Consider the following 273374-nt stretch of genomic DNA (forward strand, 5'->3'; position numbering starts at 1 on the left):
CAGGCTGGGGGAGAGGGCAGCCGAGGCGAGGCGTTGCACCTGCCAGCTCGGTGGGCACAACGAAGGCACTCTGCTCATGTTCAAGGTGCCTCAGTCACTCCAGCACCAGACCAGAGATACAACAACTTCGGTAGGGGGACAAACAGAGGCACATCCCCTTCCTCCCATATCATTGCCGGGGAAAAGCTTTGGGGCTCACCCGCCTTTCAGGCGGACGACCCCGATCCTCCCTCGCTATCCAGGCTAGGGCAAGGCGGGACGGCGCCCGGGCGCTCCAGGCCGTCTTCTCCCTTCTCTGCCAGCCCCGGAGCAACCTCGGCGGTGCCCGCAGCCCAGGCTCCCCATGGAGGCGGAGGGCGAGCGGCCCCACCCGGGCCGGAGAGGGCGTCGGAGCAGCCGCCCCGCTCGCGCGTCTCCCTCCTCGGGCGCCCCGTCCTTGGCTGCGGCGCGGCAGAACCAGCGAGACCCGCCGCACAGGGGAGGCACGCGGGCCGGGGAGGGGGAAGCAGCCTCCGCCCCCGCTCGCCCCCCCCCGCCTAAATGGGGGTCCTCTGCCATCCTCCTGCACCGTCACCATGGCAACGCGAGAGACCGGTCGCCGCAGCAGCGGCGGCCCCCTCCGCGCCCCCGCGCCTGCTCCATCCTCGCCTAAACCGGCGGGCGATCGGGCGGGGGCGCGGGGTCGGCTGCTGCAGCTGCGGAGGGAGCGAGGGGGAAGCGCGGTGGGCTGCCCTCGCCCCCCCCGGCCACGCCGCGCGCCCTCCCGCCGTCCTCGTCCTTCGCCTCCCCCGTCGCCCCTCCCCGATTGCTCACCCGCTGAGGCGCTGCTGCTGCTGCTGCTGCTCCCCCCTTTGCGGCGAAGGCGGCGAAGGCGGCGGCGGCGGTCCCGCGGCAGCCATGCCGGGCCGGCGCGGGAGGAGCCGGGGCGGCGGAGGCGGCGGCGGGAGGGGGCGCGGAAGGTCTCCTGCAACGGCCGCCGTCAGCGCCGCCGAAGTCCCCGCCCCGCGCGCGCGCCCGCGTGCAGCGGGGGCGGGCGGGCGCGCGCGAGCGGGAGGCGAGGAGGGGCCGCGGCGCGGGAGGGATCCTCCTTAGACCCGAGGCGGCCATTCGCTGTGCTTGGCGGCGCGGGGGCTGTAGGGCGCGGGGGCGGGGAAGGACGTCCTTGCGACCCCCGACTCAGCCCCCGCGCCCGGAAGCCCCCCGCAGCAGGTGGCGAGCGGGAGACGGGCGCCTGGGCCCCGCGAAACTGCCTCCTTCGGGCCGGTCCCGGGAGGGAGGGTCTGCCGGCGCCGGCGTCTCGTTTCGTCCGGATTCCCAGCAGAAGCCCGGGAGCAGCTGCCCCCTCTCCCCGTTCCACAGAAGAGGCTTCCGAGGAGAGGGCGACGCGGCAGGGACTGCGCGGGCTGCCGTCTGATGGGCCCAGAAACAAAGGGCGCACTGCTTGCTTGCCCTCCTTCCAGACCCCCCCCTTCTGCTCTCCCCAGACCTCAGCAGCCTCCCCTCCCCCCCGTTTCCACTGGTCTCGCCCCCCCCAAGAGCTCCCGCACATGCCTGCCAGCCCCCCCCCCCCGTCTGCCTGGTCTTTCCACATTCTTTGGGTCCCAGCCCCCCCAAATGAGCAACTGCAGTTGTGGTTTCCGGGGTGCTCTTTTCCACGACCCACAGGCGCCCAACTCTCCTTCAGCAGCTGTCTCGGAATCTGCTCTGGATGGAAAGGTTGGTCTCTAAATGGAGAAACCCTGCTCTAAGAAATAGGGACAAATCAGGGCACGTGTGCACCTAACGAAAGAACACCAACCTGGCCTTTTATTTCAGACCCACTTTGAAATCTGGAGCTTGGCGGACCTTTGCTTGCAGACCGGCCAAACTCCGGCCACCGGGAGGAAGGGGCCCTGGGAGGCGGCGCCGAGTCTTCCACCTGCCTGGGGTGCTGTCCAAGGTGCTGTGCGTTCACTCCCCCTCCCTCTCCTTCACTCAGGTTTTTTGCTGCCTTCCGACCAGCCTCTGATCATCCAAGGAGCAGGTTTCCCCCAGAAAAATTCTTTTCTCATCCAAGAGATTTGCTTTTCATGTATTTTTCTCTTTTAAAAAAATGAAATGGTGGCACCATTTTGGGTTTGATGCTAAGGAGTGATGCTCCTTTGGTTAAATTTAGCCCTGCTAATTGCTCCCTCCATAGACAGTGGCTTTTCAGCAGCAGGTGCTCCCACCCGGTTCACTGAGGCCACGTTTGCCAGATCTGCCTCCCGGATGGCAACCGTCTCAGAGGAAATTGACCAATTCCACTCTTATCCCAAGGGGCTGACGCTCCCTGACCACTAGACATGACTCCCCAGAGGGGATATGAGGCCCTGGTTTTCCGTGTCCTCCATGCTATGAAAGAGTCACAAACCATGAGACAAAATGGGCAGGAGGTCAGGCAGGAGCTGGGTTAGTGGACCAGCTCAGCTCCACCTCGGGAGGGGAAAGCTGCCGAGCTGCTGAGTCTCCTTCCAGATCTTCAAAGTCGGTCAGAGAAACAGGGCAGATGCCCGTTTCCGCCTGTTGCTTCCATCAGCTCCACCTGAGGGAAACCATCCGTATTTCACGGAACTGGGCCAGGTGTTTAAAAAGATCAGAGACGGTAACAAAAGGGCCGGCTTCACGTCCTCCCTAATGGGCAGCTTCTACTGTGCTTTTCATTCTCCTGAAGCCTGAAGGAATGAGGTAAACGGCGGGTCTCTGTGAATCACACACAGTCCTCCTGGATTCTGGGGCCCAATTAAGAGGACAGAATTTAAGGTTCTGAAATTTCACTCTGGACAAAATCCACCAGCACTGGGCAAGATACCAGGGCTGTAAATTGCCGCCAGACACAAGAGGAACAAAATCCCTGCTTGAGTTTACTTATGTAGCCAGTTTAATAGTCCTGGCTATCAAACATTAGCTTCAAGGGTCATAAAAGCATCACGTTTCAAAGCAATAATGTAAAACCTCATGACAAATAATAAAAGTAGACTTAAATCTTGATTAAAGCAGTATATAAATTCTTAAATAACATAAAACGCTACCACTCAGCTCAAAAGTGGCTCTTTGAGCTCTCTGACCCAGGCTGAGAATTTTAACTGGGGTTTTATTTTCAGGGATAATTTAATCTTTTAATTCTCTTTTAACTTTGTATTTTATATTGATGTGATTTTAAAATGCCCTGTAAACCGCCCTGAGTCCTTCGGGAAAGGGCGGTATATAAATCTAATAAAATCTAAATCTAAATCTAAAAGCTCAGTCAGGCATAAATGCTTTACAATGTACTGTATAGAAAAAGTCCAGAAGCTGGTGATAATTTCCCTTAGCAGAGAGTTCCAGGGGCTGCAAAGGAAGCGTCTGGCAAAAGCAACCATGAATGGACCTTTTTCAAGTTCACACACAAGCATGAATCCATTCTTCAACTTGCCATTTGAAGCCCACCCAGATTTTTTTTTCTCCAACTATTGAGGAGATATTAGCTTTACTGCTGTCTTTACACCTTTTTAAATGGTGTCTTAATAGCTTGGTGTGTTTTGCACTTGCCCAAGTAAAGGGCTGGTTGGGTTTCACTTGCTTGAATGAGAGATCCCTCGAGGTTGAGGTTTTCGGAGATCTGGCTGCACTTAAGAACATAAAAGTAGGACATTAGAGGAAATGAATAGACATTTGCAAGAATTTTGCTACCCCATCTCGGGACTTCTTTTGGGTATGGAGAGACTTTGATGGCTACCGTCCTGCATTCAGAGCACTACATACAGCCATTTGAGGGAATAATTGTTCCATCATTTGCTGGGCTTCAAACTGGTGCCCAGCCTCTGGGCTCACTTTCTGATGCCAAGGCCGAGGCTCAGGGGAAGATCTGGACTCCAGAGAAAATAAAGCTTGCTTTCCCGTACCCAAATGCTTTGAAGCAAATTGGCTTCTCTCACAGACTTTTGATGCATCCGACTTTCTGCAGTTGAACTTTGTTGATGGGGGTTATGTGCCCTTGAAACATTCAGGCATCAAAAACTTTTGTGGGATTAACTGCAGTTTGCTCAGTGACACCAGCGCCGGAGGTCACACAAGACTTAAGGAGAAACCAGGCAAACCACATTCTGGGTTGCTTCAATGAGCGAACGCAGGGCTGGCGTTTAAAGAAACAAATAAGCGTTTCTGAAGGAGAGCCTGTTTCTCAGATTCATGAATCGTTATTCTTGACTTTATTGAAATGGGCTGCAGAAGCTAAGCTGTAATAAACGCCTGCCCCAAAATCTTTCATTGCAACAGGGTAACACGGTAGCTTTTGGGAAAAGATTGCGCACTAATTTCAAGAAGAGAATATTTTGTGCAGATCCAGAGGCCATTTCTTCAAGGCCTATTTTGCATTTGCCGCCACTGTGGCTCAGAATGGGGCTCCCGTGCACTGAGAGCCTGCAGCTTTCCAGATCCCAAGCAGCCTTTGGGTGCTAGGCAATCTGTGGCCAGTCACAACCAGACGGCTGGCAGAGGAGCCAGAAGCCACGGGAGGGCATCTCTGACCGCAGAAGAGGGTCGGATCCCACGGTAACGGCAGGGCAAGGAATCGGCACCTGGCAGGGCTCCTTGGCTCCATGCATTTCTTGAACATCTCTGCCACGAAGCAACAACTCAGGGCTTCCCCAGGTCAGAAGACCTGCAATGGTTCAATCCTGAAAGGTCTGCCCACTCACGTCAGCAACCTGAATCGGAAGTGGCAACTATAGATGGTTCAGGGAGCTCTGTGTGCATCTGGTAAAAGCCAGAATGACCTCATGTTCGGTGACCTCGTTGGGCAGCAGGTCACGTGCCTCCAGGATGCTGCTTTTCTACGCTGGGAGAGCCACACGCCAGGAGGTTTTGTCCTCCAGGGCCCGAGCAGCCAAGACGGAGTTGGCCTGGACTAGCAAACATGGGAGTTAGCCTTGAAGGGGGCAGAGTTAAAATGCTGATTATGCACTGGACTAGGGGAATCCAGATTAGCCTGGATGAGCTCCGATGAAGTGGTGCATAAACATTCTTTTACAAGAAAGAGGAACTGCTCAGAGGAAGAGGCAACGCTCAGAGGGACCGCGTGATGCGAGGCAGCCTGTGTGTGTGGAAGAAAATGGCTGCAACTGGCTGTCTTGGAGAATGAGCCTGGGTAACCTGGACACTTGCCAGCCTTCATCTAAGAAGAGGCGAAGGACAAGGGTTTTCACGTGCTTTGTTCAGAGAAAGACGAAGACAGGGCTGTAGGGGAACCCCCGGAAAGAGGGCATAAGGTATAAAAACACTACAAGTAACAGACGTGGGAAGATGGAAGGCCAGGCCGGACCTCCGGAAAGACACCAGCTCCCCTCCCTGGCCAGGGAGGCTCACTTCAGAGAAAGGTGCCCCAGTCTGCACTGGGACTGGATCCTGCAGGTCCTAGAAGAGACGGGAAGCCTCCTGGAAGAGACCCGGGGGGGGGGGGTTCATGTCCTTTCCAGGCCTCCACCAACCACACTGAAAAGGATGCAAACCTTGAACTATCCCACAAACGGCTCTGGGGAAAAGCCGAGGTGACAGACTTCGACAGAGGGCTGCCCCTCACCCCTCTTCTGCAAAGACCTCCCCCCAATGTCTTTAGTGGGGAAATCAGCTTCTGTGCTGGAAGCCCTCCCTGTGCAAAAACCAGCTGCACAGGACCGTTCAGCATTGCACCAGACTTGGACAATTCACACACACACACACGAATCCTGCGGTGCAATTAAGCCAAGGCCAACCAGTCAAAGCCAGCAGATCAAAATGGGGAGACTAAACCAGCAGAGCACCATCTCTCGCACCCCCAAACACAAGAGACTTGGGGGGTGAGCAGGTGTGCGGCTCAAGGGCCACCAATCTTTCTAAGACAGATGACATCGGAAGGGAAGAGAAACTGCAGATGCCAATGTTGCTCAACAGCTCAACGGTTCCTCGAACCAAAGCGGGTGCCTGAACAGCGATGCCCGTGGGCAGGAGGACTGCCCAGCCATCTCCGCATTTGGCTTTGCGAGGGCATGGCTGGCCGTCCTCTCCGTGCCACCCACAGAAGGGTCATGTTCTCCCTTGTTAACAGCCCAGGCAAGTGGAACCGGAGGAGACGGGGGGGGGGGCATCCACACCCCTTTTTAGCACCAATTAGGAGAACGGATCTCAAAATACGGAAAGAGGAAGCTCTGCACCTCGCCTCCGTCCCCTCCCGCTCCGGAAAACCAAGATGCGTTCTGGAAAGTATGCTCTGTGTATTTCTTTTCAGGACATCTGTGATACAGGGTTCATCTGGTATAAATAAAGTATAAAATCTTACAAGTTGTTTTTTTTGTCATTATTTTAACAAAAATACTAAAAACTTATTAAAAGCTGAAATCAAAGTGGGGTGGGAGACTCTAGCAATCACACAGGATTCAGAAACACTGGTAGAAAGTGGAGATTAAAAACACTCGTTTGGCATGATAAAACACTCCTGGCCGTGGATGGGTGGGGGGTGCCGCTGCACGGCCAGAGTCCACGGGTGGGGTGGGGGGCTGGTTCCCCCCCCCGGCCCTGAAGAATGGCCCTTCCAAGTCCACCGTGAAGCTGCTTCTTCTCTCGCGGGGCTCAATACCGTCCGAATGGGTTGCTGCTCTGTTGGGGCTGCGTATCTGTGCGGGCCAAACAAGGAGTCAGATGCTGGGAAGGGAGGGGAGCAAACAGCTCAGTATTTGGGGCAGAAGCTGGCTGGATATGGAAGAGGAGGGCACGGCAGGAGGTGCCCATCACACGACCCGGCTCTGTGGCAGGACACAGCTCCCCTGCGCCCGACAAACTTCTCAAGCACACGTCTGTGATGTTGCCACGGCTCCCTGCATCCCACTCCAGCCAAACTCGGCTGGGCCCGTGGTGGGGGGCTCTTGGGGGGGAAAGGATGAGGACAAACCACTGTAGGAGTGACCCATTTCTCCCCAGGCTCACAGTCGCCGCAGCCTTGGCCTCCTCAGCCTGCCGAGGGAAGCTGCTGGCCCATCTCCAAGGCTGCAAGAGGGACCAAAGCCGTCCGAGGGGCAGCCCCAATTCTATCCCTCCCCCTACAAGCCAGACTTTTTTGCTGAGGCAGCAGGAGGAGCCCAACTCCGGGGCTGCCCCACAGGCCAGACGCCCAAGAGAGCCCCTCGGTGGGTCCTCTGAAGCGTCGGCAGAGTCCCCTCCCCCGGTGCCAGGGCGGGCAGCTCCTCTGCCTTCCCCCAGTTCAGACGCCGCCACTGTGAACGGCTCTGATCTGCCAGGTGGGAAGAAGAAGGCCTGGCAAGGGGGCGGGGAGAGAAGCTGCCTCCAGCAATGCCGGCAGCCAAAAGCAGCCTGCTTCTCCAGACCCGCAACGGCCCCCTGGATCCCCCCTCCCACGAAGCTCCCTCCCTTGCCTTCAGCTCTCACTGAGGACCGCCTGTTCCGGTGTGCTTTGTGAGGGAGAGCACCCCCCCCCGAGAACCCCACTTCCTTCCCCTAAGAGGAGCCTGGAAGGCTGCAGCCCTGCCCGGCCGTCTGAGCTACAGGGCCCGGGGCCCAGGCCTTACTGGAGAGCTGCTGCTGGAGCTGCCGGACCAAGGCGGCCGTCTGCTGCTGCTGCTGCGTCTGCTGGAGGCCTTGTCGCTGGAACTGCGCAGAGGGGGAGACGTCACTGAGGCTGTGGGCGGCTGGGAATCCCTGGCTACCCCAGGAAGAGGGACTTCCGGACTTACCAGGGGCTGTTGAGGAGCCAGGCCTTGCATCCCCAGTCCCGGTGGCTGGCCCTGAGCTTGCGGCTGAGGGACGGGGGGCACTGGGGGAGGCTGCTGGGGGGGTGGCTGTGGCTGTTGGGGCTGTGGCTGTGGGGGGGGCTGCTGCTGCTGCTGCAAAAAAAAAGGGCGAAGGGAATCCGTGAGAAGCGCAGCCAGGAGCCCCTGGGAAGACGGAGGGTCACCTCAGACCAGGCGGCTTTCTGCCAACTGCGCCCGTGGCAGCCATTGAAGCAGCCTGCACAAGGACCTCCCCTCTTTTAGACCCCTCCCCTTTTGCCACAGACTTCCAGTCCCGTTATCAGAGCTTGCTTAAGCCCCAGGCAGGTCCACAGTCCCCCCAGGGAGGGAAGGGGCCTGCCAGAGGGTCGCTGCTCACCCGTAGCATCTGCTGCTGCTGCTGCTGCTGCTGCTGCTGCTGCTGCTGCCTCAGGTATTGCTGCTGCTGCTGCTGCTGCTGCTGCTGCTGGTCAGGCAGAAGCTGGCTGGGCCGGACCCCTGCGGGGACCCCCTGCGTGCTCAGGTGGTTGATGCTGCCCATCATGGCTGGCTGCTGCATCGGCTGATGGGGAAACCTGAAGTGGAGGCCGGGGAGAACCGGCGCATCAGAGGGCAGGCCGAGACAGCCCCCCCCGGCTGGCCAGAGCAGCCTTTCGGGCAGAGCCTTGGCTGGATCGGTGGGGGCGGACGCAGCCCTGCAGCTCCCCCAGGTACCTCTGGGCGGCATTCAGGGCGTGCCCATACGCCGGGGCCTGCTGGTGCACGTATCCACTGGGCCTCTGCATGGATCGGACGGCGTCGACGAAGGCAGGGTTGGCGCTGGGGTGGGTGTTCTGGTAGGTCTGGCTGGAATAGGTCGAAGGGACCATGGTGCTGGCCTGGGAGGGATGCTGCTGAAGGCCCAGGTGAGGCACCCCGTAGGGGGTGTAACCCTGCAGGGGGAAGAGGGGAGCAGGGCCCGGGTCAGCAATGGGCCAAGCAGGCTAGTTACTGCTCAGAGGCGTCAGAGAAAAAGGCGGCCAGCCTCTGGTGCTCCTGCCGAACAGAGACCGTGCTCGGCCCCACCAGCTTCCTTTCCCAGTTGTCTGGGCAGGAGAACGTTTCCTGGAAGAAGCCGCCGGAGGGCTGGGGACTCACCTGTGAGGACTGCCCGGTTCCATAGGCCGGAGTGGGAGGCATCTGGCGCACTGGTGGCTGCCCCAGGAGCCCCTGGCCTTGCTGGGAAGGCAAGAGAGAGTCACGGCACAGGCAGCTGGGGCACAGTCGGTGCCCTTGCTGGCCCCGAGATCTTTCCTTCTGGGCACAAATGCTCTCCCAAATTACTTTGGGCCGTGCGGAAGGATAAAGACCAGGGTGCTTTTCGTCCCACTTCTGGAAGAGCTGGAGGCTGCCTCAAAGAGGTCTCCGGAACTCGGCTGCCCACAGGAGACCCTCTCTCGGGCGACCCACTCTGCAAACCCCCTCCCTGGGAGCTTACCAGTTTGGCCTGCAGCTGCTGGCGCAGGAGCTGCCCCCCAGGCACAGGGGGTGGCGGCTGCTGCTGCTGCCTGTAGACGGCTGATTTATAGGAAGGGTCCATTCCCAGCATGCCCATGCCGGCTGGCAAGACCCCTGCGTAGGGGAGCCGGTTAGGCACTAGCTTGCCTATGGGCATGCGAACCGGCCGGTACGATGTGTCCAACCGAGGGCCGCCTGCAAGGAGAAGCAGCACATCTCTTCTGGGCACCTCCAGGCGGAAGAGGCCAGGGGCGCCTAGCTCAGCCCCGGCCAGTGCCAGAGGCCTGGGGGAGCTTGGAGGGAGCCCAAGAAGAAGCCCCTCTGTTCCGCTGGGTTCCCTGTCCCGGCTCAGGTTGGTGGTCCTGCTGGGGAAGCTGCCAAAATCCAGGCTGGGGGGGGAGGTCTCCTCCCCAGGAGACGCCGGCCTTTGACTGACCTGCTGGGAGGGGCTGGTTCTGGGCATAGAGGCCCACCGGAGGCTGCCCGTAGGCCAGGCGAGACATGGCGTTCCCCGGCTGGTGATGCAGGAGGTCGGTGGGAATGCCGGCACCATAGGAGACTCCTCGGCCCGCGTTCATCAGGTATTCCTGGGGGGGGAGGGGGGCAAAGGCCATGAGAAGGCAGGAGGAGGGGCTGGGAGGGCTGGCCCAGCCTTGGGGAGAAGGCTCACCTCGCTCTTGCTGGCCGACTGGGCGCGCTTCTTGTTCTTGCTCTTACTCTTGTTCTTGGGTTCCGCCGCGGAGCTGCCGGTGCTGGCACTGGCCTTCTCCGCCTTGGCCGGCTCGACCACCTTCTTCTCCGGCTCCAGGGGCAGCGGAGTGGGGGGCTCTTCCTCCTCGGGAGGCAGTGGCAGTGGCTCCAGGTAGTAGCTGCGAGGCTTGGGCTTCAGGTGGGTGTGGTAGAGGAGCAGCCGCTGCTGCTCTTCCAGGCGGGAGACCTTGCGGTCCACCCGCACAGTCCCAAACCAGCCCCAGGACAGCGGAGCAGAGTGCTTCAGGCCCTCGAAGAGGTCCCAGGGCGAGATCTTCTGCTTGGTGGAGACCTGCAGGCCCTGGGGGGGGGGAGGACAGCCATGGGGATTCGTTCCTCATTGTGGAAACTGCCAGTCCCGCAGCCCAACCCCCGTCCTCTCCCACCAAGAGCCAAGCCCCCCCCTCCCCCCCGGCCCAGGGAGCCACTTGCCTCCTTCTTGAAAATGGAGTCAAAGCCGGCAATCTTGTTCCCTTTGGTGTCGATGAGGGAGCCCTGGGGCTCGCAGGTGATCACGTCCCGGGTCTGCTTGGGCAGGGGCAGCAGCTGCCGCACCTTCTCCAGGCTCTCAGACTGTCGGTCGCCCAGCTCTTTCTGCGGAGGAGGAAGCCGGCCACGCTTGCCACTGCGGCTGCCCTAGGGGAGCTGCACCGTGGCCCCAGCCATCCCGCCCTCGCTCCTGCGGCTCCGGACAGGGACCCCCGGTTGGCCCCCTCCTGCCCGCTGCCCTCAGGCACAAGAGCGTTACACAGGAAAAAAGCAGAGGTCGACCCAGGAACACACCGCTAGTGCACCCCTTCCCTCTGGGGGGGGCGCTCTGGTTTACCCGCAGCTTCTTGACCAGGTTCATGTAGGCCCGCTTGTTCTCCTCCATGCTGCCTTGCGAGATGCTGGACATGTCAGCGGCCAGAGTGCCGTTGATCAGCACACTCAGCATGTCCAGGACGGTGGTGAAGAGCTCACTGGCCGGAGAGGAAGGGCGGTCAGCAAGGAGTGGCAGCAGCGGCAGCCCCCTTGGCCCAGGCCAGGCTTTGCCCTTGTGCCGGAAGGGCTGCCAATTCACACAGCCCTTGTGGCCAGGAAAGCTGGGCCCCTGTCCTGCTGTGGATGGGGCTCTCGGGGGGGGCACTTCTTAAGGATGTGGTCCCCTGCAGGAGGCCCAGCAGACAGGGCAAAAATACCCCCCTCATCACAATCAGAGGGCCCCCTGTGAGGGGCTGGGGGGGAGGTCATGGCGAAGGAACGGCTCACTTGTTAGACTGCATGTCCACCGTGCCACTGCTGATGATGTCCAGGAGAAGCACCGCCCACTCCGTGGTCTGCTGGGTGCTGCGCTGCACCGTGTCGAACATGCCCCCCACCTGGCGGGAAGGACCACATGAGCTCCCGCCCCGCAAGAAGGCTGGGGGCAGAGAAAGAGGGGGGCTTCCCCCGTCCAAGGAAAGGGAGCTCCCTAAAAAGGGAGAGGCGAGGGGAGCAAAAGGAGGCCAACAGCTCCAGCTCTGCCCGACGCTTAGGGGAGCAGCCTCGGGAGGCAGAAGGGGGCCCCTTCTGCACCCCCCCAGCTCACCAGATTCAGACGCAGCTTCAGCGCCTCGTGCATCAGCTGCTTGGCCTTGCAATCGTCCTGGTACTGGTCTTCCCGCCAGTTGGTCACAATCTAAGAGGATGGTGATGGGAACAGCTCTTCCTCAGCAGGCAGAAGCGCTGGGGGGCCAAAGGCCAGGAAAGGGAAGCCCCCCCCCCGGAGTACGTGCGGCCAAAAAGCCGCCCTGGGGACCTTCCACTTACCTGCTGAACCTGGCTGTACAAGGAGGTGAGGAGGCCCTCGCGCTGCTCGTCCTGGCCCTTCAGGCAGGTGAGCACCAGGGACAGGAAGGGCTGCTGGCTCAGCAGAGTCATGCTGCAGGCAAGGGCAGAGGTTGGGCTGGGCTCACAGGGCTTCCCTCCCCCCCTCCCGGTCCCTCACCTCTTCTGCTTCTGCCTGTCTCTCTCCTTGCGGGAGGAAGACCCCAAATGCTGCCCCTTCTCCAGCTCGTCCCCCGCGGCCTTCAGCACGTAGCCCTGCACAGAGGTCGGGAGCTTGGCGATGAGAGGCGCCACCAGCCACACTCCGGACCGTTCCAGGGAGCTGGGTGGGCGAGAAAGCAGCGTCAGGCCAGCAGAGCCCATGTATCCTGCCCCCCCTCCCCACCTCTGCCGACTTCTGCTGACCTCAGGACAGGCTTGGCTTTGGGGTTGGCTGGCATGAGGTTGGAGCAGCTGCCCAGGCTGACGATGCCGTTGCTGGCCGAGTTGGTCTCTGCCGATTGCTGGAACACCTCAATGGTGGCCTTGGCGATGTTCTCCAGGAGGGAATTCATCTCCTGCTGCAGGAGGCGGAGGGGGGGGCAGTCAAACATTGGAGCCCTGGCAAGAGGACAGCGGTGCAACTCGGCTGGGATGAACTCCCAGGCTTTGCCCTCCTCCAGCGGCCTCTTGAGCTGCCCTGGCCTCTCCCAGGGAGGTAAGCCCGAAAGCCGGCCCCAGTCCTTACGTTGCTGGCCGTCTGCTTGATCATGAGCTGCAGCTCCAGCAGCGACTGCCGCATCGTCCACTGGTCCAGGTTCTGCAAGGAAGGGAGACGGGCGCCTCTGTCAGGAGGACAGCCCTGCTGTGGGGCCAACCGCCCGCTGGCTTCGTGCTCTCCTGAAGAGAGCCAGAATTTCAGCACACGCCTCGTCCGTGGAAAGAGCCAATCCCTCCCTCCCACCGGGCTCCTGCAGAGGCCAAGGAGCACCGTCCGCCTGGCCAAAGCGCCCCCCCTCCAGGAACCTGCAAAATGCGCTTGATCCTCTGCCGCTGGGGGTTCTCGCCCTCCTCGCTGTCGAGCAGCCGGTGAGGGTAGCAGATCAGCTGCATCAGCCTCTGGGCCTGAGTGCTGCTCAGGACGGGGTCCTGCAGGTCGTTGCTGTCCTCGCACAAGGACTTCAAGCATCGCTCACCAACCCATTCCTGTGGACAAAGGGGGAGGGGCGTGCCACTGACCCTGGGGGCCTCTGGCTCTGCCAGGCACACCGAGCCATCTGCCCCCTGCGGCCCCGGGAGCAGGGCTGGTGGGGCCCTCCTCACAGGCGCGTCTGTGCCTCAAGGGGGCTTGGCACCCGCCCCCTCCCAGCAGCTGGACCAGTCCCAGAGCGAGCTCAGGGCAAGGCCCATTTTTGAGCAAACATTCCCCGCAAGGACCGACAGTCTTACCTGCTGGCAGATGCTCCGGAGGACGTACTTGGCGTAAACATCCAGGCTGGCTGTCTCGATGGAGACCATCCGCCCGGCCGACTTCTTGTCGTCATCCAGGAGGTCGTCCACCCCTCCCGGGTGGGAAAACCCAGACCCCTTCAGTTCAGCGTCCCCTGCAACCAGGAGGGGGGACTAATCCAGTGATCTGACTCCGCCCCTCCCCACCAAAAAAGACTGTGTCCAAGTACGCACCCAGGACAAAGACGGCCTTCAGGACTGCAAAGACGGCCCCGTCCACGATGCGATTCTGGGAAGCGGCCAGCAGGTGCCTGTCACAGGACGAGCGGATGCCCACCGAGGGCTTACCTGTGGGGAGCCCACACTTTTAGCCCTGGACTGACCGCTGCTGCACCCGACACACCTAAGGTGCCCCCGTCCTGGGAGAGCCGAGGCCCAATGTCTTACTGCTATCCTGCTGGCAGGGATTCAGCTGAGGGGTCTTAAAGAGGTGCAGCAAAATTCGACAGGTCAGGCGGGCCCCGGGCTCCGAGTCCTGTTCACTGCAGGCTGCAAAAGAAGGGCAGGTTGGTCAGGGGACAGGCTGCCCTTCAGGCTGGGCCTCTCTCCGGGACTGCTTCGGACGGTGCCCCAGCCGGACCCTCACCAGCATTGAGAAGAGAGGGAATGGCCGCGCAGCGGATCAGGTCCTCCAGAAGCAGACATTGGCGAGCGATGAGGATGGCCACAAAGGTCGCCAGGGAATCGTGGAAAGACAGGTCGCTCACCTGCAGGTAAGGAGGAAGGCAGCTTGGCTGAGCCCCTGCCTGTATTACCATCTACATTCAGAACTGACCCCCCCCCGCCCAGTGCTGGGCAAATATTCCCAAATCAGATCTTAAACCACATCCCTGAAATGCTGGGATTGAGGAAAGCACCGGATCAGGCTGTGGGGTCAGGTTTTGTGTTTTGGAACGAGAGAAGGACGACGTCCTGAGCAAACGGGGGCATTGCTGGGAGCTAAGCCAGAAGTCAAGGCAGGAAAAGATCAGTTAAAGGCAACCAGCTCCTGGGAATGCACCAGGGGCCCTGCAGCCAAGCCCAGGCCTTCTCCCCGAGAGAGCGGCCTTCAAGCACACGCAGCCCTCTTCCACATCTGCTTCACCAATGGGTCCTCCTCAGACGTTATGCCTGCTCTGTAAAACCTCCCTCCTGCCCCTCCCTGTCCCGCCCTTACGTCCACATTGCAGAGGAGGTCGTTGAAGCCGCACGTTCCATTGTTGGAGGAGCAGCACAGGGCCTTCAGCACCCCCAGCCACTCGGCACTCAGCAGCTTGCAGTAGCCGGTGAGCTCTGCACACAGGATGGCAATGTCGTTGACCCTGGGCAGAAGAGCAGGGGCCGGTGAGGGCGTGGCTATTAGCCGAGAGTCACAGAGAGGTCGGCATCGGCCAGCCAGCCTGGAGGTGTGCACGGGGCCTCGTCTTTGAAACCCTCTTTGAAATGGGTCTGCCGGATTCTCAAGAGGCAGAAAAAGCCACAAAGCTGAGTGACAACTAAGTGTGGCTAATTCAATAAAACGGAAAGTAACGTGTGAATCCAATCTCCACCCCCAGGAGCTAGGAAGTGGGGGGAAGAAAGAGGGAAGGCCAGACCTCCTGCTTCCCCTTCCTGTGCCTCCTCCCCAGGGAAAGAGGCATCAGCAGCCCCCCTGTGGCCCCTCGGCTGGCCGGGCCCTCACCGGTCCGGGTCGTGATGCCCCACGCAGACGTGCATCAGGGCGTTGCAGACGAAGCTGTAGCGGTTGGCCGGGTTGTCTGCCAGGCTCTTGCCTAGGTTGGTGTAGGTGAAGTTGTGAGCCGAGGGGTTCTCGATGGTGTCGATCATAAACAAGGGTTCCCACAGCATGTTCGAGTCGGAGGGCTCCACGTTGCAGTAGATGGTGTTCTTCACCTTGGAGCAGAAGTCGCTGCGGGGAAAGCAGGCGGTGGGACCTGGGTAGCCCTGGCTGGGCCTCCGGGAGCCCCCTCGGGTGGGGAGGCGCAGAAGGAGCTGGGCTCGGGATGGAAAAGGCTGGCAGGAGGGCCACAGGCAGGGCAGTGCACTGACCTGAAGAGCTCCCCAAATTTACTCTTGAGGTGGCTGCAGGACGTGTAGAGATCGTAGAGGTAGGCCAGGATGCAGCGCTCGGCCGAAGAGCCATCCGAGCGGTTCATGCCGTGCTTCACCACCCCACACAGCCTGGGAGGGAGGAGAGAGGCACATGGGAGAAAGCCAGGACAGGCTTGGCGGCCCCAGCCCACAATCCCCCCCCCGAAGGAGCCGATCCAGGAGGGCTGGCAGCCTCCCCTAAAGCTTGCAGGGCCAGGCGTGTGCCCAGGGCTCACCCTTCGAAGACTTGGGCCATCTGGTCCTGGTTGAGGATAAGGCAGGAGTGATAATGCCGCAGGACGGCCACGATGCACAGGCACAGGCTGGTGGTGTAGCTGCCCACCAGGTCAGAGGACTTGAGCAGCAACTCGGCCTCCACCACGCTCAGCTCGTTCAGCAGCTAAGCAGCCATCCAGGATCCGGGGGGGGCGGTGGGAGGAGGGGGGGTAGGGAAGATGCAGATCAACTCATAGCCTCCAGCACCACTAGGGGTGGGAAGGCTTAAGGGGCGGGTTTGGGGGAACACTGTGCTTGGGGGGAGCCAAGAGGAGGCGAGCAGGTCCTGCTGCAGCCCTCGGCATCCAAGTCACCAAGTGCGGCTGCGGCATCTCACTTGACGGCAAAAGAACTGGAGAGTGCAAGTTACGTTGTGTGCCTATTCCTCGCACGCGCTGCCTACTGTTTGTGCCCTTGCGTGCTTGGGGATTCAAGGGGCCTTTGGGTGGGGATTTTGGCACTGGGCTTTCAACCCGTCTCAGCCATGGGCAAGCTCTCTCCTGAGCAAGCCCGGGGGGGCCTTGCCCTTGGGGGGGGGAAAGCTCCACACAGCCAGGCCCCGGTTTGAGCGGCTCACCTGGATGGCAAAGTCGATGAGCCCGCTGATGTTGAGCGAATACTCCATCAGGTCGAAGATGAACTGGATGTGCTGCACCAGAGGCAGGTGGTAGGACATCCCTAAGGCAAAGCTGGTGATCTGCTCCAGGACATTGCGAGATACCTGAGGGAGGGAGGGAGGGGGGAGCCCAGCAGTCACCCCCAGGGGTCTCCAGAGCCTAAAGCACAGCTCCCCAACCCCCCACTGCTTCCTCTCAGCCTCCGGCCAGCCCTCGGCCGCAGGAACCCACCTGAGAGGTGACGAGGTGCTGGTCGAAATGGGAAAGATGCTGGAATTTCGCAAAGATGTCCTCTGCGGTCGGGAAGGCCTCTGGCTTGTTTCTCTTCCTTTTCTGCCCCTCCTCGCCGCCTGCCCAAGGGAGATACGTTGTGATGACCTTCGCAGGTCCCAATGGCTTCCACACAGCCCTTTGGCCTGAGCAGCTCCACCAACCTGTCTCTGCTGTACTTTTCCTGTTGAGCACCTTCAAGATATCTTTGCCGATTCTTTTGATGGCGTGGCGTGCCTCGTCGCGCTGCCTCCCAACACCGAAAAGGACCACCAGCCGCTGGTTGCACTCGTGGCTGCTCGACTCCTCCTGAGAAAGCAGAAAGGTGGGAAAGAGCCGGTCCCGACTGCGGTCATTGGGAGATTCTCCAGCCACCCCACAGGGAGGCCTTGCCTTTCTGAGGGAGGCGCCTCCCAAAGGCTCTCAGGTGAAGCCACCTGGGACCTCCTCACCAGGCCCCGGCTTATTCCCTCGCACGCCCAGCAAACAGCAGCCCTTCCCCAGTGCCCGGCTCAGGGCATCTCACCTGGGGAATGGGGAAATGTGTGCAGTACTGGATATGTCGAGGCTGGTCATAAAGTGTTGCCAACGTCCCATCTGCCACCCTGTCCTTCTCAGGGTCCAGCTTCTCTGGGGAAGGACTGGCTTTGGATTCACAGTGCATGGAAGGAGAGAACATCTGGCGGGGGTGGGGGCAGGGAAAAGGCAGAAAGGTGAGTGGATTCTGCATCTTGGCAGGGAAGACTCTGTCCCCGACAGCCGGGCAGGCAGGAGTGCCCTCCACCAAGGGCTTCTGCCTCTCTCTGAACAGCATCCCATGGCTTCCGCTCCCCTTGAGGCCCCCACAGGCCCCAGACAGAATAGGCTAGACCTCCTTTTCCCCCAGGAAGGGCACTGGAGGGCAGTGGCTCTCTTGGGAAGAGGCAGCCCAAGTTTGCCAGTGAGGGAAGGAGGGACCTACGGGCTTCCCAAAGACCGGCCAGGGCCTACCGAGAAATCAGCCTTCTCCATGTCATCAAAGATGGCGCTGGAACTGTGGTCGATGTCCATGTGGCACTCCGACAGGCCGGCATCCTGGCAGGGAGAAGGGACGAGGCGCCTCCTTCAGTGCCCTGAAGCCGAAGCAGCCCAGCCCCCCCCACCCCCGATCAGAACAAGGAGGGCTTTCAGCTCAAACCTCCAGCTTGAGGCTGTGGCCGCCCTCCCGCTCCTTCCGGTCGTGCTCGTCCGCCGCATCGTCAAAAGGGGAGGCGGGGCGGGGCCCGTGGTCGATGGCCAGGTCGCCCCGCGAGATCAGGGTGCACATGTACATGTTGGGCGAGAAGACGTCGTGTCGGATCAGCTCGCAGAAGAGCAGGACCAGGTTGAAGAACTCAACCCGCTCGTTCTCGCTGCTGGGGTCAGCTGCCAGGGAGAGAGGGAGGGAGGGAGGCGTGAGGAGCCCGGCCTGACCCCCCCCCCTCCTCTCAAGCGGGAGCCGGGTGTGGGCGTGGTCCATACTCAGCACGGGGGCCTGGCTGTCCAGGAACTGCATGAGGACCTCTTGGAAGACCGGGGCGCTCACTGCCGAGAGGGAACCCGACGAGATGGAGCCTTTTTCGTCCACCACTTCTGAGTCGCCACAGCGCTGAGCACAAGCACAAGAGCAGACGGCGGTGAGCCCCACGCCTGCCCCCAGGCCCTCCCCAGAAGGCCACCAGAGCCCAGATTTGGCCCCCTGCAGTAGTTTCTGCTGGAACAAACACCCCACGTGTGGGACTATTTCCGTGGCCTCATCTCCTGCAGGGACTGCCTGCTCCCAAACAAGGGAATCTGCACTCCCACAACACCACCCCATTTTCTAGGGCAATTCTTTTCACGCTGCATTTGGACTTTGGAAGTTTTCACACCCCCATCTCTGCCATTTTGAGCACCATGACTGCTGAATATTTCACAGGCTTTATTATTTTTTCTTCTTTTTCAAATATTTAACGTTTTAAGGTAGATTTAAGGTCTTGCCAAAGAATTTACCTGCACTCTGGATGTTGTGTTCATTTGTGTTTGCAGAATATTCAAATGAACTTTGTGGGCTGCGCACAAAGTTGTTGGGGATGAAAACAGAGATTTGTAAAGCACCTTGAGGCCAAAATGTCTTGGCTACAAATGTCCAGTATCAACTTCAAAAGTGTTCCGACCTGGCCAGAAATGTCCAACCTTGTCCGTGGCCAAGATGGGCCACTGGGGTGACCGAACAATCCCGGCCGAGTCAGAATGGGGCATTCTAGGATATTAACCCCAACGGACATTTCCTTTTTGAAGGGAACATCTCCCCACCCTCCTGGCCTTCTCACACCACCTCTACCAGTCCCTGTGGAAGCACCCTCTGCTCACCTCGGCCTCTATTTCAGATTGCCGCTTCTCCAGCAGCTTTGCCACCACCATTGCCCTGTGCCGCCCTGACCGCTTGTGGCTCACGGCCCACTCGCAGAGCAGAGCCACCACGGCGTCGTCGTCGGGAGAGATCTGCCAGGAAAGCAAGGGGGTTAATCTGCTGGAAGGGCCGGCCTAACCTTCTCCCCAGCCTTTCGTCAAGCCCCAAGACAGCTCCCCACGGTGCAGCAGCCAGGGCCGTTGCTTCCTTTCATGCGCTGCATGGGGGAGACCGTCCATCAGCTGAAAAGCCGTAGCCACTTCCTCCAGCCTCCTCATCTGCAGGAGAACAAGTAGCCAGCACCGAGCTGCTTTCCCTGCTTCAGATTTTGCTCTGAGCAGCTGAACACAGAGGCTCCCTCCTCTGCGGTAGATCTCTCTGGTCCATCTTAAAAGGATTTCAGCTGGGAGCCCTGACCACCTCCCGGCAGCAGCAGTCCCAACCCGGCTGTCCTGAATCAAATGCCTTGGAAGCGCACTGTGTGCCAACACAATGTGAGCAGAGAACACCCTGCACTGGCCCCTGTCCAAAGCCCCGATCACGCCCTCTCCCCGTTGGATCCCATTTCCCCACGGCTGAACCAAGGCAGAGGAGCCCCTTTGCCCCACCTCGTGACTGTCCTTGCTCGGCCCTCCCCCGAATATCCTGTTGTACAGAGAATCCAGGGAATTGCTAAAGTCCGAACGCTCAAAACTGTGACTGTCAAGGACTTCTAAAGTGTGGAGCACCCGGCTGATGGTGAACCCTGGGAGAGAGAGGGAGAGGTCAAAGGCAGGGAGCCCACCGCCTGCGCAGCAGAGAACTGCAACCCAGCTGCTCAGACACAGGGGCAGCGAGGGAGGGGGCGGGGGGGAGTCGGGGCAGGGGCTACCTGCAGTGGCTTCCTGGCATTTGTCGAAGGACCAGCGCACTTCCACGGCCTGGCCACGCTCCTTGATCTGCTGCTCTGTCTCCCGGAGCCTGGCTCGGACCTGGCAAGGAAGGGGCATCAGAGGAAGACCCTGGCGCTTGCGAGGATCCTGAGCCAGTCGGAGAGACAAGGAGGGAGCAAGCCTGGCACAGCCCCTCCCCCACCCGAGTCAGCCCCGAGGGTTGGAGATGACCCAAGCCAAGAAGTGGGCTGCTGCTCACCTGTTGTATGAAGCTGGTGTTGACCCCTGGCATGGGCAGGTTTGAGGGGGCAATGGGCAGATGGTCGAGGGGAGAGCCCGTCTTGATTCTGCTGTCCGTGAGGGAGTAATGCCAGACAAGGGCGCTGGGGCAACACAGGACAATACTCTAAAGCCAGAGGAGATGAGGGGGAGGTTGAGTTCTCTCGGGGGTGGGAAAGAGGCCGTCGTTCTCAAGGGCAGTTCAGTGCCCAGCACTCAGATGGTCAGCCATTTCCACAGGACTCTCTGATCCCCAAAGCCAAATGATTCTGGGTATTCGCACCACTATTCCTCTGGGCTCCCCTGTGTCTCCGCTGGTGAACCACACCTGCTAGGATTCTAAGGGAAAGTCCCGTCCTCAGCAGCGGGCAGTTCCCAATGCTTCCTCTCTGCCCTCCTGCTACAACACGGGTGTCAAACTCGCCGCGTCACATAATGTGTCGTAATGTATTGTGACTTTTTTTCACATTGCCGGAGCTGGGGTGGGTGCGGCCTCCGTACGATGCAACGGACCCTCGGCCGGCAGTGCTACAAGGAGCAGCCAGGAAAAGGCTGAGATTGTCCCTATGCTCTCTCTGAAGGCCTTTCCTCTTAGACAACTCGCAAATGCGCCTCCCGAGCCCTGCAAGGCCAAGCGCTTGCCTGGAGGATGCAGCTGAGCCCAAACACTACTGGGCGATGCTGGGGACACAGCAGCAGGTCGCTGAAAGGGGTGGTGGAGGAGTTTCCCGCAGCCGGCTGGGGAGTCGGGGTGGAGGGGAGTGCCGGGGCTGTCTGAGATGGAAGATGGTGAGCCGGGTGCCCACCGCTGGCATCCAGCAGAATAGCAAGCCGGCGGGTGCAGAAGTAAGCCAGGCGCCTGGACAGGTAGGCAGACTGCACAAACTCACTGGAATACTGTTGGGGAGAAAAGCGACCAGGGCTGCAGCATTAGCTTAGCCGAGAAGCCCACCGCGCTCTGGGCCCCCCCCGACCCACCGGGCACTCCCTCAAGACCCAGCGCATGAGCTTCCACCCACCATCTTCTAGGCCGCTGAACGGATGGAAAGCGCCCACCCAGCGAAAGCCCTCCCTTCCTTACAGTTTTACTCCCGTTTTCCCGTTTCAACCCAGCTGGCCCTTCTGAGTTTGCCTGGGGAGCGGCGGCTGACCTGCAGGAGCAGCGGTAGGAGCAGCTTCAGGAGCTCGTCTTCGCCCGGGCGAATCTTCTCAAAGCACTCAAGCACCCAGGTCAGGAACTCATGCCGGTCCAGCATCCCATCCTGGAAGGAGCAGGCAGAGGCGTAGTGAGAGGGCCGGGGGCCTCAGCCCGCCTGTCTTCAACACAGCTCCCACCAAAGGGGACCCGCCAGCCAGCCAGAGGCCACCTCCCTTCCCCACTCTCACCTGGAACATAAACATGGCCAGCTTCTCATTGTAGTCCCACTGCTTCACGGAGTGCTCCACCTCCTGGGGCATGATGCTGGAGGGCGAGCCGCAGGCTTGTGCCAGCAGCTGCCGATGGAAGTCGGCAATCTTCTGCAGCTGCTCCCACAGAAATTTGGTGATAATCTGCGTCCACTCTAGAAAGGGAGAGAGGCGGTCAGCGGCAGAGACAGGTCTGGACCGGCTCTGGGATTCCTCAGGCAGAGAAGGCTTTGGATGCAACGGAGACAAGGGATGGTGAAGGGGGAAAGCCAGATCATCCTGGCGATTTGGGTGCAAGAGAAACGGATGCCCTGGGTGGAGGCTGAGAGAGGCCCAGCTCAACCCAAGCCCGGGGCGCTACATTGATCCTGGAAGCGTTCGAGGCCTGAGCAGCAGCCCTTACCGCTGAAGGGGTCAATGACATGCCGCTTCTTCACCTTCGTTTCCGTAATGGCAGCGTAATAGGCACAGGTCATCTTGATCAGCCAGGCAGCTCTCATCACGGGCACTGCGTACTTGGCCAGGTAACTAAATATCTCCTCCTTCTTGCTGAAGATGGGCACCTGCCAGAGCACAGCAGGAGGAGGGCGATTCAAACATGGCTGCGGGCAGTTTTGTCAGAGACCAAGCAAGGAGGAGGGCTAGGAAACCAGGCATCGTGTGAACTGCAGCCCCTGCTCTCCTCACAACATATTTCGCTCACTCCGTCTCGTTCTTTCGTCTCCCTGCACAACACCTAACCTGTAGCTCCGCATCAGGGCTGGGTCTCTGAGGACTCCTGCGCATCCCTCGCATTCTTGCCCTGCCTGAGCAGAAGGCTAAGGGGTCCCCTTCCCCAGACAGAGCTCCCGTCTCTTTCTCCAAGTCCTCGCCAAAGCCGTCCAACAGTGAACCCTGAGGGCTTACAGATGCTCTGGGTCTCCTGACCTCAGCCGCCCCTTCAGGGATCTGGGGAGCCTTGGCAGTGCGGTACCTTTTTAGCCAGGTGGGTGAGGGGTTTGGTTCCAGCCAGATCGTTGAACCAATTGTTAATCGCGCTCTGGGAGCGAGCCGTCACCGGCCAGAAGTTATCCTTCTGGTTCACCTGCGGCTTCCGACGGCCTGTGTCGGGCAAGGTGTTGCAGCGCAGCTTTTCAGCAATGATGCTGCTGAAGTTGGAGCTGATCTGGAGAAGAGGAAAAGGAGCTTCCAGGCTTCTTTCCCCCAAGGCACCCCGCGGAAGCACCTGCCTCACTTTCCCTCAAGAGCAACGACTCGGCACCCTCAGCCCACACCGAGAAGAGGCTCCTCTGCCGCTGCAGAGCCCCCGCCTGAGGCCAGGGCCCACTTTCTCTCTTTCAGACGTCGGGCTTAGTGACGTGGTGCCAGGCAGCCCCAAGTTCCCAACGTCACTTCGTCAGCTCATTGCTGCTGCCCAGAGCTTCACCCCTGATCCCAAGACCCCACGCAGGGCGAGGCACTGGGCAGGCAGCATTCGCGTTCCCCTGCTTCTCCCGGGCCCCATCTCTCCCCAGCAGCTGCCGCTTTCGGCTGTGGGTCGGCAGCCCGGAGAGCCGGGACCCACCCTCACCGGGACTCGGAGGCTGGGCTGCCACGGGCCGTCCTGTGCTCCGGGGCCGGGGGGGGGGGTCCGAGGGGGAGGGGCTCACCTTGGCCGGGTTGAAGTTGACGTTCTTGGCGCTGCCGTGTTCATCTCCAGAAACGGCCGGCTGGTTGTTGAAGCCCTGCTTCACGTTGAGGGCCGTCAGCTCGTCCTGGGGGATCAAGGCGAGGGTCACCGGCGCTCCCCCGTCCCCGGCAGCCCCTGGACCCCCGCCGCGGGGCCGCCCCCGGGAGACCCCCGAGGCCCAGAGCAGCGGAGCCTCCGTGGGGAGCCCGGCGCTTCTCCAGCGTTCGGGTCCGGGCACGGGCGGGCTGCCGGCGGGTCTGTCTCCGGTCGGGGGGGAGGGGAGCCTCCGTGGCCGAGAGCGGCCGGAGCCCGGCGGGGCCCCCAGCGCCACGGCCGCCCCCCCGGGCCCTTCTCCCTCCGGACGCGGGGGGGCGCTGCGGCCCGCTCACCTCCTTCTGCTTGGGGTCCTGCGGGTAGACGTCGGGCGGGCCCAGGCGCGGCCGCTTGAGAGGCCGGTGCTCGTAGCTCAGCACCCCGAAGGCTGCCATGGCCCGCCGAGAGGCGCTGCCGGCCCGCCCGCCGACCAGACCAGGCCCGGACCCCGGCGGCGGCGGCGGAACCAGCCGAGCCGGGCCGACGGCTGCCGGAAAAGGCCGAGCGAGGGGCGGGGCGGGCGGGCCGCGCCGAAGCCTTCCGAGGGGCGCTCGGCGGCGTAGGACCCGGGCGGCGCCGGAATGGATCGCGCGCGGCTGCGGGGGGCGCGGAGGACAAAAAGCGGAGCACCGCCGCGGAGGTCGGAAGCGATGACGCGCCCGGCCGGGGCCCTCCCTCCTCGCCGCCGCCGCCGACGTCGCCGCGCACGGAAATTGCCGAGGGCGGACGGAGACGGCCGAGAAGAGCCCTGCCTCTCCCCCTGCAGGCCGAGCTCGGTCACTGCAGGTCCCCGCAGTCCAACAGGTGGGGCCGGCGGCGGCGCCGCGAGGCAGCCGAGAGTCCCGGCCTTGGCGTCAACTTGGCCGGTTGCGACGGGGCATTTGGGAAGGGGGCGCAGCGCGGTGTGCAGACCTGCCCAGGCAAGGTCGCCCCGCCCCGCCCCGCCTTTGGTCCGGGCTGCGATGCGGGAGGGGGAGAAGGGCTGCCCCTCCAGCGCCAGGGCGGGCTAAGCCCCGCAACAGTTCCCGATCTTTTTGCTAAAGCGACTAAAAGTTCCCAAGTCCGGTGACTTTGCTGCCAGGGAAGAGGCTGAGCCACACACACGGACACCAGCTTTGTCTCCCGTGCCCTCTTCTGCCTCGCAGCCCTTCCAAGGGAAGATCCCGGAGGGTTTCCGGCTCTGGATGGAGCTCCAATGGAGACTCTGCCTCCTGGGTTGGGGGCAGGGTCCCCCAAAGGTTTCAGCCACCTCTGGAAATCCCCCCCCGGGCCAATACCCCCAGGGATTTCACGCCAGAAACTTTCCACAGGAAACGGGTGGCGGCGGAAGTGATGCGTTCCAGCCACAGATAAAAGTTTTATCACACACACACAGACACACACAGACACACACCCCCCCACACCGCTTCGAGGTGCAGTCAGAACAGGCGCTTCTGGAGCAGCAGCTCTTTCCTCGTGCTGGAGAATGAGGGTCTTGGACCATCCGGGGAGCCTGCTTGGACTCCTCCTGCTGCTGGTGGCCCCTGGGGGGGAAGCGGCAGGCAGCCCGCAGGCAAAAGGTACTGGCCCCCTTGCCTGCTTCTCTGTGTAGAGGGTGTGGGAGGGGGCAGGGGTGCTAGAACTTGTATCCCCCTTCCCAAATTCTCCTTGAACTTTCCTTGAGGGAAGAAGGAAAATCCATCAGATCAAAGAGACATTGTAATTAAACTGTAGAATGTCTTGGCTTTGCATGTTGGGCAGTTGTCATCTGTAAACCATGATTTGTGGCTAAGCATTCAGGTGGCACTTTGTGGCAGTTCAGCCAGCAAGCAAGCCATGGTTTAGCTCACTTGGGACTGCTCGTCTCTAAATCAGTCCCGCTGACACCCTGGAAATGATAGTAGCCTTGGGACTGTTAAGAAACGGGGATTGGGGCAGGGGAAGGGCCGGCTTTGGAGACAGGCTTTTAGCGCCCCAGGCCGATGGTTACTTTCTTGACCTTCTCTCTCAAACGGGGAATCTGGACCTTCTGAAGGAAGGCCCAGCGGGCACTGCTGAGCCTACTGGTCTTCTCTGAAAATGGATAATGAAAATCAAAGAAGGGGGGAAGAGGCTGTCCGAGCAGGAGCAGAAGGGAGCTGGCTGAGATCTCTGGAGCCGTGCAAGGCTCCCTTACAGGAGGATCCGTTCTCAGCCCGCTTGGGTGGGAGGGGGCCTCGGCTGAGCATGGAGCAGGTGGCGGATGCTCGCTCTTCCTTCCCACAGTGGACTGCATTTGCCACAACGAAGATTATGTGATCTGCGAATGGGGCAGACAGCAGAAACCGGTTCACAACTACTCCTTCTACTACTGGTAGGTGCCCTCCGCCTTTTTCACCCCTGGGTGGCACCCCTCTTTCTCGGCTTCAGTCCCTCCTTCACCTCTTTGCCACAAGGTAGAGCTGTCCAGGAGCTCCCTCCCGTACCAGGGTCGGGGCATTCATGCCCCTGTTGAGCCAGGCCAGCCTCCCACGGAATTGCTTCTCCTGCTAAGGGAGGGTCGGCCCCAGCCAAAGGCCGTGGGCACCTTCTAATCCTCAAGCAGGTCACAGCGCCTGCCTGAAATCAAGCAGGCCAGGGCTGGTGGCGCCCTTATGAAGTCGCAGGGCTGGGGGTCAACCGGAGGACCTCCCGGCATCTCTGGCCTCGGCTGCCCTGCGCTTCCAACCTGAAGCTGCCGATCAAAAAGGATGCAGCTGTCCCTTCTCTGCACAGGTTTGAGAATTTCAGCCAGCCAGGAGAGTGCGAGAAGTACAGACAGATAGATGGACTCAACGTGGCGTGCCAGTTGAGCGAATATGAGCCCTTCAACTACTTGAAAATGTACCTCAACAACAGTCAGGATCAGGATGTTGTTCGCGAAGCCGTCCTACTGAACAACCGAGGTATGGAGGAGCTCCTGCATGGGGAATCCCAAGGAGCAGAGAGGCCCAGCTTCCCCAGTGGGGCTCAGGGCTAACCCGGCCTGTTGCTCTTGCTGCCTTAAGGACCAGACATTTCCTCACCTGGCTCGCCATCCGGTCTCCGCCTTTCTGTCTCACCAGGTGGCCGAGGGCTCCAGCAGTCCCCGATGCTGATGGTCACAATAACCCTCAATTTTTCTGCTTTCTTTTCAGGGATTGATTTTGTGGTGGGCCATTTCCCCCCTCCCCATAACATGCAGTTGTTTAGAAAAGTTCTCAGTTCTTAAGGAGCTGATGGGCTCTGTTGGCCTCTGGATCTGCTCTGCCCGGCTGGTCTGGGCTGGAGCTGTGCTGTGGCTGAGAGGGAAGCGCTTTGGCCGGTGGGGAAAGAGGCCGGTGGGCCAAGCTCCCGTGCCCTCAGGGCTCCCTCTGAATTCTCTCTTAGTGAGACCTGGCAGGCCCTTTAACCTCACCTTGCACAACCTGAGCAACCACCAGCTGCTCCTGACCTGGGACACCCCGTACAAAAAAGCCCGGTGTTTGCAGAACGCTGTCAGATACAAGAGCAACAAGGACACACAGTGGATGGTAGGCAAGTTTTGCTGCTGGACGGCCCAGTGGCTGGGCTCACATCTGGCCACCGAGAAACCAACCACATTAGGGCTGGGTAGGGGGGATGAACCAATTAGTGCCAAAGGAAGCCTTGTGGCGCTGAACGGCCGTGTCCTTGTCTACTTCGGAGCCCAGCCCCCCTCTTGCTTGAGGAAGAGCGTGTGTTAAAATTGAAAAGTTCCTTCTTCCAGCGGGGAAGCTGCCTAGTCTGTGGCAGCCGAAGCTCCCTGGCCTCCTGGCATCTTAGGACAAGCTTCGGCACTAGAGCTAGGCTCCCTTCTGTTAGAGGAAGGAATTGAACATTTGTCTTGCTTTCCAGGAATACCAGGTAAAGAGCATGGAGTTCCAAATTCCCAGTGTGGATCCTAAGAAGCACTACACCTTCTATGTCAAGAGTAAAGTGCACGACAACTGTGCAACCACAGATCTCTGGAGTGAGGAATCCAACCCTATCTTTTGGGGAAAAGGTGAGCAGGCAGGACAGGATGGGTTTTCTGTCTCCCAAAGCCAAGAAGGGAACAGGAACAATGTCCAGCCCATGGGCACCTCTCCTGCCTTTGGCGACAGCCGCTGGGAAGCCGCCCTCTGCTCTAAAGGCACATCTCAGCCTCCAGCTGGTGTGCAGAGCAGGCCAGGGGCTACCCAATTCTCAACAACTCTCGCCAGCTCAGAACAGTCAAAGAAATTATAATAAACGAGATAAAAGATGGCCAGTATGATAAAGCGAGGGGTCTCACTGCACCCCAGCAGGGCTCAGGGTTGTAGGGAATAACAAAGTGGTTTTTGCATCTGTCCATGTTTAATACAGTTTAACAGTGAATACTTGGAAAATGAATGCCGCCTAGATTACAATAACAAGAAAAAGCAAAGGTTAGAAGAACAGGAACTGTCTGCGCTGACAGCCTAACCACAAGAGCTTGCATATAATAATGAAGCTAATTGCTTATGCCTCTGCAGACCTGGGTGCCCGGCAAAACTCCCCGCACACACTGTGAACAGAGAAACTAATTTCGGAAGGGCAAAGCAAATAGGGAGAGATTTAAACACGGGTAGGACACAAGTAGAGGATTCTCGTGTGTGTGGGGGGGAGGGAAACTAGGCCTTCCGGGTAGGGTGTAAACCTTGTGGTCACATAGGATTCCAAGCCCCTCTTGATGTTCCATGAATGGGGAAATGGGAATTATGCCTGATTTCCAGATAAATTGTCAGACACGGGTAAATTTGGCAAAATGGGATATTTAGTCTGTCCTAGGGGTGGACATTAAATTGGGTCAAAGAAAAATAAGGGTTGCGCTATGTCCGCTAAGAAAAGGAGAAATAAACTAACCCAAAAGTCTAAGTTGGAACTGGAAATAGGGGAGGATTGAAAATAGCTTCAATTGAAATTGCTTTAAGGAATGTTGGGGAAGTAGTAAGGGTGAAAGAACATTCTCTTGGAAGAGAAAAAGGGATTGAAATCAGTCGTTAATCAGTTCATGGAGAGTTTGTGGGAATCTTGTACGTCCCCATATGATATTCCAATTTTACCTATCAAGAAACTTGATGGTTCTTATGGACTAGTGCACTAGATCTCAGAGCAGTGAATGTGATAGTCCACAAGAAGCTAGGAAATTGATTTTGGAGGGGAGTAATAACTGGGTCAGTAAATTACCAGGTATGCAAAATCCTGGCACAAAAAGCTGGCTAATGCTTGACAGATTCTAAAAATTTTAAATGTAAAACTATATTAATGGAAATGATTTAATTTTGACAAAAGCTAGTAGACTAAAATTGGCCACTTTCCTAAAGGGATATGTCTCACAAGAGGAGGATGGAATTTGGACTCTGTCAAATTCTTGGAAGCTGAGTGTGTTTCTTACAGGATGAAGAGACAGTGCTGGGTCGAGTGTGGATGGAACTGCCAAGCACAAAGGGCTGTAGAGAGCCTTTAAAACCTCAGTCCCTTCCGCCCGTGTCTAGTCCAGCTGTTGGCTGTTACTGAATGCATAGAGGCCGGTGGCGATAGGCTGTCTGATGGGCCGCTGGAGGGGAGCATCACTCCCGGGGGAACTGAACTCAAATAGGGAATGCACAAATCCTGGCTGGGTTTTCTTTTCCATGGGCGCAGTGCTGCTGAGACCCAGCTGCCCCACCTCTTGGAAGTTCTGCACTGTCTTGGAGAGTCAAAAGTTGGTCAAGCCTCAGATGATGTGGGGGAACTTCTGATCTGCCACTCTGGCAGAGGAACTCCAGGAGCAGATAATTTGCTTGCTTTGGCACGAGGTGTGAAGACGAGGACGTTCCTGGTCTGAGACCTTTACTTGGCTTCCTCCTTTGCAGAAGACGTGTCCCCCGCTTCACTGCCCTTTTCACTAAAAGATGTTGCGATTCCTTTGGGCTCCATCGTTCTGCTGCTGCTGCTGTTGGGCCTGCTGCGGATGGAGAGGTGAGCAGGGCTGTAGGGGAGGCTGGGGCTGATTCTGCCTGGGGCGAGGGGCTGCTGGGTTGGACCCGTGGGGGAGAAATTGAGGCATCTTGCCCAGAGCACGGCCCACTAACAGAGAGATGTCCGTGTCCTCCACCTCTAATTACTTCTCTTAGTCTAGTGGGCTAATTGAGGCGGGGCTGGAGGTAAAACAGCTCTGGATCCCATCCAGTCTCCTCACCAACAGAGTGTGGGTGGTCCTGATGCCCAGAATCCCAAAACCCAGCAGGATGTTTGAGGATCTCTTCACTGCATATCAAGGCAATTTCTCAGTAAGTCTGGCAAAGCCTACGAGACGTGAGTCAGCTTCAGAGTCCCAGAAAAAACCAGGTGATTTCTACTTTGTGGCAGGGAGAAGGCGCCCTACCAGGGCCTCTTTGCAGCCCAGGCTTGGCTCTGCTTGTCTGTCCTCAGTCTTAGCTTGCGGGGGGCGGGGAACGCGTGTCTTTCCAACCTGTCCTTTCTTTGCCAGGACTGGTCTGGAGTCTCCAAAGACATGCTGGAGAGCTTCAGGCCCAGCCATTATGAAAACATCTGCTCCATCACTGAGCTGCTGCCCAGCGGCGACTGCCTGCCTGCAAGCAACAAGGCCACAATCAAGACCGGAGAGTTGCCTGACCCTTTGCCAGACCCTCCTCCCAAAGCCAACCTGGGCCCTGCAGCATTCGCCACCTGAGTTTGCACATGGAGCCCCCGTGGAGGGAGGGAGCCCTGCCTCCAGGGCCACCCCAACCCCCCACCTGTGTGTAAAGGGATGGAATGACACAAGCTGCCCCCGCTGAAAGAATGCGCTGCAGGTGCCTAGGCTGATCCCTGGCCGAGCTTCCCCCTTCTGCCTCTACTTCCCGAATTTCCCCATGACTTACGGGGCCAGTAATCTTCTGCAGGGAGGTGGGGTCTGGTGCTGGATTTTTCTTCAGCCACGATACCCCACCCAGGCGGCTTTGACTTCCCATTGACCCCTCCTGCTTTCCTACTGCTGACTGAGTGGGTGCATTTCCTATATTCGAATAAAAAGGCCCCCGCTCATTCCGCTCATTCCGTCTCTTGCCTCCTTCATCTAAGCCTTGCAGGGCTCCTGTTGTATCCCGCCCCTGGCAATACTGGTCCTAGTTTGATGGTTGAGCTGTTGCATCCAGAGCCCCTGGTCACTTAGCTGCTTCTGCTCACCAAATTCTCAATTACAGGATTCCCATTGATAAAATTCACGGGGCACTCAAAGCTAAAGCTTGTCCTGAAATGCGTTCTCATTAAACATGCTGCAGACTTTCTCAGACAGCATTTCATTGACCTGATTTGTGGAGAGTATTAAACTTCTGGTTTAGTTATTATTTATTGAATCAAATACAGTTGGTTACATTTGCCCAACACACCTGGCCATCAACCCAGGTTTATAAACTACAGTGGGTTGGTTGGGCTCCCCACCAAACAGCCAAACCATATTATGGCTTAGTGCAACGCAGAAACTGAGCTATTATGGCTGATTCCACAAGCTATGTTTGAGGAAACCTCGGTCAGGGTGCCAGGCCTGTCTGCTTGCCTCACAAAGCCATTCATTATGACGTGTCACAAAAGCCCCAAGGCTGCTCAACCCTGGAGAACTTGCCAGCCGTGCCAAAGACAGCTGGGGCATGTTCATTATCATCAAGCATGGAGGTAAGGAAAGGTGGACCGAGAGGGTTCATGGAGCGGACATGAGGCAGGCAGGAGAGCTCGCCCTATGGGCTGCTTTATCTAACTAGAGGGGAAGCTGAGGCAGGGCCTCTTGGGACTCCTTAGAGCCAGGAGCAGACCCTCCAAACATTTGGCCCTCCTCCCAGAAACTGGATGCTCTCAGGGACGTGCATTGTCACGGCAGGTGCAACCCCCACTTCTTGCTCCTTTTAAAAATGTGTTTTATGAGGCACACAATCCTCGTTAATCCAGAATTAATGTGTTTGTTATTCCAAAGACTGGAGGCAGAATGCGGATTGTACGGGCAAATAAACTTCGGGGCCCGAGTCAGATCAAGCAACCCTGAACTATGGCTCTTCCACCTTGGATGCATCCAGCCAAGGGAACCCCTCCCTGGGCCCTGATGCCAATGCCAGACGGGCGAGACCACGAGGAGGCCCGGGCCAGGCACGCACGAGATCCAGGCACCAAGTGTGGAGGACTCCAGGCTGTGCCTTCGACGGGCAACCTCAGAATGGCAATGCCGTTCCTTCCCCCTCTCCAGTCGTGTGTCCGTCCTCTCCAACCTTGCTCTTCCTTGTGATGGCGCTCAGGTGGCCAGTCAGGCCCAGAGCTGCTGATGTTCCCCAGGACAGGGCAGGAGAAGCCACCGTTCTGCAGCGGGAAAACGTTGCATTGCTCAGCGGTGACCGCAGCTCCTCTCCTTTCAGACAACCGGCAGTTCCTGGCCAACATCAATTGCTCCATTATGCTTCTAACCCATTACCTGCGTGATAAGGTGGGATTGCACAGGACAGGTGAGAAGGACCTGGGCTGTTCAGGGCCAAGGGAGGGGAATGCCTCATCATTGGGACACTGGCAAGGACAAGGAAGCGAGTCAGGAGGGAGCGTGGCTGGTGGTCAGGCTTGGTGTCTGCTGGACTGGAACGTGGCTCCACCATACGCAGTTCAGGTAAGCCTTGATGGAATCTCATGGGTGGTGATTGTCTCAGGGCATTTACTCCTTGCCTGGTAGGACAATGGTCACCGCTACCAATTGGGAAGAAACGGATTCTGGAAGGAAGGCCCGTAGCTTTTTGGATAAGAGTTCAGGGCTTTGAGGTGGGCCTGGAAGAAGATGACTTCAGAAACGGAGAGGAAGTGATATTTCAGGCCTGCTAGAACAATAGTGTTGAGATGTGGATTCTGGTCAGATGAAAGCTGTGCACCCAAAAGCCAGATGGGGCCTCCATGCACACAACCTCATTCATTTGTTCATTTGCTCACTCAATTTGTCTTGGCAGTTTGATGTTAAAAACAACTGAAAAATACATCAGTGATGAGAATAGATCCATAGAAACACACCCAACATCCATAGCACAATAGTTCGCAGGTGACAATTCACCAAACTTCCCGGCCTGGTACCCAAGGGTCAGGTCTTCAGGCTCATCAATCCAATGCTTGGATAAACCCACAAAGGGAGGGGCTGCACGGCCTCCTCCTGCTGGGCAAAACCATCAGGTGAACCTGGAGGTAAGGATGAGGTGCTCTGCTCTTCCCCTGCGAAGCCGAAGCCCTGAACGATCTAAGGAAGGATGAGTGAGGGACAAAGTCATTCATTCTTTGGGGGGGGGGGGAAATCCTGCTTGCCAACTTCTGCAGTTTCTTCTCAGACTCCATCGACCTGTGTGAAGAGAATGGGACCCTGAAGCTGATTTTCTTGGTCAAGTTCCCAGAAGACAATGCCAGCAAGTTCCTCACTGCACGGGGAACCTACTACGTTTGCAAAGTGGAGCGTGGCACCACAGGTGGGTGCGTGCAGGGAGCAGCCCACCCCAGAGTCCTAGTCCTGCTTTGGCTCCAAACGTTTTGGAAAGTCAGTCGGAGGTGGATGCCCTCTTTCTGGGGGGTGGGGGCAGATATCTTTCCAAGGTCTTCCCCACTGCTGCCTCGAGTTGAGCAACTACCTGAGTGGAACCTTCCAACCACCCCCTGTCTCAGGGTGGCTTCCACCAGAGTCCACAGAAGAGGCCTCTCCTTCCTTCCCCCGTTAGCAGACCATCATTTGGGCCCGAGTGGCTGTCTGCATGCTAGCCAGATGCTTTATGCCGCAGTTTGGGGGGTGATGTTTGGACCGTGCCCGATTGCAACTTTCACCATCTAAGTGTTGGGCATTTATACCCAGCCATTGTGCCCTGGCATCTTTGCAGGCCAAAGCATTCACAGCTCATCTCCCAAAGCTTTGCTAGGATCGCAGCACCTAATGTGGGCTTTTCTTCTCCTTCACTGCAGGGACCAAAAATGAACACAGCTATCGAGCCTTCCACCCTCTCGTCAAGTCTCCTCCGCAGGATTTGCTGGGTAGGGAACCTTGGCACAGGGTGGGTCTCCGGAAGCTTTTTCCTCCCGAGAGACACCTGTGGGAATGGTTGGGAGGGTGGGCAGAACTGGGGAGAGCTGCCAGGTGTGAGAGAAGGGGGTGGTCTGATCAATATGAATCTGACAGATCTCTCCCCCCAAATAAAGGGGAGGCACTGTTGCTCCCCCTGACATTGGCACCTTGGCTGGCATGGGGGTTGCTAGAAGGGGGAGAGAGGTGTCAGGACGTTGGCTAACAGCTCTGGATCCAAGGGACCTTGGAGTGGGTAAGTGAAGGTGGTAAGGGGGAGCGATGCCATCCCCCTTGGCCTCCTTCCTCTCCTCCCAGCCCTCCTGAATCATGGAGGGTCCGAATGACCTGCCTGGTCACCTCTGCCTCCCCTGGCAACGCCAGCAGAGCCACAGAGCCTCTCCTCCCCCTTAGATTCTCTTCGCAACCAGTGTGAGTTTCTTGAAAAAAGCCGCCTGAAGATGCTCAAGAACCAGGATGGGAAGAAGCCCCCAACCATGGAAGCGCTCCTCTCCTACATGGCCAATCAGGTGGTGGTAAGCCTCCCCTCTTGTTCTCAGCCAGACCCCCGGGACCCCCTTTCGTGATGGCTCCAGGACTCAGCCTCCCTCTGCTTTCCTTCCTTCCTCTGCGCTGCCGAACAGCAGCCAGGGAGGAGGGAGCTCTGGGCACCACGCTGCCCCCATTGCTGCTGCTGGCCGGTGGGCTCTCCGCCCCGCGCCTTACGAGAAGCCCCGGTGATCTGTGCTGCCTCCCCCTTCAGGGAAAAAGCTCTGGGAAGCCCGGAGGGAGCATGGCCAGCGGTCTAGACGAGGAGGGCTTGCCACGCAAAACGGCCGCCGCCACCAAGGCGAGACTGGAGGCCATCCGGAAGGAGAAGGAGAAGCACCGCTGACCCTGGAAAGAGGTCCCGGGGGAGCTCCGGCCTCCAGCAGGCCCTCCGCTGCACCCATGGGAGTGACATTGCGCCCCAATAAAAGTGCCTCTGGCCCTGACTCCCCAGCCCCATTCCCATCTTTCCTCCGGAGCCGATGCCCTGCCGAGGAGCCGGGAGGGCTTCCAGCTGCATTGTCTGCCGGTCTGTTTCACATTCGGGATGGGTGATGATGACGGCGGTGAGGTCCTTTCGAGGCTGATGTCACCAGGGAGGCTCCTGATTGGAGGTTCTGAAGAGAAGCTGCAGCAGAAACGGGATTTGCCGGCCCCTGGCTCCAGGAGCAGTGCGGGGGCGGGGGGGGGGGCAAGGTGGACATTGGCGGGCGGGCGGCTTCTTGCCTTGAGGGATGCCCACGGACCAGCCCGGCTGCTTTGGCAGCGCTGCAGAGGGCCAAGGGGAATGCCTCCACAGCTAGGAGTGATGAGCTCTGGGTAGCCCCTTGAAACTTGGCAAAGCCAGAGGTACACCGGGGGGGGGTGTGTGTTCGTCTCTCGCCTACCTGATCCCAGGTCTGGAAGTCAAAAGCCAGGAAAAGTAGAGGTGGAAGAGGGCACCCCAGAGGGCAGGAAAAACCCCTGGAGGTACATTTTTAAAAAGTCTAAATGGAAAGTAGCAATCCCTTTGAACATATCAAACACCGGAGCTCCCTTTTGGGGGCCTCCCCTGCGCGTGAGCTCACGACAGCGCTAGAGTGCTTGGAGTTGTCCTGGGGAGGCTCGTCCGGCGTTCGTTCCAAGGGTACCCAGGGGCAGGGAAACGCTTAGGGGTCTCCTGCTCCAGAAGCCACGGCGCAGGCGGACTACTGCTTGGCTCCTTTTGGCAAAGCCGGGCTGGGCACGGGCAGATGCCGGGTCGGCTTGTCAGGACGGCGCTTACGCTGATAACTGGGTGATTCCCGATAAACGAATAAGGCGCTTCAGATAAATACTGAATGGATATTTAGAGTCGCTTCCCAGGCTGAAGTCCGGAAACGGGGGGCTTAGGAGTCTTTTTACCAACCGGCTGTGCATTATTAACTTTGCGATCTACGCTGTAACCCATAAGCAAGTGGATGTTTCACGCCTGACCTCGGAAGGAAACCTCTGGCGAAAGAATCCGAATGGTTTTCTGCAAAATTATAGGGGGCTTCGTCCGAGCCTTTTTTCAGCCGGACCGACCTCCGCGGGCTCCGCGCGAAAACAGGACGCGGCTCCTTTAAGAGCTGTCAAGGGACACCACGTTGGATCCGTGGCCACGCCCCCTTGCTCTCAGGGGGCGGGGCCCGGGCGCTTGACGGGCAGGGAATTTTCCACTGGGCCCCACGAGGCCTCGCCCCCCGACAGCCGCAGGGCCCGCCCGCCGCTCGCGATTGGCCAGCAGGCCGGCCGGCCCCGCCCCCGCTGCGGTGTATGAACGGCGCCGGGCGGTGGGCACGCCCCCTCGCGCCCCGACTCCGGCTGGGCTGTCCGCGCCTCCGGCCTCCCGTCGGTGGCGGCTGCGAGTCCGGCGGCGGCGAAAATGATCCTCCGCCCCCCGAGCGCGGAGCCCCCCCGCGGAAAGCCGCGCCAGAGGCTGCAGGTAAGGGAGCCGGCCTCGAGCGGGGCGAGCGGGCTCCCCTGCAGCGGAGCCCCGGCGAGGGGCGCCGGTTTCCCCCCAGCGCGGGCCCGTCCGCGGCGGCCCGGCAGCGCCCAGGGGGCTCCGGCCGGGGGGCGGGCAGAGGCGACGGGTGCCCGCGGCGGCAGGGGCGACCTTGCCCGCCTCTCCCTCCCGGCGGCGCCGCTCGCCCTCGCCCCGACCCAGGTCGTCCTGCCCGGGCGGCGGAGGCGGGGATGCGAGCGCTCCCAGCCCGAACCGCCGCTGGACCGACCTGCCCCCCCCGCCCGCGCTGCCAATCAAACTTGTTTTTCTCGTTCTCTTCTTGCCGTTCGGCGGTCGCGCCGGCAGGGGGCGCGGCAGCTCTGGCGGCCGCAACTGGGACCGGCCGGGAGAGACAATGGACCGGGACCGCGGAGGGAAGGGTGACCGAACCGATCCAGCTGTTGCCGCCGCCGCCGCCGCTGCTGCTGCTGCTCCGTGGGCAGGGGGGCGTGTTCCTCCAGTTCTCTCCGGTTAGACTGGCGGAGGGACGCTCCTTCCCGTTTGGGGGAGGGGGCCAAGCCTTCGCTTTCACTGGGAGCTGGGCTGCTTCAGCAAAAGCTGCCCCCCCCGCGTGCCTTGTCCCAATTTGTTGCTGCCTCGAGGGCCCGGGCCCCTTCCTTTGTTTTGCTCATCCTGCCTTTGTCTCCTTCCCCCTGCAGCCTCTGGGGGGCTGTTGGGGGATGCGGCTCTCTGGTTCAGCCCCCCCCAACAGTGTCAGTTGCAGAGGTGGGTAGAAAAGCGGGGTCAGTCCTCCCAAATCTGTCTTTTGGGCCTCTTCCAAAATATTGGTGAGTGCCCGTCCTGAAAGGAGGAGAGGGGCTCTGGAGGAGCTCCTGAAGATTTCCTTAAGGGGGGGAGGATGCTTGTAAGTGGTGGAGCCCCCCCTTGTCTCTTGGTCTTCAAACTGGCACTACAATGGTGCCTCTGCTTTTGCTTGGGGAGTAGGCCTGCGAATGGGATTTCCCCCACTGCCTCCCCTGTCGTCCTTTGTTTTTGCAGAGGCCGGACACTGGCCAGGTCCCTTGGGAGGTCAGGTGGGGATCCTCAGTTCTGGGGATGCTTCTTGGGGTTCCACCTCCCCTTTGCTGAGGCTGCTTTAATTTCAGCTCTGGGGTCTTTCTGGAAAGGCAGCTATGCTGGCCTGTGGCAGGGGAGGAATTTCCCACTCCATCTCCCCCTCCCCCCAGCCACTTGGCCCCTGGGATGGTCCCTGCATCTTTGCCAGATCCTGGAGGCTCTTGATGAAGCCACCCTGGTGGTTACACTGGGCCTGGAGGAGGCTTGCTGTTCTGCACTGGTGAACAGGCTTATCTTGGGCTGGGGACTCTCTGCCGGGCCCCTGCCTGGAAGGGCCCTTTGCTGGAAAGATGGGGGATGTGGAGCCTAGAGACCCCTTGCTTCCTCTGAGCTGCTCCCTCCTCCCAGGAGACCCCTTGCTTTCCTCGTGGGGAAGAGGCTGGTCACCAGGGGAGAGGATTTCCGTCAGGCAGGTCCTGCCCTGACTGTGGCCCACCTGGGGAAGGGGATTCAGCTGCAGATTTCAGAAAGGAGACTTTAAGGGCCAGCAACATTTGCTCTGGATATATCTTGAGCGTGGGCTCTAAAAAAATCCCTGGGGGTGTGTGAAGACATGACAGGGAGAAGCTTCCATCATGCAAAGCGTGCAGAGACTGTGATTGGGGAAATTTACCTCTGGTGACAGAGGCTTACCCGGGATTTTAAAATTCAGGTGGAGGGCTGCATGTCTCTCACCAAAGCAGGCGTGAGAACTTACCGCAATGCCTGACGTGTACCAGTTGCATGCCCTGCTTTCCCTTGGTTCCAGATGTGACTCCTCCCCAGGATTTTCTGGCCAAAAATACGCCTTGAGCACAAAGGCGCAGCCCCCACCCTGCTCTGCCCAGCCAGGTGTTTCTTCCGTGCCCTTGGCAGCCTCTGGTGCTTTTGGTACTCAAGGACGGGGACTTTGCCAATTGCAGAGAATTGCCCGGGCTCTTCTTCTAGCCCTCCCCTGCTGCAGCCCCCGCCCCCATTGCACAATGTCTGGCGGGCCTTTGCCCCATGGTCTCTGCTCTTTCTGCCCTTCCCTGTCCAGCTGAGCAAGATGAGCACCAGCGACAAGGAGAGGCCCCCCCAGCTGCTCTTTGTGAAGGCCTTGGCCAGCAGGGGGCGGATCGAGGCCATCGCCCAGCAGATGGGCTACCACCCACACTACTTGGACAGCTTCCTCCGCCTCCAGCATTACCTGCTGCACATGGACGGGCCGCTGCCCTTCGACTGCCGCCACTTCATCGCCATCATGGTGAGAGCCTGGCCAGAGAGCCCTGCGCCTCGGCGTCTTGGGGCCCATCCCGGCGAGCATCAAGAGCCTCACCAGAACCTGCTGGGCTTGGGCTGAGGTTGCCTGCTTGCCATTTCATTTGCTTGCTTCTCTGCTGAGCTCCCCACCCCCTTTCTTGACCCCCTTGCCACTCAAAACTGAACAAGGGTTGTTTGGGAGCTGCAGCTGGTTTGTGAAACGATGTCGACTCTGATCAATCCATCTCAAGGGGAGAGGCTGGCCCTTGTCCACTGTGGGACCCTTGAAGATAACCTACAGAGTTTTATCCCCCCCCACGCAAAAGCAGAAGGGGTGGGCGCTGATGGAGACTATGCCAGGCAAGGGATCAGGAGGAGGTGGACTTAGTTGGGGGGCGCTGGGTGGGCTTCTGACTCCCAGGGGCAGGATGGGACCACACTGAGCAAGGTCTCTGGCCTGGGGGGCGCCTTCCCTACTGATCTTAGTGCCTTGCGTGTCTCTTGAAGGCCGCTGCTCGGCATCGATGTCGCTACTTGGTGAATCTCCATGTGCTGCAGTTCCTACGGGTGGGCGGCGACCCCCTGTGGCTGAGAGGGCTGGACTGCATCCCCCCCAAACTCCGCCGGCTCAGTGAGATCAACAAGGTCTTGGCCCACCGGCCCTGGCTGGTTTGCAAGGAACACATTGAGGTAGCAGACCGGACCGGGGAGGGGCACACCTGGGGCCCTGGGAAGGGAGAGCGCAGCGTTCCCTGTGACAGTTTGGATGCTGGGCTCACCGTGCCTGCCCCCCTCCCCTGAGGTGTAGCTGATGAGTGGGAGGAGCATAAGTAGCTCCCCTCTCTCTCCCACCCCATCTGTGACCTGCAAAGGACCCTCTCCCAGACCCCAGCTCCTTCCATCCCAAATGGCTTCCTTGGGATCAGCAGATGGTCCTTCCTGCCCTCCCCCCACCAAAATAAGCCTGCAGAATAAGTCCTTCAGGAGGGGGGTATATGAAGGTGCTGCAGTTGCAGAGTTTCTACCCACTTGGTACCTTCCACCCCTGGGCAGTGGTCCACTGGCAGGAGCTCAGAGGTTCCTGGTGTCCTTCTGCATCTTGGCCCATGGCCCCTCTGGAGGTGCCACTGAGGCTCTTCCTTGGGTCAGGGGCGGTGGGGAGAGCAGGCCTGGGCTGAAGCTTAATCCCAGCAAGATGCACCGCCGTGGTTTCGGAAGCCAGCATTCCTTCCTGGCTTCTGATTGGTTGGCTGCCCCCAGGAAGAGCTGCCCCTCGTCTGGAGCTCCTCGGCAATTGGGGCTCCTGCCTGGGGCCACTTGCACCATGAAGCAAGTATAAAGGCTGATGGAGAGAGAGGGGCGCTATGGGGGGGGAGTCATAACTTGCTTCTTTTCGGTCCACCCCTTGCAGAAGCTGCTGAAGATCAGTGAGCAGAGCTGGTCCCTGGCCGAGCTGGTCCACGCAGTTGTGCTTCTTGCCCACTACCACGCCCTGGCCAGCTTTGCTTTTGGCTGTGGTTGTGAGCAGGACCTCGGCCCGGAGGGACGGGCCTCCCTGAAGCTGGGCCTACCGGGGAGCATCTGCTTCTGTGACGTGGGCAACGGCTGCAGCCAGGAGCTGCTGCACCTGAACCGCAAACGGGTGCGTGCCTCGGCTTCTTGGTGGTCCTGGAAGGGGGGGCATGGTGGGCGCGGGTATAGGGTACCAGGCCCCAGTGGCAGGGCATGGGGTGCCCTTTCTAGACCCAGAGGAAGGGCCTCTCAGTCGCATTCCTCCCCCTCTGCAGTCCTTGGATTCCTGCGTGGAGCTGGAGTCTCTTCGGGAGCGTGTCCACCGGCTGCAGGTGGGCAGTGAGGCTCGGGAGGAGCTGCGGCTGCCTGCCCAGCGGGAAGAAGGTAAGAGAGACGGTGGAGGGCCTTGCCCGGAGCGTCCTGGGGCCTCCTGGTAGGGTTGGAAAGCTCAGTGAGTCCCAGCACTGAGGGTCAGGTGGAGGCCCTTGAGAGCAGCTGGGATGCCATCTCCCCTCCTGCTTGCCTGTTGGCCTCCCTTTCCGCCTCCTCCCTTTGCTGAACGGGCCTGTCTTCTAGGGTTCGATGGGGAATTCTCGGGGGCCGCAGACCTGTCCTGCTATGTCCTGGATCCCAGCTTTGGCTACCAGGAGTTTGCACAGTGCAACGAGGACCAGCCCCAGATCTTCCGTGTGCAGGTGGAACAAACCTGGCAGTCCCCAGGATCCTGGCTGGCTTTCTGCCTTCCCTTTGCCTGGGGCGGGGTGGGGGGCTGCTGACCTCACCCCCTTTAGTGTTCCCTCACCAGCCACCCTCTTTCTGATCCGGGCAGGACTATTCCTGGGAAGACCATGGCTTCTCGCTGGTGAATCGGTTGTATTCCGACATTGGGCATCTGCTGGATGAAAAGTTCCGTACGGTCGACAGTCTTCACAGCTGCTCGATGGCCAAGCGGCAGGGCTGTGAGCACGCCACCTTCAAGCGGGGCCTCTGGAATTACATCCACTGCATGTTTGGCATCAGGTGCTCCTCCTCCCCCACTTCTGGGACCCCCTTGCAGGGCCAAACTGGCGCAGCGGAATCTTTCTGCAATTTGCTTACTCAAGGCAGGGAGGCAGGTTTAGAGGATAAAACGTTGGGCGGCTTAATGGAGACGAGGGACTTGGATAGAATTTTCTCTCTGTTCTTTGTAAACTTTTTGCTATTACCTTTTAAAAATTGGCCTGAGAATTCCTGGTCTGTCAGGACCTTCTACCAACTAGCCTTGTTCAAGATGAATTGGGGGTCTCCTTTGGTGCTAAATCCGGATTGCTTCCTGTTTCCCTCTCCCCTTCCAGATATGATGATTATGACTATGCAGAGGTCAACCATCTCCTGGAACGGATCCTCAAGCTGTACATCAAAACTGTGACTTGTTCTCCAGAGAAGATGGATCCCCAGATGTTTGAGCGCTTCTGGAAACAGTTCAAGCACAGTGAAAAGGTGGGTGTTGTATATGGAGCAGAAGAGAGAGACAGAATTATCCAGTCAGTTTTGATGCGGGGACATTCAGCAGAGGCAAGAGAGAATAATCTTGTGGCTGTCCTTGGCAGCACGGATGGCTTGAACAAGGTCCAGACCGGTGGTGGAATATTCGCCGGGGCTGCCTCGGGCTTTGTGCTGATGCTGCTGGGCTGTCCTTCCAGCAGCAGCAGCATCTTAAAAGACTTTGACCGTACCATTTTTTAAAACAGTTCAGCCATACATTTTGCTCCACCCCCGGCTGTCTGCTGATGCTGCCTGTGTCAGAGGACTGCCCCGCCCGTCCCCCCCCCCCTCAGCCAAGTCATGTTGGGATTCTGGAGCTTCTCAGTCCTGACGCCTGGGTGGTGGAGGGTCTCCGGTGTCTGAGGCTGATCTCCTCTTTGCTCCCGCAGGTCCATGTGAATCTGCTGATCCTGGAGGCCCGGCTGCAGGCAGAGCTGCTCTACGCCCTCCGTGCCATCACGCACTACATGGTCTCCTAGACCACAGGGGCCACCTGGACTTGGCTGGCTGCGCTCTGGCAGTGGCCCCTCCCCTTGTTTACTTGATACCCTCTCCTTTCCCTTCAAGATGTGAAAAGCCGGGCCTGGCAACAGGCCTGCAGCAGAAGCCCCAGACTGGAGGGCAGCTGGGGGTGCTCCTGCTCATCCCCAGGCCGTGAGTCTCGTGGACAGAAGGGAGCCACAGGGACGTGGCTTCCATGTTCCTGAGGTGGGGGAAGTCCATCAATCCTTTTTCTCTCCCAGTCAACTCTAGCGATGATGTTTAGTCTCCGTTACAGTATTGGGGAGGGGGCTCCCTCGTCTCGTGCCATTCTTCTGCTCATAGAGTACACCCAGCTGTCCTTGGAGGGCTGGGAAGGGGGCTGCCATCTTGGACTGGGGTTTCTGGAGAGAGAAGAGGGCCACTTTCTGCTAGCCTCATCTTGCACTAGGGGTGGGGGGCAACAAAAAGGAAGGCTCCCTAGCACTTCTTCTAGTGACAGCCCACCCCCTACTTTTCATCCAAATGATCCTCGGAAGCCAAATTTGATCCCCCCTGCCAGACAGGGCTCTTATCTTGCTTCCATCCTCATATCCAAAGTCCCCCCCCCCACTTGCAAATGTGCTGCCCTCCCTCGCAGCCGTCTTCCACACTGTGGCCCTTGACTGACAACCCCCCCCCCCTTCAGATTGTGCTTCCCCTCCACACAGTGCAGATACCCAGCCGGCCTTGGCTTTTCTCCTGGCATTCCCCCCTCCTGTGGCTATTCGGGAGGGGGGGGTGTTTCACGTCTCTTGATCCAAGGACTGAGTTTGGATACTGGGCTCTCGTTGATGGGGCCATCCTGCAGGGATGACTCTGCCTGGCAGATGGCGGAATAACTCTGCCACAGGAGGGGGGCTGCGGTCGATGGCTGAGAAGTGGGCAACTGGCAAAGGAGACTGGGAAGGGGGGGGGACCCGGTGTGGGACTATGGCAGCAGCTGACTTGTTTACTGTGTAAATGTTTTGGGGGGGTGGGGAAGAGAGAAAAGCCTATTTTTGCTATAAATATAAATGTTTGACAAAGAGCCTGGCCTGATTTCTTTTATCTCAGGTAGCCCCTCGTTGGGGAGGGCAGCTAAGTGAGTCCCTCTGTGTCTTGGGGGGACTCGTGGCCCTTCGGGCGCTGCAGCAGAACCCCTGAAGCCCCTGACTCACAGCAAACTGTCCTGCCACAAATTCCAAATGTTTGGTCTGTTGACGCTCAGTAACGCAGGACTCTGGCGTAGTTTAATTTGGGGGGAGGGGGACTCTGAAGGAATGAACAGGCCTCTTCTGCCCCCCCCCATGCAATTCCTTCCTGCTCCTGCAAGGAGTTTATTCCTAGAGGAGAGAGCTGGGCTGCTGTGCCCAGTGACGGCCCTTCCTGGCAGCCCCAGAGGCTGAGCGGGGGGCTGCACGTCAAGAGCCCCTTTGGGGGGAAAGGCAGCCCGAGACTTTGGCAGCCTCCCACAATGAACAGTGGACTTCTGATGGAGCTGGTGTCCCGGGCCACTTTCTCTTCTGGACAGAAAATTCTGATCGTGGAGAGGATGAGGCTGGACTGGGTTTCTGGTCAATTTCTGTTGGGAAAGCCCCAGACTGCTTCACCCAAATCACCAGACTAGTGCCTTAAGTCACAGTTTGATTCATCAAAGGCTGAACTGAATCTAAAGCTTGTTTCATTGTAACCCTATTTAGATAGCATCGGGTGTATGATAGACAAACCCTGTGGTTAGCTAATTTGTTTTCTAGAAGCCCAGAAAACTGGCTTAATTGACGTAACCATCATAACCCTTCCAAACACGACTCCTTCCTACGTCTAACTGGCTGCATGATTGGCTGCTGCCCCTTCTCCCGGGCCAGGCTGCTGGGCCAATCTCCCTCCAGAAGTCCTGCTGGTTCAGCACAGCACGGGGGGGGGGGGGACGGGGGGTGCACCTGCTGCTGCTCATCAGGTGCACCAGGCTCTCCAAACCTGGCAACTTGGGAGACTTGTGGACTATGCTGGCTGGGGAATTCTGGAAGTCCACGAGTCCATCTTTTCACCAGCTGGCAATTAGGGGTTCCTCTGAATGTGAGAGCATAAATTCCCACAGCAGCTACCGCACCTCCGCCCTTGGCAGACACCGGTTCTTCTCACCCGCAAACAGCCAGAAAGTTGAGTCCAAGCTCAGCCGAGGAGTTAGAGGAAGCGGAGAAAAATCTGCCGCCATTCCAAACTTTCTAAGTGGCGAACCCCGGGCGCTCTCCTACAACATCCAGTTTTGGAAACGGTGCACCCGGGAGCCAGACAGCTGCCCTTCGGTTACGCAGCTTCACTCTAAAAGCCGTTCTCATGGAGAGCCAAAACCCGTGTCTCCGCCCGCGCTAAGACACGTGAGGAATGCTGGCAAGCCAGCTGTTGGTTCCGGGGGCGGGGGCTCGAGCCGCCGCCGGGAGACCTGAAGGAAGCCGAACTCGCCAAAGGGAAAAGTTTGGGCGACCCTCCCAAGAGATGCTCGCACGAGGGGGCGCAGTTTAGACCAGCCGCCTCGTCTCCCGGCTGTCGCCTCCTCCGGGGCTTCGGGCGGCTTTAGGGGTCTAATCCCTCCCGGGACTGTTGTCGCCCGCGGCCGGAGTGCGGCGTTTCTAGTCCTCAGGATCGAGAGGGGGAGCGGCTGCCGAGCGTCTGGAAACCGCTTCCTGCGGCCGCTTCCCGGTCGGCCAGAGGCGAGTCTGCCCGCCCAGAAAGTTGGAGGCGGCCCCTTCGGCGCCGCACTTCCCGCCCTTCCTCCGGCCAGGGCGGCCCGGCCCGGCCCGGCCCTCGTCCGCCTTCCTCCCGGGGACGCGCAGCCCGGCCCGATGAGCGCCCGGACGGGTAAGGGGCGCCGGCCGAGAGGAGGGAGCGGGGGGCCATCCGCGGGACCAGCGCGATCCGGGGCTGCTCGGAAGGAGCTTCTCGGCCGCTGAGCTCCCCCCGCCTTAGAGGGGCCCAGGAGCAGCGGCCTTTCCGGACGCGGGACTCGGACCGGCTGTGCAGGAACTTTCTCCTCTTTTCCGGATGGGGGGGGAACAGGGGAGGAGGACTTCGAAGCAGGAGTTCCGGAGGCATTAAAGTTTTCCGGGCAACAACTGGAGCTTTGGGAGGGGGGCTGGGAGCGGAGTCGGAGCCCCCTTGCCTCCCCTGAGGGGCTCCTGGGGACCGCATCTCCAGGGAGAGGCCACAGGCGTGGACCTCCATCTGCGGGGGGGGGCTCTTTGCTCCTTTTCCATCCCCTCCCCTGAGATCACCCCAGCCAGAGGAGGGTCTGCAGCCGGGCCTTTGTCCTCCCAGCTGAGATGGCCCTGGGGAGGAAGACCCCACTTACAACCTTCTTGGCTGTAGAAAAGTTGTGCTTCTAAGGAATGGCACTTTTCTCTTGAAAACCTGCTTACCTTTTCCTTCCGCCCTGGGATGCCTTCCAACCTTGAGTCTCAAGGCGGTCCTGAGCCAAGAGTGTCTCCAAGGGATGGACTTGAAACAGAACACCTGGCTACATATTCTACTGAATTGTTTGGGGGCCCATTTACAGGCCCCTGGGATTGCTGGGAGTCTCGTAGGTCTGGGGGTGCAGGCAGAGTACACAGGGGTAATCCTTGGGTGAGGGGGTGACAGAACAGGACTGGAAGCTTGGAAGTACCTTCCATCTCTGTGAGAACTTCGGGTCACTCCAAAGGAGATTTCTTACATGTGGAGAACCGGTCCAATTTAGATAAACCTCCTGTCTAGACCGGCCCCGTCTAGCTAGGACCTCTGGAACCGCCAGAGCTGCTCGTTGGTGCTAGCAGGCCTGGTCTCTCCATGGGACAAAAAAAGTCCTGGTTCTGGACTCCTCCTTGCCTTGATTGTGTGAATATGGATCCTGGATTCTGATCCATGCTAGAAAACGGAGAGATAAGGAAGTGCCCCCTGCCAGCTGCAGGAACCTGCCTGTGTGGAGAGGAGCCCTGTGTCCTGGGGAGGGGGAGCTCGGTGGATACAGGCCCCGGGCCTCCCTCAAGCTTTGCTCTTGCCTTGCAGACACCCAGCGAGCTGTGGCAATCCTGGCCCGCTATCAGGCGATTCTGCAGTCCCCGGCGGAACAGCCTCTGCGAGCCTCAATCGAGAAAGTGGTCCGTGTATTTCAGAGTGAGCTTTTCCAGGCCCTGCTGGGTAAGGGTGGCTGGCAACAGCCGAGTGCGCAGGCTATGCCCCTCCTGGGGGTGCATCTAGGTTTAAAAAGTAAAAGTAAAGGTAAAGGTTCCCCCGCACATGCGTGCTAGTCGTTTCCGACTCTAGGGGCCGGTGCTCATCTCCGTTTCAAAGCCGAAGAGCCAGCGCTTGTCCGAGGACGTCTCCGTGGTCATGTGGCTGGCATGACTAGACGCCAAAGGCGCACGGAACGCTGTTACCTTCCCACCGTAGTGGTCCCTATTTTTCTACTAGCATTTTTACGTGCTTTCGAACTGCTAGGTGGGCAGAAGCTGGGACGAGTAACAGGCGCTCACTCTTTTACGCGGCACTCGGGATTCGACCCGCCAAACTGCCGACCTTCTGATCGACAAGCTCAGCATCCTAACCCACTGAGCCACCGCGTCCCTGTTGCGGTGGCAGAGCAGCTGCTTGGGGGGGGGCCCCGATGTTCAGGCCTCCCCAGAACTGTATCCCACAAAGACCGGAGTCTCTTCAGAGGACATTGTGCAGCCTCTGGGCATCTTCTCCCTCTGAGGCCAGAGATTCTTCTGGCTTTAAGACTTGTAGCCTAATAGGAAGGAGGCAAGATAAAAAGAAGGGGGGGGGCACTGGAGAGCCTTCTCACTCTCAGGCCACATTTGCTCCCCCTGCTGGCTACGCTGGGAGTTCTCTGCGGAGCAGGGCTGCTTTTTGGCTCAGCAGGTGAGACCACCTGGCTCCTCTTGCCTGACTCCCTTAGCCACAGCCCCACAGGGTTGGCTGGTAGCCAGTTCTCCCTTCGACCAGCCCGTTAGAGAAGCAGATGCCCAGATTCTGCTGAGGGGCTGCAGGGAGGTGTGGCAACCTCTGGGAATGGCATTTGGGAGGGCCTGCTCTTCCCAGCCTGGGGAGGGAGAAGATGCACTTGGGGGCATCAGCTTACAGGCTTGCTTGTTGCTGGTCTGCAGAAGTTCTGGGGAAACCTGGCTGCGTTTCCCTCAATGCGGCCTGCCTGAATGGCATCCCGGCATATTCAGAGGTTCTTCAGGGGGGGGGGTTCTCTGCCAGGGGGCAGAGCAGGAGGGGTCTTCTGAGCTGGCCTCTCAAGGTGTCTTTCGGTCTGTCTCCCAGACATCCAGGAGTGCTATGAGCTGAGCGTGCTCCCCACCTGCCAGCAAGACGGGTCTGCCCATCTGGGGCCTGGGAGCCCCTCCAAGATCCACGATGCTGCTGACCCAGGGGGCCGAGAGGGCCAGCCACTGCAGGTGAGGCCGATGGACCCCCTTAAGGAGGGGCTCCCCTTTGCTTCCCTTGAGCACCTCTTACAGCTCTCTGGATGCCTGATTAGCTGTGCCGGCGATGAGGAACTGCATTTGGCCCCACACTAGGGCCAAGCCCTTTCGTCCCAAGCCCCGAACCTGCCTTTGGCTCTGCGGCAGAATGCCCTGCTCTGCCCTCCCCTTTTGGCTGCTGAGCAAGAAAGAAACACGTGGGAAGCACTTTGTCCACTGGTGTCTGGTGAGGAAGCTGCAGGAGCCCCCTTGCTTGAACGCCTTTCTCCAGCCAGTGGCGGATCGCCTGCTCACCCTGGGGGGATCCGAGGTCCTGCGGCCCTTTCATCCCCCTGCCCTGATTTGAGGCTCCCCTGGGCCCCTGGTGGGTCCTTGGTTTGGGCAGTAGAGTAGCTCCTCCCCACAGCCCCCCCTTTCCTCCTCCCCCTCCTACCTCCATCATCTCCTGGCTTTCTCGGTTTCTTCTAAAAGTCTGAGGCTGGGAAGAGACCCTGCTGGTCACTTGCAGGGCTGTGTGCTGCTTCCCTTTCAGGCTGACCTTGAGGCCTACTTAACAAGCTGTGTTTTAATTGGCCAAGCCTAGAAAATTAATGTCTGTGATTTTCAGTGCTTATTTTTTGAAAGAGGAAAGAGCACGTCTCCCATCCTCATGGCAACAGCAGACGGAATTGGCAGGTGGATGCTTATAGCTTGGTCAACAGCTTAGGCACCCAGAGGGGCAGATTTGAGAAAAGTGGCTCCAGAAGGAAGGATTAGCAAGTGTGTCGTAGTTCTCTGACACTGCTAATCAGCATAAATCTTAGGCAAGTGTACATACAATCTCCCAAGCTTTTAAAACCATCTTAGTCGCCACCATTGTAGTAGTGGAGTTGCAGGGGGTATTAGCAAAAAGGGGCTTCTCCCCCCTTCCTTGTTCCTCCTCAGGATGGGTGTGAGCCTGGGGGGGAATTCTGCTGATGCAGCCAGGGCTAACCTTGGGATGCATAGTCCTGGGGGTGCATAGTCCCCAGCAGTTGAGTCCTTTGCAGCTTGGTAGGCCTGACATTTTCCCCCCTTGCTCCTGAGGAGTTCCACAATCCAAGGTGCAGCCAGAGCGGGAAAGGTCTGTTGGTTTTCAAAACAGAAGCCCCTTTTTCTCTGTTCTCCAGAGTTCATTGCTTTTTCAATATTCCAGGGAAGAGCAACGGGGGCGTCAGATGCAGAACTGGTGCCACAGTTGGTGAGAGTGACCCAGAGCAGGACTGAGCTGCCTGCACACGTCTGCAGTCTGGTGGTGGGTGTCAGCAGCAGCTTGCCCAAGGTGAGGGTCTCAATGCTGCAGATAAGCAGCTGGGGGCAAACCCAGGAAGGGGAGCAGGGCATGGCCTCCTGTAGAATCATGGGGTCTCTCAGGGATGAGAACGAGGCTGCAAAAAGGCTGAGTTGGATTCAAAGAGGAGGGGGCAAGAGAATTGCTGCAGGGGGGAATCTAATTTCTTTTTGGGGTCCAGTTGTGCTTAAGACCTCTTGGGGCAGCCTGATTTTCTCTTCCCCTTAAACCAGCAGGGTCCCCTCTAAAGAAAAAAATGAGGCTCTAAACTTAGGAAACAAAGCAAGCTCAACTAAAAGGCCCCCCGCTGTTTGTCTTGCATGAAGGTTTCCACGCATCAACCCCACTCCTGGAGTCTTTTGACAGGCTGGTTCTGGAAGTCAGCAGTGTTAAACTTTGGGAGCGGAGGAGATGGTGGAGGATGAGGGCCTGTCTGCATCCTGCTTCTGCCCCTGAATTGCTGGCTCCCCTTATTTGATTGCAGGCACAGCTTGCAGTTCAGCACTGCTGGAAGGTCAGCTGTTATCTGGGAGTGTCCGGCAGCCTCCTGAGTGTCAAAGGGGGGGGGGGGTGATGGGCGGTGCAACAGCCTCCTTGCAGTGGAGGGGGGAGCCCAGGTTTGGGCCACGAGCGCAGCCAATTTCACGTGGGCTCTTTTCCTCTACTGACATCTTCCTGCTGCTGCCTAGCAACCCAGCTGCCGTCTGCGTGGAGCTAGGCTGGTTGCAGGAATGGCAGAGGAGACTTTTGGGGGAATTGGGGGCCTCCAGTCCCACGTGGGTTCGGCTAGGAGCTCCATCCTGTCCTCGTGGGTCCAGCGCCTACTGGCTCTAGCTGGCTCTTTGAGGCAGCAGCAGGGGAGGCTGGCTCTGTCCCAGGAAGATGGAGGGGGACTTTTTGGGGCAGGCATGGGGCCGAGCGGGGCCTCCTGGCTTCCTCCCTGCTTCACCTCCAGCCTCAAGGGTTGGGCCACCCTTCTCCCCTTTTGTCCCGGCCTGCTCACCTTCAGGCCTCGGGATGTGGCTGCTCTCCTGAAATGGAGGGAACACCCTCTGTCTCTGGAGCGCAGCCACGTGCAGCCCTGCCACCATGTCCACTCCTGGCAATTCCTGGTAAAGCGCAGTGGCTGTGCGGAGCAGGGAGATGGGATGGGACGGGGCAGATCCTAACGGGGGTCTTTGAGCCCTGATTCAATTCCTAGATGAGGAAACCTGCAGTTTGGATTTAGTTCTCCAGCTTCCCTCTGCGCCAAAGGGCAATACAGGTTGCCCACAGCAGTAACTGTTTCTGCATCACACCCTCTCTTCTGAGGGGGGGGGGCAGCGTGCTGGTCTACTCTAGCTGGGTGGCTACAGGAGATCGATTTTAAAAGCCATCATCTGTCCAGATGAGGATTTCCTAGGTCAGCAGTCTCCCTCCTGGGGGGGCCTCCATGCACTCAATTCCAAAGGCCTGTCCCACACATCTACTAGAGAGTTCGAAGTGACTGGGAAGCTTCTGTCCTAGTGGTGTCCCAGGCAGATTGTCCAGGGGCAGAAATGCCTGTGCGCGCGCTCTCCTCCAGGTGCTGTTGCTGAGGTTGGCTTCCCAGGTTGGCCTCTCGGCTTTGCATGCCATCCGGGCATTTGTGTGGGAAGAAGGGCTGCAGAATTGGGGAAAGAGGCACACGGGTCATTTTGGAAAGCAACCGAAAAGCCTGGAAATGGAATTTGGTGAGCTTTCAATGGTGCCTTTAAGAACTCTCTGCTGCTGGGATTCCAGTTTGCTGGCTGATTGGCTAAGAAGTGAGTGGGTGGGAGGGGGAGGGAACAGCCATTCAGAAATCTGTTGTATTACCTTCCTTCTTTAAAGGGGACCCAGCGTAGGGAGGGTTGAGGGAACAGCCTGCAGGGAATCCCAGCAGCAGAGCACCAGGATTTTTCTAGACCTTGGCATCCTCAGGCCTGGGAGGAAAGTCGGGGCAGGGTTCGCTCCTCTGGGCTGTTCCTGTCTCTGGGAGCCCCCTTCCCCAGCATAGGTGGAGGCTTCACTGAAAGGAAATCTGACTTGTGACGTCTGTTTAGATGTGGGGCTAGATTGTGTCCCCTGCAGTTCACCACTTTCCCCTGAGCTCAGAAGGGGTTTCCTGGGGCCTCTGGGAATTGCTGACCGTTGGCTCCCAGAGGTGGCGCACTTCCCCATTTGCATTGCCTCTGTGGCTGGTGGACTGGGTCTCCCATCCTGCTCTTTCGGCCCCTCTGAAGGCCCTACTGTTGCTTTGCCAGTCCTTTGGAAGACTGAGAGCCAGACCCTCCAACCAGCTGGGTCCCCTCCTCTCCCTCCGGGGCTTTTCTCTGCAGATGATGTTACTTCCAACTTTTATTGCCTCAGTTTCCCTGGTCCTCTCTTGGTAACATATTCTCTGACAGGGAGGTAGAACGGGCACGTGCCAGGGCTGGGCACGGTGGGCCTTGCTTTGAATAACTGAGAAAGGAGCTCCTGCATTACTCGGAATTACGCTCTTCGACTTGTCTGCAGGCGTTGAACACCACGTCCTACTAAGCCGGTTGGCTCGGTTTCGTTTCTGGAACGGAAAGTGGCCTACTGCAGTTCACAAAACAGGCCAAATTGTCAACCTAGTTTACAACAACATGGGGGGGGGGGAAGCTTGTGTCACTCTCTAAGCGAAGCGAAATGAGCTGCAACAAGGCTTAATGTGGTGTAGGGGTCCACCCAGTTTGTATTGTATTGGTTGTCCTGGGACATTTAGAGCAGGACCCTGCAGAACCCATTTAGAAATCAGTTGAAGGGATCCTGGAGGGTCACTTCCCCCCCGCTACCCAAAAGCAGAATGTCCATTGCTGAGGCTCCTGGTGCAGTTTGGGCCGTGCTCTAGGGTGGCGTTGGATTGACAGTGACAGTTCTTGTGATGCAGTGTTATGATTAAAGAAGGGGCATATGCAACCTCTTGAGTGGCATTCCAGTGGGCACGTTCAGCAACCAGGCAAAAATGGTGATATGAAGTGGGTTCGGGATACATTAGTGAAGATTTACTATATTTCCTTTCTGTCACAGTAGCCAGTATGTTTGGTACGAGGATGTGGGCTGCCATAAGGTTTTGGAGAAGTGTAGCTCCAGGGAGCCCTGGGCTCAAATCCCCACCCTCTGGATGTGGCCGGCCGCTCGCTCAGCCTTACACCTTCTGCGGCCGGCCGCTGTGAATACGACATAGAAGGGAGGAGTCTGGCTGCTTCTCAACTTCTGCTGGCAAAAGCCTTTTGCCCAGCGTGGAGAAGAATATCCGTGTCTTATGGGAGGCTCCCACTGGCGGTGGGGCTCAGGTACAGGTCCTGGCGCCTCCCCGCGCTGCTCAAAGGTCTGGCTAAGGGGAGGACTCTCAACCTCCTGCAGCCACAGACTGGAGCATTGTCAGGTCTGCAGAGGAAGAAGAGAAAGTGTCCAAGTTGCTAAATGTTGTGGTTTGGGGCTGGGCTAGGAACCCCACAATTCCTGATTAAGAAGCGCAGCTACCATGGCTCATAATGGCCCCAAAGACAAACTTGCCTTGGTTGGAGGCTTTTTAGATGTTTTTATTTCTATTATTTATTTGTATCCTGCCTTTATTACTTTGACAAATAGCTCAAGACGGTGCACACACGTAACCCAACTTCCTCCTCCTATTCAGCCACTTGATTCGGTTTCCACCTGACGCTGGAGGTTTCATTGGCAGCACCCTAAGGGAGGATCTTGAGGTTAGCGGCTTTGGAGGCTGCACTTCAGAGTATCCAGGAGGGCTGCTGGCACCCTGCCAGGATGATATCTAAGAGTTTGCTCTTTTAGAAATGAAAATTTCTAGGAACTTTCTTTGAGGGAGAGGGCCTTTGTAGGCTGCCCTGGCCTGGGCTTCCCCAGGGTGGGGTCTAGTTAGCCCCAGGGTGCCTCACAGCTGTGTGGAAGAGGGAAGAAGGGGGCCCAGAAGTAGCAGATGCCTCACGGCTGCCAGCAAAGCAGCCCTTGGGGGAAGCCCTGCTCTGGCCCAGGCGAGCGGCAGCCGCTCTCTGACCTTGACTGATCTTGGGAAGGTGGGCAGGCTCGGTCAGCAGGGAGGAAGGAGAGTTAAGGGTTCTGCTTCCAGTTGCCATTGCAGTTGCATCTCGGATGGGTGGGATGATGGGTGGGATGGAGCCCATTAAGAGAAGGGGGCTCGCTCCTCTGGAATCCGAGGAATACAGACCGGGGGCTCCTGTTCCCTTTCCGAGGACCCCTGCAGTGGGTCTTTCCCTGCCTAGCCTACCTGGCAGGGGGAGAGTCAAGACGGACGGGGACGGGGGGAGAGGAGAGGCCCGGGCCGCATCCCCCGTCGCCCCCCTCCGGTGCGGCGTGCGGGAGGGCTGCCGCTGCGCCTTTAAGGGCCCCTGCTTAACATGCGCGGCGCTGCCGCCGCTGCCCTGCGCGCCGATTGGCTGCGGCGCGGCGAACGGGAGCTGCGGGGCGAGCGCGATGCTCTGCCTGCCCCCTTTCCCGTCCAGGGAGCACAGGCGGCGGCGGCGGCCCCTCCGCTCTCCCCAGCCGCGGCAGCAGCAGCAGCAGCAGCCGCCCCTTCCTCGCCGGGCTCCGCCAGCCGGAGAAGCCCCCGCGCCCCGCCGCCTCAGCCGCGCAGCCCTCGGGCCGGGGCAGGGGATCGCTCGCCCGGCCGCCCCTCGCAGCCGCCGCCGCCGCCGCCGCCGCCGCCGCCGGGGGAAGGCGGCGCCCCCTCCGCGGAGCTGGGCGATGCGGCGCGGTTGCCGCCGCCGCCGCGGTGACGATGCGCTAGCGACGACGGCGGCGGCGTGGTCGGCGCGCCCGCGGAGGTGACGGGCTGGGCGGCTGGCGGAGGGAGCGGCGGGGCCGGCGGGGTCATTGTCTCGGCGCGGGCAAGATGCACAAGCACCACCACTGCTGCCGCTGCCCGGAGTGCTACGAGGTGACGCGCATGGCGGCCCTGCGGCGCATGGAGCCCCCCAGCTACGGCGAGTGGCAGCAGCACGAGCAGTTCGGCGGCGGGGGCGGCGGCGGCGGGGGCGGCTACGGGGGCTACGGCTCGCAGACGCTGCCCTCGCAGCCCGGGGGCGCCACCCCCACGGCCCGGGCCAAGGGCAAGCTGGTCCCCACGGCCCGCGACAGCGCCCCCCCCGCGCCGCCCAAGCAGGGTCCGGCCAAGGGGGGCGGCGGGGCGGGCACCCCCAAGATCAACGGCAGCAGCCCTGCCTGGTGGCCCGAATGCACCTGCTCGAACCGCGACTGGTATGAACAGGTGGGTGCCGCTGCTCGGGCGCGAAGGGGGAGCGGGCGAGGCCTCACCGGGCAGGAGCGCTCCTGGCCCTTCCGCCGTCCGCGCGTGGATGCGCCCTTCCCTCAACCCAGGGCCAAGCGGCCGTTGGGAAGGCCACCAGCACCGTTTCCCCGCGGGGCTGCTTCTGATAAAATGTGGCTGTGGGACCTCGGACCCTTCGGTCCGGCCCAGAAAGGGATCGGGAAACCTCCGCGCCGCCAGCCTCCTCGGCGACGCCAGCGGAGAAAATGGATGGAGCCTCACGCGAGGCAGTAAAATGGAGGCTGCTGTCTCGGTGGGTCCCCGTCTTGCGCGAGTGGGCCAAGCCTCTCTTGCTGGAGGCTGCCTCGCCCCAGCCCAGCCCTGGAGGGGCAGGATCCCGGGTGCCGCCCAGGCGGAGGGGGAACAACCGCGTCCAGTTTTGCCTTCCCTGCCTGTGTGTCACGGCCCCTCACCTTGGCACTGGGCACTGAGGTTGTGAAGACCACCGGCCCTGCTGTTCACTAATGCCCCCTGCCAAATGCCACCTGGCCAGCTCCTGGTGGGGGGAGGGGTTATGGTGGACAATCTGTGCGGTGTGTGTGAAGCTGCTGGGCACCCTTCCCCCAGAGCTGTCAGATGGAAATTGGTACATACACATCTCTCTCCTAAGATGGCAGTGGCAAGATGTGTGTGTGCATGTGTGTGTGTGTGTGCATGTATGTGCGTGCGCGCATGCTGGAGTGAAGAACGGCTCTGCTCTGGGTCTGGCTGTTTAACATGGTGCTGGTCAAAAGGCGCAATGGTGGTATGATGAGAAAAGGTTTGGGAGAACTAAGGGGTGGTGGTGTTTGGGGGGGCTGGCACAGAAGCTGAGCTAGATAGGTCCTGGCAGGCTGTGGAGGATGGGGCTCGGCTCAGAGAGTGGGCCCAGGCAGGCCAAATTGCTCACAGAGATGTTGGGAGGGTTTGCGCTGAGCTTGGCTGCCTCTGCTGGTGAGGGGGGCTTGCCCTCTGCCAACCTGGCCAACCGGCGTGGTCCCTCATGGCCTCTACTGGGGGGGCCTGTCTTTAGTAGGGCCAGAAAGGGAGGTGGGGCACTGTCCCAGGTTGCCCCCTACCTATGGCCCTGCTATGTGTGCATGTGCTTGTGTGGGGTTGCCTGGCCCCTCTTATCACGAGCTCTCTGGTATTTGGGGAAGGCCAGGCCTGAAGGGAGGGGGGCAATCAGGCCACTTGTTCTTGGCCCCACTTTGTCTCTGGTGTCAGACTGGAGGGAAATTGGCAGAGCCTGGGGGAGGCCGGACTGCTCTGGTTGATTTTGTAGGCCAAGGACCCCCACCCCGGCAGGGTCTTTTCAATGATCCTCTGCCTCCTCCCACCCCCATCATTTCTCATTGCTAGTGAAGTGACTCCTTAGCCAGGGCATAAAGGAACATGCACCCCATTGCCCCTGTGGAGTGACCCAGAACAGGGCACACGTGCCAGGGCAAAGCGGTTGGCAGGAGGGTGGGGTGGGGTGGGGAGGCAGCCTTATTTGGAGAGGGGGGGCCTTCCTGCCCCATGGCTGGTCTGTGCGGAGAGGGTTGTGCCGGGGGGGGCACCGGGAAGGAGCCAGGGCAGGGTTCCCCAGTCCATTACCACACCATTTTGGGGTTTCTGGGGTGGCGGCTCAGAAAAGCGAGAGGCAGCCTTGGCTTCTGTCACTCTGGACGCTTGATGGTACCCAGGATTGGGAGAAGCGGAGCTGGAGGGAGCCGGGCAGCGCTGGGGCTCGGAGGTTGCCTGAGGCAAAAAGAGTGGGTGACGGATCAAATGGGACAAGGGGGGCTGGGTGGGTGGGGTGTGCCGAGCGGTGCCCTGCTGAGGGTGGACGGGTGGGGCAGGAGGCCTCTGGGGGTCCCGGAGGTGGGTGGGTTTCCTGAGGCAATGGGGGCAGAGAGTGAGGGAGAGGATGGGGCCGAGAAGCTGGAGGTGGGAGGTTGGCAGGGTGAGGTTGCCATGGCTACTCATGTTCTATTCAGGGAGGGAGGGAGGGAGCTTCATCCTGGCACTAGAAGGTGGGGGCGGAGGAGGGCGCGCGGGGGGGGGGGAGTGGAGTGGAAAGCAGCACAGCTGGGGGAAGGCAGGGGAAGTGGGCAAGGCGGCCTATGGGCTGGCGTGGGACTGTCAGGCCCCTGGAGTGGCGGGTGGGGGCCGTGGGGAGCCACCTGCCGCTTTCCCTGGCTCCCCTTGGGATGCTCTGCCTGTTCTGCGCGAGGCAGGATGTCTGCCAGTTGCTCTGGCGTTCGCTATGACTCAGAGGGACGGAAACCTGCGCCCCCCCCCTCAGCTGCCTGGCATTTAGTATAAGTGGGGCCCTGAGAACAGAGGGCTTCTCCCGGGTCCCCTCCATCCTAGGGACTCCGGGCACCTGCCCCCCCCCCCGGCCCCAGGAGGAAGGAAGGAAGCTTCCTTGGGAAAACTGTTGTGAGCTGGGCTTTCCTGATGCTTCTAACCTGCCCTGTTATGGGGTAGGGGTCCTTCCTGGGATTTTTGCCTCTCAGTCCCTTGCACAAATCTGGACGGCAGCTTTTAGGGTCTTCCCAGCCAAGAGAGGCAGGTTGGGGAAGCTGTAGCTGTTTCCAGCATCGCCTGTGCTTTTCTCTGGGGTCTGCAATAGGATGCCCATCACTGCCCCTGTGCATCCCCTTTTTCCACAGGTGTGCTATGGTAGTCCTTTCCTACCAGGGCACCTTCTTCTCCCATCCAGGTATCCGCATAGAAGGCCTCCAGCAATAGCAATCAACCGTTTTCACAGAACCTGAAGTTCTGTGGGTCCTTCTAGTGGGAACTCTTTGTGCATCTGAGACAGTCAGTGTGGGGTCTTTAGGCTGGGGCTATAATATGCTGGAACCAAACCTTGTTGATCCACATTGACCCCACCAGGAGATCTTTCTGTTTCTCATTTATTGACAGGTTTAGCGTCAAAGGTTTGCCTTCCTAGAACATCCCGCTGGCCCTGGGCAGGGTGATCTTTAGGGGAGACTGATAATGGAGTCACACCACCTTTTAAAGGCAGAGTTTGGGCAGTAGACCTGTGAGACGGGGGGGGGGGGGGTGTCTTCAGATCCCAGAGCAACCTCCAGGGGCAGATCCTAGATCTACAAGGGATGCAGCCAATTTCCCACAGATTGTTCCAGGAATTATCACATGTCTGATTCTCTATAAATAACATTAGGATGCACTAATAATAAAATATGGGGTCCTTCCCATATCAGACTCTGCTGCCATCAGAATAGTTTGTGAAGAAGTGGGAGAGGAGGGGGCTGACGGGGGCTCGGGGGAGAAGGAGCTTCAATTCCCAGCAAGGTTGCCTTTCCTCTCTCCGTCCTCCATGCCTGCAGTTTTCCTGCTTAGCTGGGGTCATTTTCTCAGAAATAGGCCTTTCGGTGATACCTGCTGCCATGAGGATGCCCAGCCTGGGCTGATCTTGGAAATGCTGTAAAGTCAGGCTCAGCTTTCGGGTTGGGAATCCCAAGAGGAACCTGGAGGTCAGAAAAGCCAAAGCCAGCCGCTTCGGTCTTGTCGCCAAGAAAACCACTTCAATGTGCCCACCGAGCCCCTCGGAGTGGCACTGAAGGGTTTGTGGCGAGGGCCTGCTCCTGAGCCTTGCCCGTCTCATGCCATTGTCTGGCCATGCTACAAAGGACTCAAGAAGAAGGTTGCCGTAAAGGTTGTGGAGCAAATTTTATAGCATTTGTTAAATGTCACTGACATTTCTCAAGTTTTGAGGTGGGGGAGGCACTAACTGGGCTTTGCTTCTCTTTCTCTCTAGCAGGTAACAAACTTGGCATAGAACCCAGCCTAAAATGGTTCATTTGATTGCACAGGCTTTGAAAGCCGTGCTTCTGCTTGTGAACCTCCAAATCTTTCTCAGCAGAAGCTGAGAATCAGCTGAGGGCCTCCCCTTCTTTTCAGGCTCTCTGACAGCTGCCCGGGATCCCAGAAGCTCTGGAGATGGGCAGGGAGGTTCTCACTGGGTCTGGGAGCCTTGCAAGGGGTGGCTGGGGCTGCCCGCTGACCTGTAGCCCCTGCTCTAAAATAATCCTAATTTATATTTCACTCTTACGGAGTTTTGCCCCTCTAGTGTCTCTATAGGATGCCTGTCCTTTAGACTGGCCTCTGTGCAGCACTCCCGCTCGAATAAGGAAGAGGGCTCGGCTTCTCCCTTGCTCTTTGGGACTGTTTTCCTGCCTACAAAACCCACCCAACCGACCCCTGAAATTGGCTGAAAAATTAGCGCCTTCTGAACCTCTGCAAAATTTGAGGCAAGGCTGCCTCGAGGCGGAGTGGAGCTGTGCTGTGGAAAGGGGGGCTATTTGCAGGCCAGGCTCAGGCAGGTTGAGGAATGATGGTCTGGCGTTTTCTGGCCAGGCTACCTGCTCCTGGAAGTTTGCCAGCAGAGCAGGAAGCTGGCTTGGCTTTGGAAGGCAGCGGCTTTGGGTTGACAAGCCCTTGTGAGTTTTCTTTCTGGAAGCTTTGGAGGCCTTCCTTCTCCCCACTGCCTAAAGGTAGCCGGAGGTTGACTGGAAAAGCCTCCTTGGTTGGGGAGATCCCTGCCTGATGTTGACGTGTGTGTGTGTGTGGGGTCTTCTCATCACCTGACCAGTGGCTATGCAGTTTCTCATAAATGGCCAGCCTAGAGTGGCTCATCCTTTCCTTAGGAAATGGATTTCAGTGTACAACTACTCACTGCTACTACCGCTTCCACTATTAATACTGATAGGTTTTTCCTTCTGTTCCAATGAAAGCTGCTTTGCTATCACTTTTTCCAGGAAATAAAGAATACAATAGGTAATATTCTGCATAGTAATTTCTCTGGGATGGTGGAGAATAGGCCTGTCCTATCGCACGGACCGGCCCTTGGAGACCCAGCTCATGGTCCTTATGTTGGTGCTGATCATACTCAGTTCACTCAATCTCTGTGGGAGGGCTTAATTTCTCCTCCCATTACCAACCTGACTGTTCCCTGACACCCAGCTTGTCCGGGTGTCTGAATCTGTCTTTAAAGTGTGGTATCTTTGGGAAATTCTATTGATTTGGTTTGGAATTTCATTTCTCGTGCGGTTTTCTATTTACTGGTGTTCAGCCTGTGCTTGACTCTGCTTCGTTCCATCTGCTTTTTTTCAGGACCAGGGGGTGTGGGGGGGGGAGGGATCGAAGCATAACATAACTGAGTGGATGTTGCTAAGGGAGACCATCCATCGACAGCTGGCTTGGGGATCTTGGCCAGGCTAGACCTGGGATTCCAAGGATTGGGTGGACTGCCTTTCCTCCTCGAGTGCTTCAGCTCTGCTTCCTCGCTCCTCTTGGCCCCACAGAGAGCCTTTCAGCTCAGAGTCCCCACTGGGAACAAGGGGTTCATTTGGCTGGAAAGCCATTTGGGCTGGTGAGCGAGCCTTGTGGGATCCTGAGTGCACCCCAGGCATTGTAGAGAGGGGAGCGAGGAGAATGGGAGGCAAAGGAAGGGGGCCGATGGGGCTGCCAGGCTGGCTGCTCCCTCGACGGAAATGTCTTCCAGTGAAGGGCAAAACCCCAGTCAATGATATCCGGCGGCGCTCCCTCCCTCCTCGCCTCTTTTCTGTGGATATGGAGGCAGCTCTGTTTCCTGGCACGTTGGCCTTTGGCTGAATCCGCCCCGGGCGGTCAAGCCCAGATGCCCGCTCTGACTGGCAGTGGCTCTGGCCGAGGCTGGGAAGAGGGCTGATCCCTTGGGGCCGGGAGGGGTGGGGCTGCCTCCGTCCTCCCGCAGCTGCCTGCCTCGGAAGAAGAGCTGGAGCCCACTTTTTGCCCACTTCAGCAGGCGCCGGTGCTGGACAGCTCCCGACGCCTGGGGAAACGGGGCGGGGGAGGGGCGAGGAGGCACCTGGGGAGGCCCGAGTTGGGGAGAGCGCCGGACCGAGGAGGCCCAGAGCCCCCGTGGCAATATGAGGAAGCAAGCAGGTGGATTTAAACTGCACAGAAGGCCGTAAAATTAACCAGTTATGAGGGGTTCTTGATCCTCTGAGCTTGCTTGTTTTCTTGCAGGCGTTTCGTTACCTGAACTAGGTAGCATTATCAGTGCTAGTCATCAATGCTAGATGTAAGCTAGTTTGAGTAATGAAACGTCTGCAAGGAAGCAAGTTCAGAGAGCACCAAGGATCCTCATGTTAACCCCTGAGCTACAAATATTCTCTTTTATTATTAACCAATTAAAATAAAAATCTGAGTCATTTTATTAGTTTGTGCTCCAAAGGCAACAATGTAACCTGCAGGATGGGTGGATGGATGGACCGACAGGTAGGTAGGTAGGTGTGTGTGTGTGTGTGTGTGTGTGTGTGTGTGTGTGTGTGTGTGAGAGAGAGAGAGAGAGAGAGAGAGAGAGAGAGAGAGAGAGAGAGAGAGAGAGAGAGAGAGAGAGAGAGAGAAACTCAGCCACTGGGCTTCTCAAGGTCTTCAAAGGAATCTTGTGTGAAAGGGACGTCACTTGGTGTCAGGTGTGTATTTCTCCCCCCCAGCCCTCCCCCCTTTTTCTTTTAATCATTTAATCATCTTTTTCTTTATGGGTTCTGTTTTCCCAATTTGCATTTTCTTGAGCATGTTTGTCTTTATACAGATTTTGGCTTTCAGCACAACTGTTCTAGGTTTTTTTGTAATGGATTCATAACTGTTGACTGCCATTGGTTTGGGTTTTGGCAACAGCTTCCTGTTTTGAGTATTTCTTTTACAAGTTCAAACTTGGCACCAAGTAACAACAGGAAGCCCCCAAAACTATATAAAAAAAACAAAACCTGAAATTGCCATTTTGGGGTTGGAGGGCCGTGGGGTGGGGGGAACTGAAGGCTGACTGTGAGACTAGGTTGCTCTTCTCGATGCAGGATGGAAAGAAACCCCTTTTTATTTGGCCAGACCTTTGATCTATTGTCAAAAATAAGGGTTTTTTAAACAATTATTATAAAAACGGTTCCCCGCCTAATTTATTAATTGGGCTTCATTATTCAATACTGCACTTTTAAAATTATCATTGAAATCTAGTTGTTGTGGTCATTGTTAGCTCCTGAGGGATAGTTGGTGGAAAACAAAAAAAAATATATGAAAATATTGCTAAAGAATCTTTTCTTTCTCATCCCTTCTCCTGGGTAATGACAGAACCTGAGAGATCCCCGGATTCTGGATCTGTCCAGGATCTGCCAAAGATTAGGGAGTTGGATAAAGTAGGCACTCCAGAGCAGAGGAATCAGTGACTCAGAGGAAAGATCATGTTAGAGGTGGCAAGTTTTGGGTTGGTTGGCAAACAGAGGGATAATTGGGGGCTGGGACAGAAGGGGCACTGGTCCTGGAAATGACACATGGAAAGGACACCCCTTTGTAGGAGCCTTACAAAGGATTCCCCCTCCTTCCCCCTCCCCCCCCCCGGGCAAGTGGAGAAACCACAGAGAACCTGCCGAGGGCAGCGCAATTCACACGGGTGTGTTTTGCTCTTTCAGGCCAGCCCTTCACCCATTCTTGTGAACACCGACACTCTGGAGCCTGGCCTCTCCGTAAGTTTGCCTCCTCTGCTAGAGTCCCTGCCTTCTCCAGAGGGTCTTGCTCACTTCCAGGAAGCGGCCCTTCTTGGCTGCCCGTTGGGTGGAGTCCGTTGTCTGGAGCCTAAGGTAGGGGGTGGGATTGATTGATGGGAGAGGTCCCTCCTCAAGTGGGCCTGCCAGTTCTTGGAGAGGGTGACCCAAACAGGCTCCCTCGGGAATATGCTGGGGGTGGGGCTGGGGCTGGGTCCCTTGCTCAATTCCTGCCTGCCTAAACAATAAGCATTTCAGTGCTCATGGACTCTGCAGGCTTCTTATCTCTGTGCAGCCTGTCAGCCTCCCTGGGCATTTTGGACACTCGCAGGGCCACCAGTTAGGGATTTTGGGTGGTGAGAGGTGTTTATTTGACAATCCTGGAGCTCCTGAAATAAGCAGCACCGGCGTGGCAGTGTGTTGTCCTGGCTTATTTCATCAGCATCTGCATTTGTGCAGAATGTGGTTTTAACTGTCCGATAATTCACTGTGATCCTCAAAGAGGATCTTCTGAGGCCCAGCAGCCTTTTTTCTCCAGCCCTCTCCTGCTTCATGGCCACGGGCTGCCTGATCCTGGGCAGTCTGGCACACCTGCTTTGATCCACGTGGATCAGGAGAGACTTTTGCTGGCATCGAGGCGGGTCTTTGGCCACTGGGCTCCGGGTGCCAGGCATGCAGGGGTGATTTGCTGCCCGGGTCCCTTATTTCTGGGCTCCTGGAACTTCCTTCTCTCCCCCAGGTGAATGGCAGCGACGGAATGTTCAAGTACGAGGAGATTGTCCTGGAACGGGTGAGTTGCCCAGTCCGGCCTTTCTCTCCAGCCCTCCGAGCCCTCCGTCCCTGCACAAAATTGGCACATGCAGGGGGTCTCTTTTCTGCCGTGGTCTTCAGAGATGGAGCTTGCTGAGGTCTCCAGTCCTGTCCCACTCCTGGACAGAGCCGAGGCTGGGAGATCTGGCTGGGTCTGCCACAAGCGTTGTCTTCCCAGGGGACTCTCCCTCCTTGCCCCCCAGGCTCTCTGCTTCCTCTTTGGTTTTCTGCTCCTTGTTTGGGGGGAGGATCAGCTCATATCCAGTCTCTTTGCAGGGAAACTCTGGCCTCGGCTTCAGCATTGCTGGTGGCACCGATAACCCCCATATCCCCGATGACCCCGGCATTTTCATCACCAAGATCATCCCGGGTGGAGCGGCTGCCATGGACGGCCGCCTGGGGTGAGTGCCAGGTGGCAGAGGTCCCCAGCCCCAACCCTGCAGGGCCAGATGGGGAAGGTGTGATCAGGAGGAGCAGGGCTGGGAGATTTGCCCAGATGGGCAGGGGCGCTGGGGCCGGCCCTTCCTCCCTCACCCCCTGCTCCGTGGCGCAGGGTCAACGACTGCGTGCTGAGGGTCAACGAAGTGGACGTCTCGGAGGTGGTGCACAGCAAGGCCGTGGAGGCGCTGAAGGAGGCAGGGCCAGTGGTGAGGCTGCTGGTCAGGCGAAGGCAGCCCCCGCCAGAGACCATCATGGAGGTCAACCTGATGAAAGGACCCAAAGGTGAGAGGTGGGGGCTGGGGACCTGGGGGGCCAGTTGCCATTTAAGCTTACACTCACAGAGACTCAGTTGGGGTGTTACCAAGCAGGGCCAGGCTTGGCTGTTGGGGGCCACTGGAGCTGCTGCTGGCTGGGAAGGTGCCTCGGCCAGAGCAGGCACTGTGGAGATTCCTGGTCAAGCTGCTCACGAGCCCCCTGCTCAGCAGAACCTTTTGCCTGGAAGGGCACGGCTGGTTCCAGCTGTGGGAGGAGAATATCTCACAGCCCTGCAGAGAGGGGGCAGGGGGGGCACCTCAGGCTCACCCCCCCCCCCCCGTTCTTGCAGTGAGGCTGGCCACACTCCTGTAAAGAAGCCCCCCACCCCTAAGGGAGAAGTTCCCTTGTTGTTCTGGCCATTTGCAGTGGAAAGGTCCCCCCGGGTCCTTGCTGAGCCCCCCCCCCCTTGCGGAGCATTTGGCACCACCATCCTTAGCCCTCCGTTCTCGGCCAATGGCTGAGAAGCACTCAGGAACGTTAAGGCGGGCCTGATGAAAGGGGGATGTCCCCCGCCAATGCAGCGCAGGCAATGCTCCCTCTTCCAGGGCTGGGCTTCAGCATCGCGGGGGGCATCGGGAACCAGCACATCCCGGGCGACAACAGCATTTACATCACCAAGATCATCGAAGGGGGTGCAGCCCAGAAAGACGGGCGGCTGCAGATCGGGGACCGGCTGCTCGCAGTGAGTAGCCAGCGCTGCTTCCCTTACAGGCTGCGATGGGCCATGCCACGGAGGTCAGAGGCCACGCAGAGAGAGGTTCCTGGCTACAAAGCATGTTTTCCTGTTATATCTGGTTCTGGTACCACCCAGAATGGAGGCCCAACCCAGCTGCAGGTTGATTTGCTGGTTGCCATTGCCAGGCGTGGATCCTCCGTATTCTAAAGCAGTCTGTCTTTGAGCATCGTTGGTTGGGATGTAACCTGCGGAGGCTCTTGACTTTCGGAATATGCCACCATGGAAAACCGAGCCACGCAGGTGGGCTTTGAAGCCCCCCGGGGTCTTGATTTGCTCGGGCAGTCAGAGCATGCCGGAGCTCTCTTTCCTCTCCCCTTCCCCTCCCAGGTGAACAACACCAACCTGCAAGAGGTGCGGCATGAGGAGGCAGTGGCTGCTCTGAAGAACACCTCCGATATGGTGTACCTGAAGGTGGCCAAGCCGGGCAGCTCTCACATCAACGACCTGTACGCGCCCCCAGACTACGCCAGCAGCAGTACGTCCCTGCCCCGCCTCCCTCCAGCTCGGGGAGGAGGGGAGGGGTCTGGGTGGCCGCCGAGGGGGAAGCCGTCCAAGAGCAGCGGAGGCTAAGCCTGGTCTCTCTCCCCGCTTTGTCTCCCCAGCTTTTTCTGCCTTGACCGACAACCACCTAAGCCATAATCCTGGCCTGGGCTACCTTGGAGGCATGGAGAGCAAGCCTGCTTACCCTGCTCCTCCCCAGGTCACGCCTGCCCGCTACTCACCTGTGCCCCGCCACCTGATTGGAGAGGAGGACTTCACCAGGTGAGCAGGCTGTCCTGCTGGGTTCAACAACAAATAAGGCTGGGGGGGGGCTTTCTCCCTCCACGGGGCTTCTTTTTTTGCCTTTGCCCCTTCTGCCTCTGGCCCACAGAGGTGCTGGGATTTCACACCAGGAGGCCGGATTCTCTGAGGGTGGGTGGGACGTCGAAGCTGGAAGCCCAACTTATGGAGGATCTGTGATTGTTGAGCTTTGACGCCAGACCTTCTGTGCTGTCCTGCCTTTTCTGACTGCTGCCAGGAGTCATTCTGGCCTGGCTCTTGCAGCCCTCAGCAGGCAGGGAGAATGTTGGCACAGCTGGAGAGTCGGGGGGGTGCAGAGGGGCAGATCTGGGGAGGGTGAGTTAGCCTTTGCACAGCCATTTGAACATGCGGCCCGGCACTTTTCTGCGCTGGTGATGGGCAAGACGAGGGCTCTGTGGGCAGAGGGCAGAGACTGGCATTGGAGGGGCGCAAAGGGCCAAGGCAAGCAGGCTTCCGGCTGCACTACCTGGGGCACCCAACCACTGGCAGTGTTGGTTTGTGACCACACGAGGGCGCTAATCAGAATGAGGCAGAGGAAGGCTGGCAGTCCATGCCCTGATCTGGGGGTAGAAATAGAGTCCATCAAGGGGCAATTCTAGGGGCTGCCCCCTTGTCCACTGGTTACCCTACCCCAATGTCAAGCAAGCTGTGATTTATAGGTGAGGGGCAAATGGACACATGAAGCCTCCGGGCCAGGACCCTGGCAGTCTTGAGTGCCCCAATCCTGCTACCAAGGGCCTCTGGGCCCACCCCACAGCCGGAGGGCTCTTCCCTGCTCTCAGCTCTTCTGCAGAGCTGGCTGTGCAGGCCGAGCCCTCCTCCTCCTGCCTGGCGGGTGCCCAGAGGGAGGGAAGAGTTAAGGCCAGTGGCACTTCCTGGGCAGCGTCTGCATCTGGATCATCTCAAGGGTCTGACAGCCCCGGTTGCCGGGGAGGGAGGGGAGGGGAGGGCGGGGCAGTGCAGATAAAAGGCAGGCTGCCCGCCCTCCCCCCCAGAGACACAGCCACCATGATCACAGTCAACGTCTCCTCCTCCATGTCCTGTGGGAGGCAGCCCCCCCCACCGCAGTCTGCCGGCCTGCGTCGAAGAGGGACTCGGTATTGTGCTCCCCCCATTTGTGCTTTCAGGTGGGGGGGGGCTCTGCAAGGCTTGTCGTGGACGTCTGGGTCTGAGTGGGTCAGCAATGCTGTCCTTGGCTTGATTCCATCCTGGCTGGGGGGACGTGCAGCTCTTGAAGAGCAGACCCCTCTAGAGCTAATTGACATGCGAAGAGGGGGGTAGAGAAAGATCTTGGAGGGGAGGGCATGGAATGGCTGCTGCTGGTTATGAGCCAGGGGAAGCTTGGGGGAGGGGCTCCAAGGACAGGAGCTGACCCTCCCCAGTTCTCCCCCCTCCCTTGTGCTCCTTCCGGGCATCAGAAGACCAGCCAAAAGCTCCCTTTACCCAAAATGTGGGGGTCCAGTTCAACCCTGGAGTGAATGGGGGTGCTGCTGACCCTTTGGGGGACTGATTGACACCCACCATCCTGGGATCAAGCCCCAGCTGCTCCTGTCCCCCCTAACCCTGCCCCTCTCCTCTCCTCCTACCAGGGAGCCCCGAAAGGTCTCGCTGCACAAGGGCGCCAGCGGCCTGGGCTTCAACATTGTGGGAGGTGAGGATGGGGAGGGCATCTTCGTCTCCTTCATCCTGGCCGGGGGACCAGCAGACCTGAGCGGGGAGCTGCGGCGTGGCGATCGCATCCTGTCAGTGAGTGCAGTGGGGGCCTTCTGAGGGGGGGCAGATGGTGCTTTTGCCAGTTGCACGCCACCCGAGGTCTCCTTGCTCCCCAGGCCCATCTGCCCAGCCACTAAGGGGTTAACCCGCTGGCCCACGCAGGGCAGGGCAAGGCAGGGCAGGGCAGAGCACCTCACCCAACCGGTCTGGCCTGGGTTAGCCCAGCCCCATCGCGAGGAGGAAGCTGGTTTCCGCTTGGCCAGGGGAAAACAGTGCCCAGGCTCCCGGCCGCATAAATGGATTCTCGAGCCTGCGGGAGGCGGGTGAATGCCGGCCCTGGCCAAGCAGGCCGCCCCCTCGCGTTCCAGGGACAGGGGGCTCTTTTCCATCAGGTCAGGCGCAGGCTCCCCGCCCCAGCTCAGCGCCCGGCCTGAGGCTGGAGGCTTTGGGGGGGGAGGCCCGGGTGCCAGTCTCCGGCTCTGCCTTCCCACCGGGCTGACGGGCAGGTCTCTTCGCCAGGTGAACGGCGTCAACCTCCGGAATGCGACGCACGAACAAGCGGCCGCGGCCCTGAAGAGGGCCGGACACACCGTCACCATCGTGGCCCAGTACAGGCCCGAAGGTAAGAGGTCTGCGGCTTTGGGCGGGCGGCAGGCCGGCAGCAGGGCCGAGGCGGGCTGGCCGGTCCCTGCGCGAGAGCGGGCGGGGCGGGGGGAGCGGGCGGTCCCGGGCTGCGGTCCCGGGGGGCTCCTTCCTGCCGGCAGGGCACCGGGAGCCGCGCCCCTCCGAGCCCGGCGGAGAGGCCGGGGGCCACCGGGGACGGCCGCAGCGCCGGCAGCGGCAGCTTTCCGCTGCTCCTTTCCCGCTGCGCCCTGCCCCTTCCCGCGTATCGTGTGCACGCGTTAACGCGCGTCGGGGCCGGGCAGCGAGGGCGGCGCTCGGTATGCAAATAAGGCGCCCGCCTGGGGTTACCCGGGGATGAGCGGCGCGGCCGCCGATTGGCCGAGGAGGACGTTGTCGTAGAAAAGCTCGGGGCGTGGCCTGCCGCGGGGCGCGGCGGCGATTGGGCCAACCTCGGAGCGTGGGGCCGCACCAATTGCGAGAGAGTTCGGGCGGCGATTGGACGGGGTGGAGGGGCGGGTCGGCAGCGCGAAATCCGGTTGGGCGCAGCGGGCGGAGCGGAGCGGCGATTGGGCAGAGCCCAGCGCGAGGCCGCCCCTCCTCCTTCCCGCCCGGGCGACCGACCGACCCACCGGCCGGCCGGGCTTTGTGTGCGGACGGGGAGGCGCGGCGGCTGCCGGGAGGGCGCGCGGCGGCGGCGGCGGCGGCGGCGGCGGCGGGCAGGTGAGCGGGCTCCGCGGGCGCCTCCCGCTCCAGCCGGGCCCCCACCCCCCGCGGCCGCCCAGAGCCGCGGCCGTTCCGTGCGGGGGCGGGCGGGGGCGGCCGTGCGGGGGGGCTTTGCCGCCGGGGCCGAGAGGCGACGGGCGTCCGCAGCCCAGCCCCGGGGGGGGGAGGAAGCGGGAAGGCGCCGGAGCGGGCGGGGGGGGGCGAGCAGCTGCCCTCGCGGGGCCCGCCCGGCCACCTGCCCGGCGCCTGAAGCCCGGCGGGCCCCTCTCTTGGCTGGCCGCCGTGTGGGAAGCGGGGCCCTGTGGTAAGGGATCTTTGGGCAACGGCCCGCCCATCGGCCCCTCCGTAGTCTCCGCGGTGCAAGGCCGGCTCGCGTTGTGTCTGTCCCACCGTAGAACGGGAGACCCGGGCCTGCCCGAAGTGTAATGTGAAGAAAAAACCCACGACCGAGTGCCAATCGCGAGAAAACAATCTCAGACCGACTTTTGGGCAGCAGTTTTATTAAGGCAGCTGAAGGCTAATCGTCTTCTCTTGTCTTGTGCTGGAGATAGAAGAGTTGTGTTGCGTACAACAGGGCGACACAACAAAAAAGGTAGCAGAATTGATGGCTTTCCGAACACGGTTGAACAGTCCCATCTAATGTGGCTGCAGTTCAGTGACAGCTGAATTATACAGGTTCTCCGTCGTGGTCAAAGAAAAAGCCCAGATATCCTGCAAGCGTGACCAATTTTCAAATTCCGTGGGAAGTTTTTGAACTATCAATTTTTTAGTCTGGGCTGAATGAATGTGAGTCTACCCACAGCAGACAGTTACACTTGATACCTCTGCATGTAGACTCGGGGACATTTATTGCCAGTTTGTAATAATCACGGTCACAAAATCTTGCTGACTTTTGAGCTTTGTGGCTGAAATAGTGCTCGCTTGGTCTGGCTGAATCTTGCACCTGTTTCAGAGAGGACCGGCGTGAAGCTGGCAGACGACCTGTTCTGCTCCTGGAGTGAATCGTCCTGCCTCTGACAACTGGCACGACTCTCCATTCTCTGTACCTGAGAAAGGAGGTCTTGTGTGTAGGAAATTCTTGCTTGGTTTGGCTTACTTTCTCTCTGACTTGTTGCTGTGTGGAACTTGCAGTTGAAATGCTGATAGCTGTAATGAGGAAGAGGGGATTAATCTTCCTAACCAGAATGAGCTGAGTTAACCAATGTGGTTAATGTGGCACGCTCAATTCCTGCTTGTCATGAGACTTTGTGTGCTCTGACACTTGTATAACGTGCACTCTTTAAGGAGAGGGCTTTGCAGCGTGGATGCGAACCTGGTTTTACATAGAAACGTTGATAGAGTGGGATTTTGGCTCACAAAAAATACTGTAAACGTGTGGAAAACGATCAGTGTTATTGTACAATTGTGGGAGGTGAAATGAAATAATAGTCTTAGGGATTTAAAGTCCTGAGGGATAAAGCTGAGGCCCTGAAAATCTACAAAGTATCCTGGTGGTGATATAAGTAAAGACACCACCATCTTTTTTGAACTTGTTTTGAATTAGTTTGTAGAACCTCTGGATGCAGAATAGATTCATCTCTGACCCAAAATAAGCTGCAATGTTAGTCCTCTGCTTCTTTTCTCAGACCTTGCCTTGAAAGTGTTCAATAACTAGGATTTATTTATTTTGAAAACATTAAACCATTTACCAACGAAGTTCATGAAACTGCTTACCTGACTGTACATTTAAAATGTAATAAAGGTGAGAAGCCTTACGAGGGAGAAGCAGAAGCACCAACACAGTCCCTAAGAATCTTTAAGGAATTCTAACCCCCCCCCCCACGTGTTGAATCATGGGATCACAGGAAAGTTGCCTGAGAATGCCAAGGGCCCAGACATAAGTGCAGGCGCAGCCGGCTGCTAGTTGCTATCGACAAGCCAGGTTATCTTCCTTTGTCTCTCCTTAGCTGTTTCTTGGCCAATGCGGAGCTGATGGGGAGGGGGGAGGGGAGAGAGAGAGATCCTTGTGTCTGCTCTGTCCACGAGGGGGTAGCTTTTGGGATCATATTGTTAGCAGCTTCCCAGAATTTGGGGGAATATTTATTAGTTCAAGACAATCCTCCATGGTCTGACCTGGCGGACAGCTTCCTGCACTTAATTCAAGCGAGATGTGGGCTGGTTCACCACGTGATCTGCTTTGCCCCCCCAAAAGAAAAGAAAAGAAGAAAAAAGCCTTTCAGTGCAGCTGAAAGCGCCTTCTGCTAGCAGAGCTGGCCTGCTTTCCTTGCCCACCTCGGTGATGCTTTCCCCCCCCCTCCCCACCGCTCCGCATTATTGTTTTCACGAGAGGCTGATCGGAGCAGGCCGCCCTCTGCCCCGGGCGCTGGAAACCGAGCCTTTGCCGCCTCGCCAAGCAGCAGGGCAGAAACAGCCTTTCCGTTTGTCCCTCTGAGCCGAGGGGCTCCGTGGGGGAGGTTGTAAGTAGTGGAAGGATGTCACAGGGCTGCTCTCGGCTCCCAGGCTGTCCGTGCTCCCCTTTCAGGCTGTTGCCCTGAAATCTGCCCAGCCTCGAGTGGCGTTTGCAGGTGAGGACGGGTGCTAGGTCTGCTCTTGGCAGGAACCCGTTGGGTTCGAGACTGCTTGTGCTGCCGGCGAGAGGCATGTGCTGATTAATGTGAAATCGGACACACACACGCACGCACACCCATGGCAAAAAAGGGAAAATTTTGCCATGTAAAATGTTTGTTATCAGTAGGCTGACGGGAGCTCCAGGAGTGGTGCAGAGCTAGAGAGCGCCTTGCTTCAGGCCGTCAGAGTCTCTGCCCTTCATCATCTGAGGTTAAAGAAGGGCCTCTTATTTTAATCTGTTTACATTTCAACACTGTGATTGTGGCTTAGCTGTTTCAAACCGGCCCAAGGAGGGTGGTTGGGACAGTACCTGCCGCTTTGCCCCCTTCAGTCCTCAGCCTTGAAGGCAACGACTGGAAGTCTTACTCTCCAAGAAGACCCTGTGAGGGAGGCCCAGAACCCTGCTCGGTCCAGGGGAGAAGGCTTAGGATACGGGAAAACACACTTTGGAGCATAAATGGGGTCAGGGCATTTCCATGCACCGATCGTTGCCTTTCCATAGAATCTCCTGCAGCATCGGTCAAGCCACATATGTGCCCGCAGCATGGTGCGTGTTCATATTCAATGATTTTTCTTACATTTATGTAAATCCATTGTTCCTGAAGCTGACTTAGCCCACGCCTGTTATTTCTACATTCTCTGTTGATACTTTGGAAAACTGGATCAATATTGGTCACGGCTCGGCTGCTGTTAGGGGTTGATCCATATTGATGCTTGGGGTGGGTGGCTGAGTCCTTGCCAGCTCACTGAACAAAATAAAAGCATAACTTTCTAAGCCTGTAGGACTGAGGGGTCCACAGTGAGAGTGGGGAGAAAGGCAACATATAAGAAAGCGATCAAGAAGATCGAATTGGAGCATGTGAACAAAGAACCCCAGCAAATGATAAAAATGACTTATCTGCATAAAATACACCTTAAAATGAACACCTGGGATTGAAGGAATTAAATCAGTCATCCTGTAATAAAATCAAATAAATTGGCATTTGGAAAAATTAATAATACTACATACTTGGGGCTTTGCTTTTGACTTCCATGTTTTTAGGTGTTCCGGTGTTTCAGAGTTTATAGGCAATGCATGTAGAGGCCAAAATGGAAGGATTGGATAAAAGTTCCTAGCAAAACAGACAACAGTTTTCCTGCTTTTGTTTTTAACTGTTTAGTTTAGAGAACATGCTGTTCAGTGTACCTGGTTTAAACTTCCAGCAGAGATGATTTGTTTCATTTTACTAACAAAGTTTAATGCTGAATTTGGGTTCCTTTGTTGTATTATTTATTAATATTCTGAATTTTGGAAAGTGATGAAGGTGTTTCTCTGCTATTGGAGCAGAATTACTGCTGATGGAAGTAATTAGAAATTAACTGGTGGCAGCGTGAAAAGTCTACTGTTCTTGGGGACTTGATTTTATAAGGTCCTCTGCACATTGATCTTATTAAATTGTAAATTCTCAAAATAACCCACCTCTACCTTATGCAGGCTTCTGTGTAATAATGTTGCTTAACCTTAAGCCAGTATACATGATGCGTGAAGATGTGCTATGGAAAAGGCATAACCTTGAAGTAAATGGTAAACCCAAGACTGTCTTTATATAACCCTTTGCTTGCATAATCTGGATGCTTGCAAATGCAGCGCGTGGAAGGTTAATAGAGCCCCATCGGTGCATGTTTTCCAATGTCTTTAGGAATGTTTTCAAACAGTTCAAGCACTTTTGGCATTAAACCACAGCTCTGTTAATTTTACCGTGATCTTATCCCCAACAAGACCCAAGAGCCAGATGCCGTTAATGGACTTTTGAACTGCTGTTTATTGTTAATAGTGCCAACTCTCCTAAAACACAACAGCATCTTTAGCCATTGAAATATTTGTGGTAATTGATGCTAAATGTTTACTGTCAGTCTCAGGAAATACTACTTGAATATCCTCTGCCTCTGATCAGCCAGTTTTGTTGGTTCAGGCGGGTTCTGGGATTGTGAAAGGAACAAAAAACCCTGCGCCTCCTCTCCATCCTTCCCCCGATGTGAGGTGCTCCTCCTGTGTTGGTAGCTCTTCAACTGCCTTCTTGATGTAAACCCAGCCTGCTCAGTCTCACCTTAGTGAGGAAGATGTTTAATAAGCTGCCTCTTTCTACATCCTTCCCTAGTAGCATTTCTGAGAGGGAGTGATCTCAACCATAATGCTACTCTAAATGCAGCATTCTGAATACCATCTGATCGGTCCCGGTTACTGTCGTTGCCTCCTTAGCCTATTTGTCACACCTCAGTGAGCCATGGCTTTCTCAAAGGCTGACACCTGTCTCCAGGTGTGCAGCGTGTTTGGCCCGGGGCCTGGCAAGTCAAGAGTGCACGGAGCGGGAGTTCCACAGGTGAGGGCTCTGGCCGGCTGCTTGCTTGTCCCTTGTGTGTGAAAAGCGGAGCCTGGAGGGACCCCAACCCAACCTGCCCTCCTTTGTGTTTACAGAGTACAGCCGCTTTGAGTCCAAGATCCATGACCTCCGAGAGCAGATGATGAACAGCAGCATGAGTTCGGGGTCTGGTTCACTTCGGACGAGTGAGAAGCGGTCCCTCTATGTCCGGTATGCATAATGACCCTTTTGGTGGGTGTTGAAGGGCACGTTGGCCTCTTCAGACTAAATTTTTTTGTTACTGTGCTGTATTCAATGTGATCTCTAATTCTCTTCCCCCAGAAAAAGGGGCCTTGTGGTGCCACTTGCTGAGAATGCTGATGGGTTAAAGCCTAGTTAGCGGGACCCTTTGATTTTAATTGGTTACAACAAAGTTTAGCCATTTTTCAGTCGTCATAATTCTAATTGCATGACCTCTGCCTGTGGCTCAGCAATTTCCCGTCTTCCTGAAACGTTGCTTCCATTTTGGGCAGCACCCCAAAGGCAGCATAGCCTTCCTGCACCAGAGCAAGGCATCGCACGAGGCCTCCAGAGTGTGGGATGTAGTGGCCTTGTCCAGCGGAGCGCTCTTGGATAGCTTGTGATTCTCAGGTCCTCAGAGTTCACGGGGCCCATTTGATCAAAAACTTTCCAAGCACAGTTTAGCCACGCGCGTTGAGCTAATCCAGCCATATGATCTGCTTGTGCGCTACGAATCCTGAAATCGAATTGGGTAAACCTTGGCTTACTTAACCATGGTTGAGCATGTTCGGCATGCACTGACCATGTGGGTGAGCCTCTTCTGCAAAGTACCGTTGAATCTTCTCAACGTAGAAAGGAGACAAACTCTCCATAAGATCTCAGCCTTTGGCTCGCTTTTCACCCTGAAGCGGCTTCTGGCCATTGCTGGCTGCTGCTCTTCTGGGCTATGTTGACGGATTCTGTGCCTGCTAGAGGACAGAGGTACAAGCCAATAAGTCTGTTGCCCCGGAGCAGGACTCTAGCAAGCGGTCGGCTGCATCGGCCGCTGGGCTCCTCTGCGCTCCCCCACCCCATCCCACCCCGGTGTGAGCTGCTCATAATACGTGCCGGCCTTTTTGGTCCAGCTGCCGAGATGCCTGGGCTCGTTGCTTGGGTGGGGGTCTTCTGGAATAGTCCGCCCTCGCAAATGCCTCCCAGCTCAGCTTCTCTTTTCAGTGGCAAAGTAGTCAGGATTTCCGAGCCCATCTTGCACAGCATGTTCTTGGCTGCTCCTGAGGAGATTGAGGCAGTGCTCTGCAAATCCTTTTGCACTGGGAGAGGATAGTCAGCCCTTTGGGTGGAGTAGTTTCGGGCACAATTTAACTGAAGCTGATGAAATGGACAAGCTGCTGGTTGTGGTAATTACAAGGCTTGTTTTGCCAGATGGGAAAGCCTGATCTCGCCTCAGCCAAAACATTTTCCTGGGTTCTTTGTGCCGAACAGGAAGTGAACCCTTAACTTGGGCAGAGGCAGACAAAAGTGCGTCCCCTGGTGGCAGTAAGAGGAACTTGCAAAAGACCAACCCTCCTGGTTCTGTGCATGGCAAGCCTATGCCAGGGCTGTGGTGATAATGTGGTTGGAGTAAAAGGTGGGCCTTTTTGGTAGCCAGGAGTCAGAGTCACCGGGATGGACCTGGAGAGAGAGGCCCACTTTCCCAAAGGAAGGGGAGCTTGAGAAAGGAGAGGGGGACAGCCGCGTCGCGTCCAGCAGAGATGGGGCGGGGGGAGGCTTCGGGGTGTGGAGACAACTGAGGGCCCTCTGGCCATCCTGCTAACCTGCCTTATCCCTGGACAGAGCCCTCTTTGACTATGACCGAACTCGGGACAGCTGCTTGCCCAGCCAGGGACTCAGTTTTTCTTATGGGGACATTTTGCACGTCATCAACGCCTCGGATGACGAGTGGTGGCAGGCGAGGCTGGTGACCCCTCACGGCGAGAGCGAGCAGATCGGAGTCATTCCCAGCAAGAAGAGGTGAGGACTTGTTTGGCCGCGGAGGCCCTTGTGGCGGTGGGTTTTCACTGGACGGTTCTCTCTTTGGCCAATTGCGTCACTTTTCTTGAGGTGGGTTGTCAGGAAGAGCTGAAACGGACTTCAGGGCCAGGGCGACGTGGGCCTGTGTTTTGCTGTCAGGCACAGTGAATTTACAGGTGGCAAAGAAAATTCTGCTCGTGATGGAGCTTATGTGGATTTTTGAGCTTCTGTTTTACCTTACCCTGAAGGCCTGAGGAATCAGCTCTGCCAATAATTTCTGTGAGATTCTTGAAGAAAGATCTGGGTGAGGCAGGAAGAGGGGTCAGAGTGGGATCAAAGTCACTGTTAAAGCTCTTTCTTTTTCTTGGTGCTGTCAGAGTGGAAAAAAAGGAACGGGCACGCTTGAAAACGGTGAAGTTCCATGCTCGGACAGGGATGATCGAATCCAACCGGGTAAGTGCTGCTTGTTTGCGTGTGAGTGTGAGTGTGAGGAGTAGGGAAGGGTCTTGAATGAAGTCCGATTGGGATGGCAAGCACAGTTCCTGCAAGGTGTGCTCTGGCCGGTGCTGCTCAGGTGACGGTTGAACCGAGGGGTCTCGGTCTCTAGAAGCCCCCCTCCCCTGCCCCAGATAGGACGTCCTCAGACTTCGTCCAGCGAAGTTCTCCACTTCTGCGGTCCAGGACAGTTTCCGGTGGCCGGACCTGAATTCCCTGAGGTCGGCTCAAGGAGTTTGCGGAAGGCCGGGACAGTGAATTCCTCCACGGACTGTTGGAGAGCCGGGCCGTGGGGACCCCTCCTTGTTATTGTGGCAATGAAAACTGTCAGTCGTCCTCCACCATCCCTCAAGATCATTTCCTCCCCCCTTAATTTTCCTCTTCCGTTTCCCATTTCCATTTAATTTCCATGATTTCATTTGAGGGGCAGCTTCCCTGACACCGATCACCGTTGTCTGTTCATTTTAATTTTTCTTGCATGCTTTAAACGCCATTGTTTTTTGTCCTTTTTGTTTTTGTTGTTTTGTTTCCTTCTGCACCCCTTGCATCTTCCCCTTCTTCACAGTTGATCAAAACGAAACGTAAAAAGAGTTTCCGTCTCTCTCGAAAATTCCCCTTTTACAAGAGCAAAGAGAACTTGGCTCAGGAAAGCAGCGGACAGGAACGTAAGTAGCAGCTGCCCTGCTCGGATTCTCTCTGGGAGCCCCAGCTGCTGCTGCTGCTGCTGCTGCTGCTGCTGCGAGGGAGAAGCGGCATGCAGCTTCCTTGGGGGGCGGGGGGGGGGGCATCCTGGCCTCAGACCTAGGAGGCTTGGTGGATCCTGCGTTGCCTCGAGGCTGGGCTGTCTAGGGGAGCATCAGCCTGTCTGAATGACGATGATGCTCACGGAAGGCTCTGCTCAGGATCCTGAAAAGGTTGTCCCCATTCACGGCTGCGAGCAGATGGGTGGCCAAACGGTTCAGAGGCAGCGTTACAGGAAGGAACGGCTGAGCCTTTGGCTCCGGAAGAGGCTGCTGGCTCCTCCTGGGTTCCTTGCTCAGCCTCGCTTGCCGAAGTGGGTCTCCGCCTTTGCTTGCAACGATTGTTCCAGCCTGGAGCAGTTCACTCTTCCCGACGCCCCTTATTTGCTCAGCCGTCTCCCTGTAGCCAAGAGCTGAAGCCTCACAGCTGACACCCCCCCCCGAATGCCTTTGGGGTGGAGCTTGGCCCCCCCGACAGCAGCAGCTCCTTTCCCTGCCCAATAAGCTAGGATAAAGGAGCAGGTTTGCGCACATTCCACAATTTATACAAAATGACTAGAGATGCCCTTACAAAAGCAGCAGGTTTTGTGTGCTCTCTCTCTCCCGGAAGGGCAGCTTTATGCTCTCATGCCACCTTCGCAGAGCTACCGGCCTCTGCCTCCAGCTACATTACGCGACCGTTTAGCCTCCTCTTTTTTCTCGACTCCCAGCGCCTTTCCAGCACTTTTTGTTGCCTGCCCTCCGATTCCTTTGACTGAAGTCGCGGGGATTGAATTCCAGAACTTCTCCTTCCAAAGCAGAGGCCGGGTCGCAGAGCTGTGCTCCTCTCGTGCCGTTGGCCAGAAAAGCAGTCAAGGATTAGGATGCAAGAGAGAGCAACTCCTGTGCAAGAGGCCGGATTGCTGGGCTCTGCCTAGACCCGGGCAGGTGCAGAGGCTCTGTGTGGAGAGGACTAGCATCAGAGCTGAGAATAACTCAGCCTGTGCTCTCTGCAGCCAGGCTGATCTTTGGTGCGTGATCCTGCTCTGGCTTACGGTGATTGCAGGCTAGTCACTCCACTGTGAGGTCTCCAGTGAGTGCTTACCAGTTCTGGTGATAAATGAAGAATCGACTCCTGTGGCAGTGGGAGGGGGACCAGTGTCCGGGGATTGGCGGAGAGGAGCAGCAGATACCATTTGCGGGGTGTGTGTGTATGATTCTTGGGCTACACTGCTCTGTATAAGTGATATCCCCCCAGTAGCCCCGGGGTAGCTCATCTCGGAACAAGGGGCTCTGCTTGGTGCTGCCGAACCTGCTGATCCTGGTACAGAGAGGCAGCTGGGGACTTCTGCCTTGGTGTCTGCTCTCTGGGCTTCTTTTGGAGCAAGTTTGGCCCGTCTTACCTTCTAGAGAACATGCTCAAATGAGTTTTGGGGACACAGGATCTTAGGAAAAGTTGGTCATGAGCTTTAACTTCACTTGCTGTTGCAGCTCTCAGCCATTCTGCACTCCTGTCACTAATGCTGTCCTGGCCCTGTCTCTCTCCCCCACTTTCTCTTTCCTTCTCTCCGTCTTTACTCTCCCCTTCCTCTCCCCTGTGGCTGGCTGTGAATCAGGACTTCCCGGGGTTAAGTGACGATTATTATGGCGCAAAGAACCTGAGTAAGTGGAACTTCACTGCACACGATCACTTTCCATTGCTAGCATGTCTGTGACCGGAAGGGAGCTCGTGGGACGCTTGGCCTAGATTCAGCTCCCATGAGCCCAGCCTCCTCATAGCCGCTACTCCACACAGACTGGCGGCCTCCTTCCAAAGAAGAGACCTCTCTTAGCACTTGCTGATCGGTCTTAGGAGCCTCTTCCTGGAAAGGGCTACCAGCAGTGCAGTGAGTTGGCCAGGAGAAAGGCTGGGATCGTCCTTACAGCCAGGTGCCAGCCAAGGAAAGAAATTGGGCCGGGCACGTATCAGGAAACTCCTTCCCCCCCACCATTAGATCCTTGAACTTTGCTGTGTTTACCCTGTGTGTGTGACCACCTTTTCTCCCCTACTGTCAGAATGGGAACACCTCAGTTGGGCAGCCCTGTAGTTTCTTTACTGTCGTTTGTCTGCTCTCAGTGCCTCCCCTCCTCTCTTCCCTTCTCTGCAACTCTCAGTGGCGGGTTGCGCTCTCGGGGGACAAAGGGGAAGCTGGCCAGGAACAGGGCGGTTTGCGCTTCAACCCTGCTTGTGCCTGAGCTGCTCTCGTATGCCTGCTGGAGAGGGTGATGGAGGAAGAGAGCTAATAGTCCCTGCTGGAGTCTTGTTTGGGCAAGCGATCCACAACTACATGTAGTTACTTCCTGAGTGGAGTGGATCAGCTAGGCGCCCGTCCAAGAATGCACCGAAGCAGAGGGCCTTGTGCTCCTCTCCCCCCACTCCCCGTCCCCAGTACTTGTGGCCATCAACAGCTGGTCCCCTGCTGTCAATCTGTGTGTATTAAATCCAGGTCTCTTTCTTGGTTGCAGAGGGTGTGACATCAAACACCAGTGACAGTGAGAGCAGTTCCAGTAAGTATCCCTTGTTTGTTCGTACTCAGGGTGGCGGTCGGGTTTAGTCAGAGCTGCCGGGGTCTCAGTCTGTTCTTTGGATCGATAGCTCCTTTTAGCTGCTTCCCAGCGCTTGGGATTGGAGCGTTGCATAAGTCAGTCGAACGGGTAGAATGGATTGATTTCCAGTAGCAGAAGCTAAAGCCTGAATAGTATCTTATTTACATATTGAGCTTTGCCCCCATTGACTCATATAGTTGACTAACGTGCAAAAGAGTAGGTAAGGGACTTTGGATCAGATGTGAGATTTATGCCCCGTTTCCATTGGCACGGAAGCCCTCTTGAACCCCCCAACCTCTTCCTCTCATGGGATCCAATCTACTAAGTAAGGAAGAGGAGGGAAGGCCAATTACGTTGCTGAACTATCAGTCCCTCGTCGGAGTCCCCTCAAAGACGGTTCCCCAAAGATTGAGCCGAGTGGAAAATGTGTCTATAATGGAGGGAAACCTTTGCCTCCCCCAGACGGCTAAGGAAAAGTGAAAATGTCAGAAATTAATAGCAGTTGCCATTTGGCGGTGAGGTGGGGGGGGAGTTGTTGCTGCAAGGCCAGCTGATTCTTTCCAATTCTTTCAGAAGGACAAGAGGACACAATTCTGTCATACGAACCTGTGACAAGGCAAGAAAGTAAGTTGCAAAAAAGGCTGGTCCATCCTCATCTTTTCGGAGGACAACTTAGATCTGCATGTTATTTTTCCCGAATAGCTTTGAACTTCAGAGCTGAGCAGCGACTGGTCTCCAAAACTCCTCATTGTCTTTTTGACTGTCTTTGTAGTTCACTATGCCAGGCCAGTGATTGTTTTGGGGCCCATGAAAGACAGAGTCAACGATGACCTCATCTCAGAATTTCCACACAAGTTTGGATCCTGTGTGCCTCGTAAGCAACGGCGCTCTTGTATTTGGGGGGGAGGAAGATTTAAGGGACACGTATGTCTTCCAGAGTGATGCTTTAGGCCTCGTGCTCTGGGTGTTCGTGTGAGAAGAGAGTGAGTGTTCATATCCATGGGTTGGTGCTTTTTTCGCAGCAGAAGTTAAAAGGCCAAGCTGTACGGTCAAGGTCAGCCATGCCTGTAGAAGTGTAAGAAGAGGCTGCGCTCTGAACCACAGAAAAAGCAAATATATTTTCTTTCAGACACTACCAGGCCACGGCGTGAAAATGAAGTTGACGGACAAGATTATCACTTTGTGGCATCACGGGAGCAGATGGAGAAGGACATTCAGGACAGCAAATTTATTGAAGCTGGGCAGTTCAACGACAATCTCTATGGAACCAGCGTCCAGTCTGTGCGGGCGGTGGCTGAGCGGGTGAGTCCAGCACCGGGGGCTGCATCATTCTTGGTCAAAATACCGCATGGCCAAGTGGCTGCTCAGGACTTGTGGCATCGTTCAGTTCACGAATTACCCGTATTCTGTCCACTGTCAAACCAGGCAGCAGACTTTGGTCCCGGCTAGTTTATGTCGGGTTTCGGATCAGCTTGTTTTGAAGCTCCTGCTGCTATTTCATGCAGGAGCTGATGCATACATGGTGATGACCTTAAGCCACAATCTCATTTAAATTCTAAAACACTGTAAATAAACCAGCCACCTAGCAGGTGTTGTCTGCCGGCATCTCGGCTCCTTTGGGTTGTGGTCCTCCTGTTGAGTTTGGGGTGGGGACAGTGGCAAAGCGTCTTGAAAGTGCAAAAGTGCAAAGGCTGCGTCATAACGGATGCCCTGTCCTCCTCCAGGGGAAGCATTGTATCCTCGACGTGTCGGGCAACGCGATCAAAAGATTGCAGCAAGCACAACTCTACCCAATTGCGATTTTCATCAAACCCAAATCCATTGAAGCGCTCATGTGAGTAACAGGGAGATTAGCAATTTAGTTATTTTTATTTATTCACCCAATTTATACCCCTCCCATCTCACTGTCTGACGCTGGGTGGTGTATAAATAAAAGCATTAATTCGCTTACCTGAAGGCGACCTGTGAGGGGCTTGGCCCAGGGGTGGAGCAGCACCTGTGGGAAGGGGGGGGGCCCTGACACCCTGCCTGCTGCAGGAGAGGCTTGGTGGGGGGCAGGTCTTGTCAGACGTCTCTGAAGGGAAGGTTTAGTGATGGACACGGGGACGTGGGTGTTGGGCAGCTCTTGCCAAATGGACCGTGGTCAGGTCAGTAATGGGTTTTTCGCCCACTTAGTGCATCCAGCTCCCCTTTTTGATTAATGGAAGTTATTTGGCTGCAGGTGGATTTAAAATCTACTTTGGGATACCTTTCCCTGCATTCGACTCTCAGAATTGCCAGTCTTGGTTTCTCTCTGGCCTCCATGGTCCGTAAGCTCTCTCCATGACCACAGCCCTCCCGCTTTCCCTCCACCTGTCTCTTCAGGCAGAGTTGAGACGCGGAGGTGCCTTGTGCCATTTCCCTGCCAATCCAGGAGTCTCTCGGAGAGCTGAGGAAAAGTCAGATTTCAGACAGCGGCAGAAGCAGAGACGCTCCTGCCGGAGTAGAGGCTTTTGTCCTGACACTGTTTTTTTTCCTGGGCCCGCAGGGAGATGAACCGGAGGCAGACGTACGAGCAGGCCAACAAGGTCTTTGACAAAGCCATGAAACTGGAGCAGGAGTTTGGAGAATACTTTACGGGTGAGAGTTCTGTTGGGCTGTTCTGGTGAGCTTGCGATGGGAACCCCCCTGTGTAGATGCCTTCTTTGTAGGAATTGGAAGGAGTGCGCAAAGTAGATTTTCACGTAGAATAAAACGGGTCAATAATGCAAGATCCGTTTAGGTGCTTGGAGCTTCAGAGGAGGCAGTAAGTTGCCCCTTGGCGGTGGGGGAAGGACCCTTCTCCTCTAGTAAACTCAGTTCTGTTTTGTTTCCACAGCCATTGTACAAGGAGACTCTCTGGAAGAGATTTACAGTAAAATAAAACAGATAATAGAGGACCAATCTGGGCATTATATCTGGATCCCATCCTCTGAGAAACTGTGATGTCCCCCTCCCTCCAATCAACCTATTAGAAGATCCGTGACCCTTCCCCACCCTCTGCCCCAGAGGGGGAGCGAGAAGACCACCCCGTCCCTTTTCTAGATGGTTGACAATTGCGTTTTCTAGCCCTGTTTTTCTTTTTCTTGGGATGGACCAGTCTCCTTCATCAAGTGACTGTCCCCCACCATTCCTGCATGGACTATCCTGCTGCTCCCCTAGAAATGGAGACAAACCCCATTTGAGAGTTTTCTGTGTTTTTAATTAAGAAAATACATCAACTGTTGAAGTCAAAAAGCAAGGTAGGAGGTGGCAGTTGACAACTAGCCTCAAGAGCCACGGATGCAACAGACGTGGCCAGTTTTTGCCCCTCTAGATGTAATGGAGACAGGCAGCCTCTCAGCTTTACCAAGAAGAAAAGGCAACAGAGTGCTTTTATTTATCTAGATAAGTAATTTTATATATATAATATATGCTCTAAATATATACATATACATGACTAGAGAATGTTCTGAACATAGTCATATATATATGTATATATATATATGTATATATATATATATATGAGACTAGAGAGCACGAGGGGGTTGCTGAAATGTTCTTTGTAAGCGAAAGAATTGCCACTTTGCCTCAGCCATTGGGACAGAAACTGCTGTGGTTGGAGGTGAACTGAATGGTACGGAGCGTTTTGGGGTGCTGTTTTGTGGTTCTTCCAAAACTGATTTCTGCATTTGGAAAGAGAGAAGCCAGCACTGTGATTATGGAGCAAGCAGAGGGCCCAGAACCACACAAGTTACAACAATTTATTTGAGCACGCAAAAGCAAAAGGATAATGCTTCATATTAACTGCACATTGTTTTATGTCACCTGATGTGTTTGCATGAGAGGTTTTTTTAAGCTGCTGTTAAACCAAAATCATGTTTGTGTTGGTGTGTTGGCTTTTCATTATTCCAAGCTTTTGATTTTAATAATGAACTGAACGGGTATACAATCCAGTTTTTTAACTTATTTTTTAAGATTGTTCCATTGTAAATAGTTTCCAGACCCAACCTACAGACCGTGTGGAATGAGCACAGCGGCTGTTTTGTGTTGCAGTCAGGTTACTTGTAGAGACTCGACTCCATCCCACCGACTTGTTCTGTGGAAGAGCATTGAGTTGCTCTGTGCAGTGAGAAGCTGGATGCAGCAGGGGGTGTGAAGAGAAGCTTGTGCCTTGGAGGGTCACTCAACCAGGTTTTCAGTGGAAAATTGACTCAAGAACCTGGAAAGTTCTTATTCTAGCAGAATTGTGCCAAATTCTGGTTGCAACGCTTGAAGCCCTTCTGACCAAGCTAATCCTTAGAGGCTCCATGAAGAATAGCACCCTGCATCTTATTTTGTGTTTCTACATGATCCTCGTTGCAGAGGTGGGTCCCAGCCGTTCCTTGCTGCCGACATCTGCTTGTAACTCTTCAGGATAGCAAAGGGCCAGTGCAATTGAGAATGCGCTCTGCGTGGCACAGACTGTTAGTCTTCCATGGACTGCGGCTAGCTGCTAATGGGAAGAAGCCCTGATTTGTGGTCATGTCGACATGTAGACTGTAGGTGCAAAAAGATTTTTTTTTATTATTACCAAACAAGAGTAAGTTGGATTTGTGAAAGTTCTGGGTGGAGTTTTCAAGTGTTTCTAGATCGGTGCAAACCCTTTCCTGGGGGACCAAAGGAGAAGATTTGCCCACTTTTGTCATCTTGCCCCAATCTCAACTTTGAAACAGATGATTGTACGCATCTTGTTTCCATGGAGTGAGAGCCACGGCTGCTATGGTAGGAGATCCGAGTTGTTCCAGTCCTAATTCCTTGGGTGGGACGAGGCCTCGGCTTGTAGCAGGTTGATGCTGTCCGCTCCATAGCTGGTAGGTAGCTGTATCATTCATTGTGTGATTTGTGCACGGCCTTCATTGTTAAACATGGGTGAAAACCCGTCATCTTGCGGAGATTCATTCTGGTAAGCGAGAAGCCATTTCCACATCAGCTGCGTTGCAAGAAATGTCAAGTGGAACTTTGGAAGGACCAGAGCTGCTGTTCACTGGTAGGACTGTGAAGAATCGGGAGGAAGCTGCTGTCGGGTACGAGAATCCCTAGTGGGAGGATTTGGGAGAGGCCACCACCGACTTCCTCTGCTCAGCTGGTGTCTCAGGACGCTCTGAAGAACCGGACTATGCATAAATAGAAACAGCTCTCGAGTTGGCTCTTCTCCAGGCTCCGATGACTTTTATTTTGTAATGAGCCGGTCACTCTTCTAGGCTCATGGAGGAAGGGCCTGCCTCCTCCATGGCGTAGCTGAAAGTATCCAATCACGACACTAGTTGGTTTACCAGTGTTTCTTCCAAGGAGACGTATATTTTTAATAAATGAACATTGCAATGAACCCGTCTGCTGCTGTTTTCTTGGGATGTCCTTGTGTTGTTGTTTTTTGTTGTTTTTTTGGGTGTGTGTGGGGGGGAGATTGTCTTGTAGGGCTTCACGGGCCAGAAATATTAATCCAAAGCCATTCATTAGTGCCCTCTCCATACAGTTTTGGAATCCTTTTTTAAAGCTATTTTGCTGGATTCTTTTTACTGTCACTTTCTACACTTTCTCTCAAGCCATTTGCTACACAGTAAACATAGGTCTTGCAAAATTAGAAGTTGTGACAAATGCTGCAATGTAGCATGGTTATTCACCTTGCAGTGCAGGTGTGTCTACATCCCAGTAGACAACTGCCTACTAATAGTAATGTAATAGTCTCTGCATGCTTGAGGAACTGCCTTCATAGCTGTGTTAATGAGATCAGTTAGGCGTATGTGACACACTAGATGAGCTGAACTTTAGATCTGAACTTAAATTCTGCTCCACTTGTGGAACCTATTTCATTAGGACAAAATGGGTAGATTGCTTGTGTAGACTGCCTTGAGCTTCTAAGGAAAAATTGGCAATATAAATGTAATTATAAAAAATACACAAGGGAAGAGAAATATATTTGTAAACAATTAGAACTGCTTTATTCAACTTCATGTTTGTGAAACATCCTCCACCTAATAGTGCCTACAATTCCACTTGCCAGTGGTGGCTGTATGCAGCCAGTTCCCCTTCAGCGCAGGGCAGCTGTTGGTGGCCACGGTCCCCGTCACTCTTCTTTGGAATGGAGTCTCTTTGCTTTGTCCAGTTGGTCCAGCACCTCACCGTAAACACCGATCATCTGCGGACAAAGGTCACCCTAAGTCTAACAAATCGGCACGATGGGCTGAGGGGTGCCGTGCAGCTCAGCCCTTCCATTAGTGGAAACAACCAGCAGAAAAGCAACAGGCCCACTAAAACGAGGACTGTGTGTTCAATTCTGCCTCGCGTGGCTTTGCAGTGCCTCAGACTCCTTCCAAAGGGCTGCCTAGGAGGAGACTGCAAAGACACTGCCCTGGGAAAGGACATCGTCGGCCCTTTTACTTTCAGAGTGAGGCATTTGCATTCCTGTAACAAATCTTTGGGATCAAACCCGTGGGACTGAAATCCGCTCAATCTCAGCAAGCAGTTTCCTCCCCTGTCATGTGTTTGTCCTCCTGTACGATGGGCCGTTTCAGAGGGTGCCCTGGGTGTGATGAAGTCCTCTCCTCGTCCGTCCGCCCACCCTCACCTGATTCTCGTAGCTGTTCTTCAAAGTCCCCAAGTAGGCCAAGAACCGCATTCCTAGGCCACACCATTGCTCTGCTTCCTTGTATTTGCCAGCAGAGTACTGGTGTATTCCTGTGTTCCAAGCTCTAGTCATAAGCCAGATTATCTCCACCTCTGGGTAATTCGTCTGTAGGAATATATCGCAGCTTTTAGTCCAAGCTTAGTTTTAAGAAGGCAAAAACATATACAGCTATATTTTGCTTTAATGCTGCTGGGTATGTGAACACACGTACGCATAAACTGCCTCATTTAGCTGCTTGGACAGAAGTGGGGCCCACCAAGAGGATGTTGTTCTCATCCACCTAAGCCTGTGATGTTAACAGGAAGAGCCAGGCAAATATTCTCTTCTATCAAAATGCCCATCTGGCAGACTTTCAATAGCCCCGTGGAAAGGCCGCCGTCACAGAAAGAAGCCACGGGATACTAACTGTGTTGTCCAGCGTGGTCAGAGCCTCTTCAAAATAGGCCCAGGCCTCCTCCAGCACACACGGATCTGCCTCAATCGGGCCGGATGGCAGAGAAAGGTGGACCATGCTGTGCAGGCATTTGCTGAGCATGAAATACAACGAAAGGACAGTCCTGAGGAAAGCATCCGTGCAGTACCTTCTTCCCGCCTACTTTGCAAGGCATCCAAACCTCATCCCCGCAAGCATCCCTGTGCTAGCTGGCTCTTGGCAACTGTTACTGGGTCATGCCTGTCCAGCACCCCCTCCCCCAACTCAGGACCCTCAACAACAGGGAAGGAAAGAGCAGCTGCTCCTTTTCAGAAAGAAGCAACCTTGAATGTCCTGCATGAGGAATGCATCCCTAGACTTTTTTTCTTGGGAAGAAATAATAAGGATTTTACCTGCAACAGCCATCCTCTCTCCCTAAGCCTGTCCTCCATCCACGCAGCCAGGATAAATACTCCTTATGCACCCAGCTGCTTCTCAGCACCACTGCTTACCTGTAGGTGATTGTATCCATCGGTTCACCTTTCCTAAGGAGAGTCAGGATCATCTCGAGAGCCCTCTTGCACACGGATGGGTAGTGAGCGGGAGATTCCATGGCCAACGCTTGAGGAAGAAGTCATGAGAAAAAGAGACAGCTTTCAAGCCACTGGGCACCTGCCCTTTCCCAACACCGCAGGGCTGCTGCTCAGAGAAAAAGGCCGTAAGCACACCATTGATGGGTGGGGGTCACAGAAGCTTCAACTCCACTTTTGCTGGGGCAGGTGGCTTTATTGCCCGAGACTCACGGAAGCAGCAGTTCTCATTTGAAGCAGCTGCCTTGAAATGCAAGATTCTGCCCCCCCCCCCCCGAAGGGTAGCGGAGGAAGCAGGCCTGGCTCTTACCAGCAATGGTTTCCAGAGTCTTGATCTCCACCTGTGGAAGCGCCACCACTTCGTCTAAGAGGCTGGGCACTGCAGGTGAATTCAGCTTGGCACTGGCTTCAAATTCATAAAGCAGTAATATTTTATCTGTGGGGTCCTTGGGGAAATCGCCTATGGAGCAGAAAACAAGTCCCATTTTAGTAGCTCACCAGTTATGAATGGGAAGGGGGGCAAAACAACCCCCGGTCCATACAGTTTCAGCACTACGAAGAGGAATTCAGGTGGGAGATGGGCATTTCCAAGCCTAGGAAGCCATGAGCGCAGACAACGCCCGCCTGGTTTCCACTAAAAGATAAGGAGCTGCCTTAGTCCCATTGCTTCGCTAGGCTTGTAAGGAGGCCGCGGCCCCAGCCTCGCTTCTCAGTGGGCAGCGAAATCCAGGGCTGAGAGAGCCCTGCAATCTGCTTTGAAAGGGCTGCAGCCTTGCTCGAAAGCCTTCGAGGGAGTCTCGACTGAAACAAGACTTCAGCCTCGGGGCAAACAGCATCCCACGGCCATCACTAACCAAGGCAAGCAGGTTTCACCATTAATTTATTTTGGAACTGTAGAAATTCTAGCTCACCTGTCTGCTTCAAGACTTTCCAGACTGCTCTGCAGGACTGAATGTACTCGAGGGCCTGAGTCAGCAGTTCAGCCTGCTTTGGAAGCAAACACACATTTCAGGTAAACTGTACATGAGAGCATCACAACACTTGTTAGCGTGTCAGGGAGAAGGCATTTCCTGTTTTTTTGCCTACATAAACTTATCTATTGATTATCAATGCCTAGATATTATTATTTTTATTTAAATGTTCTGCAAATTCTCTAAAGAACACAAAAGGGTAGAATGACTATAGGTTTATGATATAAAATGTGGAGTGCTGGAAGAATGGCTCAAGTATCAAATATTATTCCCATTTCCAAAGACAATCAGGCAGATGTCATCTCTACAGGACAATTAATCAGAAAACAACTTAGGCCTTTCCTAAATTTCCATGGCACTTCTCCTAAAATACAAAAGTTAACATTTGAATTACTTCCAAATTCTACCTCATCAGCAGGCAGCAAATTGCTTCGGCTCATGTCCAGATCCACCGCGGCAGCCATGAGTAGGCATGTTCTCTGAGCGAGCAGGACAGCTTTATCAAGAGGACAAAACTGGGAGAACTGCAGCAGGAAATATCAGTGCAACCGTAATTATTTTTCCCTTCATCAAAGTAGGTCAGAGCTATCCAAACTTGGTCAGAGGAGAAGATCATAAGCCACTTAAATAGGGATTTGCAATTTTTTAAAAACTTAATCATGGTTGCATAGACAAAACAATCTCAAAACTCACTTCTGGTTTTGCTCATAACTTTATTACTTATTTATAAGTTCAGTTTCTATAGCCACCCGTCTCAATCCAATTGACTCTGGGTAATGAACAATATCACAGTATCACACAATAACCACAGTGCTGCAATCTTTGAGAAGTAAGGTGAAGCACAGACTAAAATGTATTTATTAAAAGTAAATAGTATGTTTCTTGCTCATCCATAATCATAATTAAATCACTACTCTCCTCCTAATGAGGTCATGAAAATTTGTTTCTCTTTTTGTCAGGTACCACAGAGTTTGACAAATTAACCCACAATACAGCATATTTGTTGGTAAAAGTCTCTCAACTATATGCAGTAAGTTTTGCAGTAAGTTTAGCACTTCTGGTAAAATATTTTTTAACTTCTAGCTGGTTTGCTAAGGTTCTTGGGCAACTACAGAAAATGGCCAACTTTTCCACACATTCTAGCAGGGACCAAGATACTCCTTTACATTTTAACTGAGACCAGTCAGATGATTTACCAGTTTCTGGACTGAAACCGTTTGTTGCTGGCTGGCTACTGATCAGCTGGCCAGTGACAAGACATGAATAGTAAGGGAGCAGCGTTCCTTTCAAAACGAGCTCTGCACAAAGAACCCACAATGGCAAATGCAAAGAAATCAGGGAGAATTTAGGGGGAAGCGCATACCTTGAATGATATTATAAAGAAATCTCTCATCACTTTTAAGCAGCCCTCGCATCGCACAGCCAAGTTCCAAGCTCATAAAGCAAATAAAACAATGTCAGATTTAACAGCATCACCAACAGCAATTATGACAGTTCTGCTTAAGACAAAGCCTTTTCTCCTCTGATGGGCTTAAAAAGTCATGGATAATTTCTGTACAGAGATTACACGGGGATTCCTATTATTACGAAAGAATACCCATGCTTTTAAAATCCCTTCTTTATTCAGTCCATAAATAAAGACACCTTCCCCCGCTCCTCTTCTTGGAATGTATGAACTAAAATGGCCATGCGAACAATCTGTCTTGAACATTTGACCGGCCGTGTTTACTGCTGACAAGTGCAAGAAAACCCGATTCCTCGCACTCAGATCGCTCCTCCTGGTTTCGGATTACAGGGCTGTTGCGTCTGTGCACGAATGCAGAAGGGAGTCAGAAAACGCCATTTTGCCCAGGAGGGAAGAATGCCTGCACCTCTGGCGTAAGTGCCCCCTGCCCAAGCATTTCCACACGATGCTTTTTCTTTTGGAATCACGGCGGTGATGGCAGACTCCGCGTACTGGCCTACCTATCTTTCTGAACCACTGAGCTTCACTGACCCTGATTTCCAGCATCTCCTTTTCCTCACTGTGCAGCTCATCGAGTCTACGGTGAGCTGGAAGAGACGAATTAATGTTAGTAACAAACAAGGATTTATGAACCTTGTACTTTCTGACTAGGACTTTATAAAGCAGCTAAAGGTCTGTCGGGGTTCTGAACAGACGACACTCAGTAAATGAACACGATGTACAATGATCCAGCTAGCTTAATACCTGCTGTCAAGTGCGCTAGCAGTGTCTCCATATCTTTAATCCTAAAATAAAAGAGGCAGTTATTTAGCATCTCTAAATGATATTCAAGGGAGAAAAATATCTTCTCTGAAGAAAAAGCAGTTAAGATAAACCAGTAATAACACTGCTCTTCTATGAGGAAATAGAAATATGATTACATGAAGGAAGAACTAACACTGTCGACAGGAGGTTAAAATAAAATCTAAATCTAGGTTCAGTACTATGTTAGTGATGGTTCAAAATAACCATGGCTAAACGTTTATCTCCTTCTGCGTAATTCAAGTGGCTATTTAACTTTTCTCAGTAACACCTTATCGAAAGCTGAGTATCAATAATTATTAGAAATGCAACTCACATCTCTTCTTCAGATGTCACTTTTGACAACACAAGTCGAATCAAACACCTGCAACAAAAGCCAATTATACCAAATGTTGTTTAGCACACATAATTTAAAACATCCACCTTCCTTCAAGAGCTACTCTCTTTACTTTTATCGTTGTTTACTAACTGTAGAGGCCCTTTTGCCAAATTGCTCCAGCACAAAAACTCCACATCCTGTGTTGAAGAAAGATGGCAAAATGTTTAATAATAATTTGGTATAGGTGAACTCAAATTCAGGAGCACTAATGTTAGAGATACGTTTAAAAACTGAATCTGAAACAAGATTTCAAGTAAAGCAAATCCTTCCCAGATATAAAGTGAGGGCATCTTAAGGAAATGTAAAAAAGACCAAAGTCTTCATATTCTGACAGCAAATTATGAAACAAAACAGCATTTCTTTATTTATTTACTCACTTTACTGCTGTAAGCGCTTGCTGGCAACCCTCCAAGTGTTGAGATAAATACTCCAAGGCTTTAATAGCCATAGCCTGTTGATCATTCTGAAGGGAAAATGCTTTAATTAGTAATATAACTTTGAAAAATACAACTTTAGTATGATCTTGTTCTGCTTGAACACAATGAATGTCATATTTTAAACACAATTCAAACAGGGTCAGGCTAAAAAATTTTCTGTCATCCCCCAGCTCGTGACTTTCACTGATTCTCTCTCTCTCTCTCCTTGTAAGTATGCAACTGAGGATACAGTTTCCAAACTTTGCTTCTTTTCCTCTTCCCATCCCGTCCTTAGCGTTTCCTCTTGTTGTCAATTGCAGCTCCTGGAGAATGGGATGCTTTATCTAAAATTTCCAATTACAAAGGAGGAGCTATAGAGATCCCAGCATCCAATTTATACCTCCAGGGCGAATTGAGCGGCTAAGCTCAGAAGGTTGGTCGCCACAGATCCTTCCACGAGCAGTTTGCCTTCCGTGAGCTCTGCAGCCGATTTCTCCATTGCTACAAATGCATCCAGAGCTAAAAGAGAGACGAGAGGCACTGAGAGAGCAGCCTTGGATTGGTTCCTTCAGACCTGGGAGCGGCTCCGGGAAGAGAAGCCTGTTACTCTTCTACCGCCGCTAGCATCCATGTGCTGTCTAGTTATAGCCTGTATCAGATATCCCAACACTTTGACAAGTTCTGGGTCAATCTCTTCAAAGGCCAAATTGTCATTGTGTGTGGAATCTCAGCTACTTGTGTGTAAGGTTTGATCTTACAGTAGGCTGCTCTTCCATGTTCCAGAGGGCAGCAATTGTAGGCTTTTGTAAGAAAAATAAAGTATTGTTGTACCTTGCAGACAAAAACATTTTTCAGCTCTTCCAGTGCTGCAAGACTGTTTGTTGTTCTTTGCACAGAAATCTACTTGTTGCTAGTAAATCGTTTCTTGTGTTCATGATATGTACAAATTGTGTTTTTCATTCTGTTCGTTATATAAGGGACTGCTTTGGTTTATGAACATGGTATAAATGGGTGTATTTAGTTAGCAATCTTAAGGGACAGCCTGGGGTCACTCTCCACCCCTCTCCCAAGTTCAGGAACCAAAGATGCTACTTTTGAGTCAAGCTCTATTGCTAAGTTACTCTCCTGGCTTGAATCCTCAATTATGTTTAAATAAATTACGTACATGAGAAAGATCTATGTTAAAATAACATGCAGTAAATATATATTAGCAATATCAACTAAAATTACTTTGTTTTACATGATTGCAAATTTAAACAAGTGAGATTGCTGAAGAATCATATTCTGTAGTCTGTCTCTCTGAATATATTTTTCTTATTCTATGTATTTTTCCTATTTATACTGCCCTTTATTCTTTTTACTATTTTAATGATTTCATAATCCATCCAGACAAATCTAAATCTGGTGGATGAGAAATATATAAAAACTATATGGTTAAATACATTATTCAAATAGGACATATTAAAGCTCATGCTGAAATATACCAAAACCAAACTGTTGAAGGTTATAATGTATGCCCAAGTAATTCATTTAAAATCTAAAAATATGCTACCCTGATTCTAAATATATGACCAAATAACAGTGGTGTAACTAAAAATCACTACTATTTTGCATACCCTGATAATAGTTATTAGCATCTTTTTGATGACATTAATAACAACAATCAAGAAAGAGGGATTACCAAAGTGACAGTGTGCTACCAAGAAGCATTTCTGCTCTACATGGAGGGAACCAAATGCCCTAAATTCTGAGATGTGTCCTGGATAGTTAAAAGATTCCAAATCTGGAACTTTTACATTCTTTCTGCTGATGCCTTTTGTGTAATTTGCCATATTCTCTTAAAAACATAATTCTATGCAGAAGAATACCCCTTCTATGCAGTTGTGAATACCACTTTGTGACAAGAGGTGCTTGTCTGATATATAGAGGGCAAAGGTGGGATAAACAGTCATTAGATTCTCTAGCTCCTTGCCCTTAAACAGATGGATTACACATTCACCGGCACAGTAAAAGCACAAAGGCACAAATACCTTTGAGGGTATTTTTCTCTAAGACTGCTATTTTATAAACATAGAAGTGAGTGAAGATGCTGTTTGGGTCATATCTTTCTGCCTTCTTTATAGCCTCATTAGCCTTTAGGTAAAGAGAATCAGCTCAGTTAGTCACAGTAACAGCCAAATAACTAGTTAATAGCTATATAATTAGTTTCTATTAAATAATAACATTTTTGCAATAAAACATATATTATATCATATCGAACAATTACTGTAATATATCCCAAATGAAGCAACAGAGTAACTCTTGCACTTCAGACCGATACATTCACACAACAGTTTCTCTTTTTCATTTTTAGTTCATCTGGAGCAATAAAAACAACATAAACACATTCTCTGCTGGCAAGATGAGGTCCCAGCAAAAAGGACCACTTTGCCTTTGCAGTGATGCTGGCAAAGGAATTGTGTTGATGTAGCTAATTTATGCCAGAAAGTTTGAAACAAAGGATGAGTTGGCAAGGGCGCCACTGTCTCCTGGATCTTCCTAAAACAGCTAAGGGTCATGCAAGCATTCTTCTTTCCTAAGGAGTCTGAAGTGAGGTGCCAGAGATGTCCTGAGAGAAATGAGGCAAGACTAGCTGTAACATCTGGCAGAATAGGATGTTCCTTTGGGAAGGGACAGGCTGTATAACCTCTGGGTCTTCTGCAGCAGACAGCTAACTTCAGAATATGCCTTAGGAGAAAGCCCACTTGACATGAATTAATATTAACATGCTAACAACCCCAGCAAGAAACAGATGGATTTGATACACTCTGGCAGATCTTCTCCTCCTTGTGAAGATTACTTTCTTCCATTGCAAGCGACGACCAAGGCAAGCTACATAAATCTGGTGATGATCCTTATCTACAGGTATAAAGGAGAGGCCCTGTTCTCTTGGGCTTCACGTAGCTCAGGGCTTCCATATTAAGTAGGAAGACCCCCCTCCTCCCCAAACGCCCCCTTCAGAAGGAAAGGGCTCCTGATTCCAAGCCATGGCCAAAGATTCCTTCTCTGGCCAGGGAGAACCTGAAAGAGAGGACACAGAGAAGAAGGATACCTCGTCAGGCTCTTTCAAGTGAAGATAGCAAGCAGCCATGTTCCTGTACAGCTTTGCCAGGTTCTGCTGCTGGTCTGTCTGCCCAGAGGCGTAAAAGCGGAGAGAGTAGTTGTACCACCGAAGGGCTTCGGGATAGCTCTTTGACTGGAAGACAGCAACTGGGTCTTAATGTTAGACGCGCACGTGCCTATAAAAGGCAGAGGGGCAGGAGACCAGGAGAGAAATCCCCAGAGTTTCTCATTTACTCTATACAGTATTAATTAAAATTAGTTATTATGAGCTTAATCAGACACCCCATACTCAGTGCAAAACAAGGGACAAATCTTCAGGCAAATGATGAACACAACACAAGACAGGTATTTTCACAATATTCGTCACCTGCACGGTATCTTTACCAGTTTGGAATATATTAAATGACAGATAATGAAGATCGCCTATTTACTCTATAGCATTATCAGTAATCTTGGATTGCAACTTTAAGGTAGTATCTGCATACTTTGAAAAGGATATTCTGACTTTGCTCAGAGGTAGTAAGAGGACTAACCTCGTAATTCTTAGCTGCTCTGTCCCACAGAACAAGGTGTAAATGGTTGAGTATTTCAGCAGGCAGTTGCTTTCCTAAGTTGTGTGCTAAGAAGATAAATTTCAGTATTTCACTAATTCTACGAATCCGAAGAATGTCTATATTTCTAACTATATTGAGCAGAATCAGACCTAGGATCATCTATGACACCTACGATAGCAATACTAAGCAAAATTTCACCTAAAACTTCAAAATACTTCTAAAATTTCCAGTAACAAATTTCAAAAGTGGACTCTTGGAATCATGGTTAAAAGTCGAACAATTTAAAGATAAGCTTAAATTAATGTTAATCTTAAATTAATGGTAACGTTATACAATTTTAGTCAGAATGAAGTTATAATTGCTGGATTTCTTAGCTGAAAAATTCAAGCAAAACAGAGGTTTTCACATTCTGCAAATTCCTTCTAGGTATCTACCCCAGGAGTATAATGAAAAGCTGTACACAGACCTGCTATGGCATCTTCAATCATTCCCTTGGCAAGTGGCTCCTTCATTCTCTGTAACAGGAGTTCAATATGAAAGAGGAGGACTCTGCCAGCATCTGGGGATCTTTCAAACAGCTGAGAGGCTGATTTCAGAAGGTCAAATCCAATGGCTTCCCTGAATGTACATGAAAATAAGCTGGGGATTTTGACACCATAGAAAGCTAAAAGAATTCATATATTTCTCAGTAACAGAAACCTGACATCCTGTCCTATGTTACTCAACAGTCATTAAGGCACAGATTTTCATATCAAAAGCTTGCTGGAGCACTCTGTCAGGAATCACATTGTAGGTCTGTGCATAGTACACACTGCTGCAATCGTGCTAATTGTAGGTCTTTGGCTGAAAATGCTGCTTACCCAAATGCGTCTCTTCAAATCAATCTGAGCATCCAAATCAAGAATCACTGATCAGCCTTTGTTTCATTTATTCCCACCTAGCCAACGCACCTGCGCCTATTTGCAGCTATCCTGCTACTGGGCAACTCTGGCACTCTGTCAATTCACCTCCCTTTATTGCAAGATAATAAATCATAATTATACAAACACATTGCAGAAAATTGGAGTTTGTTAAAAAAACACACAAAGAAGAGAGGTGGATGTCTTGGATATTCCCTAAATAGTCTTATGATAGACACAGATGCCTAACTGTGTTCCAGAGGGCCCTTCGATCTTTATACCTCTCATGTTCAAGGAGCAACTTTGCAGTGTCCAGACAGATCTCCGGAGAAGCCTCATGCTGCAGAAGTTCAGTGACAGCTAGAAAGCAGCAAGAACAAGGTTAGCATGTTTACTAAAAGGCTTTGTTTGTGTGTGGGGGGGGAGATAAAGTGTAAGTCCTTTGTCTTATACAAGAATGACTAAATAACCAATGATCCAAAGAGCCTCGATGGACAGAGAGACTGGGGTAATTTATACCACTGTGCAGTAGGAAAATGAATATATTCAATAATCTTTGCTTGTAGCAAGGAGGAAAGGAAGAATTCACAGGAGTGAATGTGGACGCTGTTTGTAAAACTCTTAAGGGCTCCTGCATTGGTTTAAACTTTCTTTCCTTTGTTCAGAATCAAAGAAGTACATCAGCTTAATTTAAACCTGTACAAGGTTAAAGTGAAGCTGCTACCACTTCGGTTCACCTCCTCCTCTATGACAACTCAGACATGTTGTTGATCTTATGCTGAAGCAAGAATAATACCTTTTCTAATATCTTCATCTGATGCATCATCGCCTTTCAGGAGAATTTTAATTTTTAAGTAAAAACCAGCTGGATGTAAATTCTCCTGTAAATCAAGACATCAATGTATTATTTGATAGCCAAACTATTTTTATCAGATTCAGAGTATTTTTAACTACCTGCTGGGAGAGCACAGCCTATTCATAAAGAATGTCAAAACTTTTCATGAGTAAATTCTCCATATCTTCTAGAATAATCTTAAATATCCTTAGCAACAGTCTACCTACTATTGCCAGATTACCAGTTAATAATTATTTTTATTAGATTTATATCCCTTTTTTTTCTTTTACAAGCTCAGGATGGTGAACCCAGTACTCTCCCCGTTTTCCCCAAGATAGAACTCCGGAGGGTAAATTATGGTCCAAAGTCACCAGGGAACTTCCATGATGAAAGATGGACTTGAACCACACCAGTTAACCACTACATGGCACTTAATCTTCCATTTGAGACCCTCAGAAATCTTTTGCCTCATATATAAGGGAATTAAAAAGTTATCTTAATAAATCCCAGAGACCTCAAACTATTATTCTCATTTTAAGCAATAAAATATTATTTTATTCTCTCTTTGACATCATTTTGAATTTTAAAAAAAACTATTAGGACCAACAAACTACACTGACCTTAATTTTATCAGATGCATAGAGATGAAATGAGATTTGTATGTATGCTATGCATACATAAATACTTCATTATCGTACAGTATGCACACTGCGCATCTGATGAAGGGAATTGCAGCTCACGAAAGAAGATAGCTTTTAACATTTTTTTTGGAAAAGGTACTACTAGATTCTTTGTCCTTTTTTGTTGCCTACAGACTAAAACAACTTTCCTCTATGTATTATCTTGGGAGTCATTCCACTGATTGCAAAACTCTTAAGAATTAGCCTAGCCCAGAAATCAACCTCACCTCATTTGCCATGATGACAACCTGGAGAGCTTTCTCTTGATATTGTTTATAATCCCATTCCAAATACACAGTAGCTAATAATCGTAGTACTTTGGCCTATAAATAAAATAAAATTAATATTTACACTCAAAAGGCTGAGAATAAATTGGAGAGGGGCAATAAAGGTCATGTCTCCTCACACTGAATGACAAAGATATTTCCCATGGCATTGCAAAGGTTTCTCACCTGCATTTCTTTATTAACTGAATAGTTTTTGTGCGTCTTTCCAATTTCACAGCTGAGGCTGTTTAATAAAAGAAAGAAAAACAGAATGGATTAACTGACCTTGAAGGGGAGAAGAAAACCCACCTGATAAGTAAAAACCTGCCCTTAAAGATGCATTCACAAAGGAGACCCAGACTGTGCGAAAGTGAACACGCCCAACGCCCTGACTCTGTAGTGTATGAATTTTGCAATGTCATTATTTGACATACTGCAACTTAAACACTTAAGAAATTATACTGGAGACCTTCTATTGTACAGCTACGAAAAGGAACAGAATACAGAGGAGGGGAAGCTTTTTCCCCCAGGGGCCTTCAGGCATACCTCTATCTCAGGGGTTCCCAGCCAGGGGTGCGAGACAATATTCCAGGGGGTGTGAAAAATTGGCTTTTCAAAATTGTAGTGTATATGCATAATTCATTGCCGCTTTTGTAAGGGGGTACAAGAATATATCAGAAGCGTTCTAGGGGTGTGGGGTATGGAAAAGGTTGGGGGCCGCTGCTCTACTTATATACTGCAGTAATGCTCATTTTTTTCAAATAACCTGGATAGAATGTTTTTTTTTGGCAAATAAGCAGTCTATTTTGTTACTTAAAAGCCAGTATGCATGTATTATGGAAGCATTTGGAGAGACTGTGCAAGTTTTCTCTCTTTAATCCAGAAATAAATCACATGTACAAACCCTCTTTAAATGGCATCTTATTATAAGTAAATTACATCTGCAAATTTACATAACTTGAATAGTGATGATTGTTTTATTTAAGAAAAAGAAAGCTGGAGTTAAGGGAATTCTGAAAGAAGCAACATTCAGAGTTTCTACTTTTTTTGCATCAAACCACCTGGACCCTTCAAATGCACTTATAAAATTACCTTAGCCTTGACTACATCTGCAGCTAGAAGAATTTCTAAATCACTAGACAGAATCAGATCACTCCTGCTAAGTGCTTGTTTTAAATCTCAGTGGCTATACATAGGGCAGAATTGGACATTTTATGTATTGCTTATCAAACTATTACCTAAGCCAAAAGCAATAGAGTCAAATTACCTGAGCCAAAAGGAACTCTGCTCATATCTCTTGACTTCGTATGTTTCTATGCCAAAGTTATAGCATAGGAGAGAAAGGTAACAAACCTGTAATTAGAGTAATTTATACCAGTTTTGTAATTGCTGTTTTAAAAAAGCTGGGAATTAACCAAGTTTATTTTTTCATAGCTCTGAAGGACCAGGGCAGTAGAACAAAATGAAAAGGCGTTTAACCTGACCTCTTTTGGCAGCCTTATCAGGATGTCTTTACACCGCTGAACACACATGACCGCCTTCTGAAAATCTGCTAAAGCAACTGCCTAAGAAAGCAACATATGCTAATGAATTGCTTGGATGACACATGGATTTCTTTTAAATTAATGTTTAAAACATTAATACAATTTTGCATTAGAGGAGTGCTAACAAAGTGGTATATCAAATTTAGTAGCTATATGGGAGGCAGCAATCCAAAGAACTGCATAATATAGATTGAACATAGAATTATAGAATATTGTTATTGTAATATTGTTACTGAATAATAACAATACAGATAAAATCCACTTGTTGCCATTATGCTGCTACAAAGAATTGAATTATTTTTCAAACATACAGATTCAGCCTGGTAAGACAGAACTTTGAATATATCCCTCTCTATGTCAGCTTTGTGCATATTGGCCTCAGCCTCATTGCTACAGTTCTTGTTCAGCTGGGCATAAAGTTTCTCTAGATCCTGTAAAATAAAGCACATAATAGGCTAAAAATGCATGCAGCCACTATTATGTCACCTACTCAAAACTTACAAACGTTAGAAAGCCTCAACTTACACTCAGGGCAATTTCAAGGAAATTATTTGCAAGGGCAGGTTTTCCAACATCCACCCAACCTTTTCCAGTCTTCATTAACATCTAGATCATAAAAGACATATGCAAATTTAAAAGAAAACAGAAATATTGGCAAATCTAGAAACTAGATATATTTCATGTAATCTTTTAGAGATTTTTTAAATGTGGTTGCTTTAGGCATACTCTTCATCAACTATTTGTTAAGGTAATATACATTATGCTATCATATTTCTACATCACTATCTATCATAGTTTGTTTAAATCTTTGGCTTGCAACGAACCCAAACTACTGTCAATTTCTCTTGGAGACAGAATAAAAATGTGAAATGTATTAGAAAACAATATTCTTCTAACATTCTTGAACCTTATCAGCTCTTTAGCATTTCAGGAAGCAGAAGACAAACATAAATAATATTTGGACACAAACTATATTACCAAAATTTGCCTTCGTATCATCTCATTTGAATCACCTACTTCACAAAACATCATCAGGTTGCAGGCAACATGGCGTACTACAGAAATATGCAAAGACATTAACTGTTTCAATTCTCAGTGAAAATATAGATAAGAAAATAAACATTTGTGACCTGGAATAAATGCAAAATATCCATAAACAGTAAGAAGGGCAATACATTTGTTAGTGATCCATGCTGTGCTCAGTTCACCATTTCCATTTGTTTCAATTCATTCACTCCAGCATCAACTTCAAAAAAATGTAGCAAATCCTAATGTCAAGTATCTGCCTCTGAGTCCCTTAGTGCTGACATTAGAAAAATATTTTTAAATTGCAAATGCTATGATTTAAAGGGGCACAAAAAGGTAGAAAACATCTACAGACTTTTCAAGAAGATGAGGACATTCATGAGAGGTCATACAAGAAGCTAAACATAAAGCGAAACATAAAACATTTTACTCATTTTAGTTAATCAAATATTTTTTGCTGTGATTTATGGCTGCAAATTCAAACTGACATTTAACCCTTTGCATATCAGTGATACCAGGAGCTGTTTTTTTTGCCACAGTCCAATTCCATAAGTTAACTGCACTTTCCTCAACCTGTAGGGAAAAAAACCAAGGATAAAAATTGAAAACCCTTAAAATTCATAGAAATCATTTATATACAAATAAAACAGCCAAAATATTAAAGCTATGCATTGATTATTCAACTTCATCATAGGACATTTAGAATTCCAGGAAAATGTAGAAAAGGGAAAGAGGAGCTAGTAGCTAGAGGTGGACAGAAGAAGGCCTGGCAGATCAACAAGTGTCATTTCAGGAGAGCAGTTGGACCTTCTCTCTTCACTCTTTGGTCAATTATGCTGCTGTGGTGAGAGAAAGGTTTGGGCTAATGCACAGTAAGGTGTTCGACACCTTTGGAGATATGTGGAAGAGCAGAATATTAAGTATTTAACTAACACATCAAATGTTTGTAAGCAGATTTTTTGATGGGCTACTTCCCTAAATTTTCAACCTGTTACCTTTAATGATCCTTTTTGTCTCTCTACCTGGGCTTTCTGATTCTCTTTCCACTTTTCTTTATTTATATTTTCTATACTGCCGAACAGCTTCTCAATACTTTCTGATACAGCAAATAACGTCTCTTGGTTCGTCAATTCTTGAATTAATCCTGAAAGAAATATTAGAATAAAGTAAAGGCAGCAAATTGTTTTCAAGTCAGACAGCTTACATTTTCTTCCTCTTCTCCCAGTAGCTAAATAAAATGCCAGAGCCCAAGGATGTCAGCTGATGGGATTTAAATAAGAATTCTCCTAAGCAGAGTCTCTCTTTAGGATTGGGCATCAGGGGTCGTCTTGGCCTTGCTGCAAAGACTGCAGAGGGCAATTTCCTTCTCATCAGAAGCCGCCTGGACAGAAGTGAGTCAAGAGGAAATACAGTGCAGTGGGCAGTGACAGTCAGGAAAGGATAGAGGCCATCCTAATCCAAGTCTGATCAAGCCCAATCACAATCCTGAAGCAGGCGATGCCATCTCCTCAAACAGCCAAGTGTCTGCTAGGGAAGTGGCCTTCTCCTGTATTTCCCAGCAGCACTGGGAAAGATTGGAAGAGGCTATCCTTCTTTTGGAAGTTTAGACCTGTACAACAATCCTTACTATGCTCCCTGCGAGCAAGGCTGGGTGGGATAATGGTGCCGACACACACTCTGGTTCTGACCTACAAACTCAAATTGTTAAATAAAATCCAGAGCAGAATCAGAAATCTTTTTGAAACAACAGGTTTGAAAGAACCTGCAGAGAGATGGCCAAAAAGATCATTGGCAGTTCCCTCCCTCCCATCCAGGACATAGCACAGAAGTGTTGTTTGAACAGGGTCCATAAGATTATCTGGGACACTACTCATATTCTTCACAACCTGTTTTCCTTGTTACCTTCTGGGAGGAGGCTTTGTGGTATCTGAAGCAGAACATCCAGATTCAGCCATAGTTTCATTCCATACAGCATTAACCTTGTGAACTCTCAGGCTTCCTCCTTCCGTTATATATTCAAGATGGACAGTATTTAATATTTTGTTATGTATATGTAGGGGTGTGGGCCTATACATATGTTGTATATAGTATGTTTTAGGTGTGCGTCATGTATGTGTTTCACTTTGAGAGCGGGCAACTAAATTTCATTTTTGATGTGTGCCATTGTGCCCACAGTAAAAAATGACAATAAAGATTATCTTATCTTATAAAAAAAGTTAAATATTTCATTACTTTATGCAAAAGTTACCTATTATTTCCAGACTGTCTCTTTCATCTTCCATTTCTGCTATGTAGAATAACCGGCCCTTGAAAAGAATTTACAATCTTAATTGTTCTAGTTTATATCTTAACTGATTATCTTTCCTACAATCATTTTTCCTACTTTGGGCATCCTTCAGCCTTTGCTGGGCTGACAGAACTGCAATGAGGACCAGCTTTCTGTTGACCCAGTGAAGGCTCCTTGGGGGTGCTTGAGGATGCCCAGATGGCCACGAAAGAGGAAACACTACATCCATTTGTTGCCCTTTCACAGCCTCTTTCTGGCCGGCCAGCCAACACTTCGTTTTTACGTTGTTAGTTCCAGCCAACAAAATCTGTCTTGAGCAAACTCTGTGCTGCCCTCTCTGGAAGGCCCCTGAGCATGTATAGAATGCCTCCTCTTTCTTACTGAAGATTTAATTTGCAATGGCCAAGCGATTGTTAGGTGACCTGAGGGGAAGAAAGAAATAAACTAAGACAATGATTAAAGCCCAGGAAAGAGTGCTTTTGAGAATGGACTTCCATAGAAGCTCACCAGCAAACTTTTCTTTGGGGAACCTTTATATCATATTTTTTAAAAAAGTGAGAATGAATCCGGTAACAATTTTGTATCAGCAGGGGCCTGGCAACACCTTTTCTGAATAGCCAATTTGATTAAAAGGTGTGGATTTTCATGAGCTGCAGATTAATCTGCAGATAAAGTGCCTACAAATGTTCACACCTTTTAATCAAATTCTTCCTGATGTTTGGCCACTCGATGCAGTGTTCTTCAATCTTGGCAACTTTAAGAGGAGTTGACTTCAACTCCCAGAATGCCCCAGCTGGAGAGTTCTGGGGGTTGAGGTCCACTCTTGTTAAGGTTGCCCCAGGTGAGAAACTCTGCCCTGTACCGCTCTTCTCCGCCAACGCTTTAGGTCGGGCGAGCTTCTGCCACCGCACCTGGTGAAGCCGGAAGGAGCCTTTCAAATCACGGCTTCCCCAGGAAGGAAGAGGCCCCGAGTGAGGGGGACGCCAGGCCGCTCGCCAGAGGCCCAGAAGAGGGCCGCCCACTTTTCCCGCCCAAACGTCGTCGCTCCGCCTTCTGCGCAAAGCATGCCGGGAATCTCGCCCCGACCACCGAGGCCGAGCCTTTCGGGCGGAGAGGCTCGCCGCCCAGACCACAATTCCCGGCAACCCTAGCGGCCAAGCTGCTCGGGACGCGCTAGGGCGCCCGACGAGGCGGCCTCGGGAAGGGGAGGGCTCTTGTGAGCGACAGGCGTGCGAGCCAATTGCCGACCGGCGTAGTTGAGCGCTCCAGGCGGCCGCTCAAGATGTCGGGGCTGCTCAGCGCCACCCTGAAGATGCTCAGCCGAGACTCGTACTGCGACTTCAGCAAGTACACGGAGCAGTCCTACAAGGTAGGGAGGGGCGCTCTCTGGACTCGCGGCTGCAGCCCGCCGGCGCTCTGGGCATGCCCAGAAACCCGCGCCCGGCCGGAGCCCCTTCCCGGGACCCGGAGCAGATCTTGGGCGCGTGTGAACGGGAGGGAGGGAGAATAACCATAATGAGTCTCTTTGCCTTTCCTGTGGCTCGTGCCTTCGGTTTGCCCGCCCCAACTCCGGCCTTTGCCGGGCGCCTCGGCGCTGCTGGAACAAGCGCGTCCCAGAATCCCCCAGCGGCAGGTGGGAGATCCGGCCTCTGGGCTGATGGCCCTGCCGGGCTCCTTTGCAGGGCCGGCGGGAGCTGCAGCTGAAAGACCTGAAGGCCTCCTCCACGCTGTACGTGGGCAACCTCTCCTTCTACACCACGGAGGAGCAGATCCACGAGCTCTTCTCCAAGTGCGGGGACATCAGGCGCATCATCATGGGCCTGGACAAGAACAAGAAGACGCCCTGCGGGTTCTGCTTCGTGGAGTATCCTTGCCCTGGGAGGGGAGAGGGTGGCCTCTGAACCAGGCTGCTCCTCTGGGCGGCCCAGGTGGCTTGTTCTGCCCTGCGGCGTCTCTTCGTGGCAAGGGAGTCTTCCAAATTTTGCTCCTTTGCGTGGAGGGGGCTGGACGGCTTCCGCATTAATGGTTCCTAGCCTGGTTGCTGTTCTCTGGGAGAAGCAGGTTGCTCTCTGTGACCTCAGGGCCTGATGCTGGGAACCTTTCCTAAAATAATACTCCAGATACTACACAAAAGCTGAAGCCGAGCATGCCATGCGTTTCATCAGCGGAACCCGGTTGGATGACCGTCTTATCCGGACAGACTGGGATGCAGGCTTCACTGAAGGGAGGCAATATGGCCGTGGCAGGTCAGGCGGGCAGGTAAAGACGGGTAACTGGGAGGAGACTGCATCGAAGGCCACACTTCACCAAGGGCTCCCTTCCTCTGGAGACCGAGTTGTGGTGCCAGATCGCAGAAGTTCAGAAGCACTGAAGTTTATTTTAAGTTTTGCCGTATCCCATAACGCTTGAAGGCCGAGCCATCCAAGGGCAGGGACACACATCTCTGGAACTCACTTCTACCACTGTGTAGCTTTCCTCACTTGTTGCCTCTCCCAAATTCCTGTAACTACCCTTTATGGAAGTTTTTGAATGTATCATTCCAGGACCTGGGAAAGATTGCCTTTCAATTGTAAGTCCCTGGCTTGCAAGGATGAAGGCTTCATTCATACCTGAGCTCTGCCTTGTTTTCCATGCAAAGTCCATGAGCCACGGGAGGCTGTATCAGGGATATAGAGCAAGCAGGAAAGGAAAATGTGCCAATTGCAGGCTGCTTCCAGGCTAAGATGCTTTCAGATTGTGCTTTGCAGATCTCTTCCTGAGTGACCGTCCAGGGCTGGCTTGTCTAGCGCCTATCCGGAATAGCAGGTGGTGGTTATTTGGTAAAGGCTGGCCTCCATCGCAGACAGCCCAGTTTCTCTGGTCATCTCGATTTTATCTTGTTCCCCCCCCCCTCTCCAGGTAAGAGACGAGTACCGAGAGGAGTACGATGAAGGAAGAGGAGGTTTTGGAAAGAATTTCCTGGCACAGTTGGAGAAAATAGCAGCTGGAAGACAGGAGAGCTAAGCATGGCTCATTATCTTCTTGGACAGCTGAATAGAAGGGAGGGAGAAAGGACTTTTTTTGCAAATTGTAGCTCAAGACACTTTTCCCCACCTGTCTGTTTTTTATGATTATCCTGTCCTGAGTTGGGATATGGTCCAAGGAACAACAGGGTGCCTCTGGTGGAAAGAAATTGGAAGCTTAAACAGCCATTTCTTGCTTCTTTTCACTTTTCCTGTATGCTGTCATAGTGGTTGTAATGTCCTGGGGTGTGTAAACTGTCCTTAATGTTTCAGAGGAGGAATAAGACTGCAATAAAAATGTATTTGGTCTGAAGAGACTGTTTTCCTCGATATATTGTTACCTTCTCGGGCAGACCCATGTAGAGGCCCAAATAGTGTAGAACGGGGCTTGAAAACTACACACCTAAGGATGCCCACAGCAACCCACAGAAACAAATGTCTCCAGGCTTTTCCCTCTGGTTTCCTCTAGACGTGGCTGGTTGCAGCTTCTCAAATGGCATAATGAGCAGCAATCCAGGGCAGTTGTCTCAGAGGACTTACAAAGATTTAGGGGGAAGGAAAAGACATCCCAGGGAGAGGGGCCCTGCTGTAGTTTATATATGCAAATTTACTGCTATCACTAAAAAGAAAAATAACCTTTTATTATTTGTTAGTTATTACATATGTCTTTTTGGCAATTCTGGGTCTCTGTAGTAAGATGCCTGCCGGTGCCCTGAGGTTTCTGCCCATTTTTAGCTGACCTAACGGAATTGCTCCCACAGCCAAGGAACCGCCCCATCCCGCCCGTCCTACCGATGTCTGCGGAGAGTTAAGACTGAATTTGCTGCCAATTTGCCGTTTGCGTTTTTGAGGCTGGAGCGTTTTGGGGAAATGTAGATTCAAGGTCTGGCCGGCAGGAGGCGCTACAACAAGGCACGATTTGCTCTCCCAAGTCGTCTCCAGTCGCCGGCAATTAAAATCCAGCACGTCGAGACGATTTTCTGGTTTGAAGCGGACACGTGACTTCGACAAGACTTTGACGAGGAAAATGGTGCTCGGCGCTCGGATTTTTCGGCTTTTGGGCAATTCTGGGAGCTCCTGGTTCTGTGCTCGTACCTACTTTGGAAGAAGCAGCAGCGGGACGGAGAAGAATGCGTCGTCGCGTTAGGAAGGTCAGTCCAAGCGGAAACTCCGGGAGGTTCGCCTAAGAGCAGCCGCCCCGGGTCTCGGCACGCGGGCAGCCCGCCTCCCGCTCGGCCTTCGCGCCTCGGCCGCTGCCAGGTTTGGAGACGAGGGCAGGCCGGCTCCTTTGCAGCCGGGGGGGGTCCTCGCCCCGAGCTCCCCGCGCAACCGCCGCCCCCCCCCCGAGGCCCCGGGGGAGCCCGCCCGGAGGAGGCGGTCGCCGGCGCTCGGCCCGCCCCTCGCCCGCCCTAGAAAGCCCGCGCCCCGCCGGCCGCCGCCTCCTTTCCTCCCTTCCTGCCTCCCTCGCCGGCTGCCCAGGAGCTGCGTGGCCGCGGCTGGTGAGAGGGGGCGGCGGGCGGGCGGGCGGGCGGGCGGCTGGGGCCAGGCGCGGCTCCGGGTTGGGTCCGCGTGGCCGGCGGAGGGTCGACAGGTGCAGCTCCGCCTGCCGGCTCCGAGCCGCGCTCTCCGCCTCCGTCGGCCAGGGAGTCCCCCGGGCAGGGACGGGGCGGCCCGGCGGCTCCGAGTCTTTCTCCGGCGCGAAGGCTCGTCTGTTCCGTCCGGCAAAAGTTTCTGGCTCCCGAGTAGCCCCCCCCCCCGCCTGGGCCGGGGGTGGGAGGGATGAAAAGCGCCTCCCGGACCGGGATCCCGGATCCCCCGAGGAAAGTCATCGCAGCCTCGCCCTCGGGCCGAGCGAGCCGGCTCCCCCTCTGGGCCGGCTCCATTCCAGGGGTTCCGTGCGGGGAACCTCCTAGCCTGTGGTCGAGCTGGGTTTCCCGCGGCGGGAAAGGCTCGCTCTGCCGGGGGCTTCGTCCCTTTCGCAAGTCTGAGCCTTTCCCGGCTGCTGCCCCTCGGCTGTCGGCGGTGGGCCGAACGCGCGAGGAAGGGGCGCGGAAAGCAGGAGGAGAAGCTCCCCCCTCTGAATCCGATGCTGCCCGACGCGTTCAGACGAGAGATTCGGTTGCTGGGCGCCCGCTCGCTCTGCCTTTCTCGCCTGCGTATTTTGGCGAGGCAGCTTCGGACAGGGAACTAAAGCTGGAGAGGAGACCCCGTTAGGGGGCAGGGCAGGGCCAGGACCGTTGCTCGTGGGGTCTCCCTGGAAAAGTTCCAGACAGACCCTCCTTTTCCTTGTGGCCGGTTGCCTTCACCCGGGCAGGGCTTTCTGGGCACCGCTCTCCCTTTCGCAGCCCAGGGCCGAGGGGTGGCAGGGAATCGGGGGGCAGCCACGTTCACGCAGACACCCACTTCAGACAGGCCAAGCCCTTCCAGCCTTCGGGCCTCGCCAAGAACCGCTCTGGAAACGGCATGCCTGTTTCTGCCTGGCTGAATGCAAACAGGTGTGTTCCTGCGCGGAAAGTGCCCACTTCAGACAGGCCAAGCCCTTCCAGCCTTCGGGCCTCGCCAAGAACCACTCTGAAAACGGCATGCCTGTTTCTGCCTGGCTGAATGCAAACAGGTGTGTTCCTGCGCGGAAAGTGCGTCATTTACCAGGTGCTAATTGCTGGAGATGAAAAGGGAGCTGCAGGCAGGATGCTCCTTTGCAGGAAAGGGGGACAAAGAGGGATCAGATCTTCCCCGGCGCTCTCTTTTGGAGATCCTTTGGGGCAGCTGACTTTAAAGTTAGCCTCATTAGTGCTGCCTGACAGGTTGGGCTTCACGGAGCTGCGCCTGGCTTAGAAAGGTCTCGGAGCCGCTGCAGAGGGAAGCAGTTCTCATTAAAGACTCTTCTGAAAGACGGGCTGCTTTGTTTCGTTCTGCGGGAACCCTGAAATATTCAGGCTTGGATCCTTGTCTGGCTGAAATGGAGCACCAACCCAGTCTTGCCCTTTCCCAGGTAGGATGTTGATTTATTTGTCGTCTGAAGTTCCTGCCCCTGAATTCCAACAAGCTCCAAGCATTTACCGGACATCAGAATAGTTACATAAAACATGCCCAACCAGTAGACCACTGCTGTGGCACCCAGTGCAGGGAACTGGGGAACCAGGATCTGTCTAGTTTCATATTTCACGTTGTTATAATTTGCTTACCCATAACTACGTTTGACTGGTTTCAGACTCTGTGCCTGCAAAGCCATCAAAGTGTGCTATTGCGGGCACTCATGAGAACCTGGTCAGGGGATCTTACCTCTGGAGAGTCACCTGCTGGCCCCACTTGGGGTTATCCTCCCAGTTACTCTTTCCTTTCCTGGCTGCGCTGCCAGCAGCGGGAATGCCAGGCGTCTGCCTTCCTGGGCGGATCTCCCGACCAGTTCCCAAGGAGGGCTCTAAACAAGTGTGCCAGGCAGGTTCTGGGGTTAATGGGCAACCTTTGACCTGGTCATTGAGAGGGGCAACTGCATGCCTGGCCATTGCGGGGGAGAGAGGAGGCCAGCCGGCCTCTGTCCCAGCTGGCTGATGTAACCAGGGATGCGGCTTCTGCCCACTGTCTCTCGGGACCTTTGGCCCCATCAGTTCACGCTCAGATGGCCATGTCTTGCTTTGCGGCCTTTGCTCGCCAAGAAGCCGCAGCCAAAGCAGCCGCAGGGTGAGTCTCTTCTGCCAGAACGGGGGAGGTCTAAATTGGCAGGGTGATGCCCTCGTCTGTCACAGGTGCATGGAGCGGCTGGTTTGTTTTTCCTCGCCTTTCCAGCAAACCCCACGGAGTGGGAGGCATTTTTTCTCGATGAGGAGGCACGGGGAATATTTAGCAACCCGTTTGGAAAGGGCTGGCGAAAAGAAGGCCAGGAGCTTGGAAGAGAGAATTGGATCAGGGATGAAGGTTTTCCCAGAGAGGAGAGAGCAGGTTTGCTTTCGGCTACTCCAGAAGGGAAGAGGGAGTTCCTGGCCTGCGCTAGGGGGGCTTCGGAGTGGGGGGGGGGCCTTGGGACCAGAGCAGGTCCCTTGGCTGCCACCTCCGATCAGGGGCTGAGTGGCCGCCGATGGTGGGCCAGTGATGCGGTGGTACATTTCCTGCTGCGGGAAAGATTTGGACTGCTCTCTGTGCTCCGATCAGACTTGGACAATCGTCTGAGCCGGTGCGTCAATAAGTGTGAACAGGGCCCTCTGCCGCACCAGCTCCACTCAACGCAGTCACATTCTGGGGCTGCTTTTCCTCTTGCAAGTGCCCCCCCACCCCGTTCCTTCAAAGGTGCGCATCATTTTCTAATAAGTCACGGCTGATGAACAGGAACGCATAAAGAGCCACCTCTCATATCCGCATTTCCCTGTTGGGACTCTTAATGGGTTGGCAGCTGGCAGAGCCCTTCCAGGCGTCTGCTGGCTGGGCAAAGGGGTGGGGGTGTTTTCCTTTTTGCTAATTTAAGGAAGAGGGAAAAAAATTATCTGCCTCCAGAAGCCCATTTTGTCTTGATCTGTTTGTAGAAAACAAAAAAGGTGCGGAAGTGACTTGCCTGCCTTTTCCTGGCTTTGGGGGGGGGGGGGGTTTGTCTCTGAGCGCAGCCTCTCCTGCCTTGCAAGGCCTTGAAAATCAGGAGTCTGCTCAATGGTGGGATTCAGCCAGTTCGCACACTTCGGCAGAACCGGTAGCTATTTTTTTGTTGCCTAAACCCAGAATGGAGTTCTGGAAGCAGCATCCACACAGAGAACCGGTGGTTCACCTATTTGAATCCCACCACTGGGTCTAGTAAACTTGAAATCTTTTCTTCCTGGACTGCCCGCCTCTCTCCCCGCTTTGTCAGACTCCAAGCCTGGCCTGTGTCTGTCTTAATTTCTCCAGCTCACTAAATCTCTTTTCCACCTGTCCCCTCGTTGCTCCTCTGAGACTTTGCCGGGCGAGGATTCAGCGAGGGCTTTCTGGCGTATGGGAAGTCCCCGACTGAAGGCTGCTGCAAGGACCAGGGAGGTGGCTGAAATGCTGGCTTCTGGGAGAGAGAGAAGCCAGTTGGGCACCTGTGGACCCAACATTGGCACCGACCATGGATCTGTGGCCTGGCCCGGCAGGCTTCTCCAGGTGTCTGACTGCGCTCTCTGGATTTCTGAATGGGCAAAAGCTTTTCTTTAAGGACTGGCTGGGTTTCTCTCCTCTTCTGGCTCAGCGACATCCTAGCCATTAAACCACAGGGCGGGTTTTTCGGTTGGTGACTCCGGGGCAGGACACTTGGCGCTCTGGCCACCGAACGTGGCATGTGAGGAAAGGACCTCCAGCTCTCTATTCCAAGATTTCCTGCACGTGCAACCCAGCCTGGTTGGGCCTGGGAGGATTTAACCACCCGGGTCCTTCTCTTCCAGTGGAAGGGACAAGCAGCCCAGGGCCTCTTCTCTGGCCCAGAGGCTGTCTTCCTCAAGGGCAGCTACACGGGAGGCAGCGATGGCATGCTTTGGCCCCGTCAGTCAGTGTCAGTGCCTGCTTGCTTTGGGCTCCCCCTTCCCGGCAGTAACCTTGGCTACGCCGCTGCCGCTGCTGCTGCTGCAGCACAGGAAGTGGGGTGGCCGCATAAACCTGACCTTCTGCCTCCCTGTCATCTATTAATACGCTCGGGTGAGGCTTCCAAACTGCTTCCTGCTCGAATGGCAGCGCTTCATCACGTGCTTTGCTAACTAGGCGGTCAGGGAGGTGCGGCAGGTCAGGACCCTGGAGGGAGGAGGTGGGCAGCACTGTAAGGTTCGGACCCCTTTCCATTTGGGGCTTTCCCCCTGATCTGGGATTGGATCGCTCAGGATAGCCGGCTGGTGGACTGTAGTTAGCGTCCTGCCCCTGGTATAAGCACTGGGGGCAGCCTTACTGGGCTTTGCAAGGGTCTCTGCTGCAAGGAGGGGGCTGCACGGGATGCCAAGTGGGCAGGAGCAGCAACAAGGAGGCCCCCCCCACTTCTTCTCTGGCCGAGTGACCCCCTGGCAGCTGTGCTCTCCTTAGCAGGGAACTGCCTTTTGAAAGCTGTGTTCCAAGGAGGCTTTTCCTCCAGCGAGAAGGGGCTTTGTGGAAATTCTCACGTTTTCCCTGGCCACTCATTGACAGAGGGCCAACGTTACAAGCAACCCTGGCACCTGGGCACGATTTTCATTTGCACATATTTATGCCTGCCTTTGCCAGCCCTTTGCCATACAGCTAGCTGAGCCAAGGCAGTCTTTGACCTGCTACCCTTCCGTGCTTCTCAAATTGGATCAAATTGGATGGCGCCTGATCTCCGCTCCTTCCGGCGCGATCTTAAAACCCACCTTTTTGAACAAGCCGGCCTGACCTGATGGGATGGGGTTGGGTTTTATAAATTAACTTAACTTTTAATTTGTACTAATTTATTACGGGCACCATTGTTTAATTACTTTTAATAATTTTTAATTTTTGTATCTTGTTTTTTACAATGTATTGCCCTGTTCACCGCCCTGAGTCCTTCGGGAGAAGGGCAGTATACAAAATAAATAAATAAATAAATAAATAAATAAATAAATAAATAAATAAATAAATAAATAAATTGTAGGGCGGGCCCTTCTGGGTGGCCTATTCCCGCTTCCCCTCTTCAGGGGCCCTGTCTTGCGGAGGTCTCCCCAGGTGCCCTGGCGGCACTGTCTGCTGGCAACAAGCAAGGGCAGGCCAAGGAAGACCCTCCTCTGGAGATGCTTTGCTGCTCCAGCCCTCCCTTGCTAGCCAGAGAGTGAGTTGTTGGGCTGCCCGTCCTGTATTTTGGGATGGCGGTCTCTGGCACCCCTCTTGGGGAGCCGATGGGAGTCAGACCGGAGCGTTGCACTAACTGATGACCCGCGTAACCAATCTGGCCTTTGGAGAAGGCTTATCCGTCATGGCAGGTGATCTTATCTGGACTTCTCCTGCCTTGCAGTCTCCACCAGGGAAAACAAAGTCCCGTTCTTTGAGTTGGGGTGCCTGAAGGTCTGGGCCTGGCAGGGTCCTCTCATCTGCCCAGGGTTTTCATTTGCACACAAAGGCTCTGGGGTGCTGAGCCCCCCCTGCCCCCCACGTCATGTGTTCCTCTCTTCTTCCATGCCAGACACCTTTTCAGCTATTCCCCCCCCCCCCAAAAAAAGTGGGCAATGACAACAGGAGCAGAACCTCCATGAAAGTGGCTGGCAACCCTTCCGAGGGCAGCAGACTCCCAAGGTTGGCGCACCTGCAGGTTTTGATGCTTAGTTGTGCTCCATTACTCCTGACAGCAGATTCTTGGAAGGATAAATGAACCATCGCAGCTCGGCTTTTGCACTGGCTGAAAAACAGCCTGGACGTGCTGACTGGGAAAGATAAATCAAAGCTTTGTCTGCTGAATTTTTGTAAGGATTTTCTGGTGCACCAGAGTGTGTGATCCCAGAAGGTCAGGCTAGACTTGACTGGACAGCTAGTGGGAATGCCTCCCCTCCCCTCCCCATAGCGGGTGGGGGGGAGGTGGAGGAGGCTTTTCTCCCTGTGCTTATGGGAACCTCTGGCCAAGGCAGTTCAGGCACTTTGCCTGGTGGGAAATGTGGCAGCTGGGGCCAAAAGGTCTGGAGTTTTGCTGGCACAGAGCGGAACCTGGCTCTTTGTCCAGCCTGAGAACTCTGCTTCTCCTGGGAGATCTTTCAATTATCTTTCACTGGGCTGGGGAAGAGACTGTTGCGCAGATCCACTCTGGCAGTCTTGTTTTTCCTCTTGGAAGAAACCTGTTGCAAGATCACAGATCCTGATAGCTTCCAAACTCTGAGATGTAAGGGGGAAAAATCAGATCTCTGAAGAGTACATCTGAGCCGTGTAATCCCTTGGAAACCCCAGAAAACCCACCCATCTCCTCGGGGATCTGGATTAAGTTAACTGTCCCCTCCCTGGGAGTCCTGATGGGAAAGAGCAGCTGCGTGTCAGGCCTGGGAAGAAAGGGGCGAAGGAGAGTGTGGAGATGTGTGCAACAGACACACACAGAGGCAGAGCTTGCTTTGGAGTTCGTTCTCCTTAAGGGGGCAAGAAAGAAGAGGAAGCTCACCAGGGATAAATCCAATTAGTCCAGGCAGGCTCTGCAATATTTGATTTTGAAGCAGGTTTCTGCATCTTTGAATTGCTGCTGTTTTTCCAGACCTTGCTTATCTGACTTTTTTTTTTTGCTCACTAAAGAGATTCACCTGTACAAGTGTGGCCCCGATTTCTCAGCTCCTGCGGGATGGCTGGAACTGCCTCCCCATCCACCCCCAGTCATCCATCTCCACAGACCATCGCTCTGGAGAGAGGAAAGAGGCTGCCTCTGCCAGCTCCCCCTTTTGACAGAGCTGTCCGTCAGCTGATGGATGGGCCAGGTTGATGGCACCACATTGATCGGAAGCAGAGCAAAAGATGGAGAGCCACAGGCTCTTCCTGGCTTTCCCCACCCTGCCGCCCCAAACAGGTTGTGTGCATATTTTAATAACGATCCATCTGTGCCGCATCAGAAAAGGAGAATTCCTGGGCACGCAGCTCCCATGCTTGACATTCAGACCAAGATGCGCTTGGACACCCAGAGAGAGCTGCCACTTTCAGGCGAGAATAAACAGCTCCTGGCTGCTCTTTGCCCTTGTCTAGTCCTGCGTGCAAAATCCATCCTCTTCGGTCTTTATGGCCAGCCCCCTCCCCTCTCTCCTGCGCAGGGGTAGGAGGCAGGGGTAGGAGCCGTGCCAAGCCCTGTTTTTTAACTCTGATTAATGAGTAAAGTCCAGGCCAGGTTTGCACATCCAGCTAAGTTATAAACTGTGGTTTACAAACCATTGTGGTTGAGTTCACAGAATTTACGAAGCCAAAATCACGCCAGATCCAGTATGTAGCGGGATGAATCGCAGCAGGCCACCGACTTGCTGGCAAGAGTGGGAAGGAAAGGCCAGCCCTGGGCAGCGAAATGAGGCAAAATCTGGGGTGGGGGAAAAGAGAGACATCCTGCCCAATTCCACCATGAAGCCTTATCTGGCCATGGGAGTCACTTTGTGCTGTGTCTGATGAGGGGCTTGAGGGTCTTGTCCAGCCTGGCTTAGCTCAATTTTTTTCTGTTGTCTGTTAATTGAAGTTAAATTGGTTAATAACTGAAGGTGCCTTCCTGACGCTTATTCCAACGAGCAGCTTGTGTAAACACAATTAATCCAAGTAGTCTTCTGGGGTCTGTTTTCCTTTGCCAAGTTTTGCAAAGGTCTGCAATGCACACAGGTGTAATGTGTAACCACAACTGGCTTCCTCTGCCGCTTTGAGCATTTTTCCTAAGATGATCCTGTTCCTGGCTCTCTTAAGCCCCGTTTCCTTTATGGTATCCAAACAGGTGGACGGGACAGCCGGGCACTTGATCTCCACTCCACTAAAGACATCACTTCGAGAGTAATCTTTGGGAGCCTGGACTGTATTTTCTCACCATTGTGCTCTGAGTGCGATTCCTGTAGAATCCACTTGTACAGTTGCAAGAAAAAGTATGTGAACCCTTTGGGATTACGTGGAGTTTTGCATGAATTGGCCATAAAATGCACTCTAAACGTCATATAAGTCACAACAATAGAAAAACACAGTCTGTTGAAATAATACTACACAAACATTAGCTGTTGTCATGTTTTAATTGAACATAACATGTAAACATTCACAGTGCAGGATGGAAAAAGTATGTGAACCCCTAGCCTAATGACTTCTCCAAGAGCTAATTGGAGCCAGGAGTGAGCCAACCTTGACTCCAATCAGTGTGATGATATTGGATGTGGTGCTGACAGCTGTCCTGCCCTATAAAAACACACACCTGTTTTGGGTTTTCTGGTCTCAAGAAGCACTGTCTGATGTGAACCATGCCTCGCAAAAAGAGCTCTCAGAAGACCTACGATCAAGAATTGTTGACTTGCATGAAGCTGGAAAGGGTTACAAAAGTATCTCCAAAAGCCTTGATGTTCATGTGTCCACGGTAAGACAGACTGTCTACAAATGGAGAAAGTTTAGCACTGTTGCTACTCTCCCTAGGCGTGGTCGTCCTGTAAAAATGACTGCGAGAGCACAGCGCATAATGCTTAATGAGGTAAAAAAGAATCCTAGAGTGTCAGCTAAAGACCTACAGAAATCTCTGGCACATGCTAACATTTTTGTTGACACATCTACAATAAGGAAAACATTAAACAAGAATGGAGTACATGGGAGGACACCACGGAGGAAGCCATTGCTGTCCCAAAAAAAATATTGCAGCACGTTTGAAGTTTGCAAAAGAGCACCTGGATGTTCCACAGCACTACTGACAAAATATACTGTGGACAGATGAAACCAAAATTGAGTTGTTTGGGAAAAACACACAACACTATGTGTGGAGAAAAAAAAGGCACAGCACACCAACATCAAAACCTCATCCCCACTGTAAAACATGTCGGAGGGAGCATCATGGTTTGGGGCTGCTTTGCTGCCTCAGGGCCTGGACGGATTGTTGTCATTGATGGGAAAATGAATTCCAGAGTTCATCAGGACATTTTGCAGGAAAACGTACGACCATCTGTCCACCAACTGAAGCTCCGCAGAGGATGGGTGATGCAACAGGACAATGACCCAAAGCATACAAGTAATTCAACAAAACAATGGCTTCAACAGAACAGAATACGCCTTCTGGAGTGGCCCAGTCAGAGTCCTGACCTCAACCCGATTGAAATGCTGTGGCATGACCTTAAGAGAGCGATTCACACCAGACATCCCAAGAATATTGCTACACTGAAACAGTTTTGTGAAGAGGAGTGGTCCAAAATTACTCCAGATCGTTGTGCAGGTCTGATCTGCAACTACAGGAAACGTTTGGTTGAGGTTATTGCTGCCAAAGGAGGGTCAACCAGTTATTAAGTCCAAAGGTTCACATACTTTTTCCACCCTGCACTGTGAATGTTTCCATCTTATGTTCAATTAAAACATGACAACAGCTAATGTTTGTGTAGTATTACTTTAAGCAGACTGTGTTTTTCTATTGTTGTGACATACATGACGTTTAGAGCGCATTTTATGGCCAATTCATGCAAAACTCCACGTAATCCCAAAGGGTTCACATACTTTTTCTTGCAACTGTAGATGGTGCAAGAAGGCTTTTCAGCCAATCAGGAGATGTCCGCAAACAGAGCTGACCTGAAAGGAGGAAGGGAGGCTCCGCTGGGGTAACCCTCGGGCAGCCCAGGCACCCACAAACAAGGCTGGCTTGGGTCTGCTGGACCCCTCCCCACTCGGGTCTGACTGCAGGCTTCCCTCCCCACTGCTGGCTGACAAGCTCTGCTGTTTTCTCTGCTAGGTCCTTTCAGGAGACGGGACGTGGCACCACCATTTGCCAGGATGCTGAAGAGAACCTTGGCCAACTTTGGCAAGAAGCTGATCCGGCAGCGGACCGTGGACCTTGGCTCCCAGGACACTCAGCTGGCCCGCTGCCTCTCCACTGTGGACCTGATTGCTCTAGGCGTAGGCAGCACCCTTGGGGCGGGGGTCTATGTTTTGTCTGGAGAGGTGGCCAAGGATCAGGCTGGCCCTTCTATTGTGCTCTGTTTCTTCATTGCGGCCGTCTCGTCTGTTTTGGCTGGCCTGTGCTACGCAGAGTTTGGCGCCCGGGTGCCCAAGGCTGGTTCTGCCTACCTCTACAGTTATGTCACCGTTGGGGAAATTTGGGCCTTCACCACAGGGTGGAACCTCATTCTCTCCTACATGATAGGTACATAGCTTTCTGCTCGGAGCAAAGACTGCTGAATGAGGAGAATGTCTTAAGATGGAATACTCAAAGCACAATCTGGATTTGCTTGCAGCATGAAATCAGGGAAACACCAGTTAGCTCATGTTTACCATGGGCTAAGTCGGGGTCCCCAGGCCTGGCAACTTTAAGACTTGCAGACTTCAACTACGAGAATTTCTGATGGCTGAGGAATTCTGGAAGTTGAAGTCCACAAGTCTTAAAGTTGCCAAGTTTGGAGACTCCTGGGCTAAGCCATCCCTGAATTGTGATAGGTTCTTCTACAGGAGTTTTCCTCAGAGAGTTCCACAAATATGACAAGACATCAATTCTGTCAAAATTGCAGGACAGGCTTTCTTAGAAATTACCTGCAATACTTCCTGGACCACAAAAATTAGGGGTTCTCCCAACTGTTACGACTAGAGCTTTGACGAGAGTCAAGAAAAGGACCATCATCTGTAGAAACCATATTGAATTGTTGGCATTTAGTGCAGTTGCCAACCGTTCCTCATCAGCAATGATTTGGACAACTGGAGCTTTAAAGCTGTCTTTCAGCTCTGGAGGTGTGGTGAGTTGGAGCTGACGAGAGCAAGAACAGCAAAAGCTGTTTGACAACTGTCCATCTAGCTTCACTCAATGTGTTTGAGCTGGTAGTAGAAATAACCCATTTTCTGAATTCACACAGCAAGTGAACCAGGAACTGGGAGGTCCCTGGTGCTCTCTGAGCTTGGTTGTGTTCTTGCAGATGTTTCATGACCCAAAGCAGCCCATTGGGGCAAAGTTTGTATGACATGCTGACTCGCTAACCTAACCGGGTCTTTTGCTGAGCTGGTTAAGCATGTCCCAAGGTGTGCTGGGCATACGCTGAACGTGTGAGCATGGAGTGCTGTGTGCTGCTGCTGCTGGATTGGGAAGGCGGTGGGCTCCCTCCAACCTTAAGGGCTGAGAGATTTTTTGAGCCCCTCTCCCCTCCTCTCCCCCTGAGATGGGGCAAGAGCCCCCTTCGGCCCTGCGTGGGAGATGCGGACCGGAGACTTGCTCGAACTCATGAAGGTGCTGCTTTGCCTCCCCAGGGACAGCAAGTGTGGCTCGGGCCTGGAGCTCCACCTTTGATCACATCATTGGGGGCCACATCTCCACTTTCTTCCGGAATCACACAGCTCTGCATCTGGAGCACGTGCTGGCCGAGTATCCCGACTTCTTCGCCCTCTTCTTGGTGCTGCTGCTCACAGGTGCGGAGGCGTCTTAAACGGCCTTGCGAACCGTGGGGCTCGGGCAGAGGCTTCCTCTGGGCCTTGGGGATTCATTCCAGGCCAGAGTCAGCCTGTTTGTTTAACATTTCCACTGTGAAATCTCTCAAGATGTCGTACAAATTTATTGAATCTTAAGAAAACAGAAATATGCAAAATATAAATGCCACATTTTGTATTCAGATACAACTGCCTTGGTGGAGCAGTGGGCTAATGCCTCCTTAAGTAACACCAGCTGCCTGCAATTAGTGCAGGTTCGCATCCCACCAGGCTCAAGGTTGACTCAGCCTTCCATCCTTCCGAGGTAGGTAAAATGAGGACCCAGATTGTTGGGGGCAATTAAGCTGACTTTGTAATAATGCCGCTTGAGTGTGTGTGTGAAAGCCCTAATAAGCAGGCATATACATAGAATGAAGGCTACTGCTAAGCTTGTAAGCCGCCCTGAGTCTTCGGAGAAGGGCGGGATATAAATGGGATTAAAAAAAAAACACCAAATGCTGATAGCAGAAAGTGCCTGGGACCTGATGGATTCTCATAAAATATATGCCTGGCGTGGAGGTTGTTTTTCTTTCCTTTTCGTGACCCTGGATGCAGAGATTGATATAAGATGGGCAGCAATAAAAATGTTTTAAACAACGCAGGGCAATGGGAGATTCAGAGCAGGAAGGAGAACGTTTGCTTCATGCATTGATAATCTACTGCAGTGCTTCTCAACTTTGGCAAGTTGAAGGTGGGTGGACTTCAAGTTGCCAAGGTTGAGCAACATTGACCTCCTGCCTCGCCTGCTCCCAGAGGAGCCCATTAATGATCAGCCAGTTGACAAGGGATGTACGTGGGTCACGAGAGAAAAGTCTACCGCTGGTAGCAGGATGGGCATTCCTTTGAAATCAGCGGGGGGGGGGGGGGCTGTTGCACGCCTGGCCTGCTGTTTGGTCTCCACAAGGTTGATTAATTGGCCGTGGGAGGAGCAGAGAGCTGAACTGGACTGTCTCGAAACTGGTGAGCTTTCTGCTGCTAGGCTGTGCCTGCCGTCTTGCAGATTTTGACATCACCTGCCCCTGCAAAAATGTGGCTGGACGGACGTTTGATCTGATTCCATGAGGCTCTTGGGTGCTTAGGAAGTAATTGCTGCTAAAACTCAGGCAAACGGAATATGCTGAAGTTGGTAATTAAAAATAGACAGGAAGGTGCCAAGTTGCAGCCTGGGTACGGCTGCAGAAAGGGCCCACATTCCCCATCGCCTGACCTCCAAAGAACAATAGAACCGGCAGAATGGAATTGCATTAAGAGACGGGTGCCAGGACGGCACAGAAGCGAATTTCAGTGCTGGCCCACCTGTCCCGTCTCTGGCCTCTGGAACAGCCACGTTAGGAAGGCTTGAACCCCGGAGCCTTTTCCCCTGAGGAGCAACCACATGCCCTCTCGTTTATTTTGCTTTCAGGCCTCTTGTCCTTCGGTGTGAGCGAATCTGCCCTGGTGAATAAAATCTTCACGGCCATCAACTTGCTGGTCCTCAGCTTTGTCATCGTTGCGGGTTTTGTGAAAGGAAATGTCAAGAACTGGAACCTGTCCAAGGAAGATTATAGGAACTACTCACAAAACGCCTTGGAGTCTGGACACAAGTACGGGCCTCCTCTTAGCTTCTCCAGAAGGCGGGGTGGTGGTGGTGAAGGTTGCCCCCCCTCTCCTATCCCCCTTGCTCCTGTGTAGCATCTGCTGCCACAAACGTTCTTTTGGGGGGTGGATGGATCTGCGGTAATGGCCAAAGGGAAAGAAGGAGCAAGTTGGGGAGAGATCTGGGGGCAAGATGGGGGACCCCAGGCCAGCTGGAGACTGGCGCCCCTCTTTGAAGGGCTGCCCCTCAAGGAGACTGCTTTCCTCCGGTCCTCATCTGCCTGCCCGTCTTCTCCAACAGCGGCGACTTTGGCAATGGGGGGTTTGTCCCCTTTGGCTTTGAGCGATTCCTCTCGGGGGCTGCCACCTGTTTCTATGCCTTTGTTGGGTTTGATTGCATCGCCACCACAGGTAAAGTTGCATTTTGGAGGCGAGGGAAGGGTGGGTGGGAAGGCCAGTGGGGAGGCGTGCCAACGGCCTGGTTCCAGGCTGGGTCCAGTAAGCTAACTGTAAGGAGAGAGAGTTGAGGATGGCCGTGCTGGGAAGGTGCAATTTGGAAGGTGCCTTCAAGCTGTTGAAGGGGAAGCTTCAAGAGGGCAGAGCACGGGCATTCTCACTTGTTTCAGAGGGCAATTCTAGAACTGGAGCTTGTGGAGCAAATTTGGATTATTCCTAATAACTAAAGTTGTTTGGGGAACGTGGCAAGTAGGGAAAGATGCTTAAGCAGCCACCTGTCAAAGGTGCTCTGCTGCCCGTCTCTCGTGAGGAGCGGAGGGGTTTGGAGAGAGGGGTCCTCCTACTCTCGGGTTCAAGTCAGGCACACACTGCGTGCCCATCAGGCGTGCGGGAACTAAATGCATCAGCATTGAGGCTCAGATTCCCTGTTCCGCCATGCCATCTTTAAGCAACACGCTCATCATTTGAGCGACACGTTGTGTCCAGTGGCTGCTCGGGAAGCCCACTTCACAAGGCAGAGTTTGTGTCTGTGAGAATGGTGTTGGCAGGAGGTCCTTTAGCTGAGGTGTATAGCAGGGCAAGGAGAATTTCGTTGGAATCTCACCTGTGTCATTCTGCACATGCCCCCCGTTCTTCTACAGGTGAGGAAGCACGGAACCCTCAACGTTCAATCCCCATCAGCATCATAGTCTCCCTCCTCGTCTGCTTTGTGGCCTATTTTGGCGTTTCGGCTTCCTTGACCTTGATGGTCCCCTATTTCCTGGTGAATAAAGAGAGCCCTCTGCCCGATGCCTTCAAGGCGGTGGGCTGGGAGCCCGCCCGTTACGTGGTGGCCATCGGCTCCCTCTGCGCCCTCTCCACCAGGTAAGAGAAATGAAGGGAGGTTCTTCGGTTGAGCCAGAAGTCCTCATCTCTCGGTTGACAGGATTTATAGCTGTCTCACCAGGATGACTGACAGTTGACTTGTTTATTAATTCTTGAGCTCAAAACAATGTTTTTTAAGCACGGAAACCAAATCAACCAGGCTTTTAAATGGGCCATTTTTGAAGGAAAGGGTAAGAGAATGTGATGGCAGTTAGAGGTTTGAGAGGAAAAAAGCGGCAGGATTGTGTGGTTTGAAGGAGAGTAGCCTGCACAGAAGATGAACATAGGGCAGAAGGATTTGAGAGGCCCTCACAGAGAAATTCCTTTTCCCAAACGTTGCTGCTTAAACCAGGAAAGGCAGAAGTTCCGGAAGGGCCTTTTCATGAGATACTGGCCAATGAGAAAGCATTTTTGGAACAGAGGCAACCCTGAGGTTATGCTTTACTGAGGGGCCTGAACCACCCTCCTAAACAGGAGCCAAGTGGAGAAATGCCACAAGCCACGTTCACACGCCTGTGGCCCTCGGCGGCTTCTGGTTTCTTTCTCCCCTGCAGTTTGCTTGGCTCCATGTTCCCCATGCCACGAGTGATCTATGCTATGGCTGAAGACGGACTGCTCTTCCGGTTCCTCTCCCGGGTTCACAGCCGGGCCAAGACTCCCTTGGTGGCCACTGTGGTCTCAGGCATCATTGCAGGTATCTGTCCCTTAATGGGTCTCCCCCATTCTCTTTATCTGGGATCCGGACCCACAGATTTTTACAGCCTCTCTTCTCTTACAGCCCTGATGGCCTTCCTCTTTGAGCTGAAGGACCTGGTTAACCTCATGTCTATCGGCACGCTCCTGGCCTACTCTCTGGTGGCTATTTGTGTGCTCATCCTCAGGTGGGGGCCTCTTTGGGAAAAGTGCTTGTCTCTAAGTGCTGATTCCTCAGGAGCTTAGATGGCGGGCAGGCAGGCAAGCTTTGTAGAGCGATAAATATTGTAGTGCATAACTGGAGAAGCTGCAGCAGAGAAGGTTGAAAAACGGGACCTGGCCTTTGGGTCTTGATTGTCCCTGGACTCGTGGCTGTTTGCAGAGGGACTAATCAGGAATTCCTGCTTTTACCACTCTTGCTTTCCTGATAGATACCAACCTGAGTTATTGAGGTTCTCCAAAGACCTGGAAATGCTTGAGATAAATGGAAGTGAAGAAGAAAAGATGACCATTAATTCCACGGTTGGTGATAGCCAGAATGCATTTAAAGAGACGTTCAGCTGCAGGAGTCTTTTCTCCCCCTCTGAGGACACCCCAACCCATGTCTCGGGGCGCATCGTCTACATCAGCAGCACGGTCATCGGTAAGTATTACTGGAGAGAGGAAGAAATGGGGTGCCGTTGCAGAATGGCTGAGGCTGGGGGATCTCCAGAGGTGGCCAGAGTGAGCAACTGCCCAGGATGCTGAAGAGAAGAGCAGGAAGAGATCAGAATCAGGTCCCAGGGATTCCCAGGTTAAGCGTTTACAGATGAGTGGCTTCACAGGTGTGGCAATTGAAAAGGTCTAACCTCCATAATCCATCCTTCCTTCCTTCCTTCCTTCCTTCCTTCCTTCCTTCCTTCCTTCCTTCCTTCCTTCCTTCCTTCCTTCCTTTTGGTCTTATTTCCTCACAGCTGTCACGATCACTGCCCTGTGTGGCATCCTGGCCCATCAGAGGGCAGCCCTCCTGGAGACCAGCGTTGGCTGGATCACGGCCTGTGTCATTCTCCTGGGCATTTTGCTCACTGGCACCGTCGTCATCTGGAGGCAACCAGAAAGCAAGACACGCCTCACTTTCAAAGTAAGACCCGTGGCCAGCTCTTCTTTGGGGGGGGGGGCTGTGGGATGGAGGGGAATTGCTTTACTCAGAGCTGGCCGAAGGAGCAGGAGAGCTGGACGGCCGCTCCCTCAATGGCGTTTTGCCATGGGAGCGATCGCCTGCCTTCAAGGCAAGTTGGCTGGCCGCCTTCCTCCTTTGGCCTCTCCCAGCCGGCCGCCTCTTCCTTTCCAGGTGCCTGGCCTGCCGTTGCTCCCCCTCTTCAGCATCCTGGTGAACATCTATCTCATGATGCAGCTCGATGCAGGAACCTGGGCCCGCTTTGCTGTCTGGATGGCTATCGGTAAGGAACTGGCTACTCTCTTGCAGGAGCTACCTGGCGCAGAATCTTTCCCGTGTGGTGATCCCATCTGGGCAGCTTGGCTGTCAGGATCGGGGCCGCCCGGCACGCTCTCACAGTGAGGAACTTTGTCTCTTTCTCAGGCTTTGCCATCTATTTTGGTTATGGGCTCCAGCATAGCGAAGAAGGGCAGGGGGCCCAGCAGGCCCAGTCAGCCACCGACAAAGCCCTGCGCTCGGCCAACTCTGAGCCGAGCCAAGAAATCGCGATCTGAGAGAAGCTGCTTCTTCTGTCCTTCTTCCACTGCCGTGGACGCCCCTCAGTTCTTGTCTGCCTCCTGTCCCCCCTTCAAGAAGGAAGCCGTGGCACGTGGGACCTTCACTGGTACATTGGACTCCACCTGTGGCAGCAGCTTCATTTTGCAGAGGTGGTGAACAAAGCACGCTGGGACAAAATTTAGAGGGCAGCCAGGTGGGGAGAGTAACCTTCAGACGGGAAGCTGCCACACATGGTTTATTTATTTACCCGGCTTTGCTGGCTAGATTGCCTTCCTCATACGTAGATGTATGTAAAAGTGTCAAATGTGAAGAGTCCCCAAATGTTCTCCAGGACAATAAGTCTAGTTTTAACTATTGCTTATATGACATTTTTCCCCCAAAGATGTTACATTTTTTTAAATATGAGTAAAACTCCATGTTCTTAGTTGTTGTTGTTTTTAGTTGGACTCATCTGACCCAACGTCAGTTTACTTTCTTTGTAGGCTTATCTCAGACACCCTTGCAATGGTTCTCCAGCAGAAGCAACCTGGCGGCCTCCATAAATTTAGACAGACTGGAAGTTGTAGCAGTGTAGTATTAGGCTGGAACATAACTGCTTAAATAATCATGGTTGTTTGGAGTTCTGCTGTTCTTCTTGCCAAACATTATTAAATAGGTTCCTTGGGTTTCTCAAATAAAATCAAATGGACTGTTAGTGCCAGTAGTATATAAACCGGCTTAGCCAACATGCTCAATATATGGATTCGACACCCTGTACACATTCAGCCCATGATAGTTTATTCATGAGAGCAGGCTGTAATGCCTTGAATGAATCAGCCCAATAGGTGGGGCTGAAGTGGGGTGAGAGGGCCAAGGGCTGAGTAAAGTCATAGTAAAATAAGTCACTGAGCTATCATGAAACTAAGTCTGAAGATAATCACCACAACATCAGCATTATGGGCTCCCCCGTGCCGAGAGGTGATGATGCAAGGGGAGTGGAGGGAGGGTGGGCAGTGACCTCTTGGTCAGTAGCTGCCATCATGACAGCACTTGGCACCGGAACCACCACCACCTTCTGGGCCAGAGATCGGGGCTAAAGATGGAGACCGAGCAAGCGTGTAGTAGCCTGCTGTGTCGGCTTGCTTAGAATGAAGGCACCAGCAGAGCACAGCTGGCAAGTGCTCAAAGCGAAGTGGGGTCTCTGCCAGACTCCATCTGTTGTAAAGATGGCAAAGCCAATAAGCCGTCACTGGCTCCAGAACAGGGTGGAGATTTTTTCCTCCTAATAAAAGAAGCCAAATATACTGTCCGGCTAGTGATTTCCTGTTTTGGCCCAACCTGAAACTGGCAAGGAAATCAGTCTCTAACTTGGAAGGCACCAGGTTGGCAAAGACAGGATTGGAAAAGCTGGGTGCTTCCTATCATGATGCAGATTATTTACCTTTGACTGGAAAAATAATTCTAACAATTCAACAGAAAGCTGGGTAGTGACGTTTGTTGTATGTACGCAAAAACACTCCACTGACATCAGAAGACCAGGCTTTCTAACAACTGCACCAGGGCCAAGTGCTATAATGTCAAAATCCTTTCAAACTTCACACAGCTCTGTTCCAAGTCTTATGATTAATTTCCCATCATTTCCAAAAGCAAATTGTGAATGTGCAGAGCCAACAGTGAATTCGTTGTGTTTTGGAAATTAGCTCTAGGAAATTTGATGTTTCCTCTTTCTGAAGGAGATTTGGGACAATCTCAGTTTAGGGTTAGTAATTCAATAGCAGACTCTAGCTGGGCAGAAAGTCCCAGATCTTCAGAAAAGGCTGGGAGCACTGTGTCTGGGACCCACCCTGAGAGAAATGGGCCAGTTCAGCAAAGGCCCTAACTTTACATTATTCCGCAGCCTTGCTCAGAGCAAGAGGGGAGATTCCAGTTGTTTTAAGAGAACTTTGTTGTCTTGTTTGAATATCTACATGTGCACAAACGTTCTTCAACATGAATATAATACGCAGCATCTTAATGCATTTGTTGGACCAAATAAAATGTTGTGCTATTATTTGAGTGTCCTCTGTGGTTTGTAGAATGAAGATGAGAACACATGCAGCCATTTCAATTGTCTGGGTGATGTTCTAGAGCCGTGGAGAGGAAGAAAACCTGGCTAGGGAAGAGAATGAGATCCATTCATTTCCATCTAGAAGTGCCACACACTCTAGAAGAGGTGAAGAAAGCTCGCCCTACGGATTTCAGCACAAAAGAGGAAAAACCAGCCCCGCAAAAGATAATAAAGACACCAGGAACCCAACCGGGTGATGCAATAGGAGAGCAGCTTACATAAGCTGAGCAGAGGCAAAGCGACTCTCCGCAGCCGCCGCATGCAGCAGGACGGGCTTCTTCAGGACTTGCACAGAGGCAGCCAGGGAGGAGGCTGGGGGCCGCCCTGCTGAGGAAGGGGCCATACTCTGCCTAGAGGGCCAGGGAGGAGGCTCCCAGTTTTGACCAACTGCCAGCTGTAGGGCAGAGGAGAAGGCTTACCAAATGCCAGATTCCAATAAACTTACGGGCAATTTGATTTAGCCCTGAGCGGCTGGCTTGCTTCCAGCCCCTCCGTTCTGACAGGCCCCAGTGAGCCAAGGCGGACGATAGCTGGCCCCTGGTTTCCTACCAGAGCACCACTAAAACCAGCCAGGAAGAATGTCAAAGAGACCAATGCTCTAGTGACGGAAGAGAAGGTAAACTTAGGAAGTCCCATTAACTTTGTCAACATTTCTTTTACTAAATATTCATCATATACTCTCAGCAGCCCTTTTCAGAATGTGGCTCTTCTTGAAAAGAAAAAGGAAAGAAGAAAACCAAATGAAGACACACGTAAAAGCATCCATTCAAAACTATCTAGAAATCTCCTAAGGGTCTTTTCCACAGAATCCACGTCTAGATTCTCCTCCTTAGTCTCTACAGTTCCAGCAAGTATTAACCACATTCAGGACAGGGAATAAATAGGGTCAGATGTTTTCTAAACATATAATGACTGAAAAAGTGAATGATTAACGAAGAGCAGCCACCCTTTCTCAGACCCTTGAAATCTTCACGGCCCCCCCTCCCTCGGTAGGTCATTCGGTCAACTTAATAGGCACTTTTCAAGCTCACTTACCCACAGAATTCTTCACTTAGAAGCTTTCTATTTCACCCTTTAAACCCTGACACTTTCCTTATCTTTCTGCTATTATGCAGAAGGAAGGGAAGTTGGAAGTGGAATCTGGTACAGAATAAATGCAATTATTTGTTGCCTAAATTAAGATTTGACCCTGAGAGGAAATGAGCCTTTTACACAACTTCATAGCCATTCAGTGGAGATCAGAGAGCAGCAATCGCCACACTTGAAACCTCATGACTAGCGGATGAAGAGCCAGGCAGATGGCCAAGACGTAGCACAGATCACTGATGTCCTGATGTTATCACGTGTACAGATTTGCAAGGAGCTCATGACTACCTGGACAGTGAAAAATGCTCTAAACTACCGGTTTTCCTTGCAGCAAAGCACACCTGTCGTCTTCCACTAAAGGGCACCATTTTCCCAACCGACAAAGCATCCCAACATAGAAATGGTATTTTAATTACAGATTGGAATAGTTCTTTTCCGGCAATCTGCCTTAATGACCACATCTATAGAGAGGAAGCTAGCAAGAAGTGTGCTGTCACACAGGAAATGCTCATCACATTAGTAGCAGAGAAGTCGGTTTATAATTCCAAGTAGAATCTTATGCAGAGACGTTGCAAAATCAGCTTTCACGGCACTCTTCAATCTTGTTAAAACTGCGCAGGGAATCATATTTTACCAGGAACATCTCAGCTCAGTATGATTCAGCTTTATTTTGATATAGAATTATTGGAAACAGTTTTGGAAATCATTAATCCAACCTCTTATTCGGTATTTGTACATCATTTTTCCATGGTCTGCCTCCTTCACAGAATGCCACACGAAGGAACAGTGTTAATGTCAAGCCTGCAATGAACCTGACTGAAGCTCCCTGCTCTTCTAACTAAGATTCTTTGGAACCTTACTTCCCTCTGCCGGCGATTAGCCACCCCTGCATTAAGAAACAGGTGGGGCATGGGACTGGCAGGGAGGATTGCTTGTGAGCTGATGAGGCAACCATTCCGTTATATATTTTTGAGATGCTGTCTTGGCTATGTTATTGCCTCCAGCTGTTGAAACACAAGCAGAAGTAGAGGAACAGCTTAAACTTGAGCCCTAAGGCTGTGTGGTTTGGCAAAACAGAGCTCGGGATCCTGCACAAATGTGTGAGTCAGAGCTTCTGTCAAAAAGGCTACATACATTTTGACAGAAAATGCAACTATCTCTCTGGTGGTTCTCCAATTATCTGAATTCAATTCATCCCCTTACACATCCTGACCCCCTAAATAACCAAAATATGGCCTCTGGCTTAGATCTAGTTTGTAAATGTAGAATGCTGACAACTCCAGTAGATAAATGCACTGCAAAATTACATCAACGAGCAACCTATCCCAATTTACATGTTTCTAGGGTGGAATATCAGTGTTTCCAGATGCTTATTTTGCAGAGATCGATAATCCAGTTGGTCCTTGGTCCCCCACAACACTGAAAAGCTGTTCAGTGGTTTTGTTGACTTACATATCCTTGCTAATTTTAGTTACTATAAGAATAAACTGCCATCAAATCATTATGTTCAAAAATTGTTTATTGCTAAATGTAAGATGTCAGAGTAGATCCTCACAGGAATAGGAGAAACAGATGCTTATATATATTATATAAAAATAAATGCACTCTACATATTTCCCCTATTTCCTATGGCATATTTTTTTTCTACCAGTGTTACTGCTACTCCTGTCAGCAGAGATGAAGATCAGGCACCATGCAGAATCAGAATCCAGGCACTGCTCTGTAATGATCAGCTACGAAACAGTATTCGGCAGATCTTATTTATTTCCCAACATTCACAGCAGACAAGGTACAAGGTCAAAGCAAACAAACTTTTGCAAGTGTTCAAAATTGAAATAATCAATGATTATTGATCAACAACTCATTATAATAATGAGGCCATGAAACTGAAGGCCAACGATTTAGGCGACTTAGAACCCTCCTCTCCCTCAGGAGCCGGAGGTAGCACTCCTTCCCTGCACAGCCACCACCTTGTGAGGTGTTACTACAATGAGTCCAGGTAGTCCTCCACATACACCACTTTATTTAGTGACCGTTCAAATTTACAACAGCACTGAAAAAAGGGACTTAGGACCGTTTTTCACACCACCATTGCAGCATGTCCTGTGGTCACGTGATCTAAATTCAGATGCCTGGTAACTGACTCGTATTTATGAAGGTTGAGGTGTCCTGGGTTCATGTGATCCCCTTTTGCGACCACCTCACAAGCCACGTCAATGGGGAAGCCGGATTCACTTAGCAACTGGGTTACTAACTTAACAACTGCAGTGATTCACTTAAGAATTGAGGCAAGGCCGTAAACCACGGCAAAACTCGCTAAACAACTGCCTCATGTAACCACAGAAATCTTGGGCTCAGTTGTGGACTCCCTGTAATCTATTCACTTTTATGGCAACCGCCCCTGCACGGCCAGCCCAGGCCTCTCCCCCTTCCCGGCCCTTGAAGGGAGACCCTCCCTGGGCCGCAGTCATCTACCGGGCCCCGCCCTGGAGGACGCTGGACGCCCATCTTTCCCGCCGGGCGACAAGCCGGCCACCACGGCCCTCTTCCGGCCACCGAGACGAAGGGCCAGCTGGGCGGGCGCGCGCCCGCGACGCCACATTTGCATTCCGCGCCTGGCTTTTCATTGGTCCTCGCTCTACCAATCCGACGAGGACCTCATCCCATCTGCGTCCAGGAGCCCTGCAACCACGTGTAGCCAGGCGGCCAATCGGAAGCGTGCGAGGGGGCACCGCTCCCCCTCCTCTCCTTTTCCGACCTCCAGCGAGCTCGCACCATTTTTGCCCCGCGGGGGGGTGGGTGGTGGCCCCGTGGCGCATCCCGCCCCCCCCCCCGAGCGCCCATTGATCCCTTCCCTGGAGCGGAGGGCGAGCCCCCATCCGGAGCCTGCTCAAGGAGCCGCGCGGGCCGCCGAGTCCCACCGTCTCGGAGACAGGCAGCGGCCGAGCAGCGGGCACCTGCCCGAGGAGGCTGCGCTGACGGGTCGGTCCGCGGCTTCCCTCCGGAGGGCGAGGGGGGCAGGAGCAGCGGCTCAGGCCGCTCGCATCCTCCCCGCCTAGGAATCCCGGAAGAGCCCCGAGCCGGCTTCCCGTCGCCCGCTCACGAAGGGCTCCGTCGCAGCTGCAGAAGGCAGAGGACCCTGCAGGCGGATCCCGAGAGCGCGGCCACGTCACCCGCAACAGACCCTACTACAGCCACAAAAGCTGCACCGTAGGTCCACCTAAACGTACTAAAACCCGCTTATTCCTGGCAGGACACGCACAAATCTTTGACTTCACAGCGATTTTAATGTGAACCAGTCTTAGACGTTACATCAGTCGGTCAGTCGAAGACACAGGTGGCCGAGTTGTAAGCCCCACATTCAAATATACTTCTGTACAGCAGCAACAGCCACGGATCTTCAGACTTGTGCACCAAATAAAAGTACATTTAAAACCCACAGCTAATGCAGCTTTGTATGGTGACAGCCGGCTGCTCCAGATTGGGATGTTTCTATTCTAGCGGCAGCAGCAGCTCTGGAAGCCTGCTTGCTCCTCAAGCTCTTCCTAGTCATTTCATTTTATCTACTGCTTCCCAGCCCTGCTCTGCCCTCCACTGGATTTTATGCAGAGCTGGAATGGGAGACCAGAGGCCCTTCAAATATTGTTTAGCCAACGTGGGCAAGCTTGAGGAATGCTGAGAAAATAATTTATACGGCCTCTCCCTTTTCACTCCCTATCTTAAATGCCCACCCTAAACTGTGGAAGGTGCAAAAGAAGTAACGCCTTTGGGATATGGACTGATATTCTACCCCTCCTGGCGGGAGGAACCCATAGAGAATGCTGGGCATTACAGAGGCCTAGTCAACTGAGGAGGCTCCTTGGGGGACAACAAAATACCCACGCTCGTCTATAAAATCTGTTTCATTACATATGAAACAGCAGAGAAATTTGCACCACAATCTTGCAAGCTGAGAGTTGTGAGCTCAGAGAAAGATTCTGCAAAAGAAGCAGGTCAAGCACTGCATAGTACAACTTCCAGCTCAAAGGCAAAAATGACTAGATCACGCAGGGTCCAAACCCAGAAACAACCTTCCCCTCTCCAAAAAAAGCAGATACAGCCGCTTTCCTAGGATCAACTGGCTGCCCTCTGCAGCTGCAGCATAAACCAGGGAAAAGATTCATTTGGCTAAAGGATCCCTGATGGGCTGAAGAAGCCCTACAACGATTCTTGGTGCTTTCAAGTATGAAATGCTTGCACAGCCTTTTGCTGTACGTCAGGCTACTGTAGCCTGTAATTTTGCATGGTATAATCTGCAGTGGCCTGCACAAGAGATTGCTGAAAAATTATGGGGAGCCTCATATCTGCAGGGGTGCAGATTTTGCCTACTCTATGGGGGATCCTCTCTTCCACCAGAAATAGTTGGTAAAAACTCTTCTGTGTTTCACCTGTGTCCCTGCATGATGGCTGAGTAGAATTCCAAAGAGGAATTTGGAATTGCTGACAAAAGAGGTTTTTGGTCCATAACACTATCTTCAAAGAAGGGAGATGGGACTAGAAAGCAGAAACTGGCTTTAATCATTCAGGCCCGAGAGATACTAATATTGACAGAAAGAAAAGCTCTGAGCAACAGAGACTCTGTGTGCCAAGTTCTCCCCAGGGACACATGTCCAGGCAGGAAAACTCCCTACCTCCATATCCAAAAGCAGAAGGCTCAAATCGCAAGAGTATATTCTTACACAAGTTCCTGGCAAGCTTTACACTTCCACCGATAAGTACAGCTATTCATAAATCCTCACCTTTCATGCAGAAACCAAAAACCAACAGAATTTGTCATGGCTGGGGTGGAATGGGATGGCATGATAGGCAACACTGGAGAAGTCGGGGAGTTCAGAAAGAGAAAAAAAGCTGATTCAGAAGAAAGTGTAAAAATAAATGTCATTTTTGCAGAGGAGAGAGGAAAAATATGGAAGATGCCAGGCTCCCCTACTGGCGGACCTTCCCTGGGACGTAATTCCTATCAATAGTTTCTTCTTGCAGGAACATATGTAAGCAGCGCTCATTCTGTGCCAGCGGGTGTCCAGCGATTCTGCCAGGAGAATGAGGAAAGGCAGGGGGGTTACATGGTCCAGTAGCTACCTACTGGTTGACATTACACAAGAAAGAAAGATCACAACGGGTACACAATGCAATCAGGGTCTTGCTGTAGTCACCATTCTTTTTCCTTTGGCCCTGAAGGAACCAGCAAAATAAGGGTTTGCTAAGGGATCTAGACACTCACTCTGTTCTGTTCCCTGAGCTCCATTGGAAAAACAAATTGAGAAGATGTCAGTTTATATGAGAGGTAGATAACAGCTGCTGGCGGTGGCAGAGGAAGCAGGCCAAGGAACAGCATATGGCTCTTATTCCGATGGAGGATATATATTCTCTGATGGACAAATACTTTTCAAATAAAACCGGGCACTCTGCCCATAGCAGAAGACTAACGTCCACCGCCCATAACTGGATAAGGCAAGATGCAAAAAAGAGACAAAAAAGAGGTGAATCTATCAGTTGAGGATGGACTTGAACCCAGGTCTTGCCTGAACTTAGTCCACCTATTTAACCCTAAATGTGTTCTGCTCATTTAATGGAAATACAGGTAGTCCTCAACTTACCATCAATCCCTCAAACACATACTTATGACCCAATTTCAAAGGTTGGACACCACAAACCCCCCCTCCCCCCCACAGTCATGCAGTTACAGTTGGGGAGCTTGCCAACGGATTCACCTTTACAGCTGTTTACAGCGTCTCAGACATGCAAACACAATTTTTAATGCTTTCTACTTCTGGTGTTTAGTTCTGGCTTCTGGCGAAAAATGCTCATTGAATAAAATGGATTCATTTATTGACCGCTACATTCACTTAATGACCACCATAAAAAAGGTCATAAAATCAACTACAATTACTGCTGGATGACTAACAACCATAATTGTAGGCTCCATTATAATAAGTTGAGAACTAGTTGTAGAATTTAACTGAGGTTTCAAACAGTGTCTACTAAAGCAAATGAGATTCATCTAACGTTGGGGTTCCCAAACTTGACAACTTTAAAATGTGGACTTCCTGGCTGAATTCTGGGAGTTGAAGTCCCCAAGTCTTAAAGTTGCCAAGTTTAGAGACCCCCTCATCTAAAGCACTAAACCCTTAATTCAGCGAGTTTCCCTGCCTCTGGCATGACCCAGCCACTCTTTCCCAGAGTTTAGCTTCCGCAAACGGCCCTACGTGACCTCAGGCCTTACTTGTTGATGAACTGTTCTAAGCCTTGTCTTCTTTCTTCTATGAAGGACTCCTCGAAGATGCCCTCGTCACCCCGGAAAGGAAGCTGGCGCTTCAAGGCCTTGCCTGGCAATGGAGGTACTACAATCTGCAAGCCGACAATGTCATTTTAGCAGCGAGACCTACTGCACCCTTGCGAGACGCGCTGTTTTCACGGGCATCTCCAGATGCTCAGCCAGAATGTGTCGCCCCAGAGCCGCCTCTGACTCCAGACAAGGCCACCTGCCCGGCCGCCGGCACTCACCTTGCTGTCCCGCTCCAGCTCATTCTTCAGCCATTCAAAGTCACTATATCGCCGCCTCACGCAGGACTCTTTCAATTTGAAGATGGGCAGGTTTGTCTGGGCAGAAAGAGGAGCCTGTTGAAGGCGGCGGCCCCTCCCGGCCTTCCCCAGAGGCGCTTTGGGAAGGCAGAGCCCCGTTTACGGGCCCCTGCGGGAGAAGCTCCCCTCCTTGCTGCAGGCGGACAGGCAGGGGCTCCCACCCGGCCCCCGAAGCTTCCAGGCCTTCCCCCACCGTCGGGACCCGGGCTCTTCCGCGGGGCGCCGCTCTCCAGGGGCCGGCACCCAGCCCCCGAAGGCCGTCCCCTGGGCCGTCCCCGAGCTGAGCCAGAGCGGACCCCCCCTGCAGGGCGGCGGGCCAGGCAGGCTCCCGGAGCCCCCCCCACGCCCACAGCGTTTGGCAGCCCCGCCCCCGTGAAGCCCCGCCCCACGCACTCTCATGCGGAGCTCGTAGCTCGTGTAGCGGGCCCGCCCGACGCCCACGGTCTGCGGGTTGAAGATGTCGATCTCCAGGAAGTTGCTGGGCGGCCCGTAGGCGTCCGTCAGGTCCTGCGGCTTCGAGTTCAGGCGCCGCGTGTCGGCTACCGCCGCCTCGGACATGATGGCGAGACGCGGTGGGGAGCTCAGTCAGAGCCGCTTCAGCGGAACCCGCCCCGCCGCCGCCGCCGCCGCCGCCTCCGCCTCCTCAGCGCTGCGGCGCCGCAATACATAGCGCCGCCCCGGAACCTGCGCGGAAAGGCGCGGCATCCCTTCCGCCCTGCATAACCGCAACTGGGATTCAGGTTCCGGGGTTCGCGACGCGCCAACCCCGCAACGCGCACAAGCTAAGCCTATCCTTGTCGGGAAGGGAGTGTTGATGCGTTATCCATGGCGCGGACTTTCGGAATTCCGGTCCCCGGGAACCTGCATTTAGCATTACGTCCGGCCCGCACCCAGCAGAAGGGAGGCAGTATCCACGATGCGGGGCTGTCTGCCAGCGGGCCTTGACTGCTGCACCGCAAGGAAATGCCTCTTGCCTCGTAGAGGGAAATATTCGTGATTTGGGCGCATGCGCGAGATCGCCTCGCCCTGTCCTGTGGAGCCGAAGGGTCGTTGACGCTCTGCGAGGTGCGGGCTGGGGCGGCGGGGGCCGAACGTGCCTTGGCTCAGAAATCAGAACGCCTTAAAATGCGGTGGGATTTCCTGTTCGTCGGATTGCAAACTTAAAAAAAGGTCCTGGAAGTTCGCGTGGGGAGGGTTATTCCCCCTCCCGTTTTAATTCTGCTCTTCCTTCTCATGATATTTCGATGCATTTATAACCGCCTCCTTCAAAATAGAAAAGCAGAGCCCAAGCATAGTAGTAATAACAGCCGCCGCAGAAGCAGCACCCAAGTACTTGAAAGCAAAATGCAGCTGAAAATGCTGCAGCCAAAACGGGAAGAAGGAAAAAACACACCAGCCAATTCCTACAGCAGGTGTCAGCAAAGCGCAAGAACCGGCAAGGTGAAGGTGAACTGGATTGAAGCAGCCTTTCACCCTCCAGAATTTCCAGCCAGGATAAGGGATTTTGCAGCAGGTGGGCTCCCAGGGATGACCTTATATATAGCTTTCCCCCCCCAAAAAAAAACCCCACCGGGGACACAGTAGTAGAATTTCCTACAATCTGCTTGCTTTTAACTTTAGGCAGTGCATCTTTGGACAGGGCATAGCAGTGGCCTGAAGGCTGGGAACAGGGATCCCGTGGCCCTTTTCTCTTGACCTTGGAGAGTGACACCTGACATACCTTCTGGTCTCTGGGATTTTTCAGTTTGTAATTGCATTCAACAATCTCTTTTTACAGCCCAGACAAACCTGCCCATCTTCGAATTAAGAGTCCTGCGTGAGGCGGCAATATAGTGACTTGGAAGGTGTGTTTTTGCCCAAAAGCAACTGTGAAAGTGTGGACCCAGAAATGCCTTTTCCCTTCTGTTACTGTTTATGATCAGGTATGCCCATGCTGGTAGATTGAGAGCTCCAACGTGCATTAAAACCAGGTGGAGCTTGGATTGCTCCCTGATGGGCAAGTGTAGTCATTTCTGACTACTTGCAGCTGTTCCCCACTAGCCGCATCCGCAGACGATGCTAGATTGGCCAGTTTTAACTTTTGGTTATTTTCTTGCATAAACCCAGTTTGCCCAGGTATCTTATGATTCACTCTATCCAGAGAATATTTTAATAATCAGGTTAACCATATTCAGACGATCGTCCAGCCTCTGATAAGTCATGGCTTGGTACCATGCCCTGTCAGAAGGAAAATGCATGAAATATTAAAAAGGGAGCAAACGTTTCACCACTGCCTACTAGAAAGTCCTGTGATTAAAGGATTTTCCTCAACTGGAAGAGCTAGAGGTTCATGACGCACTGACTAAGCTGTGTACTAAGCACGGGGGGGGGGGGTTGGATTTACGCACGACGGAGGGTGCCAAAAGTGGCCCAGGGGGCTTGCATCACAGCCGGCTGCCCTCGCCGCCTCAGCCAGCCGAGGAGGCTCGTGAGTTTAGCTGCTGTAGCTTTGCCTAATGGGGAGAGGCTGATTTCTCGCCCTTGCCTAAAGACTGTGAAACTCGCGGCCAACGTTTGCAGTGTGAACCCATCAAGAGATGCCGTTCCATTTGGAGCGGGTTTAGATCAAGCGGCGAGCAGCACAAGAGGTCACAGCCAAGCTGCGGGAAGGAGGAGGGCGTAAGTTTGGAACAGCCAGCAAGGCGGGGGGTGGAGGGGCGTCATCTCGGCACAGCACGACGGACTTGTTTTGGCGGCAGCGGATTGGCCGCCTGCTTATGTAAGGGCCCCCAAAAGAAGGCGCGTACGGGCATCCGCCCATCCCTCCCTGCTGCCGCGAGGCCCTCCGGGAGTTGTAGTTCGGAAGGTACCTCGCCCCAGCGCCCGTCTGCTTGCTTTGCCTGACGGGAAAGAGAGTCCCTGGCCGTGCGCAGAGGCACTGTGACGGCGCACGCGCGGAGGGGCGCCTGCCTGCCTGCCTCGCCTGTGGTAAACAGAGTGCCGCCGAGGCGGCGAGCTGCTCTCGTGGCTCTGCGCTCGGCTGGGCAGCGGCGAGGCCGCGGCGGGCGGGCGGGCGCAAAAGCGAGCGGCGAGCCAGGCCGGGGGAGACCCGCGGCGTCGGCCCCGAAGCTCCGCGGGCGCTTCCCCGCCGGGCGCCCCGGCCTGAGGCGCTGATGTGGCGGCGCTGAGGGCGGCGGGAGAGGCGGCGGCGGCGGCGGCGGCGGCGGCGCCATCATGGCGGAACCGGCCGGGAGCCCCCAGGCGGCCGAGTCCTCCTCCTCCTCCTCGTCGCTGGCCGCGCTGGACCCGGAGTTCCCCCCGCAGAGCCGCCCGCGCTCCTGCACTTGGCCGCTGCCCCGGCCCGAGCTGGTGGCCGTGGTCGAGCCGGAGCCCGGGGAGGCGGCGACCAGCCCCGAGGAGCCGGCGGGCGGCGGGGGCGGCGGCGGGGAGGCCCCCGGGGCGGGGGCGGCGGGGGGCGGCGGCGGCGGCGGGGCGCGCAAGGGCGGCGGGGGCGGCGCGGGGTCCGGCGGGGCGCGGCGCAACGCCTGGGGCAGCCAGTCCTACGCCGACCTGATCAGCCAGGCCATCCAGAGCGCGCCCGACAAGCGGCTGACCCTGGCGCAGATCTACGAGTGGATGGTCCGCTCCGTCCCCTACTTCCGCGACAAGGGCGACAGCAACAGCTCCGCCGGCTGGAAGGTGAGCCCCGCTCTCCCCTCTGCGGCCCAGGCGGCCCTGCCGGGTAGGCCGCCCGGGCCCCGGACGACCCCCCCTCCTCCCGCCGCTGCGGCTGCTGTTGGAGGCCCCGGAGGCGCCCCGGGAGGATCCAGGAGGGCCGCCCTGCTCGGTCTCGGGGCCCCGAGAGCGGCTCCCTTTTCCTGGCGGTATTTCCAGTCCGTTTTGCACGGCTGGTTTTTTTTTAACTGGAATAATGCTTGGTGAATTAGGCCTTCGCTCCGCATTATATGAAACCTGAAAGTTAGCCTCTTTTATCTTTTAAAAAACCATTGAGTTCTATATGATAAAAATATTGCGGTGCCAAGATATCACATTTTTTCTTGAATCGTAGCAATAGGAATGGAAGGCAGTAAATTGCACATTTTTTCCAATTCTTTTGGCAGGGTAAAACAAAAAAACCCACAGGAATTCTGGTAAATTCTAAAAACTGCCAGGGATGGTCCGATGTTTTAAGGGGTTCTGCAGGTGCATTGTGGAAATTCTGGCATCGTTTCCTCAGAAAACGGCTTTTAGTGCCAGCTTGCAAACGTGTTGTTTAGAAAACAGCTCTGGAAGGCAGGGTTAGAACACGGGCGGTTCAACGCTGACTGTCCCCACGTCTTGCCGCATATTTGGAAACAGGCTGCACATCTTTGGGCTGATGTGCAGTAGTCCCTCATTTGTTAACTGTCCAAGTTACTTGAACAGGATTTAGTTTCAAGAGCTTCAGGATAAAGTGCTGTTCTAAAATAGAACATTTCTGAGCATGTGCAGAATGCCAGCTTCAGGAAACCTCCTGCTTCCTGGAACCTGCTTTTAGATGAGGTAGAGTTGCTTGTTTCTATAGATTGGCCTGTGTGGCGGTTTTGCCATCTTGCAGGGCTACCGACGCTCTTCCATCCTTCCAGGTAAGGCAACTGCTTCCTTTTCAGTTAGGGAGGGAGAAATGACAAAGGCGGGGAGAGGACACCAAACAAGCCCAGCTACAGATGGCCCCGCTCGGCTGTTAAGTTGCTGAGCACCTAGGCAGCTGCTTGGCCTTGAGCCCGTTTACAGCTGACACGCTGGAACTCTTTAATCTTAACCCTTGTAGGAGTTTCAGCCCCAGTGGAAAGGACGGTGGCTTCAATGCCATGTGCGCTGGCAATATTGACTCCTGCAGGGTGTCCCTGGGCAGAGAGATCTGGGATTGGCTCTCACCACACTACCCTGATTATTGCCATGGCCCAGATACCCTGCAGTGTTACTGCAAGGGCAGAGCTCTGCGGGGAGGTTTACCAGAACGGCTTCAGTGGCTGGAAATTAGAAAGAGAGGGCAAGGAAGCTGCTTCCTGTAGGCCTTGAGAAAAGTCCAGAAATGTCTGCAGGCTTCTTCTACCTCCTTTGTCTCCCTTTGAAAAAGTAAAATTTATGATTGGGGGGTTGGGGGAGGGGTTTTCTTGATTTGGGAAGAGATTTTACAGCTTTGTTCCATTTTTGTCTACTGAATGTCCAGTCACGTTAGACAAACTGGATATAATAAATCACTGCCTGGTTTGATTTGTGAAGTTGTCTTAAATCTTGGCTTACTTCACATGTTCAGGATGGATCCTGAACAGTCATCAAAGGGTGGACTTTGGGAAGCTGTGCAGCAGATGACTCCCCCCCACCAATGTTGTGCTCTTTCCTCTTGAGCTTGACCCTGCAGTTCACTTTGTTTCAGCACTTCCAAGAAAAGCCACTCCCTGCCCCCTTTGTAAATGTTCTCCGCTGTTTCTTGGAAAGGCAGGAGTGAGGTCTGGGACTTTCAGCCAGTCTGGTGCAGAGGACCGAGTGTCACAACTTTCTCAGTCCCGGGCTTCAGCTCTTTGTCACCCAGCTGTGCTGATGCTTAATATAAATATCTCCTTCATAGCCTGCATTCCTAGCCCTCACAGCCCTCCTTTCAGAAAAGGACCTCTGAGCCGAGAGCGAGCGTGTCTCTTCTGCTCTGAGGAAATGCGGTATGGCTGGCAGTCTTTTTTTTTTAAAGGCTTTTTTCAGCATGACTCGTATTTGTTTGAAAAATTGGCAGTGCCAGCCATAAAGGCAGTCGACTCCTTCAGTGGCTGTTTGTCTCTGTTCTGAGTGCCAGAATAGCACCACGTGTATGAATTATCCACTTTTTTTTAGAGTATGCATATATGGTAGAAATTTGTTTGAGCTGGAAATGCTTGTCTGCTATCTTTCTTTACAATGAGAAGCTTTTTGGCCCTGCTTAGGAAAAAGCCTTTGTTTAGGGGAGGGTCTCTGTTGATTTTAAACATATGTTTATGACTGATGCTCACGGGGTATCCCAATCATGTAGCAAGCTATCTCTGCTGTTTTGGAATGCAGAGGTTTATGAGTGACACTCTTTCAGTCTGAGCAGAATTTAAACCCCCAGTGGCTCAGTCTTTTTTTTTAGGAGCATGAAGATGCTGAATCACGAAAGTTCACTAACTGGAGTTCTAAGGGCAATTATTGAACAGACCTTTTTTACTACAGTGTTTGGCTCCATTTTATTCTGTACAGCATTATGCAATTTAAAAAGGGATCTTTTCTGAGGTACAGATGGAAGAAGCCCTGGCTGTGGTTTGGACCTTGGGACGTGAAACCCTGTGCTGGGCTTCTCTGGTGCCGATTGCCAGGAGAAGAAGATGGATGTCCCTGCACTGGCTGTCATAGTTCACTTTAAGACGAGGATGTGCCAAACCTCCTCTAATGTTCCTTTTCAGTCTCTTCAGAGGAACGCCGTGCTCTGCTGGTGGCTTTGAATGCCTGGAAATGGCTCGATGGGTGTTTCTCCTGTCCCTCTGATACAGAATTTAAGAATTGAGTTAAAAGGAGAATATTCAGATGATGTAGCACAGTGTAGTTGCATTTCCTTATTCATGGTTTATAAGTAACTTTTTTACATTTTCCCCTTAAAGCGTCCTTAAAGCTCACGAGGGCAAAAGGGTGCATTTCTGTGCTTTTCCCCCCTTAAGAGCCTGTTTGGTTCCTTTTTCAGTGAACTCTATTACATGCAGAAAAGGTGTGGTGCCTTGGGAAAGCACCAGTAGGAAGGTCTGACACTGTTTTTAGAAAAATATACGTTTTGACAGTCCTTAGGGTATAAGTATGCTAATTACAATGGCTGGATCCATATAGTTCTCTAAGCTTCAAACAAACAAGCTATGCTGCATTATGGCTTGGGTTGATGTGTGAATGAAGCCAGCGATATATTGGTGCACGTCTTCTCGGTATGGGCAGGTTTATGACGGCTGCTGGGTTATTGGTTACTGGGTCGAGGAGGAGAAGGCGGTTTCTTGGGGTGGGGGGAATAGGACAAAGATGAGGAAGCAAATAAAGTTTCAACTTGGTGATATTTCAGGGCAGTTAATGCTAGAGAATGCAGAGAGGATATTATCAACTAATGTTTCCTGGCTGAAAGAGTAGATTAAAAAAACAGGGTGTGCTTAACTGAATCAGAATAGGACAAACATGCCCCACCCCAAAGCCAGTTGGGTTCAGAGTCCCAGCAGGCACTTTCCCACCCCCTCCTCGTGCAGCAGCTCCCTGGCTGCTCCTGGTAACCCAAGTGGAATTATCTGGGGAAGACTTTGATGCTGGTTCCTGGAGAAAGGTTTCCTCTGGAAGGAGCCTGTGCAGAGGCAGATTGGAGCTGTGTTTTCCCCCCAGTCGCATTACGAGGATACTGAAGCTGGCAAGAATCTAACACTGACCAATAAAAAAAGCTGTTCAGTTAAAATAAAGGGCAGAGGAAATTAGCAAGGATCTCTTTACAACATCCTGCTGGCTTTGAACAACCACAATTGTGGGGAAGCCAGGAGGGAGTTGCTAGTCCCAGGCAGCTCTCTTGCAGGTTGGCAAGCAGGTAAGGGAAGAGGATAGGTGAGGGTTTGGCATAGCCCAAGTGTGGCAGGGGGCACTTAAGGGCGTGAGGGGCTGGTGCAGTGCCAGGGTGGAGAGGCTTGGAGTGGCTGTTGCCAGGCATGGGAGATTTACCTGGGCAAGTTGCAACTTTTTCGGCATGCTTCCCAATTGATTTTGCTCGTTGGGACCAGCTGGGAAGCAGCAGAGAGCAACCACCTGACCTTGGGATGCTGCCACTGTCATACGTTTGAACCGGTTGCCAAGTGCCCAGATTGTGTCCACGTGACTGTGAAGGTGCTGGGCCAGCCAGAACCTCAAGGACCAGTTGTAAGTGCCACTTGTTCAGTGCTGTTGTAACTTTGGTCACTCAACAAGTGGTTGTTAACCAAGGACTACCTGTACATAAATATTCTCAAATCTCACCTGCAGGGATCAAGTGAGACAATCTAGTGAGGTGAGGTGAGGTGAGTAAATGGCAATTTCCATTTCCACCAAGGAGCCTTGGTGGCGCAGTGGGCTAATGCCTCCTTAAGTAACACCAGCTGCCTGCAATTAGTGCAGGTTCGAGTCCCACCAGGCTCAAGGTTGACTCAGCCTTCCATCCTTCCGAGGTAGGTAAAATGAGGACCCAGATTGTTGGGGGCAATTAAGCTGACTTTGTAATAATGCCGCTTGGGTGTGTGTGTGTGTGAAAGCCCTAATAAGCAGGCATATACATAGAATGAAGGCTACTGCTAAGCTTGTAAGCCGCCCTGAGTCTTCGGAGAAGGGCAGGATATAAATGGGATTAAAATAAAAAAAATAAAAATATAAAATTATGCGAGGAACATGGTTAGGGAAAAGTTGTTTTCTCTTTTGTTGAAGAACCCTAGGCAATCAGTGTGGCTGTGATGCCGTGAGTTGTCGTCTACCTCTGGCAAGCAGGTTGCCCTCAGAACATTAGATCCTTCTTCCTGGTTTCTGCAGTCAGCACGATATTCCTTGGCTATGTTGACTTGAACTTTTCCAGCTCCATTACGGAGGGCAAATTCCTTCCTTGGCAGACGCTTCTGTAGGAGCTGGCAATTTGATACAGGAGATGCTTTTCCTTCCTCCCAGGAATGTCTGAGTGTTTGGCTCATCAAACCATGATTTCCTGTCTGTTCTGGTGAGGACAGTTTGCCCCAACCAGCTGCCAAACATTTGTAGGTTTGGAAGCTCCTGAATGAGCTATTACCGCTCAGCCCTTTTAAGATCCATTTTAGGGCCGGACTGTAGTATCAAAATAGTGTTTGCTTGTGGTGAAGAGAGAGCTAATTGGTGCTGCTTTTCCACTACTTGATATCCTGAAATAGACTGATGGCGCCCAAAGTAGTAGCCTTCTTCCAAGACAGTATCAAGTCATCTGGACTGAGAAACCCGCATCAGAAAATGTGGGAGTGGAGGAGATGGATCCATGCTGAGAAGGCAACAGAAGTCAAGGCGAAGAGTCTTCTGAAAGCTCTGGCTTTTAAAAAATGGATCTCTTTCCCCCATGAAATTACAGGGTACAGAAATTGCTGTTTAGAAAGGGGGTGTCAGGTAACGTGCTTTGAGCTTGTAATCCTCAACTTGTTTTAAAACGGGGTTTAGTTTGCTCATGGGGTTCCAAGTTTTTGTTTTCCTTTTTTCAGAGAAGGAGCTAAGCTTTGTTGGAAGTATTGATTAAACATTTTGCCACGAATGTGTGATCAGATTTAGTGATTTGAACCTGGACATTTTTAGAACCTTCTGGCTGGGTTCACCCATCCACTAAGCTTGTTTTTGTAAACTTTTGCTTTTGTTTTAGAGTCACAATTGATTGGGTTCATAAACATGCTAAGCAGACAGCAAACCAGATGACAGCTCAGCACAGTGTGTGTGAGTGAACCTGGTTCCTAAACTATTTTGCTTTGCTGTAACTTCTGGCTGTTCTTTGGGGAGTGATTCTGACTCATTCCACTCTTTTGCCCCCCCCCAACTGTGTGGCTCAGTATTACAGCATTTTTTTTGCTTGTAGGAGACAGTCTTGGCACCTCCAGAAGGTACCCCACTGAGATTTTGGATCAAGACAGATGGCTTTGGGGCAAGGGACCCCCCTTGGTCCTGAAGAGGGCTGCCGTGAGAGGGGACAGCTGACTTCCTCTGTTTGTGCTGTTCCTGCATTTCAGGTTGACTTTGGGGTTGTCGGCCTCAGAAGAGAAGCCGAGCCTGGCAGTCCCAGAGCAGCTCTGTCCTGGGGCCAAAGAGCTCTCTTGACGCAAAGCTGAGCACACTGCGGTTCTGGCAGACGAGCCTCTTCCCCAGAAGTGAAACCTGACTAGTATCCTTAGGAAGTTACACGCTGTTCCCCACCTCTTGCTCTCAAGTCACTTTGTAAGCGGGCCAGAATCTGCCGGTTACGCAACTAGGTGGCATCCACCATTCCTTTTGAGGAGAAGGGGGGACTGTGGCTGGCTGGCTGTTTTGCTGGCTCCTGTGGGATGGAGCTCTGAAGCCATGCACAGCCTGCAAAACACCACCACGCAGGGAATAAGGACCCTGCTCTAAATCAAGAACAGTCAGGGATGAAGGAGCTGTGGTTTTTGCCCGATCACAAGGAGTCTGGGAGCCAAAGAATTCTCGGCTGGAATTTGAAAACAGCTTTGTGGCTTGGGATCCGTGAACTTCTGGCTGTGCAGTTGTAGCCAGTTGGTAGTTACCAGCTAGTAACACTGGTTAGGGGGCAGAGCCAAGGCAAGGCCGCTCAGGTTTCAAAATAGGCGTAGCCCAGTGCCATAAGTCAGATCTGTGCCTGCTCTGTGCCGCTTGGGAGGGTAACAGTGACCCTGTCATTTCTGTTAATAGCTGGTGGGGTTCGGATGCCGGCCGCCCAGTTTGTTATTTGCTCTCCCGTTCTCTTCACGCCTGGTCTGGAGGCGGATGAATGCCCTTCAGAAGGAGTCACACTGGCTCTGTTCATATGCAGTGCTGAACGATAAAGCGGCTTGTTTGCTTTGGGCTGGATGCGTTGTACACATTCAGCACGCTGTTGCTTCTTTCACCACTGCTTAGTGCCGTGTTTGAACCCAGTCACTGAAAACCCAGCGGGGAAAGGAAGTGGCAGGATTCTTGCCATTCTTGCAAGGGTCCCGATCCCTGCGCTGTGCAGAAGGGGAAGAAAAGGGCCAAGGAGGCCTCTGGGAAAGGAGACAAGCGGACAAGCCACAAGGAAACTGGGTGGGTGACTCGTGGCCCGGACACTCTATCCCATGTTGTTTTTTCCCCTTGTATTGTAATATGATAAATCTTGAGAGATTGTACTATTTGCAGTTGGTGATAGTACAGCGGGGATGCCGATTTCCCCACCGTAATGTTTATATAGCATGACTGAAATGATTTAACGTTTTATTATTTAAAGAAAAGTATTGGAAAAAAGAAAAGGATGTCGGTGTTTCAAATGCAAGATTATGTCTGTGTAACAGAAAAATAGGGGGAAGAAATGACAGTGACCTTGGGATGTTTGGCAAGGCTTTCTGTAAAGTCTGGTTCTTGGTCTTCGAATGTGCTTAGCAACCCCCTCTCCAGGTCGGTATTTTGAGTCTAATAAGATCTGACAAACCTGAAATCCACAGGCTGCTACGGTAGGGAAGCGGGAGCAATCTGATAGGTCAAAGGGCAGCTTCCCAGTGCCCCAGAGACTGCGGGTGGTGGGGCTGGTTGTAGCTGCACACCCAGGAAGGTCTTCCTATGGCCCAGGAACCCCGGGCGGCTCATGGGTGGGGTTTGTGGGATTGATCTCACCCTCTGTCCTTCCCGCTTTATTCCCAGAACTCCATCCGGCACAATCTCTCCCTGCATAACAAGTTCATCAAAGTGCACAATGAAGCGACCGGGAAGAGCTCTTGGTGGATGCTGAATCCTGAAGGCGGCAAAAGTGGGAAAGCCCCACGGAGAAGAGCGGCCTCCATGGACAACAGCAGCAAGCTGGCCAAGCTCCGTGGGAAAACGCACAGGAAGAAGCCGCCCATGACGGCTGCTCCAGAACCGACGTCCGACAGCCCCGTCTCCCAGTTTCCCAAGTGGCCGGGCAGCCCTTCCTCCAGGAGCAACGAGGACTCGGAGGTATGGACCAGTATCCGGCCTCGGACCAGTTCAAATGCCAGCAGCGTGGGGCTTTCCTCGGTCCTGGCCGAGCAGGAGGACCTTGCCGACGAGGAGCTTCTCCCCACCCTCGTCTACTCCAGCGCGTCCAGCAACGTGCCTCCCACAGTGACGGAGGAGCTGGAGCTCATTGATGGCCTGAACCTGATGTCGGCTAGTTCCTCATCCTTGCTGGCCACTCAGCAACCGGTGTCCAGCGGGGCGGCCCAGAGGAACCCCACCTTCCCCTTGCGAGCCCCCAGCTCTGCTGCTCAGGCCTCCGGCTCGTTTGGCAGCTCCCTGTTCAGTCCCATGGATCACCTGCTGCCCAGCTCCAGCGGCCATTTCTCACAGTCGCTGGAGGAGCTCCTCACATCCAACTCGCCACCAGCCAGCGATGTGATGATGACCCAGGTGGACCCAATTCTCCCGCAGAGCGGAAGCAGGGTGAACAGTCAGAGTTTCCTGCTCCTGGGGGACCAGCCATCCAAGCCCAAGATGAGCCTGGGAAGTCTGCTCAGAAAACCTTTGGAGCAGCAGCTGGAGTCCATTGGTGGCGCCGGGCTGCCCTCCGCCTTTACCATGGCGGCCTCTTCTCAGAGCCCCGTTGGCCTGTCTGCTTTGAAGAGCTCGGGCTCGGCACAGTCCGCCCAGATGGGCGCCCAGTCCTCGCTGCCTGCTACTTTCCCGGCCTTTGATGGGAGTCAGGATAAGCTGCCCAACGATTTGGATGTTGATATGTACATGGAGGACCTTCAGTGTGATGTGGATTACATCATCAGCACCGACCTCATGGATGGAGAAGGACTGGATTTCAACTTTGAGCCCATTCCGTCTTCTACGAGTTACCCCAGCACGTCACAGGCTTCCAATCACAGTTGGGTCCCCAGCTAACTTCATGTGGACAAAGGTATGTACACGCTGGCTCTGGATTCCTGAAGGCTGCTCACCCCACCCCCACAGCCAGCCCCCCTCCCTTTCCCCAATATTTCTTGGTTCAGGAAAGCCATGAATCGGGCCCCTCCATTCAGATGGAAGTTCCCTCAACTGCTGCCAGCCACCAGGGCATTCTCTGCGAAGGGATGAAAGGTGCTTCAGCTCTTGCAAGGCTCCACGCGGTTTCTGTCCTTTGGGCCAAACTAAATGCTGTTTGGCTTTGTTCAAATGAAAATAACTGCCGTACAGGAAGACGAGGAGGAGGATGGATGGAGGGGGAAAACGTCTGTTTTCCTTGGGAGAAAATGTGCTATGCAACCCTGATTGTTCCTCCCAATAGACGCGACAGTCTGGGACGAAGGAGACAAGTGGAAATGGAATCGCCCAAGTTGAAAAAGCGAAATGCGTTGGGTCTGCCCTTGCCTGGTTGGGTTCATATGTCAGCCATTTGCGCTTGTTCTTTTTCCTCACGTACTAAAATGTTTCATCTTTATTTAAAAACAAATGGATGATTGGTAGCAACCAGGTGGCCGTTTATAAGTGAGTAGCTCTAATCATAGGGTATAAAAGTCAAGGAAAGGGCTGCCTCCTGCAGATGATCCTGGGCAGTTTTTTGTGTCTTGCCAGGTGATGCCTTACCGGCCCGAAAGCTGCTTTATTGTGAGCAGCCGTTTCTTTAGGGGCTCTCCGCATCGGTCCCTACCCGAGTCTTTGGAATGCAGTTCCCACATATGGGGGTGACGAGAACTGACGGGGGGCAAAGTAAATCACCCCTTTCCCCTTTTCTGTCGTTTGTTGCCCTCTGTGCACTAAAGAAAACTAAGCATTTTTCTCTCCCCCCCCCCACTTCTGCTGCAGGAGCTTTACACACCCAGAAGAGTCTGGAATGCCAGGAGCTCTGGTGCCCGCCTTGGCCTTGCACATGGGCTGGGCGCAAGAGGCCGGCGGCCACGGGAAGAGAGCGATCTGTCCAGTGCCATGTCTTTTCGTGAACCCAGCGTACGCCTTTCTCCCAGCAGAGCCTTGGAAAGCGCTTTGCCACGGCCAGAACTTTCCTGCCCCGAAGAAGCCTTTTCGGAGGGGTGTGCTTCAGGCCCAGCCAGGATAGGTCTGGACTCACCAGCCGATTTCTGCCTCATCTGTCATTTGACTCGGTACACTACGCCTTGGTGGATGCGAAGAGGATCAGCCAGTCTCGGGGCTGCTCGAGTGGAGAGTCCTGCCCATTGTGCACTCGTCCTGCTTGAGGGTAGCAGGTGGGGAGGGGGCAAGCTGTCCTAGGGAGCGAGGAGATCACCTGGCTTGATCGTGACAGTCCTGGCCGAGAGGGCCTTCTGGAAATGCTGGCCTGGCCCCGCCTGGCCCCGCTCCCGGCTGCCCCCAAGCAGGCAAGCAGGTGCTAAAAGCTGTTGCTGAGAAACCAAAACGCCTTCTCTGGGTTTGTCTCTGTGCTGCAGTAGCGAAATAGGAAACCCGGATCTGGCCTTAACCAGAGCCCTGATCAGTGTCGATTTTTTTCTTCTTTTTCTAACCTGGAAGGGCATTTTATACAGATGAACTATTTTGGTGGCGTTTTTCTATCTTTCCCTCTTTCGTTTGGACGAGGCTTTTTGTGAGAGCCTTGGGCCCTTTTTACACGTCTCTGTGTTGAGTGCCTTTTCTCCCCTCACTTGGCATGTCAGCAGCTGTGCTATTCCAAGCTCTACCCAGAACAGGAGGGCGGCTTCGGGGGGTGCTTTAGAGCTGGGTGGGGAGGAGGGAAAGGGGCACCAAGCTCAGCCTTGTTCTTTGGAATTGGGGCAGCTGAGGGGCCTGTAGATAAATACCTGTAAAGTTAGCAGCAGATTAACTAGAAGCTTTTGTTAAACAGAAAATGGGGAGGGTGGAGAAAACCCTGTCTATATTTTAACAGAAAATCCTATGAAATGATTGGCTAAAAGTAAAGGATGTTTTCTTACAGGTCTGTAAGTTTTGATACCAGAGAGAACACTAAAGTACACAATGCCGGGAACCGATCTGAAGAACGGATGATGGGGAATGGTGTGTGTGTGTGTGTGTGTGTGTGTGTGTGTGTGTGTGTGTGTGTGTGTGTGTGTGAAGGTTTTTTTTAGAAAAGGCGAGTCTCCTCCTCCGAAGAAGGGGGAGTCCAAGCTCCCCGGAAACACCGGGCTGATCAGCCTGTCTTCCCAGGAGGAGCTTTGGGTGCTCTAAGCCTTGAGGCGGCCAGGCTGCAGCGACCCCTTGGAGCCCTTGACCTGCTGGTGCAGGAGAGCCACTGCCTGCTCACCGACCGTCCCGGGGTGGCTGGCTCTGCTTAGGGTCGACTTTGCTCCGAGTGCAGCTCTGGCTGCAGGAATGGCGGTTGCTTTGTCCTAGGCGTCCAGCATGTTCTCGGGGGGTCCCCCCACCCCCCACCCCCCGGAGAGACCAGGAGAGTGAGGGTGGCACAAGTACAAGAGCGTCAGAAACCATTTTCCCAGCACTCCCTCTCCTTGGCGAGCGGAGCTGGTGTGGGCCCTGGGCACGGCAACCGATCTGATTTCCCAGCAGGCCTGAAAGGGGAAAGGTGGAGTTCCAATATAACCCGGAAGATCCTTTAGCGAGGCAGTTTTCAGACTTCCTTCCGTTCTCTTCTGCAGCTGCCCAAAGCCGTTTGTGATGAATGCGAGGAAAGGCCAAAGTTGTCTGCCTGGAAGTGTGTGTGGTAGATTTTGCTTGTGTCCGAGTCCTTTCGTGAGGACCCTCGCCTGCCCTGCCTTGGAATGGTAACTTTCAGAGAAGTTGGTCTGGTTGCCAGCTGGGGGAGAGGGCGCCCTGGCCTCCCACTGCCAGAAAGCTGTTATGCCAGTTTGCTTTCTCCAAGCAAGGACTGGTTAATTACGGGAACATACTGCCCCTTCCCCTCATTTGCATGGAGCATGGTAGACAGGAGGGGTCTCGATTGGGGCCAGAGAGCAGCCAGGATTGCCGTGCTCCAGAGGCCTGGCGGTGGGCTGCAAGAAGAGAGAGAGAGCTATGGAGATTCTCAGTCATCCAGGCCATGGTGGTCCCAAAGGTGCTTTCAAAAGGCAACGGGACTTCCTTGGTTTTCTCCTTGAAAACACTTCACTGCTCATCACAACTAAAGAAGCTTCTTGGATGAGAAGCGAAATGTTTTCAAGGAGAAAACCAAGGAAGTCCCGTTGCCTTTTGAAAAAAAAACCATCTTTGGGATATAGATGTAAGTCACAATCCAAATATCAGGGTGTATCAGTCTAAAGACTTGCAGACTTCTATTTCCCCCCTATAGTTGCGCTACTAGGGCTCCATGGGTCATCCTGGCCCAGGAAGGTATCGGAACCTTCGGTTCTTGGTTATCTCTGCCCCACGTAAAGGAGGAACCTCCCCTCCCTCACCCTGTGCTTTTAGGGTGCCCTGCTTTGCAAGGAGAGTATGTTTCTGCCTGGAAGGAAAGATGAAGGCAGCAATGTGTCTTCTGTGGCGTGAGTAATGGGATCCGCTGGGATCCAGGACAAGGTACATGAGGATGTTGGGGGCTCGACGAGCTGTTACCACCAGGATGCTGGTAGGGATCCAAGGCCTTCTCCGTGTAGTTCAACTCTTCTTGTGCTCTTGGCTTTGTGGGGGTTGTTGGGCATTGGAGTCCCAAAGCGTTGGGCGCTGGAGGTCCTCATCCTTCCGGCCGGCCTCTTTCCAGAGCAGGGCGAGGAGGGTGAGGGTGCCTGCTGTGGGATTGGGGCTCTCCTGCCTGTCCCTGGGGGGCCTTGAGAGCTTGACTTCCCCCCCAATGAAGGTTCCGTCCCCTCCTGTCCAGGCATTCTGCTCTCTCCCCCTTGACCGAGCCCTCCCTCCACCTGAGTTTGTGGATTTGCTGGGGGGCAAAATGTGACAAATAAACCTTTATAATCCTGTCTCAGAACTTGTCTTATACTTCCCCTTTGTTTGGCAGGGGGAGGGAACAGAGGCCTTTGGAGAGGGGGCTGTGCTGGAGGTCATAAGCTTAACGTGGGGGGGGACTGTGTGTGCTTAAGCCTAAATGCTGGCTAATGGGCAATGAATGTTGCCTGCTTTCTGCTGGAACATCAGGCGGCTGCTGGGCGGCAGAGAGCGGTCTATACAGCTCGGGGCTTTGCTTGCAGCCAGGCCAGAACCTTCACAAACCTCCCGCAGGTGATGAAGCAGTCTTGGGGTCACAGGGGATCTTTTCCAGGCAGTTTTTTCAGGTGTCTCGTTCATAATGGCCAACTGGTGTTTGCAGAGGGCGCGAGAGACCTCTGCCTCGCGTAATGACTGGCTGCTTGGCCTGTCTGACTCATGTTAATAGATCGACTGATACCATTTGAATGCCCTGCTGCTAAATATTTCTTAAACAAGGAGCATTCTTTCTCAGAATAAGGAGGTCACCTGTCATGAGGGATCTCACCCAACTATAGTTTTCACAAGCATTTCTGCAGAGCGTTTCCCCTGCCTCAGTTGCCTGCTCGGCATCCTTTTGACCTCAGTCCATTTCTAAACAGTGTAAATTCACTTCCTGTTAATGTCATCACCGCTTGAGCAAAAGAGCTTACGTTGTTTTTTTAAAAAGTGAATTAACACATACACAGACTAGCATTTTGTTTCTAAAAGATCCTGGGGCAGCCTGTGACTCTTGCCTGCTGGGTGTTGTTTTATACGCTCTGCTGTTGAACGCTGTTCCTGGGAAAATCTTGGGGCTGAACCTGAATCCAACACACTTCCACACAGGCACAGGCACAGTTGTTGGTGCCGAGAACCCTGGCTCACGTGCGCAGTGTCACACTGGTTGAGGCTCCACCCTGGAGCCTTTGAACCCAGCTAGACTGCCAGAATACAGGCCGTGGCAGGGAGCTGTGCATTGAACGGGTGCGCCACCACTTTTATTCCCCCCCCCGGGAATGGATTAAGTGTTTACAACAGCACGGTTTCCCAGCCTGTACAAACAGCTTTATTGGTAGGGGGCACTTCAGAGATCCTTCCCAGTTCTAGATCAAGAAGAAAATGTGTCGTACAGGAGAGTCGGTAGCTCCCTAATACTGTCCTGAGGCTCTACAGTAATTCTGGGATCTGGGTCTTGCTGAGGAAGGTCCTGGGTTCCAGTCTTGCAAGAAGAAATGCAGGATCCAGGCTGCCGTGAACTCCTGCACCAGCTCCTCTCTCCAGGCTGTGCAGCGCAGGCCCCTGAAACGGATCCCAGCGGCAGCTGCTGCCAACGAGCACCCAGGACGGGACATTCCCAGAAAAACACTGGAAGGAGGAGAGCCCTGCCAAAGCTAGCAAGAGGGAGGGCAACATCCGGGACTTCACTCGGACAAGAGGCTGTGGATCTTCGTCAGGAGCACATCTGAATTGGAACCTGCAGGCGGGGGAGACGGCTGTGAGGGGCTGCCGCGTGGCAGCTTTCTGCTGTGCCTTTTTTCGGTGCACAGCAGAGGGGTGAAGCCACATTTAGGATAAGCCGTGTTCCTTCACTTGAAGCTGCTTACGGAGACAAGAATGGAGGATGCCTAGTAATAGGCAGCCCTCCGCAAAGTTCTGATTTCCCCAAGGTACTGGTGAGACCTTTTCCCCTCGTTTATACCCTCTTGATTGGTCGCCTATGCAGCTGTTGTGTGCCAAGATCACATTTTGTTTCCCAGTTATCCCAAAATACCAGCTTTACCTTTTGAGTCCTTTTCCCGAGGCCATCTTCTGTAAAGGAAGAAAAAAAATCATGTCAGAATTATGTCAAGTGAGCCTCTGTGTTCTCTAGCTCTCTTGGCACTTGGGTGGGCAGCTGGAGAGCAACCAGGGACTTTTTGGTGCCTGTGGCGCAGTTGGACCCAGGTCACGTGGTGCTCCATCCAAATGCACAACACCACCTCACAAAATGACTGTGAAAAGGCCCATCTGAGAAAGTCAAGTCATACAGAACTCAGGACCAGGTTTTCTCAACCTTGGCAACTTTTAAGACGTCTGGTCTTCAACTTTGAGAGCTGAACTATGAGCCTAGAACTTTAGCTCTGGGAATTCTGAGAGCTGAAGTCCACACATCTTAAACCGCCAAGGGTGAGACAATGCAATCTGTTCTGGAGCAAGAGTTTGGTAGGTGCTTTTGTAAAGGAGATTGCTCTACCTTTTAGTAGAAAGACTGGGTCTCCAACTGTAGACCTAACACAAAGTAGACCTATCACCTGGGTGCATTTGCAAACATCTATAATGGTGATGGTAGCAACCGCATCCCTCACTTGAGGAGACCCAACTGTACAGAGCTTGCAGGCTGGAAGAAGCCCCATTATGTGACTGAGATCCCTCATCTCTGTTCACTCGGTACTCACTTTAGCAGCAAGAAAGCTGAGAGAACCAGCAGGAAGGAGACGCAGTCTGTCACAATCCAGATCATGCGATAGGTGGCCAGAGGCTGGGAGAAACAGGTGGCAGATCAGGGGCGGCAGCTACCTGCCTAACCACTTTCTCCCAGGGAGTCAGTAGTAGCCCCTCCCTCACTCCCGGTGGTCTTACCAGCAGCCAGGAGGGGCGCTGCATCTTCTGTAGCACCTGGCAGGCATTGGTGGTAACCGAAGAAGTCCCGGCACACCACAGGAGGGAGAAAAGCCACGGAGCATTTATCACATACAGGTTGACTGAGATATTGTTCCGGCGGTACTCGCTGCAGAAGGGAGTTTGGCAATAAAGTGGAGGTCAGTGCCAACCCATAGTAGTACAATTTGCACGGAAGGGGCTTGAGGAAGGCTGCAGCTACATCCCAGCCTCTAGGAGTGTGAAGCCTCACTATGCGACCTGAAGATGACACACCTTGTCGGTTGCTTTTCGGCTTTGCTAACTGGTTGTTGAGGGAGGGGTGGAGGGGAGTTATGTTGCGCCTCGCTGCTCCACTTGAGCCCTCCCCACCCCGTTCATCTTTTTTTTTTAATGGCTTCAGAGACCTTTGCCTTCCACACCCTCTACATTTCCCAGCCTCTGTCTGCCTTGATAAAAGCTGAGCTGGGGCTGAAAGACACGTTTGTGTAAAGCTCCCCTGCCCCCTGCCTCAGGTGTGACCTGGCCTGACCGAGAAAGAGCCCCTCCCCTGCTCTGACCTGATTTCTGGGCTGCTCAGTTTTTGGTAAGCCAGGTTGACTCGCGGAAACCTTACGGTCTTGTTGACCAAACTTTCGAGGCCGTAGATGTGCTGGAACCTGGGCGCTCGCTGTTTCACCAGCTTCCGAAACTGATCAGGAAGCCACAGAATCTGGGTTGGGGAAGAGAGAGGACGTAGCAGGGCCTACTCCCCGTTTCTCAGCACTGCTGGAGCTGGAACTGGAGATACTCCTAAGGCAGGAGGACGTGGCTCCGATTATTTGGATCTGGAGCAGATCTGACTTCAGTCATGTTCCTTTCCAGGGTCACTGACTCTCCAGCACCCGGCAGCCTCAGGCTGTCCTGAAGCCCCATTTCCAAGGGGACCTGCGACTTGCCCTTCTCTGGCCTCATACAGTCTCCGCATGTTTGGGATTTGTCTTACTCGGCACAGGGAAGACTCACCAGCTCTTGGGCGATGCCTGATTGGAGGACTGTCTCCACTGTGATGTTGACCAGGCGCTCATAGTGGGGGTCCTCCAGTGGCATCAGATCAAATATGACAGACACCTGGTGCCTCTTGGCCTCTGCCAGCAGCTCCTTCAGAGACAAAATGTGCTGCCTCCTGGCCTGGGCCATCTCTTCTTCCGAAAGGCTCCAGGCTGTGGGGAAGGGATGCTTCTGGTAGAGGAGAGGGGGGGGGTGGTCAGCCCAGCGGTTGTACCCAGGTTAAATCGTGCACTGGGCTTGGATGGGCTACTTTTCATCTACTGGACTCTCTGTGCAGATCCAGCTTCTCGGTATGCACGGAAAGTTCTTCTCAAGAGTCAGGACCTCTGCCACAATGCCCTCCCTGGGCTGTTACTTGCGTTTGTGCAGGTGCAGAAAGCTCCCCTTGTAAAAATGAGTATGGAGACACTTTTCCATCTGCTTCTGATCCAGACATTCCCTGCCAACCATTATCCACAGAATCCAAGGTAGTTCACCACTCCAATCAACCAAATCCAGATGAGCAAGCCAGATGTTCAACCCAACCAATCCTAATCAAATCATGTTTTGATCAAGCGACACCATCCTGCTCTCACCTGCAAAAACCAGCTGCCAGCATCAAGTTGCTGCAGCTGTGTCCAGTTGAAGGCGGTGGCCTTGGCATGGGCTTGGGTGGGGAAGACCTCCTGGACATTTGTGGTCCGTAAGAGTGTCTCATCATGCATGAGGAAAGGGATCCCATCGGCACTGGGAGTGAAAAAAAGGAGAAAATACCTGGATTCCGGATCTTTGTTTTCTCAGTGGGGGATGAGGGACCCTCTGGATTGGTGCCTCCTGAAGCCAGGAATTCCTGCATAAATCTTCCAACAGAGCCACCACTGTTCAGCCCGCCTCTTACCTCACTCGGACATCCGTTTCTAAGACACTCAGGCCACAGTTGACAGCCTTCTGGAAGGACATCATGGTGTTCTCCGGTGCCAGCTGGAGAGGGGGGAATGAAAGTGAAGCGGGAGATTTTGGGACCCACCCCTTGAGAAGTCTAGCCAGAGCCTGGGGAGCCCACCGCCCGGCTCTCCAGGAGGGGGGTTTCCACATCATCTTGCAGGTGGAACAATTTGGGTGGGTCGAAGGGTTCTTAGGAGAAAGAGGCGAAGCTGGGACATCTTCCTAATGTCTTACAGAATAACCGAATTGGAAGGGACCTTGGAGGTCTTCTAGTCCAACCCCCTGCACCATTTAATCCAGAATGAAAAGGCAGAAAAATCCCAGCAAGGTGAGGCTGTAAAAGTCGGCATGGAAAAGCTGCTGCTGTTTTAAGGACACGCCTGTCTTGGTGGAAACAGACCTGCTGGGTTCAGGAGGAAGACCTCAAAAGAGCTTCGCCAACCTGGTGCGCTCCAGGTATTTTGGGCTTCAACTCCCCACAGTCCTCCCCAGTGCAGACACTGGGCATACAGACAGTGGGCTCTGACACATCTAGAACGGGAGGGGAAGACAGCTGGAGATAGTTCCTCTTTCTTCCAAACTCCAGAAACTCATCCAGAAAGGGGATCCTAGCACCACCTTCCAGCTGGCGCTCCATTCTTGTTCAGGCTCTGCAGGTACAATTCTCAGTGGCCCCGATCAGGAGAAGCACCCAGACATTCCAGCTTCTTGGAATGCTTCTGCAGGCTCTCCCTCCTAGGAGCCTGGCCAGCCTCATTCCAGGATCGGTATGGAATGGAGAGGGAGGGACTTACCATGGGAGCTCCACGGTGCCCAAACAGGGCTGGTTTGGGAGGAAGCTGGCTCTGCTCCAGGAAGCAGGGCGAGTCTATGCCCAGGGGGGCCAGGTATAAAGCCAGCGTTGCGCCCAGATACAAGAGCAGGAGAAGCACGCGGAGAGCTGCAGCAACACAAATGGAAGAGGGTCCCAAGCAGTCAGTAGGGGCTCTCGGTCCCCTTGAAGACAGCGACTGGATCCCCAGACCATCTGTCTGCCATCTGTGAGAGCTGACTGCTCTTCATCTTGCTCCCCCTGCCCGATCCCTAGCGTGGTAGGGTTGGCAGCAGCCCTTGAGCTGAAGGCCTGCCTGGTATCCAAACTGGGGCAGCCCCAACAAAAGGCTGCTCAGTTCTGACTGAAAGCATGCAGCCAAGGGCAGCCCACCATCTCCCCCTGGGATTCGCCCCAGGTGTTCTGCTCTTGCGCTCAGGAAGGTTTTCCAAGCATCCGGCTGGAATCTGCCAGCCCATAATGTGGGAGTGCTCCTCCGCTTCCCTCTTTCAATGCTGCCCGGAGAGCCTAAGGAAACAGCGCCACCATACACTTGGGGACCCTACATCCGAGACCCCCAGATTCCAGGCATCATGTTAACAGCTCGGGAGGAAGCTGCACCTGTGTGTCAGAGTTAGGGTGCCCAGGTTCACCTTGTAACTAGTGCCCAAGGGCTGCCCTCCAACCAGGCTTTCATAAGGAACAATCCCTTCCATCCCCCACCCTCAGTACCTGCATGGGAGATGTGGTAGAAGCAGGCTGCTACTGGCCAGGCAAGCATCGTCAAGCCCGCCACTGCTCCAATGTGCAGGAAGGGGCCGGTTGCCTGGCAGGACACAATACAAGGTGGTTGGCCTTTCCGAGGGCACCAAGAGAAGGCTGGCCCACGTGGCCCACAGTTTGGGAATCCTCCCAGGACTAGGGAGAAGGGCATCTGGGTCGGGGGGGCTCGACCACCACTCCCCGAAAGAAAAGTCACACTATCCCTTGGATTTGGTTAGTTCCATCTGTTGCTTCTTGTCCTGCCTTCAGGTGCTTTGAAGAAATAGGTTGACCCCCTCCCGTCCATCCTCTTTGGGGCAGCCTCTGAGATATTAGAACACTGCTATCGTGTCTCCTCTAGTCCTCCTTTCCATTAAACTAGACACATCCAATTCCAGCAACCGTTCGTTCTTCGTATGTTTTAGCCTCCGGTCCCCTAACCGAGGGGAAGCGGAGAGCGGAACAGATACCTCTCCATGGGCCTTGGCTTAAAGCAGGAGGCAAAGGGCAGCTCCTCTTAGGGCTCCTACCTGTAGAGCAATGTGGGCACTCTCCCACTGCTCCGACCACTGAATTTCCAGCCCCACAAAAGCAGCCACTATTATCAGCACAGTCAGCATCAGAAGGCTCTGGAAGAAACAGGGAAGGTATCTCCAAGGCCCCGGAAGTCTTTGTTTATTATTTATTTATTATGGGACTTATATGCCGCCCTATCTCCCAAAGGACTCAGGGCGGCTAACAACAATAAAATACAAAATACAAATATTTTTTTTTAAAAAACTATCACAAAGCCCCACTAAAACCAATAAAAACATTAAAAACATAATTAAAAACCCTTACCATCAGTCCAGGTCGGCCTGTTGGAAAAGGTATGTCTTGAGGTCACGACGAAAGGACTGGAGATCTGGGGCCATCCAGAGCTCCCGGGGGAGCTGTTTCCACAAGGCAGGTGCCCCCACAGAGAAGGCCCTCCACCTGGGAGTCGCCAGCCGACATTGTCTGGCGGACGGCACCCTGAGGAGGCCCTCTCTGTGTGAGCGCACAGGGCGATGGGAAGTCGTTCCTGGCACCCAAAGAACCTCTGTCCAGGAGGAAACCAGGTCCTATGTGGGCAGGACCTGCTGGCGTGGTTGGCGAGGGACAACCAAGTGGAGGGCATCCCAGAGGGGCCTCGGAAGCCTCCCACCCCACGGGGACCACGAACCGAGCCCAGCAGGAAACCTCGTGGCTTCTGCCCAAGGAACGGAAAGGAGGCAAGCAAAATACCGCAGCCTTACCTTGTGGAGCCAGTGCAGCTTCAGGGGCTGATGGCAGAGCTGAAGGCAGAGGGCCAAAATCTGGGATGCAAATAAAGGAAGATATGAATATCCTCCCCCCACGTAGCTGCTTGGGGCAAGAAAACCTTTCGGAGGATTGGACGGGATGACCTCCCTTGGAAAGGCCCTGAACGGAGACGGAGTTTATGCAACCCTCGCCCTTCTGGATGTGCCGGACCCCCAGTTCCCTCAGTCCCAGGTAGTCCAATCAAGGTGGGCGAAGACCAAGAAAAGGAAAGACGTAGACCCGACTTATAAAATGAGCACCCCTTTCCTCTGCCTATTTAATTCTCCTGCCCTCCATTCTGAGCCTGAGATGCCCAAATGCTAAACACGAACCGTCCTTCTCAGCCCCCTTCCCCTCTTCTGGCTTCTGGCAGGCTTGCCCACCTGCTCTGCCACCTAGCTTTGCCCAACTTGAATGGGAGAAACAGGGCTGCCCATTCTTCAGAGTGAACCGGTGCTCCATTGGGCCAATATAATACCGGCCTCTCAACGTTGCAGAGAGAATTCTGTTGGATGCTGCTGCAACGCTCCTGCCCCCTCCCCATGAATTACAGTCCAAATGGTGGAACAGAATTTAGTTTATAGCACAGAGATATCCTGAAGACCCTCCTACACCATCAGCAAGGGGGGAGGGGCGATACAGAACACCCCCCCCCGAAGCAGGGAGCCTCACTCCCTAACCACAGGAAAGCTGGGCCAGGAGGGGAGGGGGACTAGTGTGGTAGGAAAGATGGAAAGGGGGGGCCTACCAGCAGCAGAGAGGAGTAGGTGACCAGGGTTGCGGTCACAGAGAGCATCACCACTGACCAGTCCAGCCACCATTCTGTCTTCTGGAAGGCAAACCTGTGCAGAAGGGGGGGGCAGATAAAGCTTGAAGGTCAGAAGGGGGCACAATGTGTGGGGTGGAGGCAGAGGGCACCTTCTACTCACTCGTTGAGGTTGTGGAAATCGTTGAGTGTGACGAGGGCCACGTAGAGCCAGGCCAGAGCAAGAAGGCCAACGCAGAAGAGCAGGAAGAACCAGGCGCAGTCACACTGCGGATGGAGCAGAGGAGGGGCTCAACTGCCACTGCCATCCCAGGGGGCAGAGGGGGCTGGCCCAAGAGGGAGCTGTCCTCAGCCCTTCAGGCAGCCCACCCTGCTTTCCATGAGGATCGGGTGGGGTAACCAAGGCCCAGCTTATTTGGGGGAGGGGAGACTCTGAAGCATTGGAGTGGGTCTGCAGCCCATCCCCAGAGGCCCTTGGGGCCTCTCCTCGCAGTTGCAGGGACATGCGGTGGGCCTTCTGCTGTTCCCCCCAGGGACCCTGTAGAGCGGGGGGGGGGGCTTTCAGACACACACACACCCCGTGGGTACACACACCTTGCTGGTCTTCAGGCCCTTCTTGTGAGTCCAGTGGCAGCTGAAGAGTCCCAGCAGGCAGGCGCTGCAGAAGCGTTGGCGGCAGCCGCAGCGCCCACTCTTCCCCATGGTCGGTCACTTCCCGGGGAGGGGCAGCCCTGCCCTGCAAGGCAAAGCAGGCAGGTGGTCCTGGGGAGGGTGGCCCAGGGGAGAGGGCAGCAGGAGGGGAAGGAAGGAAGGAAGGAAGGAAGGAAGGAAGGAAGGAGAGGGAGGGAGGGAGGGAGGAAAGGAAGGAAGGAAGGAAGGAAGGAAGGAAGGAAGGAAGGAAAGGAAGGAAGGAAGGAAGGAAGGAGAGGGAGGGAGAGAGGGAGGGAGGGAGGGAGGGAGGAAGGAAGGAAGGAAGGAAGGAAGGAAGGAAAAGGAAGGAAGGAAGGAAGGAAGGAAGGAAGGAAGGAAGGAAGGAAGGAAGGAAGGAAGGAAGGAAGGGAGAGTCCACAGGGCTTCCCCCTAGCTCACCGCCCCAGTCTACCTCCTTGCTCTTTCCCACCTGCCTGCAACTGCAGGCACCGTCTGGCGAGCGGGAGGCGAGTTCAGCCAGATCCCCTGACTCATCCTGCAAATTCCCAGAGAGGAGGCTAATCCCAACCTGTGCAACCTGGCCGGTGAGCCCTGCCCAGCCACCCCACCCCAAGGCTGCAGGTTGGGGCAAGCCCGCAATGCACAGAGGCAGTTTGGAAAGCCGTTTAACCCTCCATCTTCTCCCAGGTAGGGAAAAGCGAAAGTGGAAGGGATCACGAGGGGAGCCGAGCATCTTCTGTGCCCACAAAGGAAGGCTGGGCATCACCCTCACCTGCCCCCGGAGGGGAGAAGGGGTGCAGGGAGGGGCCTTCCTGCTGTGCCCCAAACATGGTTGCTTGAGCATAATTCCCTAGATCTCGTATCACAAACCAAATTAATATTAGATTTTTGCTCAGATGAATGCTCGAGGCAAGTTAGTAACATGTTTTTTTCCTTAATCCAACAATTAAAAGCTAACTACTAACATTGAAAGCACTCCACAGGCAAGCTGGTGCTGCTAAAACGACACCCGATCTCATTCTGCTTTACTGCTGTGGGCAAACTGTGATTTTTAAACCGTCAGGGATGCCCTCGTTGCAGAGGACTGAAACGTGGCCTATGTATGCAGCACCCACTAAGGCAGGGGTCTCCAAACCTGGCAACTTTAAGCCTTGAGGGCATAGTTGGCTGGGGAATTCTGGGAGTTGAAGTCCACAAGTCTCAAAGTTGCCAAGTTTGGAGACTCCTGCACTAAGGCTTTCAAGGAGAAGCATGAATGCCAGTCCCGTCCGCAGCACCCGAAAACTGCACAGACACACCCTGCCTCCCGCCCGTAGCCTGCCCCGGGCCTTTTCCCACTCGCCCCAAATGGCCACCTGGGCGTTGCTCCATCTCCAGGCAGCCCCACATCCTCCTCAGCTGCCCAGTAGCTCAAGCAGCCTTGCCCCCTTATTCACCCTTCAAGGGCAGCTTTAGGGCAGCACTGGCAGGAGTCTGCCCCCTCTCTTGCAGAGACGAGGGCCCAGGGGAGGCTGGAGAGCAGCCCAGCTCAGCAGCGAGGAGGACCCTGCAGTCCCTCTCACTCCCCCCAGATTGCAGACCCCGTTGGGGAAGTTCCATTCATGAAGACGGAGGAACCCTGCAAACCAAGAAGAGGGCCAGAAAAGGGGGGGGGACACAGCAGCAGCCTTCTTCCCTTCAAGGACTGCCCCACAAAAGCATTTGCAGGGGGCCTCCCGCCCTGCCCGGGCCTTTAGACCTGGGGAAGGGTTGTCATGGCGACCACTAAGGCGTCAGGCCTTGGTGCACAAGGACAGCGAAATGGGGGCTGGGGGGGGGAGAATTTGGCTCTGCAACTCGAAAGCAGCAGCAGCCTCCGTGCCAAACAATAGTCTCGCAATGCCGGGATTTTTTTTAATTGGGTGGTGGTGGGGAGACCGCCCTGCCTCCCCCCCTGCCCAGCCCAGCCGCCTTTGCCGCAAGAACCCTTGCGCAATTTGGCTGGGGGGGGGCAGCGGCGGGGAGGGGGCTGCAGCCTAGCTGAACGAAGCTTTCTCTCCTGTGAAGACGAGCAAGTCGGGCTACTTTCGTGGGCTTTTTCAAAAACTTCTTCCGAACTTTCCCACTTACCTTCCTGCGGAGAGGAGCCAGCTAGGATCCGGCCAGAGTCTCCTCGGCGGCGGCAGGATAGGCTGCTCTTTCCTCCCTCCTCCCGGTCCGGGATAGGCGCCCTTCGTAACCGCGACTTGGGAAGGTGAGCGAAGTCCCGATTTTCTCCGGGAGAGGCCGGGGGAGGAGCCGCGTCGCTCCCCTCTGAAGCGAGAAGCCGCGGAGCGAAACTTTTCACCGGGGTCCCAACAGCTGCTGACTCGCATCGGCGAGCCCGGCGGGAAAGGAGCGCGACGCAGCTCCCCAAACGCTCCGAAATGAGGTCGGTCCCCCCGAGACGACCCCTCCCTGCTCTTGCCTCCGGCCCCGCCGCCCCTGCAGATCCCCCGGGGCGGGACGCAGCGCCTTCGCGCCCTCCCTTTGGCGCTCCTGCAGCTCAGAGGACGCCTTCCAGGCCACTCACCTCGGCCAAGTTCCCAGTCCTCTTGGAGGGCGGGCGGGAGCGGCGTCTCGGCTCCCTTTCCGCGCTGCGCTTTTGCTGGTTGCTGCCGCCTCCCTCCTCCTCCTCCTCCTCCTCCTCCTCCTCCTCTGCTCTCACCTGCGGGGCTCCTGGCTTGGCGTCGGGGTGTTTATGCGTTTCCTCTCGTTTCCCCCAGTTGGGGCACTTGCAGGCTGGGTTATGGGCCCAACGCAGCTATTGATCTACCTGCTTCCTGTCATGTGGGAAATGATAAGAGGCCTTGTGGCTCTTGGCAGGCCTTCGGACCACGTGTGGGGATGGCTGGGCAGCTGCTGCTCCACTCAGTGCTCTCCCGTGGAGTATGTGCCCTGACAGGATACCCCTCTCTCTCTTCCGGAGGGAGAAAAGTAAAGGAGATACAGAAAAGAAGTGATTGCACCCATTTAGACCAGCCCGTCCGCTCCACCTTGGCTCCATATGAGCAGGGCCACCCAGCCACTCGTCTCCCTTCACTCCCTTTCGGCCTCTGGGTGGCCAGGTCACTGCAGTGGGTTTCCCCTGGAATAGTTGTTCCCTCTGGGGTCAAGCCCCGTTTCTTTAGCAGCCCTCGGCCACTCTGGCAGAAGACTCCCTGCCAGGCCCCTCTGCCTTGGCCTCTCCTAGGCCTGGGAGGCTTCAGGCGGGGTGGAGGAACTGGCTTGGCTACCCGAACTGTTCCTACTCCGTCTTTCTGTTTGGAAACATTGAAAGTGGTTCCCCGTTGCATCTTGCCCGGTGGAAGCCTGTGGCCATCGCACAGGGGTGGGGGGGGGGAATGGGGCTGGAGTTTCCCCCTGCACCTGGCTGACTGAGCACAGGTGCAGATCAGGCCCTGCGGATCGCAGCTGATTGCAGCTCATTGTGTGCCCCAACCCCTTCCACAAACTCCCTTAAAAAAGCCATGGTTACCAATGGATGTTGAAGCCCTGCCTGAGCATGCGCCCAACCCCCAACCTGGCTGCCCTACCCCGCCTGGATCCCATTCTTGGAGCCTCCCAAATCTTGTCTCCCAGCTGAAGTGGGGCATCTCCACCCCCCCACCCCGTGAGAGGGAGGCCCCTTCCTGCCTTTTAAAGGGCTGCCCGTTTACTCCCCAGGGATGAGGAGTGGGCCATGAGAGACATTTACTTATTTATTTAATAAAATTGATAAAATTTATTGGCCGCCTATCTTACCACAGGGTAACTCTGGGAGGCTTACAGTTACATATACAGTTAAAACAAAAAAAGTTAAAACCAGACATTAAAACCCAAATCACATGGGGGAGGGGGGCAAGTGGGATCTGTGGTTATTCAATCAACCACCCCTATTGCGCCTCCCCCCACTGGCAGAGCGACTGGCAGAGCCTTTAGGCCCCTGTGAAAAGATAGGAGGGCTGGGGCCAACCTCACATCGTGGGCAGGTGGGGGGCCAAGATGTTCCAGAGGGCAGGAGCCACGGTGGAGAAGGCCCTCCTCCTGGACCCCACCTGCCTCCACTGTGGGCATGGGTGGGACGGGGCCATCCCGTGGGGATTGAGATGGTCCCCCAAGGGACCTCCCTTGAAAAGGGGCTTCTCCCTTTAAGGCCAGCCTGGCGTGCCAGGAGAATCGCTTAAGGCAAGGAGGAGTTCATGAAGCACACGCCACCCTCCCCAAGATGAAAATGCAGCTCAAAGAGACGAGGCTACTGTTCTGCCCCTTCCCAGCCCGAAAAGCACCCAAGTCTCCCAATGGAGTCATCGATCACAGCAACTGAAGACACTTCCGTGTATGTCAGTGCGTTCCTGAAAGCTGGGTGGCTGCGGGCTGAATGTGGGCTGAGCAACATGCTTTAACTTTGAACCCTCTGCCACAAATGAAAGCAACTAAATATGTATTCCACAAAACTTACAGGGTTAGGCCCAGTGCTTTTTTTGTAAAAGAAAAAGGTGCCGGAACTCACACATGTCATACAACCCGCCTTGCCTACCCTACAAGGTTCCATCCAAAAAAGGTGCCGAAATTCCATTCTGAGTGTTCTATGACAAAAAAAGCCCTGGTTAGGCCAATTTACACAGCAGAACAGATCAGTCAGTCAAATTTTGCCCTAGAGCGTGGGGTGAACTCAGGCTGTGCGAATAACAAGTGTTCTCTGTGTAGTGCAAATTCAAAAATCCCTCTGGTTGAGTCCACAGTGGTATATATTAGCCCTAAATCACAACCATAATACTTGAAAATGTAGGACTGTGTGATGAGGACTAGGAGGCCGTTTATATGATTTCTCTTGGACTTGAAGGCAGCCCAGGGACGCTGCTCCCCACAGGCATCTGCTGTGATCCCAGACGATGCCCATCGTCCCCTCCTCTGGAGATGCCCATCGGCCATGGGCGTGGGAGTAGGTCAAGGGGGAGGGGGAGAGGCTGGTTCAGCAGGCCTGACAATTTCTGGTTTGGTGGCACACAAAGTCTGCTAGGGTGGTTAGCTGGTGATGCAGGAACTGCAAAGGACCCTTGTTGAAGACCCCATGAGCTTGTTGTGTGACTGGCAATGCCAGGGGATGCCATCTGGCATCGCAGTGCATGTGACGTCTCTTGCCACTTTCAGGCACATCTGGATCATGTGAACGTAGAACGTCTGGCTGGTTGACCCATCCGTTCCCTTGTGGAAAGCCAGGAAAGGGGCTAAATGGATCCAAGGGTGAACGTACACCTCACCCATACAGTTGCGGTTCTCCTGTTCAGCTGCACAACAGCCGGAGGGCTGCAACTCAGCGCCACGTCCAGCTGTTTTGAAGCCTGGCAGCAACTGGTTTATTCTGCATCTTCTCAGCCACAGATTTAGGATTAGGATTTAGGATTTATTAAATTTATATGCCGCCCTTCTCCCTAAGGACTCAGGGCGGCTCACAACAATAAAAATTAAGAGACATAAAATACAAAAATTAAAAAAGAATTAAACAATGAATATAAGAAATACGGGACAATTTAACACAATACAAACCAAATTAAAAACCATGGTCAGTCCAGGCCCGCTTGTTGGATAAGGGGGAAATGGCTCAAACAAATTTCAGGTCACAAATGTGGTACAAACCAGGGCATACCTAAGGGTGGGTCTCCAGCTGTTTTGAATCGGGGTGCCTTGCCACAGACGAGGGGTGGTGGTTTCTGTCAGGTAGGGGCATTCCTCAAAAATGCACTTAAAAGGATATTGATCATATTCAGTTAGTGAACCAGCATATGCTGATTTTGACCCCCCCAAAGTATTCTTCCCCCTAAACAATACACTTTAACTGAAGTTCTACTGATGATGTTATTTAGCCTGGTAACGAAACGTTCAGAAGCTAAACAGCAAGTTTTGATAATAATCCACCCTCAACACCATCCTTCTCTTTGCATTTTGTGGGGTGTCATTTCCATCTCTGCAGCTTTTCCTTGAGGTGTTGAGGAGACATGAGGTGTGAGGTGGGAAATGGTTTGGTCTTTATCCCACAAGGTGTTTAAACATTTTCTTGGACTCTGGTATATTCAATACCTTCACCTGTTCTGTGTTTTTTTTTCAAGTAAGGAATGACTGTTTTGCTTCCATAGGCCAGTAGGTGGCACTGAAGACCCTCTGATCTCTAACGAGGAAGCTTCTCCCAGAACCCCAATTATCCTGCTTTGAAGCTTCCTTGCGAGGAAAGGGGTGCCCGGCCACCTCCGACTGGGTCTCTGTGGACGGGGTCCCTGCCGCGTTGGCTGTGCCTCTTCTCGGTTGGATTTCCATCCCACAAGGGGCAGTTGGGGAGGTGGAAGGAGGTGGAAAGATGCAGTCAGCCGGGAGGGTCCCTGTTGACTCCCAACTCAAGAAGACTTTGCGTGATCTGATTGTCTTAGGCAGCCACAGTCTCCCTCTTTTTTTTCACTTGGAAGGCTTGTGGAGAAAGCGAGCGCCTGGAGGAACTGGATGATTGCGCCCCTGGCAGGGTGGAAACTCTTTGGTCATCCCTGCGGAGGACCTTAGGAGAGACTGGGGTCGGGGACTGCAATTTTCCTGGTCCTCCTTGAGGAGGGTCTGGGTGGGAGGGAAGGACCCAACTGAATCCCTCTGAGAGAGAGCAACTTTGGGCTGGTGGGACTAGAGGTTCCATAGAAATTCCTTCTCTGCTTCTGAAAGGGGCCGTCTTCCCCACTTCAGAGGTGGTCTCCATTTTCTCCCATCTTCACAGCTCCCGCTTGAAGAGCAGGTGGCAGCTTCCAGGAGAGCTACTGGCAGGCTGCCTTCAGTGCTGGGCTGGATCTAGGCTCAGCACCCTCCGCCATGTGTCTCACAACAGCAAGTATTGGAGGAGTCAGGCCTGTGTCCAAGGGAGGGTCCTGCTTCTGCTTTCCCCCTGCAATTTCTGCAGGCGCCTCAGCTTTCTTTTCTGGGAAATTCACCTACGGTCTCCCCAGGGACAATAGGGGCCTGTGCTGGGAAGGAAGCGCAGATCAACGAGGGGGGCTTCATTGCCTGGCTGAGGCCCCCATCTTCATTTTTCTGCTCACCCCACAGACACCACAGAGAGCAACAGGAGTGGACACATTGCAACATCGAGCAGCTGCAGCGGGTTGGAGAGAAAACGTGTGTGTAATCTATGACTCCACAGACTGCTGGGGCTGAGCCGTCGGGGGCAGAGAGACCACTCTGAGCCCTGAGGAGGGCTTCTTCCTCTGGGTTCAGGATGGCTCTGAGGGCCTCCAGGGAGGGCATCCCAGTTGCAGGACTTTCTCTGTGGCTCTGCTGCCAGATTCTAGTCTCCAGATCGTAATGCATTATTGTCAGTTTTACAGTGAATTATGGCAGCCATAGAATTGCTCCCTCGTAGGTTGGCCCACAACTGTAATAAACATTTCATCTATTTATCGGTGCAGGACCTGGAGGGCAATATCGACCCACTGGGTGCCATCCGTAGTGTCATAAAACCCTGATCCTGGCAGGGATGCGTCTGGAGCAGCTGGAGAGAGGCGGAAGCTGTTAAGACAAGGGCTGCTTTTCGTGCCTTTGAAGGCCGGAGACCACAGAAGCTGAGCCCCGTGTGGCTCTCAAGGCTTCGGGGAAGTGCTTGCTTCCTCCACAGGCTTGCCAAGCCTCATAAACAGCAAAGAAGGATAGGAGAGCCAACCAGACAGAGGTGGGGAGAAGGGGAGAATATGCAGAGAATAGATCTGGAGCAATTCTAAATCCCTTCTAATGGACAGAGAGGACCTGGCGAACTCTTAGTCCACTGGAAGGCTTTCTTGGGTTTTAGAAGCCCAGGTTGTTCCAGGGCCTGAGAGCCCAAGAAACATCCTTCTAGGCAGAGTTAGACGTCAGTGCTGGCAATCCTAGTAGCAGGTCAAGCCCAAGAGCCAAGGACAGCCTCCCGTTCCTTCCTGCGCTTGGCTGAGCCTCTTCCTGCCTTCCTGAAATGAGCGATGGAGACACTTCAATGAATCGCTGCGGGGCCCTTTGAGCGAACTACAGTGGGCTATCTTGGAGCATCCTTAACCTGCCATAAACACCTCTGGTGTCTCTGTTACATTTACCTGACTGGCCGTGACTTGGTCCTGCCGCTCATCTCCCCTCTGTTCCACTGGTCTTGAGGCCATCTCAAGGCTGGTTGGGGCTGTTCCAAATCTGGGCTTGGCTGAAGCTTCTTTCTGCCACCAGCATGGGGGGTGGAGGAGGAGGAGGAGGAGGAGGCAAAAAGGTCCCAAGATTACTTAGCTGCATTGCATGTCTAAAAGCAGCAGCAGCAGCAGAGGGAGACTTGATGATAATGGCCAGTCTTGTAGCGAAGGTCTGCAGATTGATGGGCTTTTATGTACTTTAAAGAGACATGTTAAAAGGAGCATCAACAACTTGCGGTGTGCTGGACACCTTCTGGTGTGCTTGTCAATGTTCAGACAATTCAAATCTATTTTGAGGTTAGCCTGCACTGCTTCACAAACGCCGGTGCTCAAGGAAAATGGTTTTATACAAAGGGATGCTTATGAATTCACAGCACAGCACTGAGAACGGTGTTTTCTTAATCACCTTTCTTCTAAAAGTCAGTAGTCAGTGTGTGTTGATTGTGCCTTCTCTCTTATCAAGGCCTGGCAGAGTGGGCAAGTGCACAGATGGAGCCTATTTGAAGTGTAACTCTTCTGTGGAGGTGATCAAATCAGAGCCTGGACCTCTTGGGAGCAAAAGAAGCGTGTGGGATCCACGGTGGGGCATGAGAATCCCCTATGTGCAGCAGGTGTGAAGGTGTTTGTGTGTGAGGGGGAATCAACCTGTTTCCCAAAGCACCAGAAGGCAGGAAAAGAAGCAACGGATGGAATCGAATCAAGGAGAGAAGCAACCTAGAAATAAGCAGAAATTTTCTGACAGTGAGAACAATTAACCAGTGGGAGGACTTGCCTCCAGAAGTTGTGGGTGCTCCATCATTAGAGGCTTTTAAGAAGAGACTGGACAGACATTTCTCCAGAATGGTAGATGGTTTCCTGCCTGAGCAGGGGGTTGGACTAGAAAATCTCCAAGGACCCTTCCAATTCTGTTATTCTGCCACAGAAAGCAGGAAAAACCTGCACACTCTCTTTTCCTCTGGTACCCCTGGAGAAGCAGGACTGGTGGACTTGTCTTCCCCTTACTCAATAGGTGCCCCCACCTTTTCCCCAGGAAGGCAGGCAAGGGAGCAAAGGTCAGGAATAGAACTTCCAAGCACTAAAAAGATTCTTAACTGGACACAGTGGAATTTTCCTCCAATGGGATTTTCCCATGTATCTTACCAGGAAACATAGATAAGGCAGGCTAGAAAAGTCAGTGCCCTCCTAACCATACCCAAGCACTCCGAATTTGTTGGCGATGTCCATTTTGCTGTATGAGTTCATGATGACCTAACCCTAACCCTAAGTGGAATTTTCCTCCAATGGGATTTTTCCATGTATTTTACCAGGAAACATAGATAAGACGGCCTAGAAAAGTAAGTGCCCTCCTAACCATACCCAAGAACTCCGAGTTTGTTGGCGGTGTCCATTTTGCTGTATGAGTTCATGGTGACCTAACCCTAACCCTAAGTGGAATTTTCCTCCCATGGGATTTTCCCATGTATTTTACCAGGAAACATAGAGAAGGCAGGCCAGGTGAGTCAGCCGGTGCAATCTCTTTTAGGCAGTTGAAGGGTAATGGCTGTTTGACCTAAGGCAGAGTCTGGTGTTCCTTATTTGCTCACCTTGAAACGTGTTCCCAAGTGCTGGTGGCCAAAAGGAAGAAAGAAGAAGGAAGAAGTGTAGAATCACTCTCTGAAGGGAGTTGGGCACTACTGATGTCTCCAAAAATCCTTCCAGAATCCTTCAGGCGTCTTGCGAATGGCCCCACGATACTGTTAATGTTTGTGTTAGGAAACGTGTGGTCTCTGTTTCCATGCTAGCATCCAACTCATTTCAAATGTGCACGAAGGCAATCTGTGAGATGTGCGCAGATCGTTTCCCTCCCTGGCAGCCTCTCACAGAAACAAAAAAAGGAAATAATTAGTAATTGCTGGTAAGAGCTTAATCTTTTAATTTTCCAGCTGTTGTGTTGCTGTGCCCCAAGCATGGCTCAGAGATCCATCAAAGTGAAGGAAATGAACACAACACAAAGCCAGCTTGCGACATACGGCCTCCCTCCCCGCTTAGTTAAAAGCAGGGCAGGCTCCATAACCGGCTTCGGTGTGGCACTTCCTCTTGCTGGCACAGTGTCCTTGAAGGGAAGGGGCCCGTCCTTCACAGACCTTCCACCACAGGGGCCGCCTGCTTCCCTTTGGGGGACCCCAAACTTGGAAAATGGGGTCCTTGGCAGGCACACCAGACCTTGCAGAACATCCCAGCAAGCCGTGCACTGTGGGAGTGAAGCAGACTTGCCACTAGAGGGCAAGAAGCAAATCGGAAACCTGCAAAAAGCCAGGTAAGGCTGCGGTCCAAGCGTCTGAATGGAGAGCGGGAAGCTTTGCAGGGCCTGGGCGCTCTGGCCTTGAGAGGTCTGAGGCAGGGCTTCTTCCCAGGATTCACTGCAAAGGCCTACAGCAGCCAGTTTTTACGCCACCTGCTAAACTAAGGCAGCGTAGGCTAGTTTGGGTTTGAGTATTCATCCGGAGCTTGAATCTTGTGTGAACTTGACTCTTAAGATCCATGACTTCTCTTGCCTTGGTTGGCTGGTTTGGATTTAGCTGCAGGGCCCACCCGCTTTGAGTCCCGGGTGGGAGGTTTGCTCCAGCTGGATGCTTTTAGTTCCAGGGGCGCCTTTGGCATCTCCCTGCAGCCTTCCCTTTCAGAGGGGTGGGTAGAAGCAGCTGAAGGGGTCCAATTCTGTCACTTGTCAGGGACATTGAAATATCTCCCCACCATTGCCCGCTGGTGGAGACACAGCAACTGTGAAAAGCAGAAGCTGAGAACACGGCCGTAATTTCTAGCCAGCTTTTGACAGTGAAATGTGCAAAGGCCACCCCACTCAGCCTTTGGGAGGAGAGCGAGGAGCAGCGGGGGGGGGCAAGAGCAAAGGTCATCGGCCGGGTCCCCCAAGGCCCCCTTGGGGCTGCCCAGGAAAGCAGGAAAAGCCGCCTCCCCAGGGGAAAAGCCGAGGGAGAATGTGCAGAGAATCAAATGCTTTTCCTTCTCTGTGGGAGGCTGTGTGCTCACTACTCGGTATGGGGGAGAGGCATTATTAGAGGTTGTAGCAGCAGAAGGTACACACTCTTTTCGATGAAAGGAGGCGGGTTTTTTTCTCCTTGTTAACAGCTGCCGCCGCCTAATTGTGTTCCTGCATTCTGCCCATCCAGCTCTTTCTAAGGGGAGTTAGGGAGGCTTTCCAGCTGAGCCAAACAGGCCTGCCGTGAGGTCCCTGTGCTACAGAGCTAAGCCTGGCTTTGCATGTAATGGTGCACAGGTACATTGGGAGGGGGAAAATCAAATCAGCCCCTTTGCTCTGGGGAATCGGTGTGTGTGCGTGCGTGTGTCTTTAGCGACAGACAGCGTGGAGGAAGAGCCCTTTGGGGAAGGCCCTCTCCAGGGCAGAGACGTCGTGCCATGGCTTCCAAAGGCAGCCCAGAGAAGAAGGGCTGAAGCGATGCTCTGGCTGAAGCTAATGGGAAGCACCTGCCAAATCACGGGCTCCCTCCTGATTTATGGGTGCCTGTCACTGCACGGACGCCCACGCTTGGAGAGCATGGTGCGCGCAGTCTTACAATCCGCAGAGGAGCCCAGCCTCCTGAAGCTACTTCGCTCCCTGCTAATTAAGCCTTTCTAGCAAGCTTCCTCTGGCCAGGCTGAGCGCTGGGTGCAAAGATGGCGGGCGGGAAGGATGAGCTTGCCCAAGCAAGCTGGCTCTCCCTCCCCTTCCGATGGCTCCGCGATCCCACAGGACTTCCAGGCCAGGATGGGGCTGCTCGAGGACCCTTGAAGGACCTTCAGTTCCGTAGCTCCATTTGGGGCAATATCTGTCACCCTCATTCCCCCCCATCCCCCATTTCTCCAGGGTGCTTTAATTTGGAACTCAGCTTATGTCACTCCCTAGGACTGTATGCCGAAATTGGAGAGAGAAAAAGCAAACTATGTTTTAGTTGTGTATATAACTTGGGTATTTTACAGCTGGCTCCTGATTCAGTTTGATTCCCCCCCCTTTAAAAGGCCTTTTTAGGTCTGTTTGCCCTTCCCTTGAAAAAATGCACCCTTTGCCCAGGTGATGCAACTCCCCACCCCAGCCTGCTTAAGTATTCCATTGCCCCCCCTTAAACCACATTAGAATGCCAGCAGTGAACGCGGCCAGTGTGTCTTTGAGACAAGCAGGCTGACTCAGTCATGGATCATCATTTAATATATATCTGTTTATGTCACTGCAAGAAGCATGAAGAATAAATGAAAAAGGCCTGTTGGAAAATTATAGGGAATTAATGCTCCAAAGCCACGCGGGGAAATTTGAAGGAATCAGTGTTTCTGCTCAAACCTTCCTGCAAACAACCTGGAGCTAAATCAGGGATGGCTACTGTTGTGTAGCGGGTTCTTTGGCGCAGAAATGAAGACGAGGCAAGTGAGTATAGGAAAACTCATCGTTTATTGCTTGCAAGATCTTAACTGAGAATTGGGCTGTAACCAGCCGCAATATATAGTCTAGCCCCTAGGCGGCAGCCAATAGGTTTGAAGCAACCATTGCCGCCTAGGGACAGCCAATAGCAGCATTGGAAACTTGTAGTCTGGGTTGCTGGAGAGCCATTAGCTGCTCCAGCAACCCACGTGGTATTACCATTAAGCCCAATACATAACAGCTACTTTAAAGACCGATTCACCTTTCTCTCTTGAGGCAAGCGGCATTTGAAAAATTCCTGGCTGAAAATAAAACAAAGGGAATTGGTTTCAGTCTTATTTAACTCCTTCTCCCCCCCGTGGCTTTTTGCCAGAATGTTTGGGGAATGACCCCTGCTGATTCTAGCTCTCCAAGGGACTCTTTGGGGCTCCGTGGCTTCCAAGGACGGGCATTAATTGGGATCAGGAAGGTGGCTGAGTGCAGCCATCAGAGCAGAGACCTTCATCCAAGCCTGGCACTCCGCCAGCGATTGCATCAACAGACACATTGACCTACAACGACCCCTTCAGGATCCAAATCAGCTGCACACACAATCAGCGACAGCACCAACCCCAACCAACCGATCGACACAAGCACCCCCCCAACCAGCACCTCACCTCCCAATGCCCTGACGGGACCCTCCCCTGACGGGACCCCCCCATCACCAGACCTACTGACCACACAAAAACAACCCAGAAGCTCGGAGAAGGAACCTGCACTCTCAGAGCAGAAACTATCATGGGGGTGGGGGGGAAAAATTTGTCAGCTGAGTTTATTGTGCAGAATATTTACATCTTCAGAATGAATTGTGAGGATGGAAGGTTTTGGTTTCCCCCATTTGGGGCTGGTTGAGAATAAGTAGCAGGAAATATGCTGGCTGGGTTTCATGGTCCAACCAAGAGGAGGCCGAGTTTGGGCCAGCCCTTGGAAGGTGGCCAAATCAGGAAATACAGGAAATATTAGCCCTTTATTGAAAAAAGTTTATAATAGCTGATTCCTGGGAGCCAAGCAGCCTTTTTCTTTCCCTCCCTCTTACAGCGAGGAGAATCAAGGTGAGGCCATATTGAGCATCTTCCTCACAGGTTCCTCTTTGCCTGGGCCAGGCTCTCCTTCTCCTAACAGCTGCTGCCTGTTTCCTTGTAGCTGTTTAATCCAAAGGTAAAGGTGAGCACACGCAGGAGAGGAGCTTCAAGCCCTGAAGAGAAGCCTTCTGGAGGAACGCTGGTTTAATTGTCATGCGGTGAACAGTAAAAGAGTAATGAGACTCAGACAACCTCCTTACGGGGACAAGGGATATTGGCGCATTTAATTAATAGCTAGCTGGGTAGCAGTCATAGGGAAGGGGAGGCCAATTGTTTGGAGGGACGTCGCTCCTTGGAGGACACAGAATTCTTGCCGAGTTGCTGTTCAGGCTCTTTGGTAGCTCAGAAAGGGGGGCTTTGGGGGCGGTGGTGGGGAATCTGGTTGGCAGATTGACTGGGGTGCTAAGATTGGAGTGTGTGACCTCTGCAGGCCCCTCTCTCTGCCCAGGAAGAAGAGCTTCCTCAGGACTCCAGCAGGCCCACTGCCCAAGATCGGTGGACACTTGACCGAAAAGCGACGGGTCCGCCTTCCAGCCCATTAAGTAGCTGCACATCTGTGCCTGCTGTGGGTTGAGGTGGGAGGGCATGGAAGGGGCAGGCTGCCTGCTTCAGATCACGGGAGGCCGACTCTGAGCGGGAAACAGCAGACAAGCAGGGATCTTGGCCCCCAGGGAGCTCTTGTGAACCCTTCCTCACTTGTTCAGCTGGGCCTTCAGAGCACTTTAATTCTTCCCTCACTCCTTAAACTGGAAGCTGGAATCTTTGCATGCATGCCCAACCCTCAAAGCGGGGGGCCTGGGCTGGCCTGGCATTTTGGGGGGCATGCAGAAGCTAAGCTATGGTTGCAAATGAGCAATCACATTACAAGCATCAATGCACAGGTTGGCTGTTGCTCAGGGGAGCTGTGGGAAAGGTCGGGGGGAGAGAAGAGAGAGAGTTGCCCCATTGCCTGGCCTGGAATGAGAAATGTGGTTTGTTCCCCTTGAGTCCTGGGCCGCTGCTCTTTGTTGGGCAGAGGCTGAGATGCGAGAAGAGAAGGGGCGATCCTGAACCCCCTCCAGGAGAACAGGCTCTGACTGCAGCTGCACTGTCCTCGCTGCTCTGCCGTGGGATTGCTAAACACCCAGGCAGGGGATGCCTCTCAAAATCAATTCTCAGACACAGCAGCGGCACTTTCGGCGTGTGGCCCACCCATTCTTGTTGAAAGATGCTGTGGCTCCTTTGAAGCCGCTGCAGGACCTTGAGCGCATCAGGCAAAAGTTGGGCCCAGGTCCATGTAGGAGGTGTAAACCGAGGGTCTTGCATGCTGGGGTGGATCCGTCCTTTCTTCCCAATCTTGGGGGGGGGGCTTCTTTATTCCATGCTTCTCCTCTGAACACTTGAGGGTAGGGGAGGGGCAGGCAAGCTGGGCGTCTCCTCAGCAAGGGCTACCAGATTTCAGGCTGGACCCACCAAAATTGGCTCAGCTGCAGAGTGAAGGGAGGGGCTGATAGGCTGGGAGGCTGCACTGGCTTGGGCGGCCCTGGAGACCCTGAACATGGGGTGGGAGCCGAAATGGACAATATGCAAATCAATGCACCACTCTGTTTTTTTAGAACTTTGCTCAGCTGGTTCTCTGAAACGCAGCCAAAATGTTCAGGGGGACAGGTCTGACCTCCTTGCCAGGAAAGACCGTGCTGTGTGGGGCTCTGGGTTGAAATAAAGTAAGTCAGAGTGAGGTTACGACAGCATCAGTTAACAACGGTTGGGGCCGCCAGAAGAGCAAGAAGCAGAACTTTGTGTCTCCCTTGACACCTGAAACGGAGAAGGGGGAGGAGGGGGAGGGGAGGAGGAGAGAGGTGGCTTCTCTGGCTGCTCCCAGCAGCAAGCCACAGGGGTGCGAAGGAGGAGCACGTGATGAAGGAGGGGGTGGGCATGAGGGCATGTGACATGGGGGTGGCGGAAGGAAACTCTCATGTCTTTGACTACAACCATTCTCCCCACCCCAGGAGAGAGACAAATAATGCAATATTTGGAAATCCACTCAAACAAAAGTGGTGGAGCAAAGGACCTCTGTTCCTTCTTAGGTCAGGTTTTCCCAAAGAGACGGATGGGGCAGGTTCCAGGAAAATGGGCAGCAATGCAAAAGCCAGCTGCTTCCCACAGTACAGCATTAATCTGAGGAATTCTCTGCCACCAGAGTGCCGATTCTGGCTCTGAGGATCAAATTCTACAAAGCAGCAGCAGCAAAAGGGCCTGGATGATATCTGTGAGAAAGGTGGGGGGGATGGATCAGGACCCTTGCTTGGCCCAGCTGGACGTGTCCCGTCTTGGGCTCTGCAGCTTCCAAGCCCAGGAAAGCAAGCCCGAGGGCCTCACAGCAGCCGGCCAGCACCCATGTTTCACTCCTCCAGGTGCTGCAGCAGGCTCCCGCTGCCCCCAGCGCCTTCCCTGAACAGATAAAGTGGCCGTGGTGGCTGAAATTGCAGGAAGACAATCCGATCGAAGAAGGCCGTGATTTGGATTCTAAGTGGAAATTCGTATTCTGGGATGGTAGAAGTTTGTTGTGACCATCTGTTTCTTTCTTTCTTACTAATTTTCTAAAACAGCCCCTCGTGCCAAGAATTTCCCTTCTTTTGTGAAGCGAATGTTTCCAAAGTGAATGAGGACAGGAACGTTTGCTTCTGCAAAAGACCTGCCCACTTGTGCTACAGATCCTCAGCCCCCTCCCCTTCCCTTGCAAGGGATTTGGGGGTCCCTTGTTGGGGAAAAATTGAGGAGCCAATCTGTGGCTGTTTGAAGTGTCGGTTGTCTTGCTGGACTCAGCATTTTTCAGGCACGGACAGCCCTTGATAGAGAAATGGATGCTGTGATGGGATCTCGCCTCTCTTTTGGACTTGAGCTAAGCGATTTTTTGATGCACCTTTATTGCTTTAAAATGTTTCATGTTCCATTTTAAAAATACTTTCCTGAGTTCTATTAACACTTGATCACTCTTAATTTTACCCTAAATTGTTTTTATAATAATTATGTTACAACCTTTTGGTTCTTATTTCCAGGAATCATACACAACATTGTTTGCTTAATTATTGTTGGTCAACTAAGCCACAAAGTGCAATAGCTAGGTTTGTGCAATATGTGAAGCTGAAACCAAATGAAGTGTGATGTGTGAGCTCCATTATTGTGTGATCCACTGAGATAAAATGACTGGGGTATAAATAATGTCGAAGAAATTAAATGCATACAATTGTTGAATGTTTTCCTCTGCAGTAATTGTTGTGAATTGAAAAAGGCACTGTCCATGGTCCTGATACCCCATCGCTTCCTGTCATTAAGATGGATATTCCGTAATACCCGTTGGACTATTACAGAAGCCGAACCCTATCAGCTAGTTTTCTCTGCTGGCTGGGGAATTCTGGGAGCTGAAGTCCACAGAACTTACTGTCACCAAGGTTGAGAAACACTGCTATAAGCAATTTCATCCAAAACTTATATGCTGCCAGTCTGATTCCTTGTTAGGAGTGGTTGGATTAAGTTTTATCCAGTCTTTAGGGACAAAAGGAATAGTTGATCCCCCAGACATGAAAGAGCAAATATGATTATTTCCCAGTCTTATTTCCAGATGTGGAAGATGCTGCCAGGCCTGGCTGTGAGCTAAAACTGTGCATTTTTATCAGTATAAAGTCAACAAAGCTCTTCTACAGTCTAAGCTTCTACATTTGCTCCTTCTCTCACTATAATCGCTCTATCGTTTTGTAATTCTCAACTTGTTTTTAACAGATGCCTCTATCAATTTTGATAAAATAAATTTTCCTTGCAGCTGAGAAAATAATTAAAACAATGCTCTTACTTAACCATTCATTTTTGCAAACATCCCAGTCTCTTTTAGAGGAAGGCCTCCTCCTTCAACATCCATTGCTCTGTTTCACCAGCTGGGAGCCTGGTGGGGTCTCAGGGAACAAAATGCTTGCCAGTTGGACTCGGCTCTCTGATTTTAGAAAGCATGACAATATGGGGAGGCCAAGGAGGTTTATTGTAGATGCCTAACCATATTTCCGGACTAAGAATAAACCTACTGGTAACAGCGTAATTTTGACCTAGATTCACACATGGTTTGCTGGGTATCCAAGAAGGGATGTGGGCACCTTGGGGAGTGTGTGGACAGGCCCAGATGCCAGAAAGAGATTTTGAGCAAGTCGCCGCTGAATCAGCCCATCATCTTTTCCTCTCAGCTAGCAATGTTGGCAGAGCATCTCACCATTTGTGGGAGCCATCGGCTCTGGAAAAGAGAATCTATTGGTTTTCTTCTCACACACATTAAGGGTGGGGGGATAATTGCTCTGAAATATTTTACACCATAAAAGCCTAATCAAATCAACAGCTGGCCTTAATTCTGTTGAACTGAGAAGCATCGTTTCCACACTGCTGTCGCCACTTATTGTCAAGAGAGGCTGCAACCCTTTAAATGGATTTGACTTTTATGGAGAAAAAATATCAGTGATTGGTTAATGTAGATCAATTCCTAACTGCAAATGCTCACAGCCGGGACTGGTTATCAGTGAGTTAGTGAGCAGGGAGGCCATAAAATCCTGGTGCTCCGTTGGCTGTTTCTCATCTCTGGTGTTATCTGCCTTTCCTCTTCCATTTTTTTAAAAAATAAGACTTTCCTGCTGAATTTTAAACCTTTTGCACTGAGATACAGCAAGATTTGGGAAATCCTTTGGATGACAAGCAGTGTGTAAATACTATGGTGTTCTCTGCACAGACCTAGTATTTGGCTGGCAGGATGTCTGCTTCCATATCACTGGCTTTTATTAACTTTGTGAGCTGGTTTATTCTCTTTTAGCCAGCTGTCTTTGGGCTGAGGTTGTTCCTCGATAGTAATCGTATTTGAGAAGGATTCTGCGAAGGTTTCCTTTGTAATGTTAGAGCTTCTCCTGAGAAGCCATACCGTGGGCTGGCCAATGGCTGGTTAACCCAAGCGACTCTGTGGGTCAGTGTTTCTCAACCTTGGCAGCTTGGAGATGTATGGTCTTCAACTCTCAGAGGATAATGGTTATGGTGGGACCATTGGTGGAGAAGAGGAGGAGAAGAAGGAAGAGGTGTAGCTGAAGTTCCTCTCACTGTTTCTCCACCTTGGCTTCACATGATCAGATGTGGTTGAAGGTGTGGGGCAAGAGGCTCCATGCCTCCAGCCCCAAAGTGGCTGCTCCCCTTGAGACACTTTTTCTGCTCCCTGAGGGTCTGATCCTCCATTGGTGCCCTAGAGACAGCCAAGGACTTTTTGCTCATGTGGCCCAAAGGTATCATGAGCTCCAGTGCTGAGTTCTGCCTCTTCCAGAGTTTGGATGGAAGGGGGAAACTGCCCTGACTTTCAGCTGTGGTGGAAGACAAGGTTGGCCATTTGCTGAGCTTCTGCCCGGTGGAAATTATTATTTTCCACATGCTGTCTTGTTTTCAGAAATAACTTTGGCTTCAGAGGTTGCTCTCCAATTAAAATAATTGTTTATGAAAGGTGCAGCATACACAGTTCAGAGAAGGAGCCCATTCTGGTTGGAGGCTACTTGGTACTGCAATTCTTGCTTATAATTAGTGTGGTCTCAGGAGGAACATGTGCGCGTCTCTCGGCATATGTGTTCAGCCTGGCAACAGAGATGAGGATTATGTATTAGATGTCACCGAGCCAGATAATGTTCTCGTGGGACTCTGACCTTCCCATATCTTCTGGGCTTCTGCTCAAGAAGATTGGAACCAGCTCACTGAACCATTCTGACCTGTCACAAAGCAGCGTGATGGTCAGCCATGGCATAATTAGGTCCATGGAGATCATCTATGTCTTGTTTTCTCAAGTTTAAATGTGGGATGAATGTCCTTCAAGTGCCCTCTGGATGAAAAATGCAGGAGGTGCAAGACAGTCCAGATCCGGTAATGGAGAGGGAAGAACAAGCTCAAACGACTTCTGGGACATCCACTGTGCAATTTTGCAGATCTGGATCGGCTTCCTGGGCAAGATCAAGGCCCAAACCAACATCGACTACCTTGAGCGGCTCGCCGTGCAGTACTGACATGGACTCAATCATGCCGCCTTTTGGATTTTAGAAACCCTCCCCAACTTTTCATCATTTCACTGGGAAAAAGCTTGCATTGAATTTTGTTTATGTCCTGAAGATGTCTTTTTTTTAAAAAAAAAACAACAACAAGATAAATGTGGGAATGCAGCTGCAGGGCGATTTAATATTTCTATCCAACTGAATGCACTATTCATCTGCAGCAACACCGCAGTATGTGTTCACCAGCGTGAATAATTTAATTTTGAATTAAAATTGGCCTGGGACTTGTTTTCCTTGCAGATATTTATTCTGAGGATTGCTTGTGTTTTGGACGTGAATCTTCTCAATAACTCCTAAAGATCCTTGAGCTTCAGTTGCATTTAACAGCCAAACTACAGCATGTATTGATGCTGTTTTTTTTAAAAAAAATCTATATTCTCTCAAAGTGGAGTAACAAATGCCACATCTTTAAAGAATACTGCAGACATATTAGGTGGTGGGGAAAATGCCCACTTAAATACGGAACCAAAGTATTTGGAGAGAGAGGAGATGAAGCACCTTTTCTTGGTGTGCACAACCACAGTGATCACTGGGCTCTTTGCCAAGGGGATGCAGAAGACCCCAAAGCTCACAAAGTCACAGGCTGTATGTCCTCTGAAATAGTGCAGGAAGGTAGATCTGATAACAGCAACACGGAGGGACCTTATGGTGGGTGTGCCGGCTCCTCTCCAGTCTGGCCATTCTGATCAAGAGGCTCTAAGTCTGTCCTTCCCACTGACGCTGGCACCTTCTAACCTCAAGAGTGCCCTTTATTGTGCCCCCTTTATTGTGACTCCCTGCACACCAAAGGAGAAGCAACAATCTGGCATTTGTTAACTTCTTCCCTTCCTGGGTCACCAGGCAGTCTCTGTTTGCCTGCTCTGCCTACTCTGCACTTCAGAATTACAGTATATTTGCAAGGATGCAATATTCCCCCCCCAACCATGAAAATCTGATAAAATTCTCTTTCTCTAGGATTGGAGGGGGGGGGGAAAAGTGGGAGACAAAATTGTCCAGAAGCAGATATTTTGTGAATTGGTATAAAAACGAATCTTCTTGGAGCCATGAGGAACTTTACCCAAACCAAAAGAAACTCTTAATTAATTACTTTCCATGGAGAATGAGTTCATTTACCGATTGCAGTTGGCAGAATCAAAGACAGCTTTCCCTCTGATGACTCAGCACTGGACAAAGAGTTATCTTGGTTTCTCTGCTGTTTCTGCTCAAACCTTGTTGCTGCTCATGTTTACCTGAGGTTGAGATTTGACCTGGTCTAGATGTGGCACCACGGCTGAGGCCAGATTCCTTGGCCCTTTGGGCCTCTAGTTGGCCGTGGGTTGGCAGTGACGTGCTGAGGTGCTCCGTCCCAAATTAAGGGAGGATGTTTGATCTTTGGTTTATATTCTTTTGTCTGTCCATCTGTCCGTCTGTCTGTCTGTCTCTCCTCTCAGACCTTGGCTTGCATATTGGCGATCTGAATTCTGAGCACAGAGTCTTGCCCATCTCTTGCTGAGTCTGGCTTTTGCTTCTGTGCAGCCGGAGGGAGAGGCAGGTGTGAGGAAGGCAGGCGGGAGGGAGGGAGGGAGCCCCTCTTCCCTGGGAGCCAGTCAACATTGCCCAGGGAGGCTCTTCTTACGATTTGTGTGGGCACTCGGAGAGGCTTGGATGTGCAGGTCATCGGCAGAAGAGGATTCAATTTCCTTGGGCAAAATCCAGACAGTGAGGAGAACAGATGCAAGGAGAAGAAATGAATTCTGTCAACATCTCATTTTCGAGGGATCACCTTGCAGAAGGTCCATCTTGTTGATGCTGAAACTCTAAATATTGGCTGAGGGCGCCGGTTTTTATTTTGTGAATTCAAAGAAGCAGAACTCCTCCATAAACCCTGACCTGGAACCAGCTTCCAGGAAAGCCAGCCAAGGGAGCTGCGTTTGCTTCTGTGCACAATCTGGGCAGCGCTTTTCATGAACAAAAGTGGAAATGACCTCACATGGAGGAAGCAATCGTTGGACAAGGTTGAAATCCTGCTTAGTTAAATGTTCTCATTTTGAAACAGCCAATCTCCTCTTTTTATTTCCGCCCGTCCCTTTGTTGAAGACAAAATGAGGCGATGATGAGGATGAGGATGCAAAAGGGTCCTGAGGTTCATAGTACTTAAATTATGCAGTGTATCCCACTACAGGTGAGGGACAAAAAGAATTATATGCTTTAATGTGGTCCCTTCCTGTGGCCTTTGTAGACCTTCCTCCTGTGAGGCATCCACCCTCCAACCCGTTTCCCACATAATCTTTGCTTTTGCGTCCGGTCATTGTTGACACCTCAAAACACATCCGGAGATCTTGGCTTCCAAAGAGGCTCCTGAATCTGTGCAAGGAGGTTCATCTTACAGAGGGCAGGGTTTCTCAGCCTTGCCCACGTGAAGATGGGTGGACTTCAACTCCCAGAATTCCCCAGCCAGCAACACCGGTTGGGATGCTCTGGGAGTTGAAGTCCACCCAGTGTCAGACCTGCCCCCATCTGATCCCTTAGAAAGAAAGACCCCTGACTCCATTTGCTTGAAGTAATAGCTTCTTTTACTAAAAGTTATGGCTGCAGTCAGGCCAGAACTGACTTTCCCCCACTCAAAACAAGACCGAAAGTTTCTCCACATTCCAGCCCTCCCCCCATGACCGGTCCAAGAGTTCTCCACCTGGTGCTTTGCCTGGTGCTCTGCGAACACGAAGATGTGCAGGGTAATTCACATTCTTTCTCAGGGCGCCTGGCCTTGGGTGCTGGCACAAACCGGTTCCAAGGTCTCCTGTCATTCCCCCCCCAATGTCCCATCAGCTACACATTCAGTTTGATTGCCCATTTGTTTCCCCTCCCCCATGTCCCTCCCCCCAGGCTTTGATGGCAGGCTGCATGGCAGGCCTGATGCCCATCTTCAAGTGGCTGAGAAAGACTCGGGTATGATATCACCAAACTGGGTACCCCACCCTAAAACAAATCCATTCTGGGCTGAGTTATTGAGATAATGATTAGGATTTTATTGTTACTATTTAGTTCTCTGCATAGTTTACAAATGCTCCTTTTTCCCTGGATCCTGTTCTGGATCCCACCTGTTCTCCTCCTACAGCCATCTATTTATGGCCCTGTGTCCGCTAATGCTTTCCAGGAAGCAGCTCATTACACACCAAACCTTTGCAGTAGGTTTGAAGGTAACCAATCACAGTCTGCTGGGCGAGCGGGTTTAGCAGAAGAGGTTGCCGCCCCATCGTGGCTTGGCTCCCAATGAAGCAAGTGTGCCTTGGGGACTTGAAATGTCATCCTTGTTAATGAATGTTTTTTATTTAAGGCTGACAGATTTTTGTTATTATATCTCCCAATGTCACTCCGGCTGAAATAAATGCAGTTTCAACTCCAGAGTGCTTTACGGGTTTCCATAAATAGAAAGCCCCAGAGAGCAGGGCTGCGGGGGGCAACTGCATCCTTCCCAGGAAGATTGCATTAAATGTCTATATTTTTTAAATCTCTGATTTCTACTTCCAAAACTACAGTTCAGGGAGCTGCTGTCCTCCAGCAGGATCTTCAGAGCAATGATACAGTTTGCAGGTGGCTCCACCTTCAGCGAGAGGAGGATCTTTCTAGGAAGACCAAGGATCCAGCGCAGGTAACGTTATAAACATTTGCCTTAGTAAGTGCAAGTGACTTATTGGTCTTCCCTTTGGGGATCAGGAGTAAGTCTGTAGTAGCAGCAGCAGTCCCGGTTATTGAGTTTCGGCATCACACAAACGGCAGAGCTCTTCATGTGAGCACAGGGTTCAGCTGGAGGGGGGGGGGCTCTCCTCACTGGTGCCCCCTGCTCCTCGGCCATCCAGGAGAGACAGAACCTGGTGTCTTCCCTCTGAGCACAATCCGTTTCTCCCCCTCGGAGACCATTTTGGCAGGGCTGCCTTCTCCCCAACTAAAACCCCAGATTTAATTTTACAGAGAATTGAGGAATATCTAGCCAGCAGCTCTTAGGCCTCCATCACTGTCTGGACATCAGGGGGGCTAAGAGAAGGTTAGACAGAAGAAGTTGGGCTGACGTATTCGTAAACATGAGCCAGCCTGTAGCAAAGCATCTGGTTCTCTCTCTCTCTCTCACTCACTCCCTTTCTTTTTCCCCTCCCACTGCTGGCTCCTCCTAACTTCCAATAAGATCCATTTGCTTGTTAATGGGAAAGACGGTGCATCTCCAGAACCTGCCGCATCTCTTCAGCGATTCACATTTGATGGAGCTGCTTCTCTGCTGCAGTGAAGGGACCGGATTCTGGGAGAGCCGATTTCCAGCTTGAAGCCGCCACTCAAAAGGAGGGGTGACCTGGATCCCCTCCCTCAGGCCCCCATCCCCACCTTTCCCCTTCCTTCCAGCTGGGCAATAAAGGTTTCTGATCGATCTACACAACGGAGAGGAAATGTTTTACCAGCCGGGCTGTTTTCAGGCATAAACAAAGCCATCTGCTCTCTCTGGAAGCCTGGCACAAGGCTGCTCCTCCTTCTGAGGCAGGGAGAGCTTCAGCAGCTGCAGGGAGGGGGTGCTTTTGTCGGCCGGAGTCGGGAGCCAGCGCTGGGATGAAGGGGAACTGGCTAAGGCCTTGTCCCGTTGGGAGCTTCTGGCCCTGCTCTGTGGACCAGCAGCTCTGGTGAAGTGAGAGGGCCAGAAGATGGCTCGAACATGGCCTTGACAGGCCCAGGAAGGAGGGTAAGCAAAGGGGGGGGCAGCATTGATCAGGTGATGGGCCCGTGCGCCACGGAGGAGCCTGCGTGGGCCACGAAATGCCTGCCGACAATCTCCTAGTGTCTCAAGGGTCCATATATGGGGTCCTCCCCCCCACATCATAGTAAGTCATGAGGTGCTTAATCTTGGTTTCTGGAACAACCCTCAGCTAGACGGACTTATTCAACCCATAGGATCAGATCGCTCCTCTGCATCCCACTGTTGAAAGCAGGCGGTGTGGATTCCTGATGCTTTTGGGTGGGAGTAGAGAAGACTTCAGAGCAGACCTTGGAGGCCAGCGATGTTCCTCGCCTTCCCCTGTGCCAGGACCCTGACTTACACACAACGCTCAAGGGCAAAAAGAAGGGAACAAGCCACGTGACGCTCGGGCTCTGCTTTGGACAAAGCACCTGTAGGAACCAAGAAGGCTCCTCAAAAAGGCCACTTTTGGTGTGCAGAAAGGGCCAGTTCAGACCCCCCCATGCCCCCATGCTGCACTTCAGAATCCCAAGATGATTTCTGGGCAAAGCCTTCAGTGCAGCCCCTGAGGGCCCACCTGCCAATTGTCTTTCCTGCTCGCGGGCTCAGCTGCAACCACGGAAGGAGGAGGAGTTTTTCTTCTTCGCGTGCAGAAACGAAGGATTTCCTTGGCTCCCGGTGTGTTTAATGATCAGAAGCCAGCCTCGGGCATTCGTCAGTCAAGTGAACTCTGCAAATGGCTGCTGCTTTGCAAGACTCGCTTTCCCGGAGGGGCCTGAAAGAAAAGCTTTGGCCTTGGCCTCCTCAGAGCCCGCAGAAGGCAGAGCATGCAGGAGAGAATCTGTGGGTTCACAAAAGAGCGACAGCTTTTAAAAAGCATTTATTCCCTCTGCTCTTCCTCCCAGGAGCTCCACAGGGTCCCCTGGCACAGTTTAGGATCATAATAACTATGTATGTATGGTTTGCTATGTAAGGTTCAGCTGAAAGAGATTGACCTGGTTCTCACATCACACAATACTGTGGTTTATTGACCCAATCACAATTGGTTTACATAGTGCTAAACAGTTGTGTGTGTGGGGGGGGAAGGGTTGCACAAGCCACATTATGGTCTAATCTGCTGCTTCGGAATGGAACAACTTGCCACAGGACAATTCAATAAATACAAAACTTAATTTGAACAGAACAATAGCCAATAATAATAAAGGAAAATCAAACCAGAAATACAAGTTACAATCATTTCAACAAAAATGTTGTCGCCAATAATAAAAGTAATTGACTGAAACAATACAGCGTTGCATGGCCCCCCGGCAAGTTACCCGGTGGAAGTTGGCCGTGGCGAGTTGTCCTAGATCGTTTTCTGCAAGAGGATAGTACAACAGCTAGGAAGCATCACCAGCCTTACCAGCTTGGTGTGGGGTGTGTGTGTGTCAGGATGAAGCCCCCCCAAAGGAAAATCCCCAGTCAGAAGGCACCTTAGTTGCCCGCGGCCTTCTCAGGGCAAGAGTCTGAAGGGCTGTGTGCCAGCAGGAGGGGTGGCCAACCAATCAGTGCAGCTGGCCGATTTCCCAGGCACCGTCTCCGCTCTGTGCCACGTCACGGCACCACGGTGCACCAAACAGACGGGCAGATCTCCACCGCAGGGGTGAAGCTCTACTACAGCATGAAGAACATAAACGGGATCCCGAAGGCCAGTGAAATTCTGCAGTCCTGTAATCTCTGCTAAATGAGATCTGGACAGCTGGTTTGTTTTCAAGCTAAAGTCAGTGGCTGAGCTTTTATCTGAGCTCACGCACGGACATTAAGCAGTGATTAGATTTAACATCAGTGGTGGCAATTTGCTTTTTCCATCGAGAGTTTGAAGCTGTGAAACTGACACTCTCCTCTCCTTTAGGAGGGGATTAAAACCTTATTTACTCATGTCTTTTAATGTAGCGCTTTATATTTTTATTAGCTATATTTTAAGTAATTGGCTTTAATGGCTAAGCATATTGCTTGCTGTAAACCACCCACAGTCATCCAGGGAACAGGAAGCAGATATACCTCTTAAAGACAGGAGTCCTCACTTAGCAACCAAAATTGGGATTGGCAACCGAGTCATTAAGCAACATGGTCACTAAGTGAAACCTTATCTGTGTTTACAATCTGACTTCAGCTTTTTTGCTTTACAGACTGACAAAGGTTATAAATATGAGGATTGGCGTTAAATTTAATTTCTCATCACTAACAGAACTGTGAATGGTCACTAAATGAGGCAGTTGTTAAGTGAGGTCTACCTGTGAATATTGATCTTGATTTCCTGAAATGATTTCTGAAGGTGGTTGCTGCCCACCAGGATCCTGTCGGTAGCTTTGGAGAAGAACGGATGGATCCAGATTTATTTGGGTGAAGGAAAGACCAGATTCATACAATGTGCTTCTTTTACAACTTAATATTTTGTGCCAAGGGAGCCTCTGGAGTGGGATGCCTTTGAGTGTTACTGCTGTTCCCTGGGAGGAAGATGCCTCCTTTGTATCTCCATCCTAGACCCAAGGCTGGTTTTGAATGTATTAAATGTGATTTGAATGAATTAATTCAACAAAGTATTACATTAATTAATTTCAATCAAGTTCAAGTGTTTAACTGGATCTAAAATTAATACTAACGTTGAAAAAAAGAGAAAGAAAGTTAAGGTCAAACTGAAGAGGAACTGACAAATTGGGAATATTAATAAAGCAAGATGGAATTTTATCAAATACAGCCTGCCTAGATTTATGATCTAAGATCACACAGCCAGAATACAATTACAAGAACGTATAATCTACCTTAATCATAGTTGATAACTTGATTTCCTTTGCTTTTTATCTCACTGATGATCAGTCCTTGGACTGCTTTTTTGTTGTCTCTGATCTGCTTCCAAAGGATGGTTAGTGCCGGGTAGCTCAAAGTAGCTAAAAGCATTGCTTAACCTCTGGTGTGCAGACCTCTCCCCCCCACCTCTGTGGGTGTAGAACTCAAGAGAATGTCTAAGAGTTGCTGATGGTCTCTGTGTGTCATTTGGACTGCATTTTTCCCCACCATGCACCATGGTTTACAAACTCCCAGGGCTGGATTCATAGACTGTACTAAGCGGACCCCATTGTGGTTTGGAGCACGGCAAGAAGTGATGTGATCATCCACAATCAGCCATATGGTTGGAGCACAACTGTGGGTGGGTGGGTGGTCTAGAGTCCAAGAAGCTTGTAAGCCGCCCTGAGTCTTCGGAGAAGGGCGGGATATAAATGGAATTTTAAAAAAAAATTACTTTCCAGAGGAAGAAAACAGATTATCGGACTAGATCCCAATTGCAACCTTTAAGGTCTTCTGCCCTGTAAATTGTTTACCAACATCCACCTTTTACACATTCAGTTATTGTACTTAACAGCCTCCCACCATTAACCTAATCCCAGCAAATGAGAAATAAGCCAAGTGAAACGGTTAGAGACACTTTGGAGCCCTTCGCATTCTTGTACACGGAGTGTGTGAGTGTGAGACACGTCGGCTGCGCGTTCACAAGTTGTGAAGGCAAGTCTTGATTACTGTGCTGTTCTCTAAAAAAAAAATCACCAGTACTGCTGCGTGTGTCTGTTGTTTGCGCGTGGGGTGTGTGTGTGTGTTGACTTTACTCCTGGACTCTGCCCGACGTCCCGTTCCCGGCAGCTGGACCGGAGTTGGGGAGTTCGCGGGTCCGGCTTTGGCCGGGGCTGGGCTGGTGGGAGCCGCCACCAGATCGCGCTTCTCGGGCGGCGGGTCGGCCCGGGGGAGCCGCCACGGGGTCGCGCGGCGTGACGGCCGATTTCCGCCCCTCGAGCTGCTCTTAAAGGCCTCGGAGCGCATCCGAGCGCTGCGATCTGGAGTCGGTGCCCGGCCGGAGCCCCCGCGCCGCTTCCGCCTGTTGCGCGTCCTCGGCAGGCCGGCCGGGGGCTCCGGGGCGGCCCGAGGCGTCCGCTGGCTTGCCCGGGGCGGCGGCGGGCGAGGCGCCTTTAAGACGAGCCGAGCCGCGGCGGCAGCTCCGCGTCGGGCGCCCCCCCTTCCCGGCGAGCAGCCCCCGCGGGTCGCCCAGCCCGGGCGCAGCTTCAGCCCTGCCCGGCCGGCCGGCGCGATAGCTCGCCCGAGGCGCCTGGGAGCGCCGCCGTCCGCCACAAGCCGCGCCGCCCGGGCGCTGCAGCCTTGACCCGCCGCCGCCGCCGCCGCGCTGGCTGCCGCCGCCGCGCTCGGAAGGGCCGAGGGGCCGCGCAGCGCCGAGAGCCCTGGCCCGGAGCCCCGCCGGAGCCCCAGCAGCCCCGGCCGCCGCCTCTGCTCGCCCGCCGCCCGCCCGGCCAGGTAGGCTGTGCGGAGGAGAGCGCTCGCTCCCTCGGAGGGAGGTGGGACGCCGCGCCGGGTCGGTCGTGGGGGGGGGAAGGGCCCCGCAGCCTCGCACCGGGGACAGACCTGCGAGTTGCGGCGAGGCGGCCCGTCCGGGCTCCGAAACGCGCCCGCCTGCTTCCCGCGGGCGGAGAGGAGGCTGCCGCAGGAGAGGCGTTTCGACCGTCGCCCCCCTCCCGGGATGTCCGCGTTCTAGCCCGCCGCTGTCCCACCCGGCGACCGGGCAGCGGGAGCCGGCGGAACCCCTTCCGGCCGTCTGTCGGTCGTGCGCCTCCGCCGGGACGCGCCGCTGCAGACCTGTGGCTCCTGGAAGCCTCCGCTGTCTAGCTGGCCGCCCGCCCCGCGCAGTTGCCTGTTCGGTCGCCCCCTTGCCCACCTCCGAATCCGTGCCGCGGATCCAGTCGGGCCGAGCTCGCAAGACAAGACCCCTTCGAGCGTTTTCCGCGGGGTCTCCTCCTGGCCAGCGTGTCGGGGATCCGTCTGGCGGAGGGTGGGTGTTGAGCAGCAGCCCAGCCTGCGCCCCCTCCTGACCCACCAATGTTGAGAGCAGCCCCTTGGAAAAGGCTCGGATTTCAGGTGGCCGAAGTAGGTGCCTCCCTGAAAATGTCGGTCCCTGGGTTTTGGTTTTCGCCTGCTTCTTGACCCCCAAAAGGGGGTGCCCACGTTGTTGATAAATAGGCAGGTAAAGTGGGTGGGAGGGGGAGGACCTGCTCTACAGCATCAATTAAGGAGAATATTTATAGCTCAGAGTTGAAATGAGGGGTCTTGGTACTCAGAGAGCAGCAGGGACCCCTCGGATCCTACAGCGTCTGAGAAAGGCTCCAGCCCCCCCCCCTCTTTGAAGAGAATGGAAGAGAAGGTTGCAGGGAAGAGGTGGGAAAAGGCAGGGGCCTGCCAGGGCTCCCAGGGAGGGGCCATCAAATAAAAGGTGGGTCCCAGCCGAGGTGCCTCCCCAGCAAAGACTGGCTTTCTGGCCCACCCCTGTCTTGGCACCTGGGGAGCAGCTCCCAGGATCAAGTGGGGCCTGCCGGAGACCGAGGGGCAGCTGGGCTGGGTGACCTGCAGGTCGGAGGGTCTGTGGCAGACGTGCCCATGAGTGCCTGTCTTTCCCGTGCTGATGCCGCCTCCATCCGGTTTCTGAAGGGTTTTCAGTTTTGCTCCTGGGGCTGGCAGCGCTTTGCTGGGCTGGCCTTGGGCATCCGGCTGCCAGTCTGCCGGTGTCCCTGCGACTGGCTCAACTCTGCCAGGCTCGGTGCCAGTTTAATTGTTGGATGATTGAGTGGAAATTCAACTTACTTGTGTGTGGAAGGACAACTTCAGCATGATGGTTCCCCAATGCCTCTGCAAGGGAAGGGAGGGGGATAGGAGCCAAGGGGAGGGGGAGGGGGCCCCCCCGGGTAGGATTGCTGCCCTGAGTGGGGGTTTAGGAAGCCCCAGTGCCCTCGGCCATCTTTAGGGCTCTAGGATTCATTTCAGTCCTTGACAAGGGGAAGAAATAAGCTTCAGCGTTTAGATTAGATGATTAGACTAATACCAAGGATTAGATTAATTCTCCATTTAGCATTTCGCTGTTACTATAGTACACACATTTTTCCTATCCTATTGATCTTAATTCTATGGCTTTTAAAATACTTGAACTGAAGCATGGCTATATCAAAATAAAATAGTCCTGTTTAGATGGGAGGGGGTTCCACAGGTGACTTGCCCCCCCCAAATGGCCAGTCTGATGGATCAGGGAACAACGCAGGAAGACCACTAGTGAGACCCCAGCATGTGCTCAGCCCACAGGCTCCCCAAGGCCGGGCACCAGCTCTGGGAAGGGGCTCTGATGCTGCTGGAAGGGGACATACATGGGTTGAAAAGGCCAGAAAGTGGGGGGGGGGGTCTTCTGTGTGTGGCTGCTCAGCTCATCTGCTCTGATGTTTTTCCACACAAGACTCTGAACTTGGTCAGATGATCTCCAAGCTTCTTCTAGCCTATTTATGCTAGGATTTCCAGGCCTTGCTGGTTTATTGTGTGTCCTTAGAAGGACGGCAGGATGTTGGTGTAATAAATGCAGGAGGTAAAGGGAGACAGGTGGAGAAATATAGTAGGAGGCGCTGCCTTTGCACAGGTTCTGAGCCATCACGGATGAGGATCAGATGAGACCAGTCAGGTCCAGTTCAGGAGGACCATCGACTGCAGCAACTGGGTGGACGGGTGGGGTCCGCCAGAGCCCAGCTTTCCAGAACCAGGGCTGGAACCCCATAGGAACTCCCCAAATACCTCTTTTTATCTTTCAGCAGGGTGTGTGTGTGTTCTGTGTGCATAGGCACTTTCCAAGAGGAAGAAAGTGATGCTTAAAAATGACTGTCAATTTCGTGTGCGAGGTGTGGGAAATTATCCCGCCCAAGGTCTCCTGCAGCTGATAAACGATGCCCCCCCTTCCCTGTTTAGGAAGAGGTCACACTTATGACCAGCTGGAGGCCTGGGCGGGCGGGCTCCCCTTCCGGGCACCTTTTGCACGCAGGGCTTGCGTGAGCCTTGGAAGGCAGCCGAAACATTTCCTGCACTGGCACTGGCAGCTGCTCCTGCTGCTCCTGCCTGAACTCCTTGCCCGGCAGGCGCTTGATTGCTCGCTCTCATCTGGTAGCTGCCAAATGAGCAGCAGTGGTGGCAGCGGCGGCAGCGGCAGCAGGGAGAGGGCAGGCTCTGTGCAAAGGCCAGCCAACCGCCCGCCACCTCGGCACCCTGGGCAGGTGGCAAGAGCCGCCTGCCTTTCAGAGCGCAGGTCTGTGGCCCAGGAGAGTGGAGGCTTCTCCGCCGGGAGGAAGGGGCCTCGAGGGAGTCAAGGAATGGGGCCAGACTGCAGCAGGGAAGAGGAACGGCAGCCTTCCGAAGTGGGGGGGGGGCTCCAGCTGCTTTCCAGCGGGAGGGTAAACAGACACCGGGCTTTCTTTAAAGCTACCAGAGATGGAAGGCCAAGGCGAGGGTAATCTATGGGGAGAAGGGAAAGCCGCTCTGGGGCAGAGAAGGACCTCTTGGCCATGCCGTGACGGGGGTCCCAGTTTTGTCTGACCCCCTGAGGCAATGACACCTCCACCCCCTTTCTGTGGGCTCTTTGACGCTGATGAGGATCGAAGATTCTCCCAACTGCGCTTGACGGATGTGTGGAGCATGTTGGTTTATTAGTGGCTGGAAGGAGAGGCTGCAACATCCACCTGCACGTGGGAGGCTTCTTCAAAGGTGAGTCTGGCAGTGCCAGCCGGGTTTTGAGTGTTGGCCAGCAGAGGGTCAAAGGTGGCTTTGGAGCTGTCCTGAGAAGCTTTGGGTGGCGTCTCTCACCAGAGAAACTGGCCGTGGGTGGCCGTGAGCAGGGGCCGGCTGCAGATCAGGAACTGAGTAAAGAGGGTTCATCCTCTCGGTGGGGAAACCCCAGCCCTAACATTGAGCAGGAACTGGATTTGGGGCCCGGGGTGAGGGGGGCATGTGTGAGTGGTGCCCAAGCCTTGTCTGGAATGGCTGCGAGCTGCAGGGTGGTCTTGCCAAATGAGGCAAGAACTGTAACCAAACCCTGAATGATGGACAGTGAGGGTGTGTGTGAGAACTTCACATCTGGTGATGAGGTCTGAGCTAGGGGGGACTGGCTGGAGCAGAGACGGCTCCAGAGTGGGGGAGGGGGGTGGGAAATACAGCTGTTCACTTGGAAGATTTCACTCAGACCTTTGAGGTAGCTCCAGCTTGGAAAACTGGCTTAGTTCCTACCTGGGATGTCCATTTCTACGGTCATTTGGAGAGCCAGCTGCAGGGATTGGTTCATAGACATAACACCAAAGCACGCTGGGCAGAGACAAACCAAACCACACGGCATATTGACCCGATGCCGTGAACGATACCTGTTGGTCCCTCTGGGTCCATAAGAGCTCATTCCTGAATCTCTCGTTGAATTCTGGTCCACCTTGAAAAATGAAGTCCTTGACAGATTGCCTTTGGAGATGCACCCATCAACCGGAAAAAAGGTTTTTTCACCTGGTGGCAATTTCTGAGTGTTTAGAGAATTTCTCTCCTCTTGGGAGCTCAAAGGAGCTGCCCCCCCCTTGTGGGAGAGAAGGATTCCCACCCCTTTCAATCTCTTGTGATGCTGTCTTCAGAACTGTCTCCTCCCTGGAGTCATTTCCCTCCCGGGAATAACAGTTGGTGGCATCTGATGGAAATCGGCATGGAGAACCAGCCAGGCGTGGGCTGACGGTGGGGGGCAGAAGGGGGGGGCTCAGGAGACCCATCTGGGAGGGCTTCCCTTTCCCCTGGCCCCGGTGCGGCCTCCCTCTGCCAGCAGCTGAGCTGGATGCTTGCCCTCCTCCGTCGGGGAGCTGGCTTGGGGTAGCAGTCGTCTCTCCTGGCCCTGGGAACCAGTGAGGTGGTCTCTCCCTCCCCCTCCCCCATCTTCTCCACCGCTGGTAGCCCCTTGCCCTTGGACTCCAAGGGGCCTTGAGCAGGGTGGCAGGAAGAGTTTTTTTTTGTCTTTTCCTTTTAAAAGCATTTGTTGCGTAAGGGCTACTAGATGGTGTCTAAAATAGCTCCAGGATATTAGCATCCTAAGCATCTCTGAAGGAGACGCCTATGACTCATGTTGCCATAAATTCTACCAAGGTTTTCAGCAAGTATCCTGAGGAAATTATACGGAACTAGAGATTTATTTCAGGACTCCATTATTTTCATGGGCAGATTTCAAAGCCAGCTGAGGTATTTTGAATGGCTGGGCAGCTTCTTATCGGCAAGCTGGACAGTTTCAAATGAGTCCCTGAAATATAATTATAGACTTTACACGGCTGAATGGCCAAGCCAGATCTATGCTGTCCATTCCCTTCTGTGTTCTTAAAAGTCTCCCAAAATAATTTGAGTTGGTGGTTAGACTCTTAAACGTTCTCATCCCTGTCTCAGAGCTGAACGTTACCAAAGAGGTAATGTCTGTCTTCTAAAAGCTCCCTTAAGCCTGCAATTTAACAATTGCCGTGTTCACACATGATGCTAAGCCGTAATACAAGTTGCTTGCTTGTGCTTAGCATCTAATACAAACCAACCCCTGGGACTGACAAACTATGGCTTATGGCTCAGCATCATTGAAACTCAGAAGCAACCTGGCCCTTCTGTTAGCAATCAGGCTGAATTTGCACATGACCCCAAGCCACGGTTTGTTTAATGAAGCACAAGGACTGACTTGGCCAAGAAGCTAAGCCAAGCTGGCTTAGTGCAAAGGGTTGAACACTCATCTGGGAGAGGAATGATGCTCAAGAAAGCTCATCCGAATTTATTATTATTATTTTTTTGAAGAAAACAGCCCCTGGAAACGAGTGCTCTAAGACCCTGAAGAGTTTCAGCTGCAACCTTAGCCCAGAGTTGCTTGAGCGTCTCTTGGCCTAGGCATCCTCAATCTTGGCAGCTTTAAGATGGGTGGACTTTTAACTCCCAGAATTCCCCAGTCACCCATGCTGGCTGGGGAATTCTGGGAGTTGAAATCCACACATCTTAAAGCTGCCAAGGTTAATGATGATTGCCTTAGGCTTAGTCAGATACAGCCTCTTGCCGGTTGCTTCTGTCACCGCACAAGAGTTGTGCCCGGCCTCCTTCCTCCATCCCTTGGGCCTCCGGAGAGGCCTCCGTTCGGCGAAGGGACATCCAGCCGGAGTCTCCGTGGCGGGAGGGATCATTTCCCATGGCTGCCCAGCTGGCCTTCTTCGGGCGCTGGGCTGCTTCTTCGTCCTCAGCCAGCAGACGGACGGGGCAGCTCTTCCCCCCTTGCCAAAGAACGTCCGGCTCCCCTGCAGCCTTTCTTCATCTCCTCCAGCGAACGCTTCAGAAAGCATTACACTTTTTCCCCCTCAAAAAAAGGGCAATAGTGGGCTTGATTTCTCTCTCCCTCTCCACTTAATGAAGAATTTGGACTGAGATGTGAGTAGCATTTGCTGCTCTGTTCTTGCTCAGATAAAGAAAAACTGTGCCAGGGCTGCAGAATTTATTACCCAATTCCGAGCGGTTGGGGATCATTAGCTTTTATCCCATCACATAAATAGGGAACGACATTGCTACTATATCTTCTTCTTGCTCATGGATAGCTGGCTCCTCCCTCCCCCCCCCCCGGCTTTGGGTCCAGGAGCATATTGCAGCCGTTAGCAGGTTTCGGCAAGAGGTTTTCCCTATCTGTCAACAGACCGAGCCGCTCTTGGGGTGTATAAAGAAATCCATACCTCAGGAATACCTTTGCTCCCTTCCACCTGGTTCCCCCCTCCCATTTCCAGCTTAGAAGATTCCCCAGTTCACCTCTGCCCACGGGAACCTTCGCAACCTGTGTAAATCTGTGGGTGTTTGTTGGCTGCAGGATAATTTATGGGAATCACAGGAGGTTGCTGCTCCCCTCCGTCGGTTTGCACACCTCTGGCTGTTTGGAAACTCCTCTTGGAGCTGGGCTTAGGGCCAGCTAGTCGCAATGCCCACCTTGCTATCCTGCATGAGCGAGGCAGGGCAGCTGCATCTCTGCTCCACCCTGAGGTGAGGCTGCTCTGCTTTCTGATCAATTCTTTGGGCTTTTCTGCCAATTAACAGAGCTCCTCTTCACCTAAAACCTCCTGTTCCTAATGATTTAGCAGAGCCTAAAAGCCTGGTACCTTGGGGGCAATCAAGCTGATGTAACTGCATGAACATTATAAATATTCAACATTTCGCAGAGCAAATCCCCCGTTTAAATAGATTTAAGCTGAATTATGACTTGTCTGAAAATCATCAGATTAGTTCCTATCAAAGCGCTCTTCTGAAATCTAAGTCCTTTTTCTCGATTACCTGGCAATGGAGCTGCAGAGCTAGCAGCAGCTTGGCAATAAAGTGTGTGCGTGTGTGTGAATCCAGCCCTCAGTTCTGTTTTATTTTTGAAGAAGGAGATTCATGAAACCTGAGCTCTTGTCCAGGGAGACAGAATGTTTGCAAAGACATGAAAACGGCTCTTTAAGGACTCTTCTCAGATTTTGGGCTGGGGGAGTCAATTTTGGCAAGGAGGACCTGAACAGCCGGGGGGGGGGGGGGTTGGTGGCGGTGTGTAATGGCAGGTCACTCTCAAATCTTTGCCTTCACATGACAGAAATTTGCCCCCATCTGCGCCCACCGGCCAACTGGAGACAGTGCGGGAGCACAATCAGCAAAGGAAACTTGTTCAAGGAGATGAAGTGACAACTAGATTGGGCTGTTTCCTTTTGTTACGGGGTGGAGACAATTTACATTTGAGAGTGGCAGGGATGAGCTGGCAGGCAACTTCCATAAGAACTGTGGCTGATGAAAGGCAATTTGATTTTAAATTAGCATGATCAGCTACAAAATCCCCTTAAATCAACAGTTCCACCTGTTTATTATTTTTATAATACCAGCAGTTGCCAAAGTTCCCCATTTTGCTCTCCTCCTCTGTTCCGACTTCAGCACTCGATTGCTCTGCCTCGTCTTTCAAATCGCATTTGCTCCTATTCCAGAGTGACTGTGTATGTTGCCCCCATTCTTCAAGGGGTTTGCCTCTCCCTGGATGGAGCCCTGGTCCTTCAGTCCCTGAGCAAAGCCAACTGCTGTGAGGGGCTTGTGACTAACTTGCGACTGGCGAGGGGGAGGCGAGAGAACTTCAGTGATGGCACGGGAGTCGGCGTGGGGCAAGATGGGCCTTTGAAAGGAGCGCGCGATTGTCTCGGTGCCAGCCGGAGCTTTTGGCAATCCTGAGGCTGGGCTTTCAGTGCGGAAGCAGCGATAAAGCTGAATTTTGCCTCTTGAGACTTTCACCCATGCCGTTGTGGGCTGTCTGAGATTCTGGTTTAATTGAATGTTATAAAATATGGCTGATTGATAAGCAGGTTGCATGAATCCAAACCATTACGATTTTCTTACTAAATCACGGCTAAGCGAGCCACTTATGACATGTTGATTTATGCATGGTGCTTAACCATGCTTTGCTTAATGCAATTAGCTCTGTTCACGCCACGCTCAGAGGCAAAACCCTGATCTCACACCTCGCAAGCACACCAAACAAATCTGCCTGGTGCGCTGGGAGCCCCCCCCGGAAGCTTTGGGCCGAGGAGCGCCCTTGGCCCATTGGCTTCCTCTTGCTCTGTCTCTGTGACCGTCTCGATGGCAGCAAAGGTCAATAAATAGCTCTTCTTATGAAAAGAAGAATTAATAACATTACCAGAGCAATTGAATCAGAACTGAAGGAGGAGGATGAGCAAATTAAATGCTTTGCCGCTAATGGGTGGCAGATGTCCCTGGGAACAGTCAATTCCGATAATGCTCTGGATTCTGCTAATTCCAAATTAGGGAGGTGGGCAAATAATCCCGGTGGCTGCAAGCAAGATATTGGATCAGTCTGGGAAGGCAACTTCACCGGGCCTCTCACCAGGAGGGAGACAGACAGATTTGGCAGGAGAAGGTGGTTCCCAGTAACCAGAGCAAATGTTTGAGGGGAGGATAAAGGAAATTTTTATTTTCTGTGTAATTTGTTTGAACTTCGACAAGATATTTTGTCATTGGCCAACTCCTGTCTTGTCTTGTTTACTCAGCAAATTCTGTCAAACCGGGATGCTTTTATTGATTCCCCATCAGTAAAGCGGTCTGATGTCAAGATTATAAAAATTGGAATGAAGACGATCTGAGGAGCCCTCCGGAGAAAAGTGGGCACCGTGGGAGAGTTCACGGGAGGAGCCAAGACAGAGGGGGACTTGGGGAGGGGAAGCCCCTCAACTGCTTATTCCCCTTCCCCATTGACACTTCAAGGATGCACAAGGCACCCCAGCTCAGCTTTAAAGGGGGGCCGTGGAGGAGGGGGAACCAAGAGGTAACATCCTGTTCTGGGTCCTGGATCAAAAGGAGACTCCTCTCCAGGCCCGGAGTGGAGAGCCACGGTGGCCGAGAGTTGTCTCCTCCGGGCCATATTTTCTGAAACTCTGAAAGCTGGACTGGCAGGCAGGGACCTGCTTGAGCCACCTGGGCCCTTCCAAATGCAGAAGGTGGTCTTCAGCACTGGATGGCAGAGGTTGCACATTTCGATCCAGCAAATCCGTCCAAAAGTCCAGGGCTGTCTGCCACGCCCACTTTCTGTTCTCCAAAAGGTTGGAGGTGTGAGAGAGCTCAACTGACATGGGGTTACTCACAGGCTGTGTTCACCCAACACGCAAAATTAGGAACGGCTATAACCACTACTACTAGTACCACTTAGCTCCAATAGCAGCTATGTCAATGAGATTAAACCTTCCCAGAACCTTAGGAGATGTTGGCGTCATTCAGTGGTGATCAAGACAGTCAGATCCAGTGACATCTGGAGCTCATCAGCTTTGCATTCTTGGCCTAAAGCAGGTTAGGCTAATTATTGGCTTCTCTTAAAGCAGGAGCCCAACCTGTATTTGGGAGGGCACCAGAAACTGCTAGGAGCCACCTGGAGGAGGGCTGGGCGTAGGAAATGCAGGCAGCTTCAGAAGTGGAAAAGGACTCATGGGGCGTCTTTGGGGAGCCGGAGGCCTTCCTGGCCGGGCTGTGCTTGGCATGGCAAAGTCTTTGAAAGGGAAGCACCACGGACAGCTCCTGTGCTGCAAGATCTTGCAGAGACGCTACACACTATTAGCCCTGGTGGCGAAGGTGGTGTGTGTGTGTGTGTGTGTATGTGGGGGGCAGATTGGGGAGAATCACGCATTATCTTTCCCCAGGTGAAAAAAGAGGCTTGTGCAGGATGTTTGGCTTCCAGTCTGCTTTGTTCGATTTGGGCTTCCACGTCACTAGATGCAGCAGTTTATAAATCGGGGAACTCTTCCTGTGGTTCAGTTGAGAAGCAGAGGCCTGGGAAACCTCTCTGGTTCAGTGCACGTGTGAAGGCAACTCCTGTGTTCGGAACTGGACTCTTCCTTCTCACGTGGGGAGAAGTGAGATGCAGCAGATTCTTTTCCTGGCTTGTCAACCGGGTTGCCCTTGATTAAGTCGAAGATCGAATCCGTCTTCATTTCCAGGATCAGATGAAGCTTATAGATAAATATTTTATGGGACATAGATTTTTCCCTTTTTTGTTTCTCAGTTGGGGGGAGAAGGTATGGCTCTGAGCCAGGAGACCAAAGCCCATAAGCCTGCTGCTGGGTTACTTTTCCGTGGACTGCCTTCAAGAGCTTCCCTGATATGCGGTCTTCCAGATGGGTTGGATTCCGACTCCCATGATTCCCAGCAGAGGCCATTCTGGTTGGAAGTCATGGGAGGTGAAATCTGAAGCTGTTGGAAGGGCATCTGCTTGGGGAAGGATGATTCACGAAAATCCTTTTTTAGGGAGATTCCTCATGCCCTAATTTATACCACAGAAGGCAGATTTTGAATACCATTTCTCAGCCACGCATTTTGAAGCGACTCTTACACCTACGTAAGCTGGAGAATGTCATTTGCAAATTGTGGGCGTGTAATGTCTGAATTTTAAATGCTGCCACCAGAGACCAAGGATTTGAGGAGAGAAAGCTGTGAACTCAGTCACTGATGGCCTTGGTGGATTCTCTTGGTGGATTCTTCTCTTCTTCAGGAGCCCACCATTTTCTCCTCTGGCTGAAACCAGAAATCTCTCTTGACTCTGCAGGAGACTGACCAGTTTCAGTTCTCCTGGCACCTCACAAGGGCTGGTTTTGGCGTCACGAGGACTGAACCCGTGAATTATCCCCTGTCCCTCGTGATAACTGGGCGCTTTCCTCTAGGGCTTCATGCTGTTCAATATTCTAGCAACACTTGGAGGTTTGGTGGCCTTGCTAGAATTCGGAGGGATGGGGAGGGTCCTGTGTTTCTCCAGAGGCAATATATTATAGCTCCAGTGGTTTGGGAAATGCTATGCTAATCCCAGTAGAAAGCTCTTCTTGAATAGACCCATGAGCAACAAATGCACAGTGGAGAGTACTCGGCACAAAACCTCATGACATTCAGGACTATTTGTAAAAAACAATATTTGAGAATACTGTACTAACCTGCACAATTATAGCACAAATTGCCTGCAACAAGAAAGGCCAACAAGAACAGACCTTCTTCCAGCAGCGCTCCTGGGGAAAACAGAGCTCAGCAAGATTTCCAGGGCTGAACCTCTGTTAAGAAGCACCGTCTCTCGGATATGGCAAGGGAAGAGTCGGGCAGCAGATCTTCCTGGAGGTGATTTCAAGGCTTGGAGAAAGTCTCAGTGTTGTGGGCAGCTTTGTTGCTATGATGTAGGCAACCTTGGCTCTTTTATGACTCGTGGACTTCAACTCCCAGAATCCCGGAGCCAGCTGGTTCAGGAATTCTGGGAGTTGAAGTGTACGAGTCATAAAAGAGCCGAGGCTGCCTACCCCTGTTCTAGGTCATGTCGGGGGATGCTATGCCAAACTGGTCGGTCAGGCAAAGAAAACTAAATATGCAAAAGTACCGATGGATTGGCTGTCCTTTGACTGCTCTATAATTTTCTTTAAATACTGAGTCTCCTCTGTTATTATCTTTGGTCATTTCTCAAGTTTCTTTCTTTTGTAATCAAAATATTGTCATCCTAGCATATATTTAACCAAGACATGATGCTCTGTAGTTTAGTACACCTCCTTCCTTCCTTCTTTTCTTTTCTTTTCTCTTCTTTTCTTTGTTTCATAATGGCCTCTTTACCAGCAATTCTTGGTGGACATCTTGGTAAATAACCATTAATTGTTTTTTCAAGGATGTTCTCTTGCTGATACAGAGAGAGAAAAAATCAATAACATTATGTGATACTCCAGCAAGAATATTATGATCTGTAACAACCTGGCAAATTGGCTCCTTTATGGGAACCTTGTACTGATCGCTTTGCATATCTTGGTGAAGAATTTTAGAGAATATGATTTCATAACTATAAGCCATCTGTTGTGAGATGGATTGATAAAAATTGTTAAAACTCCCTTTGAATTCATTTCTAGACTGATAAGAATATTTTAGGATTATCTAGCAAAGGAACTTCAGTGGTAAATCTGATGGGGATGAGATTTGGGGAGATCTTTGGTCCTTCAGTCAAAATGTCATTTGTCTGCAATAAGTTGTTAGTTTCCCTCACACGTGTTTGTCTAGAGAAAAACCTCCCCAGGAGTCGTTCATTTTAATTTGGGGGAAAACCTGAGCATCTTTGCTTGTGTGCAATCTTTCATAGAAAACATAGCCTGAGTTTCTGTTCCTTCCACAGAGGTCTCCTCTTAGAAGGTTGACTGGGCTTTGCGTGGGATTGTTGGGGAGCCCAGAAAAGTGTCTTTCAAGGCTGGAACTATTTTGGTCCTTGCCGAGTGCTTAAAAGAGTCCTTCAGAGAAGCTATTTATCCAATTAAACCAATAAAAGGCCAGGTCTAAAAGTTCATTCAGTGGCAGCTTGTCACTTGATCTGATTTGCTCTCCAGTGCTAAGGGACATTCTCATTTCCTGCATTGCAGTGCAAGTAATGACATTTGGCACTAATTCCACAGCGGGAGCCAGTGAAATCTGCCTCCATCAGCAAACATGCTTAGGTAGTCACAGGAAAGCGGAAAAAGGATCCCGGCTTGAACGCAGCTCAGGTGGAGGGACCTGGGGACAGCTCAAGTGACTGAGAGTGAAAGTTGATCAGGGTTTTCAGAGCCAGAAACTTGAGAACACTTTCTATTTGCTCAAGAAGAAATCGACAGTCTCAAGAATGTCTTTCTGAAGGAGCGGAGCCTTGGTCAAGAACACGGAGGAAACTTTCTTCCGTAAGACTGGCAGTGATGACGTTACCTGGTTTGGGTCATGAAACGTCTGCAAGAAAAGAAGCTCTGAGAGCACCAAGGACCCCACTTTCTTCCATTTCAGGATGGCTGGTCTAGAAGGGCAAGATGGTAGTCACAATGGTGTGACCGAAGCGCAACCTGATTTTTATGTGTGTTGCATTTTTATGTTGATTGCATTTTGGCTGGCCTGGTTCAAGCCACCTGGAAAAGAGGGATGGCTTCTGCAGAGCCCCAGGCTGGGGAGGCATCTGAGCAAGAGGGCGAGATCTGAAGAAAGCAAAGAGCCCCCGTAGCCTTGCAGCTCCGTAGAGGCCACTAGCCCCCATCCGTTCTCACAATGCGAGCAGCAAGATGGGTGTTTCAATATGAATGCTGCATGCGTTTGAGTTTAATTAATCTTGTTGTGTTTGAAGTTCATTTCAAGTTCTGATAGCCTTTGAATAAATGGTTAATGGTTAACATATTGCAGTGTTATTGGATCTACTGTGGCTTTGGGCGCTTTCCTTATGTGATTTATGTTCTGTACTTTGAACAGAAAGCATTTGCGGAAAATTCTGCAGAAGCTGCCTCTGCCTCTGCTCTCAAATTCTCTTCTGCTGATGATCAAAATGAAACCCAGAAGAAAGACTCTTGGCTTCTCCCTGTGCTGTCCCACCTAATCCAACACCTCTGAATCCAGGAAAATTCAGAAAACATTTTTAGTGGGAACAGGGAAGGTTCCTGCTTGGGGAGGGAAGGAGAAACTTGGGGCCTCCTTCATCTGCAGCAGGGGCCCCTCCTGGGTGGCCCCAGAGACCCTCCTATGAGGTGGGAAGAGTTGTTAGTAAAATTACAAAAGCCAAAGACTAAGCAATCAGGTTGTGCCCCTTCAACCCTCCCCATACACTGGGGGAACAAAAAAGGGGTGGGTATTTTTGGCTAAGGTCCCAGAGGAGCATTGCTTTGGGGGACAAGCTGTTGCAGTTCTCCAGAGCCATTTTGAAAAATAGGGATGCAGCTATTTCCTTCAAAGAGATTGTTTGCCTCTGATGGAAAGGGCCACTGGATGAGCCCTCAGTCCTGGGAGAGGAAAACAGCTGGATGAACTTCTCTAAAGAACCCAGTGGAAGCCAGCACTTGGTCTTGGGCCAAAGGTGCGTTTCTGTTTAGAAATAAGTCTCACTGAAGTGAATACAATTGACTTCCCCGTAGAGCATCGTGACTACATGGATTCCAGTCATGGGAAGAAATTGAGGAACAGCTGGATTTGTTCTAGACATTTCACTGCCTAGATAAACAGGACGATTTTGGAAATGTGGAATTTCCAGAGGAAGACTTTGTTGTCATACAGGCTCTGCTGGGAAATGTCTAATCTTTTTCCTCCAGGAATAGGAAAATAAAGCATCTGGGGTTTGTTTAGTGTAACTTTTTTGTCACCTGAATAGTTAGGTTGCTCCATCTACCGTCAGATAAAAAAGGCACACCAGAGGCACGGAACCTTCCCAGGGGGCGCAGAAGGGATGCCCTTGGCAGTTGCGACCCCGGCCTCCAGGGCTCTACGCTGGTGCAGGATTGTGCAGAGGGCATCCAAGAAGACAATGAAATCTGCAGGGTTTTTTATTATTATTTTCCTACAAAAAGGGGACAAGGCTGAGAGTAAACTGATCCTTTGTGTAGGACAGGCACTTAGGAAGTTTACTTTTTTTGAAGAGATACTGATGGTCTAGTACAAGGATGCAATTGACAGATTTTTAAAGCGAGCTAAAAGAAAAAGGCTGTTTCAGAACAAGGGAGGACTCAACCTTGGGTTGCGTTATAGGAAAATTTTGTCTTTCAATTTAGGTGGCAGACAATCGAGCACTCTGGGATTCTGTACAAATCGCACCAGTAGAGATTCTCAAGGAGTCCCCAAGCAGTGGCACAAATTGTGGTTAACACTTCCACTTCTCCTTCCCTGTGATGTGTCGGCTTGTGTTGGCATCTGCCCGGGCCCTGTGTGGGCATTCCTCACTCCCAGCTGCTGTGGGAATCCCACCAATAGGCCTGGGCAACCTGCTGGGTGAAAATCTGATAGATGTTGGGAACCAAAGCCAAGCAGGGAAATTCACACTGTTGCACTTTCTCCTTGGGCCATCTGGCTCTCAGGCCAGGTGAAGCAAAAGGTGAGACCGCTCAGCCCCTGATTTACGCAGGATGCACCGTTCCTTCTAATGTGTATGTCTCTGGGTTGAGGAGCCTCTCTTGATTGTGACCCCTGGTGTGAAAAACAGCAGGATGTTCATCTGCCTATTGATTTCCTGGGTTGGCTTCAGGCTCCGTCTGCAGGCAAGAGGGGCCCGGGCTGCAGAACTGACTGTGGCCCCTTTTTCTTCTATAGGTTTCTGAGCTCAGATTCAGGGGTGATGGGCGATGCTTTTCATCCGGACCCTTGTCGGGGCTCCCAGTGCTTTGGCCCCAGCACCAATCAGGGCCTGGCAGGAGCTGCATGTTCACAAAAGCCTCGGCTGGGAGACGGGCTGCCTGTCCTGGATGCCAAGTCCAGAGTGTCAGAATGCAGTCCGGCTGGCTTGGATCGGGCGCCTCGCACAGGCCTTGAACGGCTCGTGGCACGCAAAGGCGGAGCGGCTCCCTCTCCATCCAACTGCAGCAGACCCGGTTGGCTGAGAGTGAGCTGCGGCAGCCGGCCTTCTGTTCACATCTGAAAAACAGGGAAGCATCTGGCTTTAACTCTCTGAGCCTGGGGACTGGGCTGAATTTCTTGGTGGGCAGCCCTAGGGACGGTTCTGCTGCTTGATCGCCCCACCCCACCCCAGGGTGACTGTGATGCAGAGTCCGGCACTGACCCACGGCAGCCTCGGCTGAGGCCCTTCCCCTCCGTCTCTCCAGATTTCTGTACATTGATTTCTGCCTCTGCAGAAAAGGCTCTTGGGCGGATTTCAAGGTAACATTTTGCCATCACCGGCTTTGCAGTGGTGTCCACCACAATCCACAGCAATGAGTGAAAATGGTGTTGGTGGTGTTGACTTGCTACTTGCTTACCAAGACTGTGTTATTCGCAGAGCAAAACCATCGTTGGTTGGATAAGTCACAATTGTCTGGCTTTGATGCAACATGCTGAACCATAAATCATGGGTTACTAACCATAGCAGTTGGGTTTGGACAACTCATTTAGCCAGAAACAAGCAAATCAAATTAGCACTTTGTGTAAGTCCTTTCTGTTAGAATTAGATTCTTGCAAAGAGGTAACAGAATGTTCAGTGTTAGTTTCAGATGTGGAATCTCTTCCCCAAGGATGATTGATTTTGCTGGAATAAATCTCCAAGGGAAAAAGAGAGAGAGGGAGACAGAGAAATGAGGATGGCCAGCAGCAAGATGGGTTGACTGCATTGTAGTCGCAATGGGTGCATCAATGGAAAACCTTGAAGGGCCAGATTGGGGATAAATGATCCTGGAGGAGATCCAGCCACATGGCCACTAAGAGTCAGCACAAAGGGTCAACCTCAGTCTGACATAATCAGTTGAGGGAAACAATCAGCTCTCTTGAGAAGTCCATAATTGTTGGAGAAAGTGGAAGAAAAGAGAAGAAGATGAACAGCAGAAGGTGGACGGACTCAGTTACTGTGGCCCTGAGTGCAGTATTGAAGGACCAGATTGGGGATGGGTCATCCTGGAGAAGGCCTAGATGTAGACCTTCTCCAAGTTGTGGTCACTAAGAGTTGATGCTGACTTGGTGGAACATCATCAGATCAAATCAGTTTTCAAGGAAATGTGCTTAGGCTGCAGCACATTTCCTTCTAATAAGCCATAGGTCCAGCAATAGGGACAACCTGCCTTTGAAGTTGGAGGGGAAGAGGGACGGCTGGTCTCCCTTTGGGGGAGGATCAGTTTAGAACGCAGCCCCTTCACACTTGTCGTGGGCACAAGCTGCTCGTGTTTAGTGTTTGTTTATTTTTAGAAATTTGATTGTCTCCTCTTGTGGGGTTAGCAGAGAAGAGACAATGAGACAAGAACCGAATTAGCACTTGAGTTTGCCTTCTAATCTGTATCATTCATTCCATGTGTGCACACACGTGTGTGTCTGTGTGTCTGTGTGTAGGCATTTTCCTTGAGAGGTAACCCCGGTGAGGAAAGAGCCATTTCCCCCTGCCCGTTCTGGCTTCCAGCTGTGAGGTGTGAATTAAACTGAGACAGCAGGAGATTGAAGAAGCCGTCCCTCGCTGGGTGGGCCCGGCTCCTGACCTTGAGAGTCCTTGAGCTTTTCTGCTCGTCCGTTTTTACATATTTTGGAGTGTTCCCTTGGGGAAACTCTTCCTATTCAGATCAAATGAGCAATTAAACATGATTGATCTCATTCATGATGCCCCGCCCTTCCTGATTATGCTCCTCCTTCACCTCCAACAACAGAAAGTGTGTGTGTGTGTGTGTGTGTGTGTCTGTGTCTGTGTCTCTCTCTGTGTGTGTGTGTGTAGATTCCATGTCCTTTTAGCTCCTGTAGGTCACTTTGTTGAGCTGCTCCTGGTTCTGATTGCCTGATCGGTAGTCAGGCAAAAGCAATATGTTATCTATGCATATTCATGGCAAACGAGGGACGAGCATCCTTTGTTTTCGCTCCCCCTCTGGCTGGGCGTCTGTTGTGCGTTCTCAAAAGCAGCAGCCTCAAACTAGCCAACTCCCCAGAAGGAAGATTCCTACAGGCAGATGGATCTGCCTATGGGCAGCAAAAATTCCCTGGGTGAGCCCAGAGGATGGACCAATTTAGCGGCCTCAAATGCGGTCCAGACTGGGGCAAAAGTGTTTGTGAAAGGGACGGAGACGATTTCCACACGACTGTGACCTTTCCAGATTAAGCGGTGTCAGAAAGAAAAACACAAAAGCCTTCGGTTTTGTACCAGGGACAAAAGGTCACGCTAAGCAGCCAGACGAGCTGACAGCCTACAGAAGAAGCCGGTCAGCTTTGTCGGTTGTGACTTTGAACAAGAAAGGGCCTTATTAGAAGAGAGGAGCAGAAAAGGGCGTCTCTGGTTCAGAAGGGAGACCAGCCTAGCCTTGACCCATTCAGGCCAGAGCAGCTGCTGCACCCTGAGAGGAGTGTGTGTGTGTGTGTGGGGGGGCTTTGGGGTCCTGCAGCACTCGGGCTGGGGATTGGCAGACTTCCGGGAATCCCCTGGAAGAAGCGCCCGTTCCTTTAGAGAAAGTGTTCAGCTGATTCTGAATACAAGTAGTGGATCAGAAAGACTCCTGCAGAAATTGATAACATTTCTGGTGCATTTTTTGGGGGGAAAAGAAGCACCACTGCTTATATTTGTTAACAGAAATATGTTTCAAACAGCACTGATAAGCTGGGATTGTTCCATCTTGTAAGCCTCCCCTCCTTTTAAATAAATAAATAAACAAACAAACAAACAAACAAACAAACAAACAAACAAACAAATAAATAAATAAATAAAGCACATCCCAGGTTTGAAATTCTCTCCGTTCTGCTGGCAGGCTGTCTTAGACAAATTGTCTGGATAACTGGCTTACTGCATCCAGCCTCTAGTGAATGGCTGGCTTATCCAAAGCCTTCCCTAAACCTCCATGGTGTCTGAATCTTGCATTTAGCATGCTTCAGCCAACGGAGCGTGTTGCAGCACCCTGGGCTTCCTCTTTTCAGAATGGAGACCCTGTGGATGCTCTGCTGAACCCCGCATCTGCACAGGATTGGACTTAATTGCCAGAAGCCTTCTTGGGGGGAAAAAGCCCACGGGAATCTTATGTGTGGGTTGCCTTTGCTTTTCTGCACAGAAAAACTACCAGCGTGGAAATATTTGCTCCCTGCATGATTCACAGCAGGACCCCTTCCTCTGTTTGTTCTGATAAGCTGGATTTAGAAGGCCAAAGCCCCAAACTCCTGGCCATCTAGAAACCGTCCCCTGCATGGCTTTCATCCAGAGAAGAACCAGAGAACGTGGCTTGGACAATTTCTCTGAAGTAGGAGAGGATTTCTGTGAAGCAACTGGGTGGCTTAAGGTTTGTGTGTGAATCTCTCTCTCTCTTGCATCTTTCTCTATCCTCCCCGGCTTTCAAGGGAAAGGCTTGGCAGGGCACCCGACCTGGGGTCTTTCTCAGACCAGAAGACTGGCCTGAGTTTGTAGATCAGCTTTACCTAGAGCTTTGCCATCTGTAATCCTGTAGACCCCGCTTCCTGGACAGAAGGGCAGTGCAACTCGGGGCTCCCCTGGAACTGTCTTGGGGCGGGGGGGAACCACTTTCTCTTTATCCCTGACACATCCTGATGGTTGAGTTCTCCCTGGCCTCACCTTTGCAGTGACTGGGTTGGGTTTGCTGGCACAGCACTGTGGTCTGCATTCGGTATGGTGCCGACTCTTCTCCGCTAGAAGCCCTGGCATCCCAGAATGGAGCGGTCTGTTTCCAGGGCTGCAACGTGAGTGATCAATCTCTCCGCCTGGGCTGTTCCTCAGGAGCTTCTGTGTTGCTCAGTATTCCAGCCATGCGCCGTGACATCAACAGTAAAATAAACCTTTTGCTGTGACCCGCTGAATGCTGGGAAACCCAGACCTTACAGATACAGAACTATTTCTTACGGGAGACTGTGTATAATTCACCTGATCAATAGCCCCCTCCCTCCCTCCCACCCACCATCTTCTCCTTTCCGCCCCATCTCTTAATATGGGGGGTGAGCTATTACCCCCCGTAGATCGGGCTCGCAACTTGGGGGTCCTTCTAGATTCACAGCTCTCCTTAGAAGATCATATAGGAGCTGTGACTAGGGGGGCCTTCGCCCAGGTTCGCCTGGTGCGCCAGTTGCGGCCCTATCTAGACCAGGATGCCTTGTGTACAGTCACTCATGCGCTCGTGACCTCTCGTTTGGACTACTGCAATGCTCTCTACATGGGGCTGCCCTTGAGGACCATTCGGAGGCTCCAACTGGTGCAGAATGCAGCCGCGCGAGTTGTGATGGGGGTCTCCCGATACTCCCATGTTACACCTCTGCTCTGCGAGCTGCATTGGCTGCCAGTTGTCTTCCGTGTGAGATTCAAGGTACTGGTAATGACCTACAAAGCCCTACATGGCATGGGTCCGGATTACCTACGGCAGCACCTGCTGCCGGCATCAATCTCCCTCCGCCCAGTGCGCTCCCACAGAGAGGGCCTCCTCAGGGTGCCACCGGTCAAAGAATGTCGATTGGTGGCCCCCAGGGGGAGGGCGTTCTCTGTGGGCACACCGGATTTATGGAACCGCTTGCCGGTTGAGCTCCGGATGGCCCCCGACCTTCGCTCCTTCCGGCGCAATTTAAAAACTTATTTATTTGAACAATCTGGCCTGGTTTGATGGGTTTGATGTGGTTGGGGTTGGGTCTAATTTTAACATAGTTTTAATCATTGTATTATATTGGGCATGATTATTTAATTCTTTTAACTTCTTTTAACTTTTGTATTTATATTCTGATATTTATTGCCCTGTACACCGCCCTGAGTCCTTCGGGAGAAGGGCGGTATAAAAATTGAATAAAACTAAAAAAAACTAAAAATGAGGGGGAGCCTGTCCCAACCAAGCTTGATCAAGAGGACTTTATGGCTGACCAAAGACACAATCTGGATAAATCAGCAAAGGCCTCTTTGCTAAGTGACCCCCAGTGGGCAAAATGTCTCTTTCAGCCCCCCTTTTTCACTTGAAGCTTCTAGGGAGCTTCCTTTGGGTCACGATGTCGTGTTAGTCTGTTTGTTGGATGTCAGTCTGTAGCGTAAACTTAAGCATGGTATGTAATTTGGAGTCCAAAGATGGCGTCTTGGCATGATGGTTAAACTCAGCCAGTAGCAGAATGACTCCTGAGCCATCTCTTATTGGTATGCAAACTTTCCTGTGAGTTCTGGACCACCGTCCTCTCTTGAGCCTGCATCTTATTGACTGGGAATTGGTTGAATGGGTGAAGACGGTGGGCACTGAAGCCCAAAGGGAAAACATGGGTGTAGGAGGTGAGTGCCTCCTTTTTACCTTGTCTGAACAACCTGATTGAAGGACACCGGAGGGCGTCTGAAGAGGAAGGGGGTGAATAGAGATCAGCGCTTCCATGTTCACTGAAGTCTCTCCAAAGCTTTAAAACCAGGCGATTTCTCAACCTCTGCACATGCCCTTGTTTGTATCTTTCTATGTTGCAGTTGGGACTGAGGGGGGAGCCTCTGGGGCTGGGGCTCAAATTTATTTGGAGGACACTGAGCAAACTCTGATTGACATTTCAAGGATTTCTCCCAGGCGATGTGATTTGCTTCGCTGGACTGTTCTTAGTCAACAGCCCTGGTTAAAAACTGGACACAGAAGGGATCCGTCGATAGATTGGGAGACCCACTGGCAGAGGGGGAAGTTAAATATGTTCACTCAGTCCCAAGGCGGCCCTGTGTTCGTGCTTGGCTTCAGAGTTTCTGCTGGCAGAATTTGGTTTTAAACACTGCGTTCTGGGATAAATTCTTGAATATTTAAAGTTATCTGAGGGGGTTTGATGGTACTTTTTGTCTGTCTTCTGAAGGGAATAGAGATTGACTGTAGCTTTAAATATGAGCCAGAGTCAAGGGTGCATTTCCCTACATAACTTATGTGACATTACATTTTTATTTCAGTCTTATCTTTCCCTTGGCCTTGACCATTAAGCCACTTAACAGTGTCACAAAGTAAATCAAGACATGCTTAGAATGCTCCAGTATGAAAATCATAAAGGCAACCGCTCAGAGCACTATCTAATGAGGTAAAATCCCATTTTTGTGCCCCAAACTCTGGGGTAGTGAGGAATAAATGCATCTCCCAAAGCTACGAGCTTCGTAGCTAGATTTTTCTTTTAAAAAATGGCTCTCATAGGATGGAGCACTAAACTGCTAAATTCTTCTTGCTGTGGTTGGAACTGGACAAAATAAGGCAAAGGGGTAGATTTGCCAACTATCACGAACCCGCATTTCAATATTATCATTGGCCTACCAGAGCCGGTTCTCCCTTTCACTTTCAGGGCCTGATGGTTGCAGTCGAGGAGTGGAGAAGGAGGGAAAGTCAAAAATGAATGAATCCAGAACTGGCCCACTCCTGAACAGCCGCCCTTTCTGCAGGAAACAGTCAGGGTTGTTGTCCTCCTGTGCACAGCCTTAATGGATGGCTCAGAGATATTGAGGGGATTATTAACTGCAGAACTTTATCAGAGAAGCTGGCGGATTTCCATCGTTACTAGAATCTTTATTTTTCTCTGCTATTCTTTTTTCTGGTCCTTGAGAAGCTGCCCCTTTTTGCTGTGCCTGTTTTCTCTTTGGGCTTCAGCCTCCCATTGGACATCCAGCCAAGATTTGTGCTCAAAAACAGCCTTGTTGTCCCCCAGAACTTAGTGAGATGTCCTATTGCTTTAGTATCTTCTACGTCTTCCGGTGCTTGCTGTACCTTTGATCATCTCTCTGATCTTTCCTATTGTACTTCGTAATTGCTGCTAATTAGGAACTGCCAGCGCTTGCTGGGCTGTTGAATTCTCTTTCATAATTTGGTGCTAATGAGAGGCTGGTGGGTGTTTGGCAACACGGATTCGACTTCTGCTGGAGTAGAGAATTCTTGACTCCTTCCTACAAAACGGCTCCGATTTGCAGATTGTGACCCAGCCTTATTTTAGGGTCTACAGTGGGAATCAGTAGACGAAGGATGGAGGGGGGGGGAGATGAATACATCTATGGTAGCAAATGTTCAGGAGGAAACTTGCAGCCCCCCTCCCCATTTTATTCAAAAGCAGCTGCAGGAAAGCTGATGCTTTCTAATAACACGCATGAGTCAGAAAAGGGGCCGAGAGTCACTTTTGCGCTGGCTGAAGAGGAGACACCTGGCTTCCAAAGATCTGCTTTCGGCCCAGGGCAGCTTCTAACCTCCCCCTTCAGCTTTGCTTTGCCATCGTAAAATAAGCATGGAGAGAACTTTGCATTTTCTAATCTGAGCCAGGTTCTCCCAGCCCAGGAACTCTGCAGGTGGCTCCGAAGGAGGAAGACACACAGGTGGGCTCATTTCCATGCAGGCTTCAACCCTGTTTTTGCCTTCTTCGTAAGCAGGTGAGGATGGTAGACAAGGGGTCTGGCACCCTCCTTTCCTTCCCCAGGAGCAAGAGCTGACTACTCTTTGTTCTGCTGAAAGTTGGGTCAAGGGGTGACCCTGAACGGAGGTCATAGGTTCTTTCTCTGTCCCCCATGTTCTGCCCTCCTCTGCCCTCCTGTGGCTCTCCATGTTTGGGGGCATTTTTGAGCCAGCTTTTGTTATAAGTGGGAGACAGACTAGGTGTGAGCCTCCTGATGTGATTCCCACAGTCCGATGTGTCTTTCCCTGCTGGAAAAGAAAGGCAAATCCAGCTCATCAGGGAAGGAAAGAGAAGCAGAGGTGGGACGGGGTTAATGGGCTCTGAAGAGCTAGCGGAGAGGCCAGGCCAAGATTAGAGTGATGGAGGCCTCTGATCCTCGCTCTGATGGCTGCCTGGCTGCTGTGTACACATTTTCTCCCACAGTTCCCAGACCACGGAGGCTTGAGCGCACAGGAGCTCTTTCCTTCCTTCCTTCCTTCTAGACCTCTGACACCAAAATATTGTTTGCAAGAATTTCAGAACTCCAAAACATTGCATTCTCCATGGTTTATCACACTGGGAGAAACAGCAAACTTTTTTTTGTTTTTTAAAAAAATTCTTTTCCACTATTAGCGTGCCTGGATTTTTAACAGTGTTGAAGACCTTGCAGTACATTTTGTGCTTTATGATACAAAAATAGAAGGGTTTTTGGCAAGTTACAGTAAGAGCAGTAAGTTGTGCAATCCAGCCCTTCCCTAGCCAGCTCCCCTCCATGCAGCCTCTGCACCCCAAATCACAGTGCAGTTAATTTCTATTCAACATGCTTCGATTTACAGTTAGACGTTCTGTGGTGATCCGGCAACAACCCTTCAAGTTAGTTACTATGGTTCCTAAGCTCGTCAAGGGCAAGAAAGGGGGCCTCATCCTGAAAAGCAGCCAGATGAATGCGAGTCTTGTCCTGAGAACAAATGCCAACTGTTCTCTGGGGTGCTGAGGGGCCCTGGAGGGCTGCCATCGGAAGGAGCCGTTTCGTGCCTTGAATGCCTGAAGCTGTGGGAACCCCATTGATCTGGTTTCCATCTGAGCCGCATTGTTCCGTCGCCTGATTTGGGGGGATGCCCATGAGAGCCACAAGAGAGCCCCTCGCTCAGGGTTTGAATGAAGAGGGGGAGGGGTGGGAACCCTCGTCTCCAGGGTGCTGGGGTTCTCCCAGTCCCTGTCCGGGAAATGCGATCTGAACTGCCGCCTGAAAGATGTGGATCGGCTTTTCCAGCCACATGGGCTGCGGAATCCAGTGGGTCCAGAATAAGAGGGCCTCGATGGGCAGGGGATTTTTTTGGCAAACCTGAAGAAAGGATGCGCTGGGGACGTTTTGCGCCTGGCTTCCTGGCCGTGATTTTCTTCCAGCTGCACATTTACTTAACCGCCTGCGTGCACCAGAGGGGCAGGAGATGAATGAGCGGACGGCCCCTTTCGCTGCTCTCTGCCTGGAGGGAATTTTCTGTCTGAGCAAATTGAGGAATTGCTGGTGCTCAAAAGCTCCCAGGCAACAATTTAAAATCCTGGGGCCCCCAGCGAGTGCATCTTTCTGATGGTGCTGGGTACCACGGCAAGAGGCGAGCAGATGGTGCCAATCGCTTCGCCAGGCATCGTGGCTGCATCTTGCCCAGACCTGGGAAAGAGCTGAGTTGTTTTCAGTACTCAAGTCCTGCACTGGAGCTGTGCAGAGGTGGAGAGACCCCCTGCACTGCCCCAAAGACCATTTCCGTCCACTGTTTCAAAGCTGGGGGGAATGGAAAGGCCAAACAGAGAGGGGCACCCAAAGCACTTCCACACGGTCCACAGGATGTCACAAGAGCCAGAGTTAGGCATCATAAGATCGATCTGCTCCAGGGAGAAAGAAGCAGCTGCTAAGGACATTTTGGAATGAGCTCAAGTCAGAAATGGGTCTCCCTTTTCCCAACAGCCCCCCTCCCCCCTTATCAGCATTTTCATTCCAGGCCCCTGCCCCATTCTCCCATTCCTTATCCTGTTTTAGTTCCTGCCAGTTCAGACTCACAGCTTAGCCCCTGGGGGGGGGAGGACTGGGGGGGAGGACCACAGGAGCCTACTTTAACCCAAAGTACTGTACCTTGGACAGATCCTCCGGGGGTCTTTTGCAAGGAGAGTCTGCCCATCAACAAGGCCCCCTCCTCACCACGCATCCCTGCTCCAGGGATGGGCCACTTCCCTCCCTTAAGAGGGGAGGGGAGAGGGGGCCTTGGGGGTCTGCCCACTCCTTGGTGAAGGTGTTCCTAAAGGTCAGCCTCAAATGCAAAGACAATTCTACACCCAGCGAGTTCTGCTTTGCACAGCTGCTCGCTTATTATAGGACGATTCTGGGTTTTCCCGTTGTGAAACCCAAAAAAAGAAACACCAGCTTGATTTTTTTAAAAAAATTGGTGGCAGACAGAGTTGAGTAATTGGAGGCTGCAGGCGGAGGGGAGCTTCCTGCCTTAATTGGTGGGGGGGGAGGCACTCGGGTAACAAAGCTTGGGATGGAAGGGAGGGTCCTTGTCCTCTCCAAGCAGGGCCATTTGTATGCTGGGGGATTCGGGGATCCCCAAATACGGGAGTCCTTGACTTATGACCAAAATTAAGCCCAAAATTTCTGTTGCTAAGTGAAACATTTGTTAAGTGAGTTTTGCCCCATTTTATGACCTTTTTTGCCACAGCTGTTAAGTGAATCACTGCAGTTGATAAGTTAGTTACCCGGTTGTTAAGTGAATCGGCTTTCTTATTGACTCTCCTTGGGAGAAGGTCGCAAAAGGGGAACACGTGACCTGGGAGACTGCGACCGTCATAAATACAAGTCAGTTGACAAACCTGACCGTGGGGATGCTGCAACGGTCGTAATAATGAAAAATGTTCCAAAGTCCCTTTTTCAGTGCTGTTGTAACTTTGAATGGTCACTAAATAAACTGTGGTAAGTGGAGGACTGCCTGTACTCCGATCGGGGGTCCTTCTAGCACCTGCAGCCGATGGAGGGTTGTGCGAAGGGAGACGTTGGCTGCCCCTTTGGGGGGCCACAAAGCCCTGCTGCTCTCCCAAAGGCTGCAGGCTGGAGGGGGTGGGTTGGTTCAGCCTCCTCTGGGTCTTTCAGCCTCTCCAGGCTACCTGTCAAAACTCATCCTGGGACCAACAGCTGCAGCCCCCCCCCCCAAGACATTGACCGGCAGCTCTGGACAGCCTCCCCTTGTCGACCTGCTTGTGATGGCCTGGTGCCTTTGCTTGGGGGGGGGGGCCTGCCAGGCCTTGCTGACTCTGAGAAGTTTGCAAATGGCCCCCTACAGATGTGCCCAGAGGCAAAAGGATAGTTGATGCGGCAAATTTATATATGCCATTGATGAGTGGAAAGTCAGAATCACGAATCGAGCAAACTGGATGTTGTCAGAGCAGGAATGACAAATCTGAGCCTTGACATTCTAGGAATCTGTAGACTAAAAAGACTGGAATTCGTTACCTCCTCTCAGAGAAGAAGCAGATCTTGCGCTGTGGATAAAATAACCAAAGAGGAAACGGAGCCCCCGTCAGTAACAGCAATGGATGTCCAAGTCAAAGCTTGGACCTTAAAGGACAGGCGGACCTCATTCTGAGTCCAAGGCAAGCCGGTTCCTCTGATGGTGACCCATCGGTTCCCACCTCCGTTGAAGAAGCCAAAGCTGACCAACTCTGTGGCAAATTGCAGCATTTGTGGACACAAGACCATAAATAAATGAACATGGACATAAACAAGTGTCCACTAACCACAGAAGGCTTTTGCTGAAAGTTGGCAATAGGCAGCCTTTGCAATAATGAGAAAATGCTGCGCCAAAGGAGAGAGAGATTCATGCAAAAAATAAATAAATAAATAACAAGCCTCTTCTTCCGACAGCCCAAAGACAGCTCTAGCCTGGACTTCATTGGATGGATGACACCAAAAGGAAACTGCTATTTATTCAGCAGACAGAGATGGAGAAACTGTTTAGTCACCCAAAAGAAGAACTTGGTGTGGCTCCGATGAGAGGCTCCTGGCCGAGCAGGAGGTGGCTGAGCGTCTAGATCTTTTCAGAGAGCTCCTGCTTTGGGGCACCGCTGAGCTGTGGAGGGCTTGAAGATCATCTGCTTTGCCCATTTCTCAGCTTCATCCTCCCTCCTCCCCCCATGATGGCTGAAAGGATGCAAACTCTTTCGGGCGAAGACTTTCGATCTTTGGATGCTGAGAGAGGATAGCTGTAGCGTGGATTGTTTTAAGAATGACCGTCTCGTAGCCTCAAGCCCAGTGTCCAATCCATGGGCTGGAAGCAAGGACTAAAGGTTTGTCTTGCCCCTTCCCCAGAGTATAAAAATGATTATCTCTGCACCCCCAGCCTTAAGCTCAAGCCTTATTATCACCCCATCTTTCACTTGCCTTATTTTTATGTCTAGGTAACCAAGGAGATGGAACATTCTGGTTATTTTATAGTAAGCAATAAAGAGAATTCTAATTGTCCCTTACACTTTTAAGAGTTCCCAGGCCTGCATTTGCTGAAATCTCCCCCCCCCCCGCCGCCATTTTATCAGCAGAGCATAATGCAAGTTGGTTAGGAAAAGCCATTCTGTTTTTGAAGGAATTTATAGTTTTGCTATTTTTTTAAAAAAAATATGTCTGTTATCTGACATTCTCAGTGCTTCCAGAACTTTGAAAGATTAAGTATGAAGGTGAAAAGAAAGCATTTAGAGATTGATTTGAGGCCTTCGCTGGGCTGCTTCTGCACGCTACAATACTTGCGTCAATGCGCCATCTCAAAGCTGGCATCACCTCATCTGCCAAATTGCAGAGCTGGAGCAGCAGGTGGCCGTCCCACTAGAATTGCAAATGGCTAGCAGCAAGGTTTCCGCCTGCCCGGATTTCAGCTGCCCTTTTCCAGCTTGGCTATTCTTCCCACGCTGCCTCTTTGTTTCCCGCTCGCACGTCCGATGGCCCTGACATCCTTCTGATGTCTGGTTGTGGGTGATTCACAGGGCTAGGGAGAGGTGTGAGTGGCCTTCCGCCAGGCATCATAGCTGGGTAGGGGGTGTGGGAGAAGGAGGGCTTTGTGCTTGAACAGTCCAGCCCACTCCCACTTCAAGGACAGCCATGTTTTCATTTCATGCCCTGCAGATTGTGATGGAAGGTGATGCTTGGTGGCTGGCTGAACCAGGAGTTATCTAAATATTTTTGTAGCTGCAGTTACTAATATTAGCTTCCTCCTTATCATCTTGTGCTTTTGAGTTAGGCCAAATTCTAAGAGTCACGTGGATTTAAAGCTGGCTTATATGATAAAACCCATCATCAGAGAAAGAATCTGGGGCACAACAGGCTGCTTCCAATTTCAGCATTAGAACTTGGTTGGGATCATAAAGCAGCAGCCCCTGGTAACTCATATCGGGCTGCTTTGGAGCTCAACCAGGTTATGCCTTCAAGGCTAAACCAACCTTTCTGCCGTGTTGAACGTCTCTCCCACTTTGGAGTCATTCTGGGATAAAGTGTTGGAGCCTATCATCTCCTTGTGCTCCGTCTGCCTATCTGTATGATGGGACAGGAGGATATTTGTAGATACAAATTTGGCCCAGTGGTACCCTACACATCCAAATCAGTTCCTCTCAATTACTTTCATCATTGTTTTACCCCCTTTAAAATTATGCATATTCTGAAGTTATAAAATCTCCTGACAGTCTAGACTTTTTTTCCCTCTGTGTGAGAGATGATATTATCAGCTTTAGTCAAAGGATATCATGCTGGTAGTTTCATTTCACAGTTGAATTTCTTTAATTATCTTGGAAGGTAGATATTTTTCCTGTTCAGTTTTTGCCATCAAGCAGCAAAAACTGCTTGGATGCAAAGAGCAAGGGATTTTTGGTGATTGAAATCTTTTTTTAAATGCGGTGCTAGTTTTGTCTGCTGAAATGATGGTAAAAGGAACTAAAGAAAAGCATAGTAGAAGACTGTACATTTCAGAAGAGTTCCTATCCTATTGCTTAAAAGAGTAGCTAAATATACAGTTGTAAACATGTTATTTTGAAATGCAATTCTGGAGCATATAGATAGAACAACTATAGAACATAACATGCATTTAACTTTTCCAATGAGTAGTTAACAAGAATTCAATATGATTCAAGTGGACTTTCAGATATAGTTTTGTTTTCACCAGAACTATTCAGTGGCTTGTTTTAATCTAAAACAGAATGATTTGGGGTGGATGAAGAATACCTTTGTATTTAGTTAAATAGTTTTATAGAGAGGCGAGAATCATGAAGCAAAATCTGGCTTGTTTCCACCTTGGCAACTTTAAGGACTTCAACTCCCAGGAGAGCTGGGGGAATTCTGGCCTCTTCAGACAACTGGCGTCACAGTTCTGCCAGTTAAGCAGCCAGAGATACATTTCCTGGGCAGGTCTCTCCACCTGCTGCTTCTGGATGTTGCTGAAACTAGGGCTTCACCTGCCTGGAGGAACTCATGGGACTCTTTGGAAATCTCTTATTTGATCCCCCGCTCTGTCTTGACCTTACCAGTAGCTTGCCACTTGGTGTGGTCATCTCTCTGTGCCACTGGAACAGAACGGATGGTGCTGAATTATTAAGAAACTGCTACAATCAAATAAAGCATGGCTAGCGACACAAGAGGGAAGGAGAAACCCCCTTGCCTTACCCATCCTGCAGTCACAGGAATCCTGTCTTCCTTCTCTCTCGTCTATTTTGTTAAGTGAGTGGATTTGACAATGTTCCTCTGGCTTTCGCTTTTTAATTTATATCTTCTTTGTGCCACCTGGAGCTCCTCCAAATGCTGTGGCTGGTATTCATTGTTTTGCTTTCTCGCCTTTTTCTTCCAGCCTTTGGAAGGCAGTTTCAGAAATTCATATGAGGGTGATAAGGTTTTACATGCAGAACTTGCCATTTTCTGGTACACAAAGTTCCAAACAGCTAATTTGTCAACTTCCAAGATTTACAACCTAATTTCAAAGAAGTTTCGAACTTAAGAAATAATTACAGAGCTGGGAAGCCACCTCCACCCCCATTCCTTAAAGTTTTGTTTCAGCTAAAATAGGCTTGCAAGTTCTGCTGTATTCAGAATGTTCCATTTGCTTTCTGCCTTCTGTTCAAGTGTGTTCTCCAGCTCAAGGTAAGATAGCCTCAATGCTGAAGGCACAATATGCACAAAAAGTCAATTCCCAGGTCTAGAATCGCTGATCCAGGAGAAAGGTCAACATTGGAGACGTTGCCTTGGTATCCGTTTGCTTCGTGCAAATGAGGAGACGGCTTCCCCAAAGGAGCCTCAACAGGATGAACCTTTCGGAACCGCCCTTGACCTCTACTTGACATGATTGGAGTTGAGTGGCCGTTTTAGGACTAAAGATCCAAAGGCCCACCTCCCAGAGTCAGGGGTCTTCTAGACCTTGACTCCTTTCAACCTTCTTAAGACCTTAACTGCCTGCCTGGCAACAAGCGTTCTTATATCATGGCTAGAGAGTTCCGTTGTATCCCAGATTCCCAGGATTGGACTCTCGGTCCCTTGCTTGCTGACTTGGGGTGTCAGACTTATCACTCCTAATTCCACTGAGTTTCTCCCATTTCCACTATCAAGTACACAGGCTCATTTCCACACTGACTGATTTTAAAAAACACATCACCGTGATTATTCTGGGCTGGGAGTTCTGGATTAACTCAACATATCTCAAGGGGATCAAGTCTTGGAAATCTGCTACAAGGCATAATGCTGCTTATTGGCCAAATTGAAAAGAACTTCTTTAATATTTCCATTTGATCTAACTTCAGTGATGACCAACAGCATCTCTGAAAGACCATCATTGGAAAAACCTTCCCATGTGGTTTTGTTTCAACTGCTATCTTGAATTGGTTTTTTCCTTTAATGGGATTGAGTTTCAGCCAGCAAAGTAATTTGATTGCCTGAAGGAACTTCGAGGGCAAAGGGTGACCTTCTAAAGAAAGCCTTAGAAAGTTCTCCAGTGGGCAAAACATAAAACATTGAGCTGGGTGTCAAGTGTTTCAGACCAGAAGAATAACTTGTAATCTTTCTTGAATAGGCTTTTAGGTTTCTCTCTTTCCACATTAATTATAGAAAGCAGACATTCCCCAAGCTCTTGTGTTCACTGATCAGCAAGAGCCAGGAGAATTTTCTTGGTAGACAAGAGACATTGCAGGGCAGCAGGAACAAACCAGGGGCAAGAGGAAGATCTGAAGAAGGAGAAGTCAAGAATTGCCCTTGTAGGCAATTTCGGTGTTGATTCCACCAAAGAGGAGGGTTGTTGAGAGTTTTATACAAATGCACAATAGTGTGTGATGTGTGTCCTCTGAACTTTTAGTCTAGTATGGACCACTGCTATTTTCCTCAACCTGATGACCTCTTCTGGGCTGGCCTACAAGTCAAAAACTCCCAGCTAATGGGATTATTGGACTGGCAATTTGTGGGGGTTGAGGACTGACCAAAGATGCTTTGAGGTAGCCATAGTTAAACAGGGAAAGGGACACGAGGTACAAATGCAACCACTTTGGTCTCTGTGTGCTTGCGAGGGGGAGAAAGAAGACAAATGGTTCCTCGCTCAAAGGACTTGGTTCCTCCAGATGCAACTGTAGGAATGTTCTTATCCCCTGAGCGACACCTGGGAATTTACAGCTTTGCTTGTCAAGCACTGGGATTGGAACCTCTGAGGCTATGAGAGCTCATCAGTGCAACTTGTTATCGTCCCTCAGGCTAATTAACAGCCCAGATTTTATGACAGAGCGAGACTGTGACAGGAGAGGTGGTGCTACCACCGTCATTTCAAATAGGCACAAAGCACCACTGGGAGAAACACCCCAAAAGGAATCTTTCCTGAGTTGGTAACATTTGCTTCCAAGAGAGAAATCATTAAATTACCCTTGGCATTCCCGACGTGGGTCCTGGAGGAAGACTGCAAGGCCTCTTTGTGCAGCTCCTGTTCCAATTACCCTCCAGTCAGGATATTATCTAGAATATTTTTAAAAACTTCTCCTGTCCATCACCCCAGGACCGGAAGATCCCTCCTGGAAGGAAAGCCTTAAGATCTTTCCTCCAGTGCAAATGAGCCTTGGACCTTTCAGAGGTGACTTTGTGCTGGTTCTTCACTTGTGCCAACAACTCCAGTGATTTCTCCAATGGAAGCAGGCCTTTCCCAAAATTTGGGGCAGAGAGTCTTTTTCCTGCCTGCCTACCTGGGATCCACTTCTGCAGAGAGATTCTGCAACTGGGCCTGAGTCCTTCTCCATGCACCTCTTGCTCCTTTGAGATCTTTCTCTTGGGCCACTTTTGGTGGCAAGGCAAGCTTAAAGATCCGTGTTCTCCAGGCCTGAAGAGGCCCCAGAGATTGATGTATTAGTGACCAAGTTGTTCTTCACTGCAGGCCGTTCAGATCCATCCACTTAGTATATTTCGCAAAGACTACATTGTGTGGGTTAATTCAGTGGCCAGATGTTGCAGGAATGCAACTCCTTGCAGGGAGCAAGTCTGTTGAATCCGCCTTCTCCTAATCTGCAAGCCTCTCCCTTCTTGGGGTTTTCCTGATGAAGGTTGAGGGCTCCCACCTCCTTTGCATCAAGGATTTCATTGGCATTTCCTACCACAAAATGAGAGGAACACGAGGCTCATAATTCACTCCGGTTCTCCCTTCACTCTGCTGAATTCCATCAGCCACCTTTACATTTGCTGCCTCAGATTATCCCCGTAGCTGCTTCCTTAATTTTATTACTGCATGCCACAATTTTCTTTAGGGCTGTTTTCGAAATGGGTTGCTCTCCGGAAGTCTCATATTTCCTCCATTCCTTTGTGCCTGGGGGTTCTTGTGCATCTCCACGGGGGATTTGGGGCAAGAGGGGACGATGGAATAGCAATGGAATCAGAGCGCGCCTGACACCCCCACCCTGCAGCCCAGAACCAGGGTCTTCCCAGGGCTCTGCCTTCAGAAGCGCTTCTGCCCCCAACCAGATCAGGTGGTCAAGATCTGAGGTGGAGCCCGGAAGGCAGACTGAATGGGGCAGGCCTGGGATTCTGCCCCATCTGGGAGTAGAAAATAACATGACTTAGAACCCTGTTGAGGGACGTAATCATCCATGTCATTGTCTTGGTGATATTACTGTAAGGCAGGGCTGTCTGATCTTGACCACTTGTGGACTTCAACTCCCAGAATTCAAGGAATGGGAAGTCAACAGGTTTGAAAGTGGCCAAGGCTGGACATCCCTGCTGTAAGGGGAGTTCCACGGCCTTCTTCAGATGTTTTCACCTTCCCAGTCTAACCAATGGTCCTAGGATGGGGCAGCTTCACGTTTCCTGACTTGGCTGGCAGTTGGGCACTTTCTTCCAGGTGATCAAGGGTCCTCATTAGAGCCAATAGACTGGACCAGGGTTGTTTTGTAGGAGCTGCTCCCGTCTCCCCCACCCTCAAAATGTTCTTCAAGGCATATGGCATCTTTACTGGGCTGCACTGTGTTTCTCTCTCTGTGTGTGTTTGATTGCCAAATATAACCATGGCAAGGAGTGCAACAACTCCTCTCCAAAAAAACCGGGCTGGGTGTGAAGGCCAGGTGGTTGTGCATAATTTTTCTCATATTTCAGAGAAGGTGATGATTTGTACAGCAGCCTTAAAATCAACTTCTCTGACTCGCTTTGCAGGAGGGGGCCGTTCAGCACGCAGCCCCCTTCTCAGTCCAGCTGGACCTGGCTGAGGCAGAGTCTTCTCACCTTCTCCTTGCCATGCTCCTTTCTCGAGATGTTTTTCTCTTGCTTGCAGAAGTCTCCCTCCCCAAGGTTGAAACTGGCTGGTTATTGCCGGGAGAGAAGTGTGTGTGTGTGTGTGTGTGTGTGTGTGTGTGTGTGTAGAATTCCTCTGGGCTTCCTATGACCACCTTGGCTTTGTGAAGGACCTGGAGTTTGGGGGTGGGGGTGGGGAGGAAACCGGCCCTGAGGGAGAACAGTATTTTAGGCAATGCTCTCCTGCAGGCTGAGCTGCCATAAAGTTGCCCTTTATTTGCATCCTACATGGAGTGCAGTCTTCTGCAACCCAGCTCTGCAATGGTACCAGACCCATCATCCTTAGTCCACAACAACCTTGGGGAAGATGCCTCCCCTAGAGAAAGCTCCAAACTCAGAAATGGGTTCTCATCCCCCCCCAGCCTTCCTTCTCTGCTTAAGTTCTTAAATCATATTCCTCTGAGAAGGGGAGGGGGGTGGATTTAATTTATGCAGATGTTAGCACTTGGAGGAGAACTTCCCTGTCAGAGAAGGCAGCAGATGTGAACACATTTGTTCTTTCTGGGCTGTGAATTATTTACTGTCCATGAACGGAAAGGACCACGCCAGAGCGCCCTTCCTGGTTGAGGCAAACAGATGCACGTCTGCTTGGAAATTAGTAGTGGTGTGCATTTGTGTTTTCTCCGTCTCTTTCGCCTCTTTGATGGGAAGGGAAGGTCTATTAACCACAGGCAACACTTGCACCCCACATAGGCTGGGTCTGCCCTGCAGTTTTGGCAGAGGTTGGGGCCAGGGGTCTGCAAGGGGCCCCAGTTCGAGGCCCACCTTCCTCTCCCTTTAGAGATGTCCATATTTAAGTATCTAAAAGCTGAAGTTCTGGCTGCCGTGCAAAGCTCCAACTGCTCCCCCAGGTGGACAGCCAGACCCTCCTGATCTCCTCCTCAGTCCCTGCCTGATCACTGGGGGTGCTGACTGGAAATGCTTGGTTTTACTACAAAAGTCATCCTTGGTATGACTTGGTTAGAAAATAAACATGGAAGCAAAGCAGAGATCTGGAAAGTTGTTGCATTTCTTTTTGAAACTGCATCTAGCAATGGTTTTTTGACATTTGGGTTCAGTTCTGCAATCCAGATGTGGAGACACCAGTGAGCCACCCGGCAGCTGTGTGGAGTGCACAGTGGACCTCTAAACTGGCTCCGTGAAGCTGCTCCTCTCTGAGCCGGTTTCCGAAGCCCTTTATGAACTCCTCCAGCCTTTCACGCAAATTCTCCCGGGTCTATTCTTCCCCGCCGTATGACTCCCACTCTTACAATTATCTCCGCTTAAATATCAGTGCCTGGTTTTCTGGTTAATTAACAGAACCTTTTGTTCAAGGGCTCGGAGTTTTTCTCCATGTAAAGCTTTAAGCAAAGCTTGATTCTCGTAGAAGGTCCTTGGGCACGGCTGTCTTTCCTGGGGCTGAACATCTGGTTGTGTGAATTGTGCAGGGCTGCAACACTAACAAGTGTTTGATGCAGGTTTCCCCACCTCTTTGCTAGTTGAAGAGGCAATGGAAAGGAGGAGGCCACCAGGCCTTGGAGCAAGGGCGTCTGCCCTGCCTTACGGAGCCCAGAGACCCAGCCTGGCTCTTCGTTTGCAGCCAGGTAGTTCTGTGCAGGGTCTGAAGGACACCAAGGAACCAATGTATATCTTGACAGGTCCTCTATGGCCCAATCCACAAAAGTGCCAGCCGCTTCCTTTGATGATTTGACAGCTTCCCCCTCAAAATGGTTTCACCCCCGTCTGGATTGTGCACAGCCCTTTGTGGTCTTCTGGAGTCTTCCCCCATTTGGTCCAATGGCTTCCTCCCTTGTTGGCTGCCTTTTCAACTCAGCAATCTCAGGGGGCTCACCTCACCCAGCCCAGGAGGTCCCATGGTAGACCTTCTTATCTCACTTGTAACCCGCTGCCTCGTGAAGACCCTCCACAAGCCACCCAGAGCCAGACCAGCAGTCTTTGTTGCAGGGAGAGTTTGACCTCTTCTGCCCTTTGGATTGTGCACTCGGTGTCCGCCCAGAAGTGTCCACCTAACAACTTTACCAAAAGTGCCTTTGGCAAACGAGGTGGTGGCCATTTGCGTGGCACCTTCCAAAGTCAAATAAAATTCATGTCCAAGCGATTTCCTTAAATGGACTGCAATGCAAATTCAGGCGCTGAAGGGAAAACAGCCTCAAAGGGCAGCTGTTTGTTGAAATGAAAGATTATGGTGCTGGCACTTTTGCTTCTTTAGCCTCTGTTTTAATTTCTCAGACCTTCACATTCAGAACCAGAGTGGTGGAATTTAATTAAGCAAATTGGTTTATTCAGCTGGCCCTTCGCTTGTCTGGTGTACGATGCCTGTTGACTTCTGCTGAAGTCGGACCAGAGGATCAACGGTTGAGGAACAGCCAGGAGAGTTCCTTCCTTCGGCTCGTCCTGGGCAACCAGCAAAAGTGGGGCTGGGTGCCTGAATGGGGGGCAGACGGATGGAATGATCTTGGCTCGGCTGGGGTTCCTCTTCAGCTGGAGGAGAAAAGTCGCCCCTATCTTTGGACCTAGCAGAGAAATGCCCTGTCGGTTCCCCGGGATCTCCGTCCAGCCGAGACAACTTGCTGGAGCCACAGATCTTCCCTCTTCCTCAAGGTCTGAGATTCCTTCACAGATTTTCCTGAAAGAATGGATCTAGCACAGGATACAGGATCCCCCAGCTCCTAAGATGTTGGGTTTGGGTTCCTGGGCCAGGGATTAGCAAGCAGGTTTCTGTGCCAAAGGGGAATCGGCTGGCTATCAAACCACAGGCTAGTAAGTAAGGATTTTGTGCGACGTGTGATTCACCCGGGAGGTCCTCCCTGCAGGGCTAGGGAGAGACAGATCAGCTCTGATCCAATTCCAGCTGTTGATTGGATCTGATTTGACAGTTCAGATTTAATTCAGAAAATCAAGGCGATTTGATTTGACGCTTTGATTCAGAGTGTCAAGCTGGGTTGATTCAATTTGCCCAATCGATTCCAAAGCAGCTGATTTGATTATTCAGACTAAGCACTTAATCGCGTTCTGGGATTCAATCAGAGCAATTGCCACATTAGATCCCCAAAGGGAGCCTCTGCTTGGCCCTGGGGGTGGCTTTTGGGGCAGGGGGCTCATGTCTCCTGGACTGCAGGCACTCCAGGAAGCGCAGGGTGGTGGGCCTCCTGCAGGCTGGCTGAGCAGAGGGCCTGGTTTGCAAGCTTGAAGCAGGGGTGGGGTGTGGGGAACAGGCTAAACCCCCTTTCTTCCTTACGACTGGTCCTCCACCCTCAAGGAAACGCCGAAACGGAAACACACTCGGTGAGAGTACTTGGCATTTATTTCCCCGGAGCTCTCAGTGGTGCTACTCCCACCCCAGTTTTGTCTTCTTTGGGCCAGAAGGACCCCTCCCCATGTTTTATGCAGCCTCTGCCCCCTTCCTCTTTTCTGGCTTGCATTTTCTCTACACCCACTTAATTCATCAGGGATAATAGTGAGTTCCAGATTTGGCTTTCACAAGACAGCAGGAGAGGCTATTTAATTTCTGTCACTTTTGGGGGGGGGTAGCACTTCCTGACTTCCTGAACTCATGCTGTTGTGTGTTTGTGTGCATGTGGGGGTGCTCTGCACAAATATTGTGCGGGTACAACTGAAAAGCAGCACCCACAATGGCAGCCCAGGCGGTAGCCAGGTTATTGTAGACCTGAGGCGCCTTTCATTCATTCGTTCGTTCATTCATTCATTCGCCTGTCTCATTGATTCATCCTAGGTACATAGCCGGCCATCTCCCATCCGTGATTTGCAAGCCAGCCGAGCAGGATGGGAAGAGGGAACCTTCGGAGGCTGGGATGAATATTAATGCCCAGGGAAATGGAAGGAGGACCTGGGATCTCTCCATGCAGAAACTAGCTGGTGATTAATCATTTGCTGTAACTGGTAACTGCAGAGCCAAAGCAACCAGCGAAATGTGGAAGAATCATCAAGGGAAAAAAAGCACTGGAATAATATCTTTGTTTCGATAGCAGGAATGGGTAACGCCCAAGCCCTCCTCTTCATGGCTCTGTGCCTCACCTTGTTGGGGGGGCTCTCATGAGAGGGGCAGTTCCTCCGACCTCTGACCTCTCCTCGGGGCCTGAGCGCCCCTCTCTCCGTGCTGCTGGGCGCATCCGTGTGCATCTCCCGTCTTGTAGCAGGAGGCGGGTGCCGCTTTGCCTGTCAGCCTCCTGACAGCCCTGAGTCACTTTGCTACCATCTGGGCATGGGAGCGCCTCTCAGTCCCCCTCCTGCCTCCCTTTCCCTCCCTTCCGGAGGCCGAGAGGGGTCTTCAGCCCCACCATAGAGGTTGCACCCCGACTGCTACGCTTAGAAAGTGCTAGCAGGGAAGCCGGGAGTCTGCCAGTGGGTGATGCCAGGGCTCCACTCTCCCAGGGACACAACGCAGGGCCTTCGGGGTCTGAGTAGTCCCCTCCCCACACCTCAGTTTTGATGAATGAAGGAGAAGGACAGTCGTCAAAAGGAAGGTGAGCTGAGTCCCAGACTGTCCATGAGGTTGATATTTGTGCTGCCATTCCCATCTTCGGTGTGAGGGCCTGCCTCCTCTGAAGGAAAACGGGGTGGCCAACAGCAGATTTTGGGGTGCAGTGGTGATGAGAGATCAGGTCGTCGTGGGCCTGCCCCCTTCACATGTGTTGGAGGGGGACATCCTGGAATCGAAGCAAGATCCACCTCTCCTGGGGTAACTCTCCATCTTGGCCCCCTTCACACAGGGTCTCTCCTTCATCATACATTTTTCCTAATTCTTCCAAAAGTGGAAGCAGAAGATCTTTTTTCTTCATGCATGATTAATAGCCAGGAGCAGAGAACATCTCGTTTTATGCAGACGCTCCTTATCTGAATTCATGTAGAAACTCTCATGAGGCCAGAGAGGTTAATTTTTAGCAGCAGGATGCCATAATGTTAGAAATTTATTAAGAGAGGGAACAGAGCAAGTAAACGGAACAGGCGATTTCTTTTAAAAGAAATGATAAACACTACAATGACTGGGTTATCCAGTTCAGGAGGAGGAGAGGAGCAGGCCCAGTGAACAGGGATCCATCTTCTTCCCTTGATCTGAACATCTAGGTGGAAATTTCCTCCAATGGGATTTTCCCATGTATTTTACCAGGAAACCTAGATAGGGCAGGCTAGAAAAGTCAGTGCCCTCCTAACCATAGCCAAGCACTCCGAATTTGTTGGCGATGTCCATTTTGCTCTGTGAGTTCATGGTGACCTAACCCTAACCCTAAGGAGCTGGGCTGCCCCTCCTGTTCTTTTTACCCTGGGTGTGCCTGGCCCAGGAAGCTAAGCTGACAGAAGACGGGTTTTTTTTTTGCCCACCTGTGTTTCCTTCTCTGTTTAGCTCAGTAGATATCTCTTAAAGGATGACCCAACAAGGCACAGGTTGTCTGGTCCCTCCTAAGTCACAAATCCACAGATGCTTTTATAAATGCATATTTGAGAAGAAATATGTTCACACATCCTCCTTTAAATGGAAGTGATGGAGCTGTGAACTTCTGTGAACATGACACAGCATAAGAAACTGGCAACTTGATGGATAAGTGGCCCATTTACTCCACTTATGAGTCTCGAGTATTTGGTCCCCCAGATAAAGCTGTATGAGGAAGTACCGGGGGTTTTTTAACCAAGGTTTCCAGTGCTGAGATCAACCATTCAAGCAGCTCCAAGTTCTTGACTTCCTGGTGAGACAGTTGAGAATGAGGACCCCGGGCTGAACTGGGTAGAACCGCAGCTGTGCATTTTGTCACACGAGTCTTTGAGACACTCAATAAATGAAGCCGTGTCTTTTTGGTAGCAAGAGCTTTTTCCCCACGTGAGTGGGGAAGGATTAGCATGCAGCCTTCCAGTGCAGCCTGTCTCAGCAGAAGACAGAAATGGAGATTAATTTTTGAAAGTGAGGCCTGCGAAAGCAATATTGTCTTGAAACCTTGAGGGAGAACCTTTATCAATGATGCTTTATGGGCTGTCAAAGGAGAAGGCAAGTGATCAATCAGGAGACCGTGTGTTAATCTTGGAAAGAGTTCTAGCGATATATTGGGAATTCTAGACTTGTGGAGATAAAGGTACTCAGTGTATAAGAGTATCAGTTCTTGGCCAGTTGCTTTTTAGATTCCAGAACATTCTTTTCTCATCTTTTTTTTTCTTGGCCTGACGGGGCTGATGAAGTGGGCTTGGGGTTGCTTTTCACTGGCAGATGATGATAGATAATAATTCTTCAAACATCAAATTAATCTGCAGACTGTAGGCTGTATCATCTTCATTTTATAGCAGTACTGCTTTCTGGATAGTCTAATGCAAAATAATAATAATAATAATAATAATAATAATAATAATAATAATAATAATAATAATAATAATAATAATAATAATAATAATAATAATAATAATAATAATAATAATAATAATAATAATAAGAAGAAGAAGAAGAAGAAGAAGAAGAAGAAGAAGAAGTAGTAGTTGGAAGGGACCTTGGAGGTCATCTAGTACAACCCCCTGCTCAGGCAGTGTTTCTCAATTTTGGCCACTTTCAGATGTATGGACTTCAGCTCCCAACATTCCCCAGTCAGCTTCTTCATGTTGGCTGGGGAATTCTGGGAGTTGAAGTCCATGTAATTTAAAGTCATCAAGGTTGAGAAACACTGACATAGATTATAGCTAAGTTACTCAGTTGTTTCCCAACTGTATCTAACCAGATTCCCAACTAGATTCATCATAAACATACGCCTTTAAAAAAAAGTTAATTATGTTTATTTTTAAAAGAGAGGCAGCTGGAGAGAATGTTTGTTATAATTACCTAAGATATTTTTCTTTCAACTGTGAAATATTGGAAGTTGATAATAATAATATTACAGAAATATTTCTATTCTCACTTTTCTATTTAAAACAGCCAAAGTGGTATATCATCAATAAAGCCCCACCCAAGGATTTAAAAATAGCACAGGTATCCTAAAATCCCAGGGAAAACTGCTAAGGTACTATCAAATCCCAACCGGAGGGATTTTGGTACGCTCTCCAAAATGTCGCAGGCGAATTCCTGGACAATTTTTGTGCAAGAGGAGACCAGCTCAATTAGCTTGAACTTGAGACTGACTGGCTGTAAATTTGGGATGCAGACCATCCTTTTAGCCAGCCCAAACAGCTGCCTGTAGCGATAAAGACCACTGCATGGTACATGAGCTACATGGGATTTTAGAAAAGTGGGTTTTTATTTTTAATCTTTCCTCCCCCCTCGTCACAGTTGGATTGGAGATTGAAAATCATCTTAGATAAATTGCTTTCGGGAGCACTTTAAAGCTGTGCTACTTCCCAACAAATTCATTTAATGGGAAATTATTTGTAGAAATCACTTTCAGGAGGAGAGCTATGAGAGAGCGAGCAGGTGGGTGGAAGGAGAAACAGGGGGAGCTGGGAACTAGCAGCCTCCTCAAAATGACATCATCATTTGTGCAAGGACACCATGACGTCACTGTGGCTTCTACTGGACACCAGCTCTCCCCAGTCCAAAAATGGATGTTTGCTGTCTAGGCCCTTGGGAGGCCAGAATTCTCTCAGAAAAAGGGAAAAATAAAGAAAAATAATCTCGCTAGCTAGAATATATCTCAGCTTAGTTTTATTCAATGCACCACATCCATTAAGGGATGAGGGGACAAAACCCCACACGTGTTTTCTGTTGTTATATTCAATCACACTTCTAGTCAAATAAGGCCTGAGTCTTTTATATTATTATTTTTTGAGAGCTCTTTAGATAATTCTGAATCAGTAAAACAGGAATTTGGACTCTCCGTAGTTCACTCCCACTTGATAAACATTAAGTGAATGAAAATGTGAAGACAGATGATGCCAAAGATGGTAGAAATCATCAGTCAGAAGGACCATTGATGAGTTTATTTTATTCCCTGAATTGTAACCCTTAGATTATAACTCTCAAAAGACCTGGTGGGTTACGGGAACTGCATTCCAACAGATCTGAAAGGTGAAAATTGGAGAATGAGGTCTAATTATGTGAGTCCAACAGATTATTCTGCCATGGTCTCCTCATCCTTTGAGCCAACCGGGTGCCTTTCCCATTGCATTGTTCCGCTCTGCAGCCCAAGCCAGGGACTTCTTCGTTAACCTTCCCTCTTGCTGGAGTGAGAAATGGCTGGCAGGCTGAACAGTACTGAATGCTAATTAACACCCAGGCAATGTCACTGGCTCTGGAGTCCAGGAGAGGCTGCCTTCAGACAGCCTGTTTGCATCAGCAGAGAAGTAACACGAGAATCTTGGGGGGGGGGCGGGGTGAGGGAAGGAGGAGTGGAATCTGACTGAAGATTGATTCCAGCCTGGAGCCATTCCAGAACCAGTGGCCTGTCCTAACCCTGTGGGAATAAATCCGTGCCTCTAGATCCCCCTCTGTGAATGATGCTCACTTAGAAGGGATCTGGGTATCAAGGTTAGAGAGAAATATAAATAAGCTTCCTGTTTCATTGTTCATCCTTCCTCTCTGAAAGAGGCAACTGTAGGACCCTTCGCACGGAAGGCTGCTCCATCTCCAGCCGTGATTAGAAAAAGCCCATTATGCCTGATTGTGTGGTATCACAATATGATGGAACTGAACTACCAGGAGGTAAAATTCAGGTAGAACCCACCCTGGGTGTCTAAATGCAGAACTTTTAAAGAGTTTTGAAAACAATGGCAATCATGTTGGTCCATGGAGAAGCAGGAATTCTTAACTTATCTTTGGAAATGCCTTCATTTGGCCCAATGAAACTGGAGCAAAGAAGAGTGCAGCTTTTGCAGTTCTTCTGGGATGAAGCAGGGGTGAGATTGTAACCTGGATGCCTCTGGGAGAGGCAGGAGGAGATTCCCCAACTAGTTGGAGGAGCTGTCCAGCAGCTCAGGACTTAAGTGGTCAGAGCTGCAGAGGAGCTGTCCAGCAAGAGATTTGCTAAGCCTAACCAGGAGAAGACATCATCCACCCCTGTAGGAGCTTTGACTGTCCTGCTCTGGCCTTTTTGGATTATCACCAGAACCTGAATCTCGAATGATGCTCAGGGAGGATGCTCTACAGCCAGATGGGCAAAGAAGTGCTGACCAATACATCGACTCTGCTTCCGTGGTCTTAAAGGTGATCTGTGATGCTCTGGAGGTGGAAGAATTATAATCAAGAATCAGTAAAGGTGTCCTAGTCCAGACTCTCCAATTTGATCAACTGCAGATGTGTGGACTTCAGATTTTTCCATCCAATATGGTCCTTTCAGAGAATTCTAGGAAAGGGTTAGCAGCAGAGTCTTCCTTTTCCAAAGGAAATCCCACTGGGTTGAATATAGCCCAAGTGAATAATGGTAGAATCTGGTGGAGTCGCCATCTGCAGCCTGCCTTATTTCCTAATTCTCAGGTGGTTAAAGAGAGATTTTGTGAGTGAGCTCTCTGGGTTGACTCCCTTATCCATTCCTGGCCCGGTTCTTGTTTTCAGGCAAAAGTCATCCTTGCTTAAAGATGAATATCAACTGCTTATTAGATGTTATTTAGACAAGTGAGAGTTACTCCCTTCATTTCCAGGGGCCAAATACCAAAGAGGCTTTTATCGGCTACAAAATAAGATGATATGATGTGCACCAATGCTCATTTTGTGAACTGCCACTGTGCTATTTCCCCTCTAGTTAAATCCTTTCTGAGATCCTAGATATTCCTGGAGTTCAGCCAGGAGTTACATTAGCTTATTAAGTGTTGAATTAAAGAGGTGCAATCTGCCTTAATAGAAGTTGTGCTCATTAAAGAATGTATATTGTTCTGATTTCCACTCCAGTTTGGGACACTTAATTTGTCTGCCTTATTCTCCAACCAGGCATGGGGTAGATTCTAATTATCCACATCTTGCCTGGTTGTTGTTGAGGAGAACTGGAATCCAACCAGCTTGAGGCCTGATTGGGAAACATCTCTGAAATGCTCAAAGAAGCATGGGGGTCCCTGGGAAGTGGGGAGTGGGCCATTTCATCTGCCTGGATCGCTCCCCTACCAAGCCCTGCATCACTTCCTCAAAGAGGAAAGAGAGGGATGGAGCATCACTGCAAGGTTTTTGTGGAGAGAGAGATATAACCCAGAGAACATAAAGATGGGCACCAGATGGGTTAATTTTGAAAAGCCGGACCAATCCCATCTATTTCCCCACCGATGTTCCTTTATGGCTCAATCCTTTGGCAGCCTGTCCTGACGCCTCTGCACACGGGGTCTCCTGAGACCTGAAAATCAAGCCAAAAGCCAGCAGCAGTAGATTAAAACCAGCATAAGCAATTAATAGCCTCTCATTTGTGATTCTGTGGCTATTTTTCTATTCAGCCCTATTGGATCACACACACACAATTTCAATTTCATTTGAACACCTTTTGTATGTATTAAATTTATAAGCCACCCATCTCACTCTGCATAGGGATTCTTAGTTAAGGTCATGGAACAGATGCTGTTGATACTAATTTAAACATCCTTGGAATTAGCTTCTCAAAATGGATAAGAGCTGGAGATAGTGGAGATGCTGACATCCCTGGGCTGATCCCTTGAGGAAGCCATCAGGAATGAACACAAGAGACTTGCTTTTGAGGAATGAATCTGGGAACTACGCACTCTCCTTTTCCACTAGGGAAACCTTTCCTGGGGGACATTTGGAAATAAAATTTTGCTTCCTGGCTCACAATCACAGCCAGGAGCCCCTCTGGTCAAATCTGAGATGTTTGAAGTCTTTGTAAAGTCTGCTGTGAGTTACTTTGCTCCACATACCATAAATTGTGGAATGACATAGAGTGATGACCGTCTGCATTTTCCTGTATGTCTCCGGATTCCCAAAGAATAGTATAATCCCCCTTTAAAATGTGTATTTTAAAATATGATGCATTATAAATGGTTTTCGAAGCATGATATTTCAACTTGTCTTTTGATGAATGTAGGATTCTGGGAGGCATTTATGGCTGAACAGGGGTCAAATTCCCTAAATACATAGCAAATGGATCAGCCTGCTTTGTCTTTATTTAAAAGAGATGGGAATATTTTATATAATGGCCGATACAGTCACAATATGACGCACATGAAACTGCTTTGATTTAACTTTGTCATCATGCAGACTATTTATTGCAACTCAGCTTGTTCCTTGCTTCCTTTTCCATAAAAAGCATCCACAGTCAAAATAGATAGCCAATTTTTTTAAAAAAGCTAAAACAATCAGTAATTATCAAGGAAAGAATAAAAGTATATTGAAAAAAGAGATTCAAGTGAACAACCATTTTTTTTAAAAAAAAAAACCCCTCAGAGATAAAAATCAAAAACTTGATTTTGATTACTACTGATGGAAGAAGATGCTGTATCTACTGGCTGGGCATTCAACCTCTCTTCTTCTCTTCTCTCAGAATCCTTTGCTGGTCTTCGCTTAAGTCATGGCAACATCTGGAGATGTTCACTGTGCTGAATTCCAACGGAGAGGAAGAGCTGAGTTGCAGCTAGCCAGATGGTGAAGCAGGAACTTCTTGGACCTCCTTTGGGCATCTTGACCACCTTAGAAGGGCCCAGAGACTTCATAGGCAGCCTATCCACTAACTATCTTTGACTCATGCTGGCTTGAAAGGCAACGGGTAAACATTGCCTAGGTAAGGCACAACATATGTTGCTTTGTCTCAGAGGGCTCTTCAACAGGGTGGAAAGTCCAAAGAGTAATATATGTGGTGTGTTTCCCTTCGGCTCTCAGGTTCTTCCTATACCCTTTAAGTCAGCAAAAACTGATTGAGACTGAGTGAAAATTAAGAGACCTCAATCTCACCTAATCCCCAGAATCTAGGAACATGGGAAATGTACTCTTCCAGAAGTTCCAGTTACTTGGTGGAGATTTGATCTTCTAAAAATGACATGTGTGGCAGAACATCATACTGGAGCATGTGTCCAATAATTTCCCAAGTTCAAGGAGGCATAATTTCTTGGGCACCTGGAATCTCAGAGATTCTGGGAAATTATACCTGCATTTTGACCTCTGTCAAAACCTCTGGTTTTCCTTTCAAGCCAGAAAATGCCTTGTGAGAGAGGAAACTCAGTTTATAATCTAGGTGGGCCTCCCAGGGTGAAGCTCTTGCTCTTCTGAAGGAGACAAATGGCTTCTGCACCTGCAAGCTCCGTCGTAACTGTCTTGGGTTGGGCTGCCCCACATTTGTCCACACCCCTCTCTGATAGCAATTGCAGCAATCTTTATCTGATTAAAGATTTAATTAGTCTTCATTGCATTGGACTTTTAATTACCCTCCCTGTCTTCATCTAACTTATTTATGACTTATAGTTGGCTTGGCTTGCCTCACCTGTTTAAAGTTTAAATAAGAATATCTGTTATTGTTTTTGCTAAAAATATCCCACGTTCTCCTGTGGACTTTTGCCGTCCTGACTTCTCTGCAATGCTTCATAAGGCCACGAGACCCAAAGCAAATACATTTGCAGTCAGGAGCCGAGAGGGATGAAAAAGACCGACTGCTGCTGTGTCATATTTTGTGCAATGGGAAACTGGGAACAAACATAAAAATTCCATCTTAGGCTCAATTGTCTTTTGTGGCCTTTCCAAAATCTAAACATAATTTAATCTAATTGCTGCTAAAGGAGAGGTGTGTGAGTTTCAGTACAGTGCACTGAACTCCACTTTCTCTGGCAGTAGATTGCTACCAATAAACAAATTGATTAACTTAATGAGATGCATGCAAATTTCCAAGAGCAATCGGAGCGGAGTTCAGCAGCAAAACAATATCTTTCTGTGATTAGAATCCTGGAGACGTCTGTCCATTCCCTCCAAGTAAAAGGTTGCTGAAGGTCAGCCCTTTTGTCCTGAAAACTCTGCCACCTGTGTCTCGGTTCAGTGGAAAAACGCTTGAAGTCTTTCCCAGAAAGGCCTTGGCTCAGTTAGGCTGGCTTCATCTGGGCTAGCCCATAAGAGTGCTTTGTTGCTTAATTCATAATTTTGGGGAGTCTTTCCCCATATCCTACTCTATGAACCATGGGTCAAAGAACCACAAAATCAAAGGAAGGCAAAAACTTTGCATATTGTGTAAAGCCAGCCTCTGAGGACACACAAAGGACGGAGGGTCTACATTATGGATGGGACCACCTCCTCTGGTCTGGTTGAGCCTCCCATTAACCCCAAATCGGGTTTTTAGCCTGCTGTGGTGTTTGTGGAATAAACTGCTGATGGAGTTGGGTGGAGTTCCCTGCCTTGTTTCGTGGAGTTTAGGGCTGGGGTTAAAGGCTGGTTTATTTTCCCAGGCCTCTAAAAAGCTTTAGTTTTATTGTTTGTGTTTGTTTTCATTTTTGGTCCTTTTTATTGAAGATTTCATTACATTTTTATAAGCCGCCCAAACCTATAAAGGGATAGGAAATAAATCTCCTAAATAAAAGAACTCCACAAATCCCCCTGGAGGTAATAATTGTTTTGCTTATGGCTACCCGAAATAGCTGTTTATGCAGCAGATCCGATGGCTCCAGAGACACATTGATTCCATCAGGGCATCCTGGGGGTCCCCAGTTGTAGGGCAGGGGTCTGATGTTCATGCTGTCCCAGCATGTCTCTGGTTGGCTGCAAGGGATACTGGCTGGGGGTTCCAGTCCCCCACCCACCCAATGCCTTCTGGAACTCCACCAGCTTTCCTAGGAAGTTTAGATAGATAGACCAGTGTTCCTCAACCTCGTCAACACTAAGTTGTGTGGATTTTAACTCCCAGAATTCTCTAGATAGCTGGAATCCTGGGAGCTGAAGTCAACACAGCTTAAAGTTGATGAGGTTGAGAAATACTGCAATAGATTGTGAGATTTCAAAATATCTGAGCTGTTTTTGAGGGTCTTTTGTCTTCTGGATTTCTTGCATCCATATGGCATCTGACGGATTCCTACGGTGCCTCTCCAGATGCAACGGCTGTTGCATGGCTCTACCTGTTGAATGCTCGTAGCTTTGCAGAAACTTCAGGATGCACATCTCTGCGCTGGAGGACAGCCAAAGTCTTTCTTTGCTCCCTGCCTCTCACTAAGCCAGCACAAATTATCTCCAAGGCTTTTCTGCCAATTTGTGTTGTTCAGCATCTGTCAAAAAACAAACAAATCTCCACAGCCCCACGGTTGACATTGGGAAGAGGAGGTTCCATCGCTGGACCTTAATTTCCCCAAAGCCTTTTTTCTCCCAGATAATAGAATTTGTCATTTAAAACAAACAAACAAATAAAACAATGCCTTGTTTAATTCATTCCTGAATTAAAAGGAAATGACTCCGTCAATGCATTTCCCTGCCAATTTGTGTCCCCCCTGCTAATAATACGTTGTTCCTTGAATAGATTAAAATTTGGGGGAATTAGTCACCAACTGAACTCACGTAATGGTTTAATGAAGAGGGAGATTCGCTTTGGTAATTGGGCGAATTGTTCCTGGCCAACCTGATTTGCCAACTTCCGTGGCCGGCTGGCCGGTCAGCCTGGCAGGGTTATGGGGGCTGCAGGCCAAGAGGAATTGGGGAGGGGGAGAAGGAGAAGGTTGAGGATTGGGGGGGCAGGCTATCATGGGAGTGGCTCCATTGCAGGCCGACCCCTTCTCTGCCAAGGAAGACCCTCTCAACACCAGAGAGGGAGGAGCTAGGGCCAGGGCTGCCTGGGGTTGGCCACTCCTCGGGGCTAAGACGGGTGGAGAGGTTTGTGGCCACCTCCACGGAGGCCCAGATGGGAACTGGGCACCAACCCTTCTGGACTGGGACAGGAAGGGCTGTCAGCACAGCAGGCAGAAGCTGCTTCCCTGCCTGAGGCTAAGCGAAGGGCCCTCTCCTTTCCAGCTTCTTTCTACGATAATCTGACAAGAAGCAATGGATGGGAACCATCAAAGGGAGATCCAGCCTAAAACTGAAGACGCTTCTTGGATGAGAAGCAAAACGTCTTCAAGAAAAACAAAGTCCAGCTGCCTCTTGAAAAAGCACCTTTGGGACAAGACGACCAGGAGGGCTGAGAATCTGCATAGAAATAAACCTAGAAATAAGGAGAAACTTCCTGATAGTGAGAGCAATTAATTGTGGATTGCCTCCAGAGGTTGTGGGTGCTCCATTGCTGGATATTTTTAAGAAGAGATCGGACAAACCTTCGTCCGAAATGTTTCTTGCTTAAGCAGACGGTTGAACTAGTAGACGAGAAGATCTGCAAGGTCCCTTCCAACTCGGTTATTCTGTTAAAATCAGGTTCAGCGGCCCCCCCGGCCCCCAGGCTGTGGGGCATGTGCTGCTTGAAGTATCCCCCTCCTTCTGCCTGTGGATTGGGGCTCTTCCGTAATGGTCAGTGGGGTCCCGAGAGACATTACTGGAGGGGCAGCTAGGATGGTGGTGTGGCTTGAGAGGGGGGGAGGAGGTGGGTCTGGGACATGGCTCAGAATTGCATCTTGCCTTGGGGGTGGCTCCCCTGCCCTGTGCGCTTCAGGCCCTGGGGAAGCCTCCCTTCAGACGGCCCTCCGGTTACTTGACCCCTTTCACAATTCCCCTCTGTGGAAAGGCGGATGGAGCCCAGCTGGAAACCCACCTTGACCGGGCAAAATAGCCTTGCATTTTCTGGCTCCCAGGGACAATTGGGGGAGAAGCTGGAGAGGGTGGTAAAAGCAGGCATCTCCCCCCCAACTCCCTCAAAACCTGTAACCTCCAGATATAGTAACAGAGCCCAGACTCGGGTCTCTTCTATCTAACCATGGTTCTGGTAGCAGCTCTTCCTCCTGTTCCCCGAGCCCCCCCCCCACCCGTCCCATCAGGACGTTTCCCATGGAAGTGGGGGGGGGTTCCCTGGCAGGAGGCAACTGAGGGGGATGTGGCTGACCAAAGTGTCACGGCGAGCGTGTCCGTGGAAACTTGCCGCCATCTGCTTTGACCAGCAATCATTTGAGGACAAGAAGGCCAACGGAGCTGCAAGGCTTCGGCCAGATGAGGTGGAGACGTGGTGGGGTTGGCAAGAGGAGGGCTGCTCTTTCTGAGGTCACCAAAGACGATTCTGGGGAAGAGGAGGAGGACGGGCTCCGGGTCCTTGGCGGCGACGGCTGGCTGCACGTTTTGTGGCAAAGCCTCACAGGGAAAGCTTCCGTGTTTGGTGACATCCTATGTTTCTGAGGAGGGAGAGCCGTTTCCCTCCTCATCCACCATGTGGCCAGCTGGCTTAGAACAGGACCAGGACGATGGATCAGTAAGGATCTTCCTGCATGCTTCTAAGTCCAGGAGGTTGAAGGGCTCTAAAGAGCATTTCTGGGGCTCATCCAACTTGTGAACAAAAAAGGGGGAACCATTTCCCTCATGAGTTATGGAGGACACGTCGGCCGGCCTGTCTGGCAATTCTCAAAATGAGAAAGTGCTTCATCTGGAAACGGGCTGTTTAGTTTCCTCTGTTCTTTGACAAAATAAATGTTGGTGTTAACAAAACAGGCCTTACTGTTTCTAGGCCCTTTGCCAATGCTGCTGCCTTTGGAACTCCCTGCCACTGCTGAACAGAGGCCGGGCACTGGCCCTGGTCTCCTTCAGAAGTCCTCCTGGTCGGAGCCCGCTGAGGGGTGGCCCCGATGCTCCTTTCCAGACTGGGGAAATGGGATGGCTCTCCGGGTGGGGGAGGCTGAGGAGCCCCGGCTGTAACTGTTAGATTCTTCAGGAAAGCCGGGGTGGGGGTGGGGGGCTGGAGGAGACGTGACAGGTGGGTGAGGAAAGCAGCTTCCCTGAGGATTCACACGGCCTGGAAGCACCCAGGGAGGAGGGTCTCCACAACCCCCCTTTGTCTGCTGCAGAATCAGGACTGTGGTCCTGGCTTTAAGGGGCGGCAGCTAAAGCCAAGCGAGTCCAGCTGCACGCAGCAGCAGTTGGAGCTGCCGAAGGGAAGGAAGAAAACAACTCCAGCCCTTGAGTCATCATCGCAACTTGTGGAGAGCTGATTCATGCCACAACTGGGAGCACCACGTTCCAACTCTGGCTCTGCCGTCTTCGCTGTCGTCAGAGGCAGCCAACAATAGCCCAGGCGGGGGTGGGGCTGGGCACCTGCAGCCACCAGAAAGCGAGGGAGTTGAACTCTCTCCGGCGGGAGGCGGGGACGGTCAGGGATGAGCGGACCCCTCCTGGGGGGGCTGGGAATGGCTGACTGGGGCAGATCTGGGCTCGGGTAGCCGAGGGGGGCTCTGGCTGCAATCCTGCCTATCTGCAGCCGGCATTTGTGGGGGCATCACGGGAGTGTGAAGTGCCTGCCTTCTCTGTGGCCTGATACTTATTCCTGATACGTTTTGAAGACCAAGCCAAAAGTAGCTCAATCAATTGGAATAGAGCTGGAAGGGACCTTGGAGGTCTTCTAGTCCAACCCCCTGCTCAAGTAGGGGACCCTATGCCATTCTGGACAAAAGTCTGTCCAATCTTTTTTTAGCAGCCTCCAGTGATGGAGCACCCACAGGTTCTGGAGGCAAGGAGTTCCACTGGTGAATTGTTCTCGCTGTCAGGAAGTTTCTCTTTAGTTCTAGGTTCACCAGAATGTTCTCTCAACTGTTCCTTCTGCAGGTCAAAGTTAATCATTTTTTTAATGACAGAGACATTCTCTGAGAACAACAGTCCTTTGAGAGTCAGTTGTGAGCACCCCGCTGTCTCTGGGTCATTAGCTGACACCAACTGCAAGATCTCAAAATTTTCTAGAAGACTTTTTAGACAGGACTTGGGGGGATTGTGTGGAACAAAGTTTGATGCACTGGCCTTGTGTCCCCCCCCTTTAAAGACGCTCCTTCCCCCTAAAATCAACACAGATGTGCATTCCAGCATTGTCAGGAGAGATCCAGGCTGGGTCATCCTGACATAATAACTGGGGTTCTACCTATTACAAGCCAAAGTGAATGACAAGCCATTAAGCTGGAAATTAGCTAAGGAAAGGGAGACAAAGGTCCAAAGGGTGGAAGAGAGGTTGAAAACTTCACAACTAATGTTGGCAAAGTGTACATAATTCACGTGTTTACTGCAATAATATTACATTCCTCTTTCCTTTAATGTAGGGATTTCAGCCCATCTTAATGAGCCAAGAGCAGAGCTTTGCCTTCACAGAGGTGAAGATCAAGTGAGACGAAGCTGTTGGGCATCCTCGTATTAAAGGTTCAACCCGTTACTGAACCAGATTGCAGAACAGACTGGCTTGAAATGGGATTTGGATTTGCTTGCTCTTCGCTCCAGTGACCAAGGAGCCTCTTGAGATTGTGGCTGAAAGGATTTGGGGGTGCAGGATCCCACCCGAGCAATTTTCAGATGGCTCTAAGCCTGGCTGGCCCAGCAACTGAGAACAAGACTGGGTGCAAACCATCAAGGGCAGAGCTAGAGAGAGAGAGTGGAGAGAAAGAGCCTGGGAAGCCAAAGGTGGCCCCTGGGCTGGGACTTTCCTGGGTGCAGATGGGGCTCCTCCTCCTGAGCATTCCCACAGACGAGCCCTTTGGAGGAGGCCCTGGGCCCAGGCTCACTTCCAAAAGTCAGCTAAATTCATTAAGCCATTTTTGGAAGGCAGATCAAATAATCCAGTTACGGGGAAATGCATTCGGTTAGGAAACTAAAAATAGCAACAGGAGAAAGTTTGAAAGCCAGCGAAGAGGCCGGCTTTTGAAAAGTCGGGGCATCTTCGTCCCTTGGAAGGTCACTCCAAAGATGAGGGGTCACCCCCAAAAAGGCTTCCAAGGAAGGTGGGAAAGTCAAAACATTATACTGAAAGTCCTCAATTTGTAAACCATCATTTGGTGATTTTTCGACTTTACCCAGGTCGCTGCATCCCAACGGTCTGGGGATACAAGTCCGGACACTTGGCAGAGCCATCCAAATCCAATGGGTGTTTCTTGTGTGAGTGTGTGTGGGGGGGTCCCCCTATAAAATGCTCCAGGAGCTCTTTGCCTTGCTGTCTTATAATGCTGAGAAGCTCCTCTGTGGCCTCCCACCCATCCTCCCCCAGCTTTAGTGGGGCTCATGGTCGTTCTTGCCTTAGCTTTGAAAAAGACATTGCCCTGCACAAATGCCCCATCTCTATCTGGCTCTCTTTCTCCAAGAAACCTCGGAGTTGTAAAAATACCTCTGCTAGCTTTGACCCACGTTAGCCTTGGGCTTAACAGACCTTCACCAGCCTCTTTGGCTCCCTGGGGGATGAATGCATCAGAGAGCCCCCTAGGTTTGGCTGGCCTAGCCTGCAAGTAAAAATGGTTCCTCTCGGATGCGAGCGAGTGGCGGTCGCAGCCTCTCTAGGGATCGTCCCCCTCGGCTCCCTGGAGCTGGGCTAAAGGTTTCCTGCTCTCTTCCTGACATTGATTGAGCCTCTGGGCTTTGCTGCCAGGCCTGGCCTCCTGCTGCAGTGAGGCCGGTGTTCCTCCATCCTCAAGAGGCAGGCAGATGAGAAGGAAGGGAAGCGAAAGCACTCCCATGGCCTTCCCTCTTTGGAAGGCGCTGGACCACAACTCCCATTTTGCCAGCTGGGGATGCGGGGCTACCTGGGCAAGGCCAACGCCCAGGAGGAGCCTGCCTGAAGGGCTTCCTGAGTAGCTGTTCTTCTCCGGGAGAGGCTCCCATGCTGGTCTCCGTTTTCTCTGCCCTTTCTTTAGGGTCTTGTGGAGGAGATGTGATGGGCGTGTCTCCCCCAAATCTCCTCCCCTCTTTGCTGCTTCGTTGGCCTTGTGGGATGTCCGACCGTCTCTGGAATTAGACTCACAGCCAGCTTTATTAGCCAAAATGAAATTTTCCCCCCTTCTCGAATGGCTGTGCTGTTTCTCCTCGACTCGTTCCAAATATTTCCATGTAGGGCAATGATTCCTTTCCAGCTTTCTTTGGCCTCGTGGAAGTGGCGGGGCTGAGAATTCCCCTGGGGCAAGAGTCACATTCCATCTGCTGCAGGAAATACACGGAAAGTTTTGGGGTGCCTTCAAAGGTAGTGGAAGCCAAGCTTTTTTGGGCCAGACTGAGCTCTTTGCTGATGAAGACCCCCTTCTTCGGGATGCTTCATTCTTCCGTCGTGGGGCGCTGCACATGAGACAAACGGAGGGCTTGGAAGCCCACCAGGGGGTACTTCTACTGGGCTTGGCACTACCAGAGGAGAGAAGTGAGACTTCTGGGTGTGGGGGAACAGAGCTGGTGGGGAAAGCACACATCTGCGCTCCTGTCTTGGTTCTGCCCCAGCGGCTCTGTGAGTGAAGGTGTCTTTTTCTTTCGCAGAATGCTGGCCTTGAGGACGCACTGGATATTGCTGCCAAGATCACATCACTCCTCACCAGCTGACCTCTCCAGGCTCTGGGCCCTGGCCTGCATGGCAGCCTGGAAGAACACTGCTCTGGCTTCAACAAGCTTTCATCCGCTATGGAAGGTCAAGCACCTTTGCTGGGCCAGTGCTGGGCCATCCAGTGGTTGCCTTCTGTCTTCTCCCCTCTGAGAAAGGGACCAATTTGCAGGTGCTGCTGAGGAGAGGAAGGCACCTGTGTGCCAAGGATGAGTGCCCTCAACAGTGGAGGGATTCTTGGCTTGACAACAGTATCCATCACCCTGGACTTCAGCCTGCACAGCAGCTTGATGGCTTGGCCACTGAGTCACAACTTGACTGGGAATCACAGTTTGCCAACAACTGATCCTCTGAATTCCTCCGTCGGGGCAGACATCTCTCGAAAGTCCATCAAGGAGAAGAACTGGCCAGCCCTCCTGATTCTGGTCATCATTGTCTTGACTATTGGTGGGAACATTTTGGTTATCATGGCGGTCTCCTTGGAGAAGAAACTCCAAAATGCCACCAACTACTTCCTGATGTCCTTGGCTGTGGCGGACATGTTGGTGGGCATTCTGGTTATGCCAGTATCTCTGATCACTATTCTTTACGGTAAGTCCACCATCATTAGTGTCAATAAGAGGGCTGTGGTGCCTTGGGACAAGTGCCTCCCAATGAATGCAAGAGGGGGTTGCATCCTTTCTCCACTGCTGTTCCCACTGCTGCGCTGGTCGACCTGAGCACAGGAGGGCACCCAGTTTGAGATGGGACCTGCTCTCTACCTCTTCATTTGGGGGACTGTTTTGCATGCACAGAAAGCACTGGCTTGTAGAATCCACAGGAGGAAGAGCTCCAGAGCCAGGAGTCTTCAGGGGATGGTCTAGCGATCTGTGGGTCTTCAAAGGGGCCAGGGACACTAATGCTGAGATGACGGGACCCTTATGGGCAGCAGAAGGGAAGTGGGGTTTTGTGGCATCTCTTACTTTCATTCAGTGTTTCCCAACCTGGGCCATTTGAAGATGTGTGGATTTCAACTCCCAGAATTCCATGCTGGCTGTGGAATTCTGGGAGTTGATGTCCACACTTCTTCAAATGGCCCAGATTGGGAAACACTGAACCAATTGATGTACGCGACTGAGATTTGGGAAATCATTGCAAAAGCTATACTTCGTGGCTGAGCACTCTGTGCCAAGGGTGTTGGCCAAGAGAAGGGTGAGGAGATGAATGGAACAGCGGTCCAGAGACTTAGAATCCTTTCCCCCCTATTCTGCTTCCAATCTCTGGAGACGATTCCTTGGGGCAACTTCAAAGACAGGCTTTCCAGTGGAGAAAAAGCTGCTTGGATCAATTGGCCTTGCCTTCCCACGCCCATCAGGTGCCCTTCAATTGGATGGGAACACCACTCTACTCTTCTGCAGTCCTCCAGAGCAGCCGCGCCAGCTACAGGTCATGGGGGTGGAAGATGGACACATCTGGAGAATGCCTGGTTTGAGAGCCGCTTTTATAGTTTCCCTCAATTCTTGAAACAATGCTCATTCTTTAAAAAGCAGACATGTCCTCTTTCCCCACATGGCTCTGCCCTTCACATCTTCCTCAGCCACCGTCTTTCTGTAGAAGTCAGGATTCCTTGATCTGTGCCTGGTTGCAGCCCCTTTGGAGGGGCCACCAGGCCCGACTGCTGGGGGAGACTGGAGCAAAGGGTTGAAGGGCGAAGCCTTCGCTAGTTCAACTTCCTCTCGTGTCTGACTGACAGGCAACTGTTACGCCTGACATCTTATGTGTTTTCCGCCACAGGAAGATCCTGAAGGACTAATTAAAAATCTGTGCTAATAAATAGAAGCCAACGTGGAGAGGCATAATAAAAACTGTTGAGTTTGAACTCCTGGAAAGCAGGATTGGAGCGTGAAATCTCAGGAACAAGAAAGCCAACCCAGCCCTTAAGGAAGGAACACGGTGTGTTTTCTTGGCAAACCATTCTTCAGTCTTTCTCACATATTAGGGCAGAATGTTCTTCAGTCTTTCTAGAAGAACATACAGGAATATGGATAATAGCAACATGATGTTGAACTATCTCTATTCAGATGGGTTAGAAAGTTGGCAGTCCTAACCTAGCCTCAGAGGTTAAGCAAGGTTTAACAGTAACCCTAATTTGGATGAGAGTCCACCAGAAATTTCTGAAGGTCTGAAGCTTATCCTGGAAGTTGGAAAAAGTTCCTGGAGGAAGAGAAAGACCAACTGCTTGCATAATGTTGCCAAGAGAAGATCATGGATGTTGTCTGCGGAGTTCCCAGGAGCTGAATTTGACTCCAGGAATCTTCTTGGGTTGAATGCTGTACCTTCTGTAGGAATCGTAAGAGAAGAACAGGGAGAACTGGAGGGCGGAGCAAAACGAGTTATTAGATTAGAATCCAGGCGTGGGCACAAAAGACCCAAGTCCAGCTCCCTCTTGAATTTCGTTGACACTTACTGTATCTAGTGCCAATTTAGTGCTGATGGTTGATTGACCAGATTCTTGTGTATAGGCTTCAGTAATCATTCTCGAATGGTCCTGATTCTTTGAGCCTGATAGGAATGTAGGAATCCAATTTTTAATTTGATTGGAGATCTGCCTCCCTGCCTTTCTTCCACACACAACTGAGTTTGTACAATGCAGAAGACCAGAATGTGCTTGGCTAACTGTTGGGGGTCAAGAGGTAAATCCAACCTGGTAGGTTAGGCTACACATCAGTGGGTTGTGCTAGCTGGTTAACTGGTTTAATTATTAGCTGGTTTTTATCTTACCTTTCTGGCAGGAGTTCAAGGCAGTATCTACAGCTCCTCGCTCCACAACAACAGCTTTGGGGCCGGAGAAAGAGGGTCTTCCATGGCTGAAAGTGGAGTAGAAGACAGTCCCAACCCCCTTAACCCCCTTAACCCCTTCCAGCCTCCTATTCCTCTGTCTTTCATCTTTAGCTGTTTCACCTGACTTCATGCTGCTCTTTTCATTGCTCTGTGTTTATTGATCATTGTTTTGTTTTTAAATGTTGAAATGCCAAGATTCCTACAAGCGAAAGAGCAGCTTGGAATCACTCCATAAGTACCCAATTACCTCCTCAGCTCTGCAAGCCAGAATTTCTGCTGCAAACATTTTCAGTTTTCAAAACAAACTTTGTGCGCATCACCTGGGGCCTTTTTATGCTGAAGGCAATGGCAACTGGGGGCTGACTCCACAAAAAGGGATGGTTTTGTGCTCTAAATTGGGGCTTGGCTGTTCTTTTTCAACCTCGCTTCTTGCAACTCGGAGCTTCCTCTTGAGGATAGATGCAGAGCTTTAAAGTGCCAGGTATTTCCAGATATTTTGCAGATAAACTGAATCACACACAGAGTCCCTCCCTGTTCATTATGTAGATTTAGCATTTCCCAACCTTGGCAACTTTAAGCTGGGTAGACTTCAACTCCCAGAATCCCCCAGCCAGCACAGGGAGAATTCTGGAAGCTGAAGTCCACACAGCTTAAAGTAGCTGAGGTTGAGAAAAGCTGCTCAAGAAATGGTCAGCGATATCCGTCTCTCTGGCTTGGGGCTAACAAGCCACCTCGGCTCCTGCTGCCAATGGAGGCAAGCAGAACTTTGGAAGACCAGCAAGGAAGCAGCTTGGCTGAGGTGAAGGAATATTTCCAGGCAGATGGCCTTGCTTCTCCCCCAAGGGGGGCACATTAGCCTGCTCTCTCCTCTCCTCTGGGAGGGAGTGAAATGCCACCTTAACTGAGAGCTCTGGGGAAGCAAAGTCACACCTGCTTCTCAGTCCCTAAAGGTTTCTCACGCCAAAGGTAGAGCGAGCCCAGCTCTGCCTCCCTGACGAGGGAGTCCTAGCACTGTGAAATCAGTTGTTTCATAGCTGCACTTACATGAGCTTTTAGCAAGAACTTTTTTTCACATAGTTTACACATATTTGCATTCTCAGATTTAAGTGTTTGAAAGACCTCATGGGTCTGGTTTAAGAAGCAAAGAAGACCTCTGTGCCTCTGAAGGAAACATCTCCATTGCCTGAGCTCTGCCATTTTTAAGATGTATGGGCTGCAATGTTGGCTGGGGAATTTGATGGGTTGAAGTCCACGCATCTTGAAATTACAGGAGTTGAGAAGCACCCACTTAATGCAATACCCAGGGAGAAAATCTCCCTGTGCAAACATAGCAATGACCCCAATTCCTGGCTTATAACTCAAGAGACATTCCCACAGCACATACGTTTTGTCTGTTCTTTAAAAAATCTCAAGCACTGCAAAGTAGTAAACACGGGAAATGTATTTCTAGCAGGCTCACAGACCTGTCCCTTTGCCAGGAGGGATGAAAGGTGGAACACCTCCACTGCAGAACATCTGCTCGTTCTCCCAGGTCTGCTCAACTGGTTCCCTTGAAACTTTGGGGAGCAGCTGCCACACTGAGCTTGGTGGATCTTTATAATAGGGCGGTCTCTTGGCTCAGTCCCTGGTCTGCTGTGGAGTGGGATCTGGGATCTCAACTGGGCTGGGAAAAGTCTGCAGCCTTGGAGAGCCACCAACCAACAAAGAAGACAATCCAGGGCTGAAGGGAGAAAGAAATGGCCGGGTCAGTTTCTGAAGGAGACACCATCATCCATGAGCAAGGCTACCTTTTAGTAAGAAGGGAGAGATCTGAGCATCTTTCCCAATTTGTGACAGAGTCCATATTTGAACTGAGAAGCTGTAGCCATCCAGGATCTGTTGGAATCCTCTGTCTGCCACCAACCAGCTCTGGCAGTTTGAATCCCTTCTCTGATGCTTCCACATGATGCCTGGAACCCTCTGTTGGGTTAGTTCTTCTCAAGAGCTTCCACATGGAATTGCCTCCTTTGCCAGTAAGCTTACACCCTCATCATCTTGGTCTTGCCCTGCGCAAAAACCAGATATGGGCCAGAGCAAATCAGAGGGAAAGAAAACTAATGATGAAGGCCACAACAAATATCCCAGGAGTAATTAGGAGATATACAAAAGGAAGCGAGGGGGTCTGGCACACCTGTGCAACCTGAAGCGCAGGCCCGCCTGGCCGTAACGCTTCAGGAGTGTTGAGAAATGCAGATTGTAGCTGAAGTTCATCCGTCTGTCAACTGCCAGGCTGTGGTTCGCGCTCTCCACCGCTGGGGAGGACCCATCAGTCCATCTGCAGGATCTCGTCTGAGACGGAGGCAGCTGGCTTTTCAACCTTGTCAGGAAAGTGAATGCCATTAACAAGTTCAGCTGGAAAATTAATCCATTATTTCCTCTGAAAAGTTCAGGAGCGCACTTTGGATGCTGGAAAGCAGAGCAGTCTTCGGAGAAAGGAGGGGAGGAATTTTCAAGAGACTTAAACAATTTCCTATTTCTGGTGCTTCGATTGACGGCTACCAGTTGCTGTTTTTATGGCAGCTTCTCCCCTCTTGCCTTGGGCACTTTAGAGAGCTCTGCGGGGGCTCAGATGTTTCCTTTGGCATCCCAAAGCTGTCCGTGTTTTAGAGATTGATGGTATTCAGGACACGGCTCATCATTCTACATTCATTTCCTTAAACCATTTATATCTCTTTTGTTTAAGCACACAAAATCCAGACTGCTTTTGAAAATCCTAAAACTGGGAATGTGCTTGTCTCTGGATACATAAAGGATTTGAAACAGCCTTTCTGCATATTTTTTCCCCCAAAGGGACCTGGAGAATGAAAATGCCCTGGCTGGACACTTACAGAACAACGGCAGCCCCTTTGAAAGATGTTTGGGGCCGTGTACAGGTCCAGCCCCTGACTGCAATTCAACAAGGCAGCTGTGCTTTGGAAAGACAGGTTCTCTGCAGGGATGAAAATGGGAGGCTGATTTTTAAGGGCTTCACTTGTTAAAATTGTCCTTTTTCAGGTTCATCCTCATACCTTATTACAGCCAAAAGCAGGGAATATAAAACACAGATAAAAATAGAAAAATAGAACTCTGGATGACATCAAGATGATCAACAAACAAACCGAAACATCACTATGGGAGGCTTTGCATTAATATTTTATTCCATTTAAGAAATGCCCCCAACCCCAGTGCACAATTTTGCTTGTCACATAATCAGGTTAAATCTTGGGACAAATTCCAAAAGATTGCCTAGAGATTTGGACTCCTCATTTTGGAACAGAAGAAGCTGCATCGTGTCTTCTGCCTAAGTTCACTTGGCACCCCAAGTATGGATCAGGGTCCTCAGCCAAGGCCTCCAAGCTTCACCGGCAAGCTCTGTTTACTCAGCAGGAAGCAGTCACCAAATCACCCCGGTAGGAATCTGCAACCATCAGGATATCATATTTATACCTTTGTAGTCCACCGGTCTTGAAGTTGCCAAGGTTGGATCCCCCCTGATCTAGAAGATGGTTTTCTCCTGGGTGGGTTTTCTTCCCCCCGGCCTGTCGAGGCAGTGACTCCCCATGAGGGTTCCTTCCCCTGTTCCTGGATCCTGTCGTGGGTGTGGTACCTCCTGCGTGCCAGGCGCTTTGCCCCAGCATCACTCAAGGGCATTTCCTGTGGTGGTACCCATCTTGTGGTTGAGTGACTGGAGAGCCTCCTCCTCCTTCCTCCCTCCCTCTCTTTCCTCTCCCTCCTCTTCTGTTCTGGGCTGGAGCCCTCTTCTGCTCACGTCTCCTTCCTTGCCTCTCCCTTCTCTCTCTTCCAGATTATGCCTGGCCCTTGCCTAAACAACTGTGTCCCATCTGGATTTCCCTAGATGTGCTCTTCTCTACGGCCTCCATCATGCACCTTTGTGCCATCTCCCTCGACCGCTATGTCGCCATCCGCAACCCCATTGAGCACAGCCGGTTCAATTCCCGCACCAAGGCCATCATGAAGATCGCGGCCGTCTGGACCATTTCGATGGGTAAGTGGTCCCTCTCGTTGACCAAGGACTTGTCCTCAGGGATGCTCTGTTGAAAAGGATAATCACAATGGTAATAAAACAATAAGTTCGAGACCTTTGCGTTGTCTGGGCTGAAGGACGGCAGATAATCAATTGCTGCGGAAAACCAAAGGTATTTATTTTCATTCAAATGCTTGGAAGAGTTTATTCGAGAGGAATCTTGGTTGCCTCTCCGTTTTACCTGTTTAATATTGCATATTTAAAATGATTCATTCTAGTTAACCAATCAATCTTCTACTAGATTTAATCTAGATTTCATTAGGCTTTGACTTTTTTCTTTTTCTTTTTTACAGACTGGAGCCAGTCAGTCAGTCAACCATTCAGCCCATAACAGACCAATCAATGCTTCATGAGCGGCTGCCTAGAGCAGCGTTTCTCAATCTTGTCAGCGTTAAGAAGAGTGCACTTCGTTTGGAGAATCCTAGGATTTGAAGACCACACCTCTTCACATTGCCAAGCTTGAGAAACACTGCTGTAGGGTAACACCTGGCAGCTTCTCACCCTGCTTAGAAGCAGGACCCCTTTGCTATGGGTGTCCCCATGCCCTGGGACCACAAGGGTGACCTGCCCCCTCCGTGGACCTGTCTTGTCAAGAGAGAATCTTGAAATGAAACGTAACTGCTTCTACGTGATGGGGATTGGAGGGGGGAAAGTGAGGAAGGGAGATGTGGGGTGGGCCCCTCAGCCGCATAGAGAAAGTTAGGCAGAAGCCTTTGGCTTCAGCAATGTTTCTGTCCAAGATGGCCGCCTGCCTTCCCATCAGGACCGTGGGCACCATCTAGCGGAGCCAAGAAAGATCACAACTTATTTCTCAAAACGATGTCACATTTCTGGCATACTTTGTAGGAAAAGGTGCCCATAGCTTTATTTAGGTTTGGGGGACTTTCCTGTAAATCAACTTCACCTCTACAGTCAAAGTCACAATAGTATAAGAAGGGGAAGGAAGTTCAGCACAATCAAATGAGCAGGACTCTGTTAATCAGAGCCAATCTCAAAAAAATAAAATATATATAGACTCAGCTTTTCTGGAGAACTGAGAGGTCTTGGAGAGTTAATACCAAGGACGTGGGAAAATGTAGATGTGTCTTGGCCATTTCATTAAGCATCTCTAAACTGACCCCAAAGTCACTCTTTCCCCAGCTGCCCCGGACACCTTCACTTCCTTTGACAGAGGAAGCTCTGGTGGGACATGTCACTCTGACAATGCCCAAATCAAAGGTATTCAAGGCCCAGTTGCCAATTCAATGAAAGTAGCAGCCCTTTTCTCTGTGTCTGCTTTCTTGATGGTCTTTCTTCTTGGCCTGTCTTCTCCTCCAGGTATTTCACTGCCCATCCCGGTCATCGGCTTGCAAGATGATTCCCGGGTCTTTGTGAATGGAAGCTGTGTCCTAAACGACGAAAACTTTGTCCTCATCGGCTCCTTTGTGGCTTTCTTCATCCCCCTGATGATCATGGTGGTGGCCTACTGCCTGACCATCCAGGTCCTGCAGAAGCAGGCGTCTCTCTTCCTCTACGGGGAGCCCCTCAAGCCGAGGAGGAGCAGCATGAGCTGCCTGAGGAAGGACCCCAACGTGGAGAACCTCTCCATGCTGCAGAACCACGAGGCAGCTTCCCACTTAAACTCTCCAGTCAACAAAGAAGGAGTTCTTTTCCGGAAAGGCACCATGCAGTCCATCAACAATGAACGCAGGGCCTCCAAGGTCTTGGGGATCGTCTTCTTTTTGTTCCTGATCATGTGGTGCCCATTTTTTATCACCAACATCCTGTCTGTTCTCTGCAAGGACGCCTGTGACAAGGCTGTCCTCCGTGAGCTTCTGGATGTGTTCGTTTGGGTGGGCTACATCTGCTCAGGGGTCAACCCCCTTGTCTACACACTCTTCAACAAGATCTACCGCAGGGCTTTCTCTAACTATATCCGGTGCCGCTACGAGAGCGGCAAAAGGGCCTCCCAGCTGCACAACCAGTGCCCCAACATCTCCTCCACAGCCTTCTGCGGGAAGGATCTCAACTTGAACAGTTACCGCCAGGAACTCAACAGCACGGAGCTGGAGGAGGAGGAGGAGGAGGAGGAGGAGGCTTTGGCTGTGCATGTGGGGACCCCGGAGATCTCAGTAAACAGCTGCAGCAGGGAGAAAACAAGCAGTGTGTAAACTTACACACTTCTACTCCTGTCTGAACTTCACAGCTACAAACAATGTTCCTGTTAGTCAAAGAACAATGTAAATAAGGCATTAAGAACAAAACCTTATTTTTCCATTTCAGCTTTCATACTTGTAGCTCCTCGTTTTGCACCATTCTTAAAATCAGAACCTGTCTTGGTTGTGGGGAACGGAGCAGGTGGGTTTCCTGTGGGAGCAGCTGCTTGTTTTGCTTATGGAAATCTTATTTTTATTCTGGTGCATGAACAAAACACCCTTAATCTCAGGTGGGTTTTCTTTTTTTATCTTTCTTTTTGTTGGGTCTCAGTGGTCAGTTATGAGTAAGTCACATATCAAATAAAGGGATTTGGGCTTGGAGATGTCAGCGTTTCTTATTGGGATACCCGAACAAGACCCTGGATGAACCGCTGCCCATCTTCTCGGCTATGTAAGTCTTGATCTTGGTCATGGAGGGTAGTGAAAGTGCCCCCCCCCATTTGCCACAGCTGGACTGGTGATAGTTGGAGGATGTTAGAAGACAACCTGCCAATTGCCAATATTGTATCACTGCTGGGGAAACTGTTGTGCTACTTGTGGGCTCTGGGCCTGTCAAGCTGGCCCCCTGAGCACTCTCAGTGGGGGAAATCTCTGCTGCCAGGAATCTGCCAGAGCGTGTCGCTGGAGAAGGGGGCCTTCAAAGCCCTCCCTCGGCTTTCCAACAGCGGAGAGGGGACGAAGAATGTTAATTGTAGAAGTCTTCTTCCGAGCTCTACATGGCTCTTCTCGTCCCCTTTGGTTTCCTGGGCTGGGGAGGCCTCCCTCCACCATGACCTGACATGACAGCAGTATTCCAGTGTTTGAGAGGCTGATACAAAGAGGGGGGGGGGGTCAACAATGGATGGATGGATGGATGGAAACTAATCGAGGAGAGGGGCAACCTGGAACTAAGGAGAAATTTCATGACAATGAGAACAATGAACCAGTGGAAGAGCTTGTCTTCAGAAGTTGTGGGTGCTCCATCACTGGAGGCTTTTAAGAAGAGACTGGAACAACCATTTGTCTGGAATGATATAGGGTGGCCTGCTTGAGCAGGGGGGTGGACTAGAAGACCTCCAAGGTCCCTTCCAGCTCTATTCTGATTGATTTCTGCAGCTCCAAATATTCAGCCCTTGATGAAATTGGGCAGGGACAAAGAAATGGGCACCTTTTGTTTTCTTGTCCAGGAAAGTGATGGGCTGAGCACCTTCAGCGAAGACCACTAGATGGGAACCTCCTTAAACGGTAAAAACAGCTTTCAGGTATGAAATTGTTCCTTGCTGAGCTGTGGTTCCTCCTACTAGCATTTTTCCCCACAAGGTTGTCATTGTGAAAAAAATGGGAACAACGGGGGGGGGGGGGGAACCACAGGAGGGAAACCTAGGGAGGCCAAATCTATCTCTAATGAACTCTTAAAGCCGGGTTGGATCAGTTAGAAGCACAGCCCTGATTCCCCCCCCCAAAAAAAGGTGAAGGGGCCGTGCTTCTGGCCGGACAACCCTCCCCCCCACCCCTCCAGCTGTTGTGTCACTCACATGCAGCTTTGCTGCAACCATCCAGACAAATGTGGACCCAAAAGCTACAGAACACACAACGCCAGGGGAGAATTACGAAAGACTTTTCATTTTATACACAGAATATGTACATTAGGTTTATCCATGCAGATTTCAATAGAAAACTCTGTACAAAAGAAAACAAAGCAGGACTGTTCCAGGAAACGCGGACGTCGGAAGCTCCAGCAAGAAGAAATCCAGAAAGCGCCAAAGAGTTGTGTAACACGGCACCAGCGAGAACAGGAAAGAAGCATGAATTCCAAATGGCAACAGACACAGACGCAAAAGAAATGTTCCTGGCTACTTCCAAACTGATTTGCATTTAGAGCAACTGTGTGAATTTGGCTAGGATTAGGAATTAAAGAAAGGAGATACAAAAGGAATGGTTAACAATTAAGTAGTAGGGTTTTTTTTTTAAAGAAGACGACCCTGACAAACACAAAACTCATCACCTGGACCCTTTTGGTCCACAGATCATTCCACAGTTTGCACATCTCTGCTTAACCCCGACTCCACAACTGAGCATCAACCTGGCTTGGCTGGAAGGCGTCTCCCTTCACCTTTTGGCGCTCTGGCTGGGCTCGTGTTGCTGCCTGCATGCCGGAGAAATGAAGGACCGGGGCCCAAGAGCTGGTTATTTATTTATTGCATCTATTCATGACTTAAAAACTCCTGGGCCTCCTAGGTATTCTCTGCACAAGAATTATACGGAGGCCAGATAGTGAGAAGAGAACATTTATAAAGGGACGGGGCAGAAAAATTAGATTCATATAAAAACAAAATAAAGTAGACTAATACATGGAAGAAACACACACACACACACACACACACACACACACAATATGACTTTGCTTTATTTACCCAGTGTCTGGGGGAGTGGGGGGGGGGAAACTAAGAATTTCATTTACCTCTATTTTTCCATACGTTTGTTCTTAAGATAGGATGCCTCCCTTTTTATTAAAAAGGAATTAAAAATCCTAGCTCCTACAACCTTAAAAGCCTCCAAACCAGCAAATAACAAAACCAATAAATAGCTGAAGACCAAATTTTCCCAGTAAGGTACCCTGAACCCATGCCTGTCCTGGCTGAAGGTTAGGGCAACTGAACGCCAATATATACAGAGAACAATCAACTGGAGCAGGCTGATCTAAATATAAACAAATCATTTCATGCATTTTAATTTAACATGAGCTCACAATTGCATTTTAATGCAGAACAAATGGAGGAAGGTGACTTCAAGAATTCGAAAAGCCAGGCCCCCAAGGACCTTTTGCGAAGTCAAGAAGTCTTACAGAAACACTTCTGGCTTGACACACACAGACACCCCACCCCAGAACAGGCAGGAAGGACTCAACCTGATGCCCAGTTAGGGCCACTTCCCACAGGCCGTTGTTGCAGAGCCCATCCCACGGCATACCTTAGAACAGGGGTCTCGGACCTTGGCAACCTGAAGACTTGGGGACTTCAACTCCCAGAATTCCACAGCCAGCATGGGAGTAGAAGTCCACAAGTCTTAAAAGTGGCCAAGGTCAGAGATCCCTGCCTTGGAAGGCGGAAGAGAAGTTTCCACGGGCCTCCCAACAAGGCTTTCCAAAGCTCTCTGACGAATCGCATCTCCAGAGGCGGAAGCTCTGAAGGTGGAGAAATGAGAAGAAGTCCTTTTACACAAACCCCTCTGCCTCCTCTTTAGGGTCTCACAATTTATTGCGTAGAAGACAGCAAACAGCCTTGCCTGAGCTGAGTGCTTATGAGGCTTTGCTCATAACCGCAGGGAAAGAATTTCTAGGCTGAAGACAAAGAGCTGCAGAGGCCAGACACAAGCAGTTACCTTTGCCAAAACGCAAAAAGGCCACCACCCCCTCTTCTCCCTGCCCCCCCAAAAGGCAGCCCAAGGTTCAACTGGGCTGTCCTCGTCTCGAGGAACGCACGGCCAGAAATAATTGGCACTAGGGCCACCCAAGGGGGAAAAAAACAGTTGTGCTTGGCAGGCCTGGGCTAGAGTAATTGCCCCCGTGAGCCAGGGTTTTCTGCCTCTCCGGAATCCACCTGCAAGCAGGTGTCATGCCTATGAAGGACACCCACTCACCTGGTCTCATCCAATTGGGCTGAGCTCCTCTGCACAGACCTATTGTATCTCTTCCCCCTTTTTTATATTGAGTTAGACTGATAGGATTTGTGCTCCTTGGGAAAAGGACACAAATTGCCCTGGCAAATAGATCTCTATCCCAATGCTACCCAAAGGCAGAATTCATCTGAGCTTTTTGCCTGAAATGGAAATAAATAAGAATGCAATTTAAAAGCCTCTTCAAAAGCTTTCTTATATTCAATACGTTCCCCATTTCATCAAGGGGTTCCCACCACCCCTGCAGCGATGGGGAACGTGGTGCTGAGGATCACTCTGCACACTGGGGGTGGGAGAGATCACTGTGTACCTCTACAACTGTCACCGCAACCCTGCAACATGCTTCATCAAGTGTGGAAGTCTTTGGGCTGCAAAAAAAGTGCAAAGAAATTCATTTCTTAATTTTCAGCAAGAAAAAATAATTTAGTCCAACCAAATCAGTCTACAGGCAAAAGCTGAGCCTTAATAGGGAACAGTGGAAATGCCAATTCTCAAAATGGAGCAATGCAAAGCTTTTCCCCCGGCATCTCCCAATGCCATAGGGCAGACCCCCCCACCCCCGTGGGCCCCGCGGTGGGGAGCTCCTCTGCAGGGAAGGGAGGGGGGACTCTGAAAGGGACCATCTCTCAAGCCCCCAATGGCTCTAGCAGACAAGGCCTAAAACAGCTCCCAAAATGAACAGCAACACTGAAAGAACATGGGTGTGTTTGTGCATGCGTGTGCGCGTGCACAGCTTGCAATACTGACTGCTCTCTTAAAAGATGGCAATGGAAAAGACCACCAGGGATGACACCTCTGGAATTGTCATGCATGCGCACACGCACACACCATTCCTCCTTCCCATTCCCCCAGCTGTATTTCCTTTCCACACACACACACACACACACACACCCCTTTGCAACAACACTGGAGTGGGTTGGCAGTCAGGGGGTTGTGACCCACAACACACAAAAGGAAGCGCTCAATCCCTTAAACCGGCAGCAAGGGGGGGGCAGGGATTTGATCAGGGCTACAATCTCTACTCTACTTGACGTTGTTCCTCATTCAAGCACAGCACAAAAGATTGTATGATGTTGGGAGCGAGCTATGAAATCCTGGCTATCATAATATAAACCTGAGATTATTATTTTTTCTTTAAAAAAACTTTTTTGGCAGTTTTACTGAAAGGTTTTTAACTAACACTCTCCTGTAGGATTCTAAATTAAAATCGCTACATGTCATTATTTATCCCAGACGAGGAAAATAATTTTTCAAACATCCACCAACAAATACTTTAAAAGGATTACATATCAAATTAAATATGATAAATAAAAGCATATTTACAATTTTTTTCTAAAAACCAAACTTAATAAATTCAAAGTGTGCAAACTGAAGAACATCCAACATTCAGATGTTAGTCCTTTAAACTTCACGTATTACCAATCTTACAAAAACCTAATATTTAAAAATACGCATTGCATCTATTGAGACGTAAAGAAACTGCAAAAATGTTTTAAGACTAGGAAAAGTTATTACACAGGCACTTCACAGGTAAACAATCTACAGTACAACTGAAAAATATTTTGGCACCAATCTAGAATACTGGGGGGAAAAAAACAACCACACAATTTCTCCATTATATTGTATACTACTCTGTCATCGCCAGCATACACCCAACTAAAATATTGGAAATGATACATCGGTAAGAAGTGCAAGAAATGAAGGATGCAAATCTTCTCAAAACTGGTCAAACTGTTTCTGTGAAGCCCGTCCGGATTTTCTACTACGCTATAGTGATTTTTTTTATTTTGCAAATGTACATGAAAATGACACGTTGAAACTTTTCACGTAAATGCCATTTTAAGAGCCGCCTCCCTCCAGAAGGTCCATGAAAGCTCCAACAGCCACCAAATAGGCAGCAACCGGTTGCGATTCCCCGCCGAAGGCTTTTCTCGCAGCTCTGCACTAGAGTTTCCTTGTTCAAAGTGAGCCGCGAGTCCCCAGAGGAGCCTGGATGCAGCCCAGGGCTTCTTAAGACAGGACAAGCGGTTGAGGGGCAAACGCAGAAAAGGTCCTGCTGGAAAGAGGCCTCCAAATCTCTTATGGCTCTCGGTAAGAAAAGAAAATAGGAATTTTTTTTAACGCTCCCAGGGAACTGTCAGCACCCAGCCCAGGACACCTGGACAGCCCTGAGGGCGAACGGCTCCGCGGATTCCTCCGGACGGAGCGGAAAGGCTTGGGGTGGCTGGCCCAGTTCCTCTGGCAGGAGCGCCGTCACAGGCAGGAGAGCTGCGAAGCCTTGGAGGAAGGGATCTCAAGGAGAGCCTGAACCGTCAGTCCAACCTTGACCAGTCCTCTCTCTTCCAAAATGTGATGGGGCAAGCAAAGTCTTTCCTGGAAAAGGAAGAGGCCCTGCCTTCAGATTCTTGTTGTGTGTTCGACCCATCGCGACCCCATGGACAACGTTCCTCCAGGCCTTCCTGTCCTCTACCATCTACTCCCAGATAAATCAGAAGTCAAGCTAATTAGGAAAAGGGCTTCCTTTACGTGGGCGACTCTAAGGCCGAGGCTCCGGAGGAGACCCCGCCCCCGTCTCCCTAGCAGCCGCAGAGGGCTCACCATCTCTGCCCGGCTGTCCTGGCGGAACAGGGAGCAGGAGATGGCGGCGTGGCTTTCCCCATGCAGGCATGCACCAGACGGACAGGCTGAGGAGGGCGACTCCCTGAACTCGGTTCCCAACAAGCCACTTTGGGCCAGTCCCGGCTGCTGACGCATCAGGGCGTCGTTCGAAATCCCCATTTTCTAATTCCCCACATACAAGAGCGGACGGGACAGGGCGGGGGAGAGCAGTGGCTCAAAGGAAATCAAGGCATCCTCTGCTTTTCCTCAAAACTCCCGCACTTTTTCCTCCTGGAGATCAGCAGAAGCGTCCGCCTTGTAAGGCAGCCATTACTCAACTGCAGCAACTTTAAGATGGGGTGTCTAGTGGGGACCCCCCCCAAGCACACCTCCACCGAACAAACCCATTTCTGGTCTGCCCCAACTACTAAGCCCCTATCTGGCGAAAGACATTACAGGCGGTCCTCGACTTACAACAATTCATTTAGTGACCATTTAATGTTACAACGGCATTAAAAAAACTGGCTTAGGACCATTTTTCGCACTTAAGACCATTACGGCCTCCCCAGGGTCATGTGATCAAAACTCAGACGCTTGGCAACTGACTCACATTTACAATGGTTGCCGTGTCCCGTGGTCACATGATCCCCTTTTGCGACCTTCTGACCAGCAAAGTCAATGGGGGAAGCCGGATTCATTGAATGGTCGTGTTACTAACTTAACAATTACAGTGATTCACTTAGTAAGTCTGGCAAGAAAGGTTGCAAAATGAGGCAAAACTCACTTAAATGTCTCGCTTAGCAACAGAAGTTTTGGGGGGTTGTAAGTGGAGGACTGCCGGTATTAGGGAATAACCTCCACCACAACTGGCGTCCTTGAGCCCCTCAGCAATTTACCTGCGGCACACCGAGTTTTTTACAAGCATCCAGGAAATTTTCAACATTTCTTCGGCATTTTGCCATACTGAGCTTAGGCTGTCGGGAGAGAGAGAGAGAGAGAGAAAGAGGCAGAACGGTCAAGAGGAACATCCAACCAAGGAGAAGAAGCAAAACATCTCTGTCTATTCCTAAGATTAAGGGAGATTTACTTAAGGCTTGTCTTGAACTTGTCTTGAATTAGGGAGGCAATGTACGCAGCTCACTCACCACGGCTGGTGACGGGACGTGAATGCTGGCCACAGAGCGTGGTCTAATGTGGTTGGCCAGATGGCAGAGAACCACCCCGTCCATGAGGGCGGCTCCGATGTCCTCGGGCAGACTGACCTTCAACCGCGACTCCAGATTCTAAGGCAAAGGAGGAGACACACTCGAGATCAAAAGCCAGTTCTCCAGTAGCTCAGCCAGGAAAGCCACCAGCAGCCCGAGCATCCATCCTGCTAAAAGCAGGGGCGACTTTAAGGCCTTGTGGACTTCGACGTTAACGCTGGCTGGGGAATTCTGGGAGCTGAAGTCCACAAGGTCTTGAAATTGCCAAGTTTGGAGACCCCTGTATTAAAGGCAAATTACATTGCGCAGTTGCTTAATCTGTTCCCTTTCTTCCCGCAGATGCTCCATTTTCCTCCTCATGGTGAATCCGGGATCCACCGTGCTGTAGTCTTGACGAGAACGCCCAAATGCTAAAAAGGGAAGACGACGGTTGAAAACAACCCACTTGCAGAGAACGGCTCGCGCACAATGCCGCTGGCCGCGCCTCCCTCCGTCGCCATCATTTTGCTTAATCTCAAATCCGATAAACTGAAACTGCTTCTAGGTATGACAACTGCACTCATCACAAAAGCATAAGAGGAGGGGAGGTGTGTGTGTGTGTGTGTGTGTGTGTGTGAGAGAGAGAGAGAGAGAGAGAGAGAGAGAGAGAGAGAGAGAGAGAGAGAGAGAGAGAGAGAGAGAGAGAGAGAGAGAGAGAGAGAAATGAATGTTGCACACAGATACCAGGCAGCATTTGTGCAAAGGAACAGAAAGAGGCCATCTACCAATAAACTCCTTCGGCTCGAGAAATTTCCCGCTGGGTGAGACTTGTACTAGCCCAACTCCCTTGACCTAGTAATGGCAGTCCCTCGGAGCATCCCTGGGGTCTCCATGCTCAGCCGGGTCTCTGCCACCAAAGGACTGGCCCTGCAGAGCTTCCTAGGGCCACCGTCCTCTTTAAAAGCAACAGGGACGTTCCCCCTTGGGCCTGGCCCCGCTGACTCGCTCAGGGTTGCCGCAGTTGGCGCTGCAGCTGCCTGGACTTCTCCTGCTTTGCCCTCTCTGCTCTGCCTGTCACTGAACAGTCCACCCAGCTCTCTCTGTCCCCCAACCCCCGACATCAGCATATTCTAAGCAATCTCTTTACACACACACACACAGAAATTACAGCCCTCACCTGATCGGGGCTTCAGTCCAAAAGGGCCATGAGAATTCCCATCTGTCCGTTCATAATCCTTGAAAGGGGGGAGAAGCAGAGCTGTCAGACGGCCACAGAGGGCACCCGAGGCACGCAAGCCTCAAGAATCGAGAGGCTTCGGCCTCGGCTGGGAAATCCCTAGGCAGAGAAGATAAACCGCTCTCGCCAAACGCCAGTCTGGAAAAAAAGAGGCTGGATGCCCCCTGCCTTTTGGCCACAGTGCGGAGAATTCTTGAGAAGGCGCACCGACTGCTTACAAAAGGACAGCCCAGTTCAGGGCCAGGAGCACAGAGCTTCCGGGAAGCGGGAGGGGAGGCATTCCCTAAAAAGGTTCTCCCAAAAGCCCTCTGATCACCGGATCCTTAAAGACGGAAAGCTGTACTTAGAACAGAGGACATAAAGTAACAGATCTGGAAGGGACCTTGGAGGTCTTCTAGTCCAAAGTATTCAGAAACCTTCCTGCTTTTTCTAACACACGTTGCGGCCCCTCTGTAGCAGGTTTCAGATCACTCCTCGAGCGAGCTTCTACTCTGCAGGCAACTCCAACTACACCAAAATTGCACACTGCAGTTAAAACGTGACGCTAACAAAAATATACAGAGACAGACAGACAGACACACACACACTTGTACCTCGGATGACACAGGCGACTGTGGAGACACATTAGCATGATCACTGTCTTGCTACAAAAAACAAAACCAAAAAGATGGAAATTATAAGATGAAATGTTTTAAAATGAAGAGTTTGGTCAGACAAGACATAAATGTCTGCATGTACAAACACGTTTTCCCCAACAGAGACACGCTACTGAACATATGAACATGCTTGGCTGGCCAGGCTTGCAAATGTCCTAATCGTGGCCTCGGACTGTGATTTCCTCACAGGAGGGCGACTCTCTTGGCTAAGGGCTGAGAGCCTCAGGGCCAAGCGGATTCCATCTTCAGTTAAAAATCCAAAGGCGCTTCTGCCTTTTAATATAACTGGCCAATCAGAAAAAGCACAAGAGCTTCTCTCTGTTTTTCTGCTACCGTAGACCAAGAGGGCTCTTGCACCATCAGCTAAGAAACTTTGCTGGCCCAACACCTACAAAGCTGCTGCGTTACAAGTAGCTTCTCTGCTTCAGCCTTTTTCAAAATGTGAGATCAGTTCCCCCCTGGTCATCCTAAATTTCTCCCAGACTACGGCAGATAATATCTTTTTGTTATTTCTATGACTATTTACTAAAGTATGTATAATCTATCCTTCAGCCAGGGTGGCACGGGTTGAATAGAAACCGGTGTTTAAAACATGGCAGAGCGCTGTAAAACCAACACATCGTTTGAGACCGGTTCCTGGCCAGGCCAAGGGAGGTTTGCAAGAGTCTCAATACTCCTGTGTAATTATCAAGCAGCTCTAAGCCAGATCCGATTCACGGGCTGTCGATGCAAATTATGCTTAGGCATTACTTCTTCGAGAAGGGTGGGAAACAATTGCGCATGTGAGCAAAGGAAGGAGAATTTAAAGAATAATCTTCACAGAATCCTTGACTTCCACGGTTAAATTTCATTTTCTATTCCACTCCTCGCTTACCTCATCGTTTTCATTTCCACTGGAACTCTTCCGGGAAGACTTGTACTGAAAAACAAGACGGCTTTTATGCCACATGGTTTGTGAAGCCTGTTTGTGTTTTAAATCATCCTCAGACCACATTACCAATCCACCCTGAGACAGAGAAAGAGGGCTATCCTGGCATGGGGATTGTGTCAGGGGGCTCCCCCGGGGGCTTAAAATGCTGGTCAAGAGGCAACGTATAACGCTTAGGCTCAGTAACCAGGATAAGCAGACGGACTTGGCTTACCAGAGGAAGAACTGCGTGACTGACAAGCTCCCTAGAGAGAAATGTTTGTTGGTGCATATTCTCATAATCATCCTAGGTGCGTTTACTTAAGGATAAACTGTATTGCTCTCCAAATAATGCATTCCCTAGAAGGCATCCTTCGTCTACGCCGTTCGCCTATTAAAGCAGGCCTGTATCTCAAGGCTTTGCAGATTCTGACATAAAAAGCTCTCTGTCTCTTGTGCAGAGGGCCAGCTGATGCAGAAGGCTTCAGCCAGGCCGCCCCACCCAGCCACTCTCTGGGTGCCCTGGGGCCACGATTTTCAGAGTTCTTAGTTAGCTTGGCAGGGCCAAAGAGTGGGTATTTTCGCTACCCCTGTAACGTATTTCTGCCTTTCACCCAGAGCAACTTTGCCCAGGAGGCAAACTTAAGAATTTCATGGAGACAGACCTGAGGATCAAAGTCAGAACCACCTTGGACAAAAAATGGCTTGGGTCGGGGTGTCCAACCTTGATGACTTTAAGACTTGCGGACTTCAACTCCCAGAATTCCCCAGCCAGCTTGTTGCCCCTCCCAGGCATCCTCCCTATGTAATTGTCTTCAGCTCAGTGACGGCAAGGCAGGGTCTCCTGTTTTTCAATCCTCATGTCGAAGCACGCAGCGCTTATATCCAGCCAGAGACAAAGGAAGGAAAAAGGCTTCATGCAGAGAGAAAAGGAAGCAGGGTTGCCCCCCCCACCAAGGAGGTTTTTCCTGGTGGGTTTCCGCTGCTTTCCCTTTTTCCAGGCAGAGAGAGCCACATCAGAGCAGAAGCTCTGACGGAGATCAGTCTGACTGTTCATTTTGAAGCGCTTCCTATTTTAGAACAACTGTTGGGAAAGCCACCTTCAAATCCATCAAGGGTTGGCTTGCATGAAAAAAAAAGTGCCAGCCGGATTTTTTTACCCTGTGTCAGTCTCAGTTATCAGGTGTAACTGAGGTTCCTGTTCAAGGCCAAAAATCTACTTTGCTTCCAAGCATTTTAAAAGGCAGGATGCGGTTCTGTCTGTGACTGGAAACCTTTTACGGACTGAAAACGGGGGGGGGGGGGGGGGGGGAAATGAACAGTACCTGATTTGTGGGTTTGACTAGAAAGGGTAGATTATAGGAAGAAGGGTGGTGTGATGCAAACTCAACAGAGGAGAAGATAAAATTCAAATGCATTTGTAATTGCTGTAAAGAAGATTGGAAGCCGTTTGTTAAAAAATATATATTTTGTCTTTTTCTTCTTCTATTTCTCTTCTTCCGCTTCTCTAGTCTTTTCTCACTATTTTCTTTCTCTTTTAAAAGTTTTTATTCTGTTGTTTTTTCCCCAAGTAAAATAATTGCAAACATAAAAGCCAGTCTGCTTTCAGGGGGGTTTGAAATGGCTTTTATTTTCTTAGACGGGTATTAGGCAGAGAAAAAAGGGGGCCCCCACCTTGAAATACTCCCTCCTGATCTGCTTGCTTCGACGCCTCTCTTCGTTCGGCCAGATTATCGGCTGTGTGTCCGGCCAACGTGGACCGTCTGGGTTGTGGCCTCTCTGATTCTCCAGAGGCTACGGAGAGAAAACAGCCTGTAAGACTTTGAATCCATTACGTTGATCAGGATCGCCCCCAAATCTCTGATGAAATCAGCAATGCTTTTCCTAAACTAGCCTTCCAGCTCCCCTGCCATCACCAGTCACCGTGGGGTAGGAAAAAGCGCCCATAAAAACAATAAAATTCAGAAGGCAGGAGGGTCCCTGATAAGCATCTTGTACATTTGGTGTTCACTCAGCTTCTCTGATAAACGTGCTGCCCAGAGCGATCTTTCACTTCCAGTCACTAACAGGGAAGGCCTTTGCAAAGAGTGAACATGGAATAAAAACACGGGCACAGACGAATTGGCATTTGCCTGAGTTGCCAAGGCTTAATTCTACTTCATTTTATTATTAAATCAAAGTACTTATATACATTCACTGCATATTTACCGGAAAAATGAGGGACTGGCTGATATATTGATACGAATATTGATGTACCAATTTATTCACTGATAAATATTGATGCAGTTCACAAATTCACTCACCTATTAAACACTGTACTGAGCGATTGGTTTGGATTAAAAATCCAAAAATGCCATAAAACAGCAAGAATTTTAAGGAAATCTGTAAGAGTCCCAGTGAAGATCGCGCTTGCTGGGATAGGGCAGTTTTTGTTTTTTACTAAGTGGCTGAAGGGAAAATACATAAATATGTCTAAGAAAGTAAAGCAAATTGTGAATAAGCCCAGAGAAAACTTAGGGTTGCAGTTCTTAATCCAACGTTATTAAAAAATTCTGAATTTGTGAAGCTTCCCTCACAGCAAGCTGATCAGACTTTGGGGGTAGTTATCAAATGCTCCAGAATGACAGAACGTCACACAATCTGTCACAACTACTGCACTGCACAACAGATGGCGCGAAGGAATCCCACCCAATTATCTGGCACCAGGCGCAGCTCATCTGCAACCGAAGCCATAAAGGGCGATCAGAGACGGCAGCGAAGAAACCTTTACGATGAACAAGCCGAACCATCCCGGCTGCTTGCAAGTCTCTGCATTACCTGCCAGCTGCAGGGGGAAGACGGAGAATTGGCTTCATCTGCAGAAAGGCTGCACGAAAAAATAAAATATAATAAAACACAATTTAATTTAATAATTTAATAATTTAATTTGTATTCCGCCCTTCTCCCGAAGGACTCAGGGCGGTGAACAGGGCAATACATAATGTTGTTGGCTTAAAAAAAAAGCCCACCTCTTTCTTTGTTAAATTATGCAGCTGCCCACTCAAAACGTGGAGCTCTTCACACTGTTTCCTAGCACCAAGGCAGTCAACTTCTAATCTAACATCCAATACTGCCAATATTTATTTATAGCCAGATAACCTGTGAATTTTAGGACCGATTAAATGCCAACTTCTCCTCTAACAAGCTTCAGCCAGCCAAATTTTCTGTTACGGAACACAGGGAGCGTTCTGCTAAACAAACACACCCCTCAGGCCACATTATTTTCACATCGTTACTTCTCTTCGGGACATCAGGAGGCCTGGAAAGGTGTTCTTGCTGGAACACAGGTGTGTTCCTCTGGATGAATAAAGGGAGTGAGGCAGCTCTGAAATCTTAACGGCAAGACTAGCTGTTTTCTCAAACAGTCTGAAGCAGAGAAAAGATGTTTGAAATGTGACAGGAATTCTTAAATTACGTTTAAGTGAACCCTCTGCCCAAAGGAGGGGAGAAAGCGGAAGGAAATCCCACAGGGCCCCACCTTTTTTCCTCTCGGCCCCCAAGAGCATAAAAAGCTGCTTCCTTTAACGCAGCGGAATCTTATGGGAAGCATTTGTGTGACCTCACTGTGTACAAGGGTTTCTGGAAAGGAGCTCGGGCTGCACCAACCTCACAGCTCTGGCTTTCAAAGAGCAGCGGTGCCCCCTTCGGAGACCTTTCGTTTCGGCCCACCTCTGCAAAATCTTTTCACACATTAGGTTCACACAAATGATTTTAACCTATTTGTTCCCGCCCCATCAAGCCCCGTACCTTTTTTCTGTGTCCACAGTCTGTTTTGGTCGGTGTCTTGTGCCTGTCGGGGCGCAGTGATTCAGGAGTCTAAAACCAAGAGAATTGCCCCTGAATGACACACAGGCTCATGAAAGCAGCCTCAGCTCTTAGTTGATCTTCGCTTGCTTATGCTAAGTTCTTGCACCCTCGGGCGAGGTCGGCTCTCCTCCACTCTCTCTGGGGGGGGAAGGGGGGGGCTCAAGAAGACCCCGGCTGTCCTGCCAGCCCCTGGCCAAGCTGTCCTCTGAGGCTGCAGGGACAGTCCCTGACGGAATCCACTTGGGAAAGGGACTCGAGAAGGAGCAAAGTCACGAGTGAAGGAATAGCAAGGAAAGACAGTCTGGAATCAGGAGTGTGACAGGAAAGGCGGAGAGAAACAAGAAGCAAACAGGGGCTCCCTCGACAAAGGTTGTCTGAACAGAACCCCACCCTACTCAGGGCAGAAGAGCGGCAGCAGGGGGGAGTGTTCCCCACCTAGGCTTGCCGGACTGAGGGCAGGCGGCTTGCCAGCTGACCAACAGGGTCATTCTCCCCCCCCCAAGAAATGGTCTGGGGCGATTGACTGACCCCCATGTCTGCACAGGAAGAGTCTCCTTGTCTTTAAATAAGGTCAAGGACTCCCTTACACAAAAATAGCATTAATCTATCCTTGGACAACACTTTAAGGGTCTGGAATTTGGTTTCCAGGTAACAATTCAAGAGGAAAACATTTCCCAATTTGGGATGCAGATTCCCTCCAGAAGTGTTTTTTTTTTCAAGATATGGTTTAACTGGGAAATCCCCAAAACAGGGATGTCCACAGGTGTGGTCACAAAAATCAAGACAGCGACTGTGATGGGAGCAACTGAGGCCCCGCTCGAGCAAAGTTTTGATGGCACCACAGCGGCTGCCCTTTTGACCAGACTCAGGGGAGACCCTGCCCTGAAGTCCCTTTCTGTGAGAGAGGCAGATAAATCGGTGCTCTGGGTGCGCCATCACTGGAGGTTTTCGAAAGTAGACTGGACACTCCTTGGAGCGGCTTGGCATAAGGCCTCCTGCTTGAGCCAGCAGGAGTCTGGACTAGGAGGCCTCTGAGGTCCCTTCAGCCCTGAGAGTCTATGCTCTAAGATGGCCATCAGGCTTCTCAGAAGGGAAGTTTAGGGGCTTTCAGCCTTTTCCTCCATTTTCCTCCTCAAACACACCTTCGCTATTACACCAAGTTGTTCTCAAGGGTTATTGTGGGCTGGCCTCCCACACGCTCGTGTGACGTCCCCGGGCCTCCAGTCCCAAGTACCTTGAGGCGCGTCCTGCCACCCTGGTCCTCTGGAAAAGCTTTTCACTGAAGGAAGCTCTATAGCTTAAGGGCCTCCGTCTGAATTCGCATGCCACGTACCCCAAGGTGGAGGAAGGGAGCCATGAAGAGGGACAGGAGAGCCGTTAGTAAAGTCAGCAGAAGAGAGAAAGAGGAGAGTGTAACCACAGTTAAGCCAAGAGAAGACAAAAAAACTTTACGGCCAAACTGGGAAAGAAATCCTTCGAAGAGGCAAGGACGGGAGCTTTTTGAGCACGGCAAAAATGCCACAGGCTTTTCAGGATCAATTTTAGCAACGGTTATAAAGGACCGAGGTATGTATTTTAAAAGGCAGCAGCCGGATTAGTCATAAACTAACTTTTCTTCTTTCAGATCATCCTTTCTCAGCTTGGACGGGACACGTTTTTAAGATGCCACACAAGCAGCGGTCGGGGCAGACCCTCACCGGGGGGGGGCCCTACTGCTTCCGGTGTGACCCACAAGCTTCCTACCTGTTCTTCTGCTCCTGCTGCAAAAGCTGAGCTGCAATTTTTCGCAAGTCGGTCACCTCCTTCAGGTCATCATCTTCTTCGGCCTTTTCTTTCTGAATGCTAATACATAAATAAATAAATAAATATTCCTCGTTGGGTAAGGTTAGCGTTTCCCCAACCTTGGCAACCTTAAGACGTGTGGACTTCAACTCCCAGAATTCTGGCTGAGAGAATTCGAGGTTAGGAAACCATGATCAGAGACTTCTGCCGAACAGATCCTCTGGGTGAATGGTCCCCAGTAGATCATCCCCAAACCCCACCGGGGTACTGTCAAGGACCCACCTCTTCTCCTCTCGCCAATCTTCACGCGACGCGCTCTTCTGTGGCTTCTCAGCTGACTTTCCTCGCTCCTTACCCAGCATATTGGAGGTAGAGGAAGGGGAAAAAAAGAGGGTTGCAGAAATAAGTGTTGAACAACTTTAGAATGAGAAAGTCTCTACTACTCATTCACTTTGTCTATTTTTAAGACGTGGCTACCTTAACGTAAGAGATCGATGACCCAGTCTGAGGATCTCCTTGATCACACGCAGCCACATCCTCTGAGCTGGGATCGAGGTAATCACACACATCGGGGTCTAGGGATTAGGTTAAAAAGGAAAGAAGGGATATATGTGGTTGGTCTGAATGTATAAAAGGATCTATCTCTAAGGGTCTAAGCAGGTCTTTCACAACCTTTAAGACGTGTGGACTTCAACTTCCCCAAACCACCCAGATGTAGGATTTTACCTTTATGCAACTCAGGTTTGTTCCCCAGCAACTGATTGTCATTTCGGAGTGTCTGTTCCCTTGTTGATTCTGATACCTGAGAGTGGAGGCTGACTGTGTCATCATCGGATGGCTGAGGAAATAACAGTTGAGAACATCACAAACACATCGCGTATGTCTTTCTGATGACACACATTACAAAACAATCTTCTGAGGAGGCTAGGAACCATGTGAGGCTAGGATCCTAATCAGAGCATCCAATTCAGACGTTCAATCAGTAAATAGTTGTCACAACATATCCAGAATTGCTTCAGTTGGCTCTAGTTTCCTGTGCCTAACCAATAAAAAAAATCAGGAAAAAAATTTTTTGCTATTAAATTTGTAACATAAAATTAATGAGGTATTTTCCAGCAACTTGTTCACCAGGTGCTGTGATGCAATTCCTGTGCAAGGGAGTTGTGAGAGTTGCAACACACTTGAAACCACCAGATTAGGGGAGCCTGATGTATATGACTTCATTGTGATAGAGAGTAACCTCTAATAGGTAAAGGTAAAGGTTCCCCCGCACATGTGTGCTAGTCGTTTCCGACTCTAGGGGCCGGTGCTCATCTCTGTTTCAAAGCCGAAGAGCCAGCGCTTGTCCGAGGACGTCTCCGTGGTCATGTGGCCGGCATGACTAGACGCCAAAGGCACACGGAACGCTGTTACCTTCCCACCGGAGTGGTCCCTATTTTTCTACTTGCATTTTTACATGCTTTCGAACTGCTAGGTTGGCAGAAGCTGGGACGAGTAACAGGCGCTCACTCTGCTACGCGGCACCCGCCAAACTGCCGACCTTCTGATCGACAAGCTCAGCGTCCTAACCTACTGAGCCACCGCGTCCCCTAACCTCTAATACATCATGTTAATTAAACCGACTGCAAAGATTTATCAGACAATTCTCAGGTACTTCAAGAGAGAGATCTCCATCTCAAAACTGATGGAAAAGGGAAAAAAAACCCTTCCCATTTCTCTCTTTTTCAACAACATAAAAAACAGCTGACTTACTTCTGTCGTGGATAATCTTTTATCCCCATTATCACTACCAATTCCAGAGTCTGGGCCGTGGTTTTTATTGGGGTAAAAGTCTTCTATACTGTAACGGAGAAGAACGTTGGTTACACACACTAGAAAACTATTTTCAGTTCCCCTATTCTGGTAGTAAAAGATTGATTGAAATTTTTAATTCCTCAAAGAACAGCAAACAATTCCCCAAAGACAGGAAACTGAGGAGAAATAAACCTATCCCCAAAGTTCTTTGCTGAAGAGGTGTGCTGATTTTCTTCCCCTTCAGACTAAGATGTAATGCAGTTGGTTTGGCAGTAGATGGCAGACTTCTCCTTCAGACAGGCCGCAGTTGGCTGAAACCAAGCAGTGGGTATGGGTCTACTCTCAGAGAGGCAGCCCAGCCAGCTTGTTCAGCTCTGCCTCAGCAGCGATGCCTGACAGGCGAGGGGAAAAGAAATGGCAGAGGCAGGGAAGACTGGAGACACAGTCAGGGGCCGGGCCAGGAAGGGGACACTAACCGAGCTCCTGGCACGACAGGGACTCAGAACAGACTTAGCGGTTAGAAACGCTCAGCCTTTATCTTCCAAGAAAGGAAGGGCAGATTCACCTGTCGGTCAGTGGCTGAGAAGGGATCCTTCTTCCCAGGGAAGGGAGATCCAGGGAATCTGGCTTCTTATCCATTCTCAGGCATGCTTGAACACTGAGAAACTTAAAAATGTGCACTTTGCCCTTTAAGCAGATCTATGAAGACACAGACAGGAAAGAAACCAAAACAAAAATTGAGTCAGATAGGTTGACAGAAACACTTTGGAACTCCTTCGCTGCCTTTGATATGTTTGAGTCTCCCTGTGTTTTGTGTGTGCGCGCGCGTGTGTGTGTGTCGAAGGGGGTAGGGAACTGTTAACAGGCTTCATGTAAATCTCCCAAAACTACTGACCAGCCCAACCTGTTCATCAACTTCATGCAGTGAGATGACAAATTAGGAAGCAGGCTCATTTGGCACACAGCTTTGGCGATTCCAGGAAAAGGCCTTCCAGGGCCCCAGAGACAGAGGGCACCCCCCCCCAGCTACCCCCTGGTAAGAAGCCCCAGGCAGAAAAGGTGCTTCCGTCCGAGGATGGCACCCGATCGATCCCGCACCCGTCCTCCACAGAGCAGCTGACTGGAGGTCCCCTGTGTCCCCACTGCACTTCTGAACCGAAGGGGGATTAACAAACCTGGGCCGGCGGGATCTGCATTGGATTGTTATCCAGAACGATGACTTGCAAGTGTCGCAATTTCCGGAAGCAGATGGGAATCTCTATGATTTTATTACAAGAGAAGTCCAGCTTGACCAAGGGAAGGTCTCCTAATTCTATTAATTATACAGGAGGAAGAAGAAAGTGGCCTTCAGACATTACAAGACACGGGTCTAAATGAATTCAGAGGAAGAAAAGCTGCTTACCATCGGGTAACATATGGAGATTATTTCTTCTTACGTTTAGTTCTTTTAAGGAGTGCAGTTTTCCTATCTGCTGGGGAAGGACCTGGATCTCATTGCAGCTAATATCCTAAGAAACAGAAAACCAGAATATCCAAAAATTAAACCAGCATTTTCTGACGTGAATTGCTTAACCAAGGAAATGCGCTTCTTGAAGAGAGAACCGCCTGTTTTGCTAGAAAGGGAAGGAGGAGGATTCTCTTAAAACAGATTTTTGCTTCAAAGGAAAATGGTTTCAAAAGGCATCTCTCCGATGTAGCCAGAAATCAAGAGAAGCAAACGTGATCACGCCTTACGCATGAAGCCAGTTGGATGACTCTGGGCCAGCCATACCTTCTCAGCCCTAAAAAGAAGGCAAGGGCAAACCACTTCAAAACATCTTGCCCAAAACCTGCATGGACGTGTAGGGGAGTTAAGCTAACTCAATGGTGTACACACACACACACACACACACACACACACACACACACACACACCCTGAAACAAAGCAACAGACACTGACTCAAGAGAAGTAAAGACATCAACCACATGAGATTTATGAAGACTGGAAAGCTTGAAGCTTGCCCACTGCTGTTCTAGACAACTCTTTTATTTTTACAGGGTGCAGTTCAATTTGTTGACAAACAGGAGCGAAGCCGAATGCGTTAAGGGTAACAAAGGACAGAGCAACTGCACGTACCAATTCCATTAAGTCTTTCAACTTCCCAATTTCTTCAGGAATAGACACAAGCTTATTATTGCTGACAACCAAAACTTTCAGTGGCAGATCAAATAGGTATTTTGGCAATGTAGAGAGGAGATTTCGGCTGGGGAGAAACGAAGACATCGAGGGTTAATATCCAGCAGCTATGAATTGTTCATGTTTAAGAGATGCAGAAGCCATTAAAACCACTCTATGCGCCATTTAAAAATGACTCACTGTTTAGCTCTTCAGTTACAGGCCCTGCTGGTGGATCACAACACATAAACGGCCTCTCTGGCAATGCATTCCATCTCACGTGCATACATGGAAGCAAAATACTCAACGTCTACAAAAGCTTAAATCAGGGGTTTAAAGATCTTTGTAAACTCTTCCCAGGCTTTCTTCTCTCCTCCACGCAGAGCTTTTGTGGAGCTGAGGGGCAGCTTCGCTTTCCTCCGATCCTTTTTTCCTGCTTCAACGTTTCTCCCTCTGGTGCTAATTCATCGTCTTTGCCCTGCTCTGTAGATGTATACGGCCTGAGATGAGCCCATGCATTTCGCTTTCTGCGCCTCCTTCACAGCCACGTGGGAAAGTGGGGACTGCGCATACTCCAGCCAAAAATAAAACACGGTGGATCTGAAAGCAGCAGCCACAAAACGGAGCAACATTCCTTTCACCGAGAAGAAAACTTCTCCAGTTCTGTGGTCCACTCAGCGGCTTTCCCGCCAGAAGGCAAGATCGACCGACAGCGTTCTTTTCAGCACTCACTGAACTCCCAGAAAGCAAAACTGAAATATCTGCCTCTCGAACGTCGTACTGTGAAAGAAAACCATCAGGAACCGAGCCAGACTCCTTCGCACACAGTTATCTTTTGGCAATCTCTAGAGCAGCAAACACTGTGGCAGTCCTCTGGAGCAAGGAGGCTCTCTGATGTGAAACCACAAGACGACAAATGCACCTACCTGATATTGAGATATGTTAACATCTGTAGATTCTTAATGGCTTCAGGGATAGATTTGATGCAATTGTGATACAAGTTCAGTGTCTCGAGCGGTGCAAACTGCCACACATCTGGAGGGATTTCAACAAATCTGTTCCTGGAAAGATCTAAAAAGGGAGAGGAGGAGGTATTTTCAAGGCTCATCCTGAATGAGAAGAAGCCACCCAACCGGTAATCTGCAGTTGCACAATTCCACCCTTGGAATTAGAGGCTATCAATGGGAAAGGGTTACTTTTTGCTAGGATGCCGAACCCAACACACAGGTAGAGCTAGAAGCTTACCAGGACCTGCCCTTCTAGGAGGAGGGGACAAGAATTCACCACTGTCCGCTCTTTGCCCCAACAACCCATTTCCCCTCCAGTAGAAGCTGGTCCCTTCTGAGCAGCAAAGGCCATCTCGGTCCTCCAATCTTCCTTCAGACTGAAGGGAGCGCAACCACTTAGTTTGGCCTCCCCGTTTCTGCGTAGCCTCATCAGCCTCCTCCAGGTGAGTCAGGGACCTATTATCAGGGTTGGTGTTTGGTTTTTTTTACAAAACCTTTTGAACGCTGTGTGTGCACGAATGGCACAGAACAGACAATATTAGGAAAATCTGCTGCTGCTGCTGTTCTGCACCATCCTCTCCCAGCAATCTGGAGTCCCATAAAGCCAGTCTGTGAAATAGCTATATTGTCTTTGGAGAAATGCCTTCCTAAACGCTCCCTGCCCCCTGCCCCCCCCCCCGTCGGCCTGCTGATTTCGTAAGCCTCTCCAAACAAAGGTAAGGAGCCAGAGCCAGGACCTGAGCCCCAATGAATGCAACCACCACAGAGATACAAGACGCAGCGCAGGCCATCTTTGCCTTCATCCCTTTGTGTTCTTTGTTGTCACATGGGCAGCCAGCACAGAAAGCTGATTAATCCTTCCCAAAGTCACCGCTTCCCATTCCTTGTCTGCAAACCGCGGCAAAGACTTCATTCTGCCAGAAAAAAAGGGAAGCTACTTCCCTGTTTCACCTGCCAAGAATTGTGGCCTTGCATGGACTTAGAAATCTCACTTACACACAGAAAAATTATGCAATAAAAATACCGTTTACTAACCCTCCTATTGAAATACTATCAAATTTAATAAGCTACACTCCTTGAGATATTTAGGTGGAAAAGATTTATTGACCATACTTGACTCTAGCTGCTCTAGTTAGAATAAATACTTAGGAATGGCCAAAAACAATGCTTTGACTATATTAATATCAAACCTAAGTATTTTAAAATCCTCAATGGAATAAGGAGGCCCTCCAATGGCACCTTGAAACTTAACATTAAGAAAACCAAGATCATGGCATCCGGCCCTCTCAATTCCAGGCAAATAGATGGGGAAGAAACGGAGGTAGTGACAGATTTTATTTTCCTGGGCTCCAAGATCACTGCAGATGGGGACTGTAGCCAAGAAATTAAAAGACGCTTGCTCCTGGGGAGGAAAGCCATGGCAAATCTAGACAGCACACTAAAAAGCAGAGATATCACCCCTGTCAACAAAAGTGCGTATAGTCAAGGCTATGGTCTTCCCAGGTGCAATGTATGGCAGTGAAAGTTGGACCATAAGAAAGGCTGAGCGCCAAAGAAATGAGGCCTTTGAACTATGGTGCTGGAGAAGACTCCTGCGAGTCCCTTGGACTGCAAGGCGATCAAACTGGTCAGTCCTGGAGGAGATCAACCCTGACTGCTCTTTAGAAGGCCAGATCCTGAAGTGGAAACTCAAATACTTTGGCCACCTAATGAGAAGGAAGGACTCACTGGAGAAGAGCCTAACGCTGGGAAAGATCGAGGGCAATAGAAGAAGGGGACGACAGAGAATGAGGTGGCTGGATGGAGTCACTGAAGCAGTAGGCGTGAGCCTAGATGGACTCCAGAAGATGGTAGAGGACAGGAAGGCCTGGAGGAACATAGTCCATAGGGTCGCGATGGGTCGGACACGACTTCGCAGCTAACGACAACAACAACCAATGGCACCAGGAAGCCTCTCCTTGACAAAGCACATTCAGCAGCAGACTGAATGCCACCCCCCCCCCGAAAGACTAGGATAATCTCCGCTTGGGGTCTTTGAATGCTGGCAGTTTCATGGGGAGGGGAGGGCAACTTCGGGGACCTGGCACAGGCTCCAGTGGGACACAAAAGTTGCTGTGTGGTCAAGTTGGCTCCTTCTACTGTTGAGTTCCTCCCTTCACTGGGGATGTATCTGTTTGACTGCATGCAACTATTCTGAGTATCCTTGAGTGGCTAGGAAAAAAAATGGAGGACAACCTAGCTACAGAAAAAGGCTTGCTAAGGGAGGTTCACTCACCTAATCAAACCTTCTACTCTAAGACCTTCATAGTTTATGCAGACTAAGAGGCAGAAGCCCTACACTAACACAACAATCTGCATTTCCCACTTGGCTTGAAGGAGATCTCTGAGAATTCTTCAGGAATTGCAGGGCTGGGTCTCCTGCTGGACTTCCCACAATTCTCAAAATTATTGCTGGCTAGAAGTAGAAGTGCCTAGAAAAAAATGTTCTTGAAATTTTGCATATTATTGCCACCAAGGTAAGAGCTAGGGATCAGGGGAACAAAAATCTAGATTTCAGCAGAATAAATGCCGAGTATCTTGCTGCTGCTATCAAAAGATCAACTGGATCTTTCACTCCAAATCTACCAACTCTAAAAAAAACCTGCAGCACATAAACTCTGCATTTGTCACCGGAGAGACAGCCTTGCAGCTTCCGCATAACTGAATACATCTTCGTCAGCGCTCGAGCCTAATTAGCTTGATCAGGTTTTCATTCAACCAATTAAGTTCAGATTTATTCCTTCGCATGGTGCCAAACCTACCAGCCACCAGGATCAGAATCAGAAATCCATTTAATCTTAGTACTCACGAAGCAATGAGCAAAAAGAAATAAAAATAAACCACCAGCAATAATATAATTAGGTGCAAACGTTTAATGGGGAGGGAAAAAAAGATTTTGCACATTATAGCACAATCCCATGTGCGTGTAAATTCAGGAGAAAGTCACATGGATTCAACTGCGTTCCTTCATAAT

At 51.7% G+C, this 273374-nt stretch overlaps 13 protein-coding genes across 48 annotated transcripts in view; 8 read left to right on the forward strand and 5 right to left on the reverse strand.

Annotated features, from left to right (window-relative positions):
- Positions 1 to 6233: 6233 nt before the first annotated feature.
- On the reverse strand, positions 6234 to 23785 carry MED12 (mediator complex subunit 12). 5 transcript variants are annotated; one of them, XM_081336664.1, is made up of 44 exons: positions 23561 to 23785; positions 23152 to 23256; positions 22476 to 22667; positions 21906 to 22065; positions 21482 to 21657; positions 21247 to 21357; positions 20738 to 20992; positions 20076 to 20222; positions 19816 to 19915; positions 19553 to 19689; positions 18905 to 19036; positions 18035 to 18161; positions 17712 to 17938; positions 17525 to 17608; positions 17061 to 17213; positions 16699 to 16843; positions 16496 to 16614; positions 16225 to 16368; positions 15608 to 15771; positions 15330 to 15461; positions 14962 to 15189; positions 14458 to 14602; positions 13888 to 14008; positions 13689 to 13790; positions 13476 to 13589; positions 13242 to 13396; positions 12819 to 12998; positions 12541 to 12612; positions 12219 to 12373; positions 11974 to 12135; positions 11796 to 11907; positions 11575 to 11664; positions 11256 to 11365; positions 10831 to 10966; positions 10437 to 10598; positions 9925 to 10305; positions 9691 to 9841; positions 9235 to 9449; positions 8895 to 8975; positions 8472 to 8689; positions 8137 to 8332; positions 7722 to 7871; positions 7557 to 7638; positions 6234 to 6647 (listed from the first exon to the last, which is right to left on the reverse strand). In XM_081336664.1, the coding sequence occupies exons 1-44, from the start codon at positions 23657 to 23659 to the stop codon at positions 6604 to 6606; spliced, it is 6471 nt and encodes a 2156-aa protein (XP_081192790.1). In that variant the 5' UTR covers positions 23660 to 23785; the 3' UTR covers positions 6234 to 6603. The 5 variants fall into 5 exon arrangements, with proteins under 5 accessions (XP_081192790.1, XP_081192791.1, XP_081192789.1 ...); XM_081336665.1 differs by having other exon boundaries at positions 7722 to 7868; positions 16496 to 16843; XM_081336663.1 differs by having other exon boundaries at positions 16496 to 16843.
- Positions 23786 to 23845: 60 nt separating this feature from the next.
- IL2RG (interleukin 2 receptor subunit gamma) lies at positions 23846 to 30299 on the forward strand (the record flags this gene model as incomplete). Of its 6 annotated transcripts, none has more annotated exons than XM_081336667.1 (8): positions 23846 to 24068; positions 25509 to 25596; positions 25998 to 26167; positions 26631 to 26773; positions 27117 to 27264; positions 29117 to 29222; positions 29434 to 29533; positions 29734 to 30299. In XM_081336667.1, the coding sequence occupies 8 exons, from the start codon at positions 23846 to 23848 to the stop codon at positions 29935 to 29937; spliced, it is 1182 nt and encodes a 393-aa protein (XP_081192793.1). In that variant the 3' UTR covers positions 29938 to 30299. The 6 variants fall into 6 exon arrangements, with proteins under 6 accessions (XP_081192793.1, XP_081192794.1, XP_081192795.1 ...); XM_081336668.1 differs by having other exon boundaries at positions 29449 to 29533; XM_081336669.1 differs by having other exon boundaries at positions 29434 to 29591; positions 29734 to 30016.
- LOC308673181 (uncharacterized protein CXorf65 homolog) lies at positions 29941 to 34298 on the forward strand. The gene is made up of 6 exons (XM_081336674.1): positions 29941 to 30058; positions 31646 to 31732; positions 32588 to 32722; positions 33207 to 33275; positions 33718 to 33839; positions 34067 to 34298. The coding sequence occupies exons 2-6, from the start codon at positions 31684 to 31686 to the stop codon at positions 34196 to 34198; spliced, it is 507 nt and encodes a 168-aa protein (XP_081192800.1). The 5' UTR covers positions 29941 to 30058; positions 31646 to 31683; the 3' UTR covers positions 34199 to 34298.
- A 1126-nt stretch (positions 34299 to 35424) lies between these two features.
- LOC308673206 (sestrin-3-like) lies at positions 35425 to 42709 on the forward strand. 3 transcript variants are annotated; one of them, XM_081336720.1, is made up of 10 exons: positions 35425 to 35797; positions 36164 to 36327; positions 37953 to 38159; positions 38663 to 38845; positions 39567 to 39797; positions 39943 to 40051; positions 40244 to 40362; positions 40497 to 40687; positions 41002 to 41146; positions 41581 to 42709. In XM_081336720.1, exons 1-10 carry the CDS (start codon positions 35629 to 35631, stop codon positions 41668 to 41670), a joined length of 1608 nt encoding a protein of 535 aa, XP_081192846.1. In that variant the 5' UTR covers positions 35425 to 35628; the 3' UTR covers positions 41671 to 42709. The 3 variants fall into 3 exon arrangements, with proteins under 3 accessions (XP_081192846.1, XP_081192847.1, XP_081192848.1); XM_081336721.1 differs by lacking the exon at positions 36164 to 36327 and having other exon boundaries at positions 35677 to 35797; positions 41581 to 42707; XM_081336722.1 differs by lacking the exon at positions 35425 to 35797 and having other exon boundaries at positions 36242 to 36583; positions 41581 to 42708.
- A 1655-nt stretch (positions 42710 to 44364) lies between these two features.
- Positions 44365 to 83620, forward strand: DLG3 (discs large MAGUK scaffold protein 3). Of its 4 annotated transcripts, none has more exons than XM_081336452.1 (24): positions 44365 to 44551; positions 45734 to 45865; positions 46997 to 47130; positions 48332 to 48457; positions 61244 to 61297; positions 62055 to 62105; positions 62402 to 62526; positions 62679 to 62848; positions 63427 to 63563; positions 63945 to 64092; positions 64220 to 64379; positions 66008 to 66164; positions 66651 to 66753; positions 72541 to 72655; positions 74279 to 74455; positions 74833 to 74908; positions 75516 to 75615; positions 78175 to 78216; positions 78829 to 78879; positions 79028 to 79129; positions 79385 to 79557; positions 79980 to 80089; positions 80783 to 80874; positions 81113 to 83620. In XM_081336452.1, the coding sequence occupies exons 1-24, from the start codon at positions 44536 to 44538 to the stop codon at positions 81217 to 81219; spliced, it is 2658 nt and encodes an 885-aa protein (XP_081192578.1). In that variant the 5' UTR covers positions 44365 to 44535; the 3' UTR covers positions 81220 to 83620. The 4 variants fall into 4 exon arrangements, with proteins under 4 accessions (XP_081192578.1, XP_081192579.1, XP_081192580.1 ...); XM_081336453.1 differs by having other exon boundaries at positions 45734 to 45841; XM_081336454.1 differs by lacking the exons at positions 44365 to 44551; positions 45734 to 45865; positions 46997 to 47130; ... (6 more) ...; positions 63945 to 64092; positions 64220 to 64379 and adding an exon at positions 65438 to 65515.
- Positions 83621 to 84210: 590 nt separating this feature from the next.
- TEX11 (testis expressed 11) lies at positions 84211 to 98832 on the reverse strand (the record flags this gene model as incomplete). The annotated part of the gene is made up of 26 exons (XM_081336557.1): positions 84211 to 84430; positions 84860 to 85024; positions 85326 to 85446; positions 85844 to 85952; positions 86232 to 86381; positions 86833 to 86908; positions 87300 to 87416; positions 88256 to 88326; positions 88858 to 88944; positions 89102 to 89142; positions 89475 to 89522; positions 89915 to 90000; positions 90354 to 90472; positions 91984 to 92086; positions 93045 to 93188; positions 93589 to 93674; positions 94076 to 94227; positions 94790 to 94868; positions 95305 to 95389; positions 96251 to 96346; positions 96476 to 96533; positions 97557 to 97642; positions 97774 to 97854; positions 98145 to 98264; positions 98359 to 98439; positions 98812 to 98832. The coding sequence occupies 26 exons, from the start codon at positions 98830 to 98832 to the stop codon at positions 84359 to 84361; spliced, it is 2454 nt and encodes an 817-aa protein (XP_081192683.1). The 3' UTR covers positions 84211 to 84358.
- A 3489-nt stretch (positions 98833 to 102321) lies between these two features.
- NCBP2 (nuclear cap binding protein subunit 2) lies at positions 102322 to 104461 on the forward strand. Its single transcript, XM_081336753.1, has 4 exons — positions 102322 to 102515; positions 102829 to 103010; positions 103267 to 103405; positions 104045 to 104461. The coding sequence occupies exons 1-4, from the start codon at positions 102429 to 102431 to the stop codon at positions 104147 to 104149; spliced, it is 513 nt and encodes a 170-aa protein (XP_081192879.1). The 5' UTR covers positions 102322 to 102428; the 3' UTR covers positions 104150 to 104461.
- A 228-nt stretch (positions 104462 to 104689) lies between these two features.
- SLC7A3 (solute carrier family 7 member 3) lies at positions 104690 to 124505 on the forward strand. Of its 5 annotated transcripts, none has more exons than XM_081336749.1 (12): positions 104690 to 105299; positions 115460 to 115870; positions 116959 to 117117; positions 118577 to 118757; positions 119051 to 119160; positions 119847 to 120069; positions 120624 to 120763; positions 120848 to 120950; positions 121194 to 121405; positions 121716 to 121882; positions 122093 to 122201; positions 122342 to 124505. In XM_081336749.1, the coding sequence occupies exons 2-12, from the start codon at positions 115501 to 115503 to the stop codon at positions 122470 to 122472; spliced, it is 1905 nt and encodes a 634-aa protein (XP_081192875.1). In that variant the 5' UTR covers positions 104690 to 105299; positions 115460 to 115500; the 3' UTR covers positions 122473 to 124505. The 5 variants fall into 5 exon arrangements, with proteins under 5 accessions (XP_081192875.1, XP_081192874.1, XP_081192877.1 ...); XM_081336748.1 differs by lacking the exon at positions 104690 to 105299 and adding an exon at positions 105611 to 105647; XM_081336751.1 differs by lacking the exon at positions 104690 to 105299 and adding an exon at positions 106287 to 106643 and having other exon boundaries at positions 115460 to 115623.
- A 5677-nt stretch (positions 124506 to 130182) lies between these two features.
- Positions 130183 to 132945, reverse strand: SNX12 (sorting nexin 12). The gene is made up of 4 exons (XM_081336488.1): positions 132663 to 132945; positions 132192 to 132287; positions 131911 to 132035; positions 130183 to 130716 (listed from the first exon to the last, which is right to left on the reverse strand). The coding sequence occupies exons 1-4, from the start codon at positions 132825 to 132827 to the stop codon at positions 130614 to 130616; spliced, it is 489 nt and encodes a 162-aa protein (XP_081192614.1). The 5' UTR covers positions 132828 to 132945; the 3' UTR covers positions 130183 to 130613.
- Positions 132946 to 135199: 2254 nt separating this feature from the next.
- Positions 135200 to 148807, forward strand: FOXO4 (forkhead box O4). Of its 5 annotated transcripts, none has more exons than XR_014027546.1 (4): positions 135200 to 135947; positions 143649 to 144870; positions 145755 to 147942; positions 148070 to 148807. XR_014027546.1 is itself a non-coding variant. In XM_081336283.1 (3 exons), the coding sequence occupies exons 1-2, from the start codon at positions 135483 to 135485 to the stop codon at positions 144852 to 144854; spliced, it is 1671 nt and encodes a 556-aa protein (XP_081192409.1). In that variant the 5' UTR covers positions 135200 to 135482; the 3' UTR covers positions 144855 to 144870; positions 145755 to 148807. The 5 variants fall into 5 exon arrangements, 1 of the variants encoding a protein (XP_081192409.1); XR_014027547.1 differs by having other exon boundaries at positions 145755 to 146972; positions 147008 to 148807; XR_014027548.1 differs by having other exon boundaries at positions 145755 to 146966; positions 146997 to 148807.
- Positions 148808 to 149845: 1038 nt separating this feature from the next.
- On the reverse strand, positions 149846 to 160521 carry GDPD2 (glycerophosphodiester phosphodiesterase domain containing 2). 4 transcript variants are annotated; one of them, XM_081336866.1, is made up of 17 exons: positions 160404 to 160505; positions 159827 to 160009; positions 157661 to 157802; positions 157230 to 157333; positions 157049 to 157142; positions 156255 to 156314; positions 155508 to 155606; positions 154948 to 155041; positions 154199 to 154344; positions 153358 to 153440; positions 153056 to 153206; positions 152436 to 152651; positions 151991 to 152142; positions 151413 to 151560; positions 151229 to 151311; positions 150574 to 150602; positions 149846 to 150267 (listed from the first exon to the last, which is right to left on the reverse strand). In XM_081336866.1, the coding sequence occupies exons 3-17, from the start codon at positions 157766 to 157768 to the stop codon at positions 150215 to 150217; spliced, it is 1620 nt and encodes a 539-aa protein (XP_081192992.1). In that variant the 5' UTR covers positions 157769 to 157802; positions 159827 to 160009; positions 160404 to 160505; the 3' UTR covers positions 149846 to 150214. The 4 variants fall into 4 exon arrangements, with proteins under 4 accessions (XP_081192992.1, XP_081192993.1, XP_081192990.1 ...); XM_081336867.1 differs by lacking the exon at positions 159827 to 160009 and having other exon boundaries at positions 152436 to 152648; positions 160269 to 160521; XM_081336864.1 differs by lacking the exon at positions 159827 to 160009 and having other exon boundaries at positions 160269 to 160521.
- An 80150-nt stretch (positions 160522 to 240671) lies between these two features.
- Positions 240672 to 250232, forward strand: HTR2C (5-hydroxytryptamine receptor 2C; the record flags this gene model as incomplete). Its single annotated transcript, XM_081336349.1, has 3 exons — positions 240672 to 241053; positions 247106 to 247306; positions 248663 to 250232. The coding sequence occupies 3 exons, from the start codon at positions 240672 to 240674 to the stop codon at positions 249493 to 249495; spliced, it is 1416 nt and encodes a 471-aa protein (XP_081192475.1). The 3' UTR covers positions 249496 to 250232.
- The window catches only part of LRCH2 (leucine rich repeats and calponin homology domain containing 2), a gene marked incomplete at its 5' end in the record, with an annotated part of 30477 nt that continues 4358 nt past the window's right edge, over positions 247256 to 273374 (reverse strand). Inside the window, 24 exons of one of the 11 annotated variants that reach the window (XM_081336343.1) lie at positions 251122 to 251665; positions 253159 to 253337; positions 253505 to 253562; positions 255353 to 255567; positions 256689 to 256766; positions 256938 to 257075; positions 257298 to 257407; positions 258154 to 258211; positions 258807 to 258857; positions 259744 to 259788; positions 261451 to 261570; positions 262594 to 262642; positions 263563 to 263631; positions 264857 to 264934; positions 265366 to 265464; positions 265687 to 265754; positions 265882 to 265979; positions 266131 to 266242; positions 267157 to 267244; positions 267764 to 267897; positions 268374 to 268510; positions 268601 to 268706; positions 269316 to 269442; positions 270281 to 270425. In XM_081336343.1, the coding sequence (XP_081192469.1) occupies positions 255448 to 255567; positions 256689 to 256766; positions 256938 to 257075; positions 257298 to 257407; positions 258154 to 258211; positions 258807 to 258857; positions 259744 to 259788; positions 261451 to 261570; positions 262594 to 262642; positions 263563 to 263631; positions 264857 to 264934; positions 265366 to 265464; positions 265687 to 265754; positions 265882 to 265979; positions 266131 to 266242; positions 267157 to 267244; positions 267764 to 267897; positions 268374 to 268510; positions 268601 to 268706; positions 269316 to 269442; positions 270281 to 270425 (2030 nt within the window). In that variant the 3' untranslated portion in view covers positions 251122 to 251665; positions 253159 to 253337; positions 253505 to 253562; positions 255353 to 255447. Of the gene's footprint in view, positions 247353 to 251121; positions 251666 to 253158; positions 255568 to 256688; positions 256767 to 256937; positions 257076 to 257297; positions 257408 to 258153; positions 258212 to 258662; positions 258858 to 259743; positions 260043 to 261101; positions 261204 to 261450; positions 261571 to 262593; positions 262643 to 263562; positions 263632 to 264856; positions 264935 to 265365; positions 265465 to 265686; positions 265755 to 265881; positions 265980 to 266130; positions 266243 to 267156; positions 267245 to 267763; positions 267898 to 268373; positions 268511 to 268600; positions 268707 to 269315; positions 269443 to 270280; positions 270426 to 273374 lie in introns of those variants that run through there. The other 10 variants (XM_081336348.1, XM_081336342.1, XM_081336341.1 and 7 more) reach the window with 10 other exon arrangements.

The sequence above is a fragment of the Vipera berus genome (assembly GCF_964194415.1).
Source record: "Vipera berus genome assembly, chromosome: 11".
Taxonomy (NCBI): domain Eukaryota; kingdom Metazoa; phylum Chordata; class Lepidosauria; order Squamata; family Viperidae; genus Vipera; species Vipera berus.

What these genes read in the sequence shown, in the direction of transcription:
- NCBP2 (XM_081336753.1), top strand. Translation starts at nt 102,429, where the DNA reads ATGTCGGGGCTGCTCAGCGCCACCCTGAAGATGCTCAGCCGAGACTCG. An exon ending in TGCGGGTTCTGCTTCGTGGA is followed by an intron (nt 103,011 to 103,266) that starts GTATCCTTGCCC and finishes ATAATACTCCAG; the next exon opens with ATACTACACAAAAGCTGAAG. An exon ending in GTGGCAGGTCAGGCGGGCAG is followed by an intron (nt 103,406 to 104,044) that starts GTAAAGACGGGT and finishes CCCCCTCTCCAG; the next exon opens with GTAAGAGACGAGTACCGAGA.
- DLG3 (XM_081336452.1), top strand. An exon ending in GCTTTTCCAGGCCCTGCTGG is followed by an intron (nt 45,866 to 46,996) that starts GTAAGGGTGGCT and finishes TCTGTCTCCCAG; the next exon opens with ACATCCAGGAGTGCTATGAG. An exon ending in GGCCCAGTACAGGCCCGAAG is followed by an intron (nt 66,754 to 72,540) that starts GTAAGAGGTCTG and finishes TTGTGTTTACAG; the next exon opens with AGTACAGCCGCTTTGAGTCC.
- LOC308673206 (XM_081336720.1), top strand. Translation starts at nt 35,629, where the DNA reads ATGAACGGCGCCGGGCGGTGGGCACGCCCCCTCGCGCCCCGACTCCGG. An exon ending in AGCCGCGCCAGAGGCTGCAG is followed by an intron (nt 35,798 to 36,163) that starts GTAAGGGAGCCG and finishes TCGCGCCGGCAG; the next exon opens with GGGGCGCGGCAGCTCTGGCG. An exon ending in GCCTGCCCAGCGGGAAGAAG is followed by an intron (nt 40,052 to 40,243) that starts GTAAGAGAGACG and finishes CCTGTCTTCTAG; the next exon opens with GGTTCGATGGGGAATTCTCG.
- FOXO4 (XM_081336283.1), top strand. Translation starts at nt 135,483, where the DNA reads ATGGCGGAACCGGCCGGGAGCCCCCAGGCGGCCGAGTCCTCCTCCTCC. An exon ending in ACAGCTCCGCCGGCTGGAAG is followed by an intron (nt 135,948 to 143,648) that starts GTGAGCCCCGCT and finishes CTTTATTCCCAG; the next exon opens with AACTCCATCCGGCACAATCT.
- SNX12 (XM_081336488.1), bottom strand. Translation starts at nt 132,827, where the DNA reads ATGTCCGAGGCGGCGGTAGCCGACACGCGGCGCCTGAACTCGAAGCCG. An exon ending in AGCTGGAGCGGGACAGCAAG is followed by an intron (nt 132,036 to 132,191) that starts GTGAGTGCCGGC and finishes GTCGGCTTGCAG; the next exon opens with ATTGTAGTACCTCCATTGCC. An exon ending in TTAGAACAGTTCATCAACAA is followed by an intron (nt 130,717 to 131,910) that starts GTAAGGCCTGAG and finishes TTCTCCTGGCAG; the next exon opens with AATCGCTGGACACCCGCTGG.
- MED12 (XM_081336661.1), bottom strand. Translation starts at nt 23,659, where the DNA reads ATGGCAGCCTTCGGGGTGCTGAGCTACGAGCACCGGCCTCTCAAGCGG. An exon ending in TGTCATTGACCCCTTCAGCG is followed by an intron (nt 21,658 to 21,905) that starts GTAAGGGCTGCT and finishes CTCCCTTTCTAG; the next exon opens with AGTGGACGCAGATTATCACC. An exon ending in CGAGCAAGGACAGTCACGAG is followed by an intron (nt 19,037 to 19,552) that starts GTGGGGCAAAGG and finishes CTTTCCTGGCAG; the next exon opens with ATCTCTCCCGACGACGACGC.
- LOC308673181 (XM_081336674.1), top strand. Translation starts at nt 31,684, where the DNA reads ATGCTTCTAACCCATTACCTGCGTGATAAGGTGGGATTGCACAGGACA. An exon ending in TCCTCCGCAGGATTTGCTGG is followed by an intron (nt 33,276 to 33,717) that starts GTAGGGAACCTT and finishes CCTCCCCCTTAG; the next exon opens with ATTCTCTTCGCAACCAGTGT. An exon ending in ACATGGCCAATCAGGTGGTG is followed by an intron (nt 33,840 to 34,066) that starts GTAAGCCTCCCC and finishes CTCCCCCTTCAG; the next exon opens with GGAAAAAGCTCTGGGAAGCC.
- SLC7A3 (XM_081336747.1), top strand. An exon ending in CATCAGCAGCACGGTCATCG is followed by an intron (nt 121,406 to 121,715) that starts GTAAGTATTACT and finishes ATTTCCTCACAG; the next exon opens with CTGTCACGATCACTGCCCTG. An exon ending in TGCTGTCTGGATGGCTATCG is followed by an intron (nt 122,202 to 122,341) that starts GTAAGGAACTGG and finishes TCTCTTTCTCAG; the next exon opens with GCTTTGCCATCTATTTTGGT.
- GDPD2 (XM_081336864.1), bottom strand. Translation starts at nt 157,768, where the DNA reads ATGGGGAAGAGTGGGCGCTGCGGCTGCCGCCAACGCTTCTGCAGCGCC. An exon ending in CTGGCAGCTGGTTTTTGCAG is followed by an intron (nt 152,652 to 153,055) that starts GTGAGAGCAGGA and finishes CTCCTCTACCAG; the next exon opens with AAGCATCCCTTCCCCACAGC. An exon ending in CAGGCATCGCCCAAGAGCTG is followed by an intron (nt 152,143 to 152,435) that starts GTGAGTCTTCCC and finishes TCCCCAACCCAG; the next exon opens with ATTCTGTGGCTTCCTGATCA.